This window comes from Pelmatolapia mariae, linkage group LG23, assembly GCF_036321145.2.
Source record: "Pelmatolapia mariae isolate MD_Pm_ZW linkage group LG23, Pm_UMD_F_2, whole genome shotgun sequence".
Taxonomy (NCBI): domain Eukaryota; kingdom Metazoa; phylum Chordata; class Actinopteri; order Cichliformes; family Cichlidae; genus Pelmatolapia; species Pelmatolapia mariae.
In genome coordinates this window covers 11922232-12210589 of record NC_086246.1, presented here as the reverse complement: position 1 = coordinate 12210589, position 288358 = coordinate 11922232, and the positions used below count along the sequence as shown (strand labels likewise).

General features: G+C 41.1%; 6 protein-coding genes and 1 long non-coding RNA gene across 17 annotated transcripts; 6 read left to right on the top strand and 1 right to left on the bottom strand.

Annotated features, from left to right (window-relative positions):
- Positions 1–5387: 5387 nt before the first annotated feature.
- On the top strand, positions 5388–15095 carry LOC134620521 (cyclin-T2-like). The gene is made up of 7 exons (XM_063466719.1): positions 5388–5620; positions 6162–6243; positions 6332–6460; positions 12405–12465; positions 12740–12802; positions 12895–13275; positions 14986–15095. The coding sequence occupies exons 1-6, from the start codon at positions 5463–5465 to the stop codon at positions 13119–13121; spliced, it is 720 nt and encodes a 239-aa protein (XP_063322789.1). The 5' UTR covers positions 5388–5462; the 3' UTR covers positions 13122–13275; positions 14986–15095.
- LOC134621135 (cyclin-T2-like) lies at positions 14338–18871 on the top strand. Its single transcript, XM_063467573.1, has 4 exons — positions 14338–14391; positions 14957–15149; positions 16624–16694; positions 16798–18871. The coding sequence occupies exons 1-4, from the start codon at positions 14338–14340 to the stop codon at positions 17854–17856; spliced, it is 1377 nt and encodes a 458-aa protein (XP_063323643.1). The 3' UTR covers positions 17857–18871.
- Positions 18872–47433: 28562 nt separating this feature from the next.
- zranb3 (zinc finger, RAN-binding domain containing 3) lies at positions 47434–164499 on the bottom strand. Its single transcript, XM_063466374.1, has 22 exons — positions 164426–164499; positions 162531–162729; positions 148358–148376; positions 147913–148091; positions 142823–143054; positions 138002–138087; positions 135364–135535; positions 128583–128717; positions 121414–121533; positions 115941–116060; positions 115317–115496; positions 114465–114638; positions 112233–112698; positions 103583–103885; positions 91845–91999; positions 77474–77578; positions 70531–70673; positions 60541–60681; positions 55594–55755; positions 54621–54813; positions 48635–48766; positions 47434–47964 (listed from the first exon to the last, which is right to left on the bottom strand). The coding sequence occupies exons 2-22, from the start codon at positions 162674–162676 to the stop codon at positions 47857–47859; spliced, it is 3471 nt and encodes a 1156-aa protein (XP_063322444.1). The 5' UTR covers positions 162677–162729; positions 164426–164499; the 3' UTR covers positions 47434–47856.
- On the top strand, positions 163547–166498 carry LOC134620293 (uncharacterized). Its single transcript, XR_010092101.2, has 7 exons — positions 163547–163781; positions 164445–164556; positions 164868–164956; positions 165070–165221; positions 165337–165369; positions 165674–165827; positions 166286–166498. It is a non-coding gene; the product is annotated as an uncharacterized LOC134620293 (long non-coding RNA).
- A 1851-nt stretch (positions 166499–168349) lies between these two features.
- Positions 168350–220251, top strand: LOC134620170 (R3H domain-containing protein 1-like). Of its 11 annotated transcripts, none has more exons than XM_065469706.1 (27): positions 168350–168457; positions 177096–177255; positions 182896–183088; positions 188729–188746; positions 189318–189407; positions 193996–194119; positions 195220–195298; positions 196153–196212; positions 196468–196608; positions 197780–197888; positions 198068–198163; positions 198569–198594; positions 198913–198966; positions 199998–200230; positions 203049–203318; positions 203872–204026; positions 204515–204646; positions 205547–205897; positions 206111–206249; positions 211095–211252; positions 211499–211629; positions 213842–213945; positions 216433–216614; positions 217222–217363; positions 218058–218155; positions 218245–218329; positions 219143–220251. In XM_065469706.1, the coding sequence occupies exons 3-27, from the start codon at positions 182936–182938 to the stop codon at positions 219517–219519; spliced, it is 3507 nt and encodes a 1168-aa protein (XP_065325778.1). In that variant the 5' UTR covers positions 168350–168457; positions 177096–177255; positions 182896–182935; the 3' UTR covers positions 219520–220251. The 11 variants fall into 11 exon arrangements, 10 of the variants coding, with proteins under 10 accessions (XP_065325778.1, XP_065325779.1, XP_063322250.1 ...); XM_065469707.1 differs by having other exon boundaries at positions 211496–211629; positions 219200–220251; XM_063466180.1 differs by having other exon boundaries at positions 211496–211629.
- Positions 220252–220627: 376 nt separating this feature from the next.
- Positions 220628–224195, top strand: LOC134620718 (uncharacterized). Its single transcript, XM_063466989.1, has 3 exons — positions 220628–221052; positions 222417–222511; positions 222623–224195. Exons 1-3 carry the CDS (start codon positions 220854–220856, stop codon positions 223052–223054), a joined length of 726 nt encoding a protein of 241 aa, XP_063323059.1. The 5' UTR covers positions 220628–220853; the 3' UTR covers positions 223055–224195.
- A 25078-nt stretch (positions 224196–249273) lies between these two features.
- On the top strand, positions 249274–263232 carry rnd3a (Rho family GTPase 3a). The gene is made up of 5 exons (XM_063466745.1): positions 249274–249562; positions 249879–249966; positions 258466–258575; positions 259710–259844; positions 260019–263232. The coding sequence occupies exons 1-5, from the start codon at positions 249413–249415 to the stop codon at positions 260265–260267; spliced, it is 732 nt and encodes a 243-aa protein (XP_063322815.1). The 5' UTR covers positions 249274–249412; the 3' UTR covers positions 260268–263232.
- The last annotated feature ends 25126 nt before the right edge of the window (positions 263233–288358 follow it).

Sequence of the window (288358 nt, the reverse complement as noted above, 5' to 3'; positions counted from 1 at the left end):
AGCACTAAAAGCTCTTGTCTTAAGTTTTACATCACAGGTGACTGCGGGCCAAGGACAGGAGCAGACGGTCCCAGAGGCGAAGTGGGTGTGGTTGAAGGTTTACAAACGGAAGTGGAACGAGCCCAGGTGGACAGGTCCATTCGAGGTGGGGACCAGGACCTCACACGCAGTTCAGCTGAAAGGGAAAGGTGAAACCTGGTACCACTGGAGCCAGTGTGCTGTAGTGGAAGAGCCTAAGAGGTCAGAGAGGCTCTTTGCAAAAGAAAAGAGAGAGAACTCGGCTGAGACCCCCCACATGGATCCCAGCCCAGGGACAGAATAAATCCCTGATCCATGCAACGACTGAAGGGTAGTCTACCCCGGAAGTCGAAGAAAGAAGAGCAACAGAGAATCGCCCGACTCAGAAGATAAAGGTGGTTTCATAAAAAACAAGTGGAAAGTGAAACTATATTGAATAAAAAGGGATACGATTTTAAAAAAAAACCAACAAAAACAAAAAACAAAAATAAAACAAAAACTAAGATGGGGTTATGGGGAAATTGGAGAGCAATGGTAGTGTTAGGAGTGATGACTGCTGTTATTGTAACTGTGATTTTTCTTTTAAGTGAATTGCCCAGAGACAGACCCGAATCCACGGCGGCGACTCCACCATCACAGGCGACGGTGAAGCGAAACAAACGTAGTGAAACAGGTAAATCAGACGAGTGTTTGGATTATTATGGCGGTATAGAGTTGGACTACGTTAAAGGGTCCACTACCTCGTATACATTCGACCTCTGTGCTGTCATTAACTGTAGAGGCTTAAACAGTTCATGGTGGGGATATGATGTCTGGGTAGGTTACAATCCAATGGTAGATATAGAGTGTAATAATCAGAAGCTTGGCTACCCCTATCACACTTATTGGAAGGGCCCGTGTGACTACTGGTCTACCATAGTGGAGTATTCTGGCACGTGGCGCCCCTATAAGGACACCACGTGGCAGAAGCTTGGGTTTCAGCGGGACTTCTCAGCTGGGCAGAACCCGTTGACCCTTTCACTGAATCGTTGGTATGACACTGTGTGGCCCGCCCGATCCGTGGTGTATTTGTTTATAGGGGCAGATGTCTCAGGGAAGGACCCATACGGTGTGGTTAAAATTAACTTTAGAGATTTTGCACCTGATGTGGCTGAAATAACTGTATCAACACCTCCCCCACCATTGCCACTTTCTGAATCGGGCCCACAAATAATCGAGGTAGATTATACAAGACTAAAACCTAAACAGCTCATTTCAATGGCCACAGGCTATCGTGAGAGCAATTTATGGCTAGACTGGCTTATCCAAAATGCTAGGGAACAGAATGTTTCAGATTGTGTGGCGTGTGCAGCTGCTCGCCCACATCTTTTCACAGAACCAGCTCCTTTACATCCCGAAGACCAGTGGGGATTTGAGTGCATGCTCAGACTCACCAGAGAAGCAGTTTCTGAAGGTAATTGCACTACATTAGCAAGTTTGTTTCCACCAATAGGTAATGATACTGTACTTGGACGCTTCACGCCAAGAAGAGCCAACTACACGTGTTTTAACTTTACTGTGTCTTTCCCTGACAGACATAAGCATGAAGCCGGGGAGATTAACGTCGATTGGTGCACTGTGACGTACCTGGCCAGAGGAAAGCTATCAAGAGACACCGGCACTGAAATAGGCCTGTGGGCACGTGCTGGTTTGTATTATTATTGTGGGGGGTACAGATTGTATGTTAGAATTCCTAGTGGGACTTCTGGTCTCTGTGCTATGGTACGTTTAGGTGCACCTCTCGTTTTAGTAGGTGAAAAGCGGGTGCGGCTGGGTAAGCCCGGCACCGCTCAACTGACAGCCAGGCGGAGACGCCATGTGTTGGCCAAACGGTCACTAGGATCGTTTGACCTTACAATAGGATCACCAACATATATAGATGCCATTGGAGTGCCTAGGGGTGTGCCTAATGAATTTAAGTTAGCTGACCAAATTGCTGGAGGATTTGAAAATCTTCCCATAATTTCTGCATTTTTTCCAGTAACCCCAAATAAAAATGTGGATCGTATTAATTATGTGCATGTGTAATTATGTGTCCTGAGATTGGCGAACCTTACCAGAGACGCGGTTGAAGGACTTGCTGAACAGTTGGGTCCAACATCTTTAATGGCAGTACAAAATCGGATGGCGTTAGACATGTTGTTGGGAGAAAAAGGGGGCATTTGCGCGATGTTTGGGGATATGTGTTGTACTTTTATTCCAAATAATACAGCTCCCGATGGCTCTGTGACCCGAGCACTGGAAGGTCTGAGAACGTTGTCCACCACAATGCATGAGCATTCGGGATTGGAGAACCCGCTGGAAGCATGGATGATCTCTGTCTTTGGGCAATGGAAAGGTTTCATTATGTCAATTATGGTTTCTTTGTCTGTTTTTATTGCAATAATAGTGACGTGTGGGTGTTGTTGTGTGCCTTGTATCAGAGCTTTGCTTGTAAGACTCATCAATCGTGCTGTGGGCGAATCTGATACAAAGGCAGACACCATGATGCCACTTTTGGGAAATGGGGAGTCACAGTATGAAAACATTATAGTGAAAGATTTAGTTTAGTTTTATCTGCCTTAGGGCAGATAAAAAGGGGGATTTGTAGGAATGTTTAGCTTATTTTTAGAGTTTAGAAATGTGTTAAGATAGAATCTAGAATTATTGTAGAGACACTGACACTGCCCTCAATGTAATAAAGGCCTGATTGTGTCATGAACTTAGAAGTAGATTTTAGGAGACCCTCCCCCACTTGAGCTGTGAAACTAAGACAAAAGGAGTTAATGTTAAGTGGAAATTCCTCAGGGCATATATATACGTATAAGGATTAGAAGGGGGGTCGCTTATACAAAACTGCATGTTACAGACAAAGGAGTTGAGATCTGCAGAGGAAGTCCGGGGTCCTCCACATCTCCCTTCTAGAAGGAGCTATCAAAAGGTGTAATCAATAGGTATGATCAATAAGTGTAATCAATAAGTCTGGATTAATAAAAGTGTTGTGAATTGACTACTGAGTCCCCGGTGTTCTTTCTGGAGGCCTGAGGAATCTAAGAACCGGGTGAAACTGTATAGGTAACATCTGTAACTCCCACAACAATGACAGTGACATTTTGTGAAAGCAAGCAAAAATACCTATGTTTTGATGTATAATTTGTGGGGGTTGAGCGAGTGGCAAGAAGTTGTTCGGACATGAAGAGAAAATTCAGAAAGGACCAGTGGCCACTCAAAGCCAACTGCATAGCAACCATAACAACGCATGTATTTTCTAAAAAATCACAATTTTGCAACAGAAAACTTAAAGAGGGATAAGAGTAAAACGGTAACAGATATGAAAAAGCTGAATCATACATGAATAGCCCAATTATTTGAGAACATTTTAAAGTTAGAATGGAGTTTCTACTTGAAAGTATGAGGATGTAGTTAAGTTTAAAAAACAAGCAAGTTTTAGCAGAATTGTGGAAGTTTCCAATTAATTTCAATGGGACAAAAAAAGGAAAAAAACCGTAATATTTTTAAAAAGTATAATAGTAATAAATGCCAAAAGTCATAGCTGGAATTAGCAGAAATAGCAGAATAGTTTAAAATTTGAATGGTGAAAATCGGACAAAAACTGAGGAAGTAGTTAAGCGCCAAAAAACGTAAGGAACTCAGTAGTGTGGATGCTTAATCAACATCCACACAATAAATTAGTGAATTCAGTACCAATCTGGGAATGTCCTTGAGTGGCTCAGAAGGAGCCCAGACCTGAACTGATTAAACATCTCCTGAAAGATCTGAAAATGGCTACGCACCAATGCTCCCCATCCAACCTGGAGCTTGAGATGATCTACAAAGAAGAATGACTGCCTAAAAAATAAAGATTTAAAAATTATAAATATGCTATATACTGACAGCAAAGCAAATATGCGTATCACTCATGGTTTACCTGTCTGTAAGAGTACATTTGTGAAACATGGTAGTGTTAACAATCGGTTAAAGGCAAGGTGATTGTATTTGTACAGCACCTTTAAAACATTGCAGTCATTTAAAACACTACAGTCAATCAAGGTGCTTTACACTACAAGGTAACCGGATCGTGCAGACCTTAGAGATCTTAGACATCTCAGATATATATTTAGGGCCCAATAATTTAATGACTTATGAACAATCAGTAATACTTTAAACTATACTCTGTATATTAGTGGAAAAATGCAGTCAGCTGAGAATCAGAGTGATATGCTTTCACTTCCTGGTTTCTGTAAAAATTCTGAACTACTCTAACTGTCCAATAGTTACATGTACTAATTACTTCAATGCACAGTGATCATTTTTGGATGTGTAAACACCCATAACAGTAAAATTGTTAACAATTCAATTCAATTCAATAAAACTTTATTGATCCTGAAGGTTGACCCCGAGGGAAACTGGGTTAAGGCTGCCGACCTTTGCCAGCGCGGACTTACCCTTCTGACCATACATACATTACACAAACATCACATGGGGAAGACAGGGCAGAGAGGTATAACAATGGAAAAGTGCACAACATGAGGAAAGATAAGGAGAAAAAATAACTCCCCCCAGACTGAGCTCCAACAGGGAGATCAGTTTGAGAACAGATAAAAAAACACCTCTGCACATAGCACATGAAAAAAACTCTTAATACACCATAGAAACACATGACAAGCAACAGGGATGGGTAAAGGGTGAGAGACAGCCAGTGTAGACAGTGCATAAGCGCTGGTCTCCCTGATCCACCGTCAGCATCGGAACAAAACAAAACAAACAAACAAACAAACAAAACTAACCCGCATGCCTGCTTTCATAAGTCTTTTGTGCTTTATGTTTGATTTTAATAAAAATCGGCACAAAGCTAAAGCAGTCAAAGCACACTTGCATCATTATATACACTTATACATATAATACATATAATAACAGCAATGCCCAAAGTACAGTTGTGACCTGTAGTGGGTAATATTAAATAATATAAATATTTTCGTTATTATTTGTTAAATCGAGTCCGTACTCCCGTTCTCTCTAGTCCGGACTTCGTAAGTTCGCACGAGAGTCCGGACTTCCGGAGAACGCTCTTCTCTTTGTCGACGTCACAGAGTTTTTACTGCCGTTCTCTTAATTTAAATGGATTACTGCGAAACTACACAGACAAGCTGTTAGTGTTTCTGGGCTAAATAAAACAACCTACTGGAGTAATTACATAGTTCAGCTTTAGTTTTGGGTTTTTTTTATTTGTAAACAAAATCGGGTTGGAACAGCGCTAACGTATCGACTACACGGCGTGCGATTTGCACCACCGACCGTTGGGGCGCTATTCACAGAATATATTACCGGTTTCGTGCCGGTTTACGCGTCTTCTCTCTTCCTTCCGGTGCCCCGCTTGCCCCACTCCCTCCCGGTACTAGACCGTCGGGCTTGGCAGTGGGAGCGTAATGGCGGTCCACCGGGGACCCTCTACGAAATGGCTCTTCACCCGGGAGCAGCTCGAAAACACGCCGTCTCGACGCTGTGGAATAGAAGCAGACAAAGAGCTCGCTTACCGACAGCAGGCTGCCAACTTAATCCAAGAAATAGGCCAGAGACTCAACGTGTATCCTTTCTGAAACGCTGAGTCTTGCCGGACGGCAGGCGGGCTGTCTCTAGTTAGCATTAGCATAGAGTGGGGCTCGAAAGGAGATGCTTGTTATATTTTATATTGTGATTGTGTAAACAGATGTCTAATCGTTCGGTATTGTATACACAGGCCTCTCTGATAAGATGAGCCGTTTCAACTCCTCTCATAGGACGTTTGTGACCCACCGGAGGTGATGAGGCCCGCTAGCTAGCTTAGCTATTGTTTGGCTCGTCAGTCTGTTGTTTCTATTGTTAGCTTGTGTCTACTAAAAGCATAGCTAACTGAGTACTGGTGTTAGTCTTATGTGTGTTTTAAACATTTTGCTACTCTACACACGATTCCAGTCCGCATTGGAAATGTGGGCTTTGTGTAATTATGAGTGTGTTGACAGGGTTTTAACCCGCGGCCTCACGTTTTGCGATCTCCAAGGCCTTAGCTCAGTACTAAGCTTCTAATCTAATGGCGTTGTTTATTTGCCTGTGAACCATCCATGTAATTTCCTTAACCGTTCACTCAGCTCTCAACTAATTATCAACACTGCTATAGTTTATATGCACAGGTTTTATATGATCCACTCCTTCACCAAATTCAATAGAAATGTAAGTATCGCTGCGGTGTTGGCTGATATCACGATCACCTTTGCCGCAGACTAGCCAAACTGTGTTTTTCCTTTCCTCCCTTGTATAGATAATTTCCCAGACTACGTTGTTCCTGGCAGCTAAAGTTGAGGAGCAGCCCAGGAAGCTGGAGCACGTCATTAAAATAGCCCATGCCTGGATTAACCCACAAGATCCTCCCCTGGACACTAAAAGCAACGTGAGTAAACTGTGACTGCTCTGCAGTTTGTTTTTCCATACTTTTTAAGTTACTGTTAATGTTTCACAGACCTTACAGTGTGGTTTTTTAGTAGAAATGTGAGGCTGAGGTTTTTTGTCTATTTGTTTTTCTTTTGTTGTTGTTTTTCTTTTCAATATGTGTCCTGCTGATCTATTTTATTTCAGATCTCTTATTTAGCTCTGGAAAACTTTAACACATGTTGATCACTAGTTCTGAGGTTTTACAATCCCTCGGTTTATGCCAGTATATAATCTTCTAAACCGACTGTGTGCCATGAGCTGAAAGGAAACGATCTTAAAGGTTGAGCACCTTTTTCCATGGTCTGATTATCCTTGTGAGATTGAAAATAACAAAACCACTACTGGGAGTGAGGCTGGGTCATTTGGGGGTTATGTGACCGTTAAGGTGGTGCTAGCTATCCTTTATAATGCATACTACGTGACCCCAAGCACAAAAAACGGTGCTGTTCCTAGAGAAAGGAGAGGTGGAGACATACCTGGAAGTTTATCTCACTCCCAGTGTGAAGTGAATGTTTGCTGGAAAGCCTTGCTCACATATGGTTGGTGACTAATTCCAAAGCGTAGGATGACATCAGCTAAATAGACAAAATGGCTCTTAACATTTGTCTGCCTCTGTCTTTTGGAGCTTTCACCCTTTGTACCAAAAAACTTGCCCCTCCTTTTTCTCTTCATCGGGTTCTAACCATGTTCATACTGAAGTCTTTCATTGGTTTGGTACAACCACATTTATATAAAAGAGGGCAGATGCATAACCATTATTTTTGCTTGCATGTGAAGGCCCACTCCTGTGTGTCAGAAGTGCCAGATGTCGACATGGCTGAGTAGATCAGGATCAGGGCTCGCAAAATCGCTAGCCCGACGTCCCGGGGCTAGCGATTTTTTCCAGTCGGGCTACCAGAATCTATCCCTGCCCTGCCCGTCGGGCTATCATAGGAAGGAAAAATATATGTCAGTGCTTTTGCATTCTTTCGGAAATGTAGCTGGGTAAATATGTCATTGGCATCGGTGAGCCACTGCCAATATGTGACTAGGGCTGCTCAATTAATCGAATTTTAATCTAAATTACGATCTGGGCTTTCAACGATCATTAAAAATGACTGAGCCGATTATTAGCACCTCCCTCATGCTTTACTCTCGCGCTGCTCCGTGTGGCAAATCGAGCGCACCTCTCTGCGTTTCGAACACGCGGCACAACAATTAAGAGGAGCTAACAGAGGGAAGCTCGGAAAGCTAAGCAGAAGTTATTTGGAGAGGAGAGTGACTGCCGTTGGTTGAAAAGACAGGTAAAAAAAAAACTTCAGTGGTGTGGAAACATTATGGGTTCGCGGAGTCAGACGTGGATCAAGTAGACATAGTGTGTAAACTTTGGTGTCGTAGCTGCACCACAGGGCGACATGGCAAAGTTCACTAAACATAGATGTTTACATTTTATTTTTTATATTGCAAACATTTGCACTGTTATCAGTATTTGCACACTATTTTATACTATTTTTGACAATCTTTAAAGCCATTATTCAATACATTGTTATTGTTAAATAAATATCATCAAATAATCGAGATCTCAATTTCAGTGAAAATAATCGTGATTATCATTTTTGCCATAATCGAGCAGCCCTATATGTGACATATTGAAATCGCATTTGAATTTGCGCTTGTTTTTTGCTTTCACTTTGCAATCGCGCGAACTGTGTATAGAGAGCGACAGTACTGATTGGTGAGTGACGATAATTTGCGCACCAATTCCTCTGACATCGTCTTATCAATCGTTAGTTTACTATCAAACATGACAAGTGAAATCTCCCGCAGGAAGCTTAAACATGTGAGAGGTTGATCGCGCAGAGAATCGCTGAGCGTTATGTGAGTGCGTGTGTAAAGGCAGCAGGATATATATTTTAGTTCTGCTGAGCCAAATAAGACCGGTCAGGGTGAAGAAGTGACAGCCAAAGAAAAGCTTACCACAAAACGGAAAAGTTATGACAAATCAGACTATAAGGCAAAAAGAAAGTGCAGCTTTATGGTTTCATGGACAAAAGAATTTCTGTGGCTGGAATATGACAAGCTAAATAACCAGGGGTGCACATAAGTGGTCCGCAGGTGCGCATTCGCTGTCAAAATAAAATACGCGCACAAGATAAGAAGTTGCAACGCGTGTTTGCGTCCATAAGATTTTCTGGAGGAGGACAGACATTTGTTTAGAACTCTTAAAGATGTCGAAGAAGCTCCTTTAAGCAATTACTTTGGTGTTCCTCCACCTCCAAAGAAATGTCAGATGGAGTCCGAACCACAAAAGAAGTGGTTGCAGGAGGTGAGCTGGCTTTAAACAAATGATGAATGCACAGAGATTTGGTGCAGAATGTGCCGTGAAAATCCCACTCTAGCGGACAAAAACAGTGCCTTTTATATGGACGCAAACGCGCGTTGCAACTTCTTATCTGGTGCGCGTCTTTTATTGTGACAGCGAATGCGCACATGCGGACCACTTATGTGCACCCCTGTAAATAACATAATGTTCTGCCGGGTGTGTTGTTGGTTTCCCTCGATTTCTGAGTCCACAAGTGCCTTTGTTACTGGGACCAGTAATTTTATGAAAGGTCCCCATTAGAACCCATGAGAAATGCAAGAAATGGATTATTGCTCAGTCTGCAAATAACATACTAAAAATCAACCTGAAAAATCTGTTTAGAACAGCCTACTATGTTGCAAAGAGTGAACTACCACTGGCAAAATTTAGCAGTCTTTGCAAACTTCAAAAAGCAAATGGCCTAGATCTTGGTTCCACTTGCCTCTTACCTGTGATTTCAGTGGAAATTTCAAATTCAGGATCTGACACAGACTGATTCCTGTTGTACAGTTCTTACAAGTTCATAGAAATTTCTGTTCAATTACAACCAAGTATTTGAGTTGATGATTGTAATTTTTATACAATATTGTAATTTGTGTTTCAACAATTTTTTGATTAATGTTTTGTTTCCGTTACAATATTATACATTAAAGTATAATATTGTAACGGAAACAAAACATTAAAAAAATTGCTCCCTTTTTTATTCGGGCTACTTAAATTTATTTTGGGCTACCAAAAACTGAAGAGTCCCTGCCCGAAGGGCTACCAGGGAGCTTGAAATTTTGCGAGCCCAGAGGATAATATTAATTTAATGTGAAAATGAGCTGGAAAGGCCTTGATTAACAAAGTGATTACTTTGAGCACTGTTGCCTGGTAAAAAGCAGGCGACACTCATGAGATGTGTACTGGAGTCTGTGTGGATCGCTCCATTTGTTAGGTTTGACCTCTGATTGGAGGTAGCGATGGCAGGCAACAGACTGCAGCTTTTTGTCTGTAAAGTACCCGCGGCTGCAGTTTGATGTCTAGAATAAACGTATCTGATGTCACAGCTGACTCTGGAGTGTGAGACTGATGTGAGTCAATTACTGAATTTGCTTAATTTAATCAAATGCTTCTCACAGAAGTAGCCTCTGTTACAGTTCGATGAGTGTCATCATAGATAATGTTTGAGTATCAGAGACTGTTAAACATGAGTTGTATGCTGAATTTTCTTAATGTAATCAAAAGCCTTTCAGTCTTAGTTTGTTGTACAAGAAAGGACAAAGATAGTTTGGTTACCATCCAAATTTATTCATGTTTTGCAGCATGGCTGTTTCTTTTGTTTTTCCTCTCTATCATAAGCCATATTGGCTTTTTTTGAGGTTTTAAACTTCCATTTACTTAAAAGAAAATGTAATTGTTAATGATGATTGGGTGGGCTTAATTCAATCGTGACTGTTAGCACAAGGTGACCTCCACAAGTACACAGAAAAAATTCCACCCATGCAAAACGGAGACCAACACACATCAACCTTTTCAGTTTTTGTATAAACGTGTCTGTGTATGTCAGCGTGTGTGTGTGTCCACCAAATTAAACCAATTATATCTAATAGGGTTTGCAAAGAAACGATACTCGGCTATAATTTATACTAAAATTATTGCTAATTACGAAACTTTTTTACAACAGCATCAATACCAACAGTCCTGTCTTTGCCTCAGCCTTCGACACACAACTTCACACAGCTCCTCCTCTCACTAACAGCTGAAGTAGTTAACCTTCATAACACTGAACAAGAGTTCAGGAGGAATTTCAGAGGTCAGGAAAGTTTCCATTTCAACAGCATTGAAGTATTAAACAGTTCTCATAAATGTTAACCTGGAAGGCGCACACGTTGGCATTAGCCATTTACCTATTAGTTCTCTGATAGCCACATTAGCCATCTGTTAGCATTAAAGTAACAGCTGGTGGACTGCAGGTCGCGCTGGAGTACTGAGCCGTGGCAGAGTAGATTACAAACACTGATGGGTCGCTGGCTTTGTGAAGTAGCAGGCGATCCGTAGCTGAACTGAGTAGAGTCCAGCGTGTGGAGAACTAATCCGAGCAAATGATGAGTGAAATCCAGAGCAGAGCAGGAATCAGATGGGTTTCAGGTGTGATGAGCAGAACTGGGGATGTAAAGAGCTGCAGCAGAAATGAATTCTGCGCCATTGCTCCTGTTGTTGCGGCATGGTGTCGACACCTTTCCATGTCATTGAAAATGGTATCGAGTAGTGCTGGGCGATATGACGATATATATCGTGTGGACGATAGAAAAGTGTCTATCGTGCCATTTGTCTTCTATCGTTTGTATCGTTTCTGACCCGAATTTTACAAATTATTACATAAAATATATCATTAACCCTTTACAACCGGTCGGAGCAGGCACACTCCGTTTTCCCTAACTATTTTTAAATCCCTGTAGAACTAGAACCACGTAAGGTAGCGCAATAATGTTTTGTTTTTTTTTGAATATGAAACCGTAGGAGTTGTACTTACGTCTTATTCCATTAGCTTGCCCTAGGTCACGGTTTCCTTCCACATATGGCTTTGCAAAAATTGCATAAAAAGCACTTCCAGCAACAAAAACATAATATTCCAGACTTGCAGCAACAAAAACATAATATTCCAGAAACACGCTTTGCCAATCCGATCAGCTGTTCATAACACTTCCTACGTTGGAATATAAGTCAGCGCGAACTATCGCATGTCCGCCATTACCTGTCCGAAACCGGAAGTGACGTCACTTTCGCGGAAAATGTAGTTTTTTAAGCTTCAAAGTCTATGTTGGTGTTTTTAAAAGTCATGTTTGACTTTATGCTCTTCTGTATCGTTTCTGGGATGCTTAGAAGTCAAATTACACTGTTGGAAATAGTTTATTTTGATGCACATGCTGTTTTTTTGCAAATTTGCATTAATTTATTTTCATTTATATATAAAAATTTGTGTATCTCAAAAATAAAACTATGAAGACACTCAAAATAAATAAATGTAAAGATAAGCTCTGGCGGACTTGGTTCTATGGTAGGTCGTAAAGGGTTAAATAGCCTGTGGCTAATATATTAGTGTTGTCTTCTCACTATACATGCTCTTAACTTTATGCTAGAGAAAATAAAGTATAAAAAAATGATATTTTTCGCAAAGAAACTCTGTCTTGTGGTTTTGCAACATGGTGCTGCTTTACGTGCACCCGGATTTGCGACATACTTTACAGTAACTCAAAACAAAGACTGCACCCTCTCCACTCGCTGTTTACAGACTGCATACTTTCCAGATGACCACAGGTCAGGTGGTATATCGTGATATATATCGTTATCGTGATATAAAAGAATTCATATCGTGATAAATATTTTTTCCATATCGCCCAGCACTAGTATCGAGTTTGAAATTCGAGTTTTGTGACATCCCTAATGTATGCTAACAGGCTTTCGTCATTAACATTCCTGTCCACTGATTGTATTTTTGTTTTGTGTGTGCTTATAAAATTTGATTTGTTTGTGGTTGTCGAGGGTCGTTTTTAATTCTTCACGGCTTGATCTGTTTCAGGCATTCCAGCAGCAGGCACAAGAGCTTGTAGCACTGGAAACGATCGTGCTACAAACTCTGGGTGAGTACAGGCTGTGCTGCACAGACTGTCCTTCATTTTCCTGGTTTCTACAATAAACCAGTATAACACCAAGAGGGGGGTTACACACAGAAGAAAATGACTAAAGTACCACACATGCATGCTGACACTTTTTCACATATTCTGATGCAGCGTTTTTCCTCTGTCCTGTTGAGCAAATGTAAAAAAAAAAAAAAAAAAAAAAAAAACATTATCTCACTGATGTTCTGCTTCTGTATTTGCACCTCTGCCTGACGATCTTCCTTCTTGGTTGCAGGTTTTGAAATAACAGTTGATCATCCGCACACAGATGTTGTGCGATGTTCCCAGCTAGTGCGAGGTATTACCTTTTTCCTCACCTGTTACTTTTCAAGAAATACTGCTGTGTGTTATCAGCTTTGCACTAAAACCAGTTTTTCTCTTGTTTTACAGCAAGCAAGGATTTGGCACAGACTTCCTATTATATGGCTACCAACAGGTTGTTATCCTGTTCCCATTATTGCACTGTAATGGCACACTATAGCTTCCTGCACTGCAGGGTACCCCTTCCTGTGTCCAACGCCCTGTTTGCACTTGGATCCTGGGAACCCCCAATGGGGAAGTACCGACCAGGCTGCTGTGTGCGGTGTATTGTACAAGGGCTCTGTGTTGGCACATAGGGGTTGAATGCACAATGTGGAGTGTAGTGTTGCTGTTTACCTCTCGAAGTTGTTTGGTACCGAGTGCACATGTCTTTAAAAAAAAAAAAAAGTCTCAAACGGTAGCCTGAATATAGATTGCCACTAAAGATTCTTAAACTTTTAGAGTTTCTTGGTAAGTACGGTTACTGTTCTTTTTAAATGTTTCTTTTTGATCTTTTTTTAAATCCAGAGGAGCTAACAATGAAACGCCAAACTATACTGCAAACTGAATGCTTTTGTTCTAGAGGACTCCAGAGGGTCACTACGGAGTACTGTGAGGAATATTAGCTAGCTCGACAAAACCTAAATCCCTTCCTCTTTCAGACTCTGAGCGTGCTCACATAACAAGGGGCACTTCATGCGTTACGTGAATCTTTTTCCACACAAAATGATATTTGTGAGTCCTGTCTTCTCCAATCAGTCTTAATCAGATGAAGGGTTAGCTTTAAACTGGATTTACCTAAATATTAAAACTGTCCCATACTCTAATTTTGGAGACATGGACGTTGCTTTGGTTTGTACATATCAAAGCGGAAATCATGGTGATTGGGGGAAAAAGTATATTAAAAAGGCATTTAAGCTGATTTAGCCTGGTAAAAAGACAGCCACTGTTGTGACATAGGAAGCTCGACATAGCAAACGTTTAGTTATTCAAGTTTTTTTGTTTTACAGATTAATAAAAGATAGATGTATCTTTTACTTACTTTCTCCTAAAGTATTAGACTAAGGCTAACAGAGTTGAAACATATAATAAAGTGCAAATATATTATCTGTGGGCTTCAAATGCAACAATAGGCCTCTATTTGTTAAGCACATACTCTGTATATAAAAGATGGACATTGCTACCGTGACATAACCCATTTCTTTGCAACCCCATGTTTAAAAGCTTCTGTTAGTTGGGCCTGTGTGCTCTGCTTGGAAGAATATAGACGTCATTGTTCATTTAGATTCCAGTGATTCAAAGACACTTGATGGATGACTTGTTAAGCCTGTTTTGTAGTACTGTTGGTGTGTAGCTAGCTGTGTACACACAGGGGTACATAAACTAGCTTTGACACTTTCTTCCAACAAAAAACAACGACATGTAGCTCAGTGCCAGTGACTTTGGGTCGACTACTTATTGGCCTGAACTTTTAAGGGAGCGACAGCTGAGGTCACCACGAAAGAGGTGTGAAACAACATCAGGGGAAACGGCATGAAAAGCGCAGACAGTGGGCTTTGCGCTTCTCTGCAGCTGGCTGAAGGACACGTAAGAGCACAAGAAAGAGTGGCCCACAGACTGGTTGTGACATTGAACTGCTGTGACACGATGACTTCAAAGCTGCCCACAGGCTTTGTGGGGCAGTTTGCAGTGTAGTTTGGGTGTTAGGGTGTGGGAGAAATTAACTGTAGAAAACTGAAAGTGTAATCACTTGTCTTGGCTATCAACATCAGTGTTTCTCAGTCTCAGCGTGGCTACATTTGAATCGTCACTAATTTTATACTGTATATAAGCGCTGTGTAAAAATATCAAAACTGAAACTCTTTATTTTTCTTAAGAGATTAAGAAACGCTGTTGTTTTGTAATTTCCCTCATTTTTGCATTAATATAAAACAATAATAAAAATCAGTACATCTGTATTTATGTAATCATTTGAGACATTTAGGAACACAATCTAGCAGATGTAGGTTTTAGACAGGGGAGTCCTGTAAGGTAAGGATATGTGTATGTGATACGAAGATAACGGAATCTGACAGTCACCACTGTTTGTCTGTTAAACAGTAAAATATATAGTAGATCATGCAAGTCGGTGCGCAGATCCGTCAGCTGACAGTCGTCTTTTGTGTTTCTTGTCTCCTGCAGTTTGCACCTCACCACCTTCTGCCTACAGTACAGGCCCACAGTCGTCGCATGTGTCTGCATCCACCTGGCCTGTAAGTGGTCCAAATGGGAGATCCCCGTGTCTACAGATGGCAAACACTGGTGGGAGTATGTGGACCGCACAGTAACGTTACAGCTGCTTAACGGTAAGAGCATATTTGGAGTTGTAGAAATTCACATCCCAGCAAAGTAAAGTCACACAGTTCACACAAGGAAAGGTCTTCTCAGCATTTCATAAAGCACAAAAAGTTACAAACTGTTCTTTCTGATCAAGCATCTGCAAATGTGTTTTTAAAAAAGCAACATAAACTTCAAACACAATGTGTTCATCTTCCAGCAGTGTGGTCTCTCTTCATCCACAGCTGCTGCATTTTAGACAGATGATGAATAAGCCAGCCAAGCTGCAGTATTTTGGTTTTAACTGGGTCTCACTTTTACATTGTTATAGCCCAGGCTCTCCCAGAGCTTCCAGCAGTAGTATATTACGGCATTGCCAACACTAAATTGGGTGTGACACAAGCGTTTGCTTTGTGTGGGCCACAAAGTTTTAGCACCAGCACATTTCCATGTCTTGTGTATCAGAGGAACTGAGGAATCTGTTTCTGTGCAGACTGTAGATCAGATCACGATAAACACTTTTCTCTTTTTATTGTCAGACTGCTGCACGAGTATGTAACAGTGACCTCACCCACAAAGACTAACACAAATCTGGCTTTGCTTTTCAGTAACTTTTTTGTCCTGATTTTACAGCACAGAGGTCATCTGGTAAAAATCCCCAAACACACATTAAAATGTTGGCTGCGCTGTGATTTCTGCTTCGTTAACATATAAAATCACCCCTCAACCAAAGGTCCATTCTGAGCCAGGAAAACCCTGCATATGTACTACTTTCTAGTATGAGGTTTGACTTTATTTTACGGGGAACACTGAGGCTCTACGGAGCTGCAGCTCTATCTGGTGGCAGATGGCTGCATAACATTTAGGACACAACACCAGCATTGGGTATCAATTAAAATGTTTAATTATTAACATTTAGATTAAATTACAAGTACATCTGATACCCAGGAGTGAGAATAGTGACTATTTGTCAAGTAGTCACACACATCTGTAATTCACCTTTAATCTGAAAATGTGTTGTCCTAGTTCTTCATAGTCTGGAGGCTCCGACTTTAAATTTAGCAACGTTACCCCTTTTCTTCTTTATCCCTCGTCTAGAACAGAGTTGACACTGGACCATCGACTTACTCGTACTTTAAAAGTTTCTTCTAAGCAGCGAGCTCTCGCTTTTCATGTCTTTCTCTGTCAACAATCTGAATGGCCACATTACTGCTGTCCTTAGAATAGTTCATCTGCTTATCCAGTGCATGTAGTGTCGTATGTTCAAACTGCAGTTATACAGTCTTTCACTGCAACTGGTGATACTGGTCCTGTTCCTACTCTGGGTCCTGGAGTCCATCTGCAAGAGCTCTGTAGAGCCAGCTGATGGTTTTGCTCCATTATCTTTCACAGAATTCAAATAATTATAGCGAGTCCCGCTCAGTGCATTTGTCCACCTTGTGTGTTACAATTGAGCCCTTGTTAGAGAGCTGATAGAGCTGAGGCTGCCTTGTTTGTTTTCAGAGCTCACCCATGAGTTTCTTCAAATCCTGGAGAAGACACCCAGCAAGCTGAAGCGGATACGAAACTGGAGGGTAGGTGAAAAACATCAGACAGCACAGAACATAGGGCACAGCTGGTACTGTGGAGATTTGTATTGTTAGTATGTCGCGCTGAGTTTACCTTTTCTGTGTGCAGGCGATTCAAGCTGCTAAGAAGCCAAAGACAGAGGGTCCAACTGGGGACAGTGCCTTCCAGGGAACATCCTTAGAAAGCCTTCCTGGTGTCACCAACTCCTTTTTCCCCTCAGCATCAGACTCTACAGACATGCCCAACCTAAATACCATCACAACCCCGTTCGCCTCATACCAGCCACTGAACGACCAATCAAAGGCTTGCGGGTACGACCAGTTCTCCCAGCCCGCCCACTCAGACTTCACCCTGGTGAAGCCCAAACACAAAGCTGCAGGCGGGACTAGCAGCGAGCTCGCTGTGAACACCGCCGCTTTTTCCCGGCCACAAAAAGTCTTGACTCTGGAAAAGTACAGAGAGAAACATGCGGCCGAGCTGGCCTTGCAGAACGGCGTTAAGGAGGAGCCGAGCACAGATGTCTACACTCCTCCGGCATTGTCTTCTCACCACCACAAGAAACGTTCTCAGCCGCAGCAGGCCAGCCAGCCGGGTGACAGGAAAGAAAAGCCCAGCTCTAAAAAACCTCGCCTCGCCACCTCATACACAGAAAACGGCTCGGCCACTAGCGAGGAGCTGAAAATGCGGATCAAAGTTTCATCGGAGCGCCACGGCAGCTCGGAGCAGGGCGGGGCTCTGCCAGGCAAAGACAAACACAGAGAGCACAGCAGCCACCGCCACTCGAAACACAGCCACTCGCACTCGTACTCCCTCAGCGCAAACAACAGAGGGGCAATAGACAACTCTTCCTTATCTGCCCGTACTCCCGGCAACCACTGCATCGAGGGCAGCTCCTCTGGCTCATCTCGTAAGAGACCCCACCCTGATGCCGGCAACCACAATCACCACCATCACCACCACCACCACCACCACTCGTCTAAGAGCAGCAGGACCTCCAAAGGAAGCCTGAGCTCGTCTCACTACTCAGACAGCAACCAGAGGATGATGGAGCACCACGGCCACGACGGAACCAACGGCATGCTGACATCTAACGGGCAGCACACTGACTACAAAGACACTTTTGACATGCTGGACTCTTTACTAAGTGCCCAAGGGATGAACTTGTAACCCAGAGAGTCCCCAGTGTTGTCTACAATAAGGTATTACCATGTTTATTAAAATTTTAAAAATGAATTTATTTGTCTTAAGTTATCTGAATTCTGCGTCACCCTCAGTCGTGTCTACACACTGATCATTGATGATTCTTGTCAAACTGTCAAATGTCATAGAGCTGTGTACTACTAGCTTGCAGCGCACACACAAAAATTGGATGTTTTTGAAATGCGGCTGAAAAAAGAGGTTTTTAAATGTTCTCTTAACTTGAGCTGACATCTATTTTTAACACAGATGTTTTTAGTCACAAAAGGGAAGACGCGACCATTGTGGCAGTTTACAGTTCATGGTTGTTGGTTTTTGTTTTTTGTTTTTTTGTGTTTTTTTTTTTTTTTTTTTTTTTCCTTTCTTTTTTTGTATGTTAAGACATTTTGTTTCACTAAAAATCTCAGGTCTTGAACTTTTGATAAAAGAACGAATCTTCCTCTGTTTGGGTTTATTACCTGTATCTGTGGAGATGTATCACCTCGTCCGTTTGCTGACGAAAACAAAGCGGCAAAACTTTGGCGTCTCTCTTAGGAAACACGGTCTGCATATATTTAAAAGAGCGCATCAACAGTTCCGAACAAATAAAAATGTGAGGGGGAACTCCATTTGCCTATCGGGCCGTGCCTGAAGTTTTGTGCAGATTCACTATAGAGCTACAAATGAAGTTTACTTTACATCTGCTGTGAAAGTGCATTTAAGATATAGCGGCTGAAAGCGCAAAAAAAAAAAAAGGCCATGTGATTGTACCTTGTCAATTACTATTCAGTATGATAAATGTTATTAACTACAAGAAAATACAGATCTCTAAAATAAGATTGTGTATATAGGACTGTAGTTCAGAATTAAACTGTTATTGGTTTATTGCATCAGTCCAGACCTCCTTCCATTCAATGTATCATGAGATCTAAAGCAGACTCTGTATTGATGAACATATCCTTGATTTGTGTATTGGGAGCCCAAATAAAGGTGTAAAAGATAACATGCTGAATTATGGAAGTGTTTGACATTTTGTTTGTTACGATGTTGTTATGATGGGACTAAATTTTGTTACTGTGGGACAGTGAGTTTGTGACCACTCCAAAATAGCAGATACATAGCTGCGACAAACCAGTGGCCAAAACTGGAGTACCAGTTCTGAGCAAAAGTTTAAGTATGACCAACTTGAAAATTTTCAGCATGCCAAAGAATATGAGTACACCCTTTTGAGCTATCTGTGATGTACTGCACTCCCCAGCCTACATTTATATAGCAGACGCCTCCAAAGAGCCGTGCTCTGCGGGGGAGGCAAGCGACTACAAGTCTAAGTACAGAAAACTGCTATGTTAGAGTTTGCCACAATGCATTTTCATCAAAACTGATTTGTAGCATGAAAACGACATACTCTTGCACTCTGAAACACTGGAATAAGCTACGCACATGTAGGAACACAGACTGCAGAGTGCGCTCTGCATGAAAGAGATTCAGCCTCTGACACAAATACAAATCGAAATGTAGATCCTACAAGCGGCCTACACCCTCCAACCTCACATCAGTGCAGGAACACTAAACCAAAGCTGCATCCTAACGGTCCCAAAATGCAAAGGAAGCTAAGCTACACGACCTCGAGTATGCACTCTTTTAAGGTAACCACTAATCACAGTCACTAGTTTCAAATCATTTCAAATGTGTCATCTGCACACCCATAATGTGAATGTCCCGGTCCACCACATACCAAAGGTGCTCTATTGGTTTGAGTACAGTGAACTCACTGACACGTTGGAAGAAATGTCTTAGATGATGTGAGCTTTGTGACATGGCATGTTTTCCTGCTGGAAGTAGCCATCACAAGATGTGTACACTGTAGTTATAAAGGGATGGACATAAACAATACTCAGGTTAGGCTGTGGTGTTTAAACAATGTTCAGTTGGTAGCAAGAAGCCATAGTGTGCCAAGAAAATGTCCCCCACGCCATCACACCATTACACCATCAGCCTGACCCATCGATACAAGGCAGGATGACTCCATGCATCGATAATGTTATTGTCCAATGTTGGTGAGTCTGTGCAAATTGTAGCCTCAGTTTCCTGTTCTTAGCTGACAGTAGTGGCACCCTCTGTGGTCTCCCATCTGCTTAAAGATTTGATGTGTTCTGCACTCAGAGATGCTCTTCTGCATACCTTGACTGTTGCCTTCCTATCACCTTGAAGCAGAACTGCCCCTTACTGGGTATTTTTTTCTTTTTGTGAGGATCCACTGTAAATCTTAGAGATGGTTGTGTGAGAAAACCCCAGTAGCTCAACAGTTTCTCATAGCAGCCTGTCTAACACCAACCTGATCTATTGTGCATTCTATTGAGTAACAAAGTTTTATTCTTGATGTTTTTCACTCTCACAAGGCTCCATTCAAAATGTCAGTGTTTTTTAAATAAATGATGTTATAAGTGACCAAGAGGTATACCATCCAGACATGCACCTTCATCCATGTCTCAGGTTCAGGCCAGGGAGGGTAAAGTCTATTATCCAATCCCAAGAAGGACCCCAAACCCACAAAAGAAGTTAATTCTGGTGAGGTTCCCATTCCAGCGGCTCCTGCTGAACCTATAGTTTTCCACAGGATAACACTCTCAATGCAAAGGAACATCAGGCCTTTGCTTCGAATGGCTCATCATACTTCTGCTGCTGAACCACTGATGCCAGTTCAGAATGCTTTAAACAGTGCTGGAACTGCAGAAGAACCAGCGAGTCCAGGAAAAGACTTTGATGTGGTCACACCAGCCTGTGTAAAAGACATCAGGGTCACCACAGTACAAAACACTGCTGTGGCTCTATATTCACCATCTCTTTTTGGCCCTTCTGTTGGACCAGTTATCAATATTACAGAGTTCTCCAAAGACCTTCAAACCAAGAGAAAACAAAAAATGACTTCTAAAAACGTCTCAAAACGTATCAGGCTCACAGATACTAATGTATTATATTTAAGAAATAGATAAATACATTCTAAATAAAAATATCAGTTACAGGCGATCGTGGCTCAAGAGTTGGCAGCTCGTCTTGTAATCAGAAGGTTGCCGGTTCGAGCCCCAGCTTGGACAGTCTTGGGCATTGTGTCCTTGGGCAAGACACTTCACCTACTGGTGATGGCCAGAGAAGCCGATGGCACGATATGGCAGCCTTGCTTCTGTCAGTCTGCCCCAGGGCAGCTGTTTCTACAACTGTAGCTTTCCTCCACCAGTGAGTGAATGAATAGTAGAATTGTAAAGCGCTTTGAGGGTCTTGAAAAGCGCTATATAAATGCAATCCATTATTATTTTGATCACAACAAAGATGAGGATATTTAATCTCAAGTACAGACAGCACATTCAGATTGAGCTGTTGTACTAAGTAAAATTACAGAAATGCAAAACCTACAGTAACAGTAGTAGTTGTGCAGGAAAGCACCCCGTTCTTCAGGATGACTTCTCATCTTATAGGATTTTAAATCTCTGTTAAACAATCATGGGAGACGGCTTGCTCCTCCATGAGCTCGAATCTTCCTGTTAAAAGGCAGTTCTTCCTTCCCACTGTCATCAAGTGCTTGCTCATAGAGGGCTTTCTAATTGTTGGGGTTTTTTCTAACATTGTGGGGTCTTTACCCTACAATATAAAGCACCTTGAGATGATTGTTGCTCTGAATTGGCACTGTAAATGCAAACTGGGATTTGAAATGTCCCAGAGCAATCTGTAGTTTCAGGGTTACCACATTCAGTATTCACTAATTGCTGCATTTTGCCTAGACCTAACAAGTGTTTGTTTCTGCAAGCCGGACTCAGTTGAAGCTGTGGTGGAGAGGAGGTGTTCTATTGGATTAAGATCAGGTGATTGTTGAGTGCATTTGAGTGGCGTTGTTGTTGTCATGCTCAAGAACCCAGTTTGAGATGATGTGATGGCACCACAGTGATGACAACTTGTTATTTCCACGAACTGTAAAACCTAAGATGGATGGCGCTCCCGGGTCTGAAAAGTGAAGTTAATTTCTTCCCAGAAGGCCAGCAGGGGGCGACTGTTCTGCTTCACTGGAGAGTTCAGTTGTATGGACGTCTATAGGAACTTGACTCTTTGGCTCTGTAAACACTTTCCTGATCAATTCATGGCCTCAGTTGCTACTTTCAAGTCTGTTTGTAGGTAGCCTGGCTCCTATTAGTTGCAGAAAAGGCTGATAATGCTCTACCTCACCAACCTCCCGGATCTGTTTTTATCTTCAGTTTTGTAGGCAGTGCTGAAACACCAGTCTAAGTCCACTTTTTTTCCTTTTACCCATCAAAGTGTTTGAAAGAATTTAATAGTTTGCTCCTCCATCTTCCCAACGCCCACTGTCCCCTCAAGTCTAAACAGCCCTAAAACCTCGTCTGATGTTATTAAATCAACACGAAGCACTCGGGATGGCCTTGACTCACTGTTGAATTACAAAAAATAAATAGTAATGCAGGTTTTTTTTTTTTTTTAAAGCGTTTAAGCCCTTAATTTTGGCCTCTAAAGCACACATAGCATGCAAAATGAAAAGAACTGCCAAATCATGCAGATGGTTTAATCCCAGCCTCATAACATTGGATTTATTCCCCATTGAATTTAAGCCTTCGCTGCATTTGAAGATAAAACAGTCATTTGTCAAATGCCGCCAAAGAAAATTCTCGTCAAAACCGGAGCACATAATGGCCGTGTCCTGCTGTCTGTCTGCTTATATATGGCAGACTGATTAATTGATTGTTATAGGCTAACAAACAAACAACACTGATTACATTAACTGACCACAGTTTTGTCTTTTAGTACAGGCTCTAATAGAGTGCTGAAGTGATTAGTAGTTGGGCTGCTCAGCTGCTGAATTAGTAATGTTAATGGGAGTAATGAGACACGGAAACGCACGCTGAGTCGGTGCACGAGCAGAGTCGCTCTTTGTGTGTTAATTGTCGTCTTTCTTGCCGTTCCGCTTTTGCTTTTCTTGCACGGGGAACAAACAGAAAAGCCCGCATTTGACAGTGAAACCTGCCATTTTCGGTCCCTCCAAACAAACCTCGAGGGCTCGTTTTGAGGTTTAGCTCCGGCTGCCCTCACAACACAGCTTCAGCGGCTCATTTGTGGGTGGAACATAAATCCAGTTCTTGATAATTAACCAGCACCCTCGGAGCAGACGCAGCGTTTTCACCAAGTATTACCTTCTAATTTTAGCGTGGAAGACAATGGGGAAATTCAGCGGGAGGACGTCAGTGAAAATTCAACCATCTGGACATTCTCGCATACTGGTGGGAGGGTGATGATTTATTTTCAGCAACCTCTCGAGCTGAATAAGAGACGCCTACCGCTTGAAAATCCGCAGAGAGGAAGAGATATGAGAGCGGCTTTTGTGAGCAACAAATCCCTGAATTAAGAGCCATCTGAAAGGAAAACACCATCCAAGCTCTTAATTACAAGTCAAAGAAGAGGAACACACTGTATATAGCTGCCCACGGGCAAAGGTCCCACACATACCTTTTTTTAAATCACTTTGATTGTTTCGGCAGCTCAGAAAGCAGATTAAAAGTTAATGGATGATTAGGATTTCCCTTTCATCTTATGCTCCTTCATGATCTACCGCTGAAGCGCATGTGGCTCAATAAAGATATCAGGGAGAAAACCATCAGTCATGACAGTCACTTCTTATGTGACAGATGTAGAGGTGAACCGTCCCTCTTCACGTTATGAGGCACGCCTGATTCATCGCTGCTGCTTTATTGCTTCTGATCCTCTAGATGGCAATATTACCTTTGGCTTTAAATGCCAGCAGGGGCAGCTCAGCAGCACAAACATATCCAGCGTCGTTTTATTCGATTTTAGAGGAATTACATGTATTCGGGGGGGAAAAAAAGAAAAAGCAAACAAGATGCAGTGTTGAATAACCTTGAGAAAAGGACACAGGTTTTCACGGCATAAATCCGAGGAGTCTTTCTGCACACTTTCTGATCTTCAGTCCAAAGCAACCACACACACACACACACACACACACACACACGTGTGTGAGCTCGTACTGCCACAAACTTTGGACTCGATCCATCTAATTAACAGATTCAGATAACCGTCGGACGGCGGGGGCTCGGAGACATTCCCGGAAATGCCAAGGCACTTGGTAATTTGAGCGGCGGAGTTGATCAAAAAGGCCTTCACGCAGCAGCATGTGGTGCACTTATACCCATATGAGTCTTAATGCAAATGATGCCCGGGAAATTGTGCAGGAAAGTGGCATGATTATAAGCCATTGAAAGTCCATTGTCATTTCTGTCTGAGAGGTCTCTCTTGAAAAATCAGGAGCTGATGGAAACCCCTCTAAGTACCTGAGATAGAGCCGGAGGGGGAAAATGAGTGGGCCCGGGCTGCCATTATACCATGGTAGCGCAATTATATCCAGTGATTGGCAGGAGCATAAATTAGCCCCTGTCTTCATAGTGTGGTTTTCTTTGTGTTCCCAACCCTTGCTAAGGTATTTTTTTCTTTCACAAAAATATCTGTAGTGCTCTCTTCAGCCAGCTGTTCTCAGTGAAAAACAAGACATTATTTTAGAGTTTTCCTTTGTAATTATTCCCCTTACTACCCTAGTTTATCTCTCAGCCGGATGCAAATGCATCCTCTCGTGGCCTGAACACCAGAGATTCGTGTTTGTGGCGGGAACCGCACAGCACCAGCTGTCCTTTAAAAAGAGACGGCTAAAAGAAAAAAAAGAAAAAACAGTTGATGTGAAATGTCTTCCTCCCTACTCGTCCCCAATCATCAATAATTCACCCGCTTCGACATTTGAACTAATTATGGTGCACCAATGGCCTATTTGAGCAGGGTCCTGTCAGATGAAAGCTTCTAGGTCCTTCCTGTCAGCAGCGGAGGTAGCAGAATGAGGCGACAGCAGTGGAGGCTGAAGCCATTAAAATGAATGGAGAGCTCCTCTAACAATCATACAGCCCTGACACACACACATACACACAGTTACAAGTGTACCACACACACACACACACACAAATAAAAGAGGGGAAAACTGAATTGCTACCTCATGCAAACACACACTCACACAGACATGCATAAACATTACGTGCTACAGCAGCTCACACACACACACGCGCGAACACACAGAGAGTGACGTGCCCGCCACCTGTGTGGGTTGTTTGGCCTCCTCATCCAGACCTCTCTGGTTTTAATTAGCCTGCTGCTGAAGTGTTTTCCTTTTTATATTCTCTGAAGGGCGATGATAACGGCTACAGCCGAGATGGAGGCTCTCCGCTGGTTTGTTTCATTAGGGAGAGCATAATGACCCTGCAATCACAACACCAAGAAAATACCTACCCTAATAAATATTTTCCTCCTAATGGTTCAGTTTATACTCTGTTGTGACTTTGTCATCAGCGCCACAGCAGTGGAAGGAATTAATAATGCTAATGATAATAATCACATGCATTTCCTTGTTTTGTCTTTCATTTGAGTCAAATTGAATTAATCCAATGCTAAAAAGGTCGTAACAGGAATATTAATGCCAAACATCACTGAGGTCTTTGAGTGGAGTGTTACTTAGACCGATGTCAGTTAAAAGGAAAGTTTTAAGTGTATTTTTCCTGAGAAGATCAATTCCTCAACTGTAAAGCTAGGCTGACTAAATATTTTGATTAGCTTAGGTTAGCTTAGCTTAGCACAGCATGGTTTGAAAGCAGGGAAAACAGGATGTCCCCCCGCAAAAAATCACTTATTTGGTTCCCTCAAGTGCAATAATTGACACAGTGTAACTTATTCACCTTATGTAAGACACCATTCACTAGATATTTTCCCCCTTTAGCTTTTACACTAGCCTAAATTATCACTTGACTTATTTTAGCTTAATATTTAGCGTACATGTGGAATCTTTTCTCTGCACAAGAAGACGAATTTAAGTACTTCCAAAAATGTGTACTTTTCTTTTAAGAAGGAAACTCAAAAGAAGAACTATAAGCAAACTGAAAGAAGCATCAATGTTGACACCATCGACAGTAATAATGAAACACAAACATATTACAGATTTTTAAAAAAGAGAGAAAGAAGACATGCTACCATACCATAGACTGCATATAAAAGGTGGACCTGCCCTTCTGGGTGGAAGTGCCCTAAATTTGCATACTTTCTCATAGCCAGCAAGGGGCAACTTTCTCAAAGTGTGTGATAAAAATGACACTTTTTTAACTTGATTTATAAAAACAACAACAACATTTTCCTAAAGTCTTTTTAGACTAAGTATGATTTTTTTTTTCAAATTTTTATTCAGTTACATTCAGTTTTATTTATATAACACCAAATCACAACAACATTCGCCTGAAAGCACTAAGGTAAGTAAAGACGCTACAATAATACAGAGAAAACCCCAACAGTCAACCAGTCCCCTTGTGAGCAAGCACTTGGTGACAGTGGGAAGGAAAAACTCCTTCTGGCAAAAACAGTCTATCTGAGGGGAAGAGCTGCAGAAATAAAGACCAGTAGTTATTTAGAGGTCATAAAGCCTCACTAAAAGGTATTACAATTGTATATACACATATATATATATATATATATATATATATGTATATATATATATATATATATAAAAACACCCATCTCGCCCCTGCGGGCGGTTTATCCTTCAAGCTCGGGTCCTCTACCAGAGGCCTGGGAGCTTGAGGGTCCTGCGCAGTATCTTAGTTGTTCCCAGGACTGCGCTCTTCTGGACAGAGATCTCCGATGTTGTTCCCGGGATCTGCTGGAGCCACTCGCCTAGCTTGGGAGCCACCGCACCTAGTGCTCCGATTACCACGGGGACCACCCTTACCTTCACCCTCCACATCCTCTCGAGCTCTTCTCTGAGCCCTTGGTATTTCTCCAGCTTCTCGTGTTCCTTCTTCCTGATATTGCTGTCATTCGGAACCGCTACATCGATCACTACGGCCGTCTTCTTCTGTTTGTCCACCACCACTATGTCCGGTTGGTTAGCCACCACCATTTTGTCCGTCTGTATCTGGAAGTCCCACAGGATCTTAGCTCGGTCATTCTCCACCACCCTTGGGGGCGTCTCCCATTTTGACCTCGGAACTTCCAGGTTATACTCGGCACAGATGTTCCTGTACACTATGCCGGCCACTTGGTTATGGCGTTCCATGTATGCCTTGCCTGCTAGCATCTTGCACCCTGCTGTTATGTGCTGGATTGTCTCTGGGGCATCTTTACACAGCCTGCACCTGGGGTCTTGCCTGGTGTGATAGACCCCAGCCTCTATGGATCTTGTACTCAGAGCTTGTTCTTGTGCTGCCATGATTAGTGCCTCCGTGCTGTCTTTCAGTCCAGCTTTGTCCAGCCACTGGTAGGATTTCTGGATATCAGCCACCTCCTCTATCTGCCGGTGGTACATATATATTAGGGGTGCAACGATACACAAAGTTCACGGTTCGGTTCGGTTCGATACTTTGGTGTCACGGTTTGATATTTTTTCGATACAAAAAAATGTTCATGCTTTTTTAATTTGTCATTTATTAAAATTATAAATATATATTTTAACTCAAAAGTACAGTTTTTAAATCTAATGTTGCTGAAACGACAAAGTAATAAAAAAAATAAATATCTGATGGAGAAATCCCTCATCTTTGGAAAAGAGAGTTTATTACAGAGAAATGGCTCTTTCCAAAATAAAAGCTACTATACGCTTCTTCTGGGCTATATTCTCAGCAGCATATTAAACATATCAGGTCCCCATAAGGAGAATCATGTGCTAACGGCTGTCTAAATGACTCGGGTAAAGTTTGTAGCATGCGTGCTTGTTGTTTTTGTCTGCTTCCACTTGTCTTTGCACTAGGATGATGTCAGAGTAAATGTGCAGTCATATTCGTTGTGTTCCCACTAGTGCTGTCAGCGTTAATCTGAAATGACGTTAATGCCACAACACAGCAAATCTCCGTTAACGAGCTACCGCGGATCGCCCCGTGCATGGGGGCAACACGTTAACGAGCAAACTGCGCTAACGCAGTAGTTCCCACCCATGTAATTGAGCATTGCGTGGCACATCCGACATAGTGTTTTACTTTTGTCCATGACGCGCTGACCTTCAGGCTCATACTTCACATGAAAACCAAGATAGTTCCAAACGCAAGATCTGAATGAGGGTGGGGGAGGTTCAATTTGCCATGTTGCAACGATTAGCTTCTGTCTCGCTAGCTTGCGCTGCGCTCAGTGGATCTGCGCTCGACAGTGCAGCCTAGGCAGAGTAGTCGAACGCAGATCCACTGAGCTCTCAACACAGACAGCATCGTCAGAAGAAAAGTTGATAAAATAAATTAAAAATTTTGTATTGTTCGATACATATGCGTACCGAACCGAAAGCACTGTATCGAACGGTTCAATACCGATACGAGTATCGTTGCACCCCTAATATATATATATATATATATATATATATATATTAGGGGTGAAACGAGCTGTTTGAGTTGAGAGCTCAGTGGATCTGCGTTCGACTACTCCGCCTAAGCTACACTGTCGAGCGCAGATCCACTGAGCGCAGCGCACGCTAGCGAGACAGAAGCTAAGCTCGTTGCAACATGGCAACTGCCTCAATGCTACCCGAAATTGAGCCTCCCCCACCCTCATTCAGATCTGGCGTTTGGAACTATTTTGGTTTTTTATGTGAAGCATGACCCTGATGGTAAGCGCGTCATGGACAAAAGTAAAACAGTATGTCGGATGTGCCACGCAATGCTCAATTACATTGGTGGGAACTAGTGCGTTAGCGCAGTTAGCTCATTAACGTGTTGACGCCGTCCAGCCCCACGCACGGGGCGATCCGCGGTAACTTGTTAACAGAGGTTTGCCGCGTTATGGCGTTAATGTCATTTTAACGAGATTAACGCTGACAGCACTAGTGGGAACGCAACGAATATGACTGCACATTTACGCCGACATCATCCTAATGCAAAGACAAGTGGAAGCAGACAAAAACAACAAGCACGCATGCTACAAACTTTACCCGCGTCATTTAGACAGCCGTTAGCACATGATTCTCCTTATGGGGACCTGATATGTTTAATATGCTGCTGAGAAAACCGTGAATTTTGTGTATCGTTGCACCCCTAATATATATATATATATATATATATATATATATATATATATATATATACACATATATATATATATACATATATATATATATATGTATATATATACATATACATATATATACATATATATATATATATGTATATATATACATATACATATATATACATATATATATATATATGTATATATATACATATACATATATATATATATATATATATATATATATATATATATATATATACACACACATATACACAAGAAGGCATCGGTGGGCAAGAGACGAAAACAGGGCATTGTTGGAATGCTACTACGCAAGTAACCCTGGCGGAAGGGGTTACATGAATAGGATGAGGGACCTATGGATTCTTCGATACCCAACATCCACAATGACGGCGAAACAACTAGTAGCTCAGTGTTCCAACATTCGAAAGAAGGGACTGCTCTCACAGCTAGAGATTGACGAGGTACAACATAAATGCTACGGCAAGGAGGAGTCAGGATACCAGGTCAGGGGGGAGATATCATCACCCCCACCCGAGATTGGGTACATAGCCCCAAGTGCGATAGGAGAAGGATCGTTGAGTGCGAGAGGAACTGACCTGAAAGATAGGATCATGGCCAAGCTTGAAACCTGGATCCCCCGTAGCCGGTTACCAAGATTACGTGAAGTACCCTCAGAAGGTCTGCTAGATGATGTTAATGCAGCACTACGGACGATACCTACGACCACGATTACCGACACTAACAAGCTGATCTACACTACGGCAGCAGTGATCAGTGAGATGCTTGGCTACAAGTTGAACAGCAACAAGGGGCAGTACCCTCCATGGAGAAGGAGGCTAGAGGGCAAGATCAAAGTAGCACGGAGGGAGGTTAGTCAACTAACGGAGTTGCAGAAAGGTGCGACAAAGAAGGTGCATAAGAAATACAGCAAGCTGTCCATACCTGAGGCCTTGGAAACTGCCAAGCAATGACTCACAGCCTTGGCCAGCCGCTTGAGGAGGTACACCAGAGAGATAGAAGGCAGGAGAATAAACCAGCTGTTCTCCACAGAACCAGCAAAGGTGTACTCTCAGTGGCAAGGGAACAATAAGAGAACAGCACCACCAAGGCTAGAGACGGAGCAATACTGGAAGAGCATATGGGAGAAGGACGCAACCCATAACGGCAATGCTCAGTGGGTAGTGGATCTGAGGGCAGACCATAGCGACCTCCCTGAACAGGGTCCAGTAACCATCACAGTGGCAGATATCCAAGAAAGGGTCTCCAGTATGAAGAGTTGGACAGCACCAGGGCCCGACATGGTTCACGCCTACTGGCTGAAGAAGCTGACTGCACTCCACGAGCGTCTGGCAGCACAAATGAACCAGCTGCTAGTTAACGAGAGACACCCGGAATGGCTAACCGAAGGCCGGACGGTCCTGATCCTCAAGGACCCCCAGAAGGGACCGGTCCCATCCAACTACCGACCAATAACCTGCCTCAGTACTACATGGAAGCTCCTGTCAGGCATCATATCGGCTAAGATGAACAGGCACATGGCTCAATACATGAGCGGGGCACAGAAAGGGATTGGCAAGAATACCAGAGGCGCAAAACACCAGCTACTGGTAGACAGGACAGTCAGCCGAGACTGCAAGACCAGACTGACCAACCTGTGCACAGCCTGGATTGATTACAAGAAGGCCTATGACTCAATGCCCCACAGCTGGATACTGGAACGCCTAGAATTGTATAAGATCAACAGGACCCTAAGAGCCTTCATCAGGAACTCAATGGGGATGTGGCGTAAAACACTAGAGGCCAACTCCAAGCCCATAGCACAAGTCACCATCAAGTGCGGGATCTACCAAGGAGATGCTCTGTCCCCACTGCTGTTCTGCATAGGCCTGAACCCCCTCAGTGAGATAATTGACAAGACTGGGTACGGATACCGACTACGGAACGGAGCGGTTGTCAGCCACCTCCTGTACATGGATGACATCAAGCTGTATGCCAAGAGTGAACGAGACATCGATTCACTGATCCACACTACCATGATATACAGCAATGACATCGGGATGTCATTCGGGCTGGAGAAGTGTAGTCGGATGGTAACAAAGAGAGGGAAGGTAGTCAGAACTGAGGGGATTGAACTACCAGAAGGCAACATTGCAGACATAGAGGACAGTTACAAGTACCTGGGGATCCCGCAGGCGAATGGGAACCATGAAGAGGCTGCTAGGAAAGCTGCAACCACCAAGTACCTGCAGAGGGTCAGGCAAGTCCTGATGAGTCAGCTGAACGGTAAGAACAAGATCCGGGCTATCAACACCTACGCCCTGCCCGTGATCAGGTACCCTGCTGGGGTAATAGGCTGGCCAAAGGAGGAGATAGAAGCCACTGACATAAAGACAAGAAAGCTCCTGACCATGCATGGAGGGTTTCACCCCAAGTCCAGCACCCTGAGGCTGTACGCTAAGCGGAAGGAAGGGGGCCGGGGACTGGTGAGTGTCAGCACCACAGTCCAGGATGAGACAACGAACATCCAAGAATACATTGGGAAGATGGCCCCAACTGACCGAGTGCTCAGTGAATACCTCAGGCAGCAGAAACCCAAGAAAGAGGAGGGAGACGAGGAACCTTCATGGAAGGACAGGCCCCTGCACGGTATGTACCACCGGCAGATAGAGGAGGTGGCTGATATCCAGAAATCCTACCAGTGGCTGGACAAAGCTGGACTGAAAGACAGCACGGAGGCACTAATCATGGCAGCACAAGAACAAGCTCTGAGTACAAGATCCATAGAGGCTGGGGTCTATCACACCAGGCAAGACCCCAGGTGCAGGCTGTGTAAAGATGCCCCAGAGACAATCCAGCACATAACAGCAGGGTGCAAGATGCTAGCAGGCAAGGCATACATGGAACGCCATAACCAAGTGGCCGGCATAGTGTACAGGAACATCTGTGCCGAGTATAACCTGGAAGTCCCGAGGTCAAAATGGGAGACGCCCCCAAGGGTGGTGGAGAATGACCGAGCTAAGATCCTGTGGGACTTCCAGATACAGACGGACAAAATGGTGGTGGCTAACCAACCGGACATAGTGGTGGTAGACAAACAGGAGAAGACGGCCGTAGTGATCGATGTAGCGGTTCCGAATGACAGCAATATCAGGAAGAAGGAACACGAGAAGCTGGAGAAATACCAAGGGCTCAGAGAAGAGCTCGAGAGGATGTGGAGGGTGAAGGTAAGGGTGGTCCCCGTGGTAATCGGAGCACTAGGTGCGGTGGCTCCCAAGCTAGGTGAGTGGCTCCAGCAGGTCCCGGGAACAATATTGGAGATCTCTGTCCAGAAGAGCGCAGTCCTGGGAACAGCTAAGATACTGCGCAGGACCCTCAAGCTCCCAGGCCTCTGGTAGAGGACCCGAGCTTGAAGGATAAACCGCCCGTAGGGGCGTGCTGGGTGTTTTGTTATATATATATATATATATATATATATATATGTATATATATATATCTCCTCCTTCTATCTCCTCCTTTGGCCAGCCTATTACCCCAGCAGGGTACCTGATCACGGGCAGGGCGTAGGTGTTGATGGCCCGGATCTTGTTCTTACCGTTCAGCTGACTCCTCAGGACTTGCCTGACCCTCTGCAGGTACTTGGTGGTTGCAGCTTTCCTAGCGGCCTCTTCATGGTTCCTCAAGCTCCCAGGCCTCTGGTAGAGGACCCGAGCTTGAAGGATAAACCGCCCGCAGGGGCGAGATGGGTGTTTTTTTTTTTATATGTATATATACATATATATATATATATATATATATATATATATATACATATATATACATATACATATATATATACATATATACATATATATCAAATACATCTTTATCTACAATGTAGATTGATGACCTTGTTTCAAATGCTAGAATAATTGAAGTTAGTCAGTTGCCATCAAATTATTGCAGTTAATTCACATTTTAAGAACAGATCAGTGTTTAGTGTTATAGGTATCACTCAAAGGGATTCACAGAGAATTATCATGTTAACATGGTTTTCCTCAACTCTATACAGTGCTTAAGATTTTTAGTTAATTTTTGCTTTGTTTTGGGAAAATCTCGCGCCTTTCTTCATTCTCAGCAGCTCAGTACAAAGGACAGAACCGGCTATAGAGCTGAACAGACCTAAAACTACTAAACTTAACTCCAAATAAACCATATTGTTGATTTGCTGTACAAGCTTTATAAGCTGACAGCATACTAGAGTTTGGTTTATATCTATAAAAACAGAGATCTGGACTTCTTGAACCATATTACAGAGCTTGTTGTTGAAAACAAGAAGGAAACCTGGCTCCTTGTCTTATATTTGCTAACTAAGTTTTAAAGTGAGTAAAAAGAAAGGTTGTTAGAGGCTGCAGTAACCTCCAGGAAACATCCAGTTGATTAATTTTGTCCTCTTGTGCTGCTTGCTCTGGAACAAGCTTCTCGGCAGAGCAAAGAGTTGCAATTTATCCCAAATACATAACACATACCAAAGAAGGAGACAGCCTTGTGCGACTAAGTGAGCTTTGATGTCCATCTGAAGACTGGTTATACACTGCATCTATTGTTGCGCAAGCAGCCTGCAGAAGCACAAAGCTTTAGAACAGAAATACAGTGAGGTTAGAGCGTTCAGATTTTTGAGAATAATCAGTAAAATATTACAATAAATTCCAAAGCTGCTTTGATGTTTCTTTGGGTGTATAAAGTCTAGACAAAACACAATTATATAAAAGCTGAATAACTCATTAAAATGTGAAAGGCACAGGTATATTTTCTTCCATCTTTGTCTGCTCCTCTTAACCTTGCTGACTTTAATTTGCTGAGGTTATTGGCACATGTGGAGGGATGGTCAGTGAAAAAAACAAAATAAAACAACAAAACAGCAAAGGAGAAGTCTGAGGACATCCTGTACTTAAGCTGCTAGTTGGATCATCAGGTTTCCGTGGGAGATGCAGCGGGGTGTCATCGGCGTAGCAGCGAAACAAAACGTTATGGATTATGAGGCCGAGTGGGAGGATGAGGAGGAGGATGAGTTGGTTATTGAGAAGGCTGAATGGGGAAGGTAGGAGTCGAGGCTTTCCAAAGCTGGATTTAGGTCGACAGAGCATAGAAATCTGGTTTTCTGTGTTCGCAGCGGCAGGGCGAAGCAGTGGGGGTGCTGCCAAGGCTTTATTGATATTTTAAGGTGATGAAGCACAGATGAAAACAGTGATTCGAGTTTTGGGTTTTGAGAAGCAGCAACAGTGTCTTGATTGTGTAAAAACTGCATAAATACAGTGCTTATACAGACATAAAAGAACGATATACCCTTACACCTGATGTGACAGACAAACACAGCAGGTATTACATTTTTTTTCTCTGCCTGCGATGCCTCAATGCTGTGTCAAATATTACAACTCCAACACTGAGGTAATGAAGACAAAATATTGTTTTGCTGCCAAAACATCTGTAATTTTCGATCAACACGGCCTTAACAGCAGCAGTGTGTGTTCCTGTGTGTGTGTGTGTGTCAGTGATTCATGCTTCTGAGTGTGTGTGCTTCTGTGGGTGCAACAAAGCTAATCCTCTTCATGCGCCTGAGAGAAATAACGGAGAGATGCACCTGCTGCAGGGTAATTCCTCCAGTATGTGTTCACGTCCTCTTATCTTCATTTTCTTTCTTTGAATCGGCTCCTTATTAATTTAACAAAGACTCACTCACTCATTTCCAGCTTCTGTGCTTTCACATAAGTGACACATTAAAGAACTTTGGAAGCATATTTGCCTGTTTGGACTCATTTACACACACGACATTTTAATAGTGCATTCATTTATTTTCTCAATTTCTCTGAATGTCTTTTGACTATTGTGTTTACTGGTTTTATCACCTCCTTTACTCTCCATCTGCCTCCTTTCCTGTGTAGCTAACGCAAGCCACAAACAATATAAAAATTTTATCTGAAGTTTGCTAATCTATTAAGAAGCAGTGGCTCTGACAGTGGATATGGTGAAGACAAACAGCAGGCAAATGTGAGCTGATACATGTATTTTATAATAACACTGAATTTCCAGTTTTCTGAGAGAACAACTGAGTGATCCCTAAAAAATAAGAGGCGAGAAAGCAACATGAAGGTTGTTATATATATTTGTACTGATCAACATGATTATGAGCTCAAGGAGTGACTCTTAGTTCAGGAACAGGAAACAAACCTCCTCAGCACCTTTCTGATGACTGAATCTGGCAGGTTGCTAAGTTGCTTAGCATAAACGCTGACACAGTCTGTCTGAAACAATCCGCCCACCAGCGCTTCCAAACATCGCATTTGTTTCAATTGCACTACAACTAGACAAGTTGTGGTTTCGCAAGGGTTTCTGGACTACTGTTTCTTCTTTGAGGCTCTACTGGTTACATAATTACCCATTATGAAATGTAATTTCTAGGACGCTGGGCTGCTGTACCACCAGAGCCGTTCCATTAATCCCATTGTACAGAAACTGGCAGATGGTCCAGAGAGAATGGCAGCGAATGCAGACAAATGGCTAAAAAATTTATTTGCATCAGCTTCTAGACAATAAATAAGTGAAATTAAAAAAATTTAACGAAATAAGCCATTTAAAAACTATTTATCAAATTAAATAAAATTATACATAGGTTTCTCTAGTTGTTTTTCTGGGGGAAAGCCAGTTTGGTCTGTAAAAGGCTAGCAATCTGCTAACTGATGTTGTTTAGTCCATTAAGTCTTTAGTGAAACTAAAAGCCTGCTGCTACCAGTACCTGCTGGTACTGTTACAACTTTAATACTCACAGAAAGGTATTCTACTAGAGCTGAAACAACTCCTACTATCAAAATCAGGACAAAAATATATATTTTTTAGGGCTATCCTGTGACTATGGCTGTGTCCCGAACTTGGTACTGACCTTATTATGTCAGTATGAGCAAGTATTGATTCACAGTAGCTCAATCTGTGCTAAATTTCATCTGGGTTAGAGGAAGCAAGAGAGCAGAGCCATGTGACGTGAAAGCCAAATTCCCCAAAGCATCAGCAGGTGATGTTAGCAGCTTGATGTAATAGCGTTGTTTAACGTATAAGTTGAACCCAAAGATGATGATGAAACTTTTAGTGAGACATCGACAGCTTCATCATCATCTTCAGTTAAATTATCAGACTGTTGGATAGGCTGTGGTCAGATAAAAGCTCTTTTACTATAATGGCTTTTTTTTTTTTTTTTACACTGGCTGCACTAAAAAAAAGGTAAACAAATATTTAACCGTAACCAATTATAGTCAGACATAACTGTGACCCTGACGTCCACAATGTCTGCGATGTGAGTTAATTATTATGTTGAATTTATTATTATTTGAATTGATTATGCCAAAATGAGTACTGAAAAGTACCAAACAAATGCACCACTGGGTACTGCTGCTGAATTCCAGGTACCAGTACTGGTTCTGGTTTTATTGTTAGTTCCAACATTAAAGACACCCAACGCAACTTGTGTGCATCACCTACAAAACTGAAGGAAACCCAGATACTGGGAGTTCTCCAAGTTCTCTGATAACAATCTTGGTTTGTAAATCATAGCAGTTGATAATTTGTCACATAATTCGATTAAAATGCCCCAACAAAGCTTCAAAAGCACAAAGTATAGAGGTTCAGTTCATCGACTGGAATTATCGGGGGTGAGGCCTAGCAGACGATTGACTGGTTGTTATGAAAAGAGAAACTAAAGTATTTTACTCTAAACATGCTTTTCAATTATGTGTATTTAGTTATTTTAACATTGAGGCTGACATAAGTGACTTGCTTTTGGTGCAAGCCCTCATGTGGCCTTTAAGGAACTTTTTGGCACTTATGGCATTCGGCTTTATTTTTTTCACTGTTTGTCAACGACGTCACTGCAGTTATTACAGAAATTCTTGCTTTCTTTCTTTTGCACATTTTTTTCTTTTGTTACACACAGACATTTGATCACACTAAACTCCATCCAGTCACACTCAGTCACACATGTCAGACAGCGAACAGGATCAGCTGCTATCAGGCAGCGAACACCAGAGTTCCTGTTAGTCATTTGCTTCTAGCCTTGCTGTTACCTCTAATATACCAGATACGAATCTAGGACATCATGTGTTGAAAAATGACTAAAAAAATGAATTATCTGCTAGTGAGGACTTATATAAACACTGGCAAGGTGTTGACTCAATTTTTACACTCTCAGGATTAGCACCGATGCTCGCGCCGCGTCTTAAAACTGTCCAAGTTGCTGAAAAAGCCCTCGCGTCTCCAGGTATATCTGAACACCTCACTTCTTTCATCCCGACTGGCAAACCTGGCCGCTATCACATAATTAAATAAGATTTATACCATCACATAGAATAATTCTGTGTGGGATGATGGCAAATATTGCTATCCCCCCCGCCATTCCCACCCCTTTTTTTTCTTTTTTCTTTTTTGCACCAGCCCACTCACACAGCAATTGAGAAACTGGCATAACTGAACACACACACACACACACACACACACACACACACACACACACACACACACACACACACACACACACAAAGTGGTGTGGGTGTGAAGATGTCCATGCTTGAGTGGCCAAATGCAACCCACTTAAACAGCCAATTGTGAAAGTAGTTATCAATAAATTTCTGCGGACATTTGTGATACAGGTATCATTGGTTTTGCAAGAGTTGGAAGTCACGTTACGATATATGATGAAAGACTGATGACAGACCGGTTTCACGGCTTCATTCAGTCGTATTTTCATCCACTGCTGTTGAATTTATGCCCCAACTAATTTGAGCATAGTATTTGTGTATTCCTTCATGAATCCTTCGCACTAAAGGAGGCAAACTCTTTGTGAGTACACTCATTACACCAGCTGCTCATCATTGTATTAACAGGTGTACATTTACAGAATGGAAATAACTGTGTTTGACCAAAAAAAGATTATTTCTCATTTTATTGGAGTTTTTTTCTCACCACAAAGCGCTAAAACCTTTGCCAACGCCAAACAATTCTCAGACTAACACCCAAAGAAATCCTCCTAACACCTCAGACTCAAGTTAAACTTGGTCTCATCAAACTCATCCCAAACTTTTGAACTGAAGTGTGTACTGTGTGGCTTTTTTTTCTGCTAGGTTTAGAATTAGGTCTATGAGGGGATAATCGTAGATCTGGATCACCACCAAGGGCGAGTCCAAAGCCAATGTCTGTACCAACGTCAACCTAAAGATGCTCCTCCAGTTTTCAGACACCCCGATGAAAACATAACCTTTAAATGTGGGGGTCATTTTGCCGCTGAATGCCAATGAAATACACGATTTAAGCTGTCTTGTGAACACAAGTGAGGTAGTCCAGTTTCTCTTATAGGAACCAGACTAACATATTCAAAGAGCCTGAAAATACAACCCCAAAAAATATGTATTTAAGACGTTTCTAACACTCAGTCGCACACTCAGTCCAAAAATCCACAAACTCTTCAACTAGGAACCTAAAAAAGGGACTAGATATAATCTTGTGAACTGAAAACAAGCAGGACAGACCTCCAACTGAATAGCGGCTCCATATATTTCCTGCAGCCTGCTCAGATTTGCTATCACATGATATTGTTGACCGCGTAGGAGTGTGGACGAATATCAAGTTAACCTGGAAAAAAAAACCTAGTCACAGTGTTTTCAGCTCTGGACCTGCGATAAGGCCATTTCGCAGATCGCTTCTCCGACTCCGTATTGCTTCTGCATTGATGTGTGACAAGATATCCGGTGCTGTTCAGCCGCTCACGCCGTGTGTTCAGGTATTATGGGATGTTGTAACGACAGAGCAGAGGGCTGATGGAAGACGGTCGCAATCGCCCTCTCCTCATTAGATGCAGGGCTGACTGTGCTCATTAGGCCGGCGGCAGCGCGATGGGGATCTATTCTCCTGAGGTGACCAGAGGTGCTTACACAGACCTTCCAAGTCTCAGTAATGATGCCCCAGACCTGTCACTCTTGTCACAAGACTGACATGACCTTTTTCTTGCTCATGTGCTGTTCCAAAAAAAAAAGAAAAAAAAGAGAGATCCTAATTTTACAGGATGAGGCAAGAGAAGTCCTGTTTTGCCCCCCTTTAAATTTGGAAATCAACCCAGCTTTGCATCACTGTGCTCTGTGTAAACGTCTTTGCAGCCGGTTCACTTTTCACAAGCGCCGACAGAGATGATTTCCTGTGAATTTATTGTCGATTTAAGTGATTGCAATTCAGGTTTTAATCTCAGCACAATAGCCAGACCTTGCCATTAAGACCTATGAAATAGAGGCACGCTGAGCAGCGACAGAGCGGCTGAATAGATGTCTGGAAGCAATCTGTGAAAGATGGCTGATCAATGGCCGCCAAACGAAATGGGAGATGAAAAGATGTCTTTTAAGGCTTCATGAAAAGGAAACTTGTTGGAGGGCGTTTTGTTCGGCTTTCCATTTTCAATCTCAATCTTCTGAACGCAGCTTTACATGAAAGGGGAAAACAGCAATACTGTAGCCTACTGCAGCTTTCTACCCCCTGTGTCAAGTGCCGCCAGGACAGCATGTGACATCTTAATGTATGAAATGCATGTTTTTTTTAATGACACAAACCCTTTTTTAAACAAGGATTTTATGCATTCAGGGAATATATTTCATTGGGTATTCAAGAGGTTAAACATCCTGCTTAATCTCTTAGCATCTGATCACCAACCACTTAGAGCAGGGGTGGCAAACATAAGGTCCGGGGGCCAGTTTTCGTCCTTGGGAAATGTGTTTTCATCGCTTTTACAGCTTTTCCTACTGAGAAAGACCTCCCACACTGCCATTCATGCTACACCAAAGCAATTATTAGTTATAAGTATTAGATAAACACAAATAAAACACAGCAAAGTTCTTGTTTTTTCAATATCACCCAGATTTATATCTTTGTTTTTTTTTTAACCATGAACATTTTTTTATGAATTAATGTGAATTAGTCTGGGCAGTGAGCAACTGTAACAATTTTATGAAGATATATTTCTCTATCTGGGCTGGCATCGTGCAACATTTCTTTATCATGTAGAAAAGCTGAGATATACCCAACAATCATACAATCCCCTATGAGCAAGCACTTTGGCGACAGTGGGAAGGAAAAACTCCCTCTCGGGCAGAACCGGGGGTGGGGGTGGGGGGGGGGGGGGGGGGGGGTGTTCTGCTGGAGACCAGTTGTGGCAGCACGGGTAGTTGTAGTTTAAAAAAAAAACATAAATACATTATGGGGTAGATTTACTAGCACATGTGACGTAAGCTGTGAACCTAATCCTAATCAGGTCATGGGCAACCTGGTGGATGCTAAGGGGTAGAGCGCAGATTAAAATGCTGACACGGCTTGCTGGAAAGACGGAAGACTGTATAGCAGATCCTGAAATGTAGATGAGATTACATCAGTCCTAAATTGCATTAGATACAGATGCCTGTAAAACAATGCGGTCAGATCCAGTCCTCGCTGGGGCCCATCCAAACAAAGCCTGATTGTAATGGGCCACATGAAGCGCCAATTTAGCCCCACGCAAGCTCCAAACATACAAATGAGAGCCAACTACAGCCAAGACATACATTAATCCTAGCCCAGATTGGGGACTGTATGAATTATGCTAAGAACCTTATCTGTTATTTCCCCTGATCTCCTACTGGGTGAATTGATTGCGTTTTTGCTCTTAATCCGCAGCATGCCATGCGTCTTGGGAGACAACCAGGGAGCCATCTTGAATAAATAGAATTTGGACTTGACAAAAGCCACCTCCAGCTGAGCAATGAGAAAGCATCCTTTTACCACTGCACATCTCCTACTATGCCGAATGACATTTGAAAATAGCCGGCTGAGGTTTACATGGAATTGTTGTATCGATTTTCTGTTTCTCGCTTCAGCTGCAGCTCCTCTCGGAACATCATGTGCGTATATGACACTTATCAGGATGGATAAACCCATTTCGGGGGGAAAACGCCTTCTGTTGCGGCGCTCCTTAAGAAACACCTCTGTGAAAGCAGAGAGGGTGTTTTAATGAGATTAATTAGATCGCTTATGAGTGATGGTCCTCCACCAATTACCTGGGCCATAATACCGTTTTCCTCCACCCAGGGCGTCGCGCTCCGCCGAGCGGTGCCAGCCTTCTTGCTGCAGCGGGAAATGATTAATCATCTCATCACCATCCCAAGAGATAATATGACAATAAAGACAAAAGCCTCTCATCGGCTGGGGCTGTTTAAAGCCAAGAACCGCTTCCTAAATGCCGACTCCAGAGTTCAATTAGGCGATACGGGTGTAGCCTTTTAGAATACAAGCTTCCTCGGTGTTGTAACACAACACTGCGGAGGTCTGACTCGAGGTTCATTCTTTTTCTATAATGAGGTTCTGCAGTTCACATTCCACCAAATGACAGAATATCAGAGGTGCTTTGGCAAGACAGAGACTGTGCCGCGGCTGTTTTTCATTCCTGAAGGAGAACAGCGGGGTACGGCCTCCCTCACATCTATTTCCTTTTCCTTGCTGAAGGGCAGGGAGGGTCACAGACACAGAGGGATCACAGCGGCGAGCATGGCAGCCAGGAATCAAACCACAGCAGGATTCAGCCACGGATTGGAGAGCCGGCGGCCGCACGCAGTGCGCTGTGCAGGCTTTTATTGGCCCTTCTCCATCACACCTGTCACACATGATTGGGTTTGTAGAAGCGCTTCCTTCAGCTGAAAAGGCCAAAGTAGATTATGGGGGCAGGCGAAGTTGAAATGGAATAACCAGTGGAATGGGGCCAAATATAACGCCGTGCTGTCTGAATGCAAATCGTGATTGAATTACGAATGATTTGTATAGTTTAGCGTAAAGTCTGGCCTCGTTGGAACGGGGGGTGGCCAAACATTTTCATGTCACAGACCCCCCCACCCCCTCAACCTGCGGGGAGATGAAACCGAGACTAAAAGCTAAAACTGCAATAATCATCCTTACACTTAATGTAACATCTGTAATTGCAGAAGTTCCTATGGAATTGAGTTGCAGTGATATTAATCTATTTCTCAATTTGCCGTGGAGCCCCAGGAGCCCTGTCACAGCCCCTGGAGGTCCTCTGACCCACATTACGAATACCAATGTGACTGCAGCTTTAACATGCAGAGCAAATGTGCTGTTTTCACACTAGTAATGGCTTCTTTATTTTGATGAGTTGAGACCAAAACCAACAATCACAACATCACACGATTACAGAAACACGGGTAAATACTGTTTTTGTGGAGGACTAGTTCCAGCACTGGAATATGCATGTCGTAATCTCTGCAGCTCTGCTCTGAAACCTCTGTGCCATTTATTTGAAAGCTTTAGTTATTTATGGTTTTTGAAGATTTTAAAATATACATATATGCTATATTATTGCAGATAAAGCTATCCAGCTTTATAGAATGAATTCAAATCATCTCCAGCTGCACATTAAAGTCATACACAAATAATTAATCAGGAATTATGAACCAACAGGATTATGGGTGTGAAAAAAGGGCTATTACGTATAATGTATTAAACCTTTGTAATTTTTTGCTACTTAAACAGGATTATGAAGTCTTAAAGGTCTAAATCCTTGTTTTGACACACATAAAAAAGCATCTTAAACTCTCGTGCGGTTCCACTTTTCATGAATACCATCTGTATGAAGGCACAGGCTGGAAAGTGCATCTTCCTCACTGTTTTCTACATCAATTTTCTGCACCATATTTATGTCTGATCAACCATTCTGTTTTCCTGCGCCCCCCTGATGCTTTGCTCTTGGTTCCCGCTGCGCAATCCTGAAAACGTCCCTGAACACAACAAATTCAAAACAGTTCTTCAAACTTGTAGACTGCTCTCCTTTCTGTGTGTTATCTCCCGCACTAACCGAGGTCAGCTTTTTCTACCTGCCAGTGATGCAGATTAAATACCTACAGAGCACAACTGATGTATTTGTATAATTAGTAGCTGTAATGTGATTGCTGTATAAAGAAACTAATATGTTACAGACAAATGGAATGTGATTACAGTAATGTGTTACCCTCAACACCGGTCAGCAATAAAAGCATGCTACATTAGCTTGTAGCGATAGTCGTACCTTTAGGTTTATTTATTAACACCACTTTAAAAGATTCGATATAACACTGTGAAAGCTAAAGGCGCCCCAGATGTGTTCGGGTTTTGAAGTCAGCAGCCTAAAGAACTTATGTATCCAACTTTCATAAACACACAAAACTTTCAAGAAAAGTTAAGCTGGTTTTGGTGGTTTAATATAAAAAATTTTTAATCAGAAAAGAAACGTATTAAATGTTAAACCCAATAATCGTTTAAAGGGGAAAAAACTAATATGCTAAATTCCAGCTTCATATTTTTATTCTTAGTCATTTTTCTTATACTGACCCTGGGTGCTTTCCATCAAGCCTTTTTTTTTTAGCTCCTCCCCCCTCCCCTTAAGGCTCAAGTAACCCAGGCCTAGAGATCAGTTCATGACCATCTGGCAACCAATGGTTGCTAGGGAAGAGGTCTCCCTCCACCCAGTTGGTGAGTGGCTGCTAGAGTTTGCTGTTAAATTGTTTGCTAAAGCCAAATTCACTCAAGCCCAGAAATGAGCCAGTGGTCCTAGAAATATCCCCTGGCAACCACTGGTTGCTAGGGAGAAGTGTGTATTTGTGAGAGGTTTTCAAGTGGTTGCAAAGAGGTATAAAGTGCTGCACCCAAAACGTCCTCGTGATTGCTCTGGGCGCCTCTTGAACCTGGTTCTGTCTGAGGTTTCTTCCTGTTAAAAGGGAGTTTTTCCTCCCCACTGTCATCAAGTACTTGCCTAAATAAAATGTGCTTGATGGTGTATACACCTGTATGATTATAATTTGTAATATTATTGGGTCTTTACCTTAAAATGTAAAGCAGCTTGAGGCAACTGTTGTGATTTGGTGGTATATCAACAAAATTGAACTGAATTGAATTCAACAGAGAAAATGTGAAAAGTGTAATGCAAAACAGAAAGCACCTTATGCAATTGCAGAAGTAAGACAACTTTTACTTTAAAGGTGAGCTCACTTTTTCAAATTGCACTAGAGCTCAGAGAGTGAAGGCCAAGTGTCTGCAGATGAATCAGCGTCTGTCATGTGACTGATTTCAGCTGTTTTTCACTGTCAGCAGTTACTCACGCATTCCAGGTCAGGGAATAGAAAATTTTCCCAAGCAACCAAAGGTCACCAAGGGGTCACCGACAAGTCTCTAGGCCTGTGTGAGCGAGGCATGAGCCACCTTTTTGTCTAACTGGCTGGCTTGAATTGGCAGGTTACAGCTGTATCTGCTCTCATTGACATCACACAGATCAAAAAGTAGAAAAAATACTCTGAAACTGGGTGTTTGGAGGAGCCTGAACTTTTTGGATCTTTTGGATATCCAGACCTTATAATGTTCATATTTAGATGAAACCCATCATTCCAATAGTGTATAACATAAAGTAATGAAAGCATTTTCTCTGTGCTTTGTATTTTTGTCAGATGGCGCTGTTTTTCTTTCCCTGCCGTCCTTCTTTTCCCATTATAATGTGATCTTGTAATTACATGTGATTATTTCCGCTAGATATTTGTCCAGCTAATTTTATCCACACAGCATTCACTGTATGCTCTGTTGCTATGTAACCTGCAGAAAGGTCCATGCGGCAGGGGCACCGTGGAAAGGATGTCGATTTCACTTGATGGAGGAAAAAAAGCAAGTTGGATTTTTTTCTTCTTTGCTCTGATGCCAACTTCAAAAAGTGAGAGGAAGGCGGGCAGCACGTTAGACGGAAAGCAAACACGCAAACCTCGGTCGGTGTTTGAGTCCATTTTTATTACTGTCATCACCCGTGGAGGTAATGTTGTTCTCTGGGCTGATAGGTTGTCCAACGCAAACAGTGTCACGCGGCTGCGGCGCTGCTCTTTACCCAGCAGACCCTCTGGGAGGAATGCAAGATATCTTCATCTGGGCACTGCCTCATTATGACTTCCTCTGACAAACACATGCACACCACTTCCTCTCCTGTCCAATATACACTTTCCCTCTGCCAAACACATGAGCTTAATCTGAGCAGCACACACACTCAGCCACACTTTCGCACTAGTTTCCTCACTTTCTCTCTGCCGCACACACACCTTTTGGGTGTAATAAAACAGCGGATCAGAGTCATTGGCTGCTGACAGGGACTGACACTGAAACCTGCTGTTGTTGGAAGGCTGCCTGGGAGATGTTCATTACTCACAAAGCTTGTCGGTTTGGACAGGAGAGGAACAACGGTCTTATTAAGTGGAGACCTGGAGCAGCCGTAGGGGAAATACACATACACCCACGCATGCACCCACATGGGCTCAGAGAAAGTTTAAAGCGCGTCTTCAGCTGATAGGCTGAGAGAAGTTGGGGGGGGGGGGGGTTGTCAGAAAAATTTAAAACTTTCCTTCGACGGCAGAATGTGCTGAGTTAGGCGTTTGACACGGCTGACAGACAGGCAAATCGTGACATGACGACACCCTAAAACGTTGATGGCGGAGCCTCAGAGCGGAGAGGGGAGGTAAAACCGCGCTGCGGAGGAATGCGAGGGCCTCGTTCTCGCAGGAGGCTGCTGGTATTGATTGGAGTTTCTGATGTCTGTCTAGCTCATTGTATAACTCTCACAAGAACAGATTCAATATTCCCAACATGGCTGAACCTAAAGCCTTGTTTCCATAGTAACTCTGCTCTCTGTCTCTAAACATAGCCCTCCTGACTGACTTTAGCTCTGCTCAGATCATCAAGCACAGCTGAAGAGGAGGTAGATGCGTGGACATGGACGATAATGTTCCTGACTTGAGGCGATGAAACGATTTGCGAGCTTGTCGGAACGGCCGACGGCTCGCTGTATTTACAGTCCAAACCGGTTACAGCGCCAGAGCGGGAGAAGAAGAAACGAAACAAGGTGAAAAGAGGTTTCTTATTCCATCAGAGAGTGCTCATCCATCTTTCATAAAGAAAAAAAAAAAGATTTACAAGGCGACACTTGTTGATCGCACCAATGAGGACACCTGGGTGTGTTTGCTGCTGTAGAGTTTTAATCACAAAGCTCGCAATTCATCTCTGAGCTGCTACTTTTCACCAACTTTGCAAAATCTTAAAATAGCAGCATCTCTCTAAACAACCTGCTCCATTTCAGCCTCGAGCAAAAAAAAAAGGGAAGGGGGGGGGCGTCATAAATCAAAACTACCGCACTTGTGACGGTTCGGGGACGAGAGGGGACTTGGCTGAATTTGCATTTGATGCAGACGTCACTGCACCTTCTTTAAGGTAAATCTCCACTACTAGATCTTCCAACGTAATGGGGTCCAGTGGGACACAGATGAGAGCATCTGAAAGCTAGGCAGAATCTTTAAAGGCCTTGTATCCTCATCTGTCATGGCAAATGGGACTTCTGATACTTCACACAGTGCGTCTTTATGTAAACTGAATAAACACCTTTACATGTGCAAACTGCACCAACCCTTTACAGGGGACATATTTTGCTCTTCCTCTTCTGTTTCTCTCTTTCGTTTTTTTGTCTTGCAGTTAGGGTCCACTGGCTTTGCACAGTTCAAAATAATCTATATTTATACTTCCCACTGGTTTTGGACATTGGCTCATCTGCTGCCTGAAACAAGCCGTTTTAGATAACTTCTCTCCATATACAGTATAAAAGATGGAATTACTATGACATTACTCATTTGCTCGTGATGTCCCGAGCTAAGCCTGCCTATGATTAGCTATTTAGCTCCTCCTTTCTGACTCATATATCCATTAAAATGTATAAAATGGACCTAATCTTCTGTTCAATACGACCTAAAAATGATTTACTAAGCAAATAACAAAGGCTCAAGTGACTGAGCCAAAGTGTTTGGAGAGGCTATGACTGCTGGCTGTTGTCTGATAATGTTCTACAGGACCAGAGGTCTTCATGCAAACACAGGGGTCAAGGATTGTATGTCCATCATTTATACTGTCTTCTCTTTCCCTTTAAGCTGACTATCTTCTGATTGGCTGCCCCTCTAGAACAGGTGGGTTGAGCTTCTGTGACCATAGTCGTGTAGCTGAGATAAAATTACGTATATCAACTCTCAAAGAAAAGAGCAGAAAGAAAACATCTAAAAATTGACTGTTTATCTGAAGCCTGAACTTTTGGAACTTTGTACATTTTCTAACCACTTTGGCAATGTTTAATATGAGCATCCAGGACTGGGGATACACCAGTCTAACTTTTTCCACTTCTACTACCACACTGATACCTTGGCCTCAGGTATCTGCTGTTACCAGGTCCAGTGTTAAATCAATAATGTGTATTTCTTACTCTGAGGAGTGAGACAGAAGATTATCGACCTATTCATTAGTAAAGTATTAAAAGACAAATGTATTTATGCTTTAAAAAACACATTTATTTGCATTAGCGTTATTTCAACTTTGTGTAGGATTAATTACAGCACAGTGCTGTAATTTATAGTCACAGTTTCTCCTTTAATTTCCTTTAAGTTACCATGAGTGACGCAAAAGCTTCCAAACAAGTGTTAAACCAAACATAATGACAGAGAAAGAGAAACGGACCGAACTGCTGTCACTGAAGCTCTTCAGTCGTGCCAACTCACTTGTACGCATATTAAGACACTTTGAACTACTGTCGCTTTGCTGTTAGCTGACTTTAAGCTACATTAGCTCTCCTGCTGGAAGTTAGCAGATTGCTGCCGATGCGTGGGGTAGTAAACACAAAACATGATAGACCTGAAGAGCATAGATAAGCCCACTGCCTGATCTAGCTTTTGGTGTCAGGCTATCTGATCCAAGTATTGGATCGCTCTATCCCTAACTGACAATAAGTGAAAGCGTAACAGGTCCCGGCTAATTGTTTTCTTTCCGAACGAAGAACCTGCTGATGTCTGACGAAACCTTGGAAGCTGCAGCACTCTTCCTCCTCTGGCTTCGTTCTTTGGCTTGCTGAGCCGTCCTCTGTGGAGAAAAATGGAACATGATGTAAGAGGTTACATCTGCAGTCAGCACAGAAAAGTCAGATCGATATATCGAGCATCTCTAGATTAAAGTGTCTGAGAGGGGGCATAAACAGTGCGAGGATCCCCTTATCAGTCGCAGTGCTTTGCTTCAGTTTACATACATCATCTGAAGCGTTTCCTTCCAAGCTGACAAAAAAAAGCATTCTGGTGTGAAAGCAAAGCACATTTCAGCTCACGGTGAAAGCTGTGTCTTATTTTGAAAAGTTTCTTCTCAAATCAGATCTGCTTTTAAGAAGTGGCTGACTGAAAATATGAAATATTGAAGGAGTGCAAGAAGGAAGAGGCAGATATATAGCATTTTCCAACGCATGCTATACATCAAAATGTCACACAGCCACATCATGTGATGTTATTATAGGCAGTATATAGCTTTGTGAGGGATAATATGACTTTTGATCAATGTGTTTGACCATGTATCACATTACTGCCAGCACATGTGATCCTCAACATGAGTGATGGCGCTTTCTCTTTATACAGGGATAAAGGAGAGCTCCATCTGCTGTGCACCTTAAAATGTTAGACAAATTGCTTTTGCCCCCTAAGCCCTTTGGCTTTAAAAGCCGGTGCTGCGGTTCTTATGGGTGCTGTGATGCGGAGTGTGCACATACGGCTTTGTGGCAGACCGTGCAGAGTGTCTGCAGGTTGTCCAGAGAGCACTGGCCTCCTCCGCTGTAGACCGGACGGATGTGGTCGACCTGCCAGAAATCCCCTTCGACTGGAGCTCGGATCATCTCGTTCAGCTGGAAGCACACCGGAATGCAATAGTGAGCGTCTCAGTACACCGGCTACCCTCGGATGTTCCCTCACACTGCTCTAAATTGCCTAAAACAACGTTTGATTGCGCTCTCCTCCCAAACCATCCATCTATGCTAAAGTTAATTCTTTGCACTGATGTGATGTCTTTAGTAAAGCTCAGCCTTTCGCTGGGTACTACAGTGACCTAAATTGTTACTTTACAGCACACACAGGCACAGACAAATCATTCATATTAAACAAATCTCTGCACCGCGGGGACATTTCTGCAATGCGCCTCACAATAAAAGAAGATAAAAAACAGTCTCAAGCCAAAAAAACACATCCCAGCAAAGCACATAACTGGCAAAATCCAGGAAATAATGAAGGCAAACTGCAGGAAAGGGCTTCTGATGGAAGTTTATTATGCTGAGATTAATGTAAGCCTGTGTGATTGTAAGGATAAGACCAGCTGATGAAAACATTATTTGTGCCGAATTGATGACAGCGAACTTTGACCTCCTGCTATCCATCACCATTTGCTGCCTCAGGTACAGCTGTATAAATCACCAAAATGTTTGTGGCCTACATTATGGGCAGCTGGAGGGAAACTTAATCAGGGAGAGCTCGCAAGCCTGCCTGACAGAAATTAGGTTAAAAATACCGCTGGGAATATCGTGCTACAGTTAAGGTGCACACTCCTAAATGCCTCAACTTTTTGTGACTTTTTAAAAAAAATTCTGCTAATTACATTTTAAAGCACATTTTTCACTAGATTTAGAGGAGGAGGAGAGTTTTCCTCACACAAGGAAAACTTACATAATGGGTAAGTTCGTAAGTAAGATAAAAAAATGATAATATCCTGAGTAGTATTTCAGGTGAGCTTCTGTTTTAATTGCTCTTTTTTATATATGTTTAAATTGTTAAGGCGATAGTCGACACAGTAACAGTTATTTTATCAGTTAAACTGATCTCTTTGGAGGCAAAGGAGAAGGAGTAGAAACACAGACACAATAAAAAATACACATAGTTCAATTCCTTTGACTACTACAGAAAATACAGCAAGACACCAGTGTTTTGCTAATCAGGGAATACCGTTTCCATGAAAGGGTGTATATGATCTGCAACAATGCTTAGGTAGGTGGTACATGTAAAAGCAATCCACATGGATGCAGGACCCAAGGTTTCCCAGCACAACATTGCCCAAAGGACCACACTGCCTCCACTGGCTTAGCTTCTTCCCAAAGTCCATCCTGATGCCAGGTGTTCCCAGGTAAGTACCGTACGTGCACCTGACCATCCACGTGATGTAAAAGATTATTCTTTTTTAAAATAATCTATACCAGTCAACAGTAGCAGAAGTTGTTGTTGAACGTCTGAGATGCAACAGAAATAAGTCAAAGCTAATGAGTAACTAGCTGAACCATTCGAAGACCTGTAGTGCTTCTTTGTAAAAATGTACTGAGGTCCACTGGACACAGTGTGGATTTACTTGCAGATAATACTGTTGTGAATCTGAAATTTATTTTCCATCCATCCATCCATTCGCTTCCGCTTATCCTCTTCAGGGTCGCGGGGGGCGCTGGAGCCTATCCCAGCTGTCATAGGGCGAGAGGCGGGGTACACCCTGGACAGGTCGCCAGTCTGCCGCGGGGCCAACACACAGGGACAGACAACCATTCGCACTCACATTCACTCACTCATTCACACCTAGTGGCAATTTGAATTATCCAATTAACCAATCCCCACAAGCTGCATGTCTTTGGACCATAAAATAAATTTCATTAATCATGAAATTTATTTTATTAAGAAAATATAAAAAGGAAAAAAAAGTGGAGAAAACAGAAAGCAAGAATGAGAAGATGACAGAGAATAGAGACAAAAAGAAAAAAGAGAGCAAGCAAGTGGAAGAGCTGAAGACAATAGAGAGAGAGTATCCTGGTGGGAAGAGTTCAGGGCCAGAAATCTATTTTCCTACTTTGAGAACTACTCTGCCGACATTAAGGCAGGGAGCTGGAATTGATCCCAACAGATTTAAAGAACAGGCCTGCTCACAGGGCCAGAGTTCAGATCTCTCTCTTACACACTCACACACAGGCACTCTCACACAAGCTCTCACACATTCGAGTCAATTGAGCCTGCTTTTGTGCCAAAAGCATGCACTTTGGTGCACCTTACCTCACTACTGCACACTTACACAAATACTGAAGCTCCTCTCACAAGCACCTAAAGGCCTTAACACATCCTGAAAATCCACACGCGCATCAAAATACCATTACAGCCACACCTAAATTCTGTTATACACATGCACGGCAAAAGGAGAGCCCAAGGTACAAACATAGACACATATAACCATTCTCACTCTCTCTCTCACTCACACACACACACACACACACACACACACACACACACACACACACACACACACGCACACACGTACCAAACCCTCCCAGTATGAACCAAAGAATGAGCCTATAATCTCAAGGCTTCTCCACCACTGGTGTCTTATCATGTGGCTGAGTTTGTTTCCTCTAAAGCTCGGTGCATCGATCGGCGCTGATGCTTCTGCCGGCGGCACTGGAAAGAGGGGAGGAGGGGTGAGTGTGTGTTTGTGTGTGTGTGTGTGTGGGGGGGGGGGGGGTGGCTTTGCAGGATAACAGCCAACCAAATCAAATAGGCTTACTGGTCGAGGCCTGGCACTGGGAAAAAAAAAATCAATGGGCCCAGCAATCCATTTACTGGGAGCTGGCCCCTTGGAGTGCAGATCAACCTGCGTGTGCGTGTGTGAGTAGATGCATATGTGCGTAGGTGGGTGGGATGGGGAGTACAGGGTGCTTTTATTTTTGCACTTCCATAAACACACAAAAAATGGTCTTCCTTGTCAGTTCTTTGGCTCACATAGAGAGACTGATGTCAGTTAATGTGTGCATTTTGATGATTGTTTATCTAACAAAGTTGGTACAAATTTTCAATATTGAGAAGAAAGCATCCTTATACGAAAAAAAATCTTAACACCTGAAACATCCAACCACATCAAAATAAAATTCCCTCAGGGTGCTAATCACCAAATGTTAGCATGCTATCATACAAATTTAAAATAACGAGCAAAACCTGTATGTATAAATGTTTTTTTTTAGTTCACCCACCCATTGCTTCCTGTTTAAAGGGAAAAACAGATAATTTTCCAAACAGACACTCAGTCTGTTTTTTTAATAATGAGAAGTATAATGAGATTCCATGTAGTTTTAGTTTGTATTGAATATTTGCATGTATAAAAATGATCATGATCATCATGATGTAAAATCTAAAAACATCAATTAAAACATAGCAAAATGAATCCCCTTCTGCTTTCCTCTCAGATAAAAGTATATCGTAAGGCTTCCTTGCCATTTTCGCGCTTCCTGTATATTACTGGCTTTTTTTGGTCTCATTTGGCTATTGTCTCTGGAAGCAGGATTAACTCTGCTTGACTCAGAGACATCTTTATGGGATAAGACTTTTTGAAGGCACGTCTGTCCTCAAGCTCAACTTTTTGTCCTGTTAACAATAGCTTGAGCATGTCAAGCTGAGAAACCAGCAGCATTAACCCGTAATCTCTGACAGGAAACTGATGGCAGAGACTGTGTTAGACAATCTGCCGCTGGGTCTGCTTTTACCGCTCTGAGATCACTTACTATCTATGCTTTGTGGAAATTGAGCTAGCATTTGCAAGCAAACCATCAATCTGCGAATTACTGTTGTAGCAAATAAGTTTTATTGTGCAGTGTTTTTAATAAAAGTTTTTAATAATTCCTTTAGTACATTAGCAAAGAAAGCCTTAAGGCAGAGGAGTGCCAGCTGCTACCGTATCCGGTTTAATAAAACAGGCAAGTTTGCTTATTAAGTTTAACCAGCTGTTTTGCTAATATATCACCTTCCTGTTTATACACATATTTAAAAAACTTTTTAAAATCAAGCTGTAGGGCTGTGTTTCTGAACTCTAATAGCTTTTCATTTAGAGATATATCGTCCTCACAGAACAGCCACAGTAAACTTTAATATTTTATGTTCAATTTACAAGTAACACTGTTTCATGTAAAGTAATATTTAGAAGACATATACAGACTATGACCCCAATTCTGAAAATGTTGGAACACTGTACAAAACACAAATAAAAAAACAGAATGCAATGATTTGCAAATCTCATAAACCCATATTTTATTCAGAAAAGAACACACCAAACATATTCAATGTGTAAACTGAGAAAATGTTGAGAAAATTACATTTCACAGGAACAAAATGGTTAAAAAAAGTTGGGAGAGGGCTATGCCTACCACTCTGTAGCATCACTTTATTTAGACAACAGCCTGTAAAAATCTGGCAACTGAGGAGACCAGATGCTGGACTTCTGGGAGAAGACTGTTGTCCCATTCTTGTCTGATATAGGATTCTGGCTCCTCAGTATTCTTCAGCCTTCTTTTCCATATTTTTCATTCTATTATACACCAAATGTTTCAGTTAGTGAAAAGTTTGAACTGCAGGCAGGCAAATCGGTTTGCCATGCTGTTGTAATAGCATGCAGTTTAACATTGTCTTGCTAAAATACACAAGACCTTCCCTGGAAAAGTCATAGTCTGGGTGGGAGTATACTTTGTTGTCTACAAACTGTATATATGTTTAAGCATCAGTGTGTCTTTCCATATGTGGAAGATGCCAATTCCATAGGCACTAATGTTCCCCATACCATCAGAAATGCAGGCTTTTGATATGAGCCCTTATAACAAGCTCGATTGGTCTCTCTCCTGTTCAATCCAGGCGATGTGGTGCCATGTTTCTCATGTTTTTTCCCAGTTTTCAAATTTTATTCCATTTTAAATGATAAGAGAAGACAGCATAATTTCTGCATCATGTTAACATTTAGCTTCTTCGTTGCACGATAGTATTTTAACTGGCATGAGGAACTGTATTCACAGACAATGAATTCCTGAAGTGGTCTTGCAGTGATTTCCATGCCAGAATCATACCTGTTTGTAATGCAGCCTCCTGAGGGCGCGAAAATCCCGGGCATCAAATGCTGATTTTTGATCGAGTTTCTTGCATACAGAGATTTCTCCAGATTCTCTGAAACTTATTCTTATTCTGGCAAACTGGTATTCAAAGTCTTTGCAAATTTACATTGAGGAATATTAATCTGAAATCGTTCCACAATCTGCAAACAGTTTGCAGAGCCCTGCCTCTCCTAGATGCTCCTTTTAGTACCCTTTCATCTTACTGACCTGTTGCTCATTAACGTAATAAGTTGACATCAAATTAAAAACAGCCAATATTTTTGGAAGAGTAAAATGTCAAACTTGAAACATTTCGTATATTTTCTGTGTTGTACTGTGAATAAAATTTGGGTTTTTGAGATTTGCAAATCATTGCATTCTGTTTGTATTTACATTTTCTATAGCATCCAAACTTTTTTGGAATTGGGATTGACACAGCTTTTCAGTCAGGAAGGAGTGCAGAAAGGTGAAGCCATCCAGGAAAAGTAAATCAAGCTGCAGCGGGCTGTCAGCTTGTGTAAACGAATAAAACACAATCCGATAAAAGACATCTCTGCTCGCCTTTCTGTAAAAGTTGCTGCACGCCACTGTGGCAACTCCTTTGGTTGTATAAAGGTCTACAGGAAAGAAATATGACAGAAACTGACAGAAACAGTGGTGTGGAATTGAATTTCACATTGACACAACTTGCCTCGTTGTACTGACTGACCACCATAGTTAATGGCTGTTTGGCACTTGAAAAAAAATAATGTTTCTTCAGCTCATTGGTGGAGTTTTCCTGAAACATGGATGAGAGACAAATACGAAACAGTGCCTCCTCTGCTCTATGTCCCACCTGTTTGAGTGGCAGCTGGGTAAGCCAAGTGTTCTCCAGGATCTCCTTTCGCTGGGAGGGTGGAGCATCACGGACCTTAATGAACAGGTCATGGGCGTGGAGGCCACAGTGCTGACAGATGCCGCGCTCTGCCTCCAACACCCGAGACCGCATGTAAGTCTGGCTGGAGCGCAACTGGAACTCCTCCTGACACCTGTGGGTCAAAGCACATAGAAACATCTGCACTACAGAAAGAAACTTGTGATTAACTTCTTTCTATGATAAAAATCATTCACAGAGAAAGTTTTTCTCATGTTGGTTAAAAAACTGAAGCTGACTTTTGAAAACCATTTAATCGAATTAAGACTGCCAGGAAAAGGTGCAGCATCTCCTTGAAGGACAGAAAAACTAAACCGAAATAGGTTTGTTTTAGATATTCCATAAAAATTTTTTACATTGGTAATGGTATCAAGTTTGGTAAAGACCAAATTTGACTGATTCCCCCCCAAAAATTTACAGGAAAAGATTTGGAAAAAGACCATTATAGATGCAAGAGTTGAAGTCTAATCTATTTTAGTCTTGAGCAAACAGTATTCTTTCTACAAAGAAAGTAAACAACAGGGTGAAGTCAACATTGTACTGCTGTGTTTCTGAGTTTGTTTTGCACACAAACTCTTAAAGCTCTGAATATAATTGAATTTTTTGGTGCCAGATGGGTGGGCTTCTGCGCAGAGGACAATGAGTACAGGGAAGTTTGGGGGGAAAAAACCTCCCAAACTGTGTGAAAGTTGATTTAATATGTTTTTGTTTGGCTGACATCTAATCAAAGACAGTCCTGTTGCAGTAGACCTCACACATCAGGTGCACTGAGATCTATATTATCTACAAATCTGCTCCAGAACTTTTTGAGCAATTCTTAAGTTATTACAAGTTGGAAATGTCCAGTTTAGCCCGTAGCTTTCCCTCTAACTGTATGTAGTTAGTGTTGCAATACCTGTGGCTGCAGAATCGAGTGTCCCACGCTCCACCTGTGGTAGAGCAGGGCTGCTGGCAGGAGAGACACAGAGGGACACCCTGACTGTCCACAGCCTGCAGGTAGCTGGACTCTGTTGATGACTGTGCATCTGATGTCCTGCAGGACTGATTGTCCTGCCTGCTGTGAGAGAGACAGAGAAAGGGGAAACATAGTCAGGAGTGAAGAAGTGGTAGATGGTAACTTTAGACCAAAAAGACATAATTCTCAAATTCTCAACAGACAGTTGTATATTTGTAACTCAGATGTGGTACTGAAGGACTTCACAAAGTCCAAACACCAGCTTTGCTAACATGTTGCTCCAGCACAAACTGAGCTTTGGTGTAAAGGGAGTGCAATGACACGACTGTGAGTAAAAAATGAGAACTCAGAGGTTTTTGTGACTGTTGCATATGAACGTCTTGGAGTTCTTTTTTCAAAGCGCAAAATAAAGGGAGAATAATATTTAAATCATGTGCACAAACTGATTTGCGACTTGCACTTTGCTGATAATTGAGCTAATATTTAACGCAGAAGAAAAACATGTTGCAATTTCTGAACTTGATATGGCTGCAGAGGATGCGTAGATGTAAAGACGTGAAACCGTACAGATTACCCAGCCAGCTGAATTCTAAATTTGAGAGATTTCAGAGATGACCTGGATCCTCCAACCTAAGGGAGTCACGCAATACCAGCAGCAACAAAACTTCTTACACTCATTTACATTAATGAACTGAAAAACTTCCCTTAATAAAGGAAAGAAAACTTTCCTTAATACAGTTTTATTACACTAGAATTTCAGGACCATGGACAGCGCACGAGGTTTTCACCTGATTTCGTGAGATCTAACACATGACTGTTTTTAGTGGTGGACCTACACAAATTCAGCTGCACATACTTTGACTCTACATGACATATATATCGCAGATATGTGATCTATATGGAAGTTGTCTTAATACAAGAACGCTACAGAACACAAGGCCAAAATATTGCTGTGCAGTTTCAGAGCCTGTCTGAATGACTCGAGCCTGTTTCCATTCAAACGATTGGGTGTGTTTTATTGAAGTGAACTTTTGTAAATTACCTGCAAAACTAACCACACCTATCAGCACTATGCCCTGTATTTTTAAAGAGCGGAGCATTTTATCTATATGGTGAGCTCACAACAGTCATCTCAAGGTGCTTTATATTTCATGGTGAGCCCAGCAAAGAGAGAGAACCCCTATGATTTCAAACGATGATGATGATGAGAAAGCACTTGGCGACAGTGGGGAAGATGAGTTTTCATCTTAATTTTTCAGGTGACCTCAGGCGAAAGTAGAAAACACAGCGAAGAGGAGAACAATAAAACGTCAAAGTCAAACAGGTAAGGTGAGGCCAGGCATCCCAAATCTCAACAAAAACAATACAAATGAATTTGTTATAAAAAATAGTTCACATTGATGAAGGAGGTTTTATTCTTTTCAACAAAATTCTTTAAAAAAAAATTCACGACAGCTTCTTTCGTTAAACACCGTGTTTAATGTGTAGCCATTGACCTTGAATCTGAACATGCAGTAGTGTGCAAAAGTCTTAAGACACCTCTCACTTGTTTATAGTTTGCTTCATATTTTAAAGCGCTCTTGAGCAATAGTTCTCCACATTTGTTTCTTTGGATGCTTCATCACTGATTATCGGTCCTTGTGCGTGACCATTTTCACAGGAATACTTTTTTGCCCACTTTTTGTAAGTATATAAAAAACACCTAATGGCATGAACCAGTGTTAACTTAGCAAAGAAGCAATTTTAAATTGCAGCTTTAGGCACTTTTTCACTAGCAGCCTGTCACAAAAACACATCATTTGTTCTAATTTCTTTAGATGATTCTACTAAAAATACTAAAGATAACACAGTCTGACGTGCATAAAATTGTATTTTTTGCACCACCAAGCAGACTCCCAAAGAGCTATTAGCTGAAAACTTGGCATATCTCGGCTTGGTGTGTCCTTAAAAAAAATTAAGGATCCAAGACAAGTAGGGGACATGAGAAGAAATGTCACACCTTTCTCTAGTAGGCAAGCAGTATCGAAAAGCCATTTCTTTATAGAAAAAAAAAAAAAAACAGAAAAAAATCTAACTAATCAACTAAGACCTGACCCAGGACCTGAGAGATGCATGTGGCCCTTCAGTTCATTCATCTACTGCTCACTGAAGCCTTATCAGAAGTGATTTCAGTGGTACAGTGGCTGTCAAAAAGACATTATTAACGAAGGGAAACAGGGAGAAAAATCTGTAGCAACAAGTCTGATGTAGTGATTAATCCAAATTTGAATTTTTTGGTTTACCTGCTCTCCAAAAAAGACTTCAGGAATGTCCTTCAAGAAGCCAAGAGAACTATTTCTGATGGCTAATTAAAGAAATGACAAGAAAGCTGCCTATGAGAGTTCAGGCTGTGTTGAAGTATAAAGGTGGTCATACCATGTATTCACTTTCAGGCTCATTAGAACTGTACAAACTCTCTTTTTGCCTTATATTCAGGATTTTCATGTATTTTTGCACATTTTTATAACTCGCTGCACCTAGTTCCCATGTATAAAGAAATGAGGGATCAGTCAAGACATTACCCTGTAAACCTGATCTAAATTAAACAAAGCTCACTTTCTTCTACAAACTGCAAATACATTTCAGTGTAAATATCCATCCAACAGAAATAAATCAGTTTTTTCCTGTATATTTAGTATATTACAGTGCTCTATCTGCAAAACATTTCTAGTATGTGTATCTGCGTGCATGTCCGTCTGGCAGAAGACAGCAAATCTGGGCATTTGCCATGTAGTCCCAGCAGGGTGCTAGAGCCACGTTGGAGGGGACAGATGGACTAAATTCTCTTTCCCCATGGTTTACAATTCAGAGAGACAGCGAGAGGAACAAAGAGCCAGAGTGACAGAGCACTACAGAGGGAAATTTAATCATTGAAATAGAGAAGAGAACCTTCTAAAAAGGGAACCTTGCTGTTTCAAAGTTGAGAAGATACCAAAAACTGGAAGTATCATGAGACAAATGGTGTGCCAGCAAAGTCTAGTCGATGAAAGAGAGACACAAATAGACTTTTTACTTGTGTGCCCAAACTGAGAATAGTGAAAACATCCAGAAAAGCCAGAAATATGTCTTATAGAAACTGTAAAACATCAATGCATTTGCCAAAACATGCATGTGATTCAAAAATGTAGATTTATAGATGTAGATGTATAGAATACCTTACATTTAGTTTCAAAGCAGTTTGAATTATGCACATACAAAACAAACATGTTGGCATCGTTACAATGCAGCATGAGGTAACTCTCTGAAAACTCATACTTCAAACCCACAAATCACGCAACATGCCTGCAGCAAACGGCACACAGCCTGCTAATGTTTACCACCTTGGCTCATCTCTGATGCTCTATACCGAAAGAAACCAAAGGCACCAACGAGATCTGACACTGGTACGTCCAGCTGTTAATCGAGATTCTTATTTTCCACATTTTAGCATGTTGCTTTCATCTGGATTGCAATATAAAGACTGTTTCCATTTAAAATGGACACTAGTGACGTATGCTGCATGGCAGGATTTCCTTTTTAGCCCACGCCCAGAGATAGGTGGCACACTTTAAGATTAACGGATACCTTCAATACCAGGCATGTGCTTGTTTTAAATGGATGTATGTTATCAGAAATGTCTGTTTCTTTAGTTCACGGTCAGTTGTGCTTATCAAGCAGAGTGACTCAGAATGATTGCAACATGTTGCCAATATATCTGTGTTTATAAACTGGACAACATTTACTTGGAAAACATTGCCAATATTTTAGAGAATGATTGCAGTCAGTCAGAGTCAGACTGCTACTGTTTGGAGACAGGTTGCCTCCCATCAGATGACTTGTGCAGATGCCTTGCAATCTAAGAGCTTGCTGCCTTTTTTTACTCTAGTATAACTTATAGCCACAGTTCAAATGTCAGCAATTGAAAGTGATATCAGCCAGCAGGAAGTATTAGCAGGAACTGAACTGAATTTGCTGTTTTGAAGGAGCGGTTCAATATTATGTACAATTTTACTTGAATGGTTAAATAGATAACAGTGATGGATATCAATCTTCCTACTTTATGAAAACATGGATTCTCCTCATCCCTCCAACCACACGCCACCCTTAGTTGGAGAATATGTAAAAAACAATGGATGGATGCCATTTCTATTCTAGCTACTAGCATATTAGCACATTTTTTAAGTCAGCTTTTATAAATGGCCATTTAATTTTGTTACCATGCTGCCTTTTACCGTGTTTAGTCACACAGCAGTGCTTGCTTCTGTCAAACACTTTATACTATCAGACACTGCTGTATACCTCATGCAGTAAAACGCTATCTGTTGTCTAAAAGCACAAATCCTGAGCAGAGCCTTTAAGGCACTTTATAGATTATCACAGACATTTTGTATGTAACACCAGTAACTGTGTATATGTGTGAGAGCTCGTCTGTGTGTTTGCTGCAGGTTTCCATAGAGATATTGCCTCCTGGGGTGAGCTGGCCGATGCATCTCACCCAGTAGATCGTATTATGGTCTATATTTACTGTACTAACACACTCAGTGGGCCTTTGTGCCTCTCCCACAAGGCACATACAGATCTCCATGGAGACAGCTGAGGGAAAGAAAATGAAAATACTCTGAATCCTGAAGAGGAAACCATGTGGTGAGACGAACCACCTTTATGTGCAGACCTTGAAGTTTCATCTTTAAATACTACAGACAAGAACGGATCTATGAATGATCAAAATACCGTTTGTGTAGTAGACAGGAGAAACACAGTGATCAGCTAGAAATACATTTGAATTTTAGTTTCATATATTAGCAGCAAACTACTTAAAGACCTGAGGACAACTTGACCTTTATGTGCGCGTTTTCCCCCTTAACAAACCTCTGTGTAGCAGGTGGTGTTAGCGAAGAGGCAGACCTCCTCTTTGTGAAGAAGTTTTCCTTTGTGACCAGTCGGACGCTGCCTCCCTCCTCCTGGGCTTTGCTCAGAGACGCCTCGGCCACGTCGTCACGACCGAGGTACCTGTGAAACGGGATAAAATGTTGCTGTGAGGGAATGGTGAATTTGTGGATGTTACATAACCAAAGCACCGGGGAGCAGTTGCAAGCAGATGAATTCATAAACTCTCTCTGGACAGCAATAGAAGCAGGTATGATAGGACGCTTGAGGTTGCTCAAGCATACAAGTAATCTTAGTCATCTTTTTTTGGACTGCGGTAATCCTGGGACTCTACCACATCAATGTAACACACACCATCACACCCACATAACTAGCAAAATTCTACAAATGGCCTCAGTGCAATGCCAGATGCACTTTGATTTTTTTTTTTCTTTCTTGGCACCAAACTGTGCTTAAATGCTCAGATCCTTCCTTCCTTCCACTGCTGATTTCCTATTCTGAATGTGTGCTTATATTCTGTTTGTCTTCTTCTCCTGCTGAATCCTATTACTATTGCAGCAGCAGCAATCTAATTTCCCCACAGGAATCGTCAATCATCTAATCTAATCCATCTGCCCCGCTACTGCTTTTTATGGCCGTTGTAATACAGATGCTATGTGTGCAAGTTGAAAATTGCACTAAACTCTACATTCCAATCTACGCAGGATTAAAATGACCCTGGGATGTCAGAGTTGACACAAATACATGTGGAGAGTTGGGGAAAGAAAATCAGTCATGTGTTCCTCTTGGTAGGAAAAGATTCCAGAGGCCTTGAGAGAAAAGTGACCAATCGGCAAATGCCGACTGGTCACTTTACAGGTTTTAACAGAGGGATGGTACAACGCTGTAATGGTCTCCGCAGAGAGCAATTACCCTACCTTTTTACTCCAAGGGGAAGTCAGAGGTCAGCCTTAGCCAATAAGCAGATCGCAGCCATGCTGCTGTCAGTACTTGCTGGAACTAGTACTTTACTTTACCAACCATCCACACACATAAGGAACAAACTGCTCTTTTGCTTTACCAGTAACATCCTGTACATACCGGGTAAATGCCCACTCAAATACAGTCAACGTCCAACTAGAAATATTAAGCATATACATTTTTAGAATGAGTTAATTTGGTCTCATTTGCTAAACTGTGTGTACTTGTGGCTATTTTGGAAATTATCCATCATGTAATATGTGTTGGAAACCCATGGAAGAATTTAATGTCATCAGTGTTGCAGGTGATTGACAGTAAGCTCCTACGTCATTCATCCACCCTCTTCTTTTTATCTAAAGTCAGGCAGGATGACAGAGTATTCCAAGTGTTCCCTGTCTTATTTTAAGTTTCTTATAGGGAATACTGAGGCACTGGGTTTGCCCCACAGTTCGTCGTGCTGTGAAAACCTTCAAAGGGAGGCATCTTGAAGGCATTTTAATCAGACGCCCAAACCACCTTAGCCGACTACTTTGAACATAGAGGAGCAACGGCTCTGAGCTCCTCACCCTGTACCTACGGCTGAGATCAGCCACCCTACAGAGGAAGCTCATTTTGCCTGTTTGTATACATGATCGTGTTCTTTTCATCACTACCCAGAGCTCATGACTATAAGTCAGGGTTAGCTTCAGCATTGTGACTCAACTGTTTGGTTTTTGTTGATTTGGTGATTCCTATTTGCACATTTTCTCACCAGCAGTTATCCCTCTGCTTTTTTCTTCTCTTACCAGATAACCAACAAAGAGCTTGAACTTTATCCTTTCTGCAGAGTCTATAAAGTGCAGGCTGTGCTTTCAACTATTTTGTAAAAGTCAATGAAGACAGCCCTTTAACAAAATACAGTAGTTAAGTAAAAAAAAAAACCCTAATAAGTCATCTAGTGTTTCCAAGTCCAAAGCATCCTTTACCCCTAACACAGAAAAGCTTTCTGCTATATCAAGCAGAGAAAATAGGTTAGACTTAGTAAATGGCTCCAAGTACAGATAACGAGCTTGAGGGTTCAAAGAAGTGCGAAGAGCAAGAATTGAGATTTTTTTTAAAAAGGGGGAAAAAAGAGATGAGGTTTCAAAAAAACAGACAGAAAGACAGCAGGCAGCTAATGGATGGTGTAGCCATTTCACAGACAATCAACTCGAGTGATGAAGCTGTTTCACTAATCGTCGAGCAGATCAATAATTAATGTTTCATCTTCAAGCGTTTGTTCTGACAGTTGTGTCAATTGTTGAACTCAGTTTGATGTAACTTTACGGCTGGCACAAGAAGTAGCCTTGTACACCGATGAAACACAATCATTAACTGGAACGTCTCCTGGAACTATAAGATATGGAAAAAATACATTTATCACTGTTTAACTAATAACAAAACATTTACTACAAGGTAAAAAAACAACAAAAAAAATGAGTAAAACACACGTCTCAACTTCTTGAATTGTTAAAAACTTCTGCCGATGCCTGTTTTCATCCAATATATTTGGATATATTTAGCTCTGTGTAGGACTTATTATAGTTCTTTCATAAGAAAAAAATCATTTGAATTGGTTATTGAATTCTACTTGATGGATTTCTATCCTGATTGCACGTTTTTTTCTGATTACTAATGAGACACCAGCCTCCCAGAAACACCGTGCAGGCGGAAGGTGTTGCCACTGTTAAATTCAACTTTTAGTGTCTCTACTCGGCCCTGCAGGCTATGAAACGACATTTTTATGCAATTCCACCACCTCCATATGGACAGAATACTTTCTTTGGGAGGGAGATGGAAAGAAGGCAGAAGGGGGAAAAAATATAAAGGAAAGATGGATGACAGGAGGCAGAAAGTGGAGGAGGGAGAGACATCAAAGAGGAGAAGTTTCTCTGGAAGCTGAGAGGAGATGAGGAAGAAGGTAAGTCTCCATCAAACACAAGAGCTTCCTTTGCTTCAAACAGTCCCAGCACAGAGGCTGGATGAAACGAGATACCTTACACTAAACTGGAGTCCAACTGCGCTTCTGGGAGAGAGTGGAGGTGTGTGTGTGTGTGTGTGTGTGTGTGTGTGTGTTTGTGTGTGTGTGTGTGTGTGTGTGTGTTTGCATGTTTTTATGCAGTTAGGTGCCTGGAGAGTAATTCTGTACACTAAGGTGACTGCTGCTACTTGCTGAATGAATCACATTTTCTGTTATGATCCAAACCTCTTCTACCAGTATCAGGGGGCAGCTGGGTTCACTGATGTTGTTTTCAAAATGTTTGTCAGACTGGCTTACATCTGTGAAAACCTAGGATGATTTGGACTGAATGTTCAATAGGGTCTATTAAAAAGTAGTTTAGTCGGCGTATTACTAAATATGTTTAAAGGTGCCGTGCGGAGGTTTTGGTTAGTAGCAGTAGTAATAAATGTGAGTCCCCCTCGCTCTTTATATTGTGCGTAAACAACTGACAGCAGTACAAATCGTTTTATGCAAAGCAATGTGCCTGCAAAGGTTAGCAAACATGGATGGAAATCATATAAAAAATAAAATTAAAAAAATATGTCTTTGCTAATGTTTTATGAGAACGTAAATACACTCGACACATTTAGAAACTCAACAATTTGTATGAATTTCCAGAGGGTGCCGGGCATGATGAACATAAACATGAATGCATTGGTTTTTAGACTTCTGGTTGTATAGAAAGGTTTAAGGACCCTCAGCTCATTTGCTCTGCGACCTCTGTAAACACTTTCCTGATTACTTCACAGTTTTAATTGCTAGCTTTGGGACATATTTAAATATTTCTTTTGTAAATTACAGTCCTTACTAAAAGTCATAAAGGATGACAAACTAAGAACCACCAAACAGCACTGCCTCTCACTCGTCATATCCAGTCTTAAACATCAGTTTGATAACAAATGAAATATTCAGCTTTATGTTTATCAATGGGACGTCACTACCCAACGTGTGGTAGCACAGTGGCATTATTCATCTTTTATACATAGTCCTATAACTGTGAATAAACTCCATTATCCCCATGTGTATTTTACTGTTTACCTGGAGGATCCAAAACTTTCCCTACACTACAACACTTTTAACCAGGCATGAGCATCTGCATGTGGCTAATTAGCTTAACAAACTTTCTGTTTCTCTGCCATTGTTGTTACATAATCTTCCTCCTGTGGTTGTTGTTATTTTTGTACTGCACATTTGGTGTCAGGTGGTGGTGTTTTGTGGACTTGGAGAAGGCATTCTCCCTCAAAGTCCCTTAAAGTGTTCTCTGGGTGGTGCTTCGGGAGTGTGGGGTGTCTGGCCAGTTGCTTCGAGCCATTCAATCAGGTCATAGCCGGCAATAAGGCGGAATTGTTCCCAGTGGGTGTTGGACCAGCGCTGCCCTTTGTCACCGATTCTCTTCATAATTTTTATGGTCTGAATTTCTAGGTGTAGCCACGTTGGGAAGTCTTCTACCTGGGCGGGCTCAGAATTACATCTCTGCTTTTTGCAGATGATCTGGCCTCTCACTTAGAGATAGGTGAGGAGTTCTGCCATTCGGGAGGGGCTCAGGGTAGAGATGCTGCTCCTCCACATCAAAAGGAGCCAGCTGAGGTAGTTTGGGCATCTGACGCCTCCTGGGCGTGGTGTTCCGGGCATGTCCCACAGGGAGGAGGCCCTGATTAGGAGACCCAGGATAATATTATAGAGATTATATCTGGCCTGGGAATGCCTTGGTGTTCCCCCAAACAAGCTAGAGGAGGTGGCTATGCTTCTACAACCATAAAGCTAAAGGAAATGAATGGAAACTCATACTTTGCTCAAATCACGTTTCTATACTTAGACTCACTATGTTGAGTACATACTGCTGTAGTTAGCATGACACACTGAAATACTGTAAATGTCATTATTGGTAAATGACTAATTTTGAGAAATCCCTACCCTGTCAAAATGTATGTATTAGACAAGTGCTTGGTGTACACAGTGTACTAAAGAAAATAAAACAACTGAGACTCACCGTTAGCTTAGATTAATAATGGGACTAGCCTGGCTCTGTCTAAGGTAACAAAAAGATGACAACCAGCAGCTCTAACACCCATTAATCACAGTACTTTATCTTGTTTATTCAGTCTGTGCAAAAATCAACTATATAAACAACAACTCAAAGGGTTTTCTTTGTAGCCAGGACTAGTAACTTCCTATCTAACTGCTCAGCAGCTGGTGGCTCATAATTACTGTTAAACGTCATCCAACTTTCAGGAGGCAAGCAAATCAGTGAATTTCCCCAAACTGACAGACTATTCCTTTAATATTGCAGGTACAGGCAGTTTGAAAGCTACAGTAAATTTAAACGTGCAGCACATATTTGGTGGAGGTTGCATCAGGAATGACAAAACGCAGCGTGATTTGAACTTGATTATCTGGACACGGTTTTCTGCTGGTAGACATTTGATGCGCAGCTGCAGGGGCGCTGTTACAGGCTCAGGGAGTCAGCGGGTAGCTGACAGCGGACACGCGGAGGTGCAGACAGCCGCCTGGCTCGGCACAGAGGCCAGACCCTGCTCAGCTGTGTGAAATCAAACTAACGAGCTGCTGCACCGGTATGGCCCAGCTGAAGCCGCTTTGATTGATTGCTGTTCTCTGCCGGCCTCGGTCAGACAGAGCTGACAGTAACGGCCTTTTCGGTGGCAAAGATTCTCAGAGACACGTGAAGCTGCTAATTCCCATGTCAAATGTGTGTTTGAAAATGAACGTAACATGAAGTATGCCATCTTTAACTCAACAAAAAAATCAGTGTGTTGGACAACTCCAAATGTTCATTGCAAAGACTTCACGGGAGTACTGTCAAAACAATGCTGCGAAAGAATGCAAATCTGAAAAGTTGAGTCTACTTGGTATAAGCAGCACCACTCAGCCTGTGCAAATGTCTTCTGTGACTCTGGATGAGATTTGCCAAAATTGAGGAAATAGTCCTACCTTTACTGAGTTTCAGCTTGAGACTTTAAATTTATAACAGCAAGTCTGTATTACATACTGGGGGAGTTTGAAATATGTGGTATTTATCACGGAGGAAGATTTTCAAGGAAAGTGTATCATCCAGTGTTTGCGTCAAATCTTTTTAAAAAAGCACTTTTGCAGTGAGTCATTGTGGGGAAACGAAAAAAGGAAGAAAACAAATCAGAAGTTCAAATTCTAACAAGTCCATCAACTATATGCAAATGCTGTACTGAATTTGCTCGAGTACAGCTTTAATGTACGCTGCCAAGACAACACAACAAAAGTACTTTCTACAGTGTAATCTTAGCCAAATACAAATGCACTGAGTTTCCATCTTTTAGATGCTGAACATGATTTCAGTGTTGTATTTACTATTATAAATATAGTGTCTCATACTAATGCATGAGCAGTTTTACTTTTCAAGTCTTCATCGAGCGATCAAAGCGAAGGCTGGAAAAGCGATTTCTTCAATTTAGTAACAATTATACACTTTCTGCTAGTTTTGAGAGAAATTTTGGACGTTCTTCCCACAAAACGGTTTTAGTTCGTCAACATTTCTGGGACGTCTTGATTGAACAGTCCTCTTCAGGTCACGTCTGAGCATCTCATTTGAGTCAAGGTCAATATTTTCATTTGGCCGTTTGAAAAAAATGAATTTTCTTATTTTGTTGTTGATTTTTTTAAGTGCGCTCTTCCATCACCAAAAGTGTGTTCTCGCTTCATGTCGTGCTGCCCTGACATTCGCCTGTAAATCTTATTGATCCAATTTAAAAATTCATTTGTCCTCTGAGTGACTGTAAGGTGTCCTGTAGTGTTGTAGAACATCCAAGTGGTCTTGTGCAAATTTAAAATGTGCAGTTTTCAGTGGTTTCCTTTGTGTTGTCCTAGCATTAAGACCCATCTGGATGAAGATTTATCAAGTTGTAGAGACGGAGCTTGATTCAGGATTGCATGTTGTAGCTACAGTCCTGGTTTTCTTCTTGTAGAGCAGGGGTGTCCAACTCCAGTCCTCGAGAGCTACTGTCCTGCAGCTTTTAGATGCATCCCTACTCCAACACAGCTGAATCAAATGCTTGGATTACCTCTTCAGCATGCCATCAAGTTTGGCAAAGGCCTGATAACAAGCCATTCATTTGATTCAGGTGTGTCGGAACAAGGATGCATCTAAAAGCTGCAGGACAGTAGCTCTTATGGACTGGAGTTGGAGACCCCTGTTATAGAGAGTTGGTACATTCAGGTTTTTCAACCTTCTTCTGAGCTCCAGCCAATCTTTCTCAGGAATCGCAGACAATGTCAGCAACCAGACTTTGCATGTCTTTATTTAAAAAGCAGGGCACCTCTGCAGGTCCAATCTCATCTGGTTAACTGGAACACTGGACTCCAAGTAGCTCTTTTAGTCATTACCATAGAGCTCCACTTAGTTTTTCCAACGTTCACTGTGAGTGATTCTGTTAAACATCTTTCAAGTCCCACTGAAATACTCCTACGCTGTAATTTTGAACTACCAAGTCTTTTGTGTTGCGCTGCTCATCGTTTGACTGGGAGCTTGTATATAATAATACATTTCAGATGACAAAAACTGGCCTGCACAACACCGAATAAAACATTTAACTTTAACAGCCTCAACATTTGATGGCTGGCTTTAGCAATAAGTGTTTGTATGCACACAAAAATGAAAAAATAACATTATTATTTCTCTGCATTAAAGTGGTAATTACAGGCGCCAATCAGCTTTTTTTTATTTCCAACGTTTTGGTATTTTAACAATGAAACGTCCTCAGTGCACATAACTGGATTAAAATCTCCTTAAATCGTCTAAAATTGCTGCAAATCACCATGAATGGTTTATAACAAAAATATCCAGTGTTGGAAACCCAGGCAAAGTGCATTAAGTTTGAAGTAGTTGAAAACTGAGCGTCTCAGAGCAGGGAAGGTGAGCTGTGATCGCCCCGCTGAGCCAGAGCTGGAGCTTGATTGGTTCTGATTAGTGAATAAATCAAACAGGTATCAAATCAAGCCGGGCCAATTGCCTCCTACTCACACCTTGATTAGGTTCATGCACCCAAACGCTTTCCCCAGTTGAGAAACACTCTCCCTCACTTACAAAACACACACACACACGTCTGCCCTGTAATTGGCAAACTCTCCCTGCCTTAGTCCACGCCAGCTGTAATTAGTGTGCCAGTAACAATGCTTGTTTGTCAAAAAACACACATGTACGCATACACAGAGCTCATCCCATTTTCTCTTATGTCTCAGCAGACACCCTTTGATACACCCACACACACACACACGGGCACGAAAACACACACAGATGCACACACGCATTATTCAGCCTTCCATGACGCCTGGGGCAGTTAGTATTTACAAATCCGCTTGTTTCTCTGTGAAATCTCTCACATTACTTCTTGGATTCTGTCATAATGTTGGGAACTACTAAATCTCACTATTTCCACCGATTCAAAGCAGCGTTAAAGGATATCTTACTGACTGGATCATTGTGGGAGATGCATTTTTGCTTACAGTATACAGGTTTGCTGAACTGCTTATAGGGGAGGTGTGGCACAACCAATCATTAGTACACACGTGCGGTTTATAATGATGATTAGGAAGAATTCAAACCTGAAAACATCGAGTCATTTAGGAGAAAAATGGGTCTTTGATGTCAAACAGTGGTGAAAAATGGCAGACCTCTTGTTTCCTGCTGGTAACTGATGGCAGATGTAGCTAGTTTGCTAAATAAGCTGATATGTGAGAAGAAATAAATTAAATACAGCAATAAATGATCATAAGATCATTTAGTTCATATTACAATCTGTATGTTAAATTCTACACTTAATCTGTTAATATAGGAAACCCATCCACATGTGGGATAGCTTATTGCACAGAATGAGGATGGCAAGTGAAGACATGTTTGGCTAATACATTAGCAAAATATTAATTCTAAATATTGTTTTTAGATTAAAGTTTTCACTAAATGTGGTACAAACTTGAAACGTTTAGGTAAAAGATGTATTCAGATAGCTGGACCTTCATCATTAATGCGAGTGCATGGTCTACCGGAGGTCTGAATTTAGATATTGAATTGACCTTCCTGCAGTCCAGATCTTTCACTAGCTGAAAACATTTGACGATCCAGGACTGTAGAGCTGCTAGAACCATATATTAGATAAGAACGGGACAACTTTCCTCTCCCTAAACTCCAGCAGCTGTGCTCCTCAGTTCCAGGATATTATTACAGACTGCTATTCAAAGTAGTGGGGATGCTACACAGTAGTAAACATGACTCAAGACAACTTTTATAGAATGTGTTGTTGCCATCAAATTCAAAATGAGCTCATATTTCTCTTGAAATTGTACATCTTCTCACGTTAAATATTTAACATTTTCTGTTGTGAATAAAATTTGGGCTCATGGGATTTGCAAAGAATTGCATTTTGTTTTTACTTATAGAGCCTCCCAGTGTTTTTATAGAACTGTGTTTGCATCTTTTTGGAACGTAGCCTAAAACCACACAATGATGACCCGCAGACTGTCTATTTAAAAAAAACACCTAAAAAACCCGATGTAGCCAACATGAAGCAGGACGTGATGACTGAGAAACTGAGGGACACTCTTTAGGCGAAGACTTCCAGCTTTATCTTCTGCTTTGCCTCAAAAAAGGAACATAATTTTGAAGAACACCTTGTAAAAACCCAAAACTAATGAGTGAGAGCATGCACTCATTAGGCAAATGTTTACTGACAGACTTTAATACAACAGTTTTTACAATCAGAGGAGTCACATCCTGTGGGCCACTAGAAATAATCCGGGTTTAAGGTATTTCCAAACTGGCTTCACAAACTACATCCATATAACATTACGGTTAAAGCAGAAAAACAAACTTGTTTTTTGGGGGGTTTGGAAAAGGTTAAAACTCAATACAAACCACTTCACGTTCATTTCAGTGACTGAAAATTCACTGATTAGAAGAGAGGTTTGGTGAAAGTCAAAGCACGTCTCCTTCAAGGAAAGAATCTGACCTCTTGGTGCTCGAGTGAGAGCGCTGGGCGGCGGACAGCTGCTGCAAGCCCAGGGTAGGGCTGTGGAAGAGAAGACCGCTGCGTCGAAGCAGTTTCTGCTTCATGGCTGGCAGGCCGCTCCACTCCACAACAAACCTCAGCACCTGCGGGGCGACACGACACCTCACTTCATATTCAATTTCAAGCCGCGACTGCAGCCGCCGGAGTCTTCATTTTCAACACAAATTGATAGTTTGGACAGTGGAACCTCTTTAAAAGCAAAACATTTTTTTAGCTTTTCAATTTTGAAAATGCACTTCAGCCAAAAACAAACAATTCAAAGGAGACAGTTTTCCAGATAGCTGAACAAAACCCATTAAACCAAAAGAGGGCTGTATATTCTTCCAGCGAAGGCAGGATTCGAAGAAAATCTACCAACAATATAACAAATAGCTCACCAGACACCGAGCCCTAATGGACAATTTACCTACGTATATTACACTTGAAAGGGTTTTTTTCCCGTCTTTGCTATGGATGATATTTACCGTCACAAAAAAGACTTGGGTCAAGATAAAAGTCTTTATATGTTATATGCAGACAGGTTTCAAGCTATCACAGCATGAAAGCTGTCTTTGTTGATCTTTGCGCAGGTATATTTTGAAGGAATTAGTACGTACTACTCATTAAATGTTTAATGTTAAATGAAAGTATTCAACAGAAACAAATCTTTGACGTCTGGATGTAAAGATGAACTCATTAAAATAACGTTAATAAGTATATATTTTAAAATGATGATTATATAACATATGTACAACATGTATCATGACAGTTATCTATATATAATACATGTGATATTTATATAACACACTAATATCCCCCAAAAAAGTAATGTTTATGTACCTCTGATTTAATAAAAATTAATGGATTGCTAATGCTTTCACAGACATGAGGTTCTATAAACAGCAATGAGGAAGTTTGTATTGTAACCCAATGATATCAGAGACAGAAGCCCAACCATCAGATCAGCACTTGGTGAATGTGGGGCAGACGACCTCTCTTTTGAAGAGGACTGACTGCAATTTTCTTGGATTGATTCTGATATCCGATTTTTTCCAAGTGTGACCTGCCCATACAGATTTTTGCTGATTCCAGTTTTCTGTCCAGGAACTAGAATTGACAGCATATACAAACAAAAAAACCCACTTTTTCTTCAATATTAAATTCTATTTTTATAATAAAATGAATTATCACACTTTATATTTCCCCCAAACTACAGTAAGGTACGGGCATTTCTCTCACTTAAGCAACTGAAAATAAAGTGCTCTGCTCTGGGCAGCAACAGACATTTATCTTACCAAGCAGAAGAAGGTGTAGTGGATTTACACTGAAGCTGAGGTCTGGACAGCTTTAACTTTAACCACTTTGCCTTTGTTAGCGTCTTCAAAATGTCCATGTTTAGCTGTGTAAGGGTGGGTTAACTGTCTGATTAGGTCTGTCTAATGTCTATGCTAATGCAAATGTCTAACAACATGAGCATTAGCATTTGCAATGTTAGCGTTTGCCTCTGAGTGTGCGCACAACTATCTGATAACAGCAATGAGCTATGTGACATTAACCATCCGGTCTCTGGTCAAGTATGCTGGAAAGTGCTGGCTTGTCAATTAGTGCATCTATTTAATTCAATTTTATTTTTAATTGGCCAAATCTCAAGAAGAGTTGCCTCAAAGTGCTTTATATTGTAAGAAGACCCAACAATAATACAAAGAAAACAGAGAAAATCCCAACAATCAACAAACATCCTGTGAGCTAGCACTTTGGCGACAGTGGGAAAGAAAACCCCCTTTTAAAAGGAAGAAACTATGGATTCAAGGTCACCTGATCCAATCCTAAATATAGGCTTTAAAAAAGGACATTTTTAAGCCTAATCTTAAAAGTAGAGATAGTGTCTGTCTCTCGAATCCAAACTGGAATATGGTTCCACAGAAGAGGTGCCTGAAAGCTCAAGCATCTGCCTCCCATTCTACTTTTAAATACTCAAGGAACCACAGGTAAGCCAGCAGTCTGAGAGCGCAGCGCTCTAATGGGGTGATGCAGTGCTATAATGTCATTAAGATAAAATGGGGCCAGATTATTCAAGACCTCGTATGTGAGGAGCATAAAAGCATCTCTGCTTTTATCAGGAACAGACAGTACCAGAGTCAGCGAGTCTACTGCGACTCATTTTGCACATATTTTCACAAAACCAGAACAACGGCATTTAAAACCACAAGCGATACTAAATTATTATCGCCCGTAACATCCTTGAGAATGAAGGCAAGTAGTACTCTGTCATTAGGAACTTGGTGTCAGGAGTCAAATCACAGCATCAAGCCGAACGTCATGTGCCGGTAGAGCACAGAAACCCTCCTCTACAGCGAGACAGTCTTCCTCCTGACAGGAGGAAAGTAGAAATGAAGACTGTGGGTAAGCTTAGCGAAAATCTGAAATAGTAATTGTGCTGCCAGGCCGTCAGAGGTTAGATGAGAGCCAAAAAGTTGAATCAGATGTCAAAAGTTGAAACTAAGGAGGAGAGTGGGATGCTCCTTCCAGCTTGCAGATTGGCCGAAGGTCAGACAGGTTAATAGGTGAGACGTGTGGGTGGAAACAGAGGGTGCTTTGAGTTTCACTGTGTATCTGGACAAAGATGTATGATAATGATACTTTTATCCTTTAAGTTTTACTTTTTTCTTGCTGCTAAATGATACTCCAAAGGCTAAAAACAAAACAAAATCATTGGTCCCAGTGGTTTTTGTCTTTTTTAGGAAACCTTCATGATGGTGTTTATACAGATGTGGAATTAATATGTAAAATTCTATCTAAACTGTATCATGGTTACAGCCAGGTTCCTGGGACATTTATAACACCTGGGTATTACTTTAACAGAACACATGTCTAAATGTCACAGACCAGACTGACATACACAATGTGCTCTGTCCTCCTCGAGTTTCTCACTTCACTAAAACAGAAAATAGGAAAAAAAACTTATAGGTTCAAAAAATAGAACAAACATCAAAAGTTTATGTGCTTCTAGTTGCCAAAGATAAACACAAACCTCTCCACAATGACCAAAGACTTTTTTGTCTCTCACTTTGCACTACAATTTCACTCGTGTGTCACATTATAATGTTTATAAAATGCAAGTGCAGGGGCTAAAGTGGGCTGGAACTATCTGGAGCAGCGTCCTGGCTACCTTCATTATATCCAATAGGCAGACTTCCTTCGAATAAGTTAATCTTTTATGCACTGGAGCCTGGTTTCACTTCCAGAGACATCAGGGATATACTTGCTCAGTAACAGCAATAACCTCCCATGGCCTGCTTACACCTTTCATTCAACACATGCCCTTTTTCTTCCTATCGCTATGATGCCTTCATGGTACATATGTAAATAAAGGCTTTGCCATATACAGTGTCATGAAAAACTATTTTCCTTCTTCCAGATTTCTTTGTTTTTTCCCATATTTGTCACACTTACATGTTTCAGATCATCCAACAAATTTCAACAAAGATAAATTCAAAAAGCAAGAATGCAATTAATTGCAAGCGTTAATAGCAAGCAATAGTTGGCAATAAGTTTAGCTGTGTAGTTTGTGGAGCTCAATCTTTGTAAAGGCAAGTGTTTTTTAGTATGAACATCCTGTTTAAGGTCATGCCAAAGCACCTTCACTGGATTAAGTCTGGACTTTGATTAGGCTGCTCCAAAATCTTCATCTCGGGGGTTTGTTTCAGAGGTGGACTTGTTGGAGTGTTTTGGATCATTGTCCTGCTGGAAAACCTGAGTGCGCTTGAGCTTCAGGGCACAAACTGATGGCTGGACATTTTCCTTCATAATTTTCTGGTAGAGAGCAGAATTAATGATTGCATCAATTAATAGATCAATGCACTGTCAAGGATACTTGAGGGTGCATGGGAGTTTGCCCACCTAGTCTACATTTGTTTTGTGGATTTGGAGAAGCATTCAACCGTGTCCCACGGAGTGTCCTGTGGGAGGTGCTCCGGGAGTATGGGGTGTTTGGCTCATTGCTACAGGCCATTCGATCCTTATACAACTGTTGCAAGAGTTTGGTCTGCATAACCGGCAATAAGTTGGACTCATTCGTGGTGGGTGACGGGCTCCAGTATGGCTGCCCTTTGTCACAGATTCTGTTTATAATTTTTAAGGACATAATTTTTAGGTGTAGCCAAGTGGCGGAAGGCTTTTATCTGGTTGGTCTCAGAATCTCATTTCTGCCGGAAAAGGGTGGAGTGCTCACTCCGGGTCAGGGACGAGTTCCTGCCCCAAGTGGAAGAGTTCAAGTATCTCGAGGTGTTGTTCACAAGTGAGGGGAGAAGGGAGCGGGAGATCGACAAACGGATTGGTACTGCGGCTGCAGTGATTCGGACACTGTACCGGTCTGTCATGGTGAAGAGAGAGCTGAGTGTAAAAGCGAAGCTCTCAATGTACCGATCGATCTACGTCCCTACCCTCACCTATGGTCACGAGCTGTGGGTAGTGACCAAAAGAGCGAGATTGCGGATACAAGTGGCAGAAATGAGCTTCCTCATTTGGCTGGCCTCTCCCTTAGAGATAGGGTGAGAAGTTCAGCCATCCGGGAGGGGCTCAGAGTAGAGCCACTGCTCCTCCACATCGAAATGAGCCAGTTGAGGTGGTTCGGGCATGTGACAAGGATGCCTCCTGGGAGAGATGTTCCAGGCATGTCTCACTGGGAGAAGACCGCGGGATAGACCCAGGACATGCTGGAGAGATTATATCTCTTGGCTGGCCTGGGAACGCCTTGGTGTTTCCCCGGACAAGCTGTAGGAGGTGGCTGGGGAGAGGGAGGACTTGGCTAGTCTGCTTAGGCTGCTGCCCCCGCGACCCGGCCCCGGATAAGCGGAAGAAGATGGATGGAAGATGAATGGATGGATGGATGGATGAATCAATTAACGGAAGTAGTTCACATCCTGAAGCATCTAAACAGGCCCAGACCATCACACTACCACCACCATGTTTGACCCTTGCTTTGATGTTCTTTATATGAATTTTTTGTCTCGTCAGTCCACAGATTATTTTCCCAAAAGTCTCGGGATCATCAAGATGTGTTTTGGTAAGAGTGAGGTGGGCCATTTTAATCGTTTTGATCTTTTTGTTTTTCACCTTCGAACTCTTCCACAGATGCCATTTTTAACAGTCTCTTTCTTATTGTTGTTCCTTACTTTATTTTGAAGCAAACATTCTCCTTTTCCAGTTTGTTCTGGACTTTTAACAGTTTCACAACCACTTTGCAATTAGTTTAAGTGAGTGTGCAACTGTGGTAAACTGCTAGTGACCAAAGAAATAGCTAGAAAATTCTGGATGCAGCACCACATACCTCTTTGTGACTTATTACACCAATCAATTGCAAGTAATTTCCTGCGACCTCTTGCCAAACAGTTTGATAATACACGTTTTCCTGGCGACCATTTACCAGTCTCTAGGCCTGACTGACTGAAGTTATAACCACAGAGCTCAAAGTGTGAGCACAGAAGCCCCACCCACCATCTGTTAAAACCTTCTGTTTGGCAGGGCCAGCCAATCACAAGAATGTTAATTTAAAGGGGTCTGGTAGCTATTTTGGCTTATTTCAGACAAACGATGACCTGAGCCTCGGCACCAAAGCCAACTACAGGTGCAACTTCTCGCTTAATGTAAATAAGGACCGAGTAGCTTTAGTAAGAATATAAAAGCAAAGAGGTTAAAACTGTTTTTGTTGAAAACTATTTGGGTTGTGTTCTCTTCACTAAACTGTATTTTAACCTCAATTAATGATTATCGTCACAGAAACATTATCCAGTTTTCATTAAATACAGATTATTCTAATACATAATCTGTAATTACTGACCATTCATCTCAAAGATGGTTTGATTCATTTGCCAGTGTTGTTGTTCTGGCTGTAGGAGTGTTTACACACCACTGCCTCCCCATCCAAGACGTTTCACATCCCGCATTAAACCGCTTGCTAAGTATTGATTGTGATGGACAATTGGAGTGTAACGGGGCATAAATGATGGGTTGGAGGATGGCTGCAACTCACGCCTCGGTTTAACAAAGCAACATAAACAACGTGACAGGCGGGGCTTCTGTCAGTAGCTGGTACCGACATGGCAGATTGCAGGATTTAATATTAGCTGGTTGGTGCTTTGAGTCGTTTGAGGCGATGATCTGTCTCCTTTAACAACCCTCATAAAACTGCACACTTTCTTTTGCCCGTCTCCTCGGCAGCCCAAACCCCCAAGCCACCCCCCCTCTTTTGTCCTATCTCCATCGTCCGCCACCTCCACTTCCTCGTCCTCCTCCCTCTCCTGCTCTCCTTCTTCAGGCCCTGCAGTAGTGAAACGTGGGCGTCCATACTCCACCTATCTGTCAGGGGCCCAATGGCGCGCTGCTGCTCTTCCTGCTCATGATCAGAGGTGTCATTAGTTTCACATGCCAGTGACACACACACATCCGTTAGGTTTAATAACCTCCGTACTGCCTCGTGTCTCATCTTCACTGGGTCAGTGGAATTGAAGGGATAGCTCCACTGGTGAGATATGAAACTAAATTATCTTAGTCTAAAATTAAGGTCATCCTTAACGCAGCCTATGGGCACACTAAGTGAAAAACTTTTAGCTCCACACTCTAGCATATGCAGACTTTTCCATCATCTTAAATTCTTCTCATGGCTACATTTTTTTGTCTTTGCAATCAATCACGAGAAGCAAACAGTGGCACATCTTATAACCTAGAAGTCAACTTTAGTTTAATTTGCCTTTAAAGTGTTTTAACAGTAACGACAAATTAAGTAGGTACATCTCCCTCGTGTGAATGCCCCAGTCCACGTACACACCCACACACATTCATGAATATCAAAGCGCACGCAAGAGACGCGCACATATCCAGACTCAGCCCGGCGGGAAGGGCAGACCTGTATTCGATTTTCCCTGCGCCGGCTGAAGGCCTCGGGCAGGTCATCCCAGTTGGTTAGTTTGATGTCCAATGGGATGAAACTCAAGTTCAGCGGAGCTCCGTCCTGAAAGATGAGGAGACAGAGACGAAGGAGACAGCCTGAAGCAAAGTTACCACCATCATTCTTAAAGTAAAGTTTTTACTAATATTATTTCTAAACATCTTTAGCCTGACTTATAGTTTGTTACTCCACATTTGCCCTTCATCGTCTAATATGAAGTCTTTGGAGGCAGCCATGCAATCTGTAGTTTTTGAAACATTTTAATTCCAGTTCAGTATAAAGTGCCAATTCAACACAGTCATCTCAAAGAGCTTCATATTTACACGGTAAATACTGAGGAAGAACAACAACCTCTGACAGAACCTGGCTCATGGAGGGGCAGCCTTCTGCATGACTGGCTGACTCCCTATATCTGTGTACCTGGATTTTCTCTAACCCCAGTTGGACAAGCCGTTAGTAAAGGGTAAGGATGGATGGAAAGAGACCTCAAACCAAACCAAAACAAACAAACAAACAAAAGAAACCTCAATAATTTAAAATGGCCAGCAGAGGGCAACTCTTCTGGTTGCTGTAAGGTGTCCAGCAGTATAGAGGGGAAAATGGCCTTAGGGTCCACTGACCTGTGATCAGTGAACACTTTTCTGACAAGCTTATGTGCTCAGATGCTACTTTCAAGTCATACTGAATAGAACAGGAAGCTTATTTTGAGGATGCTAGATATAGCGTGAAATGGAGGCAGATGATTTGCTGTGGCAACCACTAAAGAAGAAGAGGAGTACTGATCAGGCTGACAGCTCATTGGCTAACAGCTTATCAGTCTCAAGTTGTTAGCTAATGAGCCTGCTTTGTCCCTCGGTCAGATCCACCACATACTGGTCACATCTAGTTTCAAAACACTAAGGTGGCTACGACATAAAGGGGACTTCACTAAACAATAAGTGCTCAATTATTGCTAAAGGCATCGTTTATATGCAGTTTATGATGCTAACTATGTAGCTTTATTCACATACATATATATATATTTTATATACTATCTCTAAATTGCGTGTAACCACAGCCAAAGATACAATATAATTCTGCTGAACTAGAAACTGTGCGTCTTCATGGTTATATGAGTTTTAAATAACTATATGACTATATTTATAAATGTACATTTTTATGTAAATCATATGCATTTATGTGTACTTATGTCAGTTCCTCACAACTGAGTCCACTAAATGAAAGCCATGAGACACAGCTGAATAAACACAGTCAGAAATACAGTAATGAGCTAAAAACATCTTAATTAAACTACTATCGACGTTACCAAGCTTCACATGTCATTAAGCCTTCCATTATAGTTTTAAACCTGCCGGGGAATCATTTGTGTATGACTGCCAACAGTAATAAGGATTACAGCTATGTTACAGATCAGCAACCATTCCCAAACACAGGAACAAGTATTCTTTTACAGCAGCCATATAAAGATTCATTCAACTAATATAAACTGATCTGAGAAACATGAATAATTGCATATATATAAAGTAATGGTAAAAACAGCTTAACTATATGACTAAAATTATAACAGCTTTAATACCTTGGTAAGTATTTTATATATTAAAATAGTTAAAATGAATTCACTAAACTCCCCCAAAAGCTGAGAGGAATGGGTAAATGGTAAAACCCAGAGCTCAATAAAAATGCCTCAACACTGAACCTCTAACCCTAACAAAATTACATGAATATTCATTTTATGGCAAGATTCAATTCAATTCAATTCAACTTTATTTATGCAGCGCCAAATGACAACAACAGTCGTCTCAAGGCACTTTATATTTTAAGGTAGACCGTACACTAATACATAAAGAGTCATATGACCCCCTATGAGCAAGCACTTTGGTGACAGTGGGAAGGAAAAACTCCCTTTTAACAGGAAGAAACCTCTGGCAGAACCAGGGTCAGGGAGGGGCGGGGCCATCTGCTGCGACTGGTTGGGGTGAGAGAAGGAAGACAGGATAAAAGACATGCTGTGGAAGGGAGGCAGAGGTTAATAACAAGTATGATTGTTATGGATGAAGAGTACTTCATCCATGTGAGTTATCTGTGGTGTTATACCAGATACAAAACTGAGAACCACTGAAGTAGATCATTACTTAGTCTTTGTATAAAAGGTAATGGATGCTTCATAAACATGTATAGCTATAGCCTATATTTTCCTTTGACAAATGCACTTGAAATTTGAATTTAACACTCAAATTTGAATTTTTTTTCTCTGAGATATACATTTCCACCTGGATAGATTTCAAAGCAGAAGAATATTTAAACAATTCACAAGAAGCACATCCTTCCAGAAACAGTAAGATCAGTTTTCTAGTTCCAACAGGGACAAAAATCTTAGGTAGAAAGTGGTTTCAAAGCAACAACTGTTCACAGATGCCTCAAAACTTTTCCTTCCTACACCTGTGAGACGGGAAGTCTAACGGGATTTATATACTGTAGAGCTGTATTATATAATTATATTTCTTTCGTACAGATTGATATGAATATTAATTCTGGATTAATTATCTGATATTTTCTTCATTTTTTCTGGATGTCAAATTATGAATAAATCACAGTGAGATGCAATAAAACTACCTTGAGGTTGTTTTAAAGGTGTTTTAGGCACACACACAATCACAAATCCACAATTTACTTGAAAATATTATAAATGATAGTAAATAATAGCTTTATTAAGGTCCCAAATTCTATGCACAGTAAAAAATTTTGCAGTTTTGCTCAGGTACAGCACCACAATGGATTCAAATGAAATAATCAAGTTGTGGCAGAAATGTAGACTTTCAGCTTCATGGAAAAATGTTCCATGATTGTTAATAGATTTACAGCCACACAAAAATATTAGCAGTAGCAGAAACTTTAGCAGTGTCCAAATCAATCTGAAGTGTTTGGTGCATTCCTCCCCAGTTTTGGAACAACATTTTTTCCTTTGGAGCTTCTACAAGATCAACTTGTAGAAGATCCAAAGCATGCCACATCATCTGTGAAACATGGCAGAAGCAGTGTGATCCACGAGCATGTACGGCTGCCAATGGAATAGAAGTTTACTGAGGATGTGACCGCTGATAGAAGTAGCAGGAGGAATGCTGAAGAGTAAACGGCTTTACTCTGCTGAGATTTAGCCAAATGCTGAAAAACTTGTGGGACAGTGATTCATAGCACAGATGGCTGAACAGCAGCAAGACCCACAAACGAGCAGCAACTGATGGCGCTGCAGTGAAAGCCTGGCAGAGCATCTTAAGGTAGAAAAATCAGCATTTGAAGATGTCCGTGGTTACTGACTGTATAAGACTGCATCCGAGTATTCGAAGAATTCTTATGTTTAAAACTGCATTAAAATCGGTGGATCAAGAATCAGTTCTTTGCTTTTTGTGGAGCACTTTCCAGAACATCAAACAACGGCTAGGTTGGAAAATGAGCACTTTCAAGTCTGAAGTCATTGTCTGCTGGAAAGGGGTGGACCCCTACTCCAGGTTGGAGATGAGTTGCTGTCTCAAGTGGAAAAGCTCAAGCATCTCAGGGTCATTTTCATACGCAGGGGAGGAGGAAAACAGATGAACCTGTGCAGCTCCTGCGGTGGTACAAGTAATTAACTGGCTTGATATGGTAAACAGAACTCTGATTGTGAAGGTAAAGCCGTCAATTTACAAGTCAATCTCTGTTCCTACCCTCACCTCTGAGCTTCCTCATGAGGTGGGCGTCTGTGCTCATTTGTAGGGCGAGGATGAGGTCCTTAGCCATTAGGGAGTACAAAGCTGCTGCGCCACTGCATCAAAAAGAGCTAGCTTAAGTGGTCTGCGAATCTAACTAGGACGCGTCTCCTGGACACTTCCCAGGTAAGGTTTCGGAAATGTCCAACCAGCAGGAGCTGATGAGGAGGAAAAAGAGAGATCTGGACCTGAATAATTTAAATAAAAAGGATGGATGGATGTACTGACATACGCAGGCAAAATACCTCAAATGATGTCACTGTCCAAATACTTATGGATCTGCAAAGAAGAAAAAATCTGTAGTTTTGGCTAAGATACCCTCACTCCCACTCACAAGGCACAGAGAGGGAGACCCATAAAAAACTATCAGAGGGTCTGTGAAGCAATAAATAGTGCTCGAGCACGCAGTGACACCACTACACTGCACACAGGCCCTTCATGCTTGGACTTTTCTGAGTGGCTCCTCGTGTTTTCCTTTCCAAGCAGTTGGTGAGACGTGGGATTCTGCCGCTGACTCACTGGTGTAACCGAAGCAAACAGAGATACAACCGTTCGCCGAGCGTGCTTTGGAGCGAATCACGAGGCAGCGCCGTTATTGTTTCACTCGCCCGATGAGGAGAAATGTCAGGATAATACTGTGGTTATATAACTTCAAGCTAAGGAGGAGGGATACATCGCAAAGAACCTTGCCGACGCTATCAAATAAATGTTAACTATGTGTCAGAGAAGGTGGGCGTCTCTGTGTGAACTTTCTTTTTTCTCATTAGCTACAAGAGAATAATTTCTTGTAATGCCGTGCATTTCTCTTTTAGATAGCAGACATTAATGAGAGGCATAGTCAAATGCTTGTCCTGCACTGTATCCTCCCAGTTCTTACAATCAGTTCTCTTCTCTCTGGGTGCTGGACACCTGGGCTGAGAATACTGCAATGTCTATGCTTAATGAAGTTTAGAGGAGAGGAAACACAGTGTATCGATTTAGCTTAAAGCACCGCTTTTCATGTGGAGACTCTCTTGCAAGGATGACGTAAAAAGGTTGTGGATTACAACGCTCTGTTATCAGGAGACATGGGAAGTAAGTAAAGTTAAATGAGATCAGTGTCCTCTCCTCTCAGAAGAGCCACAGAGCTGTTTGGATCAAGACAAGCGGGCTGTAAAAGTGGCCTGTAATTACATAAAATAACTCCAGACAGCAAGGAGGATAAAAAACTAATACTAGTGAGTTTTTGAAGGGTTCAGGAGAATAGCTGTCCACTAGCCATGCCCGCTTATTATAATGCTACTCCAAACACAGCGGTGACCTCATTTAAAAGGTTTAAGTTAAATGTTTCCAATGAAAGTGCACAGTGAGGGTCAATAAGTGAGGTACAGGTACCAGGTCCCATCGTATGCCCAACTACAGGTAACTCATATGTTGCTGTATCGTTTGAATTATTTGATATCAGAAAGTTTTGATCCCAAGCTTAATCTCCAGACTGAAAACTTCACTTTTATTCATCTTTTCTGAAGCATTAGGACTCAGCGAGCGTGAGGGCTGTAATTAATGCTGACATTTTAAACTTAGCTTGAAAGTTTGCAGCCCATGAACAGCGCTAATAAAAAGCTTTACAGGGTTCAAACTACAACTGAATAGTTCTTTAGGACTTGGGCTTATTACAAACCAAGGGACACAGCACTGAAGCCTGTTGAAGAGACAGGCTTGGATCTGAAAACAGTATAATAACAGTATCAATACGTAAATGTTAACAAGTGGACTGCAGGGTGCTAGTTAGCTTGCCACACCCCTGTTAACTATTATAATGTTAGCGATGTAGTTTGTTTACTGCGGTTTCTCAAATAATTCTGCCATGACGTATTTCAGAAGCTGAAAAAAGGCCAAAATACCCGGATGTGTTGCTCTCACCTATAAAACTCTCAGAGACTCTTAGTGAAATAGCCATGAATTAAACGCTCTTTAATCCTCACAGAGCCATAGAGCAACAGTACAACTATGTACTTCTCCTGTACAACTCCCGTGCGGAAAATAAAAAGTAACTGCAGGACCTAAACTGTCTGTAATTAGAAACCGAATATACAGTTTTGCAGCGTTCACATGCAATTAGTTTCATTGTGTGCTGTAGCTCATTCTGCACTAAAACTTTAGGGATTGTCTGCAGAGCAATCAGATTTTTAATTACCAACTTACAGAACTTGAATTTAGTTTCATTTAAGTTCTGTAATCTGGCCACACTTTCTTTCTTTATTGGTTGCCATGGTAATTCCTGTGGTAACCAAGGAGCTCATTAGTGATCTTGCTTGTTTTATCCACCTTTATTCTAATATATGTTTGAAGATCCTGTTTCTCTTGTGACAGCATGCATGCATGCATGCATTAGTAACAAAAATAATGAGCATTATGAAGAGGATAAAAAAACAGGAATAAACCCATAAGAATATACCTCACTGTAATTATAGGTAATCATACCGCAGCGGCTTGGAAGCATCTGCATAATCACTGTAAAAAATAACCACAATAAAGAACATTTACCAGGTTATTACTGCTTCATTAGCACTAACTACTGCCAATTTGAAGACCGACAAGCCACTTACCCTCAGAGTTAACTTCAATCAAACAACATCGACTGTACCAAACAAGAAAGAGGCTGATGGGCAGATTCAGGTAAAAGCCACAATCTGGTTTCAGCTCTCAGAGCCACGTCAGGCATGGAGATGATGGTCGGAGAGGACAGGCAGGAGGCAGGAGAAAGGATAAAGCCTAAAGGTTAATACCTGCCGGCAGCCGGCACATGGATTTGGAGATACAAATCAACATTAGGAAGTTTTTTTTTCCTCCCGCGCTGTACCCGCAGTGCAAAGACGCCCATGTGTTTATTTGGATTATGGTAAAATAAATATCATGGAGAGTCAGGGGAATGGTGGAGCGAGTTGTGCTGTAACAGCATGAAGCAGGATTAGAGCCCCGCTAGATGTGATTGAAAAGAGGCACACTATGCTTCCCACTAACAAGCTCATGAGGAAAGCAACTGAAAATATTGGTTTCATTCAAACATAAGATATTATTATTATTATTATTATATAAATAAAAGAAGTATGTTTATTTTCAGGTTGAATAAAATGATGATCAGCCAAAACATTAAAACCACTGACAGTTGCTTTTAATGGTCATCTCTTTGCAATGCCATATGCTGCTGAGAAGCCCTCGTCCTGGTAGTATTTACAATACTTGGACATACTTTAACATGTACCACCCACCTAAACAATGCTGCAGAAGAAGCACATCCCCCTATGACAATGCATCCTGTCACACCGCAAAGAATGCTCAGGAACGCCCCAGGCATTAACCTGGCTCCTAAACTCAAAATTCCACATGATGTCCTCAAACAAAGACAGTCCACTGCACCCCACTTTATATTCCACAGAAACCAAAGGATCCACATCTAGTGTGCCTCCAGCACTACTTATTTAAGTGTATGTATGTATAATTTGTACTCCTGATTAGAGGAAATCTGAAATGAATTTAAACCTATGCATCTGATTCTTGTTTTTTAAGTCAATAAAGATGTTTGCTGTACAATCATTCTACCACTAAAAAGGACTGCTCAAAGAAATCATTAAAACCCAAAATGACCTTGAAATTCATACTAATGAGGAGTGGATGTAAATTTCTGACCACAGCTTTACATACGTATACACACACATACCAATACAGGGGTTACCTTTCATGAGTGACTAAATCTGACAGACAGATTAATGCCCATTACTTGAAATAATTAATGTTTTAGCCTAGCATTGCTACCAGTGATAGCATGGAGAAACCTGCTCAGTAATATAAAAATAATGTGAGGCAATCATGGTGCAGACTATTTCATGCCAATCAGACGGTGTTATCTGTGACTTTTTTTTCCACAGTTTCAAGTAAAGAAATGGGAAAGAAATTTGATACTTTGTTACTATTTTACATGGTAACAAAGTATCTCAGGATTGATTCTGTTATGTGAAGACAAAGAAAAAAACATCCCTTGAATTAGGAGACTTTTTATGCTTTTTTATGCAAGCTCACTTGAGCAATAAGCTCCTTTGAAGCAAACTATAAACAAATGTGGGGTGGCTCAAGACATTTATATGGTTTATTGTGGATATTAGCAGTGTTAGCATCAACTCTGTTCACTATCAGCTTTACAAATGTGCTAAAATAACTGACTTTGTTTTATTTATAAGCTAGGATCATGTATTGTGAGCATGCATACTCATTTTTTACTTTTTTTGAAATATCGTGTCAAGAAGAACCCAAAAAACTGGTTTTTAGGTGTGGCCATTCTGAGTCCATGGGTAAATGGTCTTAGCTCCTGTGACCTGTGCCTTAAGTTCATGACTTCAATTTCTAGTTTCAAGTCTTATTAATCAAAATGTGTAGTTTATAAAATGAAACTCTTCTTTAGTGTCCAGATGGATGATAAAGATGTTTTGGCTTCATAACAGGCTGCTAGTATATGAGAGTACAGTATCTCTCTGTTTACAGTCACTCCTGATGTTTGGTTCCAAAAAGCTAAGATGACGACAGTGAAAACGGGAAACAGAAAACCTTTAGGCGACGTCATTGTAGGTACGTTCATCACTTATACACAGTCTATGGTGTTAGCTCATCAGGCTCACGTTGCACTGGCTTCTAAATATATGGTTACATCCAGTTTCAATAAAACCAAGATGATGATAACCAAAATGTCAACGTTGAGGCTTTACAGTCCAATAACCAAGGGTCTATCATTAACACACAGCTTATGGTTAATTGACTCATTTTTCTCTTTAAAGTCTTTGTTCTGCACTTCTCTGCTGTCACTAATCCTGGACTAAAACTCCACATGCACATCCAAAAGCCTGATGAACGTATAGCTACTGAAGTCTTTCCAGATATTCTAAGAATAAAACAGTCATCGATGTGTGCAGGCCCTGACAAATGTGGATTGCTATACTGCTCCATTATTCAGTGGTCTGTCACATGTAACAACAGCGCAAGAAAAGTCTGAGAAATCACAACATGCCAAACTAATTGTAGTCCAACATATGGTGTTTCTGAATTATCCTCAGGTTCTTCACCACACTTATCAGCTCTTCCTGGTCGTGACAGGAGTCAAAGAACCCACCCACCAAAGAGTAGGGCCAGTGAACCCTTGAATAAAACAACTGTTTGCTGTGCAGTAAATGGACATAAAATTACTAATACTCTCAATATTTCTCATTCAAGCCTCTGTGACAAATCTTCCTCTGATTGTGCCTCGAGTAGCCCCTGTGTGAATACTTTGCCTTGTCCAGGATTATCCCAATGTGACAGCTTTCCAGCCAGAATTCCTCCACTTTATCATTTAAACGACAGCGGGAGACATTTATCTCCTCAGCTTATCGTCTCAGCCACGCGTACATGACACTTGTCTATTGCTGTCAGGCTAAGATTCCACTGGTGATTCAGTTCAGCGTCTTGCTCTTCTTTATGTAAAACCCTCTTGTCTCTTATCTGAGTTAGTGGGGAAGGAATTTGATCCCTCATGAATGAAGCAAAAGGGCGTTAAGTATCACAACGCGATCAATACAAAGGTCTGTTGGCAAGTGGCACTCGAGGGGAGTGTCAAGAATGCACAGGAGCGTAATCAGAGCCATACTGCAGTTAAACTAGCTTGTATTAGTCTGCTGGTGGAAGGACGCGCCACAGGCTTCAATGGTGGAAGGCGCTAAAAGAACATTTGGATTGATTACTGAACAAAACACCAGAACTCTTCAAATAAAAGTGCCTCATGGGTTACTATTAGGCCATTTATATTAGTGCTGATTCTCCTGAACGATAGGCGTCGCCACTCAGACAGAACCTCTGCATCTGCACTGAAGAAGCAGTCAAAACCAGAAATGACAAAGTGTCATCTTTTCAAACTGTTGAAACCTCTCCCTCCAAAGTGTGGCTTGCACCAGCAGATATGATGTCGCTTTCGGCGTTCGGTGCTGTTAGCTAGAACAAGATCAGCGAGTCTAACGGCCCGTTATCGCAGTTCATTTCAAATATAACGTGTTACCGGTGACTGTTGTTTTGGCTGCTGCGCGAGTATTTGTAAAAGTTTCACTCTGTCAATCATAGAAACATGATTTACTCAGATTTCTAGCAGGCAGGTTCCAGCAAAATATGTTTATAATGCTGTGAAAAAGTATATAAAGTACTTCCTCCCTGATTTCTTAGATTTTTGCATAATTGTTTCACTAAAAATTAAAATTCGAGAAAAATTACCTGATTAAATGAAAAATGTATTTTTTAAATAAGCTATCCAAACCTATGTGCCACCTAAACCTCATAAATGGCTGTGCCAGGACAAAAGTCCAGATAAATTAGGATTTTATCAGGATCAAAGCTGTGAGTGCAGTGCCAAAAATCCGGCAGTGTCCTCTAGCGCTTCCTGGACACCTACTATGTGAGGTCTATCAGGCATAAAATCTTCAGTGTCCTACAGAAGAGCTGGAGGGGGTAGCTGGAGAGAAAGAGGTCTGGGCATATCTGATTAGACTGCTGCTCCTGTGACCCAGATAAGTGGCAGAAATTGGATAGATGGAAGCTATCATGACATTGAACTGACTCAGTGATAACAGTAACATTTAAAACCCACATTACTGGTCATACTAAGGCCTCCAGTCACACAGACCAGTCAGAGACTACATAGAAAAATGACTGGTCGGCGAAGATGCTGTCATTAAATGAAATTGTTGAAAGAAGGTGTTACATCGAAAAACTCCTTGTGATTGTTTTGGTTGCTATCAGATTGCCGCGATTGCCTGTTGTTTGTATGGAAGACTCCAACTTCAACTTGTCTCCACACTTGCCAACTACTTGCTAAGACATGCGCTAACACTGTGAAGAATTTGATGCAAACCAGAAGCAGAGAATATGTTTCAATAGGTTTAACTTTAATCTTGAAGAACAGTCTCTTCACCCTTATTCAAGTTTCACTACTACTTAACGAGTGTTTGCAGACAAATCTGTGTCTTCCATGCAAACTATAAGCGATTGCAGCAACCTGCTAGCAACTAAGCAAACCCAAAGAGGTTTCTGGTGATGTTTGTTTTCCAAAACTTCCAACCAGCTGGGGAATATTGATTTTTCCCTAGCGACCAGTGGTTACTGGGGTTTTACTGACCAGTCTCTAGACCTGCATGACTGAGCCATAAGTAATACTAGTACTAATACGAATGCAAACTTTTTGCTGGCCCAGCCAAGAAAACCCAGATGCCATATACGGGGTTATTTTGTTATGTCAAGTTCAATATTTAAAACTGTTTGGCTGCCTCCTTCAGTTTTTACTTTACGAATAACCTTTTGTGCACCAAATATATTAAATAAAATCCTTAGACGACCGCTTTACTGGCTGCTGACAAATACAGGAGAAGTGTAGATAAAAGAGGAAACGTTAGAAGGCGGCTTGGAAACTGGTGGCACCTTATTAAATCATATTGGCAATACGCTGGTAAATCCTAAACCTTTAATTTGTATTGAACGGAAGGATATGAATGGATTTAAAAAGCTTTTCTTTCACCTTTTACTCCACAGCAAAGGAGCCTGGTCCACAGAGGCGGCGAAGGTTGCTGCTTTACTATTTTTGAGAGGCAAAAGGAAGATCAATACAAGAGTAATTGGCTGAAATAAACCCTTAACAAATCTCAGCATTATTAATAAAATATTTTTTCTTATGTCTTTGGAAGAAATCCATTACTGAAATTGACTTGAATGCTTCAGCAGTAATGCCTGCACAGCACAGAGGAGGGGAAAAGGCAGCATGTGATGGAGTTAGTGTGGAGCCAGCACGACGCCCTTTGTTACTCGTTTTGGAAACTTTGGGGAGAATCATGCTGGGATCGTTTCCCCAGTATTCCCTTTGGAACAGAAAATAGTCAGTTTCAAATGTATTTGCATGACTGCACATACTGTATGTGGTTTATGTCTGCGTAGCACAATCAAGAGGCAGGCAGGACACAGGACGTCCAGTCACTAGTGGTGAAGCAAAGATATTACTTTTTACCAGTTTTTACTAGCAGTTAGCTTGTTAAAGTGTTGTAATGCTAAGGAAAGAATTGAAAATGCAGCAAAGGTCAATAAAGGTTCATATCAAGCATCATGTAGCTTTCATTATAGCCTGTTTTTTCCTGTTTGTTAAAAGCTCGTTAAAACTGCCTTTTATGTTGTTTCTACACTAATTAACTGCACCTGTTTTAATCACTACTACTTCAGGTTTTTTCTTCTTAAACTTTGACCAGAACAGCTGGTTACACTGATAACTCTGCAGATGAAATGATTAAAAATGATTATCTGCAGCTCAAACCTGAGCAGATCTTGAACATGGAATCAGGTAAATTTCACTAGAACATGAGGATATAAAAGAAAACATTAAGTGGACATCACACCTTTATGTGTACTTTTTTGGCTTTTTAGCTATTTTTTTGTTGCAAGAATTGAAATAGAGGATATTACACCACACGTCTGACTTTCACTTAGAGTAAGAGGAGCTGCCGTCTCCTCACACTTAATGCGGCACAAGAAAAAGAAGCATTTTTTAAAAGCTGCAGAAGAAATACTTTGAAATATAAGACAAAGTGTTATAAGAGTATTTATCAGCCAACAAGTACTGCACAGGGGAAAAACGCAGCTTACAGCTGAAAATCATGATGTGGGTTATTAAGCTACTAACTAAACTACCCAAACTGTTGTGCACGCAAAAAAACACAAAAACAAAAACATAACGTGGTGCTTTGCCTGTTATTTGTACTTTTGTTTGTGGCTTGAAAATATTTTTATTTTCTGCTGCAATTTAGTTAGCCAGTCACAGCCCGTCACCGTCACAGCACGACAATGTGTTGTATTTGAAAATTCAAGTTGAATTCACTTATGTGCACGACAGATCCAGGGAAAATCCTGTCCCAGCAACGACATGAAAAGGCTCATGAAATAATAGAAGCCGGCAAAAAAATGTTTGCAAAAGAGTTCTAATTAAACTCTTAGCTACAACTCTTCCACAGCTCACACAGAGCTGTGCAATATCACAAGTCAACTGTCAAGTAACTTGCTTTTCTAATACTTGAAACTTTACTGCATAACACTGAGAAATGTCTATCAGAATACAGGTATTAATTAAGTCAGATTCAAGCGTGTTAGAATAATGTCTTATGATCTTGTTCAGAATCACCAAAAGTAATGAACCAGCTGCTCACAGGCGGCTGTGGGTCAGATAGTAACTCGCTTGGGTTCTTCTTCTTTGGGGTTGTGTGTGTTAGGGTCACCATAGTGGATCATCTGCCTCCACCTTGCCCTCACATCTCCTTCTGTCACACTAACTTTCTGCATGTCCTCCTTCCCTGCATCCATGCATATCAGGCAGCTCTCTTCTTTTACCCTTCATCTTCAGTCCCTTCGTTTGGTGTCCCTATTCTCACCTTTACACTCCTTCCATTACTTTTGTAAGGCTGCCTCTGAACATGCCTTCCTGTACTCCAGCAGCAGTTTGGACAGGCACCGTGTTGGAACACAGCACAGGTGGGAGTCATTGTTAAACCTGGCAAGATCCTGTTGTTCAGCAACAACAGTGATAGTCTTCTTCCTCTGTTTGTCCACCACTAAAATGTCCAATTGGTTAGCCACCACCAGTTTGTCCTTCTGACTCTGGAAGTCCCACAGGATCTTAGCTTAGTCATCCTAGGGGGCGTCTCGCGTATTTCACCTCTGAACTGCACAGATCTTCCTGTATCCTATGCCAACTACTTGGTTATGATGCTCCATGTACTGTATGCTCTGCCTGCCAGCGTCTTGCACCCTTCTGTAATGTGCTGAATTATCTCAGGAGCATCTCTGCATAAACTGCACCTTGGGTCTTGCCGTAGTGTAGTATATCTTTGTGCTTTTTCCTGCGCTGCCATGATCTGTGCAGTCCAGCTTTGTCCAGCCTTTTTCAATATCTGGATGAATCCTGCACTCCACCTGAGCTCTGAAAATTATCCAGATAACTGATGCCCCAACCTCCAATGAAGTCCCCTTCAGTTTCTAACAGAAGAATTTGCCCTCATATCAGAACAAGCCAAATCTCCATCAGCTCCATCCCATGCACCTGAATTGCCATGGTGTTTCACCCAGTGAAACCACTTGACCCCTTACTGGCACCCCTCTTGGTAAATTCCCTTTGTCATCACTGGTTCATAAGCAAACAGTTAGTAGATCAACTGCAGAATTTCCACCACTGTTTTTTTTTTTTTTTTTGCCGTTGTGCTATCACACCAATTTGTTTCTGGCCCTTAGAGAACCCAAAATAAAAGACAAGGTGTGCAGCACAGAGTGGCAGAAAACAAAAAACGACTGAATCTCACCGCGAGTTAAACACTGACTTGCATTTAAGCTCAGAGTAATTCTTTGGCACAGATGGACAACATAGGCAGTTGCAACGTTTCCTGTAATGGCACAACCTTGAGAGGAACAAGAATTATTGTGAAAACACACTAGAAAAAAATTCTCTGGTCCCTTATGACCTCAGTCTATGATCACATATGCACAATCAAACAGACAGGCAGTGGTACCTTGGAGTAAAGATATATTCGGTCTGTGTACTGGCTGGCGCAGAACTGCAGGCCTGGGTAGAAGGGATGGGCGTTGTTGGCGTCCTCGCCACCATTGCCCCCATCATCATCATTAGCATCAGCAGCAGAAGACAAACACGGCAGAGCTCCGCAGTCTGCAGGGAGAGAGGAATAGGCTGACTAATATCTCACTGAGCATATATTATTGACTCATTATTGGTTTTCACTGCTTTATTGGTACTCTGTTTGCTCCTCTGGTGATGCAATGAGTAGAAGAGACATTAAACTCCCGCAGCTTTTAAGATTTATTATACTGAGCACAATATTGGGAAGATGTGGCATTTGTAGCAGATCATTCAAATATATATGCATATACACTAGATGCATGGAAAAACACCCATATATTGATGCTTATTGCTTTCAAACACTTGATTAAGAATCTGAAATGAAAATGTTGAAGCAATTATCTCTGACATTTTCATATAAATGGGAATCAAAGTCAACATTCTTGCTATCAGCAGTTGATATAAGAGCAAACAAACGTGGCGGTTTAAACACTCTGATGTACCCTAAAAGTAGACGCAACAGATTATTGAAAGAACAGAGGAATTTTACATCACTAGAAATAAGACTGCCTAGGACAAAAGATTAAGTAATAAAAAGTGCTTGAAATAAGTCACTCCTTTTGTGTATAACTTATTAAAAGAAATTAAAATTAACTCCCTTAACAAAGTAATAGCCCACGTTTATTGTTTTGTTTTTTGTGAAACAGGTGGTGGCAGATAACAGTTGATAACAGTTTCAGAATCAGCTGTAAAAGCTATTCGAAGAGAAAATCGCAGAATTTCTTTGTCCTGCTGGTGTAAATTCTGCTTCTAAATTGGAAAACATGAAGGCATTTTAGGGTGGATATACATCATTTATCACAGTCTACAAGTTTTGTTGTTCTCAGTCCTTAGTTTAGTTTTTGTTTTGTTTTTTTTTTATCCGATTTTAGACTTTTTAGATTCATTTGTTTTGTTTTTTTGTTTCAATTCCATTTCTAGTTTTGATTAAGGTCTGGATTTGATTTTCGGTACATTTCTCTGAGTAATCTTGTAGTATTTCTAGATGTTTTGGAACATTAGTTTCTATGTAGATTCATGGGTTATAATTAATCATAAGTTTAATGCTAAGTTCACCATATTTTGTCAAATCAAGTCATGTTACTTCCTGCTTTATTTTGATAGTTCTACTTCCTCTTGATCTAGTTTTTTTAATCTATTCAGCTGTGTCTTGTTTTTCCTTTTTTGTATATACAGTGCTGTCTCCCCCTTAGTCCTTGTCAGAGCGTTTATATACATCTCCCATGCATTTCCTCGTCGTTCCATGTGTCAGTATTATTCCAGCTTTATTTCTCCCGTCGGACTTTGTTTTTCCTTTTGGACTTTCTAACAGCCAGCCTTTGACATACAAACACATTTCATTTATGCTAGTTTTGTTTTTTACTGTGCAATTAGTTATCACAGCGAATTAATTATTTACATGTCTAATAAACCAGGCAAAATGAATAGCATGTTACACAGTTTGTGTCTTTCCCTGCTGTTATCCTCGTATACAGTCTTCCTGTTAGTGCTGTGCTGCATGGGGACGCTCCACTCACTCAGAGATAACTGTATACATGTGCAGCTATCCCACCGACACAGAGGAGAAAAACGGTTGGCTTAATTTAGGAAGAACAATCTTAGCTATGGATTAAGACAACAACAAATCTGTAAATGAATTATGTACAAGCACTGCATCAGAACTTCTTTTTTCCCTTACAAACAAAAACCAGACCACTGGGAAGCATAATGTTTGGTTTATTAAAAAGAAGAAGCGGGTAAAGCTTGAAAAACTCTTGGAGATGAATCTCAGGGTCAGGGCGCCGTCTCACTGCAGAGTCTTCAGGCTGAATCCTCCTGTGGTTCCTGAGCAGAGAGAGATAGCAGAGAGAAAAAGACAGTAAATGTTAGACATGCCTGTGTAAGCTTAGCCAGGTAAATGCATTAGGAGATGATTTTTTTATTACCCTGTAATACAGTATTAGTGTGCCAACACACATTTAATATGTTGAACAAAACGAAAAGTATTTACCCCTATGTAATATTTTCTTAGAGCCGCTGTCATATTTTAAACTTACCTTGTGTCTTCAGTCTCATTTGGTTCCTCAACGTTCTGTCGGCAGAGCAGAAATATAATACAGGTAACTGTCAACAAGACCACGAAGCCTAAAAACAGTGTTTACAAGACGTCTCAAATAAAAGTATTTTATTTATAACTATATATCACAAAAACAGCTACTTGTTTCCACGACTGTTGTGCAGTTATCATTTTATCAGCTGACCAGACAAACACATGCCATCATATTACACATGCCGTACTGGCTAATATTAAATTTGGTCAACTCAGCAAAAAGCCATGGTTTGAAAAAATAATTTGCATTTAAAAGTAACTTGGAGCAACTAATTATGTGTTGCTAGCTTAATCTGGTGTCAATTAGCATGTCTAACATCTACATCTATAATCCACTAATATGTTTGTATTAGCTAGTTATATATAGTCTTTTTTTAACATCTTACCTTTTAAAATGCTGATATAGCTCTATTGTGCAGATAGCATATGTTACTAACTTAAGAGAACTATTGCAAGTCTTTGTGATTTGCCATTGAAATAGATCTGGAATTGAATTGGACCCAGTGTAGATGACAAGATTCCAATGTCCCAATCTACACTGTCATGAAGACTGGGACTGGACCCAGTCATGTAGACTGGGTCCAGTCATGTAGACAGACTATTACTAGAGTAATGGGGTCTTGCCTAAGGCCGTGACATGGCTGATCAACCAATTAAATTTGCCTCCTGATATGCATGACTTTTCCATCTTTAGGCTGTAGGGATAATAATGTGTTGATGTGCTATAAGTGACTTTTTGCATCATTACTGAATCACAAACATTCAAACAATGGACACAGTTAAAAATTCAAAAACAAACAAAGATTAATAAATGAAATCTTTTTTTTTATATGATAATCTAAAAGTTTTGAAATATTTCTTTTTTAAAAAGCACAAGAAAGTAGATTAGCCTGGTTTTTGCAGGGCGTCCTAAATATCTGTAACCTATACTGACACATACTTTTCTATTAAAAAGGTCAAATTAAAAAAAAAATGAGCATGAAACTAACTGCTAGCATGCTAGTCATCTACAAGTTACAACCTGTCCTACATGCAGCACGTGTTAGCTTGGCTGGTAAAACAGAGTTCATAAAAGAGGTTATTTAAGACACGCATTTGTACCAATGAGTCCAAGTACATATAAAAAAAAAAAAAGATTAGAACTGGTGAAATATAAACATTTGGGAGCCAAATCTACCGGATGTAGCTATCAACTGAAATTGCAGCAGAAGTTTATATTTTAAAATAAAGTTAAAATTAAGCAATGTTTTTATTTAAACAAATGTACAAACATAAAGGATAAAGTGTTAATGTAACATACCGCGTAAAAGATGGACGCAGCTACTGTGACGTCACCCATTGTTTCCAAATTCCTGTTCGAAGCTTTGAGATGAGCATTTCTGTGGTCGCCACTGTGGCTGCAAAAAACCGGGTGTGACGAGAAGGAGTGAGTTTGACTGTGGATCCACATGCTTGTTGGTTAATGACAACTCATTAGCCAATAAACGTGCAGTTTCATACTGATATGGCCCAAAACGAGTGACTGAGCCAATGAACTCGGCAGAAGAGTTGTTTCCAGAAGTGAAGACAGAAATCTGTTTTCCTGTAAACCTCTATAGGCCCAAAAGCATTTTTGCAACCACAGCTATCATCATCTGGTGACTTTCAGTTTTAAAGCAATTCAATTTCCTGACCAACTGACCAACTAATTTTAATCACTATAGAAAACTATTCCTTCAGTATAACGCTGTTCAGCAACACAGAAAGCCAACTTCTTTGACAGAAAATGCCCAATTTATTTTTCACAAGTTCACTCTAGAATTTGCTGAACAACAGGATTGAAACGCAGCTAGAGAGCAGAAAAAAAGAGCGATAAAATGATGGTCACACAAGGAGAGAAACAGAGAAAGAAGAGAGGGAGCGGGTCATTAATGTCAGCTATGTAGCTTGCTCATCCTGCCAGCATCTAGCACGAAAAGGTCAGGTGGTGGAAATGAGACCGCCACTGTTCGACCACGCTTCATTTAGACAATGACCTATAACACTCTGATAATACTTGCCTTAAATCACTTCGCATGGCCAGTTGTCTGCCTTGTCGGTGCGTGTGTGTTAGTGAGATTGTGCGTGCGTGTGTGTGTGTGTCCATCTGGCTTGCTAATGGGGGAAAAATACTGACACAGGCTGTCTGCGACAAGAGAGTTTCCATTGAACAAGTGCTGCCCTGCACCTGCACTGGATCTCTAGTGGGTATGGGAGAAAGACATCTCTCCAGTGTTTTGGTTGGGAAACGATAGAGAACTCCAAGTGTGAAGACTGCTGTTGCCAAGCCACTGTCAATCCCCGTTTTTGAGAATTAAATGTATCTAACTCTTTGTTTTCTCTACAAAATCTCTCAAAAGGCGTGTATATTTAATAAAAAAGTGAATTAATCGTTGTAGATGAAACAGACTTTTCTAGCATTTTAATGCAGTTGTTTAAAAAAAACAAACAAACAAACAGATTTTCTACCGACTGAGTGCTGCTGGTGCCGTAATATGATTCAGATCAGTGTTTAGTTTGCTAGCTTGTTTCTTTCTTTCTGGCTATGGTGGAAAACTCCTACTCTTCTTAGCACATTTTCACTACCAGCTGCTGATCAGTAGAAAACCATGACATCATTAGTGTGAGTGTACAATGCTGACAATATGCAAACTCACTCATAGCAGAGTGATTATTGGTCACAGAGTACATTATGCCTGTGAGGTCAAACAATATATCATATTTTTCACTCTACCTAGCACACCTTCATATGGGACTGCACAGGTAAGGCATTTAAGCAGAGACACACTGGGATTGGACATTTTCTGGCTGATTGGTCAAAACCAATGAACAGCTGATCAGGCTAAAATATCTGCATCTGATCATAGATGTTCACCTACTCAGAAATATAATTATACGTCTTTCTGATGCAGAACACAACAACTGATTGGTCCATTTGGCAGCAATATGCTGTTTGAACATCATATTTATTTCTGCAAAGGTTCTGTGAGGCTTTAATTCCCTCTCTGATACTAATGCTAATGGCAACACAGCAGCCACTAATCTGCTACTGTAGCATTCGCTACACTATGGCTACACTACTGGGTTTATATTAGACAGATGCTTAAGTTTCTATTCTATCTCTATATCCTTAATCATGTCATAAACCGTTCTTTTAACATGCTCTTTGTATTCAAAGTATTTCATTCGCTTCTACTTTGCAGTATTTCTTTAACCAGTTTTTATTTTCCACAGAAACTGTTTCTATTTACTGACTGTTTAACGGTCCATTGCTGCTTTGAATAATATTAGTGATGTAATTTGATGCCAAATCCCTTTGTATCGATGTGAGATCATCCAAGTAAGACATTTTCTGTCCTTGACCTATCCTGTACAAAGTCCATATCTTTCACTTTTATGTTTGCCGTCCTCATAGGTGCAATTTTCCCAGGTCTGCCACAGATTGTTCTGCTCTCAGACCAGCCTCAGCTGGAATGGGCCACTTTGTATCTGAAAATACCAAGATAACCAGACGAAGGCATTTCACAGAGCTACAAACCTGGAACCAAAACATTTTTAGGACACTAGCTTTTCGCTAAATCCCATCCATCCTTCTGTCCTGCTGCATCTGTAATGAAACCTTGCAGCTCTGCAGTGTGCAGCCTATATTTGTTGTAAGCAGTTTTTTTCCCCCCCTTCCCCTGTTTGCAGTGGTAGAACGCGCCAGCTGCATTAAGTGGGCCATTTATACGATGGGGGCAATTCATCTTACAAAGCCGTCTTATTAGACTGTCACTTACACAGTATGAACAGTGCCTTCAAAACACCCCAAGGGATTTATCTGTTATTTTACTGAGAGAGAAAGAAAACAACGCCTAATTGGACTGAGTCATCTTATCTTCTGCAGAATCGAAACAAAAGATTAAAAAAAAAAAGAAGAAAAAAAAAAGAAATCCTAACTGTGCTTCTCAAGCATGAAGACGTTTGGTGCCGCTGCTACATTTGCACTAATATCCAAAAGAGACAGGTATCCATGTTTAAATGTTTGGGCCATGCAGATCGACTGAGCGACAGACAGTAAGGAGAGAGTGGGAGACGGGGAGGTGGAGGAGGAGTGATTGCCTGTCTGTGCTGTGAGGAAAGTAATCTCAGAGCAATCAAGAGGTGGGAGCGGCCGACAGCTCTGCGGTTTGCCTTCTAAAACCACAGGCAGGTAGAGGAAAATCATTAGGCGCCGCTCCTGACCCCATAGGTCACTTTTATTGGACAAACACAGTGCTTTGTAATACCCACGCTGCTGGAGACAGACTGGCAACAGCATGTAACTAAGAATCTGACTAAACAACAACAGGACAGATAAATGCCTCAAATAGTTTTTCTTTTCTAAAACAAATTACGTCATGCATACTAGCCGGTACACTCGTGCAGTTTTTGAAGGCAGTCTGATTTGTAGATTTAAGCTGTCAATATCGTCTGTCTCAGTGCAGGCTGCCTCCCTCGTGTTGAAACAAGAGCCGTGTGAGAGCAGTACTATCTGCCATAGGACTACTGGAACTACCTATAACAAATCAAGTGAAAACATTAACATAGTAACATGCGCCAGGTCACTGGGTCTAAACTCTAGGGTCAGAGTTAGGTGTAGGGCTTGGTTACCATCCGATCCCTCTTGTAGAATTGTTGCCTGTTTAAAACGCCCAAATGTGTTGTTTTAATAGAAAAGTTTCAAAATGTGAGACTTTATCTTCAAGACCCTGAAAATTTGTCTATGTAGTATGTGGCTAGAACAAAATCACAAGTTACAAGTGAGATGGTGGATTCAGAGGTCTATTTCATCATAGGCGGTAACCCTAACCCTGCAGGAACCGAACTTTACTTCTGAAGAAAGCCCAAACACGTGTGAGTCAGAATGACTCTTTTCTTTATTGTATGATTAAAGTGACTTGGGAGCACAATTAAAAAAAAAAAAACTAAAGTGGCACAGATTTACTGTAGTGTTGGGGTTGTCGGTGATGCCAGCTTTAAGGTCAGAGGGTGTGGAGCCTTAAAATCAACTAAAGAGGGTGTTTGTAAGTCATTTGGTTTTAATTGGCTAACACCAACTAGTAAGACTTGATGCATGCTCAATCATCCAGGTAAGGAAATCCCGAAAAAGCTGATTTTGTTCGTCTGGATGTAGAGTTTTCAGTGGGAGAAACGTTTCGTCAAGTGACTTCTTCAGTCTCAGCTGACTGCAGTCCAAACTTATAATCAGTACATTTGCATAATGACAACTGATCAACACTGACCAATGAAGAAACTGACCTCACAGCCCATTGTGCTTTCAGTGGGCTGGTTCCAGTCATTGTGCAAATGTACGGTTTATAAGATTGGGGAAACCTGCAGTCAGCTGAGACTGAAAAAGTCACTTGACGAAACGTTTCTCCCACTGAAAACTCTACATCCACATGAACAGAATCAACCTTTTCGGGACTAACTAGTACAGTACTGATCAGTCCCATTTTAACACTTCTATGATCAAGATTGAGCTTTTTTTCGTCTTTTTTTAAATCAAAAACAGTCAAGTCTTAAAACCATGAAAAAACATGGTTAAAATGGCAGACTGTGGTAGTGACTACGCCCCGAAATCCGTGAAATATTTTTCAGCAGTCCACTGGTTGGCAAGCTAACAGGTTTATAGATGACCCTCAACTCTCAGCCTGGCCTAATGCAGTCTGAAAGGAGATAGAGTCCAGCTGTGTAAGCTATTACATTATAAAGACCTATAACCTTTTTCAATAAATTAATTTATGAACTGCTCATACTTATATATCTATACATACATACCGTGGGTGGGCAATTAATAAGCTGAACTCAGTTCTGTTCAATATTATTTTTATCTCTTTATAAACTGCTACTGTTAAGAGTAGATGTTATAATTAGGCAAGGAAAATGCCTAATTATATCACTCTGTTTTGCCCAAAAACAGAGTGAACAAAATCTCTTTTTGCTAAATTTCAAACTAATATTGTCAGTTTTCTTGTAGTTTAATTACTTTATCTGCAGTTTTTCCTTTTTTTTTTTCTTACTCAGTGGCAGAAATCCAGTTTTTTTTTGTCATGAGTGATTTAAGAGCTCGGGAATGTCCTCACAAAACTGCTCTCAGGTCCCATACTCTTTTAACGCTTTGCCCAAGAGGAGCCACGTAACAGCTGTGTGCTAGTCCGCGTTACCATGTTCAGTCTGAAGCTCCTCCAAAAGTGAAACGAACTATCTGTGATTCAGTCCTCTCGCCCTGATGAAGTTAACAACATGGTAAATGGTAAATTTTTAGCACTGACTTACACAACACCTCCTGACTTTCGATACAATCCAAAAATACCAATTTCAGTCACTTTATTCAATTCAGTTCAGGTTTATTTTTATAGCACCAAATCACAACAACAGTCACTTGGAGGTACTTTAGGAAATTTAGCTTACAGCATAAAGTATTCTGGAAAAATCCCCAACAATCAAACACCCCACAGAGCCCCACAGGAGAGGGGCCTGATGGCTGAAGGCTCTGCCTCCCATTCTACTTTTAGAAACTCTAACAACTGTAAGTAACCCTGCAGTCTGACAGCAAAGTGCTTTATTAGGACAACATATATAGCAGTACTATCAGATCTTTAAGATAAGTTTGGGCCTGCCCTTTTATGTGAGGAGAAGGATTATAAATTTAATTGTGGATCTAACAGGGAGCCAATGAAGAGAGGCCAATACGGGACAAATATCATCTCTCTTTCTTGGCGTTGTTAGTACCCTCTATTTTGGATTAAATGGAGGTTTTTTAGGGAATCTTTAGAACAACCTGATAATAATAAGAGTAGTTTCCAATGGCTTTTAATTTTAGAGAAACTGTGCAGATAAAAGAAAGTAGCTCTTCATATTTGGACATCTTGGTTAAAAATGACTCCAAGATTTCTTACAGTGTTGGTGGAGGCTAAGGTATGCCATTCAGAGGCAAGTGTCTGGTTCGACGCAGTTTCTCTGATTTTTAAGGCACCAAGTACAGCTGTAGTTTAATAAACTATGTCATCTGGGTTCAATGATAGATATAACTATGTATCATTTAAATATCAATAAAAATAAATCTGAAAATTGAAAAGTAGATCATAAAAGCTGACAGTTTGTCCCAATTTCGGGATTTCAAGCATAAAGCTACTCAGCAATCAGCTCTCTACAAACTAAGCACACAGCACTACCTTTGACATCAGTAAATAAATACGTATTAGTCCAGTTTAAAAAAAACAAAACAAAACAACAACTCTACATTGAAAACAAAAGAAAACAAAGTTGTACTGTGAATTCACTAAATCACAAAAAAACAAAACAAAACAGTGATCTATTCTCTGATGACGAGTTTTGGTGGCTGAAATGGGAAACTGCATAATGTATACTTGTTTATGCTCGAATCCTAATTTCCCATTGACATCACGTAGGACAACCAAAGTGCCAGATGTGGCCCAGGGGCCGTACGATTCACAAGTCTGATACAGACCCACAAACAAGCAGCGACTGAAGGGGGCAGCCTTTGAGCATCCCAAGGGAAGAAACACAAACAAACACGGTGATGCCCATGACTTCTAGACTTCTGGCAGCAAATGACTTTTTATCAAAGTCTTAAAACAGACCTTATTTTTTTAAGTATGTTGGCTGAACCTCTAAAAATGGGAGATAATATATAAAAATGTCTGTAATTCCTAAACAGTTAATGCAATAATTTTGTCAAACCCCTTAAATTAAAGCTGAAAGTCTACAAATCGATCAAATCTTAATGCAAGAAGTGTAACCCACAAGCACTGGGGCAGGGATTTAGCTATTAGCCAATCAGAAGAAAGTGGGCTTTCAGAAAGGGGGTGGCTTAAAGAGGCAGGAACTAAAATGGCTTATAAATTGCATGAGCCAGGTGTCCATCCAATTTATAAGCAACAGTTTAAGGTAAAAATGGATCCTTTTGAACTATGAATCATGCAAACCTACTTGAGAGGACTCCCTGCATAAAATATTAAGAGCTGGAGTTGAATAAGAAAGGTTCAGATAAGAAAATTAAACATGAGAAACCTCTTTTATTCATTTATCTGTGGAATCCAAACAACTATTATTTCAAAAATTACAATCAAGTGGCAAATTTAATACTGTAAAACACTGTGTTAGAATCTAAAACGCTCACTTTCCACTGAGCGTTGGGCAGCTTATAGGCTTCTGTTTCTCTTGTTTCCATGTCTGTTATAAGACAAGGTGTTCTCACCACTTAAGACAGCCCTGTATCACTCTGCCTGTATGTTTAGGCTATTGCTTAAAGCTCTAGAACTCTTGCACAGTACTGCAGGTAGACATGAGCTGTCTCCAGGGGAAAAAGTGCATGACTAAAGGGGACGTAGGGGGCCAAGTTGGTATCCAGCGGTGTCTCTTTAGTGCTGCCATTTCTGATCGACTGTGAAGCTTTTATCGCTCCCCTTGAGTCAGTCTAAATAGAGGTGTTTTTATTTTTAAAAAAGGCTTTTTGCTCACCTTTAGTATAAAGTACAGAAGGCACTGCAGGGAAAAGAAAAGCTGCAGTGGAATTCAGTCCTAGACTGATGGGGTGGCACAGGTATCTGCAAAGATGGGAAATTAACCACTCGACAATCTGGGCACTAATAGATGTCAAATTGTAAGTGTGTGCGTGTGTCTCAAGAACAGGAATCAGCCAGGTTGTTACACGCTGATCCCTGGATGTTAAAGGCTAATGGGGATTGATGGCTTGCCTGTTAAAACCTAAACGCCTTACTCCTTCCCGTGCTGAGTGTTCTAGAAAAATGTTTTTGAAAAAAGCCCCGAGCTCAGTGTCACCCCTTTAATATGAACATCTACATGTTTTCAGAGGCAACACCCAGGTCACGGGCTTTTCTTAGACTCTGCTAGTCTGGCATTTTTTTTAAAGCTCTTCATATTGCACACAGTGTAATTAGTTCTTTGTAATTAGTGCAATTTATTGCTTTGCGTATCCCTTTGAGACACGAGTACTTGAACACAGAGGTCTTAATTTGCAATATTACACACTGTGTAATTGGGAATTTGTTTCCTCACATCCCTCTGAGATTCACAGACATGTGCGCATATAACCAGAGTGGACGGGAGAACGACAGGTTGTGTTTCAGGGACGAGCTGGAGCATCTAGGGAGCTTGTGCCTTTCATGAAATTAGACCTCGGTCAACTTTATTAAAAAAAACAAACAAAAAAAACAAAACAGCCAATCAGGAGCTCGTCAGCTGGTACTGTACGCTGGTCCTCAAAGCCAGTGGAGATCAGCGAAGTTTTACTTACTGTAATATCTCCTGTAGCTTCATGGCGCAAAGTGCAGAAATAGTAATAAGAAGTAAGAATAATAATGCCTAGCCCCATATGGAATGAGCTATGGTGCCTTATTGGAGGTGATGATATTAAACAGCATTATATGGGCAGGTGACAAGAAGGCACTAGCCAATTTCCCTAGATATGAAAAGAAGAAGATTGCATGTGGGATTACCCTGTGTGCGGTCAGGGGGGAGGCAGCCACCACCGCCAGCGTCGTTGTCGCCTCTCTCTCCCACTGATTGTTTGCCTTTGAGCCACTGCTTGTCCTCTTCCTCTGCTTCTCCCACTTTCTGTTTGTCTTTGGGAGGCTCAGCCTCCTTCTCCTCCATCTCCCCCTCTTTGCTCTGTTTGCCTTTGCGTGATTTCTGAGGCCGGGCTTTTCCCCAGCTGAGCTCTGGCTCACTGTCGGAGCTGGAGAGAACGACACAAGCCTGGTCCCTCTGGGTTGCAGGGGGTAGCTGAGGCCTGGGTGGCTCTGAGCCAGCAGGGAGAGACAGAAAGAGAGAGAGATGAAGATTACTCTATTGGCTGAGCTGCACAGTGTAATCAGACTTTGAAGACTTTCATTCCCGAGCAAGATATCCATCATCTGAAGAGTGTGACAGTGTGACAAAATGACTGCTGACATGAAAGTAAAACTCAATATGGCTCATTAGTGATGTTATTTGCCATCATAAGTTCTTCACTGACAAGTTTAGCGGATGTGATGGTGTAAATGAGTCGACATAAGCAGGGGCGCAGAAGAATGTGTATATTTTCAAGCCTTTATTGTGGACCTATTATGCTCATTTCTAGCTCCTTATTTTTATTCTTGGACTTTAGTATCTTTGCATGATTCACATTTCAAAGTGATCCTTATTTATCTTTTACCGGGCCTCAGTGCAGCACCTCATTATATCCACTGTCTGAAACAAGCCATTTAAGCTTCTTCCTCAATACTTTTGCACAGAAACCCGATGGTCTGACTGATAACAGCTGACAAAAGCTGAGAAAATATGAACAGTAAGTGTCATGATGATGTTAAGCAGAAAGGTGTATTTTATTCACTTTCTTTTCCTTGGTTTCCCCCTAATAATAAACAGACAGTAATAATATAGCAGAAAAGGAATACAATTAAAATCAATTATTTATTTGGCAGCAAATCACAACAACAGTTGCCTCAAGGTGGTTTCTATTGTATGGTAAAGACAATAACACCAGAGAAAACCCCAACAATCAGACAGTCCCCTATCAGGAAGTACTCGGAGACAGTGGGAAGGAAGAACTCCCTTTCAACAGGAAGATTCAGGCTCAGAGAGAGACAGCCATCTGGAAATCTGATGATACAGACATGAAAATACACAGAAGAAAAAACTGAATATTTGGACCTCCCTGACTTTTATTCTTTTGCCCTCATGAGATTAAAGTGAAGTCCAAAGTAATCCTTTTTTATCTTAGAATGGGAATGGTGCAGCCTCTTAGTTCATCCTCTGTAGGGAGGAAGAACAGCAGCTGGGCGGGGCTTGTGTGCTCACAGCTGGACCTGTGTACTCGAAATGACCATAAAAGGCATGTCTGCTATTAGTGACATAATACTACTAATTAATAATAATACATGTGTATCATTATCACTGCACTTGTACATACATATACATTTTCTTTCCTCTCTTGCGCAGCTGTAACAAGTGAATTAAATAAAGTTGATGTCTATAAATCCAAGAGTAGGGAGAGAAAAATAAGCTCCCTTTAAGTAGTAGATGTTTAAAGTGATGAATTTTAAGTGCACATAAGCAAATATATTCAAGTGTATGCCTTATTTGTATCTTTCTATTCTGAGTAGTTGTTTGGTGTACAATGACCATTTACAGGAAGTAAGCACTATCTGGGATACTTAAAGTCTTTGTTGCTCTGCAGCCCATCAGCTGTGATGCAGAAACTTACAGATGAACACCTGCCAGCCTCCTTTCACCAGCTACTGGATCCAAACAGCCAATATCGTTTTGCTGAGAGAGCAAATTACGTTCGTGTCACATTGTTTCGTTAATTGCTTGCCTGCATCATGTGCAATCAAACCTAAACAAAATAATTGTCAGCGATTGCTGCATCTGCGGCGCGCACCAGCCGGGGTGCAGCGAGCAGTGTTCAAACAGCTGATAATGGCTGAATGCCAACGGCAGATCTCGCTTTAAAGAGTCAGCTTGAAGTCCGCCTATCAAACTTGTTTTGCAGCTCCGCTCTTAAACCATTCAAGCGATTTCCATTCATGCAGAATGTTGTAATTCTGTGAAGGTCAAGCAGAAATCTGAGCCACAAAAATGTTAATGAATGCAGGGATTATGTCATCGTCATTCGCAGACTTCACGTTATTTTAAATGGTACTTTCTGTGCTGCTGTTTATTAGGGAAGTAGAATTAACAGACGGATTAGCTGCTTAAAGAAAAGACCGTTATTATTTATAGTCAAATGTAAATGTCACGGTCAGAACAGAACTTCTTAAAAAAAAAAAAAGTGTCATACAATTTCTTACTTTTCTTCGTTAAACTTTAATCACATCCCTTCACAATATTTGTCAAACTTGAGGTGCGAAATGTAAGAAGACACTAAGTTGTGAGTCTTGAGGATGCAGAGGGCTAATTAGTGATCTTGCCTCTCTGTGGCTTGTTTCTTCAAAAGGCCATCCCCTAGTCGGTTTCCTCAAATGCCATCTGAGTCTCTGGGCTCCTGGCCCCAGCGCTGCCCCTCTTCACTAACAAGCCGAGTAAGACCGCAGAGAGACGGCTCAATTTCTGTTAAGCTGTCCCTGCCGAGGAAGATGTTAACGGGAAAATCCTGCCGGGCTGCGCCTCCACTTTACCAGTCAATCCCCCTTATTCTCCCCGCCCATCAGGAGCCCATTATGTCTGTAGTGGTTTGATAAGGTTCCAACATCGAGTCTCAAATCTAAAATGCCACGCAAAAGGATTCCAAAAGCATGTGTTCTGGCATGTGAGCTAACAGATGTAGTTAAATAAAAACAGGAAATGCTTTGAATTTCTTCAGTTGGCAGGGCTCGGAAAAAACTGCAGCCAGTAACAGAAGACCCATCAAACAAAAAGAAAGTAGCTGGTTCACATGCTGTACAATATCAGGCAGTTAAAGACTCAGCTGGACTTTGTTGTTAAATTCTGTAATTTGATATAAAAAAAATAAATAAATAAAAAATCAGCACATGGTTAGAGTGCTAGCTGAGAGGTACAGAGAGCCAGGAGATAACCAAATTGCCCTCTCCCTGTGTACATCTCTCACAGTAGGTGCTGAGAGACAAATTGCTGGTCTACCAGTGAAAGAGCTGAAGGACTGAACCGTGCCCACGCTCTAGGTCTAAAAAAAAGCTGCAAACACAGGAACTCTACTAATTCACCTTGAAAATAGTTCAACAGAAGCTGCCTGGTTGTTTCCTGGTGCCAAAACAGCTATAGGAGACGATACAGACGAACCCACCGGAGACATAAACCCTGTCACAAGAAGGAGGTAATAATCCCTGACAGTTTGATTAAAACCAGGCCTGGATTACTGACGATACAGCACTACAGCGATTCAATTTGTATGCAATTAATATGACATGTTATTGTTTAGCACCTGGAATTAGGTAAATTCCCGTCTCTGTCAGACAGAACAGAACATTTAATGGATTAAAAAAGCCAAATGCCAACTTCAACATCACCAAAACATACATAAACATAAAAAACACAAACGTTAGGTGCTAACCTAACTGCTTTTAAATCAAATAAATTCAAATAAATGTAATTTTATTCATATAGCACCAAATTACAACAACAGTCAACTTAAAGCAATTAATATTTTAAGGTAAAGACCCTACAATACTACAGAGAAAAACCCAGCAATCACACAACCCCCTATGAGCAAGCACTTGGCAACAGTGGGAAGGAAAAACTCCCTTTTAACAGGAAGAAGCACCAGGCTAGGCTAGGCGTGGGGTGGGGTGGGCTGCCATCTGCGGTGATTGGCTGCAGGAGAGGAAGACAAAGCAAAACTGACTAAGCTTTTATCATAAGCTACCTGGCACCACAGGCTTAAATGGTTGGTGTATATAGGACTATTATATGTGTTGGAAAGAGTGATGTATCTGTCTTCCTCACCAGGGTCTTGTCAATTTGTAAGACTAGGTTTTGTTTTAGCTGCAAGCTAAACAGGCAAATATATAATTTTCTCACATATTTAGCCTGTCAACAATTGAGCTGGGGGTGTTAATTAGCTAACACTTGCTAGCTAGAGCTCAAAAGGGGCTAAATGAAAAAGTACTCTTTTAGCTAAAAACACAGGCTTTAAACTAGAGCAACTAAAAATGGGCTCCAAGTATGAATATGTAGAATACTGAAAGTAGAAGCTTTCCGCTATTTCTTTGTAGTCTATTGTAGTCAAAGTACTACTAACCAATCAAATTTGAGCACCTGAGTTTCGCACAAGACTCCATGTGGACAGGAAAAGATGGACTCCAAAATTTGATGAAACAATGGGTTAACATTAGACAAAATTTTAGCTTTTAATTACTTTGTCTTTTTTAAATTTAGCTGGATTTGTAAGAAGTTGGAGGGAACTGGAAGTCTGGATATCCACTCCTTACAGGGAGACCTCCACAGGGGCCACTGAGCCTGGTTCTGCCAGAGTTTTCTTCCTGTTAAAAGACAGTTTTTCCTTCCCACTGTTGCCAAGTGCTTGCTCAGAGTGTGTTGTTTGATTGTTGGGGGTTCTCTGTATTACTTAAGGGGTCTTTTCCTCACAATATAACAGGCCTGTGGTTGTGATTTGGTGGTATATAAATAAGACTGAATTGAATTGATTTGTTTTAAGTTACAGGCACAGCACACCTAAGAAGTACAGCTGGTACAGCTCATAATATGTGCTGCCCTTTGGCAAGCTTTTGAAAGTTAGTCATTCATAAAGTAGGCTTCTAGGAAGGGAGGGCTTAAAGAGAGAGCAGCTGAAACGACTTTTAAAACAGAAGAACAAAGAAGTTGCACTGAGTTGATATAAAGTTGATATAAAAAGGGATTCTTTTGAACTGTCAATTATGCAAAACGAGTCTAGATGAGCCCGGGAATGAAAATCTAGAGCTGGAAATTACCATTAAATGTACCCTTTAAAATCTATAGTGACACTGATTATTTTAGTTGTGAAATTTAAAAGTGACAAACTTTCCCATTTTCAGCAGTAAATCTGCCACTGCAGCGTGATGTGCTAGAATATAAGAATTGACAGATGTAACCACAATAGCTGAAGAGACACATGGCTCTGCAAAGGTAGTGGTAGCCAGGTTTTAAGCTCCCGTTTCTCCTGCTTCCCACATCTAGCATCAATACTTTCCACTGAACAATAAAAAAAACCCCTTAAAATCTTATTCCTTCTTACTTCATGCATCTCCTTCTGTTACTTTCCGGTACATTTTATTCTGGTCCAAACGCCTCACGGTAAAACAGACCAATATCCCTTCTGTTTGCTCGCTGCTCTTCCTCTACAGCTGCTGGCTTGTTGTATTTTTGCCATTCTGTGAAAATACAGAGTGGAAGCCAAATGCCTCGGATACATCTTTGCCTTTACTTTAAATACAAAGCCCTGACGTCCTTGTATCATGTGTCAGTATTCTGCGATTCATAGCGTCCTGGCTTTCTTTATAGTCATTGTGAAAAATTGTTGCTCTTGAAGAGATAGCATTTCTCATGTCACACTACAGGCTTCGGCCTGATTATTTTCTTACATTTCCACGAGCTGTGGATTGCAGTGCCAAGTTGAGAGATATCTCCATAAATACAGTTGTTATTTTTCCGCGCAGTCTGTCATTTACAAATTTAGCAGGTTGTTAAATTCCCTGTCTAGCAAGCTGACACGGCCTGCTGCTGTGAATGCAGAGTGGCGCTTGTGACAAAGAAGAGAGTGTGATTGCTGAATAGTTATCAAGCATCTGCTGCAGCTGAGCATGAAATGGGGGCTGAATTTTGTTAAAAAAGAAAAATGTGTGGGTGGGTGTTTTTATGCTGCTCAAAAGCTGAGGTACTGCTTGTTTGTTCTGTGTCTGTTTTAAGTGCACCAGCTTCACTTCCAATGGACCGAGCCGCAAACAGACCTTCAGCCAATATTTACTGTGTGCTTACACTCACTATAGAGCTTATATTATAATACAGAGACTTCAGAGTCATTAATGCAGTGTCAACCTTTTTCTTTAAACACATGCAGGGCTATAGTGTTAGGACTATGTCGATGTCAACATTTTACAGAGACCTAAAGGATGCTAAACTAGTTAGGTAACCTTAGATTTATGTAGAATGTAATCTACGGGAAGCGTGTTTCTAAAGTTTATCAAACTGACAGCCAAATGTTATCACCCATAATAGACTGTAGGTAAAAGATGGACAACAATGTTGCCATTTGTTTGAAAACTTCGACTTTGGTATTTTGGCTTTCATTCTCTTGTAGCAAGGACAGGGTGTAGCAGCAATATGTTTGAAAACAGGGGACTGTGTAGCCACGCCCCAACTCATACTCACCTTTATTATCTATTTTACCTGCAGTGGGTCCATAATTTACAAAATAAAGCAAAACCTGTGGAATGATTTGACTGACGTCATAAAGCAGGTGAGAAGTAGCATCATTTTGCCATAGCCTTCCATACAATCAGATTTCATTTCGTAACCAGAGGAGTCGCCCCCTGCTGGCCATCAGAAAGTATGGCGAGCACTGGCCTTTTTCAGAGGCTCTGTCTATCATAAACAATCTATGGTGTCCTCCTGGGACTTTCTTTGTAGACCATTGTCCGCCATGGTTACAAAATGTAAAACCTAGAAAAGGCATAGATTGAATAAATGCGACACATCGTATTTAACAAATCCTGTTAACCCTGTAACGCCAAGAGTATCTCAATAGAAAGATGTTAATTTTTTTGCAATTATTTTACGGTTTAGGCAGTACAAGGTTAACGGTACTTTTAAACTTAGTGAAACATCTAGCTTAGCTGTTTTCAAAGCTAACCGACTCTAGCTCCATATTTAGCTCACGAATATGAGGCTAACATCAATCATCACCTGTCTCTTGGTAAAAGCGCCAACAAGTGTTTTTTTTTTTTTTCCCTTTCCTCTTCCCCAAATTCTCAAATGTTTTCAGAGTGAAGGTGAATAAAAGCAAACCCCCTCACTGGAGCAAAAAGGCTTTTCATGGTAGATGTGCTCTTTATAATTACTGTTTTCCAACTAATAATTTAGATTTCAACATCAAGCCTGAAAGGCTTTATTTGACAGTATTGTACTCTGCTACCTCATCGAGCTGGCAGTCTGGAAGGCCAGAGGTTATGCTCACGTGGAATTACTTTTTTATGAGTCATCTGGATACATAGCTACTCTGACACTGAGATTAACCCTTGTAATGTCCTCAGGATTCCCATACACTTGTTTGCCATACACTTGGGGTCATTTTTGACCCGAGGACAACACAAGGGTTAAACTGTGTCATTCATTTTGCTCGGTTTTAAACATTTTAATAATTTTATGAAGTACCATAGTTAAAAACATGAATTGATTAAAATTGACCTGCTATGCTCATTTTTAACTTCTCAGTTTTATTCTTGGACTACAGTAGCTTTTCATGATTGATAGATCAAAATAATCTTTTTTCATTGTGCTGGTCTTTGTTGATACTCTGTGTTGGTTCGCCTTAAACCTGCTCCTTTTGACTCGCTGCTCTTGGCTGTGTGCCTACAACGACCATATTAGGGATGTCCACCCTCTTTGACATCATACAGATCCAAGAGTAGAAAAAAGTGTATAACTGGGATTACTTTGCACAGAGTCTGACCTCATTATTTAACAGTATATATGTGGCATCAAATAAGGAGAAGAGTAATACGCCTCCTCTAAGTGCATCAAATAAAGTGTGTGATCAGGCAGTGAAGTCTGTCTTTATAAAGCAATCGGTAAATGCTACCTTAACCTGCCATACACTAGGTTTTTTTTTTTGACTAATGACTTATCTTTAGCTCATGCTCATATAAGGCTTTATTCAGCCATGCTTGAGTGTGCATTACCAAAAGTATTAAACTCATGTTACCTAAACATTACAGCTGTGAACTACATTCAAGTTTGGGGATTTTATTTTTTTTAAATCATCTCTCAAACTGATTTGATGCATCTCAGACATCTAAAGAGCATGGACCTGCAGTCTGCCAGGTCATAACGACTTCCCTCCCCTCTTCTTTGCAAGATACAATCATAGGCTGTCAGAGATATCAGCTCGAGCCAGCTCAACTTTTCCCAACTTTGTGTGAGACGTTTGCAGCAATAGTAGGCGCCTGTTCGCTCTCTCTCTCTCAGCTTGACAGGTGAGAATTATACTGTGTCCTTGTCATCTGCAGAGAGAGAGAGGAGAGGGAGACAGACAATATTCTCTGAGCAGTGCTATTTCAGACTCTGGGAAGTCTGCCTCCATCTTTTGCTATCTCGCATCTCCATCTGGTGAAATCTGTAATGCTGTTCAAAAGTATTATGTCAACAGACTGCCACGATTGATATTGACAGGAAGGAAAATAAAGCAATGAATGGATTTCAGCTTCAGGTGCTTCATTTTAGACAAGAGATGATGGAAGCGCGTGCGTTTCCTTAATAAAATTCAGTTTGATTTGCAATCAGGTTTGTGAATTTAATTAAAAACAAAAATAAACAACAGCAAAAATAAAGAAAAAGAAGGAGAAGAAGAAGAAGAGGGACACACAGGCAGACGCAAACAGCAGGTTGGGGGTGGGATTGGTGGGAGGAGGGGGGGGATCGGATAATTGGATATTATTTGTTCCTTACTCTTACCTGAGCTGACAGCAGAGGTAGAGCGCGGGCACTCACACATCTCGCAGTACGGCAACAGGCTGCTGTTGGAGTAGGTGCAGGCCCCGCAATTCCACACGGATGCAGGATCAGGCTCAGACAGCTGAGACATTAGGGAGACCGCGCTGGCAGGGCTGCCTGCGCTGATCCCCCCCGCAGACGACCTCCGCTTCCCCCCAAATCGAGACGTGGGGCTCCGGTTGGGCTGCGGTGTTCGCAGCCTTTTCAGCTGGGGCGAGAAATCCCGATCGGGCGTTTTGGAGGTTTGGGAGCATGACTCCTCGTTCCCCTCCTCGCTGTTTTCTAAGTATACCCGGATGCCAGCTGGCGTGGCAGCCATCTCTGAGGAGACGGAGGGACTTTCTTCATCTTCTGTTCTCTTCCTCTTCGTCTTGCCAGCTTGCGGGGAGAAGAAGGAACGGATGTCGTGCTGCTTTTCTTTCTCAAACTAAAGCAAAAAATATAAAATAAATAATGAATAAAAATACAAGCTCAAGTTGTTTTTTTGTCTCCGTAGCACCCAATTTTCAATCCACCTGTAAAGTGACAAAGCATCCCTGAATCAAATCCTCCTTTTGTTTTCACCATCAAAGGCAGTCATTTGCATACAGCAACACCATGGTAACACGTAACGATGATCAGAAACCCCATTTAATTCTTTACACATCAGTAATGTAAAAATACAATGCTACAAATACAAAATGTTCTAATGTTGATCACAAATTTTGTGCAGCTCTTTCAGTTTTTCATAATTCATAAATCCATCACACTATGAAGTGTCTTCATTTTTCGTCTCGAGTCATCACAGTCATTAAATAATGATCCTAACAGTGCCATGTGTCTCTCCTTAAAAAAACAAGCGTTACACATTTTACCAATTTGGCTGCGACATTAAAACCACTGACAAGTGAAATTGAAACATTCTAAGATGTGACACAACACCCTGTTTCCACCAACTGGAGCAGATTTTAGTCGCCAACAGTCAGAGAGGAGCGCAGAGCTAACAGCTAAGGACATAAATGCTGGTAATGAGCGGACGACCTTACAAATGAACAACAAAGAGCAGCAAATATCTGCTCATAATGTGATTTTTCCAGAGACTGTTCCTCCGAATGTTTCACAATAAAAGAAGAAAAAGAAGGGGAAGGGTTTCTGATGTGAAACTGAGACAGAAAGTGTGAGCGGCAGATAACAAAAGAACCTCCTCTCTGGACTTACTGGTTCATGTTTGCAAGATATTCCAGTATGAAATGGCCTTAAATGGTAAACTTGTTCAGCCTCTGACTGAAAAATTAAATTAATTTGAACTTTTTTTTTTTAACTTTAAGGGATACAATCTTTACACCCCACACACTACTTGACTAGGCGTGAGCGTAGCTGGAGCTGGATTCGTGGCAGCTGGATTCCCCAGTGGCCGTGGCCTATTTCAGAAGGATTACGGACCTTGTCGCACTGCAAACACTTTTCAGGACCTTGACAAAGAGTTCAAGGTGCTGACTTGGCCTCTAGATCTGAATGTGGTGGATGTCTCTGTGAGGATGTCCCCATCTCGCAACATGCAGGACTTTACGGATCTGCTGCTTAATGTCTGGGCTCCAGAGGACAAAGGTCAAAGGTCTCCGGGAGTCTGCACTTTAAAAGCTCAGAGTTCGTGTGGCAGTGAAAGCCTACATAATATTCAAGGTGTAGTTTCAATGTTGTGGCTGATCAGTAGTCTGAAACGTTTCCACATCTGTGTGCACGCTTTTGTTTTCTTTTACATTCGTACAATAATCACAGTAAACATGAAAATCTGCGCCCAGGACGCATTCGTCCAATTCTTCTGACTACACACAAAGTTTAACAGCTTTCTACACTCAGTTTTAAATGACAATGCCGCAACAAGAACTCCTTATGCAGCGATTTATTTACCGCCACCCGGACCACAGCTCTCGAGCTCCCAAGGTCCTCGTGCAGATTTATTTATGATGGCAACGAGAAAAAGCAACTTTCTTTTCTCATATATCACATTATGCTTTGTTATGGAGCTACAGAGCCAGTGGTGGCATAGAGAAATGAGGAACAAACCAAACAGTAAGTGTGATGACTTTATATGAAATTAGACTCATTTATTATGAAAGCTCCTGTGGCTTTATACTCGATGGCTCCGCATGTCAGAGCTAATTTAAAGAGAGAAAGAAATAGATGTCTGATGAAGATTTCCTGCTGACTCACATGAGTAAAGAAGACGTCGGTTTTGGCATTTCCTGTGCTTCCCTCCAGCGGCAGCACCATCTCACTTGGCGTCCACGCGTTGGCAAAGTTGAGGAATTCCCATTTGTCCTTGTCGCCCTCGTCGGCCTTCAGATATTCCTTTCTTCCATTTAGAGTGCTGCCAGTCACCTTTTCCTGAAACACAAGGAACCTTCTGTTGTACCTTCACTTCACACTTAGCTCCACAAATTTATGAACAGTGACACGTTTTTTGGTTGGTTTTTTGGTTTTTTACAGTTTTGCTTCTTTACACCACAAGAATTCATTTTAAACAAAACAATAAGAAACTCAAGTGAACAGTTTAAGGAAAAGGGATTTTCTCTTGGTTGGATGTCGTAAAGGAGTTTTCCCTTTAATCATGGAAAAGATCCTGCGATCACTCACCACTGTTGTCCTATGTTGACAAACCTACTTGCGTGAGGTCTTAAATCTATTACGGTTGTGCACAAAGGCAAAACTGTAACAACTGGTCACTGAAAATGTGGTAAGTAAATATTTTTCAGAGCAAAAATCACATTTAAATTTATTCACAACTTCGTTTGTGATGATCAGTTTGGAAGCCATGATGTGTAATCGGAATTTGGAGACAGAAACATCCTGTCCAGGAAGAGAAACTTCTGGATTACTCTTAAAACTTATCGCGTAGCAATATGCAAATGTTAGTATTGCTTCCATTAAAAACACTGAAGAGCCTAATCAGTACAAGAGAAGTAAGGGTGATGTATCATTCAAATTTAATATGACATCAGTGAAATCATAAGCAGCTTTGCATAAATTTCTCCAACTTTGCTGCCATAATGTCACCCACAGTACCTTCCTGTTGAGCATGGACCACATGACGGTGTCAAAGGTGCCCTTGGCAATGAGATAATGCACGTTGACGGAGGACGTCTGCCCAATGCGGTGGGCACGATCTTCAGCCTGCTTGACATGACCGGGGTTCCAGTAGAGCTCGGCAAACACCACGTGGCTGGCAGCGGTGAAGGTCAAACCCTGGAGAGGACACACACAAACACACACGCTACATATCTGTTTCAGAGTACCCAGTACAACCACCTCAAAAATGGAACAATCCAGTCCAATTGAATGAAATTTAATTTGTTGAAATTCATTTTAATAGCAGAATATTATCAGCTAATTGATATGTAAGTGCTTCAAGCACCCACTTCTTTTGATTGGAATGCATAACATTTCTGTACATATTTGGTCACTCAGAATAATTGAGGTCAATGAGTTTATTATTAAGACTAGAACATGTTTCCACCATTCATTTCTCTATGATATTATGATTCACAACAACCAGTACAAACCATAATTACCTCTAATATGCAAAACTGAGTCTATTTAGCTGATTTTCCAATTCACTGCAGGGTGTTTTATTTTCTTTATTATGATCAGGCATAGCCTGCATAGCCTGCTGGATAAGTATGCAAGTACCTGTCCAGCTGCCTGGATGCTGAGGATGGCCACTCGGGTTTCTGGGTCACTCTGGAATCTGTGGACCAACTGGATTCGCTCTGATGACGGTACGCTGCCGTCGATTCGGATATAACCAGCCTGTCAGGGTGGAGTCGAGACAACGCAGCTTTTGATTTTCAAAGGAAAATTTAGATCACTAAAAGTGGCAGTTGAGCAATGTAAAATAATATAATAACACTTGATAGCTTTAAGGCAATAATCTTTCTAACCAGGAGACACAGCTCCAATCTCCAGCTGATGCACATAGTTATTGTCACAAAGCTAAAAAAAAAAGAAAAGAAAAAAGTTATCTGCTCAGGACAAAGTGCTGCATAAAGTTTCCAACCAGCAAGTAAACAAAGGGAAAAGGGAGAATATATTTCCTTCAAGAGAGACTAGAGCAACTAACAGAAGAGTCTGTCTAAATAAGCTCAACTTTAAGGTGTGTGAGTCATGCTGTGTTTATATTTGGCATGTTAAAATGTGCGATTCCTGTACAACAAGAGGTCAGCGCCACTAAATCAGGTAAAGATCAACATCTGTCTGAAGTTTGTTAACATTAATGTTAACCTTCAGAAGCTACTGGTCATATCTGACCACGGTTAAAGCCAGTCTGTTGACTAGAGCAAGAGCTGTTAAATCTGTGTTAATCTCCAGCAGCAATTTAAGCTGAAAAATAAAGCCAGTTTGAAAGTACTGCAATTCTTCAAAAGTCCAGTTTAAGCAGGCTCAGAAAAAGAGTTAACCCCAAAAAGAGTCACAAGTTAAAATGACCAACTGTACAGGAAAAATGAGCCTTTTTAGAGAACGGTACAAAAACAGGGGTTAGAAGTAGTAAATACTACACATAAGAACAGTTAGGAAGACCTCTTTATGTTTCGTGTGTGTGAAAGAAATGAATATCAAAGACGTATCAAGATATCAGTATTTCTTTAAAAATCATTTAGCGATCGGGCTTAATCATTTAAGCCTGCTTTTCGGAAGCCACAATTAGCACCCATTTGAATCTTGTTTCAAAGCTAACGGGATGGTGACAGCCAAAACGCAAAACTAAAGGCTTTAAATCAGCAGAACAAACACCAATGGATGCCAACATGTTGGCAACAATCACCTTTTGTACATAGTCTATGCTTATTATCCAGCACTCGTACCTCTATTCTTTAGCAAAAGAATCGGGCCAAAAACAGGATGAGATATGTGTTGTGTGGTTGTTGAAGAGAAATAAAGCTTCAAACTGAGAGGAATGGTATTGTCTGTCTGTAAAAAGGTGGTGCAGATTGGTGCTGGAACATTAAAGGAGTGTAGCACTTCATTAACCTGTATTCTAGGTTCCTGCAGACATTTCAATAAGAGAAATGTGAATGGATACACCATCAAAGACATCAGCAGGGGAGCTGCAATGAATTAAATAAAACGAGAACGCCGCTAATAACACAATATTTGGTAGCATAATGAAACACCAAACAAAGGGAGCGGGCGGCTGCCATGTTTATTAAACCTGAACTCGACCTTCACCGAGCCGCTGATGTGCTGCGGTGACCTCACTCTTTTGATTTGGGGCCATTTGTCCCGCGGAGCTGCGCGGTGGCCGACAGTAGGATAGCGTGTTCGCACTGTGGCGCTCCCGCGTGTGAATGTAACTGTAACTACATGAATATGAAGGAGAACCGCGCTGAGAAAGAACACACAGGTCTGTTTGACTTTTCCTGAAAAAATAAAGGTCAAATAAATGTGCTCACGGAGAACTAGCAGGGATAAACAATATCTCAAGGCCACAAAACTGAGTTGTTTATTAGCTGGTGGGGAAAAAAAAAAACATTGATGATAAAAACTTCCAACCAGTTCGACACCAGGTGAAGAATGAGAGCGTGTGGTGCAGAAAAAACAGTGACAACACTGTAATTGGAGCACAGTCGCTTGTCCCTGCCAAGCTTCTCATCACAGTGCGTTGCTTGTCGTTCCTTTTTTAGCTCATTTCTGTTAATTAGTGAGTGCGAATGCACCACGGAGTGAGCGTCTCAAGGAGGAATGTGCTATCACACGTTGTACCGCTACATTACATTCAGCCGACACCTCCCCGACCTCAGTGACACACGCACGCACGCGCGAGCGCACATCCGCAAACACACATTTGAACTCTTTCACAGGTTGCCGGCGCCGAGCTAAGAGATATCGTTTGCTTGTGATGACTTGAGAAGAAGTTGTGGAAGTAAAGTTTACTTTCTACGAAAGCAAAAGAAGAGTTTCCTTCAAGAATGTGGACGGCTCGAAGCGTCTCAGTGTATAAACTAATTTGTTAATCATCCAAACGATGCGGCTAAACATACCTTATAAGATGCAGATTCATATAATTCACGACTAACCTCTACTGTAAGTAAAAGCCCAACTGGCACAGCTCAGAGCTTAGTACCCTGTCGAAGGAAATCACAGCCATGAGAAGGATTTGACTTATAAACACAGCGGGACTATGGATGAAGGAATAAAACTTAAGCATGGGGCCAATTACCTCTGGTAAGCCAGGAAGTGAAAGTGAAATATGAATACAATCTACACATTTAGTACTTTCACGTTACACTTAATAAGCAACTGAGGTGTCTGCGGCCGGGGAAAAAAGTCAAAATCTTGAATGGAAATGACAGGAATGAGCATTTGTGCCAAAATGAAATATCAAGAATATAAAAACGGTGCTTTCACTTTTGCAAAGTGGCTCATGCGCTAAAATCACAGAAATTCGAGCTTGTTTTAAACTACTCAGAGCAACCAGATTGAAGCTTTTAGGAGCAGAAAGCCTCAGCAAACAGAAACCTTCCTGACTGACTGGTAGTGGCTGACAGAAAAAGTATTGTGGAAAGGTCGTGATGTTAGGCTGAAAGCTGGATTTTACTGATATACGTTTTCCTGGTTTGCCTGTAATAATGCACAGACAGCAATGCAGAAAGAAGCCTGCTAGTAGAACATGAAATGAAACCTATCAGTGACTGTTAAAGACACTTATACACAGAACCTGCTGCTTCGGACCCATGATCCTGATTTCCAGACCCTCTCTTATTCTTGGACTCCACTAGAGCAGCTTTGCATGAATAACAGTTCAAAATAATCCTCATTGTTCTTACAGTGGATCTGTAGCTGCTTTCTTTTTACTGGCTCCTTGTCACAAACAGAATGTTTAAACAGCAGGTGGGTGGGGCTTCTGTCCCTAGAGCCCCTTTCTGAGATCATACAGTTCAAAGATGGAAAAAAACTGTTTGAAGCAGAGCATTTTAGAAAGCCTGAAGACAAACAGCTAACAGGGATTCCTTTGACATATGCTGACCTCATCACTTCAGCTGAGGTCAGCATATTCGAAAAGGCTTTACACAGCGAGCGTACTGCAAAAATATAACATTCAATTCAGAATTTTTTGGATGTAAATTTGTCATTTAAGGTGTATACAAAAAAACATGTCCTAAAAAAACCCAGAGCTGCTCACGATGTTTTTAAACATACTGGATTTTCTGGATTCTGGGTTCACCCAGTTTTTCGGGAGAAGTCAGAAGCAGGGTGAATTTCATGGTTTGATCCAGGTCACGACTGATCACGACTGCTTTCGTACATATTTTGGGATGTCGGTGAGACAATCTGAACTCTGGTTGGGAACACATCTGAGGAGGCAGAGAAATCATTTTAGAGAGCCAGCTGACCCCGAGCAGAGTCTCGCTGTGTGTCTGATTTCCATATCATTGTAAATTTAGTGCCGGTGTGCGTTTTGAGCTATGAGCGGACTTTCTGCCAAATGCAGTGGTCTGATTGCCCAGATTACATATCCACATCCAAAAAAATCAAACTTTGATCTGACAAAATAAACGCCCAAAATTTGTCCTGCGAAAATACGCGGTTGGTGTGAACGGCTGCATTAAGGATTAGTCTGAAAAATATTTTAATGTATGAAGTATTGGTAAAACTTTTACACGTCCGGTGTGTAAAGGCTTTACACAGAACACAGAAAATGTAGCGGCTCCACAAGCTACCCTTTAGTTTTCAGTTTAATCCCATTCCTTTAATTCAGTGATTCAGTTACTTGGAATTTGAGAATCTCTTAATTCCTGAGCTATAAAAGAAGAGAAATATGCAGGGGCAGTGTTTCAGGGCATTATGGAATAGTCCCCTACACATTACATGACATCTGTCTGGTCACTGCATTTAAAGATGGACAGATTATAAAAACAACCCACTATATGTTTAAGTCATGGTTCTAGCCTAACTATATGTACATACATTTTCCTTTTGAACTTAATTTCAGATGTAAATGATCATTTTAGAGCCAGTTGATTAAATACAGGTTCTTTTTTTCCCTGATATGTGTTGATGGCAGGGGGGCATACGAGAAAATATGTCAGCTGTACTTCCTGATCCTTCTCTCTATCATTTATGGAAAATAGGTGCAAACCTGCCAACGAAGTGTCTTATACAGCAGTAGTCTGGTGCAGCACATAATGAATTATGTTTAGCAAGCCAAAGTGAAAAAAAATGGTGCTCAAAAGAGGAAGGGGGAAAAAAGAGCAGGATGAGCATGCTGTCGGGACGTGAGCAATGCTCTCCTCAAAGAGTGAGTAGTTTGTGTTCATGTTTTTGTCAAGGATTGAAACACTGTTACCACTTTTATATTGAGAATGTGCACTCATACTGTAATATGTGTGGAATCTATGTAGGAGCTGGTCTACTGGAAATGACTGCTGCATTTTGGCTGATTTGAAGACGGTCTGAGTTGGTAGCATAACCTAAATAAATGTGCCTGTTTCCCCAACCTCTGGCTTTAGTGGCTTTCCAAGGTGCTGGAACGATGCTATTGATATTATTAATTCATTGCTATATGTTACTAATTTTCACGTGTGTATATGTGTGTGGTGAGGGTGAGGATGTGGGGAGTGGGAGATGCTTGCTTGGGTACAATGGGCCATGTATATATATATATGTATATATATATATATGTATATATATATATATGTATATATATATGTATGTATATATATATGTACATACATGTATGTTACATTGTAGGATGTTAATATGGGCATGCTGCCCTGTGCACAGGCTGTGTCAGAAACTACATGCTAATATACTCCTGACTGTGCTGAGTATATACCCAATAGCATGTGAGGTGCATACTGCTTCCTGGGAAATATTAGAGTATGGCTGGGGAGTTCGAGTGGAGGCCTGAGTGGGTCAGTGAGTTTGGAGCTAGCGTGTGAGATACGGAACAGACTGTTCTGTATGGAGATTTCCAGGAGAAGCAGCAGCGTACTACAAAATTAATTAAACTTGAACCTGAGCTAGCAGCTTTTAGAATTTCAAATAATTCACACACCTCTCGCCAGTGTTGCTACACATCCTACAGGCACCACCACAGCCGTTGCTTACTGCCGCTTTAACACATTTTAGAAGCTCCAGTTGCCCGCAGAGTGCCCGAGGTTACCTTGGCCTCGATGACGGCCTCGGTGCAGGCCTGCAGCATGGTGAGGTGGTGGGCGAACACCAGGAACTTCAGCTGCTCTGCCTCCAGCATCATCTTAATGTAGTCCTTCACAGCTCCCGCCTGGCCACACACACACACACACACACACACACACAAAAATAGACACAGATGAAAGAGAGCTACTGAATCCATCACTTCACCAGTCGACCACACACAGAGGAAGCGGCGAGATCAGTGAAGAAGTCAATTAATCACCGCGGCATCCTTTCCGTGTGATCGATTCTCTATTGAATGCCAGGGATCCAGACTTTAAAAGGAAAGAGCACACAGAGCGACTGGGGCGCATTTGTCAGCTCGGAGATAGCAAGAGTCAAATCAATAACTCACAACTTGGCTTATGCTTGGTGTATTTTTGGATTTTCTATTTTTTAATTTCGATGACAATAACAAACAAGCAAAACTCACCTTTTCATACATGAACAGACAGGATTTACAAAAAAATAATAAAATAAAGACCTTTTATGTCACATGTTGCCAAAACTGATCTCACCAGCTGATATTGGCCTATCACTGGTATATATATCATACACTATGTGCAGATATTAATGGTGTCATTTAGACAAAGTCAGATGATGAAGCAGCAATACTAACGGGTAGGGCTGCCACGATTAGTCGACTAGTCACAATTATGTCGACTATCAAAATCGTCGATGACTAATTTAATAGTCGACGCGTCATTTGAAGCTTTGTAAGATCCCAAAAGACGCAGGAATAAGTAGTAGGATTTAAGAGTGTAATAACGGACTGAAACAGAAGATGGCAGCACTGCATGTACAAGGATGCCAGCTGCCGTTAAACCCCGAAGAAGAAGAAGCAGTATCTGGTAGCTGTGTCCAAATGCAGGAACCGCATCCTCCTGTGCCCGCATTTGTAGGCCGATTACGTTACAGCGACACGACGAAGCCTGTCCAAATTAGAAGACTCAGACAAATGCGGCCAACAAAAGCGCCCTTCATTTCCCGAGATTTGAAGGATGGGTCGGGTGTATCCTTCGTGGCCCAACCTATCCCAGAATTCATAGCGCAGCCCTGCTCAGTTTCCAACAATGGCGGCAGCTAGTTAGTTTTAATATTACTCTTATTATTCTTTCTGGGTCACAAAATAAACGTTTAACATATTTTCAGGTGAGAATGTAGCTGTGTAAACCTCAAATATCTGCTCAGTTTATCAAGACACCACATATTTTCAAAAGCGCTCTGACGTTTTCGGAGACGTCTGTTACCCACCAACTCGATAACTAGCCGGGGTTCAATGGTCACTAGAGCCGTTGAGAACACCGGACTCCCAGCAAATCGTTTTCAAACCCACCGCTGTCTTTCGTTACTCAGGTTAAACATGATATATAAGTCACTTAGATAACTTAAAAATGTTATTGTTTGGCTTTTTTCAGTGTTTTATTTGTTCCTGAGTAAATCGGTTTGGCTGAGATTAAAGTTACAGTTTTTACACAGCTAATAAACGTCAAGCAGACAACTGATTATCAGAAGTGTGAGATGCTCGAGAATATACTCCGGTGTCCTGTTATATTTTAGATAGCAAGGAGCAGACGGCTGAGTTTATTAAACTCCACCGAAACAATCTGCAAATGTCATTAAAATTTGATAAACTATCATCTTGTCTTTATTTTTAGTTAGCACATACCTTAATCACTTAAAGCTAATGATAGTTCTATAAGAGCAGATGCTGCTGGTGCAATAAGCTGTACGTTTTACGTCCAATGGATGCATGATCTGATTAGTCGACTAATCGCAAAAATAATTGGTGACTAGTCGACTATCAAAATAATCGTTTGTGGCAGCACTACTAACGGGTCTATAAACTGACAGTTTGAACTTTTATCGCCAGTTTTATTGAGGTCATAGCACTTTATTATTATCGCATTATTATTTCCTAATAATGTAACTATCATCACGTATTTGACTGGGCTGATATTTTAGGAGATCTTATATGTGAACACATTCAGGACTTGCAAACACTCCTAAAAAGAATTATTACCTGTGAAAAGTGACAGCTGCAGCCTGGAATTAATGCAGGATATAAAAGTTTTCTTACTGAAACTATTCCATTCTCAAGTTTTTGCTCATTTTACTTTTTGCATAACCACATTTTTTTTCCTCCTTCATGTCGGGCTTTTGATTTATGAAGTCAAATGGTAACAATGCTTAACCCCCCCTAAAAACATCACAGTCCAAGTTTAATGCACTTTTGTTTGTTTTCAGCTAAAGCCTCTGACCTTGATTGACGGTGTGAGTCTAACAACCTAAAAAGGAAGCGGCACAGTGAGGTAACTGTAGCCTGCAGGTATCTGTATCTATCATTTCACCGTGCGCTGGTGCCCAGCGATCACACTGTGATGGCTGTGGCCTGCTCCCCGCTACCTTCTGCAAGAGCTGTACGAGCGTGTCATTGAGCATCCGCAATCGGCTCATTTCAGAGCCCCGGGCCATAAAGCAGCCAAGAATAGCACCAACTAGTGAGAAATCCTGAGGTTTGAGTTGAGTCAAACAGAGCCCTTACTAGACGGTTTTTGGAGACAGGCCCTTTCTCTGTGGTGTGAAGCCCACCCTATAATCTCCGCACCTCCTGCAAGCTGACAACCTCTGCAGCCATCACACACCTGATGCTCTGGTGGGAGAACCTCTGCTTCGCCTTGCTGATAATTAGCCGATGCGCCTGATAATGAATCTCTCCGCCAGGCCTGCCCGACCCTGTTCTGATCTGGGGGGTCCTCATTACTGACGGCTCGGCTTCGCCGTCTTCCTTCCGCTGAGTTTAATTAGTGCACAAACTTCTCGGCTGTCTGAAGCGGCCCGTTAGCTTGCTTTAAAGTCCAGCATCAGAGCTGTCCTCTCTGGGTAATTGGGAGCAGATGCTTGGCGGGTAAAGCAACAAAAATACCCCAAAGGCGTTTGGCAGCTTCGTCGCCAGGCGGACTGGCAGGCAGGCAGGGGCCGTGATGCTTGTCAGAGTGACATAGATGTGTGAATCTATCATACCGTTCCACCCCTCTCGATGATCCAAAAAAAGAATAAAGCAAGCTTTCTCTTTTTTTTTCTCTTTCTCGGAAGTAGAGAAAGTGTGTCCGACTCTGTGAACCAGTAGCAGAGGAAATGAGACTAGGCCGGCAGTATCGGCTTTGAGGTGGGAGAGCGGGTCGGTGCGGGTGGGGGCTTTGTAATGAAAGGAGGTCCAGTGTTAGGCTAAACTGAGCAGAAATCCAATCAGCAAACAACACCAAGCGCAAAAGAGATCCAAGCTTGGAGGCAGGCTGAGCGGGTAGCGTGTCGATGATTGCGTTCAGTGGTTATCTCCGCTCTTCGTTAACCTCGGGGCCACAATCCTCATGGCTGAGGGCGCTGGGCTAATTGAGAGGAATGCCAGCCCTCGAACATGGCAGATGATTGGAGAGGGATACTATATCTGGTGGAACTGTTTGCTCAGCTACAAATATAAGAGACTAGGGAACTGCCTGTTCTCTTAGTAAGAGGCTAGAAGCGGAACAGAGGTTGAAAGCTATATTAGTGTAAAAATGCTTCCACTGACGAACAGGAAATGTTAGATTCTCAATACTAGTTGCTCTGACCCCCCTCCCCCGCCGGCCTTCCTTAGACTAAATGCCACCTTCCCATATTGCTCTCATTAAAAAGAAAAAAAGAAGTCACTTCAGAGAGCCGACCGAGTTTCCATAGCAACAACATCACAGAGATGCTATTTTAGTGCGGTGTGTAACTTTGATATAAGGGGTAATCATGCCAGGCTGGACGCAACAAAATAATACCTCAGTTATAACTCCCTACTTTGTCTAAGTGCTTTCACTGGCAACCATTAGGTTCTGTTACCATGGCAATGATTTTCCCATGAGATCTCACTGAGTGGTTGGCCAAGCGCTCTGAGAATGATGCTGTGCCATCAATTCACCATTTCCTGAAATAGGAAAATTAATAAAAAAAACAACATCATCGAGCTAATTTTTAAGCTATCTGGGTGATATAATGTATAGCTCTGGGTTTGTTGCTTGCGAGATATTTGAAGGTTAATGTGAACAACAATGTATTTTCCTATTTTCAGTTATAGCCATATATTGTTACAATGGTAAATACTCACAATAAGCGAAGCATCAAATTATGAAGCAAGCTTGTGTTCAAGAAATACCCTGTTTTGCAGTTTTTTCCTACTCTTACATCTGTATGATGTCTCTGAGAACAGATACACCACGGCCATTGTCAGGACAGAAGCCCCACCCACCAGCTGCACATAACTTATTTTTATGAGGTGTGGCAGAGGAAAGTCACCTTAAAGATAAGGGGAAGGTAGACAACTCTACACTAGGGAAAACAATTGAAACAGTTATTGATTTCAATTCAATCTCATTCAGTTTAATTTAATTAAATTAATTATTTATATAGCATCAAGTCACCTCAAGGCGCTTTATATTATAAGATAAAGACCCAGCAATAATACAGAGAAAACCCCAACAATCTGATGAGCAAGTAGTTGGCAAAAGTGGGAAGGAAAAACTCCCTTTTAAACAGGAAGTATCTCTGGTAGAACCAGGCTCAGGGAGGGCCAGCCACCTGCCACAACCTGTTGGGGGTGAGAGGAGGGAGGCAGGACAAGAAACAGCGACTGTCACCCTGTCCACCACCACTGCAAACAAGAAGGGGCTCAGAGCCAATCACAGATGAAATCCCACACCTGGTTATGAAGTACAGTATAGATATAAATAGGGATTTGCGGTTATGAATACTTTCTTACAGACTATTATCTAATGACGCCTATCTATATTCCCACCTGCCACAACCTTGCAGTCTCCTATCTCTTTAAATTCGCACCTTCTGCATAAGATGTAGTCCACCTGTGTGCACCTTCCTCCACTCTTATATTTTACCTTCGACCCTCTCACAAAATCCACGACATCTGGCTTTCTGCATTTCTCTCCTTAACACCAAATCTACCAAACATCTCACCTCTGTTCCCTTCACCTCCATGTCCACTGAAGCCCACTACGATCACCACTCTCTCCACCTGTGACCACTCTCTACCACTTCATCCGACCTACTCCACGATTCCAATTTCTCTTCTGACATCCAACCTGTGGGGCACGTGTAATGTAACCCCTTCGATCTACAACTTCAAACTCATAATCCTGTTGTTCACATACTCTTCCTTCAAGATTATTTCTGACACAAACCTTCCCGTGTACCTGGGTTTGGGACAGCCAATAGGAATAAAGTGTCTTGTTCTACTTCCTATAAACTGGTATCGTGATTATCTAAAAAATTCAGCATCAGCTGAGTCTAGTTTTTCTAGCAGTAGAAATCAGTAACAATATAATATATTTAAAATGATAGTAATTTCAAATACTTTACATTATTTTAGTGTTTTCTGTTCATTACTGTTCAAATGAAAAATTAAGCCTCAGTGATGAACTCCCAATAGACATTATTTCCAGGTCTAGCATCATACAGAATAGACAGACATGTTAGCAGTATTAATGTTCTCTTTCCTAAATGTCAAAGCGGTCTTTAAACTTTTCCTAAACTGTCAGCTCTTTCAGACAAGAACAAGAATGATCGATTTAACCACATTTTCTTGATACTGATTTAGACAGATTTTCCTGTTTTTCTCAAATCACATTCAGTGTGCTTCCCTTCTATGTTCTGAAACTTGAACCACAGTGTTAAATAAATGTATGAATGCTTAGCGGTCATATTGAAACCAAGGCTGTGTTTTCAGGGTAGTGTGACCACTAGAGCAGGGCTAGTGGTCACAACAGCAAACGCTGGAAATAGACTTGCACCAGCGGAAGACTGAGTGCATTAAGTATTTCCCCCCTTCCTGATTTCTTAGGTTTTTCCACATTTTTCACACGTGAATGTTTTAGATTATGAAACAAATTGTAATATTAGACAAAGATGACCAGAATAAATGCATTTATCAGGTGGAAAAAAAACAATCCTCCCCTTGTTAAATCATGAATTAACTACAGACTTTGATTTCACAAGCTACACTCAGGCCTGATTATTGCCAGACCTGTTGTATCAACAATTTCAATTCATACTGCACCAAACAACAGTCAGTAAAGACCCTACAATAATACAGAAAAAACAATAACATGACCCCCTATCACAGGGGTGTCCAAACTCAGGCCTCAAAGGCCTCAAGGTCCTGCAGGTTTTAGATGTGTCCTTGATCCATCACAGCTTATTTAAATGGCTAAATGACCTCCTCAGCATGTCTTGAAGTTCTCCAGAGGCCTGGTAATGAACTAATCATCTGATTCAGGTGTGTTGTCCCAGGGTGAGATCTAAAACCTGCAGGACACTGGCACTTGAGGCCTGCAGTTGCCTACCCCTGCTCTGTTAGGTTAATATGTGTAGAAGGACTTCAAACAAATAACATTAAAAACAGCAAAAGTTTAAAAAAATGATTTGCATAATGAAATCTCATTGGCTTTGATTTTAACTACTAGTCTTAAAACACCTAAAAACATGAAATACTTTTCAAAGACTTTATTTTTTAATTAAAATTTAACTTTTTAGGACTTTTAAAAAACCTTGAATAATATTACACTGCGGGAAAATTTGTTCTCGGCCCTCTCTGAGCCAATACCTATAATTCTAATATTCAGAAAGCTCTTTTCTTCATAGTAACACCACAGAACAACACAAAAGCAGAAGAACTGCTGGATATCCGTCATCCAGTTGGATGATCTCACTCATAACTTATTCTGTGTATATGCAAGGCCACGATAGGTTAGATAGTTTTATTGATTAAAAATGCTAAATAATTAACAAAACCAGCTGGAGAGGTAATATTTAAAATCCATTAGTCAAACAACAGGTTATAGCGTCTCTGATGGGGACTATTTTCGGACTGTGGTGCATTTGTGAGAATGGATGGTGTGTGTGGGATTGATAAACTACAGTATCTGTGTTCATGGTAATGAAGTAACATGCCACCAGAGCAACAGTGTTGCTCATTGATCATTTGGACAACAATGCGGCCCTATGGGGCTTTGAATACCCCACACAATAGAAAAATCCCCTGCTTCATCTTTCAAAGGTATTCCTGTATGTAAGATATAACAGCAGCTGGTCTTCCTTTACCTTGGCGATGGCTGTTTGCTTGTACATCTGCGTGACCAGGCCCATGACTTCAGTGAAGGGGTTGTCCATCGCAGCAGCCCCCGACCCCAGGCTCTTCATCAGCCTCTCCCACTCGGCGAAGCTAGCCGAGGCCTCCTGCAAAGCAAGAAGAGGGCAAAGACAGTGAGGCTGCGTCCTTTACTTCTTCACCCACCCTTTTCTCGCTCTTGTTCTCTCTACTGTTTTTGAGATATAAAGGGCAAAACAATTAATAGTGCTGCTGGGTGTCCTACTTTTCGTGGAAGAAAAAGAAAGAAAGAGGGAGAAAAGAAAAAAAAATGCCAGAGATAGAGAGCGAGAGAGATGGAGAATTCCCAAGGATGCCACCCCCTCCGACTGGGCTGCTGTGTTAGGTGGGTCACGAGCATCTCCCAATTATAGCCGCCTTGTGACAAGTCGGGGTCGAAGATGGAGAAGCAGCCCGGCCGGTACAATAAATCAAAGACGCCTCGCGTACTCTCAAGGTGATTGGCGAGAAGTATTTAAGGCGGGAGAGGAGAGTGGGAGAGGATCGCAGTGGGAAAGGCTGCCAGCGAAGAGCAGCATATGCTGCCTCCCCACTCATAAACAAGACACATAGAGAAGCTCTGCATTTGTTGCCGACATGTAGGTTAGCCTTGTTTATCATAAAAACGCCACTCAGGAACAGCATTTTTTTCTTTTTTAAGACTTTCTAGTACAAGACAAGATAATTATATAGAAATCGGGCATGAAAAGTAGCACGGGGAAAGTTTGAGTCAATCCTTCTGCAATAAATTCGGCGTGGAAATAGTTATCAAGCTCCTTGGCTTTTTGAACCTCCAAACTGCTAACTTTGAATTACTTTGTGATTAGAGCTTATTTTGGGCCTCTTGTTCATCACCTCGCTGTCTTAATTCAAGCTGCAACGTCTGACAGCAGTGAATGTGTAAAAAAATTCAGCAGCAACAAACACTTTCTTAAAGCGCTGCATATCAAATGATGCAAAACTGTGAACCATATGGCAGAGCGATGGAAGGTGGAGGTGGGCTGCGCCTGATTAAGCACATACATACACATAATGGTGAGGTGGGTCAAAGAGGGGAAGGGGGGGAGAAAGGAAGGGGTGTGAGAACTGGAGAGAAACCCTATTAATGCGCGCACAGGCTTCTTCGGGAAGCAAGTTTCACGACTGCATTTCCCGCACTGTGTTTTCTGGACTCCTTACATGAAAGCTTTGCACCATTTAGTGAAATAATTAGCATTTCAGTGGCTTCGAAACCTCGTCAAAGTCAAGGACGGCTGAATGAATAAATAGTATCGTATTGCTGGAGCACAAAGCTGCGCTTCCTTCATGTTTTTCGCCTTCAGATATTTCACTCAGAAGCACCTGCATAAACACAGTTGGAGCCGTGCTTTTTTTCCTAATTAAAAACTGTACATTCGGGCATTTCTTTATAATGTGCTAAAGAAAAAAAACCCTGAGTGGCTAAGCACTCCACCCTCGATGATATTCACCAGACTAACACTGACTAAAGGCCAAGGCTGAAAATGTAAAGGGCAGGTGGGGCATAAAAAGTGTCTGGCTGTGGAAGATAAAAGCCATCATTAGGGAGTAAAATGAGATAGGAGGAATGAACTGGTGAGTGCTCCTGGTATACAGATACAGTACAGTATATATTGTCAGTTAGCAAAATGAGGCTTCAAAAAGACAGTTTGTTTAGAGGGAAAATAATGTCCACTCGGTCTTTTATGTTTTATATTGTTCACATTTTCCTGCCTGTGGGAGGCAAAATGGATGTGGATTCGGGTGACTGGCCGTTTCACACTTCCTTTTCTCATCTCTGAAACCAGTCCATTTAGCTGTGAAGATGAAATGCCTTTCTTCTTAGCAGAAATCTGTTAAAAAAAACAAAAAACTTGCAGATTCGTCTCACGAACAAAAATAAAGGCAAAAACTGCAAAGCAGAACAACTCGTGCTCTTTTGTTTTCCCACCAAAGAAAAATGATCTCCGAGGTCATTTTCTCTGAGGATATTATGCATCTTGTTTCAGCCCAATGCAGATGAGAGAGAGCAACTCCAACACATGACACGAATCTTTCCAACATGTGGCTTAATTGGTGGCTCTATGTAAAAAAATAATAATAATAAATAAAAAATAGAAAAACACCCACCAACCATATTTAGCCCCCAATTAGTGTCCCCTAACATTTAGGGAGAATAGGGGTAAAAATCCTAGATCATCACTTTTTAAGAAACTCATTGTTGTGTCATTCCTGCGATGGCTCAGTGAGTAATTAGCACAGAAAAAGCTCCTGCAGCATTTTCCACTCCTGCTAATACGATTCCAAAAAAGTTGGGACGCTGTATCTGCAATATGTGCCCATAAAAACAGAATGCAATGACTTCCAAAACATTTGAAGCTTATATATAAATAAAAATAATGCAGATATTTTATATCAAATGTTAAAAAAATTAGATTTCTTTTTGAAGAAGAAGAAAAGATGTTTTCTTGTTAGTGTTTAATACACGGTTTCAGCTGTTTGTCATCTCAAGATGTGTCAAATGTTTCCACCTTGAAGGTGGTACAGGTCTGAATAGCCATTATATATTGGCCAATTGTGTATATACATATATATACACACACAATCAGGCATTACATTATGAAGCGTCTAATAGTGTGTTGGCCTGGCCCCATCGATGCTTGGACTTCAATAGACCCCTGAAGGTGAGCTGTGGAATCTGCACCAAAATGTTAGCAAACAGATCTTTTAAGTCCGGTAAGTTGCGAGGTCGGACCTTCAAGGATCAGACTTGTTTGTCCAGCATATCCCATGGATTCTCAATTGGATTGAGATCAGAGAATTTGGAGGTGAAGTACACCCCTCAAACTCATTGTTGCGTTCCTATAACCATTCATGAACCAGTTTTGCTCTGTGGCAGGGCCCATTATCCTGCTGAAAGAGGCCACAGTCACCAAGGAGTACTGTTTCCACGAAAGGGTGTACGTGGTCTGAAATAATGCTTAGGTAGGTGCTACGTGGCTCAGGGGGCGATCGTGGCTCAGGAGTTGGCAGTTTGGCTTGTAATTGGAAGGTTGCCGGTTCGAGCCCCGGCTCCGACAGTCTGGGTCGTTGTGTCCTTGGGCAAGACACTTCACACTACACTACTGGTGGTGGTCAGAGGGCCCGGTGGCGCCAGTGTCCGGCAGCCTCGCCTCTGTCAGTGCGCCCCAGGGCGGCTGTGGCTACAATGTAGCTTGCCATCACCAGTGTGTGAATGTGTGTGTGAATGGGTGGATGACTGAGTGCGTAAAGCGCTTTGGGGTCCTTAGGGACTAGTAAAGCGCTATACAAATACAGGCCATTTACGTGTCAAAGTAACATCCACGTGAATGGCAGGACCCAAGGTTTCTTTGGGTAGCTTATTCCCATTGTGCATTCTGCTTCCGGGTGTTCCTCAGGTAAGCGAAGCACCCGAACACCCAAGTGATGTAAAAGATAGTGTGATTCATCAGACCTTCCATTGGTCCATGGTGTAGTTCTGATGCTCATATGAACATTGTTGGGGGTTTTGGTTTTAACAAATGGTTAAGGGGTTATGCAGCCACACATGCAACAAACTGTGATGCTCTGTGTATTCTCACACTTTTCTATCAGAACCAGCGTTACATTTTTCTGATGGATCCAACCACACAGGCCAGCCTTTGGTCCTCACCCCACATGCATCAATGAGCCTAGGCCCCATGACCCTGTCACTGGTTCATCACCGTTCCTTCCTTGGAGCACTTTTGATAGATACTGACCACTGCAGACTGGAAACACCCCCCAAAAGCTGCAGTTTTTGAGAACTAGCCATCTACCCATCACAGTTTGGCCCAAATCCTTACGGTTGCCCATCTTTCCTGCTTCTAACACTCCCTAATATGTCCCACCCACGAATGGGTGCCATGATGAAGAGATTATCAGTTATTCATTTCACCTGTCAGTGGTCATAATCTTATCCCTGCTCAGTATATATCATTTAGTGTTTAATAGTGATGGTCATATGAAAGTGTATCTGACATCAAGGAGGATCACATGGCTTCTCTCTTTTTTAACCAAAGGGGTATACTGTACTATAGAACATGATTGATGGGTTAGCACGCTATGTTAAGCTGCAGATCAAGTTCTCAGTAATTTCTCAAAAAACTTATTCTGAACACAGAACTGTCTGTAGTAGGTTATGTTCACAGCTTTGATTTAAATCATCTGGAAGCAACAGACTTTAACCGACTTTTTTATTTACAGTAAGCTCTAAGTGCTATATATATTATCTGCTGCAGGAATACATTTTATACATGGAACCTCATGAGCCATACTGTACTGATAAAACCAAATGAATCCCAGCTGTAAAGTTGAAGCAGTGCAAACTGTGCGTCACATTTTCACTGGAATTTGTATGGATCCAGTTGGTCATGCAGAAATGTTTTTATGTTTGATCCTCATCCTGCTAAGTCTCCTCTACCCTGCTCAAACTGCAGCTAATAGAGGTCAGATTAGAAAACGGATCGTTATGATCTTGAGGCTATTTATTGCCAAAAATTTCCAATCAAACACTGTTTTTCACTTTGATCTGGCAACAAGTCTTCTTCGTTAGGTTATGGGGGAGAGTCACACTTGAAACACTGAGTAATATTTAATGTTGAAATGTGTCTAGCTTTAGAAAGTTTCTAATGTGCTGATGTGATGTTAGAAATAAACAGCAGCACCGAGAGCACATCGAGCAATAATGTAACATATTTATTTTACTGATGATACACGATGAACATTAATTGACAAAACAAAAACATTCTGCAGCTCTTGTGCATCTTAATATAAAGTCTCTGACTCTGACGGGAGTAGGTGGTGCTCACTGCATGAATAACCGACCTACACACACACTGAAGCAGAAAGCCTGGCCTAACAGAGGAAGCTGATAAACATCATGATGATGTCATTTACTTGGGTTTAGGTTTTGTTGAGTATCTAAAATGGAAGTGTGAAGTTGGTAGTGATGTAATGCAATGTTTACGGACAGTGGTGCTAACAAAAAGACAGGAGGCTGAGCTGGAAGCGGCAGAGTTGAAGATGTTAGGTTTTGGAGTACATCAGAGGGACAGCTCAGTATGAGCATTTTGGAGACAAACTAGAGGGACAAGGCTGAGATTGTCTGGACATGTTGCAGAGGAGGGACAGTGGATATAAAACTACCAGGCAGGAGGAAGAGAGGGGCGTATGCAGAGGGTTTGGTTAACAGAGGACAATAGCAGGGATAGGATGATATGGAGGCAGACGATCTGCTTTGGCAAGCCCTAAAGGGAGAAGGCAAGAGAAGAAGACGAAGAAGCTTCAACATCTGATATGTTGTTTTTGTGTTATTTCCAAATAAATACAGATTTTAGATGGATTTCAAATCAGTTGATTATACTTTCATTTTATACAGCCTTCCAGCTTTTCTGAAAACAAACTGAATGATAGAAAATGTAACAAAAGCCTCTCAGTGGATGTTTCTGAGTGTGTGCTGCTGTGGGTGCTTCCAGTTGGAAACTAACTACTGGTAATCCTTGACATCAGTGACCTATGCATAGAGCAGAGGAGACACACTAACTTGCGCACAAGCCGGGCCAAAGCCATATTGGCATTCACGTGTACATTCACATGGATCCAGTGCGGCGTGGGAGGCAGAAACCGCAACTACAACTTTGGGGAAGCTAAAAGAGATGCAAACACCTACACACAAAACATGACATTTACTCTACAAATACCCTGGTATCTTCTATATGATGGAGGAAAAATAGCAAGCACACAGAGACCTCACTGCTAAGCTTAGGCTAACAGAGAGTTATTTAATCTTAAAGGAGTAACAGGCATTTTTCTCTGAGAAAGAAATAACCAGGTGACTGAACCAAGTGCAGCAGCACAGCTCCTCACAGTGAGGCCAAAGGAGACTGATTAACTGAGGAACTGTGCTTAATTATTAGTTAATCTGTTCATTGTTTGCCTATAAAATGTCAGGAAATTGCACAAAGTGACCTCATCTACATGCTGGTTTTGTAAAACCATAAACTTGCAAATATTCCGTTTGCTATAACAAACACATGCGAAAATATTTGTTTTTATTCATCAGAAATCTCTCACACTTTTTTCAGAGGTTTTCTCACATGACCCTCTTCGAGTTGGATTCGCCAAACTCGCTTCTGCTCTGCCGATTGTGGGCGAGTTTTATACAAAAGGTAACAAGCAGACCTTGACACCGCAGAGCTCTGAAAACAGGACTGATTTAGCTTTGTCAGTAGCTGAAAGAATTAGATAACGTGAATGGAGCTGCCAGCGACGTGTTGCTGCGTGGTTACAGAAACAAAGACATAATGTTTGACATAAATTTATATTCTAAAAAACGTCCTTAAAAAGCAACGAGGTCCACGGCTCAGACGGGAGATGTCAAGACTTGCACTGAGCGTTCCAATGACTCAGAGAGGTGTTGAGAATTTTGAGAAGTTGTCACAATAGATCAATTAAATCAGAACATTTAAAATAAATAATAACTCAAATTATATTTAAAAATCTAAGTTTAAAAAATCTGAAAACTGTCCGACTTAACAGGCACTTTTTTTCCTTTTATCTTACCAAATAGAATGCACAGATTAATATCAGCTGACCAAAAAACCAGTTCATGATTCATCTGTAGTCCAAATATGCTACAGAAACTACACAAATACATATTACTTGTCTTCACATGTGACGTGCGTCACCCACGTCTACCTTTGCAGCTTCCTTGGGCAGGTCAAAGGGGATACGTTGGCGGATTTTGGGGGGCAGCTGACTGAGCACATCAGCTTTTAGACGACGGATCATGATCTGACTCAGCCGCTGGTGCAGCTCCTCCAAGTTGGACGCCCCGCGACAGTCCCACTGCCTGCGAGGCCCAAAATACCTGTGAGAGAATAAATAAGTGATGAAGTTGTGCCTGCTTACTTTTTATACACACACCTCTAACTGAGATGCATTTCCCAAGAAACCACACTTATTTACTTGCAGCAGTGCCTTGAAGGAATAGTTAAACACATTTAAACATTCCCACCTGGGAGCTGCCCAGCACTAGAACAGCCTTCCATCGTTTACTGTTAAGCAGCTCTGTTGGAGCAGTTGGGGAATCTTTTTTTTTGTCTTTTTGCTTAAGGGCACTTTGCAAAGCAGGAAACTATTTTGCCTAATGGCCACAGCAGCAGGTTTATTCCAAAACTCACGGGCAACTTTCACAATTCATCAGCCAAATGGACTTTTAGAATAGAACTGGCCCCCCACACAAAGGCTGGTTATCTGCCATATTGGCTGGAAGTGTGGACAAACTTAACAAGGCACTGCCAAAATTGGCTGTTTCACACTTCTCTGTTTAAAGCTGTAATTGGTGTAGGATGGGAAACTAACTCATTCTTTCTAAAATAATGTTTCCCCCTTGTGTGCAGATTTGAACCAGCATCTCTCCAGCTGTAGTGCTGTTTTTCCTTTCACCTCTGCTGCTGCTGTTTCCCACAGCAACCTCAACTTTATGAAAGAAGCAAGAAGGGAAGATTGCACTCAGATGGCACCGCCTTGCGCTCCTCTGAGTGTGTGTGAGAGAGTGCGTACGTGTGACTTAGAAAGGCATTCCCCAGCCACACCAAGCGCTCTTAAACACAAAGCATTATCTTTAATGGCGCCAAGCCATTCCCTGACCGAGCTGCTGACTTTGATGGACATCCAAAACAATGCATTTGATGTGTTTGTTCACACATGTAACCAATCATCACTGGAAACTGGCAGCCAGTTGGCATTTAGCGCTTGGCTTCAGTTGCGGTCTGGCTTTGACAACAAACCATCAACTCAGCAGCACCACCAATCCAGGTTCAGGTATAGGCCGGCTTATCCCAGCAGACACAATTAAATGGTAGGTGAGAAGGACTGAAACTGTGCTAATTCCACAGAACTGCAGATAAACAGTGAATGAGTACACTTCAATCTGGTGATACTGGACTTAAATGCAGGCACAGTAAGACAGGTTCAAAAGGTACGGATTCAATAACATTTGATTTGTCTCAATCAATTTTCATCAATGTACAGTTACCACCTTAAATGAGTTGTATGCCTCCACCATCAATCAGGTTGCACTTCATATCTACGCCTGTCCAAACTAAATAAAGCAAAGACTTCGATTTAAGGAATTTAATTAAAGATTTTTTAAAGATTAGCAGCACAAATTCAGTTTCTGGTTTCTGACCCAACATAAAACGTGCTCACAATCTTCCCTTCTGTTCCTGAATAATAGTGTTGAATAATGGCCAAAGAAATGGTAGCCCTGAATATTACAAATTCACTGTGCACGTGGTTTAAATAGCACTTCACTATGCTATGTGTGTGAAATTTCATGACAGGCCACAAACAATGGTTAAAAAGGACACAGAGACTTTTATGACAAAGTGAGAAAAGGACACAGAGACTTTTATGACAAAGTGAGAAAAGGACACAGAGACTTTTATGACCACCGATCTCCAAAACCTGATCAGCTCATCCTGTCTGAGTAAACGTCAAATTTGAAATATCCTTTTAAGGAGCTGCAGAGAGATCAAGACCCAAAACCCTGTACCTGAATATTTTTTAATTTTTCTGTTGTACATATGTTTTCAGATACACCACACAACCTCAATTCTACAAAAGGTTAGAGATATGCTAAACCAACACCTGTGTGTCTCATTTTCACTGTGTGGTATGGAAGATGTGGGAGTTCTACTTAAATTGAACATAAATATAGCTTTCAGCGTCGCTAACGCTTCTATCCCTAGCTGTTGAGGCATAAAAATGTGCACGATAACATGCAGACTAATACTAGGTTAAAATAAGCAAATCAATATGACAATAATGCTTCCCAATTTCAATATTAAAATTGTTGTGGAGTATATGTTGTGAAGATAAGGCTAAGAGCCAGAACACTTTTAGCTTAGCCTAGCATAAAACAAACAAACAAACAAAAAAAACAAAACAATAGGTAGCTATTTTCTCTCTCTCTCACACACACACACACACACACACTTTTTTTTCCTTCCCAGTAATACAACAACTCAGAATTTTCACATATTTTTTTGTGCTTCAGTACTTCTACTTTTAACTGTTCCACACTGTGTCAGGCTATCTGTTTACTCTAGCTTCTTGTCTTTATGCTTGGCTAAGCTAACACTCTCCTAGCTCTAGGTACTATTAATATCATGTTCTTGGGTAATACTCTGGACAATATAAACAAAGTGCATCTGAATAACAAAAATGCTGACATAACACACAAATACAGTTATATAAAATGTAAACTAGCATTGCAGTTCATGTTAATAGGAACAACAATAAAATATGCAGAAATTTAGAAAAATGTCACCTGTAATGGGCATTGCAGTATTTCTTGGCATAGTCAGTCCAGGTTCCGAACCTCTTGGGATAAAGGGCGTCAATTTGCATGAATAGCTGTAAAATACACAGACAGGTAAGGAGCCTTAACTACAATTTTTAATAAAACCATGGATTAATTCATAGAAATATCCATGAGAGTGTTTATGTCTGTAGGGGGGAAAGAGACAGAGAACTGAAACAAACTGAAGAGAGTGTGTGATATCTCACTGTCTGATTTCTGAATGAATCTCTTTATAACGCCAATGATCTTCTCATTGCTTGCATAGTTTATCTTATACAGTTTCTTTCTAACAACCTTTATCTTTTTATTTAAAGAAATGAAGCATAAAAATGGGGGTTTTGTTAGTACAGCTACACTGATATGGCTATGGAATCTATAAAAGTAGATGTAACTGTTGTGATATTGGTTTTTGAAGTCTCGAGTTGAGCATTTGGCTTCTGATGTGTTGTTTTTTTTTAAACCAGATGTCAAAAGCAAAGGAGTGGATGTGACTGAGAATCCAAGGGCACTGCATCCTAATATGTAGCGACTTGCTTTATGCTCTATTTTCTCCTACATGGGACTATAATTTACGAAAATGAACACTGATGTTTTAAAGAAGACTTGAAACTAGTGATTGAGATTATACACTACTTAGGAAAATGCTAACTGAGATTATAAACAAAGTGAGAAGTAACATAGCTTTCTCATAGACTTCTAAAACCTCAGACTGTTTAGGAGCCAGTAGAACTGCCCCCTGCTGGCCATTACAAAGAATGCAAATGTAGGACACATCTGCACTGCCTTTACTTCACAGATCCTGCATCCACTTCTTTTATATAGTCTATGAAAATGCTATAGCTTATGAAGAATAATGCTAGCTAGGGTTAACAAGCTCGACTATAGTATTATTTAACTGACATTAGTTAAGCAAGGTGACCAGCTGCCGGGTCTAACTTTTAACTCTTAGAAAGAAAAGTAAAGCAAACACAGTCTCCTGATTTAGCACGTATGTATCCTTGAAACTGCTGGCTGTTTTAGTTCCCACCTTTTTGCTTTTGCACAAAGTAGCATGAGCTTTTTTTAGCTTTAAACAGAGACCTTACCAGAGCTCATGATTAGTCTACTGTCATGAAGTACATCTTCTCTGTAGCTTACCCAAGGTCCTGCTGTCCTTCGCCTAGTTTACCAGCCCTGCGTTGTGCAACTGTGTGGTTATTTGTGTCAGCACCAATTAACCAGGTCAAACCGCTGTGCAGTCTAACAAGGTGAAGAAAATGAAACGAATTTGAAATTTTAAGGATGTGGACACAGTCGACTTACTCCAATTAAACAGCTCCTGGCATAAAGATTATCAAAAGATCTTTGCTTTGCTTGATGTCGCAAGACAAAAGACAAGCTGCTGCTGTCTGTCTTCAGTGGACGTATGTGACTGCAGGTAAAGAGCGTGTTTATATCACAGGTTGCAACAAAGCTCACAGAATATTCACGTGATGTGTATGTGTGTGTGTGTGTGTGTGCAAACATCAAGGCTGCTGTTTGAATGCACACCATCCCTGACAGTTTTCCAGTATATGCAGCAATTTCTCAAGTAATGACAGTTAATCGTCAGCAGCTACACTGACGAGCCCTATTCTAAATTCAGCACTTGTTCACCGGGAGCTTTGCATCCCCCCTCACGCCACTGATATAATAGGTGGGAGGAATGAGGGCACATCATGAACGGTGCAGCATGCCCTGAGCTGTGTGCTAACTCGATGTCAGAGCCACAGTGAGTAATGATGGCAGCGAGGAGACTGGCACAGAGGCAGGGACAGGGCTTATCAGGTTTATGCTGTGGATGATAAAATGTTATATTCAGTTTCAGATTCTAGTGGCAGGGAGAAGGAAGGAGAGATGATATCTAAAAACTAACCTCACCACTGCAGGCGGGCAACGGCAAAGACAGGATAGCATGTGTCACGCACACACACGCCGAAGTCTATAACACACATGCGCGCGCACACTTTTTCGATGATACACCTTCTCGAGATTACTTGCGAGTACTAACTTTACTTCGTTTTGGAATTAATTATCCGCCTGAATTTCATCAGTTAATTATCATGATCGGGTCTAGGCAATAATTAAGTTTCCCTCAAAGCAACGTGGCAGTTAGATGACAGTGTGATCCAAGCAGAGTCCCACATAAATAGTTTAGCATATATTAGTCAGGAGGTTGATTATTAGCTCACTGATAATGAAGCTTCTATATATGAACTGCTAAATATTTATATATGAAGCCTCTGTTTCTAATAAATTCCTATCAAAATGTTGGTAATATTTTATATTATTTCTTCAACACATCAAATGAAAAATAAGCAATGAATTGATTCTACTAACAAGTGTGTGTGTGTGTGTGTGTGTGTGTGTGTGTGTGTGTGTGTGTGTGTGTGTGTGTGTGTGTGTGTGTGAGAATGCTGACATGTCACTCTTTGAACCACAGAGATCGAGCTCTTTTGTTGTTCAAAATCTAATATCAGCATCAGTTAGCGAACATGTTCCTTCATTAGTGTAAACACACACACACACACACACACACACACACTGTAATTGAGTCAATCTTGCAGAGTCCGTCCTGCTGCTGTAAATATAAACTGGAGCACCAAATGTGTATTAATCCACAGCTAAAAATAGTCCCCCGTGATACTAACATTTCTTTTCCTTTTAAAACATAAAAACACATATTTATTATGTTTTTGAAGAGATACAATGTGGAGTAAGCAAGTCTTAGCAATAACAAGTCAATGTAACAAATTTGGGGACTTTAACTGATAATTACTAATAAAATATTAACTAAAAAATACTAATATGATGCAATACATTATTTATGTTGAAGATGAAGCAGTTTGGGTTTTTTTAAAGTTGGGTGGAGGTTTCAATTTCTGACCGTCTCCTGTTTGGTTTGAGGTGGGTGGGTGTGGCTCAGCTGGAACATAGTGATGTCAGAAATTAAATTGCACCAATAGGCAGAGACCAACACACACACTCCCAGCAAAGCAGATTATCTGGGTTTTTTTTAATTTGAACTGTATAAATAGTGTCTCTGAATGTTTAGTATACTCTTCATCATTGATTTTTTTCAATTTTACAGACAAATGTTTTTCTGGGTCTTTAACCTCCTAGGACCTGGCGTCCACATATGTGGACATCACATTTTGGGACGTCTAGACCAAAATACTTAATTTTTCTCTACAAGGGCCTGATATCCACTTACAGAGGACATTATACTGCCACTGTTCTATCAAAATTTGAAACGAATGTCCTCATATGTGGATCTCATTTTACTCAAAAACAAAAATTAGGTAAAAAAAAAATCTGGTAATTTTTTGTTTTTACATTCTTTAGGTCCCAATCAACCCAAATAGCAAAGAAAAATTAAAAATGCATGCCATGAAAGAGCTCGGGTCTTAGGCAGTTAATGTGGCTCTTCTTAGTTTCTCCACTGTGGTGTTATTTAACATATCTTTTACATAAATGTGCAGAGCACTTTGGAAACCTGTTTAGAAAAAAAGACCGTAATAAATAAAGTTGTAATGTTTTTAATATGCAGCACAGACATTCGGGTGGGAAAAAAAAACTTAAATAAGATACACCGCAGGTTACGAATAATTATGGGGCCTCTGTGTATGTGCGTGGGTGGGTGCGTGTGGTTGTGTGTGCACTGAAGGAAACAGCTATTCTCACAATTAGGCTGTTCTGTACAGTGTGCTAAAACAAATTATTCTTAAATGTTGCACTGAAATTGCAAAAAGGAAGGAAAAAGGGGGCTAAATTTTTATAGAAGATGATGAGAATTAGCTAATAAACACATGAACTTTCATCAATTATTCATTAAGCCAACATCATGACTATTTAAGCAACACAAACACAGTAAAAGCTAAGAGTTACTCTGCTCCCGAAGCTGCAGAAGATGACTGGAAGAATTGTGGGAAGTTTAAAATGCCTAAGCACACAGCTGTATCAGAGTACAGCGGACACAGTGTTTGTTATTGATACTGTATTGTCTCTTCACATTGAGACGGTGAAAGGATTTTCTATTCACGACGTCTTCTTCATCTTCCTTAGCTGCAGTGATGGAATATGGCTGTAATCTACAGCTTCAATATAACATATATAAAAATGATATAATAAATCATTATGGAGAGGGGATTGGCTCAGCCGCTCTCCAAACACCGTTGTCCTGTGAACAGCCCTTCTTATTGTCTTGAAATTCAATAGTCCCCCCCTCCTCCTGTGCGTTTCTTTTTATTACTTGTCTCATTTATTGCGGTGCAGTGTCTCTTCATATCGGGCTTTGTAAATGAAGTTTTTGCAACAAAGGTTATTGAAATAAGACCACGGGATCCTGGAGGATAAGTGACGCCGGAGAGAGTTAATTGGCTTTTTGAATGTCGGATCCGAGCGTAGCCTGCTCTGGAGCAAGTTACCATGGCGATCTACCTGCGCTGCACAGTGGAGCACCTTTGTGAGCAGCCAGAGCTGAGCCCCGAGCTGGCCTGCTAATCTCTCCTCACAAGTGTGGGCTCAGGATTCCTTTATAAAAATCCATCTGTTCCAAATCTACTGAATGCAGCCTTCTCTATTTAGCCACACTGCTCCCTCCTCTTCAGCTCTGTGTTTAATTTTTCATTAAAAATTCAAAGCGGGGTTTGAAGGAACTTTGAATCTGCCGTGTCATTTGGTGAGAAAACAAAACAGCTTACTCCAGTTAAATTTGTATCCTTTCCCCCTGAGGCGTCATTAAATTACCATTTAATCAAGTTTTATTACCTCCTCAGGTCGACCCAGAGCAGGGGTACCGGTGAGCAGGATGGCGCGCTTGGCGCTCTGAATGAGAGGAACGAGAATCTTCGTCCGCGCTGCGTTCCTGGATTTGAGATAATGCGACTCGTCCACCACCACCACGGCAAACCGTTGCCCGCTCAGTGCCTCCACCAGGGGGCGTGCATCTGTGGTGAGTAGGCCATAGCCCAGGACCGTCACTTTACTGCTACCAATGCCCCTGAAAGGATAACAGCATACACATAAAAGACCAATAAAAAGAGTCACTTCTTTTAATGGTTTTTGTTAAACCAGTAGTGTGAAACCAATACAATAATGGGAGACAGAGATAGCTAACAATAGCCAAAGTAAAACGGGTAAAACTAATGAACTTTAGATTAAAAATGAATAATGTGTTTATTACAATGTGTATCTGTAAACTACCGAAGATTGTGACACAAGAAACAAGAATATTATCAGGTTTCTATGGTTACAGTGAAACTAGTAACTCCGTGCTTGCTGTTTGTGCTTTTTCAATGATTGCTGTGTAACTGTTTTATTGACAATAAGGCTCATAAAAAGACCAAAACCAACAGTCTGTTATACCATCTCACAGCTCAGAAATAGCCCAGAATTGATCCTTTTTTAAAAAAATATTTATTAAAAAAAAGTTTATTTAAAATATGCTCCAAAATCTTAGTAACTGACTTTTTTCCATAGTGCATAAATAAGCAGAAAGTAACTCATAATGGGTGTGTATATGTGGAGGGGTGGGGGGCTAAAGGCTAACTAACAATTGACTGTACATTGTAGCCTCTAAAAGCTAACGGAAGCTTTAGACGTTAAGCTTGGGCCACATGATCTAAATTGTATTTAGTTAAAGATTTCCTCAAGTAGCTAACTGCTTCAAATAAAAGAGCTACAAAGTAAAAGCCAAAGACACATTTAGCATTTATATTGGAGCGTCAAACATTTGAGGATTAGTATCCAAATATTTTACTTAAGTATTATATATAAGATTGTGTCCAATTATTAGCATGACAGGTTTAAATCAAAGGTGTTACAGCATCTGTCAAGAGTATTTCTGTATGGATTAGATATGATTAGATATGATTAGATATGATTTCTGAGCCTTCCTCTCAAACCTACTGCATCCATATGTGAAAGTAATTCTACAATGAAAAACAACAGACACAGTTTTTTTAAGGCTTGTTAAACTCCTAAAACATGTCTGTACTACAGGTTTTAACAAAAGGAAATCATTTATTATTTGAGGCGTTTAGCAACTATTTAGCCACAATAATAATGTGCGTAAAAAAACACACATGTCACTCGTTGTTTTTAGCTGTATGGTACAAATAAAATATAATGTTTTTGACCTTGGGTACACCAACAGTACTTAGAGTATTTATTTATTTATCTAATGTCAATTTATGGGTGATTTTCATGGAGTTTGTTGGCGATGAGTATATCACTGTAGCTTTTGAAGAAGCCCCCTTTAAAAGTAGTAAACGTGTAGTTTACAGCTTACAGTCAGGATTGTATACACACTCGACACCTGTTTAAATGTTCGGGTGTTATTGACTTGGCAACTGAGCCCTTAAGGTAATGCAAACCAAGCTGTTTAAAAGAGCCTATGGACTTAAATATGTGTCAAGGCACACACACACACACACACACACACACACACACACACACACACACACACACACACACACACACACACACACACACACACAAACCTTTCATCCATCTCCTTTTTTACGGCTTCATAGCAATTTCTATATTTTTCAGCTATGGTATGTGCAGCTCTGACACGGGTACACAGGCACAGATAAACAAACAAACACACAGGCGACATTCAGCTGCATGAAACTCAATAATGATCTCTGAGAAATCAAAAACATTTCCAGCATCTGTCAAGCTTTAATTCTTTGACTTCGCCACACACGCAGGCGCTCACAGACACACATTTCCAAGCTGAAATAAACCTAAGGTGCCATTCATGTTCTACAAAGGCACAAGTGAGTCAAAATACCGAGAGGAGGTGCTGCATAATTTTTTCTTGCTTCCTCGTTCAGTCATTAACACATCCAGTTCAAGGACACATTTTCCCCAGAAGGCTTTCACAACCTCTTTGCACCTCATCTGTGATGCTGGGAGTGCCCCCCCCCATCTAATCCAAGTCACAAATATAGAAAGTTTATGTCATTCAAAAATTAAAAAGAAAAAAAAAAACTAGGGGAAAGTTGAGAAGATGAAAAAGTAGCTGTTTTCTAAGCTTATATGCAACATTAATCCACAATACAGAAACCTGAATCAGTGCAAACAAAATGAAGCACGTTCCAGCAACAGCATTTTTCCTTCCTGCGTGGGAAAAAATAAATAAATAAAATAAATTCAGCTCTTGTTCAATATCGCAGACGTCGCCTTGACATGATTTGTCTGTCAGCGCTGTCAAACATCGGCCCCTGCTGGCTCTTGACACCAGGGGACACTTTGAGATTAATTTATCGGGCCCAGCTTTGCCGTCTATCACGCTGCCTCCGCTTCACACAGTGTGACCGTGAACGTTCGCGCTTTTATTACGTCTTTTTAGAGTAAATGATTAGCAGAGGGCCGGAGAGAAGAAGTCGTAACAAGAGATGTTAGATGCTGCTGTGCAGCTTATTGTAAGGGCAACGACGCTTTAAATTCAAGTAATGGCTGCCGCCGTCCACCCGCACAATACTTTGCATGGATATTATGAGTCCTGAAGAGTGAGCTTCTACACAGGAAAACCAAAGTTATCAGTGGAAACATGGTTAGTTTACCATTAAATGTATTAGCACCTAGGGATGGGTATCAAAAACCGGTTCTTGTTGAGAACCGCTTCCCACTGTTTCAATTCCTTGGAATTGTTTGCCATTTTTGCAAACAATTCCAAGGTTACCTTTATTTGGCAATAGCTTTATTGCGATGTCTGATGTGTTTGGTTTCTTTTTTGTACCTGTTCATTTGAAGGACCAAAGTGTTTTGGGGGTTCCAGTCGCCCCGAATGACGTCACCACGTTGCGGAGCGTCATTTACCTGGCAGGGTGCCTAAGCAGCTCAAATGCTCAAAAGTTTGTTTATACTTTACGAGAACGGATGACAACAGGGCAACTTGCAATACTTGCAAAGTAGATATTTCATTTAAGGGAGGAAACACTACGAATATGCAAAAGCATTTGCTCACAAAACACACGATAACCTTAAATGAATGTCGTGTTTTTAATTCCGCTCCGGACTCGTGAATCTCAACCCAGCAGCAGCGGTAACGTTTGCACGTCCTCTCCCGTTAATGCGGCAGGTAAATAATCAACTAACAGTGCATATTATGTTAGCGCGATCTGCCTTATTACAAAACCTGCCATTACTGTGCATTTAGGTGACAATGATGAGAGAGACAGACAGAGTCTGGCTGGCTCAGATGCTGGCAGTTCTCGCTGCAGTCTACCGGTAGCGTCTCCTTTCAGGTCAGGATAGACGAATGTGCAGTGACTAAGTTTGTGGTCAAAGGCTTGCACCCATTTGCCACAGCAGATGCTCCCGATTTTCGGTAAGTGAATGTGTTTAATTGTAGGCAGGGACATTACTGGATATTCTTGTGTAATTGCTACAGAATAATTTATGTTATACTTTGTTATTGCTACAGAAGAATATTTATTTTATTATTTTACATTTACAATTTTTTTCCTGGGGACCCTGTGACACCCCATTGAAGAGCCGTAGGCTGTGGATCTCTTAAGATCTCACTGTTGGGTTTGTAAGGCCATGTTACTCCTAAATTTCTATCTTGTTCAAAGAGAAGATATAAAACGAAGTTCTAAGCTAATCGACCTTAGTGTTCTCCTTTAAAAAAAAAAAAAGGGATCGATAAAAGAATCGATAAAGAATCGAATCGTTAAACAGAATCGGAAAATGGAATCGGAATCGTGAAAATCTTATCAATACCCATCCCTATTAGCACCAGACATTCTTTTTTTTGGGGGGGGGGGGGTTTGAAACCAGAGAATTGATAATAAATTATATTCTATAAAATCAAACTACAAGCCTTTCTTTTAGAGCTACTTACATGTATTAAAAAATATTTTAAAACCTCTTAAAATGAATCAAAGCTGTCCACAGAGTGGAAGGAAACAGCTGCCCAAAATTCCTGTGTATGTTCTATCAAAGGACTATCAGCCGAAGCTGAACTAAAGTCAGGCCGTACCTTCATGCAGTACCACTTTGTGCCACAGCACGGTGTATTGAGTCAATATATTTAACCAGTAAAGCGTGATGTTTGCTTAAAAATGTATTGTGCAATTTAATTAAAGAAAAACCAAAACTCACACTGATGGTGTTGAAGTCAAGAACTCACAAACTCTCATGTATCAAACATGATACACTTGGCGTTACAGGGTTCAAAAACAGTACCTTTAAGTACCTTCATGTGATTTTTAAGCCAGTATCGACCTTCCCTTCTGCAACGCTCTGTAAACGAGACAGCATCGAATAATGTACACGCTAAGTCACACCACAAAACAAACAAAAAATGAATAATTCACCATCTATCCAGAATTTCACAACCACGGTAGCAGTAATGTGCAGTTTGATGTTACAAACCGCTGCTTTAATAAGCTGTTAAGCTACCGTGGTCTTTGTCATTGTGACAATATTAGCCTTTCATTTGGAGTAGAACAAATTTGAATTTGCTTATTCTATATTTAGGAGATGATTCAACTTGATCTTAAAAATACATTTTAATAAGGACTGGCTCCACCTGTCGAGCGGTATTTGTGAACAGATGGGAGCATTTAAGAATTAAGGGAGAGAGATCAGCCTTCAGGATGTGGTGGAGACCAAAAATAAACAGAAACTCAATTTGATTTTTTATTTTGCTGTTAAATGTAAACAAGCAGCTATTGTATTTAGAGCTTTAGTTTAATAAAATAGTCAAACCAGCTTTAAGAACGTCAGAAGAGTCAAAACCAAAATTTAGTCCCAGTAAAACCAGACACTAAGAGGCTGACATGAGTATGGAGGTGGTTTTTAGGGATGAAGGTCAAACGGGGTAATGTGGTGAGATGACCTACATGGTGTGGCTCTTGTTCTCCACCAAACTGATGTCTCCAGGCTGCAGCTCGGGGATCCACCTCTCCAGCTCTTCGATCCAGGGGTACTTGAGGGACGAGGGCACCACCACCAGGAGGGGCCACTCCTGCCTGAAGGCGTACGCCACCGCGATGGCCTGCACGGTCTTCCCGAGACCCATCTGGGCCCACCAAACAACAACACATGGCGAATGGGGAGAAAAACAAGTCAATTGCGCACTGACTCTGTGGCAAATTGCATATGACGGCTGAGCTGATGTGAGGCCCAAGAGTAATAAGGTCTCAGAATGATTCTAGTGTCAAAACCGATTAAGCACGTGGGAGTGCAGCAGAGGGCTGACAAATTAATTTGGAAGGCATGCAGCAAACTCTCAGGTTCTTTTTTTTTGGAAAATAGATTTCCTGAGCCAGCGTTGTGTGTGCTTACCTCATCGGCAATCATACATCTGTAAAACAAAAGAAAAAACTTTATCAGACAGGTTTCACACTTTGTAGAGCTGATGAGAAGGTAATGGCTTCTATATATGACAGACGTTATAGTTTACATATAAAGACATCAGGCCCTCCAACCAGAGAGAATCATTAGAGAAGCCTTAATAACCTGCAGTCACACCTCAACGTCTCAGACTTCTGTGGGTCATGTACACAAAGTAAAAGTTAACATAAACCAACAGCAAGGGGTTCTGGACATACAACAAAACTAAAACTACTAATGTACGTCTGCAGGACTTCTTGCTATTCAATATTTATGTTGCTGTTTCTGTCGAGTTTGAGATACTGCATCTAATGCAGCAGAGTACCTTTGCAGACCACAATGTTTATGTATTTGGGTTCATTCAGTTCCTAAAAACAACAAAAAAAAAACTTGCTGACTGCTGTAGAAGCTGGTGTTCCACTCTCTGTCTCGTAGGCAGCAACAAATTGAATTCAGGTCAATTCATTGGGGAGAACTTGAGCATTTTTATTTCTATTGAGTAGTGTTATTTGGGATTTATGGTCCCGCGTTGGTGCCTGTTTGTCTAACTCTTTGGCTATGCGGGGACAGGGACTGTGGGAATTCAACCAACAGTCCTTCAAAAAGCCAACGGATATGACGATACACGTAAGTAGAATTCTGATTGGTTGAAGAGTTGACTTGAACAGGAAAATGAGTCATGGAGCATACCACAAAGGAGAAGAAGCAAGCTCTATACTGGAAGTATATAAATAATAGAAGCCATCAAATCAGTATTTTTTGGTAAAAATGTTGGTATACACCCGCCCCCAACAATATATGGCCCCGACGAATACGGGCACATTATTACTGTAGCACAAATACAACATACGTGATTCATTCCTATATTTTTGCCATTTACTGTACAGTGTAGTACTCACACGCTGTGCGTGAAGATAAGTGCAATGTAAGAGGAAAGCTTTAAAATGTAACCATTAACATTTAAATCAATTAAAAAAAATTATACTTCTTTTCCAAACATGAGCGTTACACTACCATCATGGAAAAGCTTTTGGCTCGGTACATTCTCGGTGAGAATGCAGCATTATGACTAACAAGAGCTGAAAAAAATAATCAATTAATTCCATTAGTCAGTCTACGGAAAATGGGCAGCTGCTATGACAATGAATTAATCATTTAATTATCAATCAAAAATAGCTGATTTACTGGTTGCTTATAATTATGGTCCTAATGTTGTTTACATCTGAAATCCAAGCTTTTTATGAGGGGGAGATGAGCCATGACTGAACCTATGAATGCTCACCTAACGTGGCTCTCTCATATGACATTGTTTAGCAACCGAACTATGTTATGGATTAACAGATATATCTGCCAAATACCTGTAATCGGTCAGTATTACCCCTGATGTGGTTAGCTGGGATTAGTTGATATTCCACTACTGTCACATCAATTCTGTGCTGACTAAATGTAAAAAATAATGTGTTGAAAAGTTAGTAAGTCGATTTTATTTATTTAGGTCATTTGTAAAATCCTTAAATTCAAATTACACACATTCACATTACATACATAAATATCAAAGAAACAACCTATTGCAGAGATCAGCAGTTTCCAAAAACTTGACAAAAGAAAAGTAGGTCTTAAAGAAAGTCGCAGCTGAGGTTTGTCTGAGGTCACTTGGGAGGTCATCCCAGAGTCTTGGTGCAACACCAGCAAAGGCACGACTCTCTTTTGAAATAAGCTTTGACCACCTGGTGGTTAAGAGTGATGGGGAAGCAGACTTTAACGATCTTGAGGGAGTGTAACACAAGACCATTTAAGGCTTTAAACACAAACAGCGCTGCTTTATGCGCCATCCTGTAATGCACAGGAAGCCGATGCAAGGCTGTCAATGCTGGAGTAATGTGAGCTGTCTTTTTTGTCCCAGTCAATTATCTTACTAAGGCTCTTTGTATCATAAGTAAGCTAGAGATGACTAACTCTAGTACACAGTGCGTTACAGTAGTCCAGTCTAGATGTACTAAAAGATTGCATAGCCTTTGACAACTCTGACGACAGCATTTATTCGTTTGTCAAGTTTCAAATTTGTGTCAAAGAAAAAATGCTGCTGAAAATGGTATAGAGTACTGAGTATTTTCCTGGGTTTTCCTAGTTTAAATTCAGGTATTGTGACAACTTTTTCTGGAAGTATTTTGCATTTAGGACAAGCTATGTTAACCGAGAAGAAATCGCATGCAATGAGTTCTGCAGACTTACTCAACTGACTGAAAACACACCACAAACTGATGATTCGTGTATGAAGGCCAAGAAAAGCGATGACTGCCAACATTAATTGTCCAACGACTCACACAGCCATAAAAGCGAGCCAGCGCACGTCAGCGCACCCATCCAGCTCACAAACACGCGCCGAAATCACCAACGCAATCACCAGAATGCGTCTCCGCTAAAACACAGCGAGTAATGAAGGCTTTGGGAAAATAGTCAGTAAGAAAGACTTTAGGACACTGTTAGGAGATGCACTCAGGCCATCACAGTGTAAAGAATAATAGTGACAAATAATTGTGATAATCATGTTGATCATAACCGTGCAGCCCTGCTTACTATCTAGTCTTCCATTCATGCCACACATTGTAAGGTACAATGAGAGTGTGACACAGTCCTTGGCTCAAGTTGTCGCTGTGGAAAAAGTGCAACTAGATCAACCTCTGGTTCTCCCTGCCCAGTGGGTTTGGGCCCATTGTCGTGACCTTGCCTATTCATAAATGCTTCCAACATCATGTCAGAGCAAACAGTGCGACGGAGCAGCTCTGAATGCCTCAGACACCGTCTCTCATTATTCTTTCTCCTCCTCCCTCTCTTCCTCTCCCCATCCCCGCCCCATTTCTCTCTTTCAGCTGAGGAACATGATTAATGTGCACCTTGCCACTGGTGGTTTTTCTAATTGCCAGCACACCGGCCCAGTCAGCGCAATGCACACACACACACACACACACACACACACTGTCACACCAAGCGTCTGTGAAAAATGCACACAATAGACATGCAAAAATACACACCAGACACACACACACGAACAAAAGGAAGCACACACATATATGGATACAGTATATGTGCTTGCGCATCCAGCCGCCCACACACACACACACACACACACACACAGGAGAGGGAGTGCAGCTGGGGCAGGTGCTTGCCATTTCTCAACACATTAATCATCCTCCTTTAAATAACCTGAGTGTCGTCTTGACGGTTTGAGACTGCGAGCATGCTGCAGTGCTGTTGCCTGACGACGGCACGCTCTCCGTCACAGCACCTTTCTAATGTTATCTCTGAAACCCACAAGCCCCAAAGTGTCAGGAAATGGGCTCCGGCGCCTCCCAAGCTGGCAGCGATGATTTGATGACTTTGACCTCTGCGCGATGAGGCACGGTGCGGGCTCGGCGTGTAACCCCAATCTTCCAAAGCCCCGTTAAGGCTCTCTTCTGAGGACTGGACCTGTGCTGCTCTCTGGTCAGTGGAGAAAACTGCTCACGAGGTTAGACGCTGGATAAAAGGCTGACTTAAAGGGTGCTCCAGAATGGGCTCACTCTGATTGCGCACACAGTTACGGGTTCATAGTGCAGTCTTGCTCTATAGTGTGAATCAAAACAAAGCAGTAAATGTTGAGGCAGGTTCTCACATGTTTTGATAGCATCTATGCCTTGAAAAAGGATATTATAAACCTTAGTTAAACAAAGAAATGTTCAGCTTTTGCCCCCGGCTTTTTTGTGCTCACCCAAAACTGTCAGAAAGCCTTTTTAGTTCTCTTTTTTCCCCACAAGGGAGAAAAATCTAATTAAAAAAAAAAACAAAGCTAGTGTTTCCCAAAGTAATCATAATGTTTTGCTGTTTTTATTGTAGATTTTTAATATCACTACACCTCTGCTGAACTATGTTTTTTATATTCTGTTTTCAGCCACTTCCAGAAAGAAAGGAAGAAGCAGCAGACAGAAAAATAATCACATTTAAAACAGCAATGACCTCTAAAGATGCCATTCTTCAGGAGCTCTGATTACAGATAATAGTTTCTGTTCATCATATAAAAACAGCAAGGACTGAAAGAATGCTGTGCAGCATTTGAGAAGAAATAACATGATTTTCTTGTTGAAATTGAAAGGTTGCTCATTTCAGGATGTCCAGAGGTTTTGCTGCTACATTCTTACTATTGAGGATGTAAGAATCCTGCACGGCAGAAAAAGCCTCCTTCTGCTAAACCAGACTCAAAGTGAGGGTCTGACCTTTGGCCGTGCAGTCACCCCCACCACCGCAATCAAATGGCCTCGGTCCTCTTATTGAGTGATGAAAGAAATCTTGGTTTCATCCATGATTCAGGTTTAAAATGCCATAAACAAATCAGCTCAGTTATCAGTACTGGCATTTTCCATTTCAGATAACTTGCACAATTACCGTCATCAAAAGTAGAGTCAGTCGGCCATTTTTAGCCTGAAGTTGTTCAAAAACGCAGCAGCCAAACTTCCTTGCTGCTACCAAGAAGCGAGCCCATGGCTGTGCTGGACTGGCAGTTTTGTTTTTGCTTTTAAAACACGACACGAGCCTGTCGCCAGGACCAAACTGGATGGAGCATTTTCATTCCTCGGTCCTAAATTGTTGAACAGTTTGGGATCCGCAATTAGACTTTTCCCTCTCTTGATGTTTTTTAAACCTCTGTTCTTCTCCTCTGTCTCCTAATGATCATCATGGAGCCGTGCTCTTTTCAATAAACACCTTTCTCCTTATTTATAGTGTTTTAAATCACGTGTGTCTAATCTCACTGTAAATCACTTTGGTTAGAGCAGCTGTTGCTTTTAAACGCACGCTATAAATAAAAGACTTGATTTCGTAACTGCTAGCTAAAGTTAGCCAACTTTCATCTGCTGACTCTTTAATGTTTGCATATGTGCTATGGCCAATGCTAGCTTTTGCCACACATTTACATTCTCTTCATTTCAGGACAAAATATCGCGGCTGCCTGATGCTCACAAACTGATATCGGATCATGTGAAGACAGATGCTGCTTTTGGGTTTGAAAGTTAAACTATGGACAAATTCAAACTTGGTGAACATGGACACAGGTGAATCTGTGCAACTTAATTTCATTAACTTTTATTAAGATGTACTCGATTTTATAACTTTGCACTTTGCAACTGCCAGTCTCTTGCCACAAATTAAATATAATATGTTCCTTTTATGGTCTGTAGGTGTAGGCGTATCTGTGCTCTTACATTATGAACTTCATTTTTTTTTTTTTTTGTTATGTTTAATCATAATCTTTTTGTTCTCCTGAGTCTATTACATTACATAAAGTATATGAATGCACTGTAAGTTTGGCCATAACAATGCATTTATTCTTAAAACATTATCAAATGATTAAGTGAACGTATTGTTTATGTTTCAATGTGTTAAGTGTTTCTCAAAAAAAATTTTTTTTTCTCAAATACACAAATTGAACCCAGCAGGGTGGAACATTTATTTATGATGTGCCACCTCCACACTTTGTTTCTATAAAAACCTCTTTACATCCTGGATGGATACTGTCCAAACAATAGAAAGTTACCTATTAAGGCGACAGGTTACTAATGGTGGGTGAAATTTTTCATGCTGTTTAATGAAATGCATCCCCTGCTGCTTTCACAAAACAAAATCTATCCTATTATAATGATAAAAAAATTATAGCAAATTTCATGCCTTATTGGGAAGAAATGGAATTTAGAGCACCTTAGGAAGCAAATATGAAAACTAGTTTTTTATTTATAAGGGAGATACAGGACCCAGTCACTCCCTTTAGATTACTGCTAAGACGTGTCAAAAAACAGTCTAATTAATAAATTGCTGCGTCGTATTATGGCAAATGCAAAGCTTGATCCATACTAGAAAACAAAAGTAAGTATGATGAACTGTGAAGGCATTCAGGAGACAAAAGGTTGTGATGTTTAAAAGATGTTTGCTTTGCTGCGTCACCATGCCTGTCTGAATGACAAAGGAACTGCTGCAGCGCTACTTTAAACTTTGAAACTTTTTTATTCAGTTAAATTCAGTTTCATTTATGTAACACTAAATCACATCAGCAGCTACCTCAAGGTGCTTTATACTGTAAGGTAAAGACCCTACAATAATACAGAGAAAACTTCCTCTATCAGACAACCCACTATGAGCAAGCATTTGGTGACAGTGGGAATGAAAAACTCCCTTTGAACAGGAAGAAATTTGTTATCATTTGCTGCCCTTGCTAGTAGCAGTAGCGGTCTGGACTTTCCTTTGCCTCCAGAGTGGGAATTCAATTCTTTGCGGTATATATTAAGTTACTGCAAGCATTCCTCAGAGATCCTGGCCCATGGTGACATGATCACACAGCTGCTGCAGATTTATCAGCTGCACATATTTGATGCAAGTCTCCTTTTACTTCAAATCCATTGCTGAATTGAGATTTGGTAATTGTGGAGGCCATTTGAGTACAATGAACTTATCGTCATGTTCAACAAAGCGGTTCAAAATGATCTGAGCTTTGTGACGTGGCACCTGGAAGCAGCCATCATGGATACACCAATAGCGGTTGTTTTCCATTACATCAAGTACCACCTAATGTGTGTGAGATCTGCATGCAGCACAGACACTACAACAAAGGAGGATGTCAAAAAGATGGTATACCTGCTGCTCAGTGTATGACTTTTTCTCTCTTGGGGACTACGGTGTTGTGTTTTTTTGTGTAGCCATTTCCCTTGTTGGCAGGTTTCAAAAATGGCAGTGCCAATTTTCGCAAAGCAGATGCTCTCGTGACTCATTGAGTGATGGCACTGACTACCGAATTATGGCATGCAGTCTGTTGAAGTCACATTTTCAGATCACCTCAGATTCCTTGGAATCCTAGGTACCTTAAAAGTACCAGGTACTTCCACCTAATGGAAAAGCCTAAAAACCATGTTGAGCCATGCCATGCCAACCCAAGAAGGTACTAGTGGAAAAGGGTTATGTGGTTGTAAAGGGATGGACATGGTCACCAACAATTCTCGGGTAGGCGGTGACACTTAAGTATGTCAGTTGTTTTCAATGGGCCCAAAGTGCGCCAAGAAAATATCCCCCACACCACCACCTGAACCAGTACTACAACAAAGGATGGATTCACTGCACATGTCAAAACCATCTCTGACTTTATCCCCAAACCACTCAACCTGAGTTATCTGACTGCTCTCTTGCTGCCTCCTAACACACCTTCCCCCTCTTCAGCCAATAGTAGCAGTGGAGGCAGTTATTTTTAACCTGGGCCCAGACTGTTCCAACATACAGATCTGATTCTTTATCACCTGTATGTTTGATTTGGCAAAGCCTTAACCCCGAATGCCCTTCCTGACACAACTCTCCCCATTTATCTGGGCTTGGGACCAACACTAGGAGTACACTGGCTTGTATCCCCTGTGGCTGGGTTACACTGACCCCTGACATCAACAAGTCTTTTTCACCTGGGGAATTGGTGCTCACTGGGTTTTTCCTCTCCTTCAGAAACCCTAAAGATGGTTGTATGGGAAAATCCTAGTAAAACATTTTGTCATCATCTGAAAAACTGCCATTCTACATTCAAAGACACTTAAATTACCTTTCTTCCCTATTCTGATGCTGGGTTTGAACTTCAACAAATTCTCTACCATGTCAACATGTTACCATGTGACTGGCTGATTAGATATTTGAATACTACACAGCCTACATAAGTGGCCGACACCATTACCAGCATTTACTCTTATGCTGGTGTGCTGAGGAAACAATGGCACCAGACGACGATGTCAGAGCTAACTGAAGTTTCATTTCTAGGATGATGCAGAAAGGTTTTGCAGTTACAGTGTACCAGTGGCACAGACTTACTGTATAAATCTATTTCTATGTGCCAAACAAAATGTCAAAGAGCCTGTGAAAGGGCCTGAAGGGGAGGTTGTGTTTAGGTAGGTGTTTGCTGAAAAATGGTGTAGTTATTAAGTCAAGTTTCTAAAAAATAAACTCTTAATAAGTAGATTCAAATAAGATAAAATACACTGACTGTTGCTGATTTAGTTGTGGGGTTTAAGGTTTCAGAGAAATGCTCTCTATGAATGATATCCATCGAGCACCAAGCCTCATTAGCCCAAATGATTTTATGAAAGCACTCTGTGTACAGTCTTTATATTAGGAATAGTTATTATGGTTCTGTAAATATGGTTTAAACTCATGCACCTACATTTATTCAGAGAACAAAACTCTATATGTGGGCCATTACAGGGAGAAAGAATACAGCATTGACCTCCTCTGGCATCAGCACAGCATTTCTTATTCAATAAAAGCAGAGGCAGTTCCTTACAATAATATTTAGGACAAATTAGAGCAGGTTAGACTGCAGCACATGGCTGGTTTCAAGCTATGGTCAACACCTTTCATCACCTTAATGAAAGCGACCAGGAGGTCTTAATGGACGCACTTTAACTCAAATTAATGCTGTTGTTTTTTTCACTACCTGGCTCGGCCCACTCAGAGCAGTATTTTACGTGTACGCTTCTTTAAAATAGCCGAGTCTATACAAATGTCAGCACTTAAATGGCAAACTTCTGCCCAACTTTCTAAACAATACAATCAACCACATCTCATGGGTTTTTATTGTCATACGGTACCGCAACTTTCCCACATTATCCCCCATCTAGCTCCATAAAATTCACTCACCCTCCTACACAGGCCGATACAGCCGACTCCATAAGTATTTGAATTGCAACAACATTTGATGTTTTGCTTCGGTACTCTTGATGCTCTGGATGTGAAAAGAGACAATGACTATGAGATTTAAAGGAAAAATCCGCCCACGTATCCTCCTACGCTGTTAGACATCCAACATCAATCTATGATGTTCAGTGCATTTCAGGAGGTATTTTATAATGAAGGGTTGCCATTTATTCTTCGTCTGTCAGCCTGCCTTGTCTAGTTGCATTTCAGGTAGTGATTTCCTACATTTACCAGAACTGTTATACCCCTTCCTAAAAATCTAGCAAGTCAGCTGCTGCATTATTGCATTTTGGTCTATTCATGTTAGTAGGTAGAAATATTATTTCCACCTTTTTCACTGTGATATTCAGTTGAATATTAGTATTCATTTCAGTCTCTTTCCAAGGAAACTGAATGAAGAAATGAAGAACAGCAGGGTGGCTCAAATACAGAGAGAATGATCAAGGTTTCTGCCAATAGCAATTGCATTTTAGCTCGTGGTCTCTATGTTCTCAAGGTAAGATTTTAACCTCTTAGCCTCTTTTGATGTCTACTGTTGCAAATACAGCATGTCTGTAAATGAGAACCGTAACAAGACGGACCAAGCCCATTAAAATTTGCATTTCTCCATGTACTCAATATCTAAAAGCAATAATCTGCACTTAAAAAGAAATAAAGAAAACAACAACAAACAAGCATCCAGCTAGCTAGCCATCATAAAAAAAGCATAATAGGCATTTTCATTAGCTTTTTTTTTTTTAAAAAAGAAAAACACTAATGGTTAGACCCAGTGTCATGCAGTGATGGAGAATCTGTAAAATAAAGGTCCATTCATGGAAGCTAAGCAGTCAAACAAAGACAGTTTTAGATCAGCTTTATAAGCTTTAGCTTAGCTTCATTAGCTAGCCAAAAAAAACTAACAACTAAAAAACACAGTAGGGACCAGCTAACTACACTAAATAGACAAAGGTACTGGGCCACCTATACATTACACATGTAAAGCATGCTTTCAAAACTGTATGTAAAGGCAGACTGTGTGGCTGGATGCATGATTTTATACAAATGTGGTGTGTTCGAACACTTTTGTCCATGTAGCGTAGCTTACTACCTAAAGTAACTGCACAACAAGGCTCAGACAGATTTTCTGGTTGATCATTTCTGCTTTTAACTTTAAATACACATAACAACAGAAAAAAAATCATGTTAACTTTATGTGAATAAAGCTCAACAGCTGCGTCTGTTAAATCTGTGGCTATTACTTTCATTCCTCAAAAAAATCCAAAACGGTGTGGTGTGCTGACTGGCTTGGAATACATCTGTTAAAAAACCCTGTTAAAAAAACAAAAAATCAAACTATTGCTGGAAGCCAAGCTTTTAATAATCAATTGATAGTATTAGACTTTGGCAAATACCTGCAGCTCTGTCCTAATATTTACCAGATATGGAGAGTTCATCCTACATCAGCTCCAATCTGTGTTTCAAGTTAGGATTTTCTATATACAACAGTTGATATTTTCTCATCTGAGTTTAGTGTGGAAATATGATACAAATAATTACGCAAGGTTGCCAGCCAATCAAATACAGGGGTTTCTTTTCAGTATATCTTAATATTTAATATAAAAAAAGTGTTAATGCCTCCTTTCTTGGCATGCATTACAGTCATGTGAAAAAAGTGTAGACACAAACAGAATCTAAACGGAGTTAGTGCTCCAATTTCATTGTTTAAAAAGATTACTCAAAGACTCAAAAGCAGATTTGCCAATTTTGTATTCATATTTTTTGCTTAATATTTATTACCACCACACCAAACCTGACATGCCTGTTATATGTGTTAAGTAATTAAAATTATCTTAATCACAAAAAAAATCACAACCTCCCGCTACCTGTAGTCTCTTCTGCTAATACCATTTGTGCTAGTCTCCAGAGAAAAACGGTGCCTGCGCTGCTCTTCCTGCCACACTGATGCCAATTGACTGAGGTAGCTGTCCACACGGTGCAGTGAGAGCCAATTGACTCCTGACCCAACGTGTAACAAAGCACTGCCTCCCAGTGTTCCTGAATCAATATGGCCGCGCTGCATCAAAGCAGAGCCCCTCAGATTGGCTCCTCCTGCGCTGACCTTCCCGAGAACCCACATGTATATCGACTGGTCAGGGAGGAGGAAACGGGCAAGTCCCGGTCAGTTCCTACAGTTAATGCTCCACGCATACAAACAGTTGGGGGCAACTCAGAAGCTTTTTGTGAATACCCGTTTTCATAGCTACAGTCTTACAGTCTTCTGAACATCTGGATTTAGAATATATTCTTCTTGACATACTTTTTACATTTTGTAGCGTGGTAAGAAATCTCCAATCTCACTACACTAAAGTGGAGCTGAACCATCTACTTTAAAACTCCATTAGGGAAATTATCGTTGCAAAGATACCATCCTATTTGACTAAATCACACACTGATGCTATAGTGGAAGATGTGTTATACTGCAGAGCTTCTCTGTATGCTCAAATGAACATCCCCATCATCATCATCGCCATCATCATCATCAGGAAGTGAAAAATCAAAGCACCAGTGACAAACAGAACCTTTGAAGTGCTAGGAGCTTATCTTCCAGCACAGCATCACAGACTGAATGTTGTGCAAAAGATAATCAACTTTATGCACTTGATTAGCATTACCCTGCAGGACTTATGGATATTCAGGGGAAGCTTATTCACATTTAACGCCAAGACCACTGACTATCCTTAAAGCCAGATCTTGCATATACATAAGCCATACCATCACAGGAGCGCCACATTTTCTTTCTGTGTGTGCAAGCACATCACATACTGACAAAAACGGAGACCCACCAATTTCACACTCTTAAAAAGATTACTCCGCAGCCCTACACATGCCCAGAAACTCTACAAGGTCTCTTAAAAGAGGCCAAATAAAACTTCTGTTTGTGCCTTTTTACAAATGATAAGTTGAACTCATAAGCAGTAAAACACACCATTTCTTAACTGCTGCCTTGGCCTTGGGGAAGTGCACAGGTATAACTGCACACGCTGTACATTGTTGTTATTGTTGTTCTTATAATCCCACTGCTGAGGTCTGAGCAATAAATCAAATTTTATTTTCCATCACCAGTTTGGACTCGAGTAATGAATAAAACAAAATGAAATTGAGATTAAAAACAATTATTATTCTTTATTTATTTAGCAATGATGTGTTTTCTTGTTTTGTGCATTGTTGTAAATCCACCCCACTTCTCTCCTTTACTGAGGTGCTCTTTTGCCCCACACTAAAAGCACAGATTCAATCACTGTGTAGTTCAGACTGGGCCACGATAACAGCGGTCAGCGTGGTTTATCTACAGAAAGTAAAAGTCAGCCTTGCACGCCGTTGCCCTGCCCATGACTACATCTTTTAAGACTACTGTAAGGAAAGTCTTTGTATGACTTCTGTCTTCTAGGTGCTCAAGGGGACAAGCTTTAGGATCCAACAACAAAACCAATACAAACACAAGTAGCCTGCATCACAGTTTATTCCATGTATTTTTCACATTGGTGACAGCACATAGCTACAACACGTGGGTCAGTAAAGCTCTGCATATCATCTACGGGCTACCATGTTGGGACCTTCATGTGCAGGTTTCTTAAGAGACACCTTCACTGTCAAAAACGCCCCCAAGTCCTGGCTTAGTGCTCGACCGGACGGCCCTGTGCCTTCCACTGCATCAACCTTATTTTTTACATTTATTTACTTGGTTTGCATTCAAAATAAATCCCAAAGTTCATGGAAATCCACTGTTAAGAAGGTAAAAATGTTTAAGTTCAATAACGTGTGATGCTTCGAAAGCCAACCTAGAATCATGTAAATTACCAGTAATCTCAAGACAGACCATAGCTGTCTTTATTTGCCAAAGTAAACACTCTAAAGTACTTAATACCAGGTCATATGTCATTCAATAGGATTCCTCATTGGTAGCGGTTTCACTTGCTTGCCAGGAAATTGCTCCCTTCGCATTATCAGCAGTTATTTTGCCCTTAGCTGCTTGCAGTTGCAGAATGATATTTACATCCCGTAGCCTCAGGTCGGCAGCTCACTCTGAATCATTTCAAGTGTGGATGCAGCTTAAAGACCAGAAGTTTGAAGTATGACAAGCAGCAAAAAGTAAAAAAACAACAACAACAAAAACAAACAAACAAAACAAAACAGGAATAACATTTTGACATCTCAGTTTAGGTAAAAATGGACCAAATGGGAGTAGATGCTAATTTCCAGGTGGCCAACCCTTTCATCTAAGTTTGATGAAACCAGGCTTGGATTGGAACTATTTGGTAATGGACTGGTTTGGTGGCACCCATTCACTCACATTCACACATTCCTAAGTGCTTTTATTCCAACACCGGGAAGCAACTAGGGGTTCAGTGTCTTGCCCAACGATACTGTGGCATGTAGACTGTAGCAGCCAGAGTTCAAACCATGAACCTTCCAATGAGATAGAGATAGAAAGATAGATGACCTGCTCTACCTACACCTCAGTACATGTTTTTCTTTGTTCAGTTTGAAGCATATAAAAATATCCCACAAGCAACATTTTTCATTTTCTTTCGCAACATGCAGTTGAAAATAGCCGTGTGAGTCATAGAACTCATGCATATACGCTTTACACTTCCTCTGCTGGTGCTCAACAGAGTTAATTGATAAAATAGGTCTGGCTGTGGAGGCATCCAAAGACAGACCTGTAGCCGAGGGATGAAACCAGCACATCTACATGTCAAAATATTCTGGATAATTAATGAAATTGATGCTTATCTGTGTTGCAGCATTCCACCTAGACACAATAAATCGACCTGGCCTAGCAGGCTGGGCACTAAATAAAAACATTACAGTTTATTTTTGTGCACTGAGGAGGAGTAACTGTGCTGTCCTTTGTAACAGTGAGTCTTTTCTAAAAAGAACATTTTATGAATTTTTAAATTGTTACATAATGAAGAAAGCTGAAAGAATATCACATGAACTGACCAGGCGCTAGACATAGTGTACAGTTTATGATTATAACGAAGAAAAAGAAAATCAGCTAATCGGTGTAGATTCAGTGCATTAAAATCCAAGAGAACTAGCATGTTTGATTTCCAAAGCAGACAACTACTGTCGACCACTGTCCCCTTTAAGGTGCAGCTAGTCTCCTCCTATATGCTTACACAACACATCTGACTTGAAAACATCTTCACAGAAATCAAATCAATACTTGCAGAGGTGGAGTGTAATGTCGAAAACAGAGCGGTACTCCTCTGTTCTCTGTAGGTCTATATTCATTGACGACTATCTTTAGTAGCTATTATTGATTTGCAAGATGTAAAGCGACCTGCACATTTCATTTTAAAATGACTGGACTGTTGCCGGGGGTGTCACCACTCACCGTCCGTTCCTCGATAAAGCAAACTCCACTCCCTCCCTTTGGAAAGGCATCAGGCGCTGCAGGAGCTTGTGAGGAAGGCCTGACAGTTGCTCCGACCATCTTGTATCACAGCAAGAGGCCTGTAGGCCATTATCATCCATTTCCATTAGCAAGTCCTCATCAGTTTCTCAGTACTTGCTCAGTCGGCTCCAATTTGAATCTGGAGGACAAAAAAAACAAAACAAAAATAATTGTTAAACCAAAATGTACATGGATTAGCATCTATTGCACAACAGTTTTAGTTTAGCACTCTGACTGCTGATTTTGTAGTAATGGTGAGTAACTTTCCCCTGCAGTCTTGGTAGCATTGACAGGAATATCATTATTAAATGCTGGATGATGAAGCACGGTGATAGTAAAAGTTGCCTGTCTCAGCCACCTCCAAGTCACAACACAACAACACCTCCTCTGTGTTGCCTCATCATTCGGGTCAGTCCAGGAAGTGTCTGCTGCCACATGTAATCACAGCCACTGAGACAGGCACACCAGCGACCCAACAAAACTATGACTGTGGCTAAGAAGAACTACTAAGGACAGAAAGTTGGCACTACCTGCGCTTAAGAGCAGAAGGAAAGTCTATCATTCATGTCTATTCCCAGATAGCAAGACGACATTGAATCTATGTTGATTTTTCATCCGAACCGTCGTATATGGTCGGGGTTGAAATGCCAATGTTGTAACAACGTTGAAATACTGTGGTAAACCGACGGTCTTACTATAGAGACGTTGTAACGATGTTGATTCACCGTTGTTTTTTTGTCATTGATATTTGATCTATTTATAGTCGACCAGGTGACAACAACAACATCGAGAAAACGTCTATTTATAGTTGACGATCATTCGGCTCCGGTCACCATCAAAAACCATCGATTTGTAGTTGAGCATTAAATTGCATTGCAACTGATCGGGTATAAAGTACCAGAGAAAGTAGATTTATTGTTCATTTGTTATCAATGACTTGGTCTAGTTCACCAGCTTTAAAAAATCGTGTCTACGTGCAATTTATGTATAGTTGACCGGGAAATTAAAGCAGCGATCACTTGGACTATTCCGCAGCACCCCTCTCACATTGGTACACCCCCCCCCCCCCCCCTCCCCCGGTATTCATTGTCTTCTACAGTAGAGCGGGACATTTAATTTACTCTCAGCGGAATTGACCGGAGAAGGCATCAGTTCATGCACTGCACTGGCCTGCACCATGATTAGTATAAGGTAAGAATGAATGATTTTTTTTCCTACTCGGTATTTCCATGTTTGCATTTGAATAACAGTAAAAAAAAAACTTGTTAATGTTGTACATTAACGAGTTTTTTTTTTACTGTTATTTAAATTGTGTCTACTTCTTACAATCCGGCAACAAATAAATTGCACTGCGAACAAAGTATATCAACAAAGAAAACATTTTTGTTTCATAATTTCTTCGTTATATTCCCTTACAAAGCTAGCTTTAACGCTTCGAGGTTTCCTTTGTTCTTGCCGTCGCCTCGGCGCTTGACCCAGACTTTCGCTCTGTAGTTGCTTAGTACCACAAAAAATTCTAAATCTGTGATATATGATTGATAAACGTAAAGTTAACTGTATAAACGTGTTCAATGACTTTGTTACTTTTGATGATTGGAGAGCACTCGCTTCAATGCGCACACGAAAACTTTAGACTCAGTTTGAATGCTCACGCAGCATGCGTGACTGTACGTTGCACGCTCAACTAACTTTACGTTGCACGCGTACATGACTTTCCGTTTGTGCCTTGAATAACGAATAAGGCTACGTCCACACGTACCAGCGTATTTTTGAAACCGCTGATTTTTCTATGCGTTTGCACCTTTTGTCCACACGTAATGTATGTCTGGCCGTACATTGTGTTTGTATTTCCAGGCACATTTCACGAAGCAGAACGCAGTCTTCAGAGATATCCACGTGAACGCTGTGATACGTCTGACCTTCAGTCCGAAGAAGAAACCCAGACCAGTCTTAAAAGAAAGCACAAGTAAAACCTTTATATTCACAAACATATCTTTGATTGTTAAGAATTTATGATCTTGTCTTTTATACATATCTGTGGTGCTTGCATACTGCAATATCGCCACATAATATAGTCCAAAAAGTGGAAGTTTGTAAACTTTTTAAAAATGCAAAGCCGTGTACACTTGTGCACTTCAAAAATTCATTGTATACTGTACCTTCTTGCACGTCTCTGTTTCCTGTGTGTGTTGTTAGAAATCAAACTAACTTTAGGAAACAATATGCCAAAAGCATATTTACAATTACTTAAGACCGTTTTTAATTTCTTTTCTTTAGACCAAATCCCCTGTACACATATACGGACTCAGAGGATGAGCAGCCTACAAAAAAACGGTTTCCCCAGGCCCCTCGAGTGAAAATACCAGGTAATAAAATACTGTCTAGTGTCTGTGTACATATCTGTGTCTGACACGAGGAAACTTTTTTGACAAGTTGTCTGTATTCTTAAATACTTAAAAAATTATCTTTTTCTAAACAGCCCTCATCACTCCGCAGTCTGCCCCCCAGCCCACTGATAGCAACCATCATAATGCCCCACCCAGCTTCCGGCACCTTTCGCCACTCCGGCACAAACCGACACAGCTTTGCGATCTCGCCAGCATGCAGAGTCTGATGTCTTCCCTATAGATGGTATGCTTTTAAAAAAGCTTTAAAGCTGCATCACAATGTCATTGTACTCTTATCTTCAAAACACCAGTTTATACTCCTGAATGTCATCTTGTTGTGATTTTTTTTCTTTCTGTAGATTCCAGAGACTCTGTGAAGCCACTATTACAAGGCAAGTTTGAAAATCTTGGAATTTCACAGTTTACATGGTATAACAAATATATGTGACAGGCAAAAACTAGTAAACACTTTTAGCAGTTACAAGAACTAACAAATGAATATCCAACAAAAGGGAATAGAAATACATTGTACTGCCAATACTTTGGTTTATTCTTTGTATGACTTGAAAACCAGGCTTTAGGGAAAACCAAATGACATGTTTCTATCATCAATTACATGAAGTAAACACACAAGCACTTGCATACACATTTAAGACATGAGACTCGCTAATTCCATCTCTTAAAATGTGTCTATAGGTGAGACGCTTTGCGTTGATTGGTGCTGCTGGATGGTTTATGCCATTACAAAGGAGCTGGCCTCTGTACTCAACTGGACAGGGGAAAAAAAACAAGGACCAGACAAAGCAAAAAAGGGCATTTAAAGAGACAGCGCTGTGCAGATGCATATTTGGTAAGTTTTAACATTTATTGTAGTTTTATGAGCCTAAAGTGAACAATAAAGGGATCAATTGATGTGCTGGGTGCGTTTCACATTTCCTATGTCTGTTTTTTGCTATATTACTTTGTCTTTCTTAATAACAAGACTTTCATGTCCGGTTAATCTGGAGATGGAGTCTTTGGTCTTCGGCTTGTTTTGTCCTCGGGTTGTACACTTTGTACAGCCCGAGGACCCATGTTTTCTTTTTTTTTTTTAAAGGATACACGGCACACCATGCTAAGACATATCGCATTTTCAGCTTATAGCTCTTTGGGAATCAAATGCGGCAGTTTGCTGATTTCCGCCTGGTGACTTTCATGTTTATTAGCCTAGGAGTTTACATACTTTCTCCCTGCTGAAGACAATTAACAAGAGCTTATTCATGTGCTCTAATTCCCTTTTTTTGTGTGTGTGTCTATTTTTTGTCCTAGATGGCCTGGCGCAGCAGGTAGGGGCGAACTCTATGTCTGAGTTGGTCTTTTCTCAAGCAGTCCAGAAATGGCTCAGATATGCTCCAGATCGTACGGGTGGCGCGCAGGAAGCACATCATCCATCCCCATCCCGGAGTAAATAATAAAAAGTGACGTGAAACATAGAAATGTAAATAGGAAACTTTGTCTTTTAATAAAGTATTTTGCAAATGATACATGTCTATTGACCTTTTTTGGTTTTTTGTTTTTTTTTCAATAAAAAGCAACTGTGCGAAAGAGGTGGAAAATCAATACCATATCTCAACAGTGTTTCAATATCAGAATCTGACATTGTTTCAATGTCAACAGTGTTAGAAAATATAACGTCGAATCAATGTCAGGTTTCAACATTGATTCAACATCAAAACCTGACGTTGTTTCAACGTTAAAAATGGGGGCAAGAGTGATGTTGGGTCAACGTCACACTTCAACGTTGCTTCAATGACGTCGCCTGATATTGACTCAACATTGTTTCAATGTTTCCTTGCTATCTGGGTTGGTATGTAGCTGGTTGGTATCACATGAAAGGAATGACCACTGTGCAACTGAGTGTGCAAATGAAAAGTGAAAAAACATTTCATTTCATACCATGAGGGTATTTTGGGCCAAATATTCAGATTCTTTTGTGCAAATATTAAAAAAGAAAGAAAGAATACTCTGGAAACAGGCCTGGAAGACATATCAAACAAAAAGACAAGTTAGGGGCTGAGGCCTGCCAAAGTAACAGCCAAACACTCCATGTATAGGTGGGCAGATCCATCCAAGTACTGATAGCTTCAATACCAATGCGGGTATCAGTATTGGATCAATAGCGCGATCGGATCGGTACTTTGTTTCCAAGTCCAGTATGTAGCCCGCTGAATTGTGTTAAATAAATCATAATAATTATAATAAATTATAAATAAATAAATGAAAAATGTGTTAACCTTTTTGTGTGTAACATTTTTTACAGCCTTTAAACAACAGAAGCTGACCCACTGTGCTTTAGAGACATATTTACATTCTAGGGTCTATACCCCCCCCCCCCCCCCCCCCCCCCCCACTTTCAATACATTACTGTGTTAACTGTTACTATTGTGGAAAGTGAAAATAAGAATCCTGTAGTGGTTATTAAAATGTGTTCAGAATTTGGCAAATTGAGGATGATTCAGCTCATAAATCATGACATACTGCTCTCCCCTACATAAGCTGCCTTTATAGGTTAAAGGTATTAGTATAGGTATCAGCAATATTGGCCAAGTATTTACTTGGTATCGTATCGGCACCAAAACGCAGTATTAGCACACAGCACTAACCCCGTTAAAAACTTCAGCGTGTCTGTAGCATCCTTAGCTAGAGCTAGTAGCGGACACAGGAAGTTGTGAAACTGCCTATAGAAATAAAAGCACCAGCTAATTAGTTACATTAGTTACACTCCTCGCTGCTCTGCTGCTTCCTAGCTATTCTGTAACTAGACATTGTTATTAAGCTTTTATGTTTACCGTGTTCACATATAACCTACCTATAACATATAACCACATGCTTCTAGCACAAGCACCCGTTTATTGCTATCCTGTAATGAACTCAGAGAAATTTGGTCACGTGGCAGAAGTGTTAGCAAAAAACCAAAAAGAATTAAATAAATACATGAACGATATTTTCGGTTGATTTATATATATGTAAGGTTTCTCTTACCTAGTGATAGTGCGCAATGACGCGAAGCAATAAAACAGCAGACTGAACTAAAAGGCCAGGATGGTTTCGCGGCAAATTCAAGGTACACTCGGTTTATATCACCCGGCATCCGCTACACTAACGTACCGGTGACTATCCCGTGTAACTTCCTAGCACTTACTTAATTAAATCACAACTCGACTGACGATGTGAAAAACACATGTTTGTTTGGGGATGTGTGAAGAAAAATGACGAAACAGTCTGAGAAACTGCTTGTCTGATTCCTGGCACAAGTTAATTAAAACAACAACAACAACCACCACTAAACGTGACATATTTTCAACACCCTGCGTGTCGAGCGTGAGGAGCTGACGCAGTCAGCCTGCTGCTGGACGCTGCCTCTTCACTCTGCCACAAACACTAGCTACTTCACCCTCGGTGGAGACAACAGCGCCTGTTCACCGATTGTAAACCGAAGCGGTAAGGCAACGTAAGATATTTGCAGTATCCTGTCCTGTATTTACTGGTTTGCGACAAATTATATTAAGTGGGTAGTTGTAATCATGCAACACGGACTAGTTACCAGTAAGCACCTCTCTTTGCTAGAGTGGGGACGCTCAGGTCGCCGGTGTTTGGCCGTTCTCAAGCGTTAGCAAGTCACGGTGCCAGGTAAGAGTCGTTAGCTTAGCCCCGACACGATTCAACGCCAAATGTAGCTCCGTTTGCTCCCGTGCTCCTCGGCTAAAGCACACACCTCGTAACCAGAAACCACATCTGAACTGTAAGCAGACACACTTCAATTCGGCGTTCGTCCACAAAACCAAACAGCCGTTGTTAAATTACAGGGTATTATTCAATAACTTTTAGGCCTGCTTCGACTGTGTCTGTCCTAGTAATCTGCCGCAATGGGTAGTTGACTGACGCTGTTAACCAGTTGAATAAATTAAGCTTTAATTGAACTGTTGAACTGCTTGGCTGGATATTTCGTTGGCCGAATTTTAGTCCCAATAATTTTTTACCAGAGCAAAACGTTTCATTCTGTCTGGGGTTTGTAGGTTTGCCGATACAAAGGTAACATTAAATTACCAGGTTTGTAATGGAGCTCGGTGTGACAAAGTCGATGTTGCAAAACTGATTGTTTAGCTGAATCTGATTAAATCAGAGTAATCAATTAGCAGAGTAAATGCGTTTGTTTTGAATTGATTCTTCCAACCTTCCCCTGTGCTTTGACTCGGGCTGTAGTGTCTTGGTTTATAGGCTGGGAGCAGAGAAAAACAACTCTCGTTATTATTAATGAATTACACATATGTTTGAGCGGTTTAGCTAGAGATAACCTTGGAGTCTAACAAAGAGGATCTAAAAAGGTAGAATTTGTATTCAAATATGAGTTCATTCATGTAATTTGGTAGTGTAACTCTTGATTCAAATTCACTCAGAAGTCTGAATATGACTAATGATAATGAATGAACGCACTGAAGTAAAGCAGTTTAGTAAAGCTCTATTATTCTTGTAAGAGGACAGTACATCCTGATTTGAACTTGTAAAAGGCAACCAATCAGACATCCAATAACCCAGTTTGGTAGTTGCTTAATAAGTAAGCTATAACCATAATAATTCAGATGCACACAGTTATCGCTTCATTGACTTAAAGAGACAGAAATGGCCATAAAAACCTCCAAGTTGCCACCAATGAGGCTGAGCGTCATGATAGTATCATTTTCATTACAGTACCAGTGGAGCCTGGTGGGCGGAGAGTGGATGCTGGTTCAGTCCCTGCGGCTGCTGTTTCACAGAGTGGAGATGTTGTGCTGTGCAGCAACGTGCTCCATATTGTATCATGTTAACATTCCCTTATGCTGAATTATTACCATAATTGATTTGGAGATCTTTCATTTGGTTTTTGCCGTGCTAGAGCGATAGATTTAAGACGTTTTTACCGGCTTGGTGAGTGCACACATTAAGATCACCGCTCAGATTCTCTCTTATGACTGCCTGCGTTCCCCTCCGAGGCTTAAAATAAATGCTAATAATTGTTTGCCAAAACAGTTTCACCCGCCGGCTGCTCAGGCCACAGCAGCCCGCTGCTCTGTTGACCATTCATTACGCAGGTTTGGGCCATATTCGGAGCTGATGACATTATCCGATATTGAGGTTGAGGTTGCCGTGTAATAGCTTTCACCAAAGATGTGGCCCCGATGACTAAATAATTCATCGCCTTCCAGGGGAAGGTGAAAAAAACCCTCTCATTCCTATAATATTTGGCTTGAGCCATTAAATAATTCATCCCCTCTATCCATAAATTGTTTGTTCAATTGGTGACCTTTTCATGGGATTAAGAAAGCACAATAATAAATTCTTCAGAGACCTGGCATAACGAATGGTACAATTATGAGGCAGGATTGGATCGGATCGTTTGTCGCAGCCTGCTGTTGGTTGCTAAGTGACAGCAGGAACTTTTCCGCCCACTGTGTTTGCTCCTAAAAGTCTGAGTGACTGAAAGGACAAAAACAATCACATTATGGCAGTCTAGACTTCGGCTGCGCATAGGACCTGTTTGTGACTTCCCGTGTCTTTGACAGCCTGTCAGTCACTTAGTGATGAAAGTGTCTCATGAAGTAGATTATATTCACCATGCAGCTATCAGCATCCCCTCTTCTTTGCATGTACAGAGGACAGAAGAACTGTCTTTACTTAATAAAATAAACAAGGCAGATGGAGGAGGCCCTAATTGTTTTTCCTGTTAACCCCTCATAAGTTATGAAAGGCAGGCTCAAAATGGAAGCTCTTAAGGGCGATTTGTAATCATGCACAGCCTGAATTCTACCTTCACAACTCTTATGTTCTAGATCCAAAGATTTATGGTTTTCTACTGCATTCATTTTCTGTCTTATTTGCAACAATATTGTATTGTAATTGTTAAATTTGGTATTTTCTTTGTAGATTTTTATCACTATTTCACCGTTATATAACATCCCTAACTGGAGTAGGTGGCACTCGCAGGGATCATTTTGTGCCAAAGAATAGTCATGTGAGGCGTGAATCGCCCCTTTTTATGTCACAGACCCTAAAGCAAAGTAGCCCGGTTTAGTCAAAGAAATTTGATAACAACTGTCTGATAACAGTTATCTCTCACAGGGGTTTTCGGTTTTGTCAAGCCAGCTAACGCAAAGGAAACCTGGCTGGGCGTACTAACTTACTTCATAGTATACCCCTCAGGTAAAGCTAGCAAGTCACAAGTCTGCCACAATTATGTGCTGTCCTTTGAAAGCAGTTTGTGATTGGTGGGGGCAGGCGTCTTTCATGAATATGGAGTTACATTTTTGCTTAAAATGTTGCATCTCTAATATTGCCTGAATATCGGTATCCTTTTGACTGATACCAGCTACTGATGTGTCGCCTCTATTTTGGGCAGGTTTAAAAACACACAAAAAATTGGACAAATTGTTTGTCTAAACATCATATCAGGTCTCAATTTCACATCACTTCATCTCTGCTATGTAACTCTCCTGTTACACTGTACAGTATCAGTTTTGCACTGGCAAAGTGATAAAAACTTGTGTGATGAGACGAAGAGCTTTTTAAACAGGTCAGTTACTAGACCTAGTTTACACAAAAATCTTTGTTTCCCCACACAGAGCGTGAAATACATTCCAACAACAAACAATTCAAAAGAAAAAATATTGGTTATAGGCTGTATTGTCATGTTAATACATTGGTATTGGCACAGAAATGCACTTTTTTTTTTTTTTTTTTGCTTTTCTGCCAAGTAGTTTTCCCTTTTTCTCTTTGCACTGTACATCATCTATTCTCTGCTGGTGAATTTTTTTTTAAAAGCAATGACAAAGGTTTTCAAACACATCATTTTTTTTATCTTTTTATATGAAGATGAAGATAAATCCAAAACCAAAATATATGAACTGAAAAAAAATCAGTATCTGCCCAGAACGTGACAATCAGTGAACCCCTAATGCACCAATTATGCATTAATTATGTTGTTGTTGTTTTGTTTTTTTTTAAACGAAATGTCTTATTGCGGCACATTTCCTTTCAGTTGCAGTAACAGGAGGTATTTCAGGTGTTGTCTATCTCTGAGTCAGTGGGATTAGCTGTAGCCTTGATTTTTTTTTTTCGTGCGAAAAGCAGGGTGCCAGCTTGAATGGGAAGGTAGCCCAGTGAACAGCTCGGCCTCTCAGCGGCCAGCGCCTCCCCATCGTCTCTCCACCTGCTCTTTGAGCACCTAGCTGGCTGCAGAACCGTCGCTCCTGTCTCCTATCTTCTCCTCCTCCCCTGTTTGCCGCCTCTCTCTCCTTTCTCTTTCCTCTGAGCACCTTTCTTTGTGTTTTCTCTATCTCCCGCCCTCCTGTTTTTCTCCTCTTCCTCTCTGTCTCCTTCCATCTATCCCATGTCCCTAGCTGCCCTTTTTCCTCCTCATCATCCTCCTTCCCCCGCCTCTATCCTAAAGCAGCTAATGAAGAGCCCCATTTAGCTGGTGACTTTGGTTCAGTCCGCTCTGTAGTGCCGGCCGGCCTCGGCCGCTGTGACTGGTTGTTGAGGCTCTGACATCACACAGGGGCCAGCTGTTGATTTGGCGCTGTCTCCAAGGCTGGCTGGCTTGATGGGTTGTGGCAGGTAGACTTGTGCTCGCACAGCTCGCTCCCTTCCTCCGCCTCCCCTTCTTTTTCTCTCTCTCTCTCTCTCTCTCTCTGTGACACCCACACCCCTCGTCCTCTCCCTTTACACTCTCCTCTCCCTGTCTTCCAACCTCACTCAGTGGAGCGAGCGTACAGGAGGCAGCTGCCGAGGAGCGAGCTGGGAGGCAACTCCAGCCTCCTCTCCAGCAAATTGTGCCTCCTGTACAATGGAAACTAAGCGGTCGCATAGCAGAAAGGATGGAGAGCAGAGCTGCCAGGCAGGTACGTCCTGCAGCACTTTGACAGTGAGCAGACACGACTTAGGTACAGTTAGTATTACTTGTTCTGTTCCTGCGCTTTTTGAACAATTTCTTCATGTACTTTTTGAGTAAGGTTGATTTTCCTCTATATGTTTCCTTTTGTTCTGCTTTTTTTTAAAAATGTCTCCTGCATCAGCTTTTTTGCCTCTCTTCTGTCATTGCAAGGCATCCAGTCAGTAAGCAAGCGTGGGGTCTTTCTTCCTTTGGCTTGTTAAACTAAGCACAACACGAGCTGCGCTGTGCCGTCAGCGGCGTGTTACTCGCTGAAGCTCGAGCGAGAGCATTTCCAAATCTCCTGGCTGGTTTGCTCAGCTCCGCTTCTGCTTTTCATTACGAGGATAATTAACAGAGATCAGCCAATAAGAGGCTTCGCTCCGCACTGTTTTTTTTTTTTTTTAGCCAACCGTCGTCCTCTTGTTTCCCTCGTTTCCTCCTTGTTTGTTCTGCAGGTGTTCTCTTACAAATTGACTTTTAATGACTCTCACAGACTTTTTGAGTGCTTCCTGTCCCATAAGGCTCCATAGATTAAAACTGCCAGGCTTGCATGTTAGTTTTCTGTGTTTACTGTTTCTAGTACTAATTGCTTAGATTGATATTCCCTGGAAGCTCTCCTATGGGATAGGTAATGGATTACCTCCATGCTCCACTGTGGATTTAATTTATTAATGCTGGCTGGCTGCACCTCTGCTGCGCCGCGCTGCCTTTTGCGACCTGGAGGCAGAGCGAGCAGTGCAATTAGTCTCATTTGTGCCTGTTTGTTTATTTATTTATTTATTTTATTTATTTCTGTTAATTCACTCTCGGCTATTACGAGCACTTCCTTAAACTGACACAGCCTCAGTCGTCGCAAAATCAAGGCGAGCAGTGTTATGAAAGTGATATAATTTCATCGGTTTTACCCTGATCGTTCTGCGGTCCAATTATATAGCTCCCCTGTCAGTGCTTCTCTTTGCTTTGCAATTAGCAGAAATGGGTAGAAAATGGGAGATTAGTTACTCAGTTAAGCAAAACAGCAAAATCAATTTTATTGTAGCGCCATGAATGTGAGCCAGCATTAGTAGCCTAATTAACTGTTTATTTGATGCCTGGTTTTATTAGACAGGATGCATGTCATGCTTTAAATGTTTTTTTTGTGCGCTTGTGTGTGTTTAAGTTGGCACAACAAAGGGAAATTTTGGCACCCCCCCCTGCAAAGTGGGAAGAAATCAGCTAAACATAGGTGGTCATTTTTATTTGGACAGCGAGCAGGTGATGGCGCGGTATCTTTGTAACTGTCTGAATAGAGCTCTGGTTACTGTTTTACATCTGTTGGGTTTTTTTTCTGTGTGTGCAATATTTGCAAAAGCTCTTCAGCAGTGATTAACTTATTTTTCAATGCGGCAGAATGCCTAAAGACGCTACTTGCTCCTTTTCTTCTTTTTTAAAAAATGTTTAAAAAAAATAAATTGTTTTCGAAATGCTGAGAAATAACTGGCAGATTTTCTTTGAAGCTTCTGAAGGTGATAGCTCGCTGTGTTCCGCCCCTTCTTCCTCCCCCGTTCTCTACCGAGAATAGAGCCGGGGGATAGAGTAGCAGATAGAGGGAGGGAATGAGGGTCCTTCACCTTCAGTTGAGGTGGTTTATAGGCGAGACAAGAGCCCTGATCCACAGAGAGCAGAACAGAGCACAGCGGAGGTGTGGGAAGGAAAGGTCAGCTTTTGCAAAAAACAGAGAGGCTGCGAGAGCCGTGTGTGTGTGTGTGTGTGGATAAAGGCATAAATAAAATAAGTAGATTGGAGTGCGTTTGCTCTCCATCACCAGCAGGCTCTCATGCGCTTCACAGTGATTGAGAAATTTCTCATTAGCTCGCCATCGAGCATAATTGTCGCTGAGAGGAGCCCATCAAGAGCCCGGTGTGTGATTAACTCGGCTCAGTTGATGGCCACCCTCATGACCCTGCTGTGGGTTCCTCAAGAGTTAATTTGCTACAAGAACACAGAGAATGTTTGCATGTGCGGATATGTGGCTCATGATTAATGTAATGCATTCCTCAATTTGTGCTGTGCACAAGTGGGTATATTTTGCGTGTGTGTGCGTGCGCACGCATGTGCACAAGGTCGCCGATATGCCGTCAAACGTCGCGATTAAGGTGGTGCGAAGGGGTGGTGTGACACTGAACGATGCCTCGGGCAGCCTCTTTAAGGTTGCTGTGCTCTGCGGTGACTGTAATGCCAATGAACCACTCCCTGTCAGCTCCAGCACAATACTGGTGGACACACAGGCAGGCGGAGGAGCTCGACAAGTCCACTGCTCTGTGTGTGTGTGTGTGAGCGTGTGTGTGTGTGTGTTGTGCAGTGCTAGGGCGTATTATAAGCTGTTGAGCACCTATCAAATGGGGATGTTCCCTTGTCTGTGTCTGTCAAAACATCTTTTGGGTGTGCATTGTTTGCACCAGCATACGGTGTTTACTGCACACACACAGAGGCTCAGTGTGAAGTCCTGAAGCCAGCCGGCTAATCCACGTCTGCACCGTTCACTCAGCAGCTCTGGTCATAAAGCCTGGAGCGCCCACGGCCAGACTCATCTGCACTGCTGTCAGAGCAACTTTTACACTGTGTGTGTGTGTGATAGCTGCAAGAGCAGGCTCCCATTTTTTTTTTTTTTTTTTTTTTTTTCTTTTTTAAATTCCAGATATTTGGCTGCCACTATCTGCAATGGTTCCAATCAGCACCACTTCTGCTTTGAACTAGGGGGCAAAATCTCGAGCCGCGACACCAAGATGATACTCTCGTCACACATGGACAGGCGTGTAAAAAGTGCAGAGCGCATTTAGAAAGAGATAAAAGCAGAGGGAGGGGGGGGGGGAGATAAGCGCAGCTCAGAACAAGAAGGAAAGATGATTCAGGTGATTGTGGGTGCAGAGGTGATTCTGGCTACATGACTACAAAATTCAGACTCTCCGAATGGAACAATGTGGAATGCAGTGGAAATGACACTAAGCAGTTCCTGTTTAAGTCAGTGTGTGGAAATATTCTAGGCAGCGTAGGTGGCTCCGTGGTGCAGTTTCGAACAAAAGCAACACCCATCATCTCAGTCTGTGCGTCTGGCTCCAGGCAGAGATGTCATGAGATGGAAGAATAGAAATTGAGCTGAGATTGCACTCGGCCTTTTATTTTCTTTTTTGGCTGGCACAGAGAGAGCCACACCTTGGCACCGTTGGGTACCAGAGTCAGCGTGGCATCTCGCCCACCTACTTAGCAACAGATTAGAGGAGTTGGGAGAGGCCAAGAGCAATGTGACGGATATGTGGAAGAGTACTCGGAGTGGGTCAGCTGTAGGAGAATGTCCAGCATGTGGTCTGAGGATGCGATTAATCAGTTAGCCGTTTGATGGGAAATAAATGGGCAACTGTTCTTTTCTTGCAAAGTGATTTTATGGTGTTATCAGCCAACTGACCAAAAAAAAAAAAAATTAAAATGCAGAACCTTGAACTTTAAGAAATATGGCTGCTTTTCTGACATAAACCTGATGTTTAGCAACTTCATTTGGCAGTTGCACCTGCAAAGTGAGCCGATAAGGTCATATCATGTTTTCACAATATAAAAGAGGAACGTAGCGAATAGGGCAGCAGTGTGCATGGAAAAACACTGATTCGGTAATACAGCTGGAATTCTCAATTTCTCTTCTCCGGTATTGTGTCGATATTTCACAGCTGTGTTGTTGTTGTTTTCAGATGTCTGCCCAGCCGGGTTCACCCTGTGGTTCAGCTAGAAAGGAATTTGCTGGAAAATAGAGATTGTACATTAGACGATTTGAAATTTATGTGGCACCAAATGGCAGAGGATTTCTGAGCTGAGAAATGCTATCTTCCCCTGCTGCTCTCTGAATTCCTAATGCTTGGTTTTTACGAGGTTGGCAGGGGTGCCTTCTCCTCTTGCCTCTGCCGCACTCCCAGTCGCTGTGCTCATCCATTATTTATGGGGCACACGCACGCATAGGCCCAGAAATACACACTCGCCACACTTCTACCGTTTTTTTTTTTTGGCCATGGAACACAGTATATTTCAGAGTTGCTGACATCCTGACTGCTGTCAGTCCACGTGACCTCGGTCACAGCGTTGCTCCTAACCTCCGACCTCGCTCGCTCTAATGCCGCAGCACTAACCCCGTCCCTCTCTCGGTTGCAGGTCTGCAGGGGTCATGAGGGTGTCAGAGGCCCCGCTCACTGTTCAGAGCAGCTGAAGCAGACATGGGCAAAGAAGTCTCGGATGGCATCGGTAGGCTCAGCCTCATCGACTTCACCAGCCACATCCTCCTTTGCCACAACCACCACTGGCTACACAAGAAGTATGTTTTTGTTTTTTGTTTTTACTATGTAACCAGAATAATAAGTAAATTTCCATAAAATTTGCTCGATACAATGTTTCCACGCATTCGCTGTCACGTGACACTATTGTTCAATCAAGATGTCATAACTAAAACAGTCAGGAACACAGAAAGTTTGCATGTTTGTTTCATATATTTGTTTTAGGAATGTGTGCAGTCGTCATCACTCCAAATGTACTTATATAATTGTCTTGACTCTTTTCCACATTTTTTTTATTATTATAAAAACTTAAATCAAATCCAATGAGTTTCTTTTAAGGTACTTCCTGCACACAAATTTAAAAAAATCTATAGATGGATGAAATACACTTAACTTGGGCAGCATGGACAATGTTACTATCTTAGTAAATATCTCACTGTCATTTCTGATATTATGAATGAAAATGAACATTGACACGGTAGTTTGGTGGAATTTCACGGGGAATAATAAACCACAAGATCAATGAAATGTCACTCGGTGAGAATAAAGTCCTGGAGTATTTTATCATGTCACACCGACAGAGTAAATATATAGATGTTGTTACATATTCTATAGCTATGCTGTAGTTATAAAAACAGCCTGTGTGTTCATATATATATCCAGGTTTAATAGAGTGTGTATTTCACTGACAGGTTTAGCATAGAAATGTAAATTTCTAACACTGCACAGAACTATACTGCCACAGTCTGTCATATGATCAATAATCATTCATCACTTACCTGTGTATTTACCTCGTATTATGACACAATCCATCTGTTATACCCTGACCTTATCCCCTGTTCACCAAAATGTATATTAAATCTATTTTAAGTGATTCTGTACTTAAGTCTTTTTAAAATCAGTGTTATTGATTTTTAGCCAGAAAAGCTTTTGACAAATAAGACATGCTTCAAATAAGACATTTCAAATTTACGCTCCTCTGAGGAAGGTAAAGTACAACAGATGTTCTAATGATGCTCCAATCGATCAGCTGCAAACCCAAATCATTTCCATTCATGTGTCCAATCTGTGCAGATGAACTAAGTGTCCTGCTTCTGATTTGTAACTATGCATCACAGTGTAGCAGTATGTTGTGCCAACATGCAAATCAACTTAAACATGTTCAGTTTATTATTGATTTGTTTCAGGACATTTTTTCATTGCTCTACCAGTGTCCATCCAAATTCAATGACTTCCAAAGTCTTCTATTTTTGTGTTGATGCAGTTAGTTAAACTTACGATCTTTAACACTTACTAGATCAAATGCTGAGATCTGATCTCATCAACTCTGTTAGGGTTGTTTAAAGTACCCAAAGAAGCTTGAAGCTCGCTGCCAACTGGTGTTTTGGAGCTGTAACTACAGAGCAATGCAGACATGAACAACATTAGATGGACATGCTGGGATATGCTGCAGTTCATTTGGGGTTGGATTTTAACCTCCCAATCTGCTGCAGATTTGTGGAAAATATAAAAAAGATATTTCTTCTTTTTAAAGTTTTCCATTGCACAGAAGAAAAAATGGCCTTCTGTGCTGCCAGTTCTGGCTCTTCGAATGAATATACGAATCAGCCAAAGTGAAAACTGAACTCAACGCCAGGACTGGCAGGTTACAAATGTATACCTCTGGAAATCTTTAAAACCCTGACACAGATAAAAGACATCAGATGATATGCCCAAGTTGTTGTTTTTCTTTCTTTTTTGCTCAGTTTAAATTTGATATTAATAGTGCACATAGCATTTACAACTTGTAGTCCTTTGTATGTAAAACTAGGGTTGTTAAAAAACCCTTTGGATTCTAAAAACTACTATCAGATTAGATGCTCATTCACGTTAACACACATTAACATTATCCATTTAACAATTAATAATTACCTAATAGACTAATAGCCACATTAGCCTTTTGCCAGTTATCATTTTGCAAATGGCTTGTGGCTAATAATAAAAACGAAGCGTAAATATTGGTGCTACGCAGCTAACGTTGTCAGTTCTGCCGGTCTGTAATGAGTAATAGACGGTGTTAATTTAACAGGGTAAAACACAATTTTTTTTGGCTAAAGTGTCAAGTGTCGAGTACTTTCCTGGGTAACTGTATAGAGTTTCGAGCATCGTTGACGAATACATAATACATGAAGACTTTGCCAAATTAATTAAAATTTGTATTTATTTATTTTTTTTAAAAAACAGTCCTTTATTTTTTAAATGATGTTTGTTTATATTGAACTACACATATTTTAAAAAAAATGCTGATGTCTATTTTCGCTCCAACTCATAAAGAGACCAATTTGCTACTCCCTGAATTCTTTAATGTAACACTAAGGACCAAATGATGATCTGTATTACTTATGCAGTCTAAGCATGGGGGATTCTAAACAGGCACACTGTGCAATTACCTCAGCCGTGAGAGACGAGACGGTGAAATTCAAATTCATCAAAGTCTGAAGCCAAATTTAGTCTAACACTCCAGTCCCATGATAAAATGTGTTTGGAAGAATGAGTGATTCGGTGAGGGACAAAATGGCTATCCATCACAAGCCCAGCGCTCGAAAATATCTGTCCAATATTGCAAATCTTCAACAGAGCGACTCAAGAGACTTCACTCATCAAAATGTCAGCAACAGACGCTAAATATTCAAAGCCATGTGCAGGACTCTGGAGTATTAAGCTGTTTTCCTTCAGAATGTGAAAATAATGTAAAGCAGCAGCCGGCATTGCTTTTGTCAAACCTCTGACAGGTCATAGAAATTCAAAATCTGATTCTCCAGTGCCCGGCTAGATTTTTAGCAAAACTCTTAGCCATGCAAACCGCTGGGCGAGCGGTACATCCGCCTGAGCTGTGGACCGCTGTAAAAGTCAATTACTTTGACACGGAGGAATTGGATGCCACGTTTTTAAAGAGAGCAGCTCCCTCTTGCTGCCTCAGCTCTTTTGGGATGGATATAAACAATCAAGTCTCAGGCAGCCGCTTTGCTGCTCAGTGATCAGATAGGAAAATGGCTCTGATCACTGCGGGCAAATAGGTTGAAGGCTGGAACACACGCAGCCAGTCACGTACACACTCAAGCACAGAGTAAGTGCTGTGATGTGTGCTTCCAGTTTTTGATGTGCAACGTGAATTTGATGAGCCCATTTCTAATTAACCTATTAATCATAGCTCTCATGTACCAGATGTCTACCCTCCCTTCTTGTGAGTCTGTGTATGTTACACACTGCATGGGACTAAGCTGCACAATTAAGGCATATCAGCAAAATGAACTCGCACCATGACTTAAAACACGGGGAGGTCGTGGTATTACACAGATGCATCCTGCAGTGGGCCATAGGTCCAAGGCAACTTATGTTGTGGGATCAGCAACCACAAAGAGGCATTTTATTTTGAAAGGCCTACTTTTTACTCTACGCCATATTAGACTGTAAACATGTGCTCTGCGTTAACAAGACACCTACCAACTTTTGCAGCTGTTATCACGATGGGAGTGTTCCTGTTTTGTGCATAACTACAAACAAAGATTTAATTACAGCCTTCTTCTTTGGAACATAAAATAATACAAAAATACGTGAATAAAATCCCTTTTATAAAATATAATATAAAATGTAAATCACACCGTATTATGTTTAATCCTAAATAAACATCCTTATGTGGGAACTAGAAAGTGTGTTTGCTGATATTCTAAAGCAGCCCCCTTCAAACTGAAACAAACACTATAATATTAATGTGTTTTCTTACAGCACTAAGCTGTGCGCCTGCTGCATCTCGTCCACTCATGCCTATTGTCTCGGGCTGAACAGCTGCAGAGCTGCGAGACAGCGCAAAGAAAAAGTAATGACTGATGACCACAGACTGTGTTGGTGCCACCGACCGCCTGCCCTCCTCTTTCTCCTGCCTGCTACTGCGTAGCCCTTTGTCACTGCAGACTTTCTTTGACCCTTTTATCCAGTCTTTTACATTTATCAAAATGTGCCAGCTTTATGTTTGGTCTCTTTTATGGAGAAGTTGCAGGGGAAATCTCAGTAGGTCTGCTCTCATAATAATTGGCATCACTTTCAACACTATACATGTCTAAACTGCATGCAGGCACATTTAATGTGCTGTGTGTCTCAGCTCACCAAAATTATGATTGCTTTCTTAAAAAATACTTTATTTTCATCTATTTGAACTATTTTACGATTTCGCTACGCAGCAAGGAGTCGACGAAGATGGAAACATTACAAACGGGTCATTAAAACAAGAGGGATTTAAAAAAACAAAATAATTCATTCAAAGAAAATGCATTTACATTGCTCATTTGTATGAAAGACAAAGTATTCTTTGTCTTTCATACAAATGTTGGATGTTTTACCAAACTGAAGCCAGCAATATGATACATCCATGTCTGAAAAGTGCTTGGGTTGTCAAACTCAAATCCACTTAAAATGAACTAATGGCTGAATTCCAACCATCCAGTAATACTATTAGTAACACCTATGTTTGTTCTGCAGTAACTCAAGCTACCCATCATGGACAAAGTCAATTACAGTATGGCTCCATATTGCACCCACATACAATCGGTGCAGTTATGTCTCCTGCTGTATTGTTGCTTTGTTTTGCATTACTCAGCACTTTTTAGACAAGAATGCAGTGGACCTGATCTAATAACACTAAGTAAGTAAGTTTTATTTATTACGACATAGAATATAGCTACTGCAACAAAGGAAATAATTTAATGTACCATAATGCCGTACTAATACACTTATTACTGTTTTATACTCTTATATGCTGCTGTTATTTGCCTTATGTTTTTTACATGTACACATTTTTCCATGGCATTTAATAATAATGATGATGATGATAATGATAATAATAATATTAATGATAATAATAATAATAATAATAATATTAATGTTAATAATAATAATATTAATAATGATAATGATGATAATTCTTTCATGTTTTATTTATAATTAATAAAATTGTGTGAACTTCTTGTCTTTCCCAGTGTAAAGAGTCAGCGTAAAGATTGAGGAAGGTCTCTACAACTCCTGAATCTTAGTGTCATTGCATACCATCACTAATTTAGTATGTAAACAGTTGACAATAATTCTAACACTTATCTTTCGAATGAAAATTTAAATGAACATAGCATAATGAAAAGTGAGAGAGAATATGTCTGTAAAGGTGTTGTCATTAGTTTTTTGCCACGTCAGCTCTCTTGACCAGAACTTGCAGTTAATTAAAAAAAAAAAAAATCAACAAAAGACACTATTGCAAAAGTAAAGAAGTTTTTGGTTTAACAGAATGTAAAGTACCTCTAGATTTAGCCATGCTATATTAGCTCTCCTGCTAGCAAACGGTACTCTGTTACTGACACATTATATTGAACAACACGCGCAAAGTTAACATAATTGAATAGATCAGACAGTCGTCACTACGCCCAATTTACCTTTTTGTGTCTGAATCAGCCACTACTGTTGTCGTTTTTAAAGAGCTGATATAATAAAAAATATAATAAAATTCTGTATAATCTGTGTTTCAAATTTAATAAAAATACTTTGAAATGATGGCATGTAGCTTCTTGTTATTTGGAACTTACCCTTCAAACATAATCATCCGAACTTCTTTCTCTCCCAAAGATGCTAGCTCTCATCGACACATTCCTGTCTTTCAGGTCCTCTGTATTTGCCAGCATCTCCCTGTAAGACTTTGCAATGAGAATGTCTGATAACGTCGACACTGAAACAATGAAGGTTTCCGAAGCCGCCGAACCCGTGTCATCTGCAAAAGACGCCAAGACTGAGGTGTCTGACCAGAGCCAGAACAGCAGAGATGAACATGGTTGCAACAATAAAAAGGACATACAGGTAAAGAATGCTGATTTATGTTCAACCTTAAAACGTGCCAGTAACAATTCTTCCATATCTGTGTGACTGTAACATTTAATTTTAGAATTATGGACTGCACAGTGATAGAAAAACTATTTTGGTACACCGGGTGTTTCTGTGAAAGTGCTGTAATGAAATGGAAAGAAGTGCTTCCTGCCATGTGCAAACACAGTGCAGAGCAGATACCTGAGTAGATTATCTTGTCAGTAGCGTTATATCCCCATCGCGTACGACTCTGAATACTGTGACTACAAAAAGAAAGCAGCAAAAGTTTGTTACTAATAGCAGGGAGTCAAACATTCAGCACTACAGCCAGACTGACAAAGAATCAGAGCCTTCATGAGTTTCTTCACAAATAAAACATATTTATAAGCGTTATAACTATCTTAAGTAATTTCTTCCTTTAGATCCTCAACATGTCTATTAGACCCCATTCCTACAACAGTGTTCAAAAATATTTACCATTAATAGATGTTACATTTTTAATACGATCGGTTTATCTTTATCAAAAAGGTTGCGTATGACAGGCTTTCAAGGTTGCACAGTTTTCCGTTTCAATGGCTTGAATTAAACTATTACTTAAAAAGCTTTTACTTGATCCAGGTCTCTTAGCTAATTATGGACTAATATCCAAAATTCCTTTCATTTCAATTGTTCTTGAAAGAGTAGTTGTTAAGAGTTCTCGATAATACAGAAATGGGACAAGTGGAGGTTAGAAATGACTTTCTTATGGCCTCTCACAGTGAGCTCATATCTGTGCTTCTCCCAATGATCAGTGTTTCACTACAGAGATTGGTATTAAAGGAAATGCACTGCAATAATTGGAATCATAGATAGATTCCAATGTGTGCTAACATGAAAGTTAGCAGGAGTTCCACAGGGCTCTGTGCTGGTACCACTGCTTTATACATTTTACATGCTCTTCTCAGAACAGAAAAGTTGGAAACAGATTCTTAACTCTGGATCATGGCATTAACTTGGCATCCAAAAGACTTTGAGAAATCTTGGGAGGCATTTTTGATCGGGTCCTTCAATGCAGATGTTAAACAAATATGAATCGCTGCTGAATATCTCTAACATGTAAAAACATACTTTCTAGGGCTGATGCTGAAAAACTAGCTCATGTTTTCATTACTTAGGCTGGAATACAGTGGTCCATTATTATCAGGTTGTACTTGCAAAGTAGCAGAGTACTTGCTTGTAGGGGTCTCCTCCAGAATACTATAGGATCTTTACCTTACGAGATAAAGTGCCTTGAAGCGTTGTATAAATAAAGTTGAATTGAATGAGCACTAATGTGAAATGAAGTGTCAGTTTCACAGTGTTTTGGTAGACTGGAGCCTCAATAAGCTGAGGACACTTACCTGACAACTTCAGCAAAGTCTGTCATTTCTTTTCCACACCTCGTTTCCATGAAAATTCAGTAGCAGTCACCGCCGAACACCAACTGCCCTGGGCATCTTCTGTCACCTGCGGCACTCCCAGCAGTTTCAGCGAGGAAATATTATTTCTGAAATGTATAATCGGCGCAGACAGAAATAATAATGCAGGGTTCAACTCTGCCTCAGCAGCACTGAGGTCAGTCATAGTGAGACTCTTCACTGCTGTCTACCTGGCTGCTGAGAATTGTTAAAGTTGTTAAGAAGTCATGGATCTTCCACAGGAGACATTAAACTGGTTATCTACTGAGGCTTCAGGAGAGCTGAGAACACTTTGACATAAACTGCTAATTAATAAGGTCGTTGTCATTGCAACATTGTGCTTTGGGGCTGCAAAAAATTAGCATTTGTTAATTTAGAGCAAAACTGGTTCTGACAGGTTTTCCTCACAGAGGAATGGACACTAAAATCTAAATGGTGAAACTGTGAAATCTCTTCTTGTGTGGTCAAAGAAACAAAATCCAGGAAAGACGAAGGATTGTCTCTTTGGCTGCTGCCTAAAAATAGGATTCAGGCCAATCTGGCCTTGTGGTTGGAGGAGGGGAGCGCGGGGGAGTCAGGCAGGCAGATAATCGGAGCTCAAATCCAGGCTTATCTTCCAACTTCCTGCGCCTATGTTACCCTGAGGAACAGAATGACACCAGCGTGGGGGAAGCAGCATGGGAGAGAGGAGGAGATACAGGAGGAAGAGGGAGGGAGAGACGTGTGGAGAGGTTGTAAGAAGGAAGGATTAGGGAGAGGAAGAAGGTGGAAGAACACGAGAGACACGGTGTTGGAGAATGAAGGAAAGAAAGGAGAGCAGAGGCGAGACAAGAAAGTAGCAAGAAGATGAAAGTAGAGGGATGATTTCTCCTCCTTAAATTATTTTAATCCACCACAGCAAAGAAAGAATTTCAGCTATCAGCTCAAACCCCCCAAAATATATTTAGCCAAAGTATTGACTACGTTTGAAACTAGAAGGCAACTTTTGAAGCCCAAAATGCTCTTTTTGGATTAAAAAGTTGACTTCATAAGCAGTAAATTGGTCCAATTGTACAATCCAGTTCATCCACTCCACAGCTGCTGTAGCATTGTGTGGTCTGGTATGACCATTAGCTGAGTGACTCTGCTTCATGTCACCTCCACAAATGTAGGCTACTTGCGATTGTGCTGCTTTTTCTGTTTTGTGTGTTATTTTCTTTTTTTTCTTTTTTGCCTTTTCCTCTCCCTGACGTAGTGATTTTATGGTTACTGGAATGCCAGGATATGCTGACGGCACTGACACAGCCGACTTTTCCGCTTGTAATTTCCAGCGGTGGAGGAGGTGAAGCTAATTCTGCTGCTCTGTGTAAGGGCATCGGTTAAATGCCTGAAATGTTCATTGTGAGAGGAACGGGTGGGGGAAGAAATGAGGGAGGCAACAGCAGTACCTCAAACGAGGCGAGGCGGGGGCGGGTATGGCGGCATCGGGGGGCAGGAATGCGTTCCGACAGAGGTAAAAGAGGGTGACTTTGCCACCATCTGCCTCCAGCTCTCCAGCTCTGTCCTCTGCGGCAGGACAGGTGGCTGGTGGCCGCCCTACTTCTGCTGACTTCAGCCCTTTCCCTCTCTCCCCCCGCTTTCCCATTCCTTTATCTCCTAGCGGCATTGTTCATTCCCCACCGGCCCCACACCGCTCAATTAGCCGGTGAAGCGGTGCGCTCACGGTCCCTGACCACCCTCCACCCCCGCTACCCTCTCCTCCACATCCATATTACCTGATATAGAAAAGGGGCACGGCAGGTCACAGGCGTTGGAAATAGGCGAACAGCGGCCCTCGAGCTCAGTGAGGGAGGGGATAGGTTGTCCTTTTGATTTTTAGAGGACAGGTGGGAAGGACAGCGTTAGAGTGTGTGTGTGTGTGTGTGTGTGTGTGTGTGTGTGTGTGTGTGTGTGTGTGTGTGTGTGTGTGTGTGTGTGTGTGTGTGTTGGGATTAGGAAACAGAGGACTGGGCTCTGTTACAATTTACACTGGCTCCTGCCAGGTCTCCCCCTCCCTACCTTTCCCCTCCTCCGCTCTTCCCTTTACATGCTACTGAGAGACCTTCTGTTTATACACACACACACACACACACACACACACACACACACACACACAGAGAGCCACCAGTGCGTGAAGCGCAGAGGCACCGAGCTGTCTCACACACTAGTAGGCGGGCGGCCTCTCTCTGCTTTCTGCACCTTACATCCAGCGCCTGCTTTCACATGACAGCTAAATGGAGCAACCAACAAAACTGACCCGAATCCCTCGCAGCCAAATGTCTGGCTTTTGTTTTCTGCGGCATCTTGCTAAGAGAGTGTGTGTGTGTGTGTGTGTGTGTGTGTGTGTGTGTGTGTGTGTGTGTGTGTGAAAGGAAGGGGTCCTGCAGTGCAGCCACTTTGGTAGCATATGCTATCCAGAAATTAATTCATTGCTCCCAGTAAATGATTATCTATCCATTATTTATCCAGAGAAAGTCTGTGATTTGGCCAAGGGTTGAGCAGACACTTTAACAATAATGAACACACAATAGTGCAGAATTTAGAGATAACATATCAAGGTCAGAACTTCAGTGCAACTTTAATTGCAGTCACTAAGCTGATGCAAATACTCACAGATTTTAGTCAGATGTGACAATTTCAGTCTTTCTGTAGATTGTTCCAGCAAAAAGGAAAAATGAACCAGTCCAAGGACAGAGTGAGTGTTTCCCTTAGCATTACATCATATTTGTGATATAGCAAGGCAAACAATATAACGAGTATGGGTACATATTTAAATGTTTTTATTAATTAATTTTAAAAAAAAGCCAAAACCTATATTTTGTCACTGAATTGGCTGCAAGGCTGCTGCTTTTGCCGTATGCTCTTCTTTGGACAGACTTCAGCTTCATCAGCTTGGACATTCTTCAGCCTTGGTGGTTGGTTAGCCTGGTTTCTGCTTAGATTGGCCCTTAAGCTCGTGTTGGAACGAGGATCACCATCGCCAGCTGCTCTTCAAGTTGTAGTCTGTCCAATTGTGAGACGAGAGACTGGAAAAAGCTGATTGACATCGAGACCAGCAGTAATTACAGCCCGGACTATAAAGACTATCACTAATGCTAGACTGTAAAGACTGGAGCTAGCTGGTTTGCAACAACTGAAGTGTCACCATAAGACGGGAATAGTTTGAAAAGTAGATTGATTTTGTTTAGTTCATCCACGATAACAATGCAATCAGCAGCCTCAAACAAAAATAAACTTGGACAGTTATGAATATACCCAGGCCACCCAAGTGAGGGTATGTGCGAGAACCACTGAGATTTATCTTTATGAGCCAATCAGTGGGAGAAACTCGAGCCATGTAGACGCCCACTGAGCAGCAGCATACAAAGAACAGGGGTATATCCCCTTTCTGTAACCACTCAATATCCAGCTACTTTAGGTGTTTCCTAATGAGCAGATCACTCTAATCCAATAAAGGTTAAAGAAAAAAGTTGCCTGAGGGATGAAATGGGATTTACTCCTTAAAAAAAAAAAGAAGCAAATTTCATCTTAAACATGAGGTTTTCAGTGTGCATTTTAAACGACACGCTCTGGTCAATTATCACGCCTAAATATATTATGACCATCTCAACTTCAGCCCCTAGCACAGTTTCAGAAAGATTAGATGCTGTTTGAGAGCAGCATATACTTGTATTTTCTTGCATTTAACACCAGCTTAAGTTGAGTCAAATGAGACCGAACAGCATCAAAGACTGAGTGCAGTAATTCAGGGGTTCATATAGCAGATGATGATGATGGGATGCAGCATTAGATAAAACGATCACACATGCTGTATAAATGGAGTGCTAATATAAAAACGGTGGTTGCTTAACTTGAGATTTTCATTTAATATCTTTTATTTTCGCAGACTGGTGTCAGCACATTTTGTTCCGTGCTCTTTAAGTTTGTTTTTTTTCTTCAGCCTGTGAACAGACATTAAAAAGACATCATAGAAACTGAAACCTATGAATTGTTTGGAGTTGCTCAAGCTCTAGAAGTGCACCCATGCACAAAATGTAGGCCACTCATATTTAATTCAAATATCATTTGTTACTTTCTTTCCCCCCAACAAAAGTCTTCCCCCTCCCTTTTTTTTCAAGCATCTGTGGTTTGTTTGATTTTATTTTCCTTTCCCTGCACCCCCTCCCCTACCTGTGGACAGCCTGTGAAGTACTCTAAGGTACGGTACTCTCGACATGCATGTTGCGCACGGATGCTCCGACCTGTCTCGTGCACTTGACTTGCGTTGTTTGCTTGGATTGAGATGGAAGTTGTACCCATGTTACCTGTCACGCAGATGTCTGAAATGACTTTGCTGCAATGTGTTGAGATGCCAGCACATGACTGATAGCAGAGGCTGTGATGTGAATTATGAATGAGAATACGGCTAGTTTGGACGTTTCCTTTGTGCTTGCTGCATTGATGTTTCCTGTAGAAAAATGTGAGAAAGCTTGAGGGTTTTTCTTTTCCCTTTTGTTTTTTTTAAACTTAAATTCCCTCTGATCAGGTTATTCGAGAAGTTATAAGAAGCTACAGTCTTAGCAATGAAAAGCTCAGTCACTCGGGGAAAACTTGTGTCTGCTGAAATGTGAATTATTGGATCTGTATGACATGCTCGTAAGAATTGATTGTGCTCGCTGGCTGTTTCACTTTGGCTTGTCACTGTGATGTGTGATGAAATTGACACAGGTGTGTACGTGCATGGATTTAACTGTGCCCACCTACTTGCACCCCTCTCCTTACCCCCTTAGTCCAACACCAGGCTAAAGCTCGTGCGGAGCCTGGCGGTGTGTGAAGAGTCGTTTCCTTGCCCTATTCCTGAGCCTTCAGCAGCACCCCAGGTAAAGACCTCCACGAAACCAGCGTTTCACGTTAGAGGCGTGCCAGTTTGGACCATGTATTGTGGCACTACCTGAGTAGTACCACAAACAGTTTGTTCATTTTTATTGTAATTGTAGCTGTTTTTAGATGGCATTTTTCCATGATGAGGTCAAATGAAAACACAGGGGTCTCACATGCCCACCTTAGCGCTAACACACTAAGCTAATATTAGCAAGTCAACCTACTTGGTAACAACTAATGGTTCTGCTGACCGTCGTGTCAGAAGGAATTTTGCTTTAATGCTAAATAAGAAATAATGAAGCTGTGCTTTTGCAGAGATGCTCACGGGCGCGTGTGTGTTACTGAGCCTTTTATAACTGACTGAATGAGTTACAACTAAAGAAAAATGGTTAAAAAGAGGCAGGCGAATGTGTTCATACCATTTTAGCCATTTAGCTGATATCCGTCCACTTAGGTTCACTAATTGCAGCAGGCTAAACCATTTATAGCTGTATGTGAACGAGATTCTCCCACTGCTGCAGCATACGCTCTTTATCTTCACACTGATAATGGGAAATAAACTCGCCAGCATGTGAGTGCCTCGTTCTTTCACTGGCATCTGTAGCACTGCTTTGTGTGTGTGTGTGTGCGCGTGCGCGTGCGTGTGCGCATGTAATGGAAGGTGGATAGCGCTACATTAACCCCCGGCCCCTGCAGCAATGGTATCTGTTATCCACAACAGAGCGATCGGATTATGAAGAAAATCACCCAACTCTGTGCTTCAGGATTGTACGCATACATTTATCCGCGCAGGCTGGTTTCATCCCTGTCAGCTGTATTTGGTGTAGTAAGTGTGAGACAGTTCATTTCCTTTACACTTAGATTTAGGAGCGTGCATATAGCTGTTGCCCTGTAGAACTGTGGTTGATCAGATCATCATTCTCACCTAGCAAAGGTCTGTTGACCCAGTAAGTTTAAAAATAAGTCCTCTTTCTGAGATTCACTCATTTTAAATTTAAATATGTCAACTTCCTGTCCTGTCCTGGCACTCGGATCTCTTTTCTGTTGCAAAGTTGTGGCAGCAGTCTTGCTAATTTAGACCTTGTAACATTTACTCATCACTTTGAGGCCAGCACGAGTCTGATTTTATGCTTTTACGTTAACATAAAGGCACTCACAAGATTACGGCGTGTATGGAGCCCACACACAGCGCTTCAACAAACTCCTCATTAGTTTTTCCTCATTCAGTTAAACTACACTTTGGAAAGTTCATTACACTGAAGTCTTCACCATGATTTAAAGAGACTGTTACAGATCAGATTAACAGGGTTCACTAGTAGTGAAAATAATGCTGGTTTTGACAGAGCTTTAAGAGCTCAGGTTAGCTTGTTGCTTCCAGCTGTTTCTGGAAGTCTTTCTTCAGAGCAAAGAGAGTTGAACACATTCCTGACACATGGAGGTAACTTCATTAATAACTCATAACTTGATTCTTCTTGATCCTTTTTGATTTATTCATTGATCTGTTGACATAAAAGCAACTTTGTCGTTGCATATTGTCATTTAATGTCTATGGCAGTGGTGTCCAAACCCAGGCCTTAAGGGTCGGTGTCCTGCAGGTTTTAGATGTGTCCTTGAGCCATCGCAGATTATTTAAATGGCTAAATGACCTCCTCAACATGTCTTGAAGTTCCCCAAAGGCCTGGTAATGAACTAATCATTTGATTTAGGTGTGTAGAACCAGGGTGAGATCTAAAACCTGCAGGACACCGGCCCTCGAGGCCTGGAGTTGGCCAAGCCTGGTCTATGGTCTTTGGTTGCCGCACCACAGCTAGTTGCTTCCTGTGTGGCCCTTTAGGAGTGAGGTGGATTGATTATACTTCCTGTTATTTTCTGTAACAGGTGGATGCTAGTAAACATAAAGCAGGTTTCACAGAAGTCTGTGTTCACCATTCTTCAGGCTGCGTAAATGCTCGAGTTCAGACAGTTTTTGCTGTTGTCAGCTCTGCGTGATGTCATAGAAAGTGGTTATCCCTAATATGGTCATCTCAGACAGCTCTGCGTGTGAATCACAAAAAAGAACAGGATGAAAACTGAGGGCTTGCACCAAGGCCCCGGTGTAAGGATTAGGAATAAGTACATTATTTTGAACTGTTTGTCTTGTAAACTTATTCTAGTACAGTCCAGTGGTAAAAATACAGTGGTAAATAAGCGTAATAGGCCCTATTTAAACTTAAAAGGCAACAAACTGTTTTGAAATGTTTTTAGTTTGGTGAACTTCTTTCTTAAATTTATCTCAATCTTGGTTTTATTGATATCCAAAGAGATAATTGGGATAACCTTCCCACATGTAAGCTATAAATCATAGCATATCTAGAGCCTTATATGAAGATATATAAAGTTTAAGTCTAGCATAAGTTATAATTGTAAGCATACTCTGTTAATAAAGAGCAAAGTGGTCTCTTTAAAGACTGTAAGTCACTGTGAATTCATGTTTCATCAAGCCCAGTTTAATGTAGTCTGATGCCTCAGCCCAGCTTGTTAAGCTACAGGGCCACTTGCCTTGAAAGTGCTGACCTGGGATCAGTTCTTCATTTCAGCCCATTACAATTGAGTAGATGGACCTCTGATGCTTGATTAGCGGCCTTCATCTGACAGCTGTGATTAAATACCTGGCTGCAGCCGTCTGATGAAAACATCACATCATCAAAACAGAAAGCGCGGAGCTCCAGCAGCGAGCCAGCCGCTGCTTTGCTAAATCGACGCTTCTTTTGCGCCGTATCTCCGGGCAAAAGCCCCCTCCCGTCAAACTTTCCCCATTACATGCCGCTCTGCACAGCTCCTGGCAGACACACGCTCGCACACATTTACACACAGGTGTATCTGTTCCAGGCATTTCAGCCAGTCAGCACCGAGCTCCATAACCAGAGGGCGGTGTTATTCCCACAACGGTCTCGCATCGTCTGCACTCACACGACGTCCTGTATTACTGTCATCAATCATGTCGAGGAAATTACAATTTCCACACGTCAGCTACAGAGAGCTGTGGCACGCTCTAATTGAATACTCCTGATATTTCCCCTGCTCCCGTTATTGCCCCCGGAGTCGAGACTCCTTCTGCGACAAACTAACCTAGAGGGGTGAGGTAATGCAATAAGGAGAGAAAGAAGGGGGGAAAACACATTAGTATGAGTGCTGATTCTCAATCAAACTCTTATGATCATCCAATCCAAGCTTGTCCCATTGTTCACAGTTTCACATTACTGTCTCTACTGTCAGGTAGTAACAAAGGCCCGTGTGGATCTGTGGACAGTCCAAGACGTCGCTGCTTTCTGTACGAAAAAACAAAAATCTACGTCTGCCCTTACATTGTTGGCCCGCTTGTCAGCTCCAATCAACGGCCAATAGTTGGGGGGTGGGGGGCTCTGAATGCACTTTTTTTTCAGGTTTTTTTTGTCTCAGAGTGACAGCATGTTCATTATATATTCACAAGACCATCATTTTCACGCTGTTTTCCCTTTATCTCGAGGTAAATGGATGTCAGGAAACAAATGAGGCAGCTCGCAACAGCTGCACATCAACCAGGCGGCTTCCATGTGATGCCGAGGGTGGCATTAAGCAGCAAACATCAGCGCTTCTCACCGGGAGGGGGGAAAAATGTTTTTGCTTTGACGAACCCACCCAGAATAACACACACACAGGCACGCGCTTGAACTTGCTGTCACTTCCACAGCACACAATCCTAGACTCATTTTCGCTTTTTCCCCAGTCTCGCTCAGGCAATTAGTCAGCCACGTTTCTCATTAGCATATTACACTTTCACATATATTCGGAGCGTCTTAAAACGAAGGCGAACGCGGCGTCTCATTATCTTGCTCCGCAGCTGTTACAGGGATCAAACTCGTGACCTTTCTCGGTTATGAGCTGCTCTCCCAACGCTAGGTCACCCCTCGCTCGCTCTCGTTCATTCATCTCGCTCTCACAGATTCTCTGATGTTAGCTTTCCACAGTTGTGTGTAATCCACTTACAGAGCGCTGGCAGTTCTTCTCCACTGTTCAACTTCCCTTTCAGCCTTGCCTGAAAAGCAAATCAGATACTGCTCTGAATGTGTGTGTGGTGAAGAAGAGTACGACTGAGGTAAACCGAGCCCATGTTAAATAGATTTAAATAAAATAAAATAAAATAAAAATCCACACAGTAATTTTAAAGAATTATTCCAGTTGGAGGGGGATTATAGCTAAAACCTCTTTCTGCTGGATCGTAAGGAAGGAAATGTGCTGCCTTGTTTAATTTCAGGCTCTAACTCGAGTTCTATTCAGGTGGTTTAAGAAAAACAAGCTAATCTGTCTGATTTAGTCTCATAGTTATTTGAAACACCTTTACTTCCAAGTAAACAGGTTTCCATAGCAGAGTGTCTTACAGTGGTCGTCCTATTCTGTAATTAACCAAGAATTAAATGCTTGTGTTTAACGCCCTTTTTTAGATTAAGGTCTCATGTCTGCTCACAGTCACATCTAGCATTTGCGGGGCACTCAGTTTTCATATTTCTTTTTCCTTGCAAACCACCTGGTTTCACGCAGCTCCTCAGTTATATTTTCCTGTGTGAACAGGATGGGTTCCTACTCCAGCCCTTTGAAAAGGAAGAACGAGCTGCACAAGTCCAAGCCGAGAAAGAAGAAAGCTACGACAAGGCGGACAAACCAGAGAAAACGCAGAAAAAAATGCTGTCGAGAGGTGAGAAATGTTTGTTTTTGCCGTTTTGGAAACGAATATCTACGCTTCAGTTACACCTCAAAATGAAGACCTGTCACTGTTTCCATCAACGCTTTAGCTTTTCTTTACATCCATAAACACCTGAGGCCTCATTTATAAACATTGCTCCAAAAATGTGAGTTTATATATAGAAACAAACTAAAGAAAACACATACATGTGAAGACAAGCCGTGACAGCACTGTGGTGAGAGTGTCATTGGCAAACTATTGAAATGAAGCCAAATGCGTTAATGATACTTATCACACAATCCGTGTCACTCAGCCAAATTACATTCTTGTAATAATTATATCCTTTACCATGTCACCAGGAATATCCAATCCTCCACCTTTCTTTTTTCTGGCTCTGTGTCCTCCAGTTTGTCCAAAAGCACTTCTCCATTTTAAATGATATCTCATTATAGGCCAATAATTGGCGTGATTCAGTTAATTGCGACAAGCTCAAGGTGTGAAGCAATTATATGGATTCCCACAGGCGCATAAAGGTGTCTGCTTCCCTCTGTGGAGCGACACCACTGATGAGGCAGCCTCCAATTATAGAAACCAGACACCCACTAAGGGGATTGGGCTCCAGCGTCCCCCTCGACTCCCACTCACGAGTCTAATTCTTTTGTTGGTGCACAGGAACATGTTTTTCATTGTCAACTTTGTTACCCGACCACTTCTTCATTTCTTAAATGCTGGCAGTGCTCACAGCTTCATACAAGCTGGCAGCAGATCCCCCCTCCCCCCTCCTGAATATCAGTCCCACTAATAACCAATCAAATGACATCACGTTGAAAGATGTCACCCTCAGTGATGGTTTCCTGTGTCAGACGTGCAGTTTGGCTTTTTAGGTTTTCCCACACGAATAGGTGACTAATTTGCATATTAATATTACAAATTTCTTTAACTGTCATTAATTTGGATAGTTGACAGAGTGCATCATTTTAAGTATCTTATTATTCATTGCAAGAAAATGACATAAAAAAATGGAAAATTACACTCTGGTAAAGTTAGTTTGGTTGGATTTGTTAGGCGTTAGCCTCGTTCAGTGAATCGGGGTGTGTGTCTCCTTTTATCAGATTCCAGTCAAGACTATACAGATTCAACTGGGATAGATCTCCATGAGTTCCTGGTCAACAAACTGAAGGGCAACCCCAGGTGAGTTTAGGATACGTGAAAAAGTTGATGTTAAATATTGAATGTCAGGGGCTCACAGACCAGTCATGGCAAAATTTAAAATTTGAAGTGTGATCCTTTCAGTGGTTTTATGTTACGTATGTTTTCACTTGCAGAGATATTATAATATTGGTAGCTTTGTCTGTGCTGGGGATTTCTATCTCAGCAGTGCTAAATTCAAGTCCAAAATGGAGGAAGCCGTTGTAGCTGTTATTAGTTCGTGTGTCACGCTGACCCGTTTTATGTAACCTCCTCTGCTGCACAGAAGTCACGAGACATGATTCAATGTTACAAATATACAAGGGTTCAGTAAACATGAGTTTCTGTAGAGTCCCAAAACAAAATGTTCTGGAGGGAAAAGGCACAAGCAGGAAAAATAAACATAATCTTTAGAGAGCTGTTATAAGTTATTTGCGTTAGCGTGTACCTTGCTTGCTGAAACAACAAACCAGTGGTCTTTCAGAAGATCAGGAATTGTTTTCTCTTCAGCTGCACTGACTGTTGTTCTCTAATCTAAGCAAAGATAGATTGCTGAAATAATTTTATTCATTGATTTTGAACAAAACGAATTATTAGTTCATGTTTTACTAAACGAAGAGGAAAACTGACTAATTCTGTGTTCTTGAATAATTAATACAGCCGCTGTTTCCCTGCTAGCTACAGAGTTAGCATTTAGCTAAAATTCTTACTGTCTACTTGACTACATCAATAAAATGTAAACATTGTGTAAAGACACACAACTTCAACTTGCTGTGACTCTTTCTGGTGTGACCTGTCCCTGAGAAATGGAAAGCTATACTGACTTCTCAGACGGTCTTGTCTGTTTCATTTCCTAGGGATCGAATCATGCTGCTGAAGTTGGAACAGGACATCTTGGATTTCATCAGCAATAATGAGTAAGTAATGAATGAAAAGCACTTCCTATCCTTACCAAACTCACCAGAGCACCTGGTTTTACTGAGTTAAACACATTTAACCAGAGATAGAGGGCTTTGAGTGTCCCCACAGTGACCTCTGAAGTGCAAAACAGCCCCAAAAATGACATCTATTCAGGATGCTGAATGCAGCTTTAATCCCCCCACTCATTGAACCTGGCGTTGGGACCTTTTGTGTTAATTGTAATGTTGTAATTTCTTTGTGTTTACCTGTAGAAGTCAAAAGAGAAAGTTCCCACCCATGACGCCCTACCACAGGATGCTGTTACACCGAGTGGCGGCCTACTTCGGCATGGATCACAACGTGGATCCCAGTGGGAAGTCAGTGGTGATTAACAAAACCACCAACACCAGAATGTGAGTGTCCTGGAGGTGTTTGCTATTTGAATTTAAGTTGGTAACTAGGGCTGGGCCATATCATACCGTTCACAGTAATACCAGTATAATGTTGGGCAATGATAAGAAAATGAAATATCGCGATAGAATATGGGTAAAACGTGCATACGCAGTTCCTTTGTTTTCATACGCACATGGCAGAAAAAGCACGGTGGAGAATGAGAAGGGCGAAAGCGGATCGTTGAATGAAACGGATGAACCAGAATTGGTTTGTAAAAATGCTGCAACTTCAATGGTGTGGAACTGGTTTAGCTTTCATCCGTCAGATACACAACAAAGCACTATTTTTGGTAGAGCATGCTAGCGGGCCGTTGTTATTACCGTGTTTTTTGAAAAATACGGCACACTTAAAATCTGAAAATCGACAGTGCCCCTTATAATCCCGTGTGCCTTATGTATGAATTCTGGTTGTGTTTACTGACCTCGAAACGATTTTATGTGGTACACGGCGCTCGAAAATCTGTCAAATGTTTTAGTACGACTTTGGTAAGCTACAAAGCCGCACCGCTTGATGGATTGTCGGAGCATTACGGCTATCGTAGGCAGGAGCCTCGCGGAGTGATACGTACTGTGCTTCAACATAATATTACCGTATTGTGTGTGTATAACCTCTTTTTAAGTTTTGTAGATATTATACATGGTTATGCTGAGGATATGTCGGCCAATTTCCACTGGAAATGCCTTTTGGTTAAACTGTCAGCAAGGAATTTGCATTTGCACTGTTAAATTTTTACATAACACCTAAAAAACAGCTGCTTGTTTAAGTGAAAATACATTGATGGGTTTTTTTTTTTTTTTTTTGCACTAACAAAGTTGTGGAGTTGTAAAGTATTTTGTCTAGTGTCAATTATATCGTCAGTTATATTGTTATCGCAAATTTTCAAATGTATATCATGATAAATATTTTTGGTCATATCGCCCTGCTCTATTGGTAACTAAACATTAGCGGGATCGCTCTTCTACAACATGTGATATTTCTGCACGTTAATTGGTGGCGAATTTCTGCAGCCATAAGCTGTTTCAATCAGTCGAGAGATAAGTTGATTTGCCGCGCTGCTAACATATGTTGCTGTCAGCATCCGCCCGAAATTAAGCTGCCACTAAAACTCTTGCGAATTCCTCCCACCGACAGACCCGATCAGAAATTCTCCGAGCACATCAAGGATGACAGGGCGGACGATTTTCAGAAACGCTACATTCTCAAACGAGACAACTCCAGCTTTGATCGTGAAGACAGCACGGTAGGTGTTTTTTCTTTTTTTCTTTTCTTTTTCTTTCCTCCACCAAGCTGTCACTTTCATTTCTGACATGTTGGTAAGAGTGGGACAATCTGGCGTCCCTGACATAGCTGTTAAAGAAGTGCGCGTGTGTGTGTGTGTGTGTGTGTGTGTGTGTGTGTGTGTGTGTGTGTCCTTGCCAGATTCGAATGCGTTTGAAAGCTGACAAGAGGAGCAAATCGATGGAGGAGAGGGAGGAGGAGTACCAGCGAGCCAGAGAAAGGATATTTGCACATGATGTGAGAGCTGTTTGTGTAGGCGGAGTGGGGCGGGGAGGGGTTGAGGGTGGGGGTGTGTGTGTGTGTGGTGGGGGCCATGTTGCACAAATCTTTGTGTCATTTCTATTCATGTGCAAATTCACTAGATTTCTTGCTAACAATTACCACGGCAGGATTTTTGAAATTATAGACGGAGGGGGGGTGCGCTCCGATTTTTCAAGGCCCTCCATCTTTGTGAAGAAGTCAGATTTATTGGTAGACATGCGCGCTTTGGAGCCCACAGTGCAATGGCACGTTTTGTTAACACAGTTATTGACAAATTGTTCAATACTACAGAGAATTTTCATAAATATAAAACATCTTTCAGTAGAGATGAGTTGGCTTTTCTTCCACGTTATTGACAGTAATTTCCCTCTTCGCTCACAGGGAGATCACTTCATACTGGATAGAAGGTAAGTAGTGAAATGGCATTAATCACATGATCGCTGACGTTGCGCCACATTTCATTAAATAGAAATATTCCCCCAAAAGCTGTGTCTGGCTAACGCGGATGATGAATTGTCAGGTAATTGGCCAAGGTAGGGCTGATTTCATCCTATAAAGGGGAACTGGAGCTCTTCAGAAAAGCCGCTACTTTAACAGAAGTTCAATCACTTTTATAGTATTCCTGTCAGAGCAGCAATTAGAGGCAGCCCTGCCACGTTTTAAAATGGTAGATGGCTCATTTTTGTCAGCGCCTGCTCTCTGAAATGCCTCTCTCCTCCCTTCAGTGCTCAGGATGAAGACGCATGCATGAGCACCCAACAGAGGCGGCAAATGTTCAGGTGGGTCCGCACACACACACACACACACACACACACACACACACACACACACACACACACATGTCTGGTTTGCTATCCTCGTGGGGACATCCCATTGACATAATGCTTTCCCTAGCCCCTTACCCTAACCCTAACCATTAAAAATGAATGCCTAACCCTAACCCTTACCCTAAACCTAACCATAACCTAATTGTAACCCTGACAGTAAAACCGCATTTTGAGTGTGAAAATTGCTTTCAACCCCGAGGGGACCTGGATTTTGGTCCCCACGGTGCAGAAAGTCCCCACCAGGATAGTAAAAGTCAGATTTTGGTCCCCACCAGGATAGTACGAACCCGTACACACACACACACACACACACACACACACACACACACACACACACACACACACACACACAACCATCCTCGCACACATACGTCTTTGAGCTCCTTCCAGAGAAAACCCTTTGAGTCGCTGTCTGTCTTAATCGGCTCGCTCAGGAACAGGACTGCTGATGTGAGGATTTGTTTTTGCTGCTGGAGAAAGCTTCTGTTTAACTGGATTTTCTGCCCAGACCTCCTCATGTGGGACAGCCTATTCACACCAACAACCGGCCAATTAAACCGCAAAAACATTTTTTTATTCCACCAAAATGAAAACACCAGATCTTTTCTTTTTTTTTCTTTAAGTGATCGTATATTTAGGAGTTTGTGCAGGTTGTTGTTAGGAGTAGACACAGGCTTGCTGGACTGCTCCGATATGTTGTTACAGTCTCCAGTCATCTTGAAACATGTCCAACATCAAAAATAGACTTTTTTTTTTTAACTTTTCCAGCTGAAACAATAGTTGATCCTCAATCAGTCAACAAGAAGAATGATTGGGAATCATTTTTGACGGCTCATAAACCATATTGGGGCAATTTCCAGTATGTAAGGGTGAAAAAAATGCCCTTTCTATTGCTTGTTCTTTAAGTACAAGCGTCCTAATTACAGACGTAGAAATAAATGATGATAACATATTTTGAAAATTTATGCTTTCTTGCCTTTCAGGTTACGGGCCGGCCAGTCTGGCGCCAGCCGGCAGAGCAGCTCGGAGACAGAAGCGCTGCCGCGACACGGCGAGCCCCGGCCTTGGAGCAGCACCGACAGCTCGGACAGCTCCAACCGACTTGCCCCGCGGCCCGCCATCACCAAGGCCAGCAGCTTCAGCGGCATTTCCCCCGTCCTCGTCAGAGGGGATAGCACAGCCAGCAGCAAGAGCACCGGGAGGCTCTCGAAAACAGGCAAGAGGCAGCCGAGCAGCACGGTGTTTAGATGATGTCCAGTACTGATAGACACTGTGGACACAGATATTTCCTAACAATGGTGTGTTCACAGTATGGTGTTCACACCATTAATTATTTCTTAACTATTTGGGCAGTTACCACCACTGATATTAAGAAATCATCATTATAAAAATAGTTTCAGCTATTCGTAACCTTTTAGTTAGTCCAGAATTAACTATAAATGTTACTTTTTTTCGCCAATATACAGTATGAGTCATAACAGCTGATATCAGCCGACATATTGGTGCAGACCGTCCTCACTTGGTTTGAAATGGAACGATGGTGCAGTGTGAAACGTAAAACGCTTGAATGAAGAGTAGCTCTCATTATTCTGTTATCGACAGACTGTTAATGAACTGATTTTTGAGGAGGGACATTCAATCAGATGTAGATTTTTATGTGATTGATGGCTTTTGTTCTAAATGAAACTAATGGGGGATTTGTCTCATTAGCGAGCGAGCATCTAATTTATTCATGCAGTCGTGCAGACGAAGGAGAGGAAACTCTGTCACAGCATGAGGAGGAACGATTCACTAATTAGATGGTAAATGAGAAACAGAAATAAGAATGTAGCAGAAGAGCTTCAAGCAAAATGCTCGCGTTTTTTGGGTGGGGGTGGGGGGGTGGGGGAACCTGAGCTCTCATCAGAAGGAATGTTTGTCGTCCCGCCGCGGTCGATAAAAGTCTGCGGGGCGAGCGCAGCCGGACAGCTGTCAAAACTAATTACCGCACATCAACCTGGTGATGGAGGAGGTTCTTTAAATGTGGTGCAGCAGCAGCAGCAGTGGAAAAGCGAACAGTGAGGAGTTACTGCATAATGTATAAGTGTAAGCACAGGGAAGTGTCAGTGCCGTGTCACTGAGATGAAGTTCAGGCTGCTCCTCAACCGCAAGTGCTTACTCCACAGTACGATCCATTTGTAACCCGACTGGCTGCGATGAGATGTTCTGCATTACAGGCTTGTCTTCTTTATCTCAGTAACAAGCAGCAGTCCTTGGGCGACCTCTGCTCTCCATTTTGTTCTTGCTTCTTTTCCCCCCAGTTTTCCTTAAATCGTGTGATTTTCACAGAGTCGAGGAGACATTTTCGCCTGTGCTGCTTTGCTCTTCTGCCTTTGTCTTTCACTCTCAAATAAGCTTTCACTGCCACAGATCACCTGAAAAAAGGAGCTTTTGTATTGTTGAAGCTAAATGTTTTGGGGGTTTTTTCAGCTTTTCTGACGGAGTTATGACAGAATTATCCGTTTCTTACTCCCAGTCACGAACACAACTTATTATTTATGATGTGTTTTCTGAATCCGGTGGTGGAAAGCATCCACGGAAACAAATGTGAGGTCATTTGCTTTTTCTACTCTGCTAAAAATCTATATTTATATGTTTGTGGGTTAGACGTTTACGTAGAAACCATGTGAACAGCTTATAAAGGATGATCTGTTGTTCTACATTAGGTTACAGAATATGTTTGATCTTTACAGCCGCATTAACTCTGCACCATGGCCTGAAATGTTGTTGCAACAGCACAGACTTTAGCCACTGTGACAGGTGTATTTGGTGGTAATATGCTACACAAACACAAAGATATAATGACACTGAGAGAAATGTAAGGTGCTGTCATCGCTCATTATGCTAATGCAGTAGCTAGTATTCTGCCACACATGCCATTTTTCCCATTTTCATAGCTCTGACAACATGTGTTCAGACTCAGTTGGTGCTCAAGTCAGAGTTGTTCAATATTTAATGGCCTCGAGCCCGACGTGATCAGTTCAGTTTGCCTGATGATGGCAGACACAGGCACAAACGGTAACGTCACCTGCTACTGTGTATCCTCTGCGGGGGATTGGGTGCAGGGAGGCAGGCCGTCTTCAGGTTTTTATGGCCGCGTTGGAGCGAAAGTATATGAAACGACATCGGGCCGTGAAACTGCAGCAAAAGATGGCTAATAAGAGCCATCGTCTGGTAATTAAGCTGGCATTTTGGCAAGTGTCACACATTTCAGTGAGGTTTAAAAAATGATCTGATTGGACAACAACGCTCAACTGTACTGGATGTTCGAGGTATTTCTGGTATAATCCACACGCGGCAGGGTTGGAAATGTTTGCACGATCGAGCTTTGCAATAACAATCGATTTGCATGACAAATACAAATAAATGTGAGCATCAGCGATGATGGTTTGGTAATTTTGCTTTAATGGTGCATATCTGTGTAGTGTTATTGTTGTTACTTTAAAATGGATTAGGTCCCCACCGTGTGTGTTTAAAGCACATAAAGATACCGCTTTTTTCGAAGCCTGTGATATTGTTATTTTGTTTCAAGCTCTTTAAATGTAAATTTAATCTTAACTACAGGCTATTCTTGCTCTCCTCCTTCCGTGAAAGTCCTCTAACAAGTTTTCTAATGGGAACAATATTAAACTCGGCCAGCTAAAATCCTAAACACCAGATTGGAGTGTCAGTCCCTCCTCCCTAAACCCCCTTCGCGCGCTCACCATTCTGCACAACATTCGTTAATTATACAGAGAGAGATCCATCACAGACGGTGCAGAGTTACCAGTTTCTCAATCAACAGTTGCCTCAAGAGACTGCAACGCAATGCTACCACAGGAGAGGTTGCATTAATGGCAAGAGGCATGACTGCGAATATCCTCCCGTGCTTCATTATCACCATCGGCTCTTCTCCTCCCACGTGAATAACGAAAGCACAAAAGCGACAAGTTTGAGTCGCTGTGGGAAAATCTAGAGGCAGACGATAATCACCCCTCTGTTCCGCTTCTCCTCAGGTTCAGAATCGTGCAGCAGCGTCGGTTCCTCGTCCAGCTCGCTGTCCCGTCCCCAGCTGCCTCTCCCAGTCTCGACCTCTTCCCGCTCCAACGTTCCCAGCGCACCTTTAATCCATCCCGCTGCTGACGCCAGAGGCGCCGGACACCCTGAGATGACCAAGAGCCTCCTGTCACAGCCGCCGCCAGCTACAGACGCAGCAAGCTATTACCTGTTACCGCTGGAAGCCTCAGGGATACCACCTGGCAGCGTTCTGGTCAACCCACACACAGGTGGGTGATGCCAAGCCTCTGTATTCTTATTGGATAAAATCAGAAATGACTTTTTAAAAAGAATTCCTGTGTCTTCATATGGGGTTTTTTTCTTTTAAGTGTGGTGACCCAGCCACAGTCTACTGCATTAAATTAAACGATCCAAAAATACGATCCCCCATCTTGTAATTTGCTGCTTTCCAAATGAAAATTCATAACTTTGGGACAGAATTACAGGTTGGCACGGGCTTGCACTCGGTTTGTCTGTCAAATTAGTAGTCAGACCAAAGCGTGCTGATCAAAATGCAGCGAACAGATGGGAGAAATCTGTAAATATGCATCACGGGCCCAACGCGCAGTTGTGTACTTTTTGGTCTCCGAACTGATCTTCAAACGCTGCCAAGGTCGTTATTTCCTGTTGACTCTCCCCTCATGGACCCGTCGGGGTGTGTCCTTCACTGTCATCATTCAAGTTTTTTGTTTTTTATCCTCTTTGCATGAAGCTGAATTATTTGTGTGTGAGAAACGCTCGCATCACAGTGGTTTTCGGTCTCTTATGAATTAAATTTGACAGGCAAGCCTTTCATCCATCCTGATGGCAGCGCTGTAGTTTATAACCCAGCCAGCATCGCCCCAGCTGCTGGCAGGATCCAACAGCAGGGGAAAACCCCACAGCAGCCAGTTCCCGCCACAGCGCAGCAACAGCCAACCAATCACCTTCACTCCCAGGTCAGTGGGCGGTATTTTGTTTTTTGGGGATTTTTCTATCATTTAAACCAATTTCCACGTTTTTCCTAACTGTTTCCTAACCTCGCTAACTCAGAGTGTAGAGATGGGGCTTCACTAAACCATGTCCTAAACTAACAAAACTAAACTTTAACAAACTGATTAAACAGAATATTTATTAACATGTCCAGCTACATAGTATAATTCTTATAAAAAGACTGGCTAATTGCATGTTAGCACATTAACTATGTGTTAGCTACTTTACCCACGTTTACGATAACATTAGCATCCAGTGGAGTGTAGCACTATTTGAGCCTGAGCTAATATTAGCTTTGTGTGAGACTGAGCTAATGTTAGCTTTCAGTAAATCCAACCTATAAAATATATTACAAATATGTGAAGGAACGCTAGTGAGCTCCACCAGTTTACTAACATCCTCCGTCCAATCTTGTCTCCTGTCCTTCTGTCCATCTCTTCCCTTCCCTCCTCAGCCGATCTGTCCTCCTCTCCAGCCGCCCTCTGAGCCTGTCCACAACCCAATGGTCTCTTCTTATCCTCTTCCTCCTCCTCCTCTTCCTCCTTCTCAGTTCCTGCCCGTCTGTCCTAACCAACAATACACTGTGGTACCGAACTTCCTTCTTCCATGTTATTATTCTTCCCCCGCTCCATCTCCTGTCAGACCTGGCTCATTAAGAGCTTATTTATAGGCTTCTTCTCTGAGCAGTTGGATTAGTTCATTAAAATCTGACACAAATGTCCAAAAAGAAAAAAGAATCCACTCGTTTTGGGTTGTGCTAAAGAAGTCCTCTGAGCTCTCCTTAGACCCAGGTCTCCATACTGTATTGATGTGCCTTTTGTATCAGTAATATTGATTAAAATGTATTTATATTTTGGTAGTCTGTGAATTATCTTATTTCATAGAAATAATGAAATTAGCAGATGGAGTTTTGCATCCTCATAGTTCATGTCTTGTCCTTTCTACGCATTACTTTAGAAAAGCAGATCTCAACACGCCTCCGAATAACTATTCTGCTAACTTATGTTGTGGAAAGGTGTATCTAAATCCAGCTGGAGCCATTTACCCACATATGTAGATCATGCATTCGCTTAACCTCATTTTTGACCTGGTTTTAGTGAAAGACATGCCTCTGTGACTAATTACGCCTGTGGAAAGTTCCATTAATATTTAATTCATCACCAGATGTTAGTGCTGCATAATCCATGACTAAAAACACTATTTTTCCAACAACATGTCAGGGATGACCTGGGCTGCTGTGTGCTGCTGATACTCATGAGGAGTTGGGTCAGTTATATGAGCTATCTGCATTTAGTTAAAGTCGATATGAGATGTCTTTGATTTAACACTTGGATTAGAAACACGCTGGTTGAGCTGTATATTGATCTAGATTATAAGCAGAATAAATGTGTTAAATTGTGTGACCTGGCTTTGAGAATCTCCTGCTGTCTATTGTTGATTTTAATCTATGCCTTATTAAAAGTGTTCCCCATAATTATCTCTGCAGCCTGACTCTCTCAACGCCCAGTTTAGCCACATGACTCTGGCGCAGCAGCCAGCCAATGACAGTGGCCCTTCAGCTCCTGACGGTCGCCACTATCCCTCTGTGTACCACCACCACCACCCCTCTGCTGTGGTGCTGCAGGGCGCTCCTCCACAGCAGGTTGCTAGCTACATAGTGGCAGGGCCATCAGGAGGACACCCGGGGGTGCTGCAGGGTCAGCCCATCCCACTCCCAACCCCGGCCCAAAATCACACATATCCCAGCTCCGCCCTGGGTCCTGCTGCTTTTCCCGGACCCGCCCTGAACCAGCCACTCCTGCAGCAGCACGCCTACATCCAGCAGCCTGTCCAACAGGTATGGACTTCAGCTAACAGCTGCACAGCTAAAATCCCGCTGCCTTGTCCAGAAGCGTCTCAGAATGTGCTAATTTGTCATCATGAGTCACTCCTGCAGTGAAAACCAGCTTTATGACTAATCCTTCATTCCTCCTCCCGCTGTGAAGTCAATTCAAATGGGACCGCTGATGCGTCACGCGCTTGTTGAATTTGTGTTTTGCGTCTCTCGCAGATGTCCTCGTGTTACTGCTCTTCAACCCACCACCCACACTGTTCCAGCACGCAGCAGCAGCAGCAGCAGCACTACCGACCGCCTGTCAGCACGCTGCCCTATAACTGCCCACAGAGCCAAAACCTGCCCCAGCAACAAGGTACCTACACGGTCATTTTGAAGAGCCGCTGCTACTGCTGACTTTGTGACTGTGGTGTTTTTGGCAACTAATGTACTAGCAGATTAAACGGGGTGAGGGTGGTGACTAACCGACTAATATAAAAGCAATAAATTTATTAAACCCAGTTTAACATGTTAGGTGTCAAATACAAGGCCCGGGGTCTAGAATCAGCCAAGCCGAAGACGATCCAGCCCACTGGATGTCTTTTTAAAGGAGGGTAATTTTTGGACTGAAAACTCACTTTCACACACTATTATGCTGTTATGTAATCGCTGTCACAAAATTACATTGAGTTTAAGCGGTTTTGAGCAATTTGTTAACACAGTGAACTAATCATCCACTTCAATACCTTTAATTTTGTTACTTTGAAAAAAATATGACTTGATTTTTTTCACTTTGTTTTTTTTTTCCTGTTTCTTTTTAGCAGCGAGAAACGTTTTTCTGTCCTTATTATCTTTGACATGCACTGATGTGCTCACAGCCACACGTGGCTCCGTTATAAATTGTCTTCTTTGATTGATAATAAATTCAGATTAAAGTTGCACACTGGGATACCAAACGGCAGCAGTTCCCTCTACTTTTACCTCTACTCTTCTGTGCTGAACCGACGGTACAAATTAGCACAGCTTTGAAAGCGTCGCACAGTGGATCTGAAGGCAAATCAAAGGATGTTTTAATGAATAAGATCCACAGTTTTCCTTGAATTTGAGGCTCCGTGTTGTTAGGAGCAAAGCTCAGCCTAGCTGTTTTGTCATGAGTCATGCTCAATAGACTTTGTTAACTTCTCACTTTGAGCTCTTAGAGAGCATTTTTATGCCCTTCTCTGTTTCATCACGAGGGAGCTGTGCCAGCCGCAGTCAGACGGCTCTGTGAAGGACAAATATTCCTCCCTTCCTTCCCTCTGTTTGTTTGTTTTTACGAGTTCAGATGTCTCCCCGGGAGTCATCACTAGATTATTCAGTTTCTGTTGTCTTTCGTTTTTTCCCTTTTTCCCATTTTGCCACAGGAATTGAGATTGTTAGCTCCTGCTTGGTCTTTTTCCTCACTACACACACATACACCTACACTCTCTGTTACTTAACTGGATGTAATGTTGCCCCAGAGTTGTGACTTGTACAATCAGGCACACACGTCTCCATAAGTGGCTGCGGCACTATTCTGTCATCTGTAAGCTGCAAATGTGGCTTCCCTGCTGGGGACGCGGGGAATAGACAGCGAACAAATGGAGCTGACCTACAAAGGCAAAGGACAGCAATTATTTCTCTGGGAAACAAAAAAAAAAATGACTCCAGCGCCTCGTTTCTCCTCTGTTTTTTGCATTAATTAGAGATGCACACATAGAAGAGCATCTAAAGGTGAAGATGCTGCAGCGTGGGTTGCACACACAATAAATAAGTTATCAATGGAAATTCTCCGACGGCCCAGCCAGTGGCCACAGAGGAACCTGTCAGTGTTTCCACTCAATTGCATCAGACAGTCACCACTACCACAGGGCTTTAGCTTCTTTCTGAGAAAGCATCGTGTAATATATGTGAAAGGACTGAAGTGTTCCTTTTATTTCTTCACTGCTGTTAGGAAATTATTAGAAGGCATTGTTATATAAATTAAATATCACTACTAGATAGACAATTGATAAAGCTCATGTCCTCTAAAGATGGTACATATTTTCTTGAAAGAATACAGCTCTGATTTGAGTCGTACATCAATCTTTCTCTGGTTTCTGCTGCTCCTTTGAGGATTTGCTGCTCTTGCTCCTACTACAAACTAAATGTCAGGCCTAGAGAGAGAGAATGTCACTTTGATTGAATATAGTTATATATTCAATCAAAGTGACAGTAATAAAAAATGTTTTAGATCTGAAGCTCAACAGATTTCAGTTGCAAATAAATAAGCTTTCCTGCACAGCACAGAGTCACCGTGTGTGTTTAGAATAGGGATGAACTGATGAGAGAAGCCAGACCAACAACTTGCTGACAGTCTGACAACTGATACCAAACCAAATTATATAAAATATAATAGAGCTCTATTTTTAAAACAAATGTGTTCAACATTTCTCCATTCAAACATTTAACCAGTGCAAATCTGATATGGCAGAACAAATAAATATTGACTAATTTCATTGGCCTTTTTTCCCCTTGAGTACTGATATACGGTACTGTGCAAAAGTCTTGAGCCAGCTTTCATTTCTTTGTATTTTACTGGGAAAATCGGATATAGGTGTAGCAATTTATGGAAACATAAATGGACAATATATGACAAAAACAGTTTGTGCAATTCTAACAACCTTGCTAGTCAGTACTTGTCATGGTCTGAGCTCTCTTAAGGAAGCTTTCTTGTTATTAAAGTAGTCCCGGCTTCATTCTGTTCACGGTCGAGAGGATCCCACACAGTTTTAGTAAAGCTGAGGTCTGGGGAGGCCAATCTATGACTGGTAGTGATGCATCGTGCTTTTCTGTGCTTTCAGTTGATATTGCATGGGCAGTCAAAATCTGACTGTACTTTTTGCTTTCATAATTCCATAAATTTTAATAAAATCGACGTCTTATAAAACACCTCTGGCTGAAATGTAGCCCCAAACCATGACAGAGCCTCTGCCATGTTTTACAGGTGGCTGCAGACACTCGATGTACCTCTGTCCTGCTGTGCCTTTCTTATACTTGAATGATTTATAGATTAGTGGTTTAATACATAAAAAAAATCAACAAACCACTCCAGTCTGCATACCTGAAAATATTCATGTATCAGGAATGCACTGAAAATGGGTGAAAAAGCAGTTAGTCATTCACTCCTTTAAAGGTCGATGTAAAGAAATGAAGACTTTTTGTAGTATACATCTCATTTTACTTGCATTAATAGCTGCCTGAGTGTCCAAGTGTCCCTCTTATCGATAGCTGCAATCAGTTAACAGGAACTTATTGTCAGAAGCTCCTTTAAAGGGAGAATTTCAAGCATCATTTCAAGTCCTTACACCTTTTTATATTTGAGCCTTTTTTCTTTTCTCCTGATGTAACATAAGCAAACTGTCTGAACAGGGGATCCCCTGTGACCAAGCCACACGCAGAGTGGAACAATTTACTGTGTTCAAATCAAGCAGGCAGTTTTCACTGGTCTACAGTTCTCTTGGAGTACAAGCAATTTCAGGTGACACATTTACCAGTCAGGGTTTTTCTTGCAGTGATGATGGTGCAGTCTAGGGCTTGCAGTACAATGGAGGAAAAGTCTTGCTGCCAGCCTGCTTGTTAGTTTATGGAAATGGAAACATGAAAGTTTAATGACAGATGGCTCGAGAACATCAGTGACTCTCAGAGGTTAAAACCTCAGTACTTTCACTTCATCTTAAGGTTAATATAACTGATCACCTGTGTGTTTTACATGGAAGGAGTAGGAGTATATTTTTAGTTGTGATATGTGATGGGGAAAAACATTTTCTCACTAGTTGTTCAAGGATGAGTCAATTTTGTTTTGCGAATGATCAGAAATAACAGGAACAGAGACTCAGCATACTTTCATGGGTAGTTTCCTGCTAGAGGTCCTTCTCCTCAGCTCTGTATGATTTGTGACAAAGAAAGAAGAATCTGGAGCCTGAGAGACGGGATGCGGGGCCGGGACGCTGTCTGAGAGGCCTCTATGAATCTCACAGTGAACCGGTCTCTTTTCCAGCCCTCTCACGTTGTCGTCGCTAGACTGTGCGAGCACCTTAGCAGAGGACAGCTTTTAAAACGAAATCTGCAAATCCAGTCCTCAAAGAAGAACGAGGAGTGTGTGTATACAGAGTAGAAACTTCTCCTCCCTCATGGCTTTAATCCCGAAAGCCGAACAAGTCCGTCAGGATGGTCAGCCACGCTTGCACAACAATCAGGACAGTCGGTCATTATCTGCGTCTGATGGAAGGAAAGAAGTCAGAACCGTCCCCTCGTCGCTCCCTGCTGGAATGGAATAAAAATCGGGTGCTTTTGATATTACGGTCATTTCATGCTTGGTTTGTAAGGGAAGGTGGGAGGCGAGGGAGGATAAAAATAGTCCTCCCTGCTCCGTTCCTCGCCGAACGCTCTCATTGTCTCGTCGTTACTTTTCTCCCAGGGCGGCAGACTGTAAAGACACCTTCACAAAAGGACATCCTCTCCTTAGTCACTCAGATTACTGTGCATGAGTGTCACGAGGGACGGTATTTTCAAATGTCTTTTTGTCACCTTGACATTTAAGTGTCCGAGTCCCCTCCACCCTCCACCCTCACACACACACACAGCCTCGGGTTAGGTGCAGACATCGCCATTTTAGGGCGTTTGGAGAATCGTCCGACCTGCCTGCGTGACTTTGTGTCGTCTCTTGTGTGTCCTTGTATTTGGCCCTCTCTAAATTTTAAAAACAAAAAGGTATCGTAGGAAGGAGAAATCTCATTAAAGTGACAGTGTTTTTGTATTTTACCTTCATCAGAGGAGTGTCTCGTCTACTCAAGTTGCAGGTTTAGGCCACTGCAGGCTAAATCAGATATATTGACTTTCTCATTTATTCCAGACCTGCTTTAGCTTTAACAGCTCAACTCCCCACACACTCTTCTATTGTTCTCAGCTTGATGGAGGTTCTGTGCTCATTGTTGGGATTGTTTTAAGAAGCAAATACCCTTTGAAAATCAATAAAATGTTGAACAGTTGTCTTGTGAAATCGTGATAGCCTCGGCTTTTTTCCTGAGTGTCCTCTCCCGCCGCGCTACACCGAAATCACGACTCCTTAATTGCACTTTTGGCGGTTTGTTATCGCAGCGTATCCATCAGGGGTCTCTTTTCATTCGGTCACAGCATTGTGCCTTTTCTCATTTTGCCTCAGTGCACCAAGCCGTGATGCCAAACCCAGCGTCCAGCTACCAGACAGTAGTGGGCGTGCAGCCAACACCCAACCTCGCTCTCACTGGCAACCAGCAAAGCAATATGGGCAACCAGATGCAAGGCATGATGGTCCAGTACCCTCCAATGCAGTCTTATCAGGTACTTTGACGATGGGACGCCTCCGTGAGCTCCCCCAGCTAGATTAATAAGAGCACTGTTATGAATGAAACGTGCCTCGCTCGAGGCCTTTTGTTGGTCTTTATTTGACATAAGGAAATGCAAAAATATGGCTCCGAGTTTTAAAATGTCTGCTAAAGAAAGAACAGTGAACATAGAAAAAGTTGAGTTTATTTTTTGAATTGTTGACACTTGCTTATTTTTCTTTCTTTTTTCCCCCTGTAGCAGGTTTCTGTTCCACAGCAGACGTACCAGCAGCCAGTGTTTGTGTCCTGCCAGCCGGGACAGGGGGCAGTGGCTGTTGCTGGCATGCAGCCCTGCTACAGCCTGCTGCCTCCTAACCAGCACACCACCATGAGGTACGGATCTACATCTGTGACATCCTGCACGCTATTGTTTCAAACACAATGAACTTTTTTTTTCCCCTCGTTGTGTAAAACTAAGAATGCGGCCATAATATTGATAATAATAGTTATCATCTTAAACATATGTGTCGGTGTCGACCCAGAATTTCTCAGATGGTGAAAGGATGTGATCAGGTAGGAGCAGCTCAGAGGTAGACTAAAATAGTCTTTTGTGTCCATACAGGACCCGTATTAAAGCTTTTCATTTGCTTGTCTGTTCATTATGGATCTAAAAAGAATACATAATGATTTCTACTTTAGCTCGTGCACTACTGGTTTTTCTTATGTGGCCATCAAAAAAAGCATATTTGATGCTGGTATTGAGTCCCTGGACACTAATTAGTCGGGGGCTTTTTTTTCTATGAGAAATTCTCCCAATTTTTTCTTTTTAATGAATATGTACAGACACAGTTTTGCCAAAACACACAGCGTGGGATTTGTCCTCCCACCCCTCCTTGGGAAAAGGCTGAGGTTGAAATTCTTTTATCCAAATCATGGGCGATCATCCGTTTCACAGTTTCTCGGAAAATACATTTAGCTTTTTATATTAAAGGAGATTTTGGAAGTCACCATCTTGGTTTCCTTTTTAAGCTCGCGTGCTAGGCGTTTCTCAAATCAGATACAGCTCAGCAGGAGAGCAGCTGTTAGTCACATTCTCATTTTGAACAGCTTACCCGTCGGGCATCCGATGCTGGGATGCGACGCGATCCCTCATATGAAATAAATAAATAAAATCCTGCGGTCACGTATTGTTAGATTTTGGGGTAAAGGGAGGATTCATACATACTAACAGAACATCAACTCACTACTGCTCCCAGGTGGACAAACGTCACAGTGCCGATTTGAAATGACGTGTTTAACTGCATTGGAAATAAACTTTCCAAGTCCACTATTTGTATGAACACCAATAGTCTTCACATGTAGGGGTGTGTGTAACTACTTCAAAGCCACAAAGTTTACATTGATAAATAATTAGTATCAAGGTGAAGTTGTAATTATTACCTGAATGTTTACACTGATAACAAAGTGCCTCTGATTTATGTTCATCCCGTCCTAATGACGCGTTTTAAATCGAAGTTGTTAATCAGATTTAGATGGAAGAAATTAGCCCGACTGTAGATGTTCTTTGTCCCAGAAAACGATTTGCAGGTGCTTGAAGGTGCCTCTTATTTCTAGAGCAAACGGGGTTGATGAGTGAATCCCCAAAGCGCCTCTGAGCCAAGGTCATCTTTGTTCACTGTGGAGGGAAAGAAAAAAAAGAAGTTATTACCACCATCCTTTTGGCGAACTGGGTCTGCGTGCAGCTGATGAATGTCGACTCTGACGCCGCCTCCAAGAGGTTTTGCCATTTTCCTGTCATTACTCGGCTGCTGCGGAGTAGTGTGGAGCCTCTCATTATAGCTGATTGATAGAACTAGCTCACAGAAAGCAAAACATGTAATTAGTTTCTACCTCCGTGGGCCCAATCAATCTGGATACTGGCGAGAGGAGCACCACTGGGACTCCGTATACGTAACAAACAGCAGAGGCAAGCGCGGCCATGTACGCAGTCGTCACCAGCAAAAGAACAATGCAGAGATGCACGCGTGTGAGGAGAGGTCACTTTCTCATCGTCCCAGCTGTAAAATGAGGCTGCTTTAGTAGGGCAGTCAGTGCGGGAATGATTTATGTGGCAGTGTTGGAACGGCTCAGTCTGCTCCCACGAGGACCGACCGTCCACCTGCAGCCCGCTTTTTCACCAGCTGGAGACGAGTCCCTGCAGGCAGGTTGCTTACAGAGCAGAGCGCCTACTTTCCAGTTTCTTTTTCTTTTCTTTTTTTTTTTTGTTATACTCCCACCTCAGATCTCCTGAAGGTGTACGTCTGTGTAGGCTTAGAGGTGGTTTTTAAACTTTCTCTAAACTCAAGCCCTGGGTGTCCGCAGCATAGTGGACTTCCAGTAACCATTCATTGATGATTTGATAAACTAAAACGCTAACAGACTTGATCCAGTGTCACCTTCTGGTTTATTCACTCATACGCGGAGCTTGAATTATTTTCAGTGTGGTCATTGGATGATAAACATTTCAAATTTCAATCACTCACCAAAATCCGCTCACATTTTAAAATAGTTTTAGCCTCCAGAAGTCAATGATTTTGAACATCCCCGTGTGTGTTTTCATCCTCAGTTCAACAGTGAGTTTCCTGCCCACACCGATGATGGAGCAGCTCCAGTTTTCTCAGACCTCGTCCCCCTGCGTCTCCCAGCAGCACCCGGGCCAGCAGTACGCAGGTACGCTCCCCTCTGAGGTTGGCATGCAGCCTGTTCACAGGTCCAGATAGAAACACACGGTGATCTACAGTAGGATCACGCAGTAAAGTGAGAATATTCGCTTTTTTCTGACATTAGCTGCCCTGGAGATTCCCCATCACTGCCAGCGCTCTGACATTCTTTATTTTGCTCATCTTTCAGTGTCAATAACCGCAGACCGGATTCCTCTGTAGCCACAGCCTGCGCTTCATAATGAAATAATCTTCCCTGAGTTTACTTTACCTTTGTATGTGCGGCAGATGCATGATTAGATTTACACTCTGGATTTTTGAAATGAAAAAGCACGAGGCCCTGTGATGGGAGGTCCCTGGAGTTTGAATAAGTAAAAGTGATTTGCTCATGTCCCTCTTCCTCCAGAGCTGGATGGAGATTAAACAGTGATTAGGTCAACCACTGCAAATGTTAAGCTGACATCAACGACTGCATTGAGACAAAAAAAAGAAAACAATAAAGTAAGAAATGACTGATGTCATGACTCATCAGAAGAAGTCGTTGGTATTGCCGTTGCGGTGCTCCAGTGGTTATAGAGGGTCTCTAACATAAGCACAAATATGTCTTATTTCCCAGTTGGTCCTGCTCTTAAATGATAACTCTTTATTTTTTCATAGTCAGGCTTTGGTAATATTACTCTTTAATACTTTGCTTCATAACCCACTTCTCAAACCTATAGAACTTCTGTCATTTAACTTTCAAAGTATTTCCCATTCAATCAAACACACAGATGTGTCTGTATAAACTGATGATGGTAGACAGCGTAGCCCGTCTGATAAGAAAATGTGGTCGATATTTATCTGATTTTATACCAGCGCTCACAAGGGTCTATTTTTTTTAATAAACACAACATAAATATTGATCGTTATTTTTTATTTTTTTAATTTGCCATATTTTTCTACAGAGGTACGTTGTTTACGTTGTAAAAATGTATTTCCCAATGTATTTTTTTACAGTCTTGAAGCGGGACTGTTGGTTTCATTGTGCGATTCAGTACAGAAGAAGATTGGAGTATTTACTATATGTTCCACCTTTTATGCCTTTGAAATGAAGTGAGGATGAAAGCCGGTCCTAATGTGTTTGTCGAGTGCTTTAGCTGCAACTCTGCTAATCAACTACGGTTATCTTCATGGTTCAGGGGTGTTTACACAGGAAGTGATTCGCTGATCATGCATCGCTTTGTAGATGATAGTTGGTTGCTAGTGGACATTCCAGATCCGGTTGCCTCGGTAACCCACTAATGTATTTACTACCAGTGATATGGCTCTCTCTTTGGTAGTTGTATTTGAAGGAAGCTTTACTTATCCACCTATTTGGCCCAATGTCAATTAAAGTTGCTGTGAACCCTGGTTGCCACGCCCCCAGCAGCCTAGACTCATTGCGCCGTACCTAAGGGAGGATTCAGGGTCACCCGATCCAAACCTAACTATATTCTTTTGGAAAAAAGGAATCTTTTAAGCCTGATCTATAAGCAGAGAGGGTTTCTGTCTCCTGAATCCAAACTGGTTCCACAGAAGAGCGGCCTGAAAGCTGAAGGCTCTGCCTCCCATTCTACTTCTAAAAACCCTAGGAATTTGTCTCCCAGTTTACCTTCGTGCATTAAAAGATAAATAAAGGTAAAATGGACTCGTGCCTTACAAAGCTACAATAATGCATTTTTTCATTTCTGTTTTCCGTCTCTTTGGACATGAATTGCTGTCCAGAGGCCCAGGTGGGGCAGTCTCCTTACTAATGACCTTTATTATTCATGTCTGATTATTATGGGAGCACAGTGGAGGGGGAGCCATCATTTCTAGCTCTTCCAGTAATGAGGTCAGATGAAGGTCTCACGACGGCCTTACCTACAGCGTGACCAGTAAACACTTTTAATTGGCTAGGCCGGGGCCAGAAATAATCTACAAATTAAGTCCAAATATCCATCGTCCTTGCTAGTGTTACGAGGTTTTATTTCCTAAATGGACACCAGCATCAGCTGTGCAAAGTTTGTGTATGATTTGCGCCTCATATGAGCTTCATGTAAACAGAAGTTAATTAGATGGAGGTATAATGTATGTTCGGGGCGCTGATTTATTTTATTAATTTTTTTGTTTTGTTTTAAAAGTCATGTTCATGTGCCACAAAATAATTAGATAATTGGATTTCCTGGATCATTGCAGAGGATTTAGCAGGAATAGGGAATGGACTGTCTGATTGCCAATTCCAATGTGCCCTTATAGTCGAGGCACTTAAGACGTAATTGCTGAGAGGCTAACGGTGTAGGAGCAGTGTTTTCCCTGATGAGGTGTGTAGCTGAACAAAAGTGCTGAAACGCAGCTTTGGGGCAAAAACACATTTACTTTGGTGCATAAATGATGAGCTGATGTGATGAATTAAATAAGTGGATTTTTTTTGCTGACCTGATTTGCCTCTTGTCGACACAAACACTGCTTCAACCTTTCCATTTCTGTCTGCGTGCAGGGTTGTTACCCCCGGCCCCCAGCAGCGGCATGGTGATGCTGCAAATGACAGCAGCCCCCTGCCAGCAGCCCCGGGCCCCCTCCCCCTGCCAGAGGAAACCACTCAGCCACAAACACTTGGGCCCCGAGCACCAACGCAACCGCAGGCCCGCCGAGCTCCCTCCGCCTCCGGACAACATCCAGGTACAAACGCTGCCCAGGCGCATCGATCAGGCAATCACAGAAGAACAGCGGTGCCTTTCAGACCGTAGTTTCTCCTTTGAAACCATTTAATTAGCTCGGCGACCCAGAGGTTTTCATTTGACGGGAGCAACTTCCAAATAATTTTGAATTCAGTTGTAAATTTGTTCAGCTGATGTTTTCTACATAGGACCATACTTTACGTGTCAGAAAGTTAAGACGGTCACAAGAAAGCAATTTGAAAGCCAATTTAGTTTGTTTGTGCGAGTCTGACAGTTGCGTGAGAATTGTCGCCTTGAGCCAGACTCAGCTTGCCTGCTGTTCCAGGCAGGTTAAATGTCGTAGTAAATAGGCTCTGCAAATGAAGTGAGTGCTGCCGAAACCTGAAAATGAGGAGAAAATAGTCCTCGGCATTAGGGTGTAATGGTACATTAGTGGGACTAATGTGGATAGAATGGTACATTAAAGCAATGACTTGAACCACAGAATGACTTTGTGAAAGGAAGAAATGGCCACAGTTGCTTTTTTTCTTTTTTCTTTTTTTTTGAATGAAAGTGTTTGTGTTTCCTCCCGGTTTCCTCTCTCTGCATCATCGGTGTGTTGTATGTAGAGCAGCCTGCCCTCGTCTCCGGCACTCACTCCCTCGCCAGGCCAGCCGCCCAGCGTCAAGGGCCTCCCATCAGGCATCTCACCCATCCCTGTCATGGCCCACCACCCGCAGCTCCCTACAGCCTTCTGCCACAGTGGACAAGGTCAGAGACACGCAGTAGTATTGCAGTACATGCTTACAAACACGGCATCCTCAAAACTCAGTGACTGTGCAGTGCAATGTCGCACGAATGCATTCAACATCAAAAAACGTACAGTTGAAGCATCTCTTATCTGGATGAATGAAACCTCCTTCCATATTCACAAGCCTTTGCTTATGTACTGATATTCCTGAGGTTTTAAGATTGGAGTGAAGAGCATGATCATGTGTTTTAAACTAATCCTGCTGAGGGGCATCATTTCCTGATGCTAAATGAAGGAGTCAGTGCATTGGAGAACACTTGAGGGTCTGTGCAGCAACTTTAAATACAACAGTAACTTCAGCTGTGCTTGTAAAAGATGTCTAACCTAAGATTTAACATTAAGGGACAAATTGCACTAAATTGCTTGAAAAGCATGCTGCAAAGTAGTTTAAGCAGTAGCTAACTTTCCAACTTCCTGCTTGCCATGAACAATGTTAAAGCGTGCTTGTTTTTAAACAGGTTCTAGCACACAGGATTCAATAAATGTCATATATCATTTGTTTAAACTGGCAGCTATACTTGGAGTTTATATTTTAATCATTGATTGTCGAGTACTTTAGTTAGCTACTGTCTGTGTAGCTGCAGTTAGGTTCTAAAGCGATTTAAATAATCACAAACTGATATTTGAAAAGGTTGTTTTGACTCTCATTACCAGGTGAAGCGCACTACTCTTTACTGGGCCAGCCTTTGCAGTACAAACCCTCCATCAGACCTCCGTTGATCCACACTGCACACATGATGGCCAAACATCAGGTAGTACTGGTTTTCCACTTTTGACTTCTATTTCCTTGTCCTGCCGCCCACAAGCACACCTACCTTACTGGCATCTTCCGTCTCCTCAGGTTCCTCTGGGGGTTTGGCGTGGCGGTCATGGGAGGAAGGCCGGCAGAAAATCAGTCTCTTCAGATCTCAGTGTAGGTGAAGCAGGTAATAGGAAGACCAGAGGGAGGCTTAAGCTTAGAGAACCTCGAGTTAGCGGTTTCTGACCGAGATTTGACCTCTTCAACACAGAAGAAGCTCCAAATCCTAGTCCAGAATATTATGTAGTGTTTTGGGGTTTTTTTTTCTTTTTTTTTGCTTTAGCAAAGAAATTCAGGCCAGCAGTTTGTAAAAACACGCACGCTGGCTGGAATGTCAGCCTTTAGGTGTTTATCAGAAACTCGTGCTGAGATTCATCACCAGATAAATCCAGCTGCTGTGTAGTACTTTGCCAGATTAAGTGGAGTAACATCACCTTTTTTTATTCTGTCAAAATCTGCTTGCTGTGCTCCGTATCTGTGGAGAAAGCGTCTGTTTGTGAATGTAAGCAGAAATAATTTCCAGACGGGGCAGAAATCACACCTGGCAGTGGAACCTGCAGTCCCGGCAGTATTAACACCGACACAAATGTGCTGATTATTTCAAATATCACGCTGTATTTTTTGCAGGTGCTGAGATTTTTTTTTCTTCCCCCTTCATTATTCAGGCGCTTTAGTCAACAATCCCACTAGGGGCAATCAACAAGGACTGGGGCTCATACGCAGCTTCTTTTACAGAGGAATTAAGACTGAGAGATGGGCCTTTTCTTTTTAAAGAAAATGTAAAAAAAAATCCAGTAAATTATAACCAGACACATAGATCTGTCTGTCCTTCCAACTCAAAGCTTTAAAGCTGACAGCAGCATTTTATTTGAAGCCTCCCGATGGTGCAGGTCTGATGTTGTTTTTTTGTTTTCCCCCCCCCTCTGCTCACCCATGACAGTTGTTTTATTTACTGGCTCCACTGCTCACAGCGCTGTCTGTCTGTGTGCGTCTGCAGTGAGCAGTCAGATTCTGGATGTGACACATCCTCCGGAGGGGATCAGCTGTACAGACTCCCACCACCTCCTGGCAGAGATGTACAAAGGGGGCGAATCGATCCGCCGGCTGTCGGACCAGCAGCCACGGTTGTGCAACTCGACCCGAGGCGCTCCCGGCAGAGACCTGGCCTCGTCGCGCCCTATCTTTGCCACGCTCCCCTCCAGACACACCACCCCGAGCGCCGTGTTCCGCCCCACAGGCCCCCCAGGCGCCTTTAAACTCAGAACCAGCAGCGGACACAAAGGGGAGCTGTGCGACTCAGACAGGACTGGCTTATAGCTGCTAAAATCTCAGAGCGGCACACATGGAACGCACATCCAACCACCTGCCTCTGCTGCCTCAGTCTGGACTGTCTCCCAGACGCTGTCCAAATCGAAACATCAAATGTCTGAAGAATGAATGTTCATTTTTATTTTGTTTTAGTTTCTTTTAGCTTTTTTTCCTTTTTTTTCGGCCAACAGGTCTGTGCAGGGTGGAAACCGAGCACCAGTTTGTAAAATTTGTCCGTAGCTGCAGAGCTCCGCTCAGCGCCCCACTTCTATTCTAAAACTCCAGTTTGCTGTTCTAAAGTCAAAGTGTTTGGAGACTTTTGGGGTTTGTTTGCCAGCTATCACATTAGTGTGTCTACTGCGGCTGTTTTAGTACCAAATTATTATTTTTTTTTCTTGCCACTTTGAAAATTAGATGATATAATTATGTTTAAATTGAACTGAATGTGTCACGTTGGGTGTTTAAAGGTTCTAGAACAGCACGTAGCAGCATTTGTACAAGAAGAAACACTGAATCACAGATAAACTACCTGAATTATTTAAAGTCACCATTAAACACCGTGAATGTTGCATTTGCACTGAAGTGATGATCAGAGGTGGAGATTTGACTGGTATCGGACAGAGCCTGGGTTTTTCTTTTATTAACCCTTAATACCTGTTTGTTTGCACTCGACCAGGCCACTTTGTTTTATATATTAAAATGTTTATATGCACAAGAATAATACAATCGAGTTTGTCACTACTTGGCTTAATTTGTTTGGATTTCTGTTCGTGTGACTCATGAGAGGTGTTCTGTGTATGGTGTGGCTTTTCTTCTTCTTTTCTTTCATTTTTTAAAAATTAGATTCTAATAAATGTTTGCACCACAAGTGTTGACTTTTTCCACCAAGCTAAAGTATGAGTAGTTAGCTGCAGTCAGCAATTTCAAGGTCTAATTTAAATGTTTCCTTGGGAGAAAGAGGTCGCTTCGGTATGGGAGAGAAGAGCAACAGATGAGGCAACTCTGTGGAAGATGTTGCCATGAGGTTTGTATCTGTGCCTTTTGGGCACTGCGGAGATGTTTGCTCTGCTCGGCAGCCTCATTTCCAGCTGCATAAATGAGCCATTTTGAACGAACGCTCCTCTCAGCCTGGGATGTAGTGAAACAGAGACACCTAGTGGACAAAGTTCGTTACTGCATTATGAAAGCGCTATGGAATTAACGAGGAGTGAAAGTGAAACTAACAGAAAACTGGTTTAGTGGTTACATATTAATGACAGGCGTGTTTAGTGTGGCCGAAAAACGCGGGAGTATCTAACCGTTATGTCGACGCTTCAGTGCTAATGTAGCATAACAAAAGGGTAATGGAGACCGACTCCTGGGAGAACGGCAGGACGGTGGTTGTCTCCGGTGTTCCCAATGTGTTGCCCCCCGGCAGGATAACTGATAAGCTGACCATTCACTTCCAAAGCACCCGGAAGAGTGATGGAGGAGACGTCGAAAAGGTCAAATATCCCACCAGCATGGACGGAGTTGCGTTTGTCACTTTTGAAAACGAAGAAGGTAAATTAGCAGGTGGTGGCTAAAGGCAGGCTATAGGCTAACATGTCGCTACTGATAGTGTGTAAAGCTGTGCGTGCTTCAATAAATACATTAATGACAACAAGCAGTTTTTGAGGGTGTCCCCTTCCAACCAACAAAAGCTAATCTAATTATGAGCAGTTCTTCCAGCGCTCAGTGAGTTAAATAAAGTTGTCCAAAAAGCTGCTCTATAAAGTTGTCCACTCTTCGCTAATTTAAGCTAAATGTTACTGCAATACTTCAAATTTTGATTTCAGTCCGTTTCCAAGTAACCCAGGGCCAGTATCGCCGACACGTCCAGCCTATACAGGCTGTATGATGATTTATGAGATGACTCATCATCAGTTTGTAAACAATGAACACATTTTAATGACCGCTTACTGTGATTTTTACTTTTCACAATAAGTCACCGCATGTAAATGTGCCTGTCTCTGAAGCACTTTGGATTCGGCCCAACTCTTCAGAAAAAGAAAAGCAGTCCCAGTTTTCTTCAATTTATGATTTTTGTGTTCACAGTTCTAAAATAAAAAACAATGTAGCAAACAACACCTTAAAACTTCATGGTGTTGTGACAACACTCATGTTTACAGATATTTTACTACAATAAAGGCCTAAAAACAACGTACAGTTGGATCTGTATGTACAGTCTTCTATCAAAAATATGAAGTTTATTTCATTTCAGACACATTATCATTGCTGCATAACATACAGCGTGTTGTTTAACTCTAAAGCCGGGTGTATTGTTTATTGTACAATGGGATTATTAGAAATTAAAATGGCTCTCCCTGATTGGTGCAGTGTTCCAGTTACCTTAGTCAGACAATACAGTCTGCTTTATGAGTTTTAACATATTCTGTTCTTTTAAAATAGGAGGCTTATTTCTGGAGCTCTGTGGATGTAATAATAAATGACAGACACAAACTAAGGCCACCTTATCCATGTGGAATTGCAAATACCTAAAGGGCTTACACAAACTGTTTCGTCATTGTCAAACATATCTGCTATTTTTCACTATAATTGGTACCCATGGGAACCAATTTCAGTTTCCCCTGAGAACCACTTTTACATTATGCTGAGTGGAAAGGGTAATGTATGAATGAAACATTTGATTTTTGTATGATCTGCAGCTTGGATGTGTGCCTAACTGATGAATGGATTAATCTGATATTATCAAAGTGATGTACTGTTATATAAAAGCTAACATTAGACTGGTAGATAATGAGTCGAGTCAAGCTCTGTGCACTCTGAGTGACAAAAAAAGTGTGCTAGCTTTGTGGGTTCATGAGGCATCATTATAACAATGACCTGGGTAGAGACCACAGCAGAACTGTGCTAACTTTTGGCAGATGCAGCGAGGGTGGTGGAAAAGAAGCAGCATATTATGACAGACAGCCAGTTTCCTGAAGACTTCGTCCTCACTGTGTTTCCCTTCAGCACAGATGTAAGTATCGGTGTGATTTTAAAACACCATGCCTACTTAAGTCACTTGCTTTTGACAAGCTTTTGATCGCAAAATAAAAGTTGCTAATTCAAGCACGTTCCTGTGGTGCAGGTGTTTTTCTACGTCCCAAGCGCTATGGTTGATCTTTCCATATTCGGCGGCAATCGGGACTTGGTGATTGAGAGCCTGCGGTCAGCTCACAGATCGCTGCGTTTTCGTCCTGTGCCCCAGCAGAGGAAAGCCTTCATTGAGGGGCCTTTTGCAGCTGTCCAAGCCCTGAGAGGGGACCTAATTCGCAGAGCCGATGAGCTTCAATCTGCAGTCACAGTCCAAACCGCTGGTATTAACCCAAGAGAAAGTGGTCATAATACGAGGTTAATATCTCATCACAGGTATGTCGACTCTGTAAGCCACAGCAGCTCTAAGAGGGAACCCGCAAGCAGCTTATCAACATTGCTGCAGAGCCCAGGTGAGGCAAGTGAAATCCAAAGACTGCTCTCAAAGACTCAAAACGCCTCCTTGAGGCAAAAAAGTTTCCTCTGAGAGTTTGGCTCCAGGGAGGATTTTGAAAGCACGCATCAATGGAAAGGACAAACTGGAAGTTCAGCCAACAGAACAAAGAAAGGCCAACCACATACAAGTGGTCGAGAAGGAAATCAAAGCATCTTCCTTATCAGGCCTTCCTCAACCAGATGCAATATCAACAACAGAGCCTTATAATGACAGTGCCTCACAAAAACATCCCAGAGCAGGCAAGATTTCAGCCACAGAGATTAGAAGAGAGGGTGATTTGGGCTCTCACCAGAGCAGCATGGGCTGTTTGAAGAATCCAAGCAGCTCAGCAGTCAGAAGTAAGCTCCTCCAGACTGAATTTAAAGATGTCTCAAAAACCTTGGAGAGATATACTGAAGGTCCCACAGTGGCGTGTGGAGTCTGTCCGGAAGGTCAGGATGATATCTGGGTTGACTCTTACATATTCAGATACATCAAAACATTTCACAAGAAGGAGTTGGGCAGATGCTTTGCGGGCACTCACTTATCTGTCAGGTATGTTGTAGAAACTGACCTCATGCAAATATCGTTGACTGAGCAACAACGTTCCAAGGTGACCTCAGGAGTCCAGAAAGCCATCCAGAAACTGAAAACTTTGTTTGAGTTTTGGCAATCAATCTTAAGAGTTCATAAGATATTTTACCATGAGGTGGGGCTGTCGGATAAATACCTACTAAATCAGATCTGTGGTGTTTTCAGTTTCCAGTCTGAAGATGTTCTTTACATATTTGAGGACTCCTGCATTAAAGCCATCAGCCCTTCAGTCCCTAGTCTGCTGTTCAATAAGAAAATAAAAGAAGGAATAATTAAATTCAAAGACACTCTTGTAAATTTCAGGCAATCTAGTAGGAATCATGAACGGATGTAGTTTAATCACTGACCACAAGGGGGAGTAGTTTTCTCTTCGCAAACCCTCCCCAACACTGAAGTCTATATTTATCTTGTTATTGTTACAGATGCACTGATTGTTGTTTTATACTGACACTGTGAGTTTTCATTTGAGCAGCTAATGATTAGAACTATAGAAATAAATTATACAGTACTGATTAAATATCTCATATTCATCCTGTGTTTTTGCTTTTTCTCTCTGTTTCTATGGTGAAGCTTCCCCTTTGTTTATGGATGGGTTAATAATTAAGCCTTTAAACAGCAATCCAGACTCTCTTCTCATAGCAGTGGGGATAAGTCTTAGTTACCCCTCTTCACATCTTAATTAAAGACAAAACATAGACAAACATCGACAGATGTCAGCCTGTCTCACATGACCAAATCATTTAGTCACATATTATGTGAAATTAAATTAAAACAAAACTGATTTATCTGTGTGGATTTTCTTGATGATTATTAAGTTTAAACACATTTGTTGAGTATTTTTTATTATTAGCATTTTTAAGCATTATTAGTATTTGAGAATTTACTACAGTGACATCTGTTCTACATTTCTTTGTCTTTAGGTTTTTATTACTTAGTGTCCATGAACCCTCGTTTTGCTGGGCAGCAGGGGGCGGTAGAGCACTTTCCTCTATACTGTGGGCTGTGTATAAATAGAGACACTGTAGCTGCCATGACTTGCCTCAATAAAGCAATTATGGAGGCTGGGTTTGGCGAGCAGGGTGCAGATTGGCAGGCGAATGATATCAGTTGGATGTCCCATTATACATCATCTCCCGTCCACACACATACAGAGTGTTACAACACAGTGTTGCACCTTTTCCAAGGAAGTACGCATTACATGTTTTGTGTAGAAGGTTTTTTGTTTCCTTTTTTTGGTTTGCAATTATTCAGACAAGCTTGCTGCACAGCCTCAATAATTGATTCATTATGTAAAAATAAGCCACATCACCGTAATGAACACACACAAACACAATCAGTCATCTCCCAGACGCACTCACTCTTACTTGTTACCATAGGAACGTAGTGGAAGAGGTTGGCAAGCTGCAACGTTGGGCGTCGTTAAGGGAAGCTCTTGAATACAATGAAAACAACCATGCGGGCGAAGGAATTACATTTCCAACAAAAGAACCCTTCATCAAAGATGAGCAGAAGAGAGCCCACCGCCTGGTAACACCCAGACCTCTCTCCTGCCCCTTTGATAGCACATCTTGAACAATTAGCCATCATTGGGGTGGGGGCTGGAGTTATTGTGGTAGAACAGAATGAGTCAACAAGCAGACGGCATGAATTATTTTTCCTGAAATGGTTCCGACTCTGGCCTTTCATCGCACCCACCCTCCTCATTATGCATAAAGTATAATTAGGTACCAGCATTTTTGAATATATTAAGCATGTGTGACTTTCATGATGGAGGTCAGAAACAGCAGCAGGCCAAAAAAGGAAGCATTAGTGGAAATCTCAAGGACGTTTGCATCAGGAACGAGGTCTTCTGGGCTTCAAACCTGTAATTGGGCCTCTGAACCCTGTGCCTCTGATGAATGTTATTGTTCACACTTCACATTAGAAAATGACTCAAACCACTACAAACACTGACTGCAAATATATGCAGAATGACCACAAAGCAACCACAAAACAACAACAAACAGACAAAGTGACTATAAAGATAACAACTTCAAGAACAAACCAAGTGACGGACAAAATTACAAAGACAGTTACTACAAAAAGAACAAATAAGACAACTACAAAAGGTTGGAAATCAATTTTTAAATAAGTATAATAATCAGGAAAAACTAAAGGAACAAGCAAAATTACTGGAAAGATCAAACGAAACAAAATTATAGAAATTACAAAGGCATTCACATTGACTAAAAATAAGCAAAGAGCACAAAACACTACAAAGGGCATGCAAAATGGGATCCAAAACAAAAGAATAACTAACTCAATTATCATAAATATACAAAGTTACTACAAAATGAAACAAAACAAATAACCATTCTGATCTAATTATTTGGTTACAAAGAGGCAAAAGATCAGAAAATTACAAAAACATGTAAAAGTAGCAGAAGACGGAATTATAGAAAACTACAAAGGCTCAAACAACTACAAAAAAAGCAAAATTACTGGAAAGAATGGAAAACACAAACACACAAAATGACTTCAAGAGAACCCAAACAACTGCAAATTGATACGAAATGAAACTCGAAATTATGCAAAAAAACCAACCAAATAAAGCAACTGAAAGTGTCTAAAAAGGGGGGAAAGGTAATAAAACAACAACAAAAACCTACAAATTACAAAACAAACAAATTACTACAAAGAGGTACAAAATGACTACAAAACTAAAATAAAATTATACAAAAGAACTACAAGCACATACCACCAGAGATGGGCAGTAACACGTTAAAGTAATCCGTTACTGTAATCCGATTACTTTATTTCAAGTAACGCGTAAAGTAAGGGATTACTATTGCAAAAAAAGTAATTAGATTACTTTTACTTTCCCGTAAGCACACCGCATTACAGTGTTACTAAACCGTCGTGATTTTGTTTGTGAGAGTGTCTCATGACAATGACGTACGAGCGTGCGACGCCCGTGGCAGCAACTGATGTGTGCAGATCAACAATGGATAATACGAAGTGTGGGAGAGAGTACGACCATGCAGCGTTTAAAGCGTGGACGTACTGACATTACTGAGTTTGATTATGTAAAAAGTGACAAAAACATTAGCGTTCACTGTACACTCTGCGTGGGAAGAAAACTTCTTTGTACAGCGAAAAATTAAACTTTAAATCTGAGCAAGCACCGAGCTCGCTGCCACGGGAATGTGGAATTCACAGCGAAACCCCCAGATCCTCCCACTGACATGACCGCTGTGGCACCGGGCAAACCTCCTGCTAAACAGGTGACAATAGATTTAAGAGCGGCAGGACTCAGTGCCGCTGAGTCTTTGATTTTATTTAGTTTTTGCTGTTTTACTTGCATCTGTTTGAAAGAGTGAGTGTAAACACACAAAACTTTATTTTATTTTATATATATACAGAAAATAGGTTTAAATGTTAAACAAATTTCTTCCACTCAGACACTGTTGCATATAATTAGATTTTTGCTTAATTCAATGTGCATAAAGTTAAAAGATTAAAACTAATAAAACATGTTTTTTAAAAGAGACTTTTTCATTTGATTCAATTTTATATGATGGATTATGCAGAAAAAATAGAATTGGGCTTAAAGGTCTGTTGCTTTGTTCAGGTTGTGTATCATGTTTTTAAAAAGTAACTAATTGCTTTTGAAAATAAGTAATTAGTAAAGTAAAAGGATTACTTTCTTGGAGGAGTAATTAGTAACTAATTACTATTTTCAACTTGACCAACACTGCATATCACAACTACAAAGATACAAATGGTTACCAAACAACTATAAAAACATACAAATCAAATACAAAAAAAAAATAAAATAAATAACAACAACAACAAAAGAAACAGCCTAAAAGAGTAAATTACTACAGAGATACCAAAATAGCGCAAATAGAAAAAATGACAAATGAACTACAGAAAATAGCAAAATGCTACAAAACCTGTTTAAAGAGACTCAAAACAGCTACAAGAAAATGCAAAATTACTTTAAAAAAAACAAAACAAAACAAGGCCCCGAAAATCCAGAGAACATTTCAACTATGGGTAAAGTATCGCAAGAGAAGAGTAAGAGCCTTTGTCTGTTCTCAGAGTTCTCCAAATCCTCTGTGGATCGGATGTTACCTATCAGCACACGACTATTCGCTGTTTTAATTTAAAGTGTGTATTTTTGTGCGGTTGTGCTCAGGCGCACACATCATGGAGGTCAAAGGTCAGAGAGAGAAGCAGCAGGCCTCTACATCATTCCTTTTCCACAGTGTGGAATAGAGCTTCAGGTGATGGATAGCATTCTTCAGGCAATGTGTGTGTGTGCACGTCACAGTCACAAATTACGTCTTAATGACTCTCTTTACAGATCATCACCCTGCCCGGGAGAAGGGAAGCAGGCGGGGATATGAGTCGCCCCCCCCGCTGCTCTGCCTAAATGCAGTAGTGCATGGGTATTAGCAAGCTGTGATGGAAGAGCCTTGTAGGAGAAATTGGGGGCAACAGACCAGGAAAATGGTTTGTGTGTTATCCGTGGAGAAAAGGACAAATGGTGTTTAATTGGTCTGACAACATATGACCCACAATGTAAGCATACTGAATCACCGTGGAATTTTGCAGTTGGTACGCAAGTGTGACTGACAGTCAATGTTTAACATGCATCTCCTCAAATTGCATTCATTATGGTGTTATTAACCATCTCGTATATCTTTATTTCAGTTATTTACTTCTTTTTAATATTTGGGAGCCAAACTTTAAGAATAAACATATTAACATCACTTTCAAAGAGTAAGAAGTTGATAGCATTAGGACTATCACTACATCACATTTGTACTACACATAGAGCCCAAAAGAATTCACAGACATTTCAAATATCATTGCAGGATTGAAACAGAAGTTGGAAACAATAACACCACCAGTTTTTTTTATATTTATTGTGTGTTCTCTTTTTTTCCCTCCCTTTTTGGCAAATAAATTATACTCACACGTGTGCAGGGAGTTCAAGAATGAATCTAACCAAAGCCGTGTATGCTCGCTAAAAAATACTTGAACAATGATTTACTTTTTGTAGTTTTGCCTCTGTACAGGACTACACTAAAGTTTAAATCAGACAACCAAGAGGAGATTAAAGTGTGAATTGTTGGAATCGACTGTAGGGGTCTTTAGAGGAAAAACTACAAAACATGTGTAATTGTCCAAATTCCTGTCTGTTGCTAATTATGTCTTCTTTTTTTTTTTCATTTTATGGCAAGTAGCAACAAGCCTAAATATACAAAATCTTACTTTATTGGAGTTTACTTTCTTAACATTATTCTAAAGAGAATAATGTTAGAAATTACTTTTATGTTCATTACACAAAAGCATAAGAGCGCTTTGGTGATATGCAGACTGTGTCCAGGACACAAGCAACTGCATTATGTTGCTAACACAACTTTGACTCTTTGCAAACATCTGAATAGATGTTAGTGCAAAGCTAGCCAAGGACCCAGAGTCATATTAAAGCTGAGTCTATGCTGACCCCAGCCCAGCAGCCAGACCCTGATGTTCATCAGGTAACAAAGGCAGCCTCCATTTCTACCTGTACATGATGATCTCCGATCCTTGAGCTAATTTTCACCATTAGTTTGTGTTGTCGGCTTTATGTTCATACACTGAAGCTTGTGTCAAATGTTAAGTTTAAGATCTAATGTGTATCTAGAGCCAGGATGGCTGTGACTCCTGCTTCCATTCTTGACGCTAAGCTAATGATTGTTCGAACAGTAATTAACACTCAGACACGAGCATTGTACCAGTCTCCTCAGCTAACTGTCAGCAAGAAAGTTCATGTTGCAAACTAGAAAAATATAAATAACCTTGTCTGAAAATATGTCATATGTGTTAGTTTTCAGGGTTCATCACTAAACGTTCATGTTCTGTGTTTTCAAGGTGCTGACTCCCTGCAGTCACAATAATCCTGTTGGATGCTTTCATCACTAAAAAACAAAAACAAAAAAACTACTCTGAATTTGAAACATTCACCATATTTTCTGGACTTACTGCAAACTGTGAGCAAATCAGTTTTCAGGTCACTTTGGTGCCTTAGGCCAGACACCCTCAGAGGAGACTGATCTTTTCATACACCGATGATTTCATTATACTTTAGCATAATTCCGTTTCATTCAGTCTGTGTCTGAGTCATTAAGAACACAGTCATTCATTGTTTTTCCATAAAAACTAGCGTCCATGCCTCACCCCTGTGTTAAACTCTCTAAATATGAACTAAAACAGAAAACCTGGTATTAAATGAGCATCATGCACCACTACATTGTCTAAAGTATTACTTGATGCGACTTTTTAAACCTGAACCTTTCAGACACTTTACTTTCAGTTTTACTTCTAAATATTACTGTTTTATTTGCAACATGTCCAACCATAGCTGATATGGCAATTTTGCTGTTTATTTTCACCACTTTCTTTTAGCACCGTGTTACAAACCTGTGAAAATCAGACTGTTGCACTAAATCAGAATTGTCCTCCGACTACAACACATCATCTGCTCAGTCTTCATCCTTCCTCACATCTCGACTCCCCAGCTGTTCGCCCTCACTTACGAGCCGATCCAGGAAGAGTGAGTGTAATTATCAGCCTCTCCTCTGACCATTTCAAAAGCTCGCAGTTAGTCAGGTGTGAAGAAGAAATGTGATTGCCTGTTAAATTTTGACACCGCAGGCTGCAAACGCTCAACACACGGATGCCACATGTGGACCTTTCTCAATTTAGAATGACAATTTTTCACTTATTCGAAGATGGTGGACAGTCGAGGCTGAAGCTGACATGTCTTTGGCAGGTCCGTCAAAGAAATGCAAAAACGAATAAAAGCTGCTTTGTAAATGTTTTATTTCATGCCCTGCTTTGATGGTGATTAAATAGAATTAACTGTCAGGTGAAATTTGTAATAAGCTGTTTATTTTTCTCCTGTATTCCGACGAGTTAACCTTTGTCTCCTTTCCAAGATGGCAATACTCAGTTCATTCAAAGAAACTTGACCAAAAGCAGGCAATAATATCTTTTTTGCTGCTTTGTATAATTCATGCTGGAGTGTAAACATTTTTTTCCTACTTTAATTTTCAGAAGTGTTTTATTTCCAAGTCCTTACATAAAGACTTTAAAGCCTTGAACCCAGCCAACCAGCTACAAAGTGAATCAAAGCCATAAAAACATTTGATTGGCAGAGAAAAATAAATGAAACTGTGTAGTTAATTAGCTTTAATGGTAAGGAAATTACTTATCCTATAATACACTACATAATCCCAGATTCCACACTGAGAGACTTCCAACCTTCTTGAATTTAATTCCCTGTTCATTGTTGTGATGCTGTATATTTACAGTTTTGAATATATTTTGTTGTGTGTGTACTAATGCATAGTCTAGTTATCAATGCAGTGCTCCATTCCTGATTGCAATCACTGCTCTCATAGGTTCTGAAATTTGTTGCTTACTTAGTAGTTTGTCATATTCAGGTTTAAATATTTCCACAGTGACAGCGAACTCCACCAATCAGGGACATCCCTGCTTGAATTTAGGATTGTGGATAGTGTAGTTCTTTCCTGTTTTTGTTAAAGCAAGGTTGTGTTTTTTGAGGGAACGCATACTATCATGTTGTCATAGTCCATGATGTTTAAAGCAAAATAAAAATTACAAATGGGATTTTTTAGTTCCCAGTTACTTGAATAGGAGGGTTATTAGTTTTTAGTTAATACTAGCAAACGTGGTTAGCAAGTTGCATCAATATGCAAAACAAAGACTTAATTACTTAGTCCTACATAACAGGCTAATAAAATACTCAAAAAAATCTTTAATGGCCATATTAGCCTACTTTCTACTCAAATCATTTGTATACCAGGGTATAAACATGCTAGTTTCAAAGCTAAAGTTGGTCATTTTAGTATGGGAGTCTGTGGGGTTGACCTGCTTTTGGAGAGAGCCTCGTGTGGCCAATGGAGGAACTGCAGTTTTTGGCACTTTTTCATGTTGGGTTCGTTTTTATATCCCCAAAGGTTGTGGCTGGGTCCTAACCACCTGAATTTTATTTGAATAAAACTTTAATGAGCTTACCTAGCAAGTTACCAATTTATCTTTTACATAATGCTTTGTTAAATGACACGATGTAAAAATACTTGTTCGTTGGAAACTCAGCAAAGCTGCCAAGTCACCAAAATGAATTTGACATTTTAAAACAGACAACATGTTAGTTTGTCTCTTTGGAGACAGAAATCATATTCTGATCATATAATGATTGTGAAGTAAACTGGCCCATTTAATGGGCTAAACAGTTCACTTTCTGCAGTCATCATCTGCAGCTGCTCCAAAATGATTGCTTGTGCTACCATGTGGGAGATCTCGGTTAGATGCCTCATCTCTCAGCTCCATAAACAGACAAAAGGTACCAGGCATCGGAGGGAAGCGTATTTCTCAGGTGGCACAACGTGGCACCGTGTGATTTGTGGGTCTATAGATTAGTGGGGGCATTCTGTCTTGTTTTAAAGTGTATGTGGCTGTGCCCCGGAGGTCACGATTTTTCAGAAACAGGTCTGATAGTTCACATTTATGTGAAAGCCCCTGTATGATTTAATGGCCTGGACATTTTTAAAATTGATCCCACCACAGAAAAGGCATCAGTTAGGTCCATCCCTTCCAATACAGATGCTGCACAGACCATGATAGGCTCCAAGGGTGGTAATAAAATTTGTGACATTGTGAAGAGCCAGACCGTGTAATCGCTTTTAATTACAGTGTAGAAAGAACTGCAATGAACTGGACCCCAAAAATGAGAACATTTCACTGTCTATGCCACCCGAAATGAAAATCCAAGAGGTCTCCTTTGATAATTTAAAGATTTACATAACTATACAGACAGCAGATTATGTGAAATGAATCCATGTATAATTAATTAATGCCCATTCCTCTGCTTCTTTCTATCCACACCAGTGCTATCAAACAGTTTTGGGTTCCTCTGTATTAGAAAGACAATGAATAAATGGATAAGAGAGAGGTGACACCTTATGAGAAAAGGCTGTGGATACATCAGGAGCCTGAAGCAGTAGGAGATGTCAGCATGGGCGTGTTTGCTCCTTCAGGTGTGTGCGAGACAGAGAGAAATGAGAGCATTTGTATTCAGCAGGCATCAGAGATCAGTAGAGTGGGGAAGATGTATGGCACTTGCACATGCGAAATGTAAAGCTTAGACAAAGGGCCAAGATTTATCGAAAGTCCACCTCAAGAGAAAACAAATCAGATAAACTAATATGACAGTGAGGTGAAATGTGGTCATAACAACAGGAGAGATGACAGCTAAATATACCAAGATATAAGCTTTTTATATTATTTGATCCCAAAATTCATGGCTTATTTTAAAAATCACCGTCACAAAAATAATTTTGCAGGAGTTTTCTTACTTGTAATGAGAGCCAATGATTCCCACAGTTAATTGGTTGTGTATTTTACACTAATATTGTCTATCAATCAAATTCAGTTCAATTCAGTTTTATTTCTATAGCACCAAATCACGACAACCGTCATCTCAAGACCCAACAATAATAGAGAGATGACCCCAACAATCAGACAACCACTACATGCAAGCACTGGAGACAGTGGGAAGGAAAAAGTCCTGTTTAACAGGAAGAAACCAGCAGCAGAGCCAGGGTCAGGAAGCCGCCATTTGCAGTGGATGGTAGGGGGTGAGGGGAGGGAGATTAATAATAACTAATGATTAAATGCAGACTGGTATGTAAATGCAAACAAAAAAACTAAACAAAATGTCAAGAAGAACGCCGCAAAGCATTATGGGAAGCTCCCAGCAGCCTAGGTCTTTTGCAGCCTAACTAAACGAGCGTTCAGGGTCACCAGATCCAGCCCTAACTTTATAAATAGGAAAAATTTAAACCTAATCTTAAAAGTAAAGAGTAGGTCTGTCTCCTGAATCCAAACTGGGAGCTGGTTCCTACGAATACGGGCCCGAAAGCTGAAGGCTCTGCTTCCTGTTCTACTTTACAATATCCAAAGAACCACAAGTAAATGTGGTTTACTTGTGATACGGTGCTATGGGGTCTTTAAAATAAAATGAGGCTGATTATTCAAGATCTTGTTTGTGAGGGGAAGACTTTTAAATTCGATTCTGGATTTAACAGTAAGCCAGTACGGGAGAAATATGGTCTCAGTACTCTGGCAAGAGCATTTTGGAACAACTGAATGTTTTCAGGGAGTTTTGTTATCTATCATGTACAAAAACTGGTTTCTCATTATCATTAAACTCTGGTACTTCATCATTATTTGCAGAGCTGCCGTCATCTAAAGCTTCCAATATCAAGAGAAATGCTGTTCTACACGAAAACTGACAGCCAGCTGCTGCACCATCATGTTACTGTGACAATACCTTAATTAAAAACAAGACTTCAGTATTGTGCCTAAAATCAAATGGCAAAAAAACCCAGCATAACCCACTGGCATCTAGCATTCTGCTGTACAGTATACCTTTTTCAGATTGCACTTGGACTCCAATGTATGTAAAAAAACTTCCAACTCCTAAGAAGCTGACCCCGTCCACGCTGCCTAACCTCTAAAGGGGAGAAAGCACACTGGTTTGATTAGCCTCACTCAAGTCTTTAAAGTCCCCTGGAAATGTCAGCAAGATCATCAAAAGCACTCGTCTCCTTCATAAAGCCTTGATCAAAGGCATTCTCGACATACTGCGCCCTCTATGTTGTTAGCTCACGGGCAAAATGTCTACATCTGCACAACATTATTGGTTTTATGGGAGTTTTATAAGTGGAGGCAGACCAAAACCAGGAGATACAAGTGACATTTCCCCCTCTTAGCTGCACCCTCAGCCCACCAACTCTCTGCTGCATTCACAGATATGTCACATGTACTCTGTGTGATATCACCCTTGTTTTACAAGGAATTCCACTCTTAGCTCCGGTTGCCTCCCACATATTACATTACATTACTTGTTGAGCATTTTGGCTTGTAGGGTTGTGTATTTTCCCCCCTTCCTGATTTCTTAGGGTTTCTTTTACATATTTGTCGCATATGATCATTGAACAAATTGTAATATTAAGTAGAATTAATTAAAAATACAGTTTTTAAAGGATAATTATATTTATTAAGGGAAAAAAGTTATTCACACCTACCTAATAACTGCAATCAAGTGTTTGCATTGACTGGCAATGAGACTTTTACATCGCTGTGGAGGAATTTTGTCTTTTCTGGTATGAACTGATGGGCAGACATTCTCTTTCATGATTTAATGGTAGAGAGCAGAATTCATGGTGCCATAAATTACAGCGTGTCGTCCAGGTCCTGACGCAGGAAAGCAGCCCAGACCATCACGCTACCACCACCATGTTTGACTGTTGGTATGATACTCTTTTTATTACATGCTGTTTAGCTTTATGTCAGATGCAACGGGACTCAAACCTTCCAAAATGTCCAAACAATATTTTCCCAAAAGTCTTGGGGATGATCAAGACATTTTTGGTAAATGTGAAACAAGTCTTTGTTTGTGTTGGTCAGTGGTTTTCACCTTGGAACTCTCTCACGGATGCCATTTTTGCCCAGTCTCTTTCTTATTGTTGACAACTGAGCTTAAGTGAGGCAAGTGAGGTCTGCAGTTCTTTAGATGTTGCTCTGGGTTCTTTTGTGACCTCCTGGATGAGTTGTTGATGCTCTCTTGGAAGGATTTTAGTAGGCTGGCCACTCCTGTGGAGGTTCATCCTTGTTCCAAGTTCCATTTATGGATCATGGTTCTAACCATAGTTCACTGAAGACCCAAAGCCTTAGAAATGTTTTTGTAACCCTTTCCAGACTGATAGGCATCAAATACTTTGTTGGCTTTAGTGGCTTCTTTAGATATGCTGTGTGAAATCTTTTAGTCTTTTAGGTCTGTCAGTAATCAGGTGCTGCTAGTGAAACTAAACTCAGCCCCCCCCCCCCCCAAAAAAAAAGCACTGGGGTTAACACAGTTAATTCATGATTTCACAAGGGGGCAATTACCTTTATACAAAGGGCCAGGTAGGTTTGGATAGCTTTCTCCCTTAATAAATGAAATCATCATTTACAAACTGCACTTTGTATTTACTAATTTGGTTGCTGATCTGCAACATGTAAGGCATGTGAAGACTAAGAAATCAAGTAAGGAGGCAGATACTTTTTTCATAACGCCATAGATGACCAAAACACTTAGTCTAACATGAATGATGTGCAGTAATTATAGGGAATTACGTAGGGAATTCAGTGCATAAATCAAAATGAATACATACCTGCACATCATACACAAACCATTATCATAATGCATGTATGCAAATCAATGACGGATTTCTCTTGTATTTGGGTTTTTCAAAATATTTTATTTATACCAAAGGAAATGACTGTATTAGCAGGAACATAAAACTAAAACAATGACAATGAATTCCATTATAGTTAAATAGATTATTTACATCATAGAATGACAAATGACACAAATACACACAGAATGCAATAAACCCGAAGGCCTAACATAATTAAATTAGATTAAGTACCATAAGTTTAATATTAAACTTAATTATTCTAACTTAAAATTGCTGAATTTCTCTGACATTTTCTTACCTTTAAAATAATGAGTCATTGTATCTGATTATTTAAAAACTGTATATAATAATGCTTTCCCAATTACCTTATACCTTCTACACAAATTAAAGGAAAACTTGACTCATTTAGTCCATAAATGCTCTAAAGCTTGACTTTTTTTTCCCAAATCAAACTGCATTTCTTTATAATTAAACTTCATTCATCCTACATTATCGTGCTGCTTCACACACATGCAAAAACCGTTATTCTTTCTTATGGGCGTACTTGCATCACAACCTTTTCTTATAATTCTTGTCACATGATGCCAACCTTCAGCCTCACATATGATGGCCTGTGTCAGGCGGTGTTGGTGAGAATAAGACAAAGGTGTGATTTATGAATTAAACTACCTCCCATACACACAATCTCATTGAAGCGACGTAATGCCGTGTGCTTTGGTGTCTTCATGTGTAACCTCAGTTTTATATTTTGACTGACACACAGACACACACACTACAACCCCACGTGCTTACCCCTCAGCTCCACCCACCCCGCTCATGGCAGCCTGCACACACCTCAGGCCATCACCAGATCAAAGAAATGTTGGTGTGAACACCCGCTTCCTCAAAATCCCACCAACAGCACCCCGGTAACCGAAAATAACCCCAAAATACAGTTCTTTTTAACTTTCTCTCTCTATATCAGCAAGCCTCTCCCCAGCATCCATGAAGACTTTTCAATATTTGTGCAGATAAATGCACACTCACAGATGCTGACACAATCACACCTCCTCCTTCTATACCCATCCCCCTCATGGGCCCAGCTCTCATAGATGTGGGCAGTGTTACCATTTGGCTCACCATGCTGCAGCCTCATCATGTCTGCTGCTGTTTTCCAAACCACAGCACAGAGGAATAGCAGTAGGGAGGTAAGCTGTGGAGGAGCTCCAGAGATCACATAAAGATTCCCCACAGTGATGCCAACAAAGAGAAAGAAAGCTCCGACCTGTAATGCTCTTATCACTGTGCGGCACACTGCAGAAAGATAAGAGCATTTTCAGACGTTGTAGTGGAAAACCGATTGTCATCAGGGTGCTTGAGTGAAATTTGAAAGCATTTATTTCCGATATGCTTTGACTGTGATCATACTATTTACCCATTACATCATGTCCCAAAACCACAACTGAGCAGATGCGAGAAGAAGCAGAGAGTGGTGGTCGGTTTTTTGTCAAGCTTAAAAAATTAAAGAATCAAACAATCGGTTCCAGATCATAGTGATGTTAATGAAAATGAATGAGAATAATACAGATGAGGAAAGGATAATTAGATCTGCTATGAATTTTAAAAATAAATTTCCAAAGTGCTGTTAAACAGACCAAGGGGCTTTTCTTATCGTCCTAGTTTTATTTTGGAGGCTTACATTATTTTACTTTGCACGCAAAAATAAAATAATTTCTCAAAAAACAAAAGTACCAGGTCAAAATGATTAGCCCCCAGATGCTTAAAGTCAGCTGGGTACCCTTTTGCTGGATATCAGCCTGCAGTGTCCCGTGAAATCCCAGTCCATTTTTCTAGGACGAATCTTTCAAGCTCCCCCAGATTCGATGGTTTTCTGACATGAACCTTGTTAATTAGATCGAGGTCTGTGCTCTGTGCAGACCGGTCAATAGCAACGTAAGTTTCAGGTTGTTGTCATGCTGGAAGCATTACCAGTTTGGTGGTGAGTGAGTGATGGTGATGGTGCCTACATGATATGCAATGGCACTCTAACTTCTGCTGGTGCTGTGGGTCTTGGGTTTCTCCTAGTGCACAACAATGGTTGGCCTGATACGGGGAGAGTATGTAAACAGTTCATAAAAGATGAAGATTGATACCTTTCACTGACTGACTGCCTTAAATCCAACAGAACACCTCTGGGACATTATGTTTTGTTCCATCCAATGCCGGCAGGTTGCACCACAGATGGTCCAGGAGTTTGGTGATGCTCTGGTCCAGATCTGGGAGGAGACACCATCCGCTGGCTCAGGTCAGTTGTCAGGCATGCATACAAGCACGTGGGAACCTCACAAATTACTGAGTACCATTTTCAGTTTGTGCAATAAAATTCTGGCAAAATATTCTTTTCACTTTTGGTTTTTTGGGTGTCTTGGAATTCATCTCTCTGTAGGCTGATAATTTTCATTTCCATTAAACAATATGGCATCCTTTTATTCCTACACATTCTAAATCAGCAGAAATATCCATCATGATTTTTCCCCCACTGAGATATGTGACACAGTGTATTTAGACCTGTTTCTTTATGCTGTATGTTAAAGACGAACATTTTCACAGTTTTCTAGGGCAAATAATTATTTATAATCACTTCATGAAATGGATAAAAATGGTCACTAAAAGTAGAAAATAATTATGTAGAGCGATAGCTCAAAAGAGTTCAGCATTCTCTAATTTTATCATTTACACTATTTTTATTTATTTTATTTGCAGTACCTGCTTTTAAACAAATAGGGCAAAAACAATGAGCATACAGCAGTGTAGGTAAATAGATCTTCCCATATTCAAAGTGTGTCTACAGTGTGGTTTGGACATTAAGTAGAGACAGTGTACTTTAGAATATCGCTGCCCTGTGGAGGCTCTCAAACCAGCTGGCAGCATGTTTGGCATTTTCATATAGGACTGCTGGAGAGTTAGAACATATATGGGCCAGAGAGATGGCCTGGTTGTTAGCTATATATAGCCAGTTGAAAAAATGACGTGAAGGCCTTTTGTGGAGTTGCAGGCAAATGTTTATTCAAAGATGCTGCTCAATTTGTCACTGTTACATTGTGTTAACTCTCTAAATCAAATGCGTCAGAGAAAAGGATGATCTTACAAGCTAACTAAAGGTTAAAGAGACAGAAAACGCAGTAAAGGAACATCTGTGTCCCCTACACGTTTTAGTAAGAAGTCATTCAGGATCAGATTTCATGCATCCTTTTTCAGCTGGGGCATTACATACAAACTAAGTTTATCAAACCTTTGTGCAATTAAACTTTAGCTACACGCACAGTTACAGGTTGGAGTTGTGACTAAGCAATATATTTACAGTACAACCAAACTGCACGCATTACAATAAAAATACGCATATATAGATATTAAAAAGAGTCAAGGAAATTTAATTGAAGCCTTAATAAAATAGAAAAGTAATCGCACTTTAGCATGTCACCAATTTTATTATTGCTAGCTATACCACTTTAATGCTAACTTAAAACTAGCTTTAAAAACCTAAGCAAGTAGACTTTTTGTAACTGATTCAAATACAGCATGTTCTTCTGAACATCCAGATAGCTGTAGCAAAGTCACTAGACAAGGTCACAGAGGTCAGATGATTATAGACAAAATTAAAACCTTATTTTATTAGTTAGTTAGTATTTTGCTAGCTGTAGTAAAGACTTCTAAAAGCATTCAGAGAAAACAATAGTTCAATAAGTCAGACAGAATAAAATTATATATTATGTGGGACCTCTAAGCAGATAAATAGTAAAATCCTAATATATTTAAATTGACTGTCTTTGTGCTGAGATTTCAAACTGTGCTGCTTTGGAATATAAGATGATGCCTCGGGTCATACATTTGAAATTGCAATCAACTGCTGTCTGTACTTAACAGCTGAGGACCTCCCAAACAGCAGCCTGAAGGCACATTATGTTACCTCAAAGCCTTGTAAAAGCATATCAAAAACCCCACTCATCATTAAATCAATGGTGGTTATTTAACATTTAATGTGACAATTATCTTTGTCACATTATCTTTCTCATGTATTTGAAAGAGGAAATTGAAATCCTGACATGAAAGTTATTGCCGCGCATATGGAGCTTCTCATTTATCATTCCCGTTAAAGCTGGATGACACCGGCGGCTGTTTCCTAGCTGTCGCCTTCATCTTCACCTCACACATCATACACACATGCACCCAAACACATGCCACCTCAGCTCTGTATTGGGCCTGTGATGTGATTTGAGTCATCAGAGTGGCTGCGGTGGGTCTTGCCTGATTAAAATAAAAAAGCCACATCCGTGCAGAGCAGCCACACATTTCCAGGGATCATGAGGAATTACAGCAGGCGCTGGTTTGGAAGCCAGACTGGCTGCAACATACAGTGAGAACTTGTCATTGGTGAAAACAGTTTGTTACTGTTACTGTTTTTCAAAGACTAGAACTAAATAGAGAAAAAATGACATCAAAAATACTGGATTTTGGAGTCACTCCCCCAGTTTTTGTTAAAATTGACAATGATAATTGATTAAAAATGTAAACAATGGACAATGACAATGACTCAGTTGTAGTTGAGTGCCCTACATGGGCTGCAGACAGTACTGAGGATTGTAAACAATGAAGTCTTTCTCCCAGAAAGAGTTCTCCATTAACTCATCAGCTCATAGTATTTAAGAACCAGCTTGAGCTGCCCCTCTCCACCAGACAGTTGCCATTGTTATGGTGGTAATTAGGCCTCCCATGTCTCTAACCAGTTCCTGTGTTTTCCACTCAATCACCCTGCAGTTACCTGCCTGAAGTTTGAGTGATTCCCTTTTTCCCTTGAATTCCTGTCGCCTTGAGGAGTTTAACAGACACTTAGACACAGACACATAGTTTCTTCCACTTCCACTTCCACCTAAGCCTTCCAGTCAGTCGCTGAACCTGTGTAGGAAAATACTTGCCTTTTACCCGCCTGCCTCCCCTCTCTCTCTGAAATCCCGCCTGCCTGCCAGCTGCCCCTCTGAATCACCTCTTCAAGATACAAACAAGTAAGACAAGTAAATTCTCAGAATCAAATCATAAGTACTGCAAGATCTTGTGAAACTCACCTTGATCACTTTGAGTTTTATGTGGTTAAGCATGATGACACCTATCATATCTCTGCACAGTGTGATGTGTTCTCAAAACACTGGACAAGTTGAGGCCAAAAAAGACGTGACAGGTGTATCTACAGTGGACGAACAGTATCCAAGAAATAGGATAGAATCCAGCAAAGAGCTGGCACAGGACCTGAGGGATGCATCTGGGCCTTCAGCTGATCCATCGACTGATGAAAGAATGACTGTCAAGAAGCCTTCTTAAGGAAGGGAGAAAGGAGAACAGTCTAAAGTTTGCCAGAATACACAAGAACTGGACTAAACATCAGTAGTAGCATGTAGGGAGGAGGTTTAGGAGATGGGGTGGATGTGTTAGACAGATAACAACCCTTTAAATTCAATGGTTATTATAAATTCCATGTACAAATTTACAGTCTGTACAGTCAATTCAATTCAATTCAATTTTATTTATACAGCGCCAAATCACAACAACAGTCACCTCAAGGAGCTTTATATTGTAAGGTAGACCCTACAATAATACACACAGAGAAAAACTCAACAATCATATGACCTGCTATGAGCAAGCACTTTGGCAACAGTGGGAAGGAAAAACTCCATTTAAACAGGAAGAAACCTCTGACAAAACCAGGCTCAGGGAGGGGCGGCCATCTGCTGCCACCGGTTGGGGTGAGAGAAGGAAGACAGGATAAAGAAATGCTGTGGAAGAGAGACAGAGATTAATAACAGATATGATTCGATGCAGAGAGGTCTATTAACACATGTTGAGTGAGGGTTTGAAAAGGTTTTGTCAGGCTCAGGAGAGACTCAGAGGCAGACCGTCTCAATTAGTTCACAATTTATTTACAACAGACACCAGGTGCGAATATATACAAGTGGGGGGGAAGTCACGGGAAGGGGGGTCTCCAGGAACACAGGCACGGGGAAGGAACACACGGGCTATGTACAATCTTCCATGGACGCTCAGGCTAGCTCGTACTCCGGCTTTAGCTCACCCAACGGCGATCCTTAGGCTGGCGAGAAGTCTGGCACAAGAAAGGAGATCAGGTAAGTAGCGGCACGAGTGAAACTCAGAGAAAGCTTGACTTGTAATGACACTGACGAGTGTTACACAATAATCCAGCGACGAGGCACCTCCAGCCATCTCCTTAAGTATTGAGCTAGTGTGAGCGCTGATCACCAGGGATTGATTGCAGGTGCGGGAGCCAGGGGCGGGAGCCCACAGAGACTCCGCCCCGGTGGTGCGCTGGGCGCGAGAGGGAAGAGAGAAGGGACAATAGAGGCAAAAACACTTGTAGCCAGACTGGGCTAGCCGGGAAGGCACAGGACCATGACAGGTTTGTTGGCTTTTCCCCAGTATGACGTTATTTTTTCTACCATCTTTATTAGTGTTTAATTCTTGCATACATTTCATTTATGATTTCTGAGTTATCTCTTTGTCTCTTATAACGTCTCTGCTCAAACACAAATCTTCTTTTTTGTGGCTACTAAAGTAGAGTTAACAAATGTGCATCGGGCAGGCATATTAATCATATAAGTTCACTTTAAATCAGGTAATGTGGGGTTAAAAAAGTAAATGTAGCATTTTAATGACTTTTTTACTGTCATCATAATGAGTACTCGCAGACATCCTTTGTTCTTGTCATGTAGCTGACAGATATGATTATTTTTCCATCATGAGCTTTATGCTAATAAAGACATCATTTTATGCGCCATTAACCTCCACACACGCATATATTCAGCCACACACATGCTCAAACTTCCCTGAAAAACCAGGTCATCCTAGAAACGATTCATCCTTCTGTCTGTTAAACACACACACAGACACAGAGAGTGCACACACTGCCTCGTGGCAAGTGTGCGTATCCATGCCTGAACAGACCTAATGACTGATGGGAGACAGTTGACAGAGTTCCTGTACTCGGTCTAACATATTACTGCCATAGTGTGTATGCCGTGCCCTCTTTGCCCTACAGTACATTCATCAGAAGATATTAAGCTAATGGTTTATTAACAGAAAATGTCATGTGTTAGTAAGCCAAGCGGGGAGGAAAGGGAGACGACGCTTGTTAGGATTCATTAGGGGTTCCAAGTTACCACCGTTTCATGCACCAGAAACCCCAGAATGTAAGGCTGGCTCTATTTTTTGTCATTTGTTGGATTTTGCATGTAGTGTTAGTCTGGCCTGCTGGCAGTTTACCTTTAGCTCTAGGTCCTCCTTACTAATGTTTTATAACAGTAAGAGATGGCAGGTGACTCACAGTATGTGGTAAAACTGTACACTCCCATCAAAGGCTTAAAAACAGTCTGAGCCTACATAAGTTACTCACAACTACTGGTACAGGAGATTAAAGGATCTCCAACAGTAGAGTAACAGGTAAAACAACTTGTTCATTCCTCCTTAAAGGACGGAGTGAACTCTGAAGGTTCCTGGAAACAGGAGAAAATTTCTCAAGAGATTTTTTATACTAAAAGGAATGTTGGAAATCTTCCCAGAAGTGTTCAGTAATCGTCTCCAGTCTTCTAAGCAATACATGAAATAATGTCGAGTACAGTGATATCATCAATGTTCTTGATACAGCAATATACATATTTGATTGATGAATTAGAAGTGGCACTGACGTCAAAGAAACAACAGCAACATTATGGAAAACCCGCAGCTAGAAAGAGTCACAAGAGTGGTTCTCAAACTCCATGAATCCATACATTCAATCACATTGATCCCTCTTTTGTACTTGCTACATAAATAATATTCATGTTGGTTTCACTCCATTTTATGTTAACTACTTAGCTTCACTAGCTAGCTAGCTGACAGAACTGGTCTCACTCAGAATACACACGAGGAACCTGCGCTGTGGTTTTTAACATGAAATCATCTCTGTTATTACTGTAAACTACAATGTTGTAAGTTGACACCCAAAGCAACAGTATGTAAACTTAAGCTTAGAGAAAGATAAAGGTATAATAGTTATATTATGATAAATAATGACACCACTAAGGTGGAATTACAGTAACTCCAGTGATTACAAGGGATGATTATTGCTTTAAGCATTTGCTTTTTTCACAGGATTTGCAAAAAAGAAAAGAAATCTGTGTTCACACAAACACATAGACACACGTCACATGTTGGGTCACTCACAAGCTCGGCTAGTGTGAAATAACATCTGTCCTGGTCCTAAAAATGGAGCCCTTTTAGGCTTTGGCCCCCTGCTGCTGTGAGCCTGAGATCAAGGCTGAGAATCTATCGTCTCGTGTTCAACAAATTGTATTTTATCTTTTCAGAGACCCTTTGAAGCAGGTGATTTAAAGGTTATGTCAAATTTGTGTTCGTTTTGTCTAAGAATGTATGTGATTAAACCTCTGACTGCTAGCAGTAAGAATGTCCTCTTTATGGATACCGTGACCCACGATGCATGCACGTTTTTTTTTTCCAATAAAGGAGAAATAAAGTCTATCGCTATTTCTCCCTGAGCTGTTCTGAATCTGCCCTTAATTCCCCAGTCACGATGACTAACCATCGAGGAAACCCCTCTCAAGCTGAAACAACCAAGCGTACGCTGCCGTTGCCCTAGCAGTAAATGTCAGCGGCCCCGCTGATTGAATGCACGTCGACAGAGATAACTATGGGGCAGTCGGGGCAGAGGGGGAAGAGACCCAGTGACCTAGACTACTCACACACCTCTAGCACTGCTGGCCTGCCAGCCAAAACCAAGTCACTTCAGACCTGGATCCAATTCTATTCTGTTACTCACTGTTGATCTGTTAATTTGCAACCTGTTTTTATCAAGCGGTTTCCTGCGATTGCTCAACATTTCTGGAAGTCATTGCAGCCTTTTGGGAAATTCCTCTTATTCAGGGCTCTGAGAAGTTTTTCCCAGCAGTGATATCCAGCACCGGTGTGTGACCCAGACCTGAACTGTGCTGGATATCACCAATAGTGATGGCTTCTTGGTGGAAATGGGTTTAATCAGTGGAAAATACAGTTTTGGTGCTCTGAGGTATTTTCTCTATGAAGGTAGACATGTTCTGACCTAGTTATGCAGTGAATGAAGGTCAGGTATCTAAAACATGAAGCACTCATGTGTATTAATTATAATAATTCTCATCATTATTTGCAATAAAAAAAACTATTTAGCCAGTATTCAGACTTAATACATCACATCTACAGCTGCTGCATACAGCACATTCACAGAAATCCGTTTTCTGTAAAATGTTTTATCCTAATGTGACAGCCAGTGCGGATACTTAAGTAGCACAGATATTCCCAAAGGAAAAACAGAAGGCAGCGTCTGAGCTTATTAATAGAGGATGCCTCGACATCATCACTGAGACACATCATGCTCATCATGCTAAGCTACCAGTGTTGTTTAATTATGGATTTGCTTTCTTCTGTTATGATTAAAAATGTAAATGAAAGTTTAAACATGGAAAGGTTGTGGAAAATTAGCTGTGAGCAGCCCCTGTGGAAATACACGAGATCCGCTTGATGCTGACAGCACCGTGTGACCAGAAACAGGTGGTACCCTCATTTCTATTCTGAGAAGCATGTACAGTATTTAGGCAACTGTACTTGTCTACCAGCCCAGTTTGCTGCACTGTGTGCATGCTTCGGGTCTGTATCGTCATTTACGTCCAGCCAGCCAGTGTCATGTTTAGTGTTGTTCACAGAGAATGACTCGAAACAAAACATGTTGAGTTTCTCGACCGCAGTATGACTCTTTGCATTACCTGGAAGCGCTCGGGCACTTTTATCCTCCATCTCTGCGGTGTGTTGTGGCACTACTGTACGGGAAATGTAGGACATTACAAAGAGATTTTAAAATGATCACAGCAGCCCCTGAAGGCATCCACTGTTACAGGCTGATGCTATCTCGTATATCAGTTTACCTTTAAGATGTTTCTGCATGATGTCACCCTGCACGGTCTCACTTTAGCCCAAATGTGTGGCTGCACCCAAGTGAGACTGGCAAAGCTTCAGGCTGCAGCAGAGAGCAGCGCACACAAGCACAGACGAGACAGCCTCGCTGAAGCTGGAGAAGGGCACCGGGGCGCAGTGTGTAAACAACTCAGTTAATGTGGTTTTGCTCGCCATCTCCTCTGACGCGTCTCCACTGCAATCTCTAAAAGGCTGGGTTTATTTACTGATGTAGAGCTGATAAAGCTCAGATGAGGGAAAAGTGACGAGGTAGGGAGTCACCACAGAAACAACGGTGTTTTTTGCAACCTAGGCAGGTAAAGCCTCCATAATCTTCAAATTCTGACAGAATTTGAATGAGGTCAAATGCATATGGTACACAGATAGCAGCCAAGTAGCCCCCACCCTGCCAATCCCCCCACCCAGTCCATTCTCTCCTGGCAGTGTTGTGTCCTGGAGGCAGAGCTCCCACATAACAGACGGGACTCCCACTGCACAGCCTGCAGGGTGGAGCTGTCCCACTGTAAAAACGCTGCCAGCAACTCGCAGTCCAATCACTCTGTGGCAGAGGGGAGAGCTGCTGTAGAACGCCGCTGTTCCCCTCATTTTTGTGAAAATTAGCAGTGACGCTGTGCTAGGGAACAAGTAGCCTGAAGGCACAGAGAGGAGGCCTTTAAACCAGAAGGGTTCCTGTTCTGAAAAAGACACAAGAAAATGTGGTTCTGACACATTATTGATCCCATCGGGAAATTGAGTTTCCACTTCTTCTAATACTTGTCTGGAAGACAGCTGATATATTTTGTGTGGCTGTGTATTTTACTGTAAATATATGTATTACTCACAGATAATGAGGGGAATCCTCCCTGGAAACGACTAATGCTGTGCATTGGAAATAAGCCGCATGTGCTACTGGGTTCACTGGGTTTATTGTTTTGGACATGTGGCAGGGAAATGAAAATCCTTCTGTGAAAGGGCTGAGTGAAATGTGTATGAAACAAAGGACCGTAATAAGGTATGCTGCTGTGAGTAACAAAAGGCTCGATGAGCCCTTTAGAGTGCTCCGACCATTTGAAACTGAATCACACATTGTTTAAAATGTGAGGGGCGGTGAATTCATTATTTACTAAATCATTCCTAACACTTCATGATAAACAGCACGGAGCTTTAATGCTTAAAATTCAGCAGCAGTTTTACAGATGAATCAAAAAAGTTATTTATTATTTTGGTGCTCATTGAGCGTAATTAGAAATTGTTTTCCAGCTCAGTTTATTGATTAATTTTAGCTAGATCTTTCTAAAGATGAAACTCGAGAACTGGCATAGCATGAATACTTTTCCATTAAACTTATTACATTAGCTTGTTGGGAAACCTAAACACTAAACATCTTTTATCACCTTTTAATACTTCAGAATAAATGTATTTGAGAAATCAGCTATACATACTATTTACATATCACAGTCTTTCGTCTAAGATTGTATTATTTAATTCATTATTTAATCAATTATCCCGTGCACATCTCTGTAATGAAGTGTTTTTTTCTCCTTTTATGTGTTATTCTTTCATTTTTATATAGAGTAAAATATATCATTCTAAAATAAAGGAATTAAATACGATAAAAGTTTGCAAATAAAAAAATACAGTGTGCCTTTATAATTTTTATTTCAGAGCATGTCATTTTAATTACACTGAAATAAAGTATTCATATTAATATATACATGTTTATAGATGTAACACATAAGAGGTGTCAAACATATGGCCCGGGGGCCCAGAATCAGCTTGCCAAAGACTCCAATCTGACCCACTGGACGGCTTTGGAAAATGTGAAGAAAGGTATAAATTTTTGACTTTTTTTGATTTTTTGACTTTTAACTGTATCTTGTAAAAACTTTTCTACTGATAAAAACCTCTGGGATCATTCATAAAGACAGAAATTACTTAATATCAGACTTTTTCTATTTACTACAGAAACTTTTACTTTATCGTGCAGAAAAACTGAGACATGCTGTTGAATTAGCACTTATTTTTTCTTTTATGAAGATAACTGAGGGATTCAGCGCGTGGTTAAACTTCTTTACACTGAAAGACGAGTGTCACTGGTACGTCCCACTTAAGGCCAAAGTGGCCCACGATGTAAAATGAGCTTCACATCCCTGCTCTGTACCTTTAAACCTTTTTTTTATGTGGTTTCCTCCACACTGATCTTGTAGCAAACACTATAGCAACAGGGTGTTTTAAGAAAGCTAAACTAAAACAGCAATGCTGGGCTCAAATTGCACATTATATTTTGTCTGTTAGAATAGTCACTGTGTCATATTAGACAATTATAGAATCATAAATGTTTATTACCCTTTGCCTTTTAGTCAGTCATGCTAAAGAAAGTAAACAGACAGCGTGTGAATCATAGACTGACTGTGACGTGTTCCTTAACTCCAGGGGCGGGGCCTATGTTCATGACAGTAACTCCATTACCATTTGTGCTAGGGACAAAAAGCCTGTATGAGACTTGGATGATAAAGGGTTAATTCCACCTAATTACAGCAGCAGCAAGGTTGTTTTGATTTTGCTTGCCCATGTTTAGTTACAAGGATAACTGAGTGGTAACTCTAAGCACACCTATCTTCATGACTGCCCTACAAGGACTGATCGTTTCTTGATTTGGGCTACATTTACTTGCTTTACTACATAGTCACAACCCAGCAGAAGGACTTAACGGCTGAACTGTGGCTATAAAAATAATAAATATCTATATTTTATAGATGCATTGATGTGCTGGGTAAATATCAGCACAGGCCTTGTTGACTTATATTTGGTATATTGGCAAATAAATAGCAAATAAAATGTTTGCATGTATCTGCTGTATTCCATCAATTTTAAAACTTTAATACAGTTTTATGCTGTTATGTTGCAGATTTCCTATTTCATAGTTTCAAGACAGGCCAGTCTCTATTTTTATCACTATTTTATAAAATCATGTTATAGCATATAAAGGAAAGGCAACATAAATAGTTTGAATTGCCTTATACTGGCGCTGCTCTTCTTGTAAGTCTAAGTTTTGCGCAAAATTCTGTTTTTTTTTTCAGTGCTTCACAACTACTTCACTCTAAAAAAACTGGCAAAGGGAAACTATAATCTGATTTACTTTACTGATTTAAAAAAATCTTAGTTTGTGTTTTATTGTTTTGATGTTGAAGCTGAGGTCTGTGTGTAGTCCAAACGGGGGCGCCATCACGGTGCCTGGCCCGGCGTGCGTCTGTGTGGAGGCTCGCTGGACGAAGGGAGGGACGTGCCTCATCCCGACGGAAGGAGAGCCGCTGCCATTGGCTCCTGCGACGTTATAAATGTAGGCAAATGGAATTTACCGGCTCAGAGCAGGCGGAGACACCGGGGGAGGAGAGCAGGCGCGCAGGCTTGGAGGCACCGAGACCAGCTGCTTCTCGACGGTTCACACACACCCACCCAGGATTGGACTCATTTTTAAAACCGACTCAAATCAATGAAGGAGAGACGCCCGTGTCAGAAGTTATCTCTGAAATCCAGCATGGATCCCAGTCAGAGTGTGAAGTGTAAGATAGTGGTGGTGGGGGACAGCCAGTGCGGGAAGACTGCGCTGCTTCACGTGTTCGCCAAAGACTGCTTCCCTGAGGTGAGACCCTGCAGCCTGCTGGACATGATGCATGTTAATAACACACACAGATACCACGGCCAGCGCATCTCATTGTTCTTCTGAACCTGGCTGTGTCACGTGGATTGTTCCAGTAGTGATGAAGGACATTCATGTTGTAGTGCTTGATACGTGTTGTGATGAGTTTTGGCTGAAATCCAAACGTAGTAGTACCAACACCTTTGTAGTATACGATCGTGTTAATAGGGTAATAAATCTAACGTTGCTCAGTTTCTTCAAAGTTTAAAACCTGGCAGGCCTCCTCCCTGACCTCCCCTCTTCCAAATGTTTCCTGCAGAGCTACGTCCCCACTGTCTTTGAAAACTACACAGCCAGCTTTGAAATCGACACGCAGAGGATCGAGCTCAGTTTGTGGGACACCTCAGGTAATCCTCACTTCCAACAACCTCTCTGTCTGACTCATGCTCCAAGTGTCACCTTGTGTCAGTTGTGGCGGTGGTGTGGACATGTTCTAACATGCATCTCTGTGATCAGTCACTCTCCAGTTGCTGATTTGAATGATATGGAGCTAGTTTATTATTAACTTTGTGGGGTAGAATTCACCCATGTTTGACTGCATCATAAATAAATAACAGGTTTTAGCCCAGAATGTCCAAATCAGGAGACAGGAGAGTCCCAGGGCAGCTTTGTTTTTTCTCAAATAATGAAATTAATCTGTGACCCATTTTAATCAATGTAGCGCAGTTAATCCTTTCCCATAGTCTGGAGTCGCTGTTCCTCGAAACCGCACGTTTCCCCTCAGATTAGATCGGGGCTTACCTTTTACCTACATGGAAACGTTCAGCCTCATAGCTCAGTTCGAGCGCAGAAACGCCTCAGTGGAATGGATCTGATTTATGAATTCCTCCCAGCTGAGCAAAGCTTAAGTGGAAACAGGAAAGGAAACATAATGATAGGCCGAATGGAGCTCATATTCATACATCTGGTGAACACACTTTGAAATTCATCCTGCTTCCTGTGCTTTTTGGGAAGGTTGAGCAACATTGGCTCAGCAGCTTTTTTTCTTTTTAATCTCCTGCGGGTTAGACTTTGTGTTTGGGGTCTGAAAACCAGCATCGTGTGTGTGTGCGTGTGAGTAAACAAACCCATTTTCCCATCGATCATTGCCTGAGCACTGAATAGCACAGCAGCGAGGTGTATGTTTCATGTGTGTGAGCATGTGGTGTTTGTGTGTGGGAATGAGAGGAAAATCCCTGGCCTGGAATTCCTGAGTGACGTTTGGGTAACTTGAAGATCGAGGTCAGTTTGAGATCTTTCTTTCTTTCTGAAACGTCAGACTGGAAAATCCAACAGCAGCTTCTTAAAAGCCAGATTTCTGAGCTGTTTTATACTTCCAAGCAAAAATAAAAGTAAAAGCATCTGCAGAGTGGCGCTCCTTTGCCGCCTCAGTAACTCTACAAGAAAGTGAAACAAGGACATCAAATTGAAAATTCCTTCATCCCTCCAGTTTTGTGTGTAAATGTGGAAAGGCGAAGAAATGAAAACTGGCCCGAGTGAGAATTTTCTTTTATTGAATTGTGTTGGCTGCCTGCCTGGAGCCATTTTTCTTTTTCTCTCTGTTTCATAAAAGGAAGGTTGGGGGTGGTTTCCTATTAGATCATTGGATTTTAGAAGGTGCCAGATACCCCTATACCAACCCACCCCTACCTTCACTCCAAACCCACACCCAGCACACAAACACACACACACAGTGACCAATTGATGCAGCTTTCAGCTTGACTGGTCCTTTTTTTTTTTTTTTTTTTTTGAAACCCCCATCTGCCACAGCCAATCCAATTGATCCCTTATCTCCTGAGGTGTGTGTGTGTGTGTGTGAGACCCAGGCCTGCACTCTGACAAAGACCAACACGAAGGGAGGAAGACAAACATTGTGGACTGCCACCCGCTCTTCCCCTCCCTCTCAAACACACACCTCCACACACACACCGAGGTGGTCTTTGTTCTGCAGTGATGAGTGGCCTAATGAGCAGCCTGCTGTTTATATGTGTTTGTGTTTAAAGGGGATGGTGAAGGGAGTAATTCGGCCCATTAAGGTAAATTCCTGCCAGTTATACAGCCTTCCATTTGCCCCCCTCTCCCCCACCTACTTGTCTGCTCTAGCATTGCCACCCCAGTCTCAGGGTGAGGTCCGCCGGGGCCAAGGCGCGAGCCTTTGATGCTTCTTTCACCAACAGGGGAAGTGGTTTACGTTGTCTGCCTGTCTGCCTCCGTGTCTGAATGAGCAGGAAAAGTGCTTGTTTGAGAGTCAAACAGGAGGATAGGAAAACCATGTGGGTAAACAGAGCAACCCCCGTGGCTCAGCACCTGCGTGCCTTAGGTCTTTTCTCGTTTTACAGAGTGGAAATGAGCATGGATTATTTTATTCAAATCAGAAAATCCACCAAAAAACCCCCACAAAACATAAAAATACCCCAATTCAAGCATCAAATTCTTAGATTTGTAAAGCAACCACCAGGTAGGAGTTACCCTTTTTACAAATGATGGCTCCGACTTTTGTCCCTTATTCAATGGGTTTCATTTTTAACCCCTTGGTGTTGGAACAACAAGCAAAAAATGAAACATTCACAGAGCTTTGGTTTAGGTGACCCATTTCTACATACATTATATTCGCTCTCTGTTTTGGTCTCCATCAGCTCCTGCTGTGACCACCAGCTGCTAGCCAATCTGCTCTGCTGTGACATTTGTTGTTTTTAAAAATGTATCCTTTCTCTGAAAACAGCTGCTCGTTGCACCTGGAAACAGTCATTAAGAAAGACCAAGACTGTAAAGCTATAAGCAGTTAGACCAAAACAACAAGCTAAAAGATGCTAAAAGGCCAAGTAGTAGAGCTAAGGGAGACCTGAGACTTTCTTTGGTCATATGACCTCTTTGTTTATATTAAAATGTCGATGAAAGCAACTTCAAAACTGCTGTCGTTTCATTTCCTGTCAATCAACTAATTGTTTCTGTGCTAATCCGAAGCTCACAGAAGATTGCTTTAAACTGATTTTGCACTTTTCACAGTTGAAATATTCATAATATACTTACGCTGGAACTGAACTGCAGGAAACGGCTTAGTATTTTCATACTTCCGAAATCGGTCTGGCACAGTTGTTCCAACTGTTAGGCAATTTCCCAAAGCTACAACAAATACGTTTTCAAGCTTAACAGGAAAAATACAAGAACTAGAGGAGTTCAGACTTTTCCAGTTCTAGAAATCTCAATGGGAAACATCAGACCCAGTGGATCTCATTTGACAATATTTATCACAGGGAATATATATGGGGAAATAGTTTTTTTGTTTACTGTGCACATTCAAAGTTGACCCACTTTGCAAAATGGGAAGAAAGACAGATAATGGAGTTGTAATGGAAGATGCATAATGGCAGAGCTTGGTCAGAGCAGCACAGATCATCCTTCCCTTCTATAGTTACTAGAGCATATCACATGTCCTGTTTCCCATGTAGTGCAGGACAGCTTAACTATGGCACTTTTGCATGCACTCAGTAAGCTCCTCTGCTACTCTCTCTCTGAGACACACACACACACACACACACACACACACACACACACACACACACACACACACACACACACACACACACTCCCCCCGATTCTTCAGTCTGTAACCATTGTTGGATTGGATCACATTTCTGGGCTCAGCGAATTGGAGCCGCATGTCTGGCATTCCTCAGACTAAAGGTTTCTACTTCCTCCTCTACAAAGACCCCCTTTGTACCCAGCAGGCCCAGATCCTCAGCCAGTGAAAGAGAAGTGGTGTGGATCACTAAAGCCTTACCTCGTTTCCAGAGGGGAGAAATCGAATCACGGTAGAATTTGCCGACCGACAATGGGATGGTAATGGTGAAGCAGTGTATGAACTGAAGGGCAGTGGGATCCTGGGAGAGATTAATGGACTTCCTGTCTGCTAATGTCATGGAAGGACTTTTTTTTTAAACACCTGACATTAAAATCCATGTCCGGTCTTCACACTGAGCACTTTGCATTCTTGGCTCCCCGTGCACATGTGTCCTGCCAGTCCATCACTGAGAAACATCTGACTGTCCTAAATGCTTCACCAGCATCCTGTTTGGCCCGACTCTTGACTCTTACCCAATTTGTATTTTGTTATTGTGGCCAAAGTAACCTCTCGAAAGCTTGTTTAAGTAAAGTTTATCATATCTCAATGTCTTTTCAGGAAGTTTCTTTCAGCTGGATTACACAATTTGAGAAGTGAAATAGATTTCCTGTTTTCAGCCCTTCTGGTGGACTTTTTATTTCTTCAGTTACTGATTTCGAGACTGTATCATGGCTCATGGAGTGCCATAAGATAGTATTGTATCTTAAACAAATTTAACTACACTGCAATCGATCCTAGTATAACGTAATGTGCCATGATGTACTGAAACGGTACAGTATAGTGTAAAGTACCAAGCAGTAATCTTGAGCCACCTCTAGCTTCTTTATATTTATTGAAACATGAAGAAATATAAATGGAAATCCAATATACGGAGGAAAACAGTCAGTTTTTATAATTTCATTGGAAATTGGCAATATTTGCTGAAGTATTTGGGAAGTTTTTTTGTCTTTCAATTAAGTAGTCTTCAGGAATAGTTCTCCAGGCTTCTTGAAGTATTATGTATGTATTATGACACATGACACACATTTATAATGATAAATCTTAATGGTTGGTCACCTATTATATGTTGCATAACTTTCAATAATATACTTTTTAAGGTATTAGAGCATGTTGTAGTGTATCATAGTGAACTTTAACATAACACACATGCACAACAGGGGCGACAGTGGCTCAGGTTGCCCCCTATACATCGTGTGAGTGTGATAAAAGTGCTAGGCTATAGATGGACACACTGTAAAGGTGGGTGGGATTCGTAGTAGAAAGTGCTTTGAGTGCTCAAACTGAGTATAAATGTGCTCTATAAGTACCAGTACATCCAGTTACTACTTACATGTGTTAACACAACATACCAGTGTGTTACAATGGTATTGCTATATTAGACTTGGCTATTTAACACAGTACACACTGAATTATTAAATTGCATCCAAAGATATCTTTTGTTAACCTGCTATATTTGAGCATATTTTGTGATACCAAAGGTTACTTTATTAATCCTTCATGTCCAGATTTTAGATTTATAGCAACAAATATCATGGTAACCACAGCAACTACAGCAGATAGTCATAGGTGTAAATTGCAGGCGAGCGGTATAAACTTGCTAGCGCTGTATTTCTAGACGTGCCTGTCAACGTCTGTTGTTTCCACAGGTGTCCCCCAAAGGCCTAATGCCTCTTTTTATGTATTTATGCACACACAAGCTCACCGCCCAGCAGCTCCGTTCTGCTCAGCTATGTTAGCTATGCAGTAAACCAGCAGGCCTGCAGATCTGTTGCCATACATCCAGACTGTAGACTGTCAGCCACAGCTGGCTTACCTCAGGTCTGCATGTGCTTGTGTGAGATAAAGCAAAAGCTGTTATTGTGTGAAGTTGTATGTCTTTAACATTATGGAATATTTTGAGATTGCATGAATAGACCAGAATGTGTTTTCCACATCATTTCATGTAGATTCATTGCATTAAGTGGTGCTTTTTATCCAAGCTATTGTGGAAAGTGGGCTGAAAAAGCACAAGAGCTTTATTTATTTCTTGATCACAACCACAGTGGGCATTTAGTGGCATTCTACAATTTCCTCTTATGTCATTGTGCCCAACAGCAAGACACAAGACAGGCTATGGTTAATAGGAGGCGAGAGAGGATGGAGGACATATCGAAAGGACAGAATAAGGGAGGACAGGGTGTGTGTCTTTCTTCCAGATTTAGAGATCCTGTGGGAGAACAATGACAGGAGCTAATTAGATGACAGTTACCAGGTCTTTGTGTGTGTGTTAGCTGTGGGATTTCCTCTTATCTTTCCACTTGGCAGGAAGATGACCTCAAAGCGGAGGCTGGTCTCAGATGCAGAGCTAATGCAGTAACGACTCTAAACAGCTAACAAAGAAGGAAACTAAAAGTTATTAGCAAAACGCTTCCACAGAGGGTCGAATTTTAAATGCACCATGTTGAAATTGCAGTGGACTTACGTTGGATTTATTGCTATAAATGCACTAACATGCAGGTAAATTCACAGAAATATGTGCAGACATAATAACACAGCAACTTCACACTGCAGCTCAGATACGCATTTCCTCTCATTAGGTTAATAAAAACAGTCTATTCATTGTGAAATGTCAACCGATTCTACAGCATGCCCTTTTAGTCGCAAGGTTTTATTTTTCCACTGATTTCTTCCAGGCTACGAGCACTGGAATAAAAAAAAATCGAACAGCCCATTGTGGTCATGATCGATTGCGAGACGGTCATGAAAGAAATAAATTCTTGTGGTCTTGTGGGGGATACCACCTTCATCCTCGCCTTGTATTTGCTGTGCTCCCTTGATAACAGTTCAGCATCTGGCCTTTTGTTTAGGCGGTATCACCTATCAGGCAACTTTCCAAAACACTCCGAGAGCCAGTGGGAAATAAGTTCCCATCCAAACTACACTGTTTAGATCAAGACATCAAAATAATTTATTCAGTTCATTCCAACACTAGATTTTAGGAGCAGGTACAGATTAATAGGGAGCAAAAAAATTCAGGTTATATGCATCAATGCAGACACGTCTTTGATAGGCCAAGATCATAATCATAATCCTTTTTGAGCCAATATATCAGACCGTATAAGTTAGCTCGTGAAGGTTAACTTTTGTAATAGTGATACTGTGGATTTTACTGTTAAGACTGGAAATACTTCATTTGTCCCATGTTTGGGAAAGGCGACCGCCTTCTTGGGAAGTCCACCACAACTGTTAAGGAGTTGAACGGATACACACAATATACCGATGAGGGTGATAAATCTACTGCAAAAAAAACCAACTATCCTGAAAACGCACATGTGGCTACCTCGACATGATCCATTGCGTTCCTGAGGTTCTGTTTCGAAGCCTCGAAGTGGATTTTCACTGTTGTCCTCTTGGTTGCAAAGACTGGATGCGACAAGAAAGGTGGTTCTGACTGAGAAACCACATGTTTATTGGCTAACGACTTGTGATTGACAACTACCAATTGACCCAATACAAGTGACTGAACCCATGATCTCACCAGGAGTGTCCACAAAGGTCAAGGCAGGTCCCAGACTTATTAAAAACAAAACAAAAACTCTTTCACCATCTAGTCTTCCTAACAAAATACAATGATGAAACCAGTGTGAGGTTGCATTTTTTTTTTTTGTGTAACATCTGTAAACTGATGTCAAAGAGCTTGGCTAATTATGACTAGCTTATTTGACAATGTCAGTCTGTACTGTTTTGATAAATGTTAGCAACTGCTAAATGTTTTAATTCCTTTTAATTGTTAGCAAGAATTGCTAGACGTTCTTGTTAACTTGCTATTCATATAGCAAATTAGCAAGAACTGCTAGCAAGAATTGCTAACAATTGAAAGGAATTAAAACATTTAGCAGTTGCTAACGACTGACGGCTAATAATGGAAAATGCAAAATAATGCATCATATCAATGTCTCAGCAGCTTTTCTCCTCAGTCTGTAAAATGATTGCGTTAGTTTACATTTTAATGTAATTTGTAGTGTAATAAAATGTCTATATAGTAGGCAAAGAGGATTTTTTTTCTTTTTTTTTTGTAAACATTGCTAAATGAAAAGCAGCTCTGCCATTAGCAAAGCTTAATGTGCAGCTTTTCATGTCAAGTGTTGAATTACATGCAATATTAATTCTTGTGTAATTCTATATAATAACTGGGATCTCCTGCATATACATGGAGTGGAACATTATGGACATGGATATTTGAGATGTCTGTACGCACACTTTAGTCGTGCTTTGTTGTGTGGGGCCCTGGCCTGGAAGCATTGTTTAAAACGATGTCATCTCCCATCCAGACTGTTTAGATTAGGAACACCAGCACTGTGTGTGTGTGTGTGTGTGTGTGCGCGCGCGAACCAGTGCATTCCTGACTTTTCTCTGCAGCCGTGTTTATAAAAGACCTCCCAAGGGAACCCAAAGTTACCAAAAACAAAATTCCCCAGATTCTTGGCAGCTGGTTGTGTGTGTGGTCACTTCTTGCTTGCCATGTGATCTTGACTCACCTTGACATGACGACAAGCTCCCCTCCCCCCAACCTCCGATGCGCTTCAGTCAGGCGGTGAGATGGGCGTCGCCCTCGCACATGGTTTCAATTTGAGGAGGGAGTCGTTTCCTCGCTCTGAAGTTCTATTCCTTCAGAGAAATTTTCTGTTTCAGTAAACGATCTTGTTGTAGTCAGCACATTTTTTCTACTGATGCGGCACTATTTGTTTTTCTCGCCTAGTTGCTATGGATTATGGCTGAGCTGCAATCATGACGTATGAGAATAACTATCTGTAGTGCTCAAGTGATAATTTGGTCTTCCTTGTGCTTTCTTGAAACAGACTTTGATCCTGCCCCTCACTCGAATACTGTTATTTCATTTGTTTAAGAAAAAGCCTTCAATGCCAGACATATTTCAGGTCTTCCAATAAAAAATGAAATCTACCCATCTACCAAGTTTTAAATAAGAACACCTCTGCTAACCAGCTCTGTAATTCAGTTTTCTGTTCTGCAGCTTTGATGGCAAGTTTCTTCTGATGTCCCTTGAGCTGGATCCCTGTGAAGATTATCCAATAATAGCAAAACTGCAAATTAAATCAGGAACATTTCTCAGCCTGAGCTGGCCACGTGTTTCTTGGCTGTCTGTTGGAACAAAAGAGGCTGCTCACACAGTTATGCATACAGCAGTTTTGTCCTTGCGCAACAGTGTGTGAATGCAGTTCAAGTTTCTTGTTTTCCTTTGTTTTAGGATCTCCATACTATGACAACGTGAGGCCCCTGTCCTATCCCGACTCCGATGCTGTGCTCATCTGTTTCGACATCAGCCGCCCAGAAACGCTCGACAGCGTAATGAAAAAGGTTTGTTGCTCCTCTCGGGCAAATCCATGCAGGAAACACGTCTTTAATAAGCTCGATTTTTAAACATTCCTCTCAAGTACTTTGATTTTTGTCTGAACTGGTGACAGAGGCCTGGATCAAAAGTCTGCAGTCGTTTCTTTTTTCTGTGATCTCAGTCATGTGAAGTCGTATAGCTGCAATGTGACTTCAGTGTCAGGTCAAAACCCTGCTGTGGCTGGACGTGTCACTGGCTGATTCTCACATGTCCAAGTGTGTGCTGTACATCAAGCAACACAGGTGGTGTCAGTCATCTGACTGGTGGAGAAACTACAAAATGTAAAAGTCATTATCTTCCCACATTAAAACACACCTGGCATGTGCTCCTATTTTTGCAAGGCATTTCCTGTTTTTGCGCTGCTTTCTGCCGACCTGGAATGTTTTCTCAAAGCAACTCACGTTTACCAGAATTAGCGGTCGAGACAGAAACAGTTGTCTCGCTCATTAGGAACAGAGAGGACCTCAGATGCACCGAGATTTTTTGGCCCTTTCAGTCTGCCGCTTTGATGGGTAACATTAGTTATCTAACCATTTGTTGCACACTGTAATTGAACCTGTCGTGAGTAATTGGGAACACGTCATATACACCTAATCGCTAAGCTTGAACTGAAGCTTAAAGTGCTTAAAGCTGTGCTAGTCGAAGGCTGCGTTTCAGACGATGAATGTCTACATGAGACTTAACCTCGGTTTAGGCTTTTAGGTTGTTCAGACACATTATACAAACCAACTTCCTCCTCAGATGTCAATGAACTTGATCCCCTGACCAGCCAGACAGCCAGCCCTGAGGCACATTAGCCTCAGATTAAAGCCCCAAGAGAAATGCCATTGATCACAGAGCGTTTATTGTTGTCAGGGAGGAAACATGGAGATTACTTCTAGTTCCTTTCTAGGGTTCAAAGCAATGAGGGGCTTCAGGAAGTGGCAGCTTTAACCTTTGTACTTAAAGGGCAGGTGAGGGGGGATTTCATCAAATTCTTTATTAGGGCAACAAACATTTGAACACACTCACGAGAAAAACATTCTTTTAAAACACAAAATTTACTTCATTTTTATGTCAGAACTCCTGAATGATTGAGGCTATTTTGTCTTTCTTCACAGTGGAAAGGTGAGATCCAGGAGTTTTGTCCCAACACCAAGATGCTGTTAGTCGGCTGCAAGTCGGACCTGCGCACCGATCTGAGCACACTTGTGGAGCTTTCCAACCATCGACAAGCGCCAGTTTCTTACGACCAGGTTTGTAGATTAAAAGAACATTTTGAAATGGTAGATGGTTCCAATTTCCTGTCCCTAATCAGGTCATTGCTGTGTTTAATTGACCCCTGTGAAAGTGTGCAAATCCTTTCGTTATTGACGCAAGCTCTTTACAAAAAACAGAATCTCAGTAAGCCTGAACGTTTTCCTTCTTAGGGTTCCAGCATGGCCAAGCAGATCTCGGCGCCCTACATCGAGTGCTCGGCCCATCAGTCAGAAAACAGCGTCAGAGACATTTTCCATGTGGCCACGCTGGCCTGCATCAACAAAAACAACAAAAACGTCAAACGCAGCAAGACCGCCCGTGCTAGCAAGAGGATTTCACACATGCCTGGTAGACCTGACCTGGCGGCCGTGGCCTCGGACCTCCGGAAGGACAAAGCCAAAAGTTGCTCGGTCATGTGATTGCACAGACTAAATCGGATCAGACTGAGGAGAATGAGGACGGAGCACAGTGCAAGCAGGAAGTTATGGGGCAATGCTCCCTCCTGCATGCTAAAGACCCCTTATTTGTCTGGAAAGGGGTTCTATAAGCTTAATTCATGTACATGTTACTGGAATACTCTGCACCAATGAAAACTCAATGCATAGTAAGCATCCCACTCAACGCGGCCCCCACCCCTGCCCCACCAAAAGAGGAAGCTATCTATCACCTGCCTGGGGATGTGACCTGCTTCCTCTGGGAGGACAAAGCGGATGCAGTCAAGGCTTTCCATGCTAACAGGAAATGAGCAGGGGGAATGATGTCATTAGGAAATGCTCATTTATAAAAAGATGCGTAGGAACATGTGGTCTCCTGAATACAAGCGAGAGCCGGCAATGGGGTGGTAGGTAGGGGGGTGCTGCCTCGGGGGGAGGAAATAAAGAGGAGCTGCTGTTGTTTGTGCTGGATCAAAGACTTCTTCCTCGGAGGGCTTATACAACAACTCGTCACTGTGGTTTGAAACCGATTCACTCCCACCTCTACTCCTGTAATTGTTAGTCTGTGTGCAGAACAGATTAGAAGATTTATTTCTTAATTTCTTTCAATGGAAACATGAAGCTGAGTGTCCCCTGTCTCTGATATGTTGTCGGTGTAATGTGAAGTCATTGGTGTATAACTGTGTCATTGCTTTATTTTCATCCTGATGAGATTGAACCAATACTACATTCTCTTACATCAGCAGCTATGGATAGACTCATGAAAACAAATGCACACTGCAACAGTGCAGGTTAGCCTTTTATTTTCTCCAAAAACAGAAATGGTGTACTTTAACCCTTTTATTGGGCCCTAAATGGGTCCAGTGAGCTTTAGCTTAACAAAAATTAGCAACCAAAAAAAGAACACTGTATATGAAATATGGACATAGCCACTGTGACTTATCCACAACCCTAATGCTAGCCACAACCATGTTGGGTTTTTTTGAACGAAAAGTTACATTTTGGACAAGAAGATGGAGTTGTGACTTAATGCTAACAAGCTTTGTTAGCTAGCTCCATTTGAATACAATACACACATGTCAATTGACTGATAAAATACTAGAATTTTGCTCCCAGATCTGAGCTGGATGAAGATATATTCGCATCCAGATACGTAACTTGGATTAACAGAAGCAAACCACAGATAAAAGATAGATGTAGCCAGTGTGATTTCACCTACTGATTAGTAAGCTAGTCGGCTGCCATCTTGGTGATTTGAAATTAGATTTGAAGTGCAAGAGGCAGATATGACTGAGATACCAATGGAGACCATGGAGACTGTATATTCACAGGTTGTTAGTTAGTGAACTAGCTAACAGTTATAGTTAGCTATATCCTTCGTTCTATAATGAGGATCATTACAATTCTTTCTCATTATGAACCAATTCTAGCAATTGAGCATATAAAATCAGAAGGTTGTCACAGAACAAAGGAGCTGAGAGCCGTTTCACCTTAGACCTACAACCAGTGTGTTTTTGCAGCCAGAGAAGTTTTCCTTTGCTGGCTACTAAGAAGAATGCAGTTGGACGAGTTATAAAAACTGTTAAGAGGTGTCATCAAGGTTCAAACTGTTTCCTGTACCAGTCTGCAAATATTATTATTTTTTTGTTTAATAAATGCTGTAAATATAGGCATTTTAATATGGGAGTCTCTGGGGATGGACTTGCTTTTGGAGCTAGCCCCAAGTGACATTGGAAAAACTGGAGTTTTTGGTATTTGGCTTACTTTTTCATCCTCTGGAGGATCCCCTCGATCTTAACAGGCTGGAACCTTTGCGTCACGAATCACAGCACATTAAAAGAGGATTCAAACAGAAGAAGATCAACAATACCTTACTCTAAATGTCCAAATTGGAGGAAGCTGTGGTTGATTAGCTAGACTACGAAAACCTCTGCAGGAATGAACCATCCCATGACAGGAACAGTTTGTTTTGTCTCATAAATATCTGCAAACTGGATTACTGTATTGGTCACTGAATAAACGAGCGAGACAACCAAAGGATGAAGAAGTTTGCTGATATGTGGCAAACTTGCTAAAGCTTAATTTAGACTTACATGCCGAGTCTACCATGTAGCCCATGCTAGTGGCAGATGGTATTGCCACCATTTGTACCTGTGTGGGCTATGTTGACACAATGTGTGGTTACATTTTTAGTACATTTCTGCACTTCAGTTTATCACGTAGGGCTTTAGAAGAGTTACGTCATACTTATGGCGCAGATTTAATGCAGAAACATACATTCACTGTAATTAGAAGGACTTTGCCCTCTTCAGTATTAAAAGAAGAGATTATCAGATATTTGGAATACCATGAATGCCACAATACAGATTACATGTTTTTTTGTTTTAAACTAGTCCACTTAGCAGTTAGCTTGCTAGCCCTCACCGCACTACACGTTTCGCAAACCTCTGGAAATGAATTTTGCTGTTCAACTTTATGCTGTGACCAGACCTTAACTCGGAAAGGATGATTGTATTTTTTTTCTTCCATGGGTCATTTCAGTGTTTGAGTATCATGACCTCCGCAGTAATATCGCATAATGTAAGAGATTTGTGTCAATTTCAAAATTAGTCTTTTTCCAAAGTCTTGAGAAACAAGTGTTTTTGAACTAGTGTTTTTTTTTTCTTCCTCTCAAACAACAGTGCAATGACGAAGCTGTTTAAATATCAACGGTATTGATGCACTTTTAATGTGACCATCAGCTTCTCAATTAGCTTGTTCAAATGCCAGTGCTGTCACATTTGTCAGCTCAGCGCCCGAGTCCCTATTTTCTTTTCCTAATCCTTTCTTCCCGCTGTATACACACGTTTTCTTGAATGTTGATGTCACCTTCAAAATGTCTTTGTCAATGTTGTTGCTATAATATTTATTGAATTCTATATTTTTCCCTTTAGAATAAATGCCAATAAAACTGAAGAGAAGTGTGTTTGTGTTCATTAAGGGAAGAAAGATCTTTTTTTTTAGAGATCTCAGTTCATAAGTTCAGTATGTAGTTTGATTATCCTTCATGGATGGTCAGGTACTGTTGAATTATGCCATGCAGACATTATAAGATTTATTGTGCTTTGAGTTCACAAAGGAAAGCTCTGATTTGGATCCTCTTTTGCTTTAGATTTCCAGCAGGCTAGATGCCTCGCGGCTACACTGACAATTCCAATAGAAACATCTACAAACTCCAATGCATCTATGGGACAACCTCATTTATGCTTCTGTAAGAGAGCAATGTGCTTCAAGGCATGAAGTGTGCTAGAAATCCATTCAAAGAACCTAAAAAGGTGGCTTCAGCTATTGTGCTTGTTAAGATAGATTCTGTACAGTCATTTATTTACTCTCCCATCAAAAATCCAAATCTCATACATTAAAGATAACCAGCTTATTGTTCTGCAACCAGACTGTTACGATCCCCCCATACTCCAACCCTTCCCAAAATGCATGTGAAGGTATGACGAATGTGGCAGAAACTTGACCCCATTTTAAGGGATTAGTCAGCAGGGGACAAATTCTAATCAGAATCAGGTTTTCTGTAAATATTTTTAGTTTTCTGGTACACAGTGGCTTGATTGCTGTTTCTTAAACATTTATTCCTAGACACAGCAGTTTCACTGTGATGCCCATGCAATTATTCTCATTTTCACATACTCAGACACGCTGTTTTGACAGTAAACCAAAGATGTTATGCAAGCAGAGGGGAATCTGGCATAGTAAAAACACACTTTATACCAAAATCAGATGCGGACACCTATGGAGGCCCTCCTCCATAGGTGTCCCTTCATTCCAGCTCCATCTCAGTGTTTATATGTAAACAGATACCACAGCTATCTGAGGGAGCATGAAATGACTGTACCTGTTCAGAAATCTCTTCTATTGGTATATTCAATCATTTTGTACTTTAAAAAGTCAATAATTCTCAAAATTTGGAATTGAATCTATAATAATTTTAAATAATAAGCTATTAGACATTGTAATGTATGCGACTTTACAAAGTTTACATTTGTGGTTGGTAGCATTTGTTTTTGGGTTTGTTTTCCTTTTTCTGTGTGATGACCCATGTTTAAATTTACTCACCTGGGGCATTTTCATCCTGAAAATGGTGCGCACTTTTTCCTGCTGTCTGGGTTGATTGGCATGCTTCCTTGAGAACAAAACAGCAACAGGCTTTTTACTTTTGTCTCTTTCGGTAGGTGCGTCGGGAGTGGCGTGTAAATATTTGACAAGGCACTGCACACAGACGACAAGCTTCCATATCTTGTGTATTATAAGAGTGGTCTTTAATGTACCGCCATTTCCGTACAAATAAATGTTTTGCTACATTATTTCAGGCCTGGACAAAAGGCACACCTGTGATCGGTTGTCTTGTTTGTACAGGTGCAGCTTGTGTAAGGCCTGCTCATTTCCTCCGCTGCAACACTCGGAACGTTGCGGCTGAAATGTGAAGGTGGCTTTGAGCCTTTGTTTGCTGTCTCTCATATGTGAAACGTACAGAAAGACTGGGATTCAAATCTCTTGGAAAGTATAAATATACATCCTTTCTTCTGGGGATTTATGAGTGCTTACTGTTAAACTTTACTCTGCCCTCTATTCAGGTTGTTTAGGGAGAAGAGTAATCTTTAGTCAAAAAGGAAATTAAATGACAGAGAGGTCTGAGGTAACTTTGGGTGGAGAACCTGCACCACCTCAATCCTTTCTACAGAGAAAGCTGATGCAGCTCGATTTGAATATTTAGAGAGAGCTGTTGAAATTATCAAAAAGTCCACGAACCTGGCCGTAGTCTCAGCATGTAATGGATTATTTATATCTTATATACAAATAAAGTAAGGAAATCCCTGTAGACTTCCAACCCTGCCCCCTCAAAAAAAAAATCAAAAAAAAAAATCATTTGGTCAGATAAACGGGGGATGTGTAGATTTTTATTCAAATAAGTCACTTGTTCTATAGTGTAGCCCTCATTCACATGGATGCATTGGGTGCAGCACAGGACTCAGTATCTTGTCCAAGGACACTTCGAGATGGGATAGAGCCACCGACCACCTGAGCCGCTGTCTTTGCTTTACAGCAAGCTCACGAGGAAACACTTGATACATTTTGTGCTGCTGCTGCAATATTACACTCTGGCTTTTGTACTTATCTTTGTTGCATAGACAAACAGCAAAACGTTAGCACCACCTTTAAGTTCATAGATACAACAAATTGCCATTTTGGAAACCTTTTCTTCTGACACCTCTTCGTCAAACATCTACGAGGTATTATGCTCACCAGGCAAGAAAAGCACATTGGCTCTTTTTTTCTCTGATTAAGCAGGTCACGAGACATGATGCCCTGTGCATGTAGCTAACAGCTTCTCTACACTACATTTTAGCGTGTTATATTTACTGATGACATTCCAAACAGGGCTAAAAAAGGAATAATGGATCATTTCTATACAGCCTGTGTTGACTGAGTAATTCACTTTTCTGAAAATTTGTCGTGTTTTGTAATCTCATCTAATTTTGGAATTTCTGTTAAAAATCCTTAGGTGTACAATGATGTAGCATTACAATGCTTTCTTTTTATCCATGATAGACTGTTATATGATTGCCAACTATAATTTAATCTCAGTATCCACTGGTATTCGAGACAACTTGATGCAATATGAGTTAATCGGGGGAGTTAAAGGGGATGATCGTGGCTCAAGAGTTGGCAGTTCGTCTTGTAATCGGAAGGTTGCCAGTTTGAGCCCCGGCTCCGACAGTCTTGGGCAAGACACTTCACCTGTTGCCTACTGGTGGTGGTCAGAGGGCCCGGTGGCGCCAGTGTCCGGCAGCCTCGCCTCTGTCAGTGCGCCCCGGCCACGGGGCGGCTGTGGCTACAATATAGCTTGCCATCACCAGTGTGTGAATGTGTGGATGACTGAATGTAGTGTAAAGCGCTTTGGGGTCCTTAGGGACTAAGTAAAGCGCTATACAAATACAGGCCATTTACCATTTAATCAAATACCCTAGCTACTAATCTACACTCAGAAAGGCCCCTCCTTTGTGACAAAGCTCTCAACATGAGGCTTTATAATATGACATTCCTACCCAGTGGATGATGTTGTGGTTATGTCCATCTTTTTACTGTCTGTGTTGTTTAATTCAACTCAATTACATTTTATTTGTATACCACCCAGGTAAGATAAAGAACCTGCAAGACCCTACTCTACTCCTAGAGAGAAGGGTTAGGGGTTAGGGTTAACCCTAACCTGCTCTGGCTCTCATTCTACCTTTGAAAACTCTTGGAACCACAAGTAAGCTTGCACACTAAGAGCAAAGTGGTCTTTTGATTCAGTCTATAAGTTATAAATGAATGAAAAACTAGTTTTTCAGCATGACTCTTATACAGGATATTTCCAATTTTAGAAATAGTGTTTAATGTATCATCTGACTTCATGGATAAATAAAGCTGGGTGTCATCTGCATAGAAATTAAAATGCATGCAGTGTTTTCTAATAATATTACTCAATTTACCAGTCGATCTACATCCCTACCCTCACCTATGGTCACAAGCTGTGGGTAGTGACCGTAAGAACGAGATCGCGGATACAAGTGGCAGAAATGACCTGACTCTGAAGGGTGGCTGGCCTCTTCCTTAGAGATAGGGTGAGAAGTTCAGCCATCCGGGAGGGGCTCAGAGTAGAGCCGCTGCTCCTCCACATCGAAAGGAGCCAGTTCAGGTGGTTTGGGCATCCTGGGCGCCTCCTGGGTGAGGTGTTCCAGGCATGTCCGGGCATGTCCTGGCCTGGGCAGACCCAGGACACACTGGAGAGATTATATCTCTCAGCTGGCCTGGGAACCCCTTGGTGTTCCCCCGGACAAGCTAGAGGAGGTGGCTGGGGAGAGGGAAGTCTGGGCTTCTCTGCTTAGGTTGCGACCTGGCCCTGGATAAAGCGGAAGAAGATGTATGGATGGATGGATGGTTGCCTGCTCTGGCCCCAGGAATACAACTGAGTGGGGAAATTTCTAAGGCTAGAGTCGCCAATAATCAAAAATCAATTTGTAATGTGAATGGACTGGTGGTCTGCAGGGGGCTTCTGCTTCAGACGGTACTTCCTCCTTGCAGTTATCCAGTAGTTCTGATTTCCCGGTTTGTCTGGAGCACCCACTGGGGCTAAGCTAGCTAGCTAACTAGCTGGACAACGGTAAGCCATACAGCTAGTTACACAATAAGGGAATACTAAGAACACTAAGAATATCATCTGCAGCCAATTCAAGAGAAAGTGTACATGATAAAGCATGTGCTTGTTACAGCATAAAATAAGTCGTATGTAAACGGTTGGAACTGAACTACACAGTTTAAGCTACAACACCAAGTTAGCTTGGTGGTGTCAGTTAGCACTGTTGCCTCACAGGAAGAAAGTCCTGAGTTTATCCCCACCATCTGGCCGGGGCATGTTGAGTTTGCATGTTGTCCCTGTGTTTGTGTGGGTTCACACATAAACAAGTCAGTTTTCCATCAGCATATAAAATAAGTAAAGAGACAAAAACAATTTAGAATAGTTCAGTATTTACTCATAAGTGTTAACATAAATCTCTTTCAATATGACAACAGTCTTGGTTTTCAGAAAAATAACTTTGACTTGAGTCCTTGACTGTCTTGACACTCCTGTGAAAGCGGGTTTTTGTAACAGTAAGAAACAAAAACATCTCTGTGAGTCAGACTGCACTGACTTGTCTGCTTGAAAAGCTAATGTATTACTGGAAGCAGGCAGCCATGTAGGGCCCGTGGTAAATTCCCAGAGACCGTCAAGCATGCAAACTGCTTTTCCTCACATAGCAAGCCTATATATCATGCAGTGACTTCATCATATGCATGAGGACTAAGATGTATTAGTTTGTCAGTGACAGGAAAACGGGCTTGTCAGGTGAGAAATAAATGTCAGAGATGAAAGACACACAACTGTGCTTCTGATGGCTGCTTTGATGAAAGATCTTTCCAAGTAAGATGCATTGATGTGAGATTTAAACCTTCTTGGCAACTTTTTAAGAGGGGACCGACATACTGCTAAGGTTATAAAAAATGTTGATGTGACCTCTGAGTTAACATTCATTCTGTTTGATGATACATTACAGGAAATAAATTTATCTGATGTTTTTTGCTGACAAATAAAATCTAAATGAAGTCTGTACAGTGAATAAAAAGCGGGAAGATGAGCTTAGCTCTGTTCCCAAACCTCATTGTTAAATGGTCTTAACTGGTGAGCTTGACAGATGCTGGTGGGCAGATTTTAAAAACAGCAAAGCTGTTTATTCCTGTTATTCCTGTGTAGTCATTATGCCAAATTTATAATGCTAACTAGTAGTTTATTTATTCTGTTTATTCTATTTATCTCTAATGGAAATGAGAACAGGAGTCTTTCCAAAAATTATTCATCTTTAGTGATGATTATTAGTATTAGCATTATTTCAGTGAGCTGTGGTGTTTCTGATTATCCATCAAAGATGTAATATGCTACCCACTGGTGTGGAGTACTCTACTGAAGCCTCAGTTTGAGGAGGTGGAGAGAGTTTGTATACACAGAGAAAACAAACAAACAAACAAATACAAATATTAAAAAAACATAATTATTTCTGATGTTATGTATTATGTTAATAACATAGTACAATAATTAATAAGAACATGATATTATCATTTCCTCCTGCTGTAACATTGCAGTGCCCCTCTGCATCTGCAAATCTCTCTGTGCTTTCAATGGGCCGTCCACTGCGGTCTGTAATCATCATTATTTCTGCTGTAATGAACTTTAGAAACTACAAACTGGTTACGTGATGCCAACATTTCTTCTGCTTATAATTTGATAAACTGCAACATTATAAATTGGTGACATGACAGCCTTGCCCCGGGGTTAAAATAACAAGATAACCATGCAGAGACTTTTCTGCAGCCCTGCAGTAATGTTAAATAACTGCATAGATACGATGTATTTTACTAAAGTAACCATAAAGTTATATCAAAGTCAGTGTAATGATATTATACACTATCTGGCGTAATGTTTTTAGAATTTAAATGTCATTTGTTTTTATATGTTGCTATCCGGTCTTTAAGTCCGACGTCAGTAGCTGTGTCTGGACCCAAACTCCGCTTCAGGTCCCAAAATCAAACGATCACTGCGGCATCATTGAGAGTTGAAAAACTGTCCATATTCTTTTATCTTTAGTAAAACGATCAGTGTGGCTGCTCTACCAGGTGTAACAATTAAGTTTAACATCCAGGCATCCATGAAAACAGAATGAAATTAAATGAAATTAAATTCATTGACCTCATAAGGGAGTAGTCTATAGAGTCCAGTCTAAATAAATGAGAATGCAGTGCGTGTAGAGCAAGGGCGTAGGTTTGGTTGCAACTTGGCAGAGACACATAGAAACCTTTACATGGTCTCCATGCATGTTTTATGTGATTGAAATAAATGTAATATTAATAAAGATCTTACTGTAAATGCTGTAAATACTTTGACCTCGCAGGTTTTCCCCCCCTTTTTAACATTGCATGAGACACAAGAGAAGTGCTCTACTTGGGACCTAACAAATGCCAGGAATGCACTGTGGGTAGAGGGAGGCAGGGTGGGAGAAAAAGGAAACCGCAAACTGAATTTCAACACTTTATCACCAAAGTAACTCCTGCAACATATTGCATTAAGAATGGGTGTGTTTCCCTCTAAATGCAAAGTACAGAGACAGCTACAGGCAGAGCATTCCTCACGTTAACATGTCCGACGTGCAGCTGTTTAAACCACGAAACACTATAATAGAAACACAGACTGACACAGACCCTTACAACGAATACATTTAACCTTAATTCTGCAGCTGGGTCCTGATGATAATTCTGTTTAGCCTGACCCAGACTGTGTAATAAGAAAGGAATCCCACTAAAGCAGAGCGCCTGGGCGCAGCTCTGGTTAGACAACACTCCCTATATGTGGAATTAGCTGGCAGAAAATCAGGCTCTGCAGTCCCAGACATATGGGAAGGTAAAGTGAACTAATCCACTCTTTGCACACGTTATGCAAGTGATTTCCACTCTTATCCCAAGGTTGTGCTCTTATGATTTGCAGCTGTTTTTGTATGTTTTTTTTAGTGCCCATCACTTTGGTCCAGAATTTTAAAAATAAACATTAAATTCCAAGTTTTTATATGAGCTGTGATGAAATTTCATACCTATATTTTTGGTCCTCATTGAGTAATTGGTTCTGATGATAGACTGATTGTACTCGTGGTTTCCAGAGGATAGCTCCTTACAACTTTGTCATCGCCTGAATTTTAATCCCTACTGTAGCATTAAAATGTTTAGCTTTAAGGTAATTGTCTGTCATTATGTCTTGTTAATCCAGACTTTTAATCAAAAGTCACCACCAACTCAAAGTTCACTTGTGTAATTTGTCAATATCCATAAAAATTCATCATCAGAACATTTCCTGCAGAGATGCATGCTTTTGGATGATGAACCATATCATTATTTTGGTTATCCATAAACTTCTGCTCTGGTGCCACCCTGGGGTTAACATTTTTAACTTTTAATGAAATGTCCCAACAACCTTGAGACTGCACAGTCAGGTCAAAGTTCACTTGGTTAATTAATATATGAATGCATCTTATTATAGGGTCTGTACCTTATAATATAAAGCTCCTTGAGGCGACTGTTGTAATATATAAATAAAATAAAATTGAATTCAAATGTCTTGTCATTTAATCTGTTCACACCTATTTATTTTTCAGCCACTGTTTCTCTTTAGAGCTGATGATTCTTCCTGGCCTTGTGAATCAGCTGACTTTCCCTCTGGCACAGACACGACTCACATATACATTCAGCAGCTGTATGAGAAATGTGACAACGCTTCTCCTGTTTGGCACGTGAAAAAGATGAGCTGCATTGTAGCCTTTAGCAAGCCAGCCCCGAAAGGCAGAAGAAAAGAGATTAGTGAATCTCGTCTGAATTTTCCTTTGTTTACACCTGCCTCCCCCTCCATTACTCTGACAGCTGACAAACTGAGTGCTTGGAAACATCGCTGGAAGGGGTTAGACTTTTCACACAAAGCCACTCTTCGGACATTTTTCTTACTTTCACAGCACAAAAGCTCGAGTTTTAGTCATTTTTATTGCTTATTTGATTTTGAACTGAAGAGCCTTTTAAACCATCACTCTGGGTTTCCCGTATATATGGTTTTGATATATTGTTTTAATATTAAGCCAAAGAACCTTTTCCCACTCTCCAGTGCAAAACAGAATAAATTACTTAATCCGTCAGCAGTAACAGGCTTAGCAAGAGAAGGACACTATTTATCACCATCTTTGTAGGGCTCAAGAAGCTCCTTTTTTCATCTTGATTAGGAAATGAAATTGCCTAGACGAACTGTTCTGGTGAAGCAACAGCTTGATTGAGCACGAGTGATAATCGATCAGCCACATATTGGTTTTTCGCTACGGTCTTGTCTAGTATGGAACCCGGTGAAGCTCAGCCGAAAGTAAGCTGTTACGTTTCATATGTTTGAATTTTCTCACACTCTCTGAGTTCACTGAATTTAAATCTGCTGGCTTCCTCAAGTTTTTCATGTAGGCCATATGTGAGGACCCCTACCAACCCCCACTCCACACAGTTTCCCTATTTTCCTGCAGGACCAGCTGGGACGGACACAGACTGGGAGCGTGTAGATCAATAGATCTAAACTGGTGGTGCATTGTTTCCCCCCAGTCCTCCTGCCTGAGACAATCAGTCATGCACAGCTGTAATGTTGAGAAAGGCTGAAAGCAAAACAATAAGGGGATTTTTTTTTTTCAGAAAAATGCTGGACCCAGGCTGAAGGTCTTGAGAAAAGAGGATGAAGAGAAGAACGTGTTCCCTGTGGCTCTGAGGCGTGCAGACGGCTTGGGCTTAATGACAAGCCTTTAGTTCATTATGAATGAACTGGTGGCAAACATGGGGCTTAATCTAAAATGCTGACACAACTAGGCAAAGTAGCAGCGCTGAAGCAATGCGTGAGTGGTTATACTCAGATATTGCTTCAGCTAAATTTTATGAAGAAATAATCACAGTAAGGCCTGAAATGTGCTCAGTGTTAAAAATGTGTGCAAGTTCAAATGAGAGCTGTAGATCAAAAAACACCTTATGTAGCACTCCTTTTGTGGGACAATTTAAATTTAAGAGTTCTTGAGAAACAGCTTCATTCCAGAAGCTGTGAGACTTCTCAATGTATAAATGGACAAGAACTGATATTGTAGCACCTTAATCACTACTGACACTCACTGACACCGTCACTTTATCAATGCTGGTCATCATGCCCTTTTGCTGCTAAAGTATTTATACCTGCATTCTATATCCATACTTCATACTGGTACTCAGGTTGTTGCACTCAATTTACTGTATTATTTCATTACTTGTTATTCTGTTTTGTTTAAAAAAAAACCCCCCAAATTATTTATTTATTACTTTTAAAAAATTCAGTTTCTTCGTCATTCTGTTTCTTTTCGCTCCGGGACCGTGTGTACATGTAAATATGTGATGCGAATGACAATAAAGCTCCTTGAATCCTTTAAATTCAATGATGCAATGATTTAGGTGCATCCAGGAGGAGGATTGGTAGTCTATCTCAGTTAACGATCTAATGACACTGTTTTTATCTCCAGTTTTCTAGATAATAATTGAGCAAAATTTGGATGTCAATGGACAGATGCACTATTCCCCATAAACTGTAAATAAATGATGGACACAGCCATGTGACCTTTTGGTTTGTGAACTCATTTGAAGCATTAGCGTTAGCATTTTGGCTAGAAAACTTGATTCCTGCAATAAACAAACTCGAGTACATGCTAACTGCTGTTAAGTAACTGATGAATGAAATCCTAGTTTCACTTACCAAAGATGAAACACACCCCTCTTGTAGGGCCTGTACCTCTCAGGAGGAACACATTATTTTTTTAATAATTCCAAAATTAACTTTAAATCTTGACAAGAGAAGCTAAAATTAATCACACCAGACTGTAAACATCTTAATTTAATGTGGGCAAATTTGGAGATTGACTCATGTTTGAAGCCTTTCCCCAAGTGGCCAGTGGGGGTACTACACCCTTTTTTTGTTTTGTTTTATTTTTTTGCACATTGGCTTCATTGTTCAGCCCGAGAAGGTGCCATTTGGTATTACTGTTTTTGAGGAAAATAATAGATGAAATTTAGCATAGACTATATATATATGATATATATTCACTGGTGCTCAAATCTGTCGTATTTGTTTTTTTGAGTTACAGTACATGTAATCACTGGCCTACCTGTAGAAGTAGTCAGTGAAAATATATGATTTAAGTTCCTCAGTGAGTACCATTAAGTTTGAGTCATCTGTCAATCCTTGTTCTTATAGTTACTATTTTTTGAGTGGACTGGTGCATTCTTACAAATACACGTCTTCCTGTTTGTGTTGATTTTCATTATTGTAGAGAACTGAAAGCCATGTCTGTCATGACAAATGAAGCCCTGAACATTAAACAGGGGACTTTTCTGCTAATTTACTCTGTCTTTCCACTCGAGCATTCATGAAATCAGCTCATATTTCAATGAAACTGGAAACTTGCTGGCTCACCACTGCTCTCCGTGGGGGAGGAGGACTGTGGGAATAACAGAAAAGATCTTTGCACGCTCCTCGTGAGGATTTTTCTGTGGGGAAAGTTCCTCACTCCTGTTTTACTGGGGTGCAGAGTTTGCCAGCACTGGCACTACAGCCAGATTTTTCAATGGATTTTGACAAGAAGTGAGGTTAGACAACAAAGCTTAAAGTTGTTTGGACTTAAACATTTTAAATGTTTGATTTTTGATGCAACGGATTTTCTTTATATTCCAGCCACCTGGATTCCCATCCTTTCCTCTCCTTCCCAGTCTGCTTTGCCATATGCGCGATCCTCACTGTGGGCTATATCCAGACCACTGACCTCCTGCCTCTCTGCTCTCCTTGCCATCTGCTCCCCCGCCTTGGCCTTTTTGGTCGGGGGCCAAACATCGACTGACTCAACACATGTCTGAGCATGTTGTCAGAAGAGTCTCTGTTGCCTGTTTAAGCTCTAAAAGTATCTGTGTCATAGCAATTATATCATCTAATGGTCTACTGGGGTCACATGGATGATTCAGTTTTTGCAGCGGATGCTTTGCTTCTAATTCTAGTTTAGGATGTAAACTTGTTGACCTCATGAAAGGGAAGCAGAATATAACACAAAAGTACCCCATTTATTTTAGTCATGCTAGAATGAGTTGGCAATCTCTCTAACTATTCAATGGACTGCCATTGCATTTCATATAAACACTCCTTGTCCCGAGCAGTTGTACCTTACTTTGATTAATGTTTTAATCAAAGTAAGATAACCACCATGAGGTGATGATGTTGCATTTTAAAGTGAAATGTTTCAGAAAATGCAGGAGGGATTGCTGTGAAGCCCCTCGGCCTCATTGTTTACTGATGTTTTGGAACTCACCCCAGAACTTTTCCTACTAGATTTCCCACTACTGCTACTCCAGCAGTTGTTCTCTTCTCATCTGTTCTAGTGCCATCTCAGCAAAACCCAGAAGTTCGCCTTCCAGACAAGCAGCCCTAAGGCGCTGGTCTGTGAGAGGGCTTGCTATTGAGTTTCCTACAGAACATATTGCTTCCTCTGCCACAAGACAGAGCTTCACAGTCTAGCCCCTTATGGTCACCTAGCACTAGTCTTATTGCCGGAGCCCATGTCTGGCCATTGAACAATCCCAAAATCCCCCCTGGAAAAAGGAACAGCCTGTCCAGATCCACCTCCATCCTCCGTTCTGTCTTGGGTATCCGAAGTTTTGATGTTGGATTGTTGGATTGTAGTATAAAACCTCCTATGTTTTTTCAGACAACTGTGGTACTCCATGCGTCCACACGATTTTATGATAGGCTTAATAATGTGATGAAGGACATTACTGACGTCTGCCGTGTTGAAATGTCTGTAAAATGAACTACAAAAAAAAGTCACTTTCAACACTTCAACCCAGGTTGTTTCAGCTTTTACTTTCCTTAAAAATTCCATTACTACGAGCACTGAAAACCATATCTGTCACGTCACTTGTCACTGTCAAGGTCCTCTTCACAAAAATGCCTTCAGCGCACAGCGTATTTTCCTGCTGTGCTCACGGTCCGCTTTGTTTAAAATCATTAGCCTTTCAGTGCGACTGCGAGACTAAAAAATCAGCTCGGTAAATAGTGGAAGACAAAACTTTGAAGAAGATGGTTTTGGAAACCTAGCAACTGTATATTAATGTCTGGCTCTCTTCCACAGGTGCTTCTTTTGTCCTTTCTCTCTCCTCTCACCTCCCCCCAAACCACTCCCAGCAGATGGCTGCCCCTGTTGGAGGTTTCTTCCTGATAAAAGGGAGTTTTTCCTTCCCACTGTTACCAAGTACTTGCTTTCAGGAGGTTGACTCTTGGAGAAGCCCTTCTAAGATATAAAATCTCTTGAAGCAACTGTTGTTTTGTGCAGTATTGACCACTGCCCCCACCCCCCAAACAAAAAAAATAACATTTTTTAGTAAACAGTCTGAATGCAGGTTGGAACTGTGGGATGTCAGCATTTACAGAATTTGACCAGCTTATGTTGCAGCTGTCACACAGATAGTTCCAGGTTACACTTGGATATTTCAGAAAAAGGACAACATTGTCCTTTTTTGCCTTCATACTAAGTCTGAACCATGGGCTGGGTTCCCTTATCTAAGGCATGTCCACTCTAACTGCTTCCTGCCTCCTCCTCCACGTCTTCTTGCCACCTTCTACATCTGATCTTCAACCCATCCATTTACTTCCTGTTGCTATGTGCGCCCATCAATCTGACCTCATCATTATTAAATAATTAAGGCTGTTATGTTCTCATTTCATAAATAGTGGACGTGCTATTCTGTTACAGAATTTTCTTTGAAATAAAAGTGGTGCAAAATCTAAAAATACACTCTCCCTGCTCTCTGAAACACTAATAAAATATTAATGAGCCATTTTTAATGCTTTTTAGACATTTTAGATAGATAAATGGTTCAAAAGTTAGAACAGACACTCATTACAAGGAGATCTTTGGGTCATAGTATAAAGTCAGGAAAAAGACAAGCATGTATTAGTTAATAGTACGCACACACACACACACACACACACACACACACACACACACACACACACACACACACACACACACACACACACACTTGGGTCACAGTTAATCCAAATTCCACCCATCCACTGACAGTGGGTTTGTTTATGTGTTAGTTAATTTGCAGTGTCCCCATGAGTCGAGGACCCCCGAAAGATTAGAGAAACAAGAGTATCACTTTGTGTGTGTGTGTGTGTCTGTGAGTGAGTGAGAGAGAGATAGATAGAGAGAGAGACAGTTTCTTTCCCTTCTGCTGAGTGTGTTTACTTCACTGGTGAAAAAAAGAAAAGAAAAGAAGCATGCAGGACTCCCACCTGCCCTGATTAGCATTAATCATGCCCACCACCCATCAACACCCCTACCCACGGACTCATACCTCCCCACCAAAAACCCCTGCTGCGCCACTGATGCTACATCAAGCCAAAGACGCTTATCAGTTGTCAGCCACTCCTGGTGTGCTGCTGAAACCCTGCGGTGTGTTTGTTTGCTGAGCTATAACTCAATCTGCTTAAAAATCTCATCCTTTGTTGAGGACGGACGTGGTTTTCCCCTGTGGATCTGTGAATGTCTTAGAATGGCAAAGGAGGCAACTGCAAGTTTTTGCTGTGTGTGGATGAGTTTTTCACCAACGCTGATAAACTCTCTGTGCAACTTTGCATCCTGCTGCACAGAAATAAACATGCTAAATAAGGAAATCCTGCTTTCCTGAGTATTTGCATGCACTGTATAAATAACCCACAGATGAATCTTGTGCTAAGACCGAATGTCATCTCAACATACTGTTTGTGCACGTTTCAAAGATGGTTCACACTTAATGATCACCCTCTTAATCAGACTTCCATTTGGTGCGTCTCCTGTCTCAGGCTATTAAATCACAATTACAGCCCTGCTGCGGCTGTTTGTTAATGGACTGTAATGTATTCAGATGCATTAGCTCAGCAGAGAGCCTCTGAAATAGTTTCTGTGTAAAGTGGGGACAAAAAGACTGACGATGGGGAGATGGAAGAAAGCAACAAAAGGGAATATCATCACGTGGAGTTTGAATTAATTCAGAAATTACTGATTATAGATGAAATATTAAGATGTACAAATATAGCACCTTCACCTGGGCACAATTCCTGGCTCAGATTGTCTGGGTTCCCTACTGATGGAGCAGAAGATGGAATTGCAGTATCATTAACATAACTGTTCACAGATCAACCTAATATGGACTAATCTGGTGGCTCAATAATTATATTTAAGCTCCATTGTAACTCTTTTTTTTCCTTTCTTATTAGTTTCACACTTGACCAGTGTGGCTGAAACATGCAAAAAGAACAGACTGTAAATAAAAAACAGAAATAGCCAGCTGCCAGCAATAACAGTTTCTTTGAGCTGGAATCAAATCTGTTTGGGGCAGCAAGCTTGGCTAACAAACTGCAGCAGTAAGCTAGAGCTGCCTCTATCAACATCTACCTGTCAATCACAGTGGCCACACCCATAACATTAAACCATGAAGTTTAAAAGGAAGAATTGTGAAAAATATTTCTCTTTTTAAATATTTCTCTTTTCTTAAATAACATAAAAATATTTAAGAAATCTAAAACAAGAATAATGAATAAGTCAAGCTTTGTTATTAGACATAGAATAATTTCATTTTTTTGTTAAAAAGGTCACTTTTTTGCTCACTGTAGGGTTAAAAAAATAGAAAGCTGAATTTTAAAAGTCTTTGTGTGATGCAACAAAGACGGCAGTTTTTGGCACGTCCACACTTTCTTCATTTCTTTAGCCTAGGACATTGTTCACAACATGACAGCTTCCACAAAATACAACCACTATTCCATATTAATAGTGTAAGTGGAGTCCATTTCCCCCTTTTGTTTGGTTTGTTTGTTTAGGTATCAGTAGCCAACAATAATTGTTTACTATCTCATCATTCCTGACAGCTTTCTCTTTCCTTTTGTCTGTGTTTCTCCAGTGAGATGATACTGCATGCAGTTGGAGTTAAACTGCTACCAAACAAACGCATTTTACATTTAGCTCGAGGCACCTGTGGTTAAATGCTGCCTCACAAAGATATTGTGAAAGTGCAACCACAGTAGGAAGCAGTGCCCTAAAAGCACCATTAGCATTCAGTGTCTGCTGCAATTGTAATCATGTTAACCTCACATTGAAACCCCAGAAAATACAACTGAAGTCCACTTTTTTAATTTCTATTTTTCACGAGGCACAACAGTTGTTGTTCTTGTTTTTCAGCTGTTGCTATTCTTTCAATCATCACGTTAACAGCGAGTCAGCAACAGTGAGTGAAATGTAGTTCTTCCATAAGCTAACTATTGGTTAACCGCTTCTATGTATGACCATATTCAGTGAGCACTGAAGAAAACCTCTGTCTTTAACAGATGGAAGAATTAGCATTTTTATTTTTAACAGCAGGCTGGAGTCATCTGCAGTAATCTGTAATGTTAGCAAACAGCTATGAAGGTTACCTGTGTACCTTTGCTACCTGATGGGTGAGCCTTATTCTGTGTTCATCCAGCTGCTGAACACAGCTGCTCAGCTGGAGTAGATGTCTGCAAATTCTGTTACACCAGCTTCATCAGGCCATGCATACATACATTCTCAAATTAAGGGAACATTACCAGCATTAACAGCTGCATAAAGCTAGCTAAACCGAACAGGTACTCTGAAATTTAAATAACTTTATTTCTCAGTCTGCATCAGCACAGCTCTAATTTTAAAATTCAAGCAGCTCCCAGCAGTCAGCAAATACACCTTCAACCCAATCTGCTGATTGAACTCTGGGGACAATGGACAATATTTAAGGCTTCTGGTGCAGACATGGTGTCCACATAGCAACAAACAACTATAAGACATCCTGTTCGGCACTCTGACCATTGCTACAACTTGACTGGTCAATACCATCAGACTACAAGCAGACGACACATTAAACCCAGAAAGTTTCCAGTAACAAAAATATTGTTCACATTGAGGAATCTGTTTATTGCGAAGACTATAACACCCTCATGAAACAGCCACATGTTCCACTTAGTGGAGAAATCTACTGTCTAACCACAAAGACCTTCAAAACTTTGTGTGACATCAAAGTGGCTGCTGTCATCTTTTATATACAGTCTGTATTTCTGACAACATTAATCAACATGAAATACCCTAAACTATTTGCAGCAGAGTATCTAACTAATAATGAGCCTAATGACCTGTTGTAGGATTCAGTAGGATCACTGCATTGTCTTGAACATGTTATAGTTTCAAGGGTCAACACAGTAACTCTGTTTTTGCTCTTCCAGTGCACTAGAAAGATAGTATCTCTGTATAGTGGCAAAAAATGTCAAGGTTAGGTGGCCTAGGACACACACAGACAAATACACACAGAAACCTCTGGAATCAAACTGACTGTGGAGATTAGAGGGGAGTCCACGGGGTTGTGCAGACTTGGCTTATCAGCTATGTGCAGCCTACTGACTCTTAACCTATCAGTCATCTGTGAGCAAAGCCGCAGATTGACTATGGATCGCAGATGGAAGAAGCCACAGCCACTCTATTATTAGAAACCTTCTTAGTAACATTCACATACATGCTACTGCACCAGAGAAGCCAGCAGCTTACTGAGCGGAGAGTGCATCGTTGACTTTGCTTCAGTCAGACATGTTAAAGTCTGTTGGCAATGAACATGCTCATTCTACCCAAGGTGAAATAAGAAATCTGCAGTGCTCCTTTCTGTACATGAGGAGATACCTCAGGCGTGAGAACAAAAACCACTGGAGGAGGAATATCAAGGCTGTCTTTCAACACTAGAACACAAAGAAGTGAAGCTTCTCGTTTTTCTTTTCAAGCAGCATTCGAATAGAAGAAAAGGTGAATTTGTGGGCAGGGAAGCAATCGTGCTAACAAGCTAACAAGCCATTTAAACAGTTTTCTGCTGTGTAATCATTATAAATTATGGGAGCTGCAAATGTAGCATAATTGCCTCGTTAAGTTGAACTCGCAAACAATATAGCACAAAGGCAGAGGCAAGGTTTGAGTACACTCTCAAAAATGATGAAAATTAACACATTTGACACTCTATTAGCACTGCCACAAATTAGAATTGACGTATCCGTGGCACACTTTGTTTAGAAATCCACTTAGTGTGTGCATGATGAGTGAAATGAAGCCTTTTAGCACAGTGAAAGTGTGTCTGAGTACCTCCTAACGCAGGAATTCTGTCCAGCTGCCAGTTTTCTCCCCGAGGTGCTCCACAGCCAGAAGCAATTAAAACTCAGTGAGGTTATGGATGACTCAAAGTCCCTGTGAGGTGTGGGCCCCAAAAAGTGAAACTCGATTAAACAAGGGGGAAGACTGTACCTCCACTGTCATTCTGCATATTTCACGGCGAACGCTCGGGATTTCCCAAGCCATCTGGAAAATTAAGAAGTAACCTGACGAATGTTCCCAGAGGTGTTTTACAACATCCCGCATCATTTAATCACAGGTTCTTCAAAACACCAGAAACAGCACGTGTAGGTCAGTCAGAAACCCCCCCCAAAAAGAACAACAGATGGAAAGTAAGTGATGGATACGGACGCTGATGGGAAATCTTCTACACCCAGACGTGACATACAGCAAAAATCAAATCTGTTGTAAAACTTTCACTCTGTACAAAAACCAGACAGCTGCAGCTGCGAAATAATTCACCTCCTCTGCTCCCTCGGGCCACAGAGAGGAAATTTGGGCATTTAATATGATATTTTAATATTGCATGAATGCTGGGTGATGAAGATTTTGATGCAAATGTGGTGTTTTACGGCAGGCAAGTCTCAATCTGTTGTCTCAGCGATCCATGAAGATACAATCATTTCCAGTTTGATCAAAGACTGCAGGAAGTGACAGCTCTCCATTCTGAAACTGCCGGATCGTCCGACCTTTTGCCTGGATTGTTCCCGTGGTGTCCTTTGCTATTGTACTGCTTAAGCACACCAAGTGCAATTTACTGAAGTCACTTTGTTGTATTTCTGGTGACTAAACTCATTACATTTCAAGCACTTATCTCTCAGCTCCATTTGCGGCTGCCAGCATGTGAAATTGCCTTGTGTTGCTTTAATGTTAGACATTCAAAGAGGTCCCTTAAGAGATCTGTTAATAGTCCCATTAAATGAAAAATGTTTTTCTGTGTTGTTACCTTGCGTCCCTGGGTGAAGGGTTGTACTATCAATGACTGCACTCTAATAGCATCCTGAGAAAAACACAGATCCTGTTTTTTTGGTGTTGTTTTATAAAATTCCACCTTAACTCTGTGAAAGATTCAGGTTCACCACCAGTGCTAGGATTTTTACCTGGTTGGAAGATTTGTAGTCTAAAACTACTATAGGATTAGATAGCTGCCAGATAGGTTTATGTTGTAACTTCAATCATTTTTAAATTCTTTCAGTTTTTTGTCCTGAGAAATGCCAATTTGGCGAATTGTACATACGGGAATTCAAAACACATATTAATCAAATACAGCTTAGTTCCATCAGTACCAATGTTACCTCTTCTGCTTCTGCAGAATTGCTTTTAGCCATCTGCCATGACGGGTTTGGGGTGAGGGCAAAGAGCAAAGAGGAAAAAGCAGAAAGAGACAGGACAAAGGCAAACTGTAGGGGAAAGAGTCTGGGTTTATGATTAAATACCGCAGTGGTGTATAAACACGCAGAGAATGAAAAGAGATGAGTGTCCAAACTAGGAGCTGGTTCCATAGAAGCTGCCTCCCGTTCTACTTTTAAATACTCTAGGAACTGGAGTCTGGGAGTGAAGCGCTACTATGGTACTACAATGTCTTTAAAATAAGATGGGGCCTGATTAGTCAATATTTTGTATGTGAGGAGAAGGATTTCAAACTCAATGCTGAATTTAGCCAGGAGCCAATGAGGCGAATACAGTATTTGAGAAATATGCTCTTTATTTCTAGTCCCAGTTAGCACTCTCTCTGCAGCAGTCTGGATCAACTGAAGGCTTTTCAAGACGTTTTAGGCCAAGTTGATGATAATGATTTACAAAAGTCTGGCCTAGAAGTAATAAATGCATGAACTAAACACTCTGATACAGCAACCTAACCAAACCTTATTAAGCTCAAAGAGTACATCTACCACTGTTGTAAACTGTGAAGTGTTGTGTTCTCGTCTTGTACCTGGTCACAAACGCCTGACTCAAGTGTCTTCAGGTAGACAGATAATCCTAGAATGTCGATTCCCGGGGTTGTTTTATAGGCTTCAGTGACAGCGATGAACTGGTCAAGGTTTCATTTTTCTTACCAGTGATGTTTTTTCATCATCTGTCTGTGGGAAAAACATAAAATCTTTTTGTTGTTGTTGACGTTGTAGATTTGATTATTAGCAACTTCTCCAAGATTTCACTTGATACACATATCAAGGTTTTAATTTTAAAGGACTAGCAGGGTTCACCTTACGTAGTTCATAGTGGTTTTAAAGAGAAGAGAATGCAAACACTGCAGTAGTGATGACAGAAAAATTACAAAACAATTCAATTCCAAAGAAGGATGATAATGATATTGATCTTTCTAATACCTGTAACATTATTCACCACCATAACACAAGCCAAAATCATCACTCTTAAAACTTTTTCTAGGCTATTTGCCAAGGACAGTTTCTCTCATAGCTACTGCCAGTAATATATGCTGTGTGCACAAAAAAATCCTCAGAGGAATCTGTTTCCATCTCCTGCACACACACAACATACCAAAAAGCAGTACTTCGACATTATTAATAATGGATCAAAGAGGGGCCATCTAACCAGGCAATCATCCATGTTGGTTTTCCATTGATCCATATAAAGTACCTCCTACATGAGGAGCATCGATACATGACCTTGGGCTCAGCCTCAGTCTGTCCACTTTTATGTGATACGTAACATATGACATGTTCTCAGATTCATTAGTTAAGAAAAAAAGCTACAGTTGGTTTTTATACTAGAGTGATGATAAAGCTGAGTGAATACTGACCCCAGCTCAGCAGCCACACTTTGAAGTCTCTGTGGTTTGGTTTACATCTTTGCTTTGTGCTATCGGAGAAAGATCATATGTGTGTCCTCATTAGGACAGGGATTTGTGTTTGTGTGTGGGACTGTAGCCTGCAGGTTTTTATTCCTTAATGGTAATTATAAGACGGTGTGTTTCAGGTCATTTTACAAATAAAATGTAAATGTAAGTGTGCAATATGTGCATTACTTTTTTTAAGTAATGAGCCCAACACTGATCACAACAAAGAAATACCTCCAACATGCACAAACATTTGACCACACAGCATGCAGTTAATTAGCATGAATGTAATGTCTTTGCAATGCTGCTTAGAGATGATGCCGGCTCTCAAAGTGGAGTCAATGAGAACCGATAAGAAATCAAATCGATAGGTGACATTGATAATGGAATTGGAATCGTTAAATTCTTATCAGTTTCCATCCCTAATGATTGGTCTGCCAAAATACTGGATTTTGTAAAAAGAAAGATATTTCATCATGAATGGTTTATATGTAAACTTTCTTGGAAAAAAGAACACACTGTGTTTGTGTGTACATGAATTTCCCAACCTTTAAATGACTGTCAGACTGTAACAAATTACGAAGCTGCTTTTCAATGTTTTTTAAATACGCTGGTTCTTGGATCTGCATGAAAGGTTAAACCAAGCTTTTACCTTAATGGATTTTTGTATTATATTAAGTATTTTATCACTCATCGATTCTGTGTAAAGTTGTTCGGTGTTTTCTTCTGGGAAGCTCCCAAAGAGAGTTAAAGAATACCATTTGGAGAAACAGATACACACTCACAGGAATCAATAATGCTACTTCCTCCATTCAAATCCTCCTGAATCTCCTGTATTAGATGACAGTAGTTCACCACACCCTGCTCGGATTCATTTCATCTTCTGGAAAAGAAGATGAAAAAAAAAAAGGAAGGAAGAAAAAAACTGGAAACCTTTTGTTCTAATTTGATCACTCTGTAATAAAATATTGATTCATTTTTACTTTTTGCATAATTGTTTTTAAATGTCCTTTGAACTTACTTGGAAATCCTCATAAAAAAGACTGTAAAAGGAAAACTCTACGTAACATCAAGAGAACAGGGTCCAACACATCTAGCCGTTGTGGTGGCCCTTTGATAACAATAGATCTTTGCAGCAGTGTGTGTGTGCACGTGTGTGTTTATGAACTGAGCTCATCTTCCAGATCCGAAACTCCTGGAGGTTTCACAGGAAGTGCATCCCCCTCCACCACCTCCCATCCTCCGCTCTACTCTTTCCTTTTCTTTCTCTTCGTCTTTCCTTCCTCTCAGCTGGGACCGATGCTGACTCAGTTCAAAGAGGAAACAGAAAAAGATTGAGAATCAGGCAAAGAGAGATGCAGGGAGGAGAAGGAAGGCTAAGCTCTCTAAACATCCTAGTAGCTAACTTCCCTTCAGAATACAATTGATGACATCTCCGGTGCATGTTTCCCAGTGTGAATCCACCCAGCAATGTCCTGAAACACAACTGTCTGCATTGCTGCGGCTTTGTTTCATGTATACAATAATTTATCTCAAATATTCTTATTGTTACTTCAATACTGTCTGTACCTCTGTTATAACTTGCACTAATATACATATATATATATATATATATATATATATATATATATATATATAGATTGTTTATTGTTTTTAATTTATCTTCTTCCCCTCCAGCATATAATGGGCTCTTTTGAGGACATTTCTTATCATTGTTATGCTGATGATATTCAGTTGTACGTTTCTTTTATGCCCGAGGATTTATCTAAGCTTCAGCATCTGAATGATTGCTTAGATTTGATCAAACGTTGGATGGCTGCAAATTTCCTCCAACTCAACGAGGGGAAAACCGAAGTCCTCGTATGCGCCCCTGATAGATTTCTATCGCAGATAGTGAAAGCCCTTGGTTCTCTCTCACTCTATGTTAAATCCTCTATCAGGAATTTAGGTGTCACCTTTGACTCGAGTCTCACATTGGATGGGCATGTGAAATCTCTGGTTCGGTCTTGTTTTTATCATTTAAGAAATGTGGCTAGGCTAAGCCTGATTTTATCTCGATCTGAACTGGAGATAGCTATACATGCATTTATCTCGTCACGCTTGGATTATTGTAATTCGCTGTTTATGTGTCTAAGCAAAGGTTCTCTGGATCGTCTGCAGGTTGTGCAAAACGCTGCAGCTAGGCTTTTGACAAAATCCTCCAAGTACTCACATGTGACACCATTGTTATCTCAGTTACACTGGCTTCCTGTTAAATTTAGAGTCAATTTTAAGATCCTGGTCTTGACCTACAGAGCTGTGCACGGACTGGCACCTGCCTACATCTTTGATCTGCTACAGCCCTATGTCCCTAGCAGGTCTTTGAGGTCATCTGATCTGGGCTTACTTGCTATAAAAAATACTAAGAGGAGGACTAAGGGTGATAGAGCTTTTGCCACTGTGGCCCCGAGACTGTGGAACTCTCTCCCCCAAGCATTAAGAACTGTGGACTCAGTAGCTGTTTTTAAAAAACAACTCAAAACTCACCTTTTTAAAACTGCTTTTGGTTAATTTTTTGCCTGTTTTATTTTCTCTTTTTAAATCTTTTTATGACTTGTAATCTTATGTGCAGCACTTTGTGATTCTGTCTTGAAAGGTGCTATATAAATAAAAATTTATTTATTTATTTTATTTATATTTTAACCAACATTAATGTTAATTTGTATTCTATATTTTACACAATGACTTTTATTTTTCAATTCAAGCATGCACAGGGATAGGTATACTACGGCCTTATTACCCAAACTGGAAGTAGGTAATAACATATTTTCTTTTTTGTTTTTGTTGCCCTGTACTTTAAGATTTTTCTCATTAATTGCAAAAAAAAAAAAAAAAAAAAAAAAAAAAAAAATCCACCTAACCTAAACCAAAGTTTGACAAAGTCAGCTAAAATTTCATTTTTTAAAATAAATAAAAAGAATAAGAATAAAAACTTCATTTGTTTTAGATAAAACAATTAATCATAATTCCATAAATACAAAAGAGGCAAATAAAGAACTACAGAGAGCACGTAAACCGACATTTTTAAAATCTACAGGAAAAATATAAAATGTGGTGGAAACACTGTGCAAATTAAATATGCACATAACAGATGGATGGAAAGCTTTCTTATGCTGATTGCCTCGAGAGCTCTTATTTGAAATCCGTCTGTTATTGTTGCCATAAATGTCATTTAGCCATTTTTATTCTAATGAAGGCAGATTCATCTCCTAGGGAGTATTGTTTGCAGTGTCTGCAACATTAATACCTTTCTGAAATATGAATTTCAAGGTCAGTTTAGACAAATGGGAAAACTGAAGACTCTGTTTTGTCCCCAGCTATTTATGACTATTTAACTGACAAGTGAATTTTAAACTTAACATCAACCAATATTATACATATAATTGAACTTAATAAAGAAATACATTTCGGTTATTAAAGACAAAAAAATGGCCCAAAAACATGAAAATGTGTCTTGCTCTTTTTCTGACTAAAATAAAGAGACTGCATGCATGTAACATAACCATAGATCAAAGAATATTGATTAGCTGACGTGAACATCGCAGGATCAAAGGAAAATGCTCCACCAGGGAAAACCTGATGGATGGTTCCTTTGCCTTGTGTGTCTTTGTTATTTTTCTTTTTGATATTGACCTTCAAGGGTCAAGCACTGTGCTGAAATTGTGTGCATATTATGACCGGTATTATCAAGTAGCTTAAAAACAGAGAACGAAAGAAACTGAACACTGCAATAAACAGGCCTATATTTGTGATTCATTTAATACTGTAAATAAAGGATGGATATAAGTCCCATAGAAGCCTTGAGCTGAGCTCTGTGACCTTGACTGGACTAAGAAAATGTGATTATTCACAAGATAGCCCTGCCCTTTAAGACAATAAGAAAATTTTCAATAAAGCTATAAAGTAAATAAAGGGAACTGAAAAATCATTCTTCCATTAATTTCTATACAATCAGATTTTTTTTTTAAAGACAGAATGACCATCTGTCAGCCATTGGAATGAATTCAGTTTTATACCTGATGTTTCCTCCCAGTTTGGTAGACGAGCTGTCATGGTTTCCAGGATCTGTAGGATGTTCTTGTTGTGTTTTGCTTGCTGTGTCCAAATTCAGGGGCCGCATCCTTCGGAGGCCGCATTTGTAGACCGATTACATCACAGCCAGGCGGCGAAGGCTGTCCAAATTTGAAGACTCCTCTAAATGCGTCCTCCTTTTCCCCAGATTTGAAGGATGGGTCGGGTGTATCCGGTCTTTAAGTCTGACGTCACTAGCCGTGTCTGGGCTCAAACTCCGCTGCAGGTCCATAAATCAAACGATCGCTGTGGCATCACTGAGAGTTGAAAAACTGTCTAAAGTCTTTCATCTGTAATAAAATGATCAGCGTTCTGCTCTACCAGGTGTAACAATTGAGTTTAACATCCAGGCATCCATGAAAATGGAATTTATGACATTTAACAGAGTTAGAAATTAGCAGGAAGTTAGCTTCCATCTAAATACAATATGGCATGTCCTGACTGAGGGATTTTGGAAACAAATTCAAACGTACGGCTCTGCTATCACTTCCGACATAAATGAAAACAGAAAACTAAACAGCAGTGACTTTTGTAGGGTTATTGAAGTTTGGCTAGCTGGTTTATAACGATGTGCTATGTGACCGCTAGCAACACAGCTATGTGATCATAATATAAACACGCTAACTTTTTCCCACTCTATAAAAGTTAACGTGAGGATTCTCTGTCGTCAGGAACAAATGTAATCGCAAGGCAGGATGCTGTAAACGGACCAAACTTCAGCCAGGAGAACAACTGAGATAATCCATCCACAATACGAGGTTAGTCATTCATATACTGCTGCA

What these genes read in the sequence shown, in the direction of transcription:
- LOC134620521 (XM_063466719.1), top strand. Translation starts at nt 5,463, where the DNA reads ATGGCGGTCCACCGGGGACCCTCTACGAAATGGCTCTTCACCCGGGAG. An exon ending in ATAGGCCAGAGACTCAACGT is followed by an intron (nt 5,621 to 6,161) that starts GTATCCTTTCTG and finishes CCGTTCACTCAG; the next exon opens with CTCTCAACTAATTATCAACA. An exon ending in ATGTTCCCAGCTAGTGCGAG is followed by an intron (nt 12,803 to 12,894) that starts GTATTACCTTTT and finishes CTTGTTTTACAG; the next exon opens with CAAGCAAGGATTTGGCACAG.
- LOC134621135 (XM_063467573.1), top strand. Translation starts at nt 14,338, where the DNA reads ATGAAAAGCGCAGACAGTGGGCTTTGCGCTTCTCTGCAGCTGGCTGAA. An exon ending in TGCAGCTGGCTGAAGGACAC is followed by an intron (nt 14,392 to 14,956) that starts GTAAGAGCACAA and finishes GTCAGCTGACAG; the next exon opens with TCGTCTTTTGTGTTTCTTGT. An exon ending in AACGTTACAGCTGCTTAACG is followed by an intron (nt 15,150 to 16,623) that starts GTAAGAGCATAT and finishes GTTTGTTTTCAG; the next exon opens with AGCTCACCCATGAGTTTCTT.
- zranb3 (XM_063466374.1), bottom strand. Translation starts at nt 162,676, where the DNA reads ATGGAAATGGATGATAATGGCCTACAGGCCTCTTGCTGTGATACAAGA. An exon ending in GCATCCAGGCAGCTGGACAG is followed by an intron (nt 115,497 to 115,940) that starts GTACTTGCATAC and finishes TGTCCTCTCCAG; the next exon opens with GGTTTGACCTTCACCGCTGC. An exon ending in TACCTCTGCTGTCAGCTCAG is followed by an intron (nt 103,886 to 112,232) that starts GTAAGAGTAAGG and finishes CTGCTGGCTCAG; the next exon opens with AGCCACCCAGGCCTCAGCTA.
- LOC134620170 (XM_063466180.1), top strand. Translation starts at nt 182,936, where the DNA reads ATGAGAATGTCTGATAACGTCGACACTGAAACAATGAAGGTTTCCGAA. An exon ending in GAAAAAAATGCTGTCGAGAG is followed by an intron (nt 194,120 to 195,219) that starts GTGAGAAATGTT and finishes TCCTTTTATCAG; the next exon opens with ATTCCAGTCAAGACTATACA. An exon ending in TCTCAGTGTAGGTGAAGCAG is followed by an intron (nt 218,330 to 219,142) that starts GTAATAGGAAGA and finishes CACCCATGACAG; the next exon opens with TTGTTTTATTTACTGGCTCC.
- LOC134620718 (XM_063466989.1), top strand. Translation starts at nt 220,854, where the DNA reads ATGGAGACCGACTCCTGGGAGAACGGCAGGACGGTGGTTGTCTCCGGT. An exon ending in CACTTTTGAAAACGAAGAAG is followed by an intron (nt 221,053 to 222,416) that starts GTAAATTAGCAG and finishes AACTTTTGGCAG; the next exon opens with ATGCAGCGAGGGTGGTGGAA. An exon ending in TGTTTCCCTTCAGCACAGAT is followed by an intron (nt 222,512 to 222,622) that starts GTAAGTATCGGT and finishes CCTGTGGTGCAG; the next exon opens with GTGTTTTTCTACGTCCCAAG.
- rnd3a (XM_063466745.1), top strand. Translation starts at nt 249,413, where the DNA reads ATGAAGGAGAGACGCCCGTGTCAGAAGTTATCTCTGAAATCCAGCATG. An exon ending in CCAAAGACTGCTTCCCTGAG is followed by an intron (nt 249,563 to 249,878) that starts GTGAGACCCTGC and finishes TGTTTCCTGCAG; the next exon opens with AGCTACGTCCCCACTGTCTT. An exon ending in CGCCAGTTTCTTACGACCAG is followed by an intron (nt 259,845 to 260,018) that starts GTTTGTAGATTA and finishes TTTCCTTCTTAG; the next exon opens with GGTTCCAGCATGGCCAAGCA.